This window comes from Meles meles, chromosome 5 (assembly GCF_922984935.1).
Source record: "Meles meles chromosome 5, mMelMel3.1 paternal haplotype, whole genome shotgun sequence".
In the NCBI taxonomy this organism is placed as follows: domain Eukaryota; kingdom Metazoa; phylum Chordata; class Mammalia; order Carnivora; family Mustelidae; genus Meles; species Meles meles.
In genome coordinates this window covers 137,546,655-137,816,526 of record NC_060070.1, presented here as the reverse complement: position 1 = coordinate 137,816,526, position 269,872 = coordinate 137,546,655, and the positions used below count along the sequence as shown (strand labels likewise).

At 40.9% G+C, this 269,872-nt stretch overlaps 3 protein-coding genes, 1 non-coding gene and 2 pseudogenes across 4 annotated transcripts; 3 read left to right on the top strand and 3 right to left on the bottom strand.

Moving 5' to 3' along the window:
• Positions 1–25,014: 25,014 nt before the first annotated feature.
• Positions 25,015–99,754, top strand: ELOVL2 (ELOVL fatty acid elongase 2). The gene is made up of 8 exons (XM_046004084.1): positions 25,015–25,076; positions 79,542–79,605; positions 83,996–84,183; positions 88,022–88,099; positions 91,736–91,907; positions 94,292–94,416; positions 94,876–95,010; positions 96,688–99,754. Exons 1-8 carry the CDS (start codon positions 25,074–25,076, stop codon positions 96,811–96,813), a joined length of 891 nt encoding a protein of 296 aa, XP_045860040.1. The 5' UTR covers positions 25,015–25,073; the 3' UTR covers positions 96,814–99,754.
• Positions 99,755–110,880: 11,126 nt separating this feature from the next.
• Positions 110,881–225,436, bottom strand: SYCP2L (synaptonemal complex protein 2 like). Its single transcript, XM_046006111.1, has 33 exons — positions 225,354–225,436; positions 222,789–222,938; positions 222,431–222,698; positions 219,060–219,197; positions 218,520–218,639; positions 214,328–214,432; positions 213,945–213,969; positions 202,737–202,822; positions 202,546–202,634; positions 200,338–200,372; positions 199,244–199,386; positions 197,377–197,429; positions 196,711–196,756; positions 195,037–195,129; positions 194,881–194,941; positions 189,605–189,750; positions 188,101–188,194; positions 187,535–187,632; positions 186,763–186,820; positions 186,578–186,656; positions 149,394–149,442; positions 146,107–146,257; positions 145,432–145,481; positions 142,882–143,011; positions 141,750–141,829; positions 141,521–141,590; positions 127,135–127,236; positions 125,216–125,322; positions 123,993–124,084; positions 121,035–121,134; positions 120,884–120,934; positions 113,400–113,465; positions 110,881–111,048 (listed from the first exon to the last, which is right to left on the bottom strand). The coding sequence occupies exons 1-33, from the start codon at positions 225,434–225,436 to the stop codon at positions 110,881–110,883; spliced, it is 3,186 nt and encodes a 1,061-aa protein (XP_045862067.1).
• LOC123941551 lies at positions 135,071–137,131 on the bottom strand (annotated as a pseudogene).
• Positions 148,844–148,950, top strand: LOC123942869. Its single transcript, XR_006818503.1, has one exon. It is a non-coding gene; the product is annotated as a U6 spliceosomal RNA (small nuclear RNA).
• A 1,722-nt stretch (positions 225,437–227,158) lies between the features above and the next one.
• Positions 227,159–234,820, top strand: GCM2 (glial cells missing transcription factor 2). The gene is made up of 5 exons (XM_046006110.1): positions 227,159–227,248; positions 231,824–232,076; positions 232,208–232,320; positions 232,771–232,896; positions 233,830–234,820. Exons 1-5 carry the CDS (start codon positions 227,159–227,161, stop codon positions 234,766–234,768), a joined length of 1,521 nt encoding a protein of 506 aa, XP_045862066.1. The 3' UTR covers positions 234,769–234,820.
• Positions 234,821–235,923: 1,103 nt separating this feature from the next.
• Positions 235,924–237,287, bottom strand: LOC123942028 (annotated as a pseudogene).
• Positions 237,288–269,872: the final 32,585 nt, after the last annotated feature.

Here is a 269,872-nt window from a genome sequence, read left to right as displayed (position 1 = left end):
GTTTTGTTCCACGATTGACGAAGCACCACGGGGAAGAAAAGGGGAGGCAGCTGCCTGGAAAACTGGTTGCATGTGAACCTAGCCTATTGCTGGTGGCGCATGTTGGATACTTGGGCTTTTGAGGAAATATTTCACCTCGGTGCCAAAAAGGCGAGCCAGAGGCACGGAGTCTCCCTCTTCCTCCGTAACAGATGTTGGTCTGTGTTTTCATGAGTAATATATTTCAGAAATGATCCGCGAGGGACTTAAATACATCTGCTTAGCCCTTAATTCACCTGAGTTGTAAATTCAATTCAGGGACTGACTTGAAACCAAGATGCCCGTGACCCAGAGCTGAGGATTCTGTCACACTGGATTGAACAAATCGCTGTGAAACAAGACAATTTAAATACTCTCAAGTACTCTATCTCTACCTGCAATCAAAACTCTTCAATTCCGCCAGATTGTATTCCTTCGTTAAAGATGTGCCCCAAGAAGAGAGGATAAATGTGTAGCTCACTTTTACAAGGTACCATAATAGCCTTCCCGTTCTCCAGTGCCTCCGTTGCTCCGCGCAGTACCTTTCTGTTCTGCAAATTCCTTTCATTTGTGCTCTGTCTCCAAAAACAAGCCAACAAAATCTGAGCAAGAATCTCTTGATTTCACAAATATATCTTGGCCGTAACCCAGCTGCCCCACTGTAAATTGTATTCCCTAAGCAGCAGTATTATGAATAAATACTGCGTATGAAAATACATTAAGAGATAATGACTGCAGAAGATTTAATACAAGGTTCCTATGAAGAGAATGAATCCAGTGCAGTTATGATATATTGATCAAAAAAGTCAATTCTGTTGCATAAATGAAACACATTTTATTAAAGCCCAGTTGAAGAGTTGAAAATAACACAACAGCAGGAATAATTTATTTTAAAGCTTTTTATCTTCCCTTCCATTCCCATGTATTGAATATGTAATAGAGGCCCGTGTTCTAAATGCTAGGGATACAGCAGTGAATGAGACAAAGGTGTTTATACTCAAGATGCTTGTATTGGAAGATTGGAAAAGCGTAACTAGGGAAATCTCTAACCGCTCATTCCTGTAATGAAAACAAGCGGGAGGGGCCCCTGGGTGGCTCAGAGGGTTGAGCCTCTGCCTTCAGCTCAGGTCATGATCTCAGGGTCCTGGGATTGAGCCCTACATCAGAGTGTCTGCTTGGCAGGCGGCCTGCTTCCCCCTCTTTCTCTGCCTGCCTACTTGTGATCTCTCTCTCTGTCAAATAAATAAATAAAACCTTAAAAAAAAAAAAAAGAAAGAAGAGAAAACAAGCAGGAGAGCATGATTAAAAAAGGGAGGGTGTTATTTTATACTGGGGGGATCAGAGAAGGCCTGTTTGAGTAAGTGACATTTAATCTGAGACCTAAAGGGTCCAGCCATGGAAATAGCTAGAGAAAGAGTGTACCAGGTCACAGGAGCAACTAGAGCAAAAGGCACGAGGAGCAACCAAACAGTCATTCCTCCAGGCCTTGGTAGTGTTTCTCAACATTTCAGAGCACCTAGGGAGATTTAAAAATTACAAATGGCCAGAGCAAATGACTCAGAATCTCTAGAGGTCAGTTCAAGCGCACACTTTTTTTTCTTAGAAGCTCCCAAGTGGTTCTAATATGCACCCATGGTTAACCACTTCTCTAAGTCGTTGAATGGTCTCTGGACCAGCAGCGTTAGGATCCCCTAGAAACTGCTGGAAATGCAAGTTCTCAGGACTTACCCAGACCTGCTGAATACAAAACTCTGGGGTAATCTAAGGGAAAGAAAGAAAGGAAAGAAGGAAGGAAGATGGAAGGAAGGAAGGAAAGGAAGGAAGGAAGAAAAGATATGTTGGATTAGGGTAGTAATCAATGGAATCGTGTCAAGTGGAAAGATTTGGGGTATGTTCTGGAAGGAGAATCCTATCAGGATTAGCTGATAGACTAGGTGTGAAAACAGGTGAGGAAAATAAATAAAAAATGACTCCCAGGTTTGTAGCCTGAGCTTTTAGAGGAATGGCTGTGCCCTGTCTTGAAGTGGGAAAGACGATGCAGTCATCTCCCTAGAATGCTTTATGAACTTCTCTCTTTACAAATGATCCTTAGATGTCCAGGTGAAGACTGTGGTGAAGTCCCTTAACCAAGAACCAAAGTCTTTTAATTCTCAGAAGTCCAAGGCCTTTTCCACTAAACCCTGCTGCCATATGTCTCATCATTTGCTATATGAGCACAAATCATGTTTCCAAGGATAAATTCTGAAGGATTTTCAAGGGTAAGGTCTTGAAATTACTCTCAAGCTATGATTATTTCTTGAGTGTACTTACTGTTCTCATCCCTGTATTAAATGCTCCACCGCCCTTCTTTCTGACCTCAAGCCTACTAATCCTTCAATGTCTGTCCAGTTTTCTCCTCAATAAGACCTACCAGCTTCCTATTCATTTGTCTGTACAGCTCCTCTAAGCCAGTGGCTCCCGGCCTTACCTGTACCTGGGAAGCTTTAAAAGCAGATTCTCAGGTTTCATGCCAGGCATGTGAAGGGTGGGCAGGAGGATACAGAGTTTCTAACTGTTTAATACCCTCTAGGTTTTTAGAAGCACTAGTGCAAACTATATTTAGAAATTAACTAGGTACCTATCTTATGATATTCCTTGGTTTATTTTATGTTATTTATATTTCATGCATACATATGTATCATTTAATATATATACACATACACACATATGTACACACATTATATATGTACACACACATACACACACACGTTCTGATTCTTAGAGGACAGGATTTCCTCCTCCCCTGCTCTTTCCTTCCATAAGGGAGGAAACTCAATTGGTAACGTCTAGCCTCTCCGTGCTCTTTTATTCCCTGTGTCCTTGGTCTGGGGAGGAGTAACTTATCTAATTAGTGTGTTTAGGAAAAATAAAGTGGGTTTGCTGAACTTGTCTCCTCCCACATTCCTCTTGGGTGTGAGCTGCCCTGAGCTGCCCTAAGCCTCCTGTCTGTGTAGGCTTTCAGCGTAGGGAGGGCCCCACTAGTTCAGCAATGCCTCAACTTAGGATTTAATTAGCAGGCCTGACTGGCTCTCACATTATTATATGTTCTCTGACCTAGTCTTTATTATTAATAAAGGTGACATTTGGCCTCCATGTGTCTTACTGTTTTTGTTTTTTTTTTTTTAATTTCTCAACTGGGCAAGGTTATTCATGGTTCCCTTTTAGCAATTCCAGATAATTAAGATAATTAGGGGAAGAAGCCTTGCATTCAGCATTTATGTAGTACCACATAGTAGGTGCTACTTGGATATTTAGTGGTCGAAATATTTGATCTCTAAAGCCTGGAAATAGCCCTGAATTTTAGTCATTTGATCTCTTAAGTATTATGGGAAGAATTATACTACATGTAGTTACTGGTTACAAAGGAACTAAGAGATGAGATTCCTGCCCTCAAGGAAAACCCAGTCCCAAGGTAAGTTTTTAGCAAATACTACTTTGTACCAGGCACTGTGTTTGCCAGTAGCAATACAAAATAGATCAGATATGCTCTCTTACATAAAAGAACTCAAACTGGCTCAGCCTTTTTCAACTGTGACCCTTCTGAGCTCCATAAAATCAGTTGAATAAGTCATGATCAGTACTTTAAAAAGTAGAATGGAAAAAAAGGTATCACTGTGTATTATAAGTACTAGGGGCAAGCGCTACTCATGAAATTTGTTTTAGTTATCTATGTATGTGTGTGTGTGTGTGAATTGAATTACAGTGCAAAATATATTCTCTATAGGTTTTAGTTTTACAAAGTTGAAGACCTACTGTCTAGCAGAGGAAGCCAGACATGCATATAAGTGAATATATTGAATAGTATTGTAGAGGTAACAGGCATTTTACAGATGAGATCAAGGCTCAGGGAATCTAAAAATTTGGGAGGAGGTAATGGGTAGAGCTGACATTCAAACCCAGATCAGTCCGATTTAAAAGAAAATTTTATTTCCATTGGACCACAAGACTGATGGTGATATCAGGCTAGTTCTTAGGAAAGGGGGGAGATATGGGAAGACACATGAGCAAAGTCTTGAAGCCATTATAATATACATTGTGAGTATACATAAGGGTGGGTCAGGGTCCTTAAGATTCCATGGACAATTCCTTTCAGTTCTAACGAACTTGGAGTGGAGGTATAATATGGTGGTGAAGAACTCCTATTCTGTAATTAGACTCTGGATATAAAGCCTGACTTGGCTGAATTAGTTCATCTCTCTAAAAGTTTAAACCATTACCACATTTGTAAACATTTATAAAATAGGCATACTAACAGTCCCTTCTTTGGAGGGTTGTTTTGAGAATTTAACAAGATGCTATAAAGAGTTTAGTTACCATAGTACTCTGCCCTTAGGAGGTCTTCAACAAAGTTAGGTATTAATTTTTAATAACCCAGTGTATTCTAATATAATGGAAGGAACTGGATTACAGAATTGGTTTCATTCAGTTCATTTTTACTTACTTTGGAAAACAGTCTGTTAGAGTTTCACCAGAGAAGTAGAACCACCATGTCTGGTATGGAATAAGGGAATTACTCTAAGAATTAAGGGCAGGTGAGTGAGTGGTGGACTGTCTATGCAGGCAGTTGCCTCTATGTCTAGTGTTGATCCTACAGTTGCTAACTGGCAGATGAGAAGGAAAGTTGGATATGAAAGAGAGTAAGGGACCAATGAGCACAACTGGTACCCAGGAAGACTAACTAGAACCCACATCTGCCTCTCCCTGTCACCATCCTCAACACCACAAGTGATGGTAGGAGAAGCTGGTGCCCCTCATTATGGATCCACATACACTCTCAGTCCAGGAGAGAAGAGGACATTGCTAGGAGCCGGAGTGCCTGGGTGTCCAGGGGCTGCCATGACAAAATACCACAAACTGGGGGGGGGCTCAAACCCTGGGAAATGTATTCTCTCACAATTCTGGAGGCCAGAAGTGTGAAGCCAAAGTGCTGGCAGGGCCACAGTCCCTCCAAAGGCTCTGGCCAGCCTGGGCTTTCCCCAGCTTGCAGCTGCATCACTGGAATCTCTGCCTGTCTTTCAGGGAGGCTTTCTTCCCATGTGTCTGTCTCTCCTGTGTCTTCAGGTGGCTTTATAAGGACACTAGTCATTGAATGTAGGGCGTCATCTAGAAGGGCTTCATCTGAATATACATTTGAATGTACGATATGATTATCATCTGAATATACAATATGGTTACATTTACAAAGACCTACATCTTTACAAAGATCTACATTCTGAGATTCCAGGTGGACTTGAATTTGAGGCGGGGGAGGGGATGACACCATTCAGCTCAGCAGCCCAGGAACTGGGGTTGGATGTTTCTCCATGACAACAGCTGGGGTAACAGCAGGTCAGACCCAGTGTGCCTGGCACCTCCTGCCAGCCATTAAAACATTTTTTAAAAATTGGCAGCTGCTTTATTTCTGCCTCCAAATAGCATCCAAAATGTCTCTGTTGGCCAACAGTGATCCAGAAACATACCGGAAAGGAAATTCTGGGGAATCCCAGCTTAGCTAAATTGACATAATACAAAGTCACAACTCAATAAGTCATTGAGGACTTTTTTTTTTTTTTTTTTTTTTTTGGAACAGGGAAATAATGGAAATGTTTTAAATACATTTATCTGGGACACCCGGGTGGCTCAGTCAGTTTAGTGTCTGCCTTTGTCTCAGGTCATGATCCCAGGGTCTTGGGATCGAGTCCCGGAATCAGGTTCCCTACTCAGCGGGGAGCCTGCTGCTCCCCCTACTTGTGCAAAATCTCTCTCTGAGAAATAAAGAAATAAAATCTTAAAAAAAAAAAAAACTGATCTGGGGGTGCCTGGGTGGTTTAGTCGGTTAAGTGTTTGACTCCTGGTTTCGAGTCAGGTCATGATCTCTTGTCAGCTCCACACTCAGTAAGGATTGGGTTTGAAGATACTCTCCGTCTGCCCCTCCCCCCACCTTGTTCTCTTGCCATCTCTCTCTCTCAAAAATAGCAAACAAACAAACAAAAACCTTGATCTGGCAGCAGAGTGGAGAAGAGATTAGGGGTGAAGGGGATTGAAGATGTTAAGAGATCATTCAGGAGTCCCTAAACAGTTTTTGATCATGCTTTTGGTAATGGTACATGAGAGAAACAGGGCCAACCCTCTGACAGAATACAACTTAAAAATCTGAATTGAGAAAAACTCTAAATGTTAAAAAAAAAAAAAAACCTGATAAGATAATGAAGAATGACCAGTCCAAGATTGGAGAAGAGACAGACTTGGAAATCCAGAATGGAGCACTAGCATTAAGGGCTCCTTTACCCAGAGGCCTCCAGAGGTCCTGAAGGGAATGCTGAGTGGCTGGGGCCACCACTCTGGGTGGGCAAAGCTGTAGTCCCCGGCTCAGGGCGCTCATGGGACTATCAGGCCCATGGAGCTGAGACACCAGAAAGTCACACCACAGGAGTAAGCGGGGAACCAAAAATAAGCAGGCAGCCAGCCTGGGTCAGCTTTGCCTGATCTGGCTGACCCAGAAAAGTTCAAATCCTGAAATGGGATTAGGGAAATCCCCAAAGCCTGGCAGAAACAAATGAAGAAACTCAACATTCTTGGACTCCAATTATTTTTACAAAAAACTTTTCAAACACAACTTCCAGCGCATACTCAAGCTATTTTCCCCCTTTTATGGCTTACCATTTTTTTTCTTTTTTAAGATTTTATTTATTTGACACAGAGAGACAGTAAGAGAGGGAACACAAGCAGGGGGAGAGGAAGAGGGAGAAGCAGGCTTCCCACCGAGCAGGGAGCGGGACGTGGAGTTCGATCTCAGGACACTGGGATCATGACCTGAGCCAAAGGCAGATGCTTAACCACTGAGCCACTCAGGCACCCCACCATTCTTAGTTTAAAAAAAAAACAAAAAACCCTCAGGTTGTTTTTCAGAGTACATAGTCTCTTATGGTTCGCCTCCCCTCCCCAATGTCCATAGCCCCCTCCCCCTCTCCCAATCCCACCTCCCCCCAGCAACCCCCAGTTTGTTTTGTGAGATTAAGAGTCATTTATGGTTTGTCTCCCTCCCAATCCCATCTTGTTTCATTTATTCTTCTCCTATCCCCCTAACCCCCCATGTTGCTTCTCCATGTCCTCATATCAGGGAGATCATATGATAGTTGTCTTTCTCCGATTGACTTATTTCACTAAGCATGATACGCTCTAGTTCCATCCACGTCGTCGGTAATAGGGAGGGCACGTTTTGCATGGAGCACTGGGTGTTGTGCAAAAACAATGAATACTGTTATGCTGAAAAAAATAAATAAAATGGGAAAAAAAAATTTAACTTTCCTTTAATACATGTGTATTTGCTTTCAAAGAGAGATGAGATAAAATATGTAAGTGTTAAACATTTTACGTCTAATGGCTGGAAAACATTTTAGTATCACTGGTTCATTTTCTAGGGCCTCTGTAACACAGTACCACAAACTGGGTAGCTTCAGATATCAGAACTGCATTTTCTCACAGTTCCGGAAGTCGGAAGTGCCAAATCAACCCATTGCCTGGGCCATGCCCCCTCGGAAGCCTCTAGAGGAGAATCCTTCCTTGCCTCTTCCAGCCCTGGGCACACATTAGCTTGAGGCAGCAGAGATCTAATCTCTGCCAACTCATCACATGGCTGTTTTCCCTCTGTGCCTCTGCCTTCTCTTGTAAGGACTTGTCATTAAATTAACCGATGTTTATCTTCAACAACCTTTTTTCCAAATAAAATCACTGTGAGGGACTAGAGGTGAGGATTTCAAATGATGTATTTGTGGGACACAATTCACCCCCATTAATGATCACCAAACAGTCCTCATTGCTACAAAAAATCTTTTGAAAACGGTTAATGCTTTGAGACTCCGCAGCTCCATGATCTAAGTTCACTGTATCTTATAATTAATTTCAAGTTTGTCATAATTGTAAAAGATGCCTCAAAGAAGATCCAAATGAAAGCAGAGCATCTTGGCCTGACTTTCTGGATTGTGATCATATTTGTCAGTCCCATCCACCTGGCATACAAAGATTTTCATAAATATTCAGTTAGCAAATTTCCATCTTTCCTATGGTCATTGTTCTTGAACCTTCATTGGAAGATGTTGCATTTTTATCATTTTTACAAATAAGTAAAAAACCCATGAGGACTCTTTGTCTGGAAACTTTTGGACAAGTGAAAAAATTCTGGTTTCAATTCTGTGGGTGACACAACTGTGTAGTTTTTGACGATTAAGTCATAGAATGGTGGACGTGTTTTCAAAATGTCGTCTCCATAGTGTGTATTTCTTTTAAAAGTAACTACTTTCTCCTTTATTAAGAGATCCTCTTTATCTTGAGGTAATAGATTAAACATGGTTATTTTTCCAAACCGACAGCTATGTACTATGTTAGAGAAAGCTAGTTTATCATTTCATTGCAGAAAAGACCGGCAAACTTGGAATAGTTGGCTTCTGGGATGGACATGGATCTACCACCCCTATTCACCCACCTCTCAGTGTCACACACCGTGGCTCCGGCTGTAGAGCTGGCGTGGCCACATCCAAGGACTGATCCACACAGGAACACAAAGATCTGGCCATCTGAGCACAAGTTAAGACAGCTCCAGAGCTCCCATGAGGTCAGCCGCAGAGTCACTGGCCTGCAGTGACTTCTCCCTCGGATGGCTCCTGCCACTTTCTTTTCCTGCCTTCTACTCTGGTTGAAACCAAGGGCACAGCCTTCATAATCATCCTACAGGCTGTGTCTCAAGGTTTCCTTCCCAGGAACCCAACCTGGACACCATCATTTAAAAGGAAAAAAAAAAATTGCATAATACTTCCTGAAGGAAAAAACAAGAAAACTCCTGGGTGGTACAAAAGATTTGCTGGCTATTTTGGTGATGACATATTATTTTAAAGTCTTGCTTTTTACAAAAATTAAGCCTGTAGAAAAACACTCCTAGCAAAGAAACAGCAGTGCGTAGAGATACACTGAGAGTGGAATCCTTGATACACCCTCAGGATACTGGCTGTTACTCTATTTGTATTAGTTACTATTAGTATTAGTTGTTACTCTATTATGTATATAGCATAAGGACAAGTGAGGCCCTTGGGGTCAATCCTTATAGTAAATATTACCTCTTTTTTGAAAATATTTATTTATTTGAGAGAGATAGAGAGAGAGAGAGAGAGTAAAGCAGGGAGGGGCAAAGGGAGAAAGAGAGAGGAACTCAAGCAGACTCCTTGCTCACTGTGGAGACTGATGTGGGGCTCAGCAGAACTGTGAGATCATGACCTGAGCTGTGGTCATGGTCCAAGAATTGGACACCCAATCAACTGTGCCACCCAGGCACCATGCTTACTCTCTTTTTAAGATAAAAATATGTACCTTCTTGTATTTTCTTGTTATGTTTTCAGCATATTTTTTCCCATCCTACTCATCTGAGCAAAAAGCCACAAGAACTGAACGTAGGGCATAGCAAAGGATGGGCAGAAGGGGCCCCACTAGGGAGATAGGATCCATGAGCTGTCTATGCTCCTGAGGATACAGAAAGAGGCACTGGTAACTTCCAGATTGTTAGCCCAAGTGACTGAATGGAAGTCAGCATCGGAACAGAAATCTTTGACTTGGGGAATATGGGAATATTTGCCATGCTGGCTTTGGAGCATGATGGTGGAACCTCTGGATAAAGATGTTCAGCCAGAAGATCTCCAGGGGTGTCTGGAGGTTGTTCATGAGAGTAGTTGGGCCTTGTTGGAAACGTGAAAGCTAAAGGAGGCATGAAAGTCTGAGAAGAGAAGAAAAGGGGGCAGGGAAGAAATCTTGAGAAAAAAAGAGAAAAGTTTGGGGGGGGGGGATTAGGCCCAGCAGTGGAGTTAAGGATATGGTGGAAAGACCTTAGGTCTTATAGGGCTTCCGAGCACGTTATCCCCAAATAGGCCCCAAATTTGGCATATTGATATTTTGAATTAAAGGCACATGAAAAAAAAGCATGTACAGGGGAGACACTCAGATCTTCCTTTTTCTTTATGAAAGCAGAAGAGAAAATTCCCATGCAAAAGGATGTCCTCCCTGTACCAGGGGGAAGGAAGCCATCCCTGTCACCAGAGAAGAGAGTTGAGGTCAAGAGAAATCTGAACAAACAAACGTGGTTCAACGAAGCCTGATCTTTTAGACACTTCTCCACTATCAACTGCCTGGCCCCAAACTCTGTGTCTTGTCACGTTTCTACAACTGACCGCTCTTTGTCCACACTGGAAGCTTGGACCTTAACTGCTTCTTGGGGTCTTCCTTTTTCTCACAAAAGCTCCCATGTACATGTAAAATTACTAAACAAAATTTGTATGCTTTCCTCCTGTTAAACTGTTTTATGTCAGTTTAGGCCTATCTGGAGACCCTAAGAGAGCAGAGGAGAAATTTCACCTCACCTACAAGCCTCAAGGTGACCTCAAGAAAGCTGCAGAGGTGTGACCATGGGCTAATGAAATCCAAGGCCAGGGGAGGGCGGAGAGGATGGGTTCAAGATATATCACTAGGAAGGACAAACTGTGTGGGTAAAAGGAGTGAGGAACCCAGGAGAGGAAAAGAATTCAAATTTTCCCTCTAGACATTACTTGGAAAAATATCTTCATTTCAGATACACTGTCCCCTACTCTCATCCTGACCTTCCGGAAATCCACATAAGTATGGTTTAATTTTTAGAAGTGGGTGAAGTTATAGTTAGGCACTGAACACACCCCAGCTTCTCTATGGCAACTAACACAGCTAACTATAGGAACAGATTTTTATCTATGCAGATAGCAGCAACTGTCACAAGCAAGAACGTGCCTACGCTGATGCTCACTTCCTTCCTTGGTCTAATCATGACCAGTAGAATATTTGGCTCTATAGATTACCAGATTAAAAGATTATATTGTGGGAGTCTGGGTGGCTCAGTGGGTTAAGCATCTGGCTTTGGCTCAGGTGATGATCGCAGGGTTCTGGGTTCGAGTCCCGCATCGGGCTCCCTGCTCTAATTCATCTCTCTATTCATTCCCACCTCCTCTCCCTTTCTCTACTTTCGACCTCTCTCAACCAGAGCAAAACATTAATTTTGCCCTTTCTGCTCTTAGGATTGTGCGTCTAAGTGTATTTTTGTTTATACGTATATCCCTCTCGGTGTGTATCTACAGTAGATTTAATAAAAATGTATCAAGGGGTCTAATGAAATGGATAATGAAGTTTCACTTTAAAAGGCATTTATCAAGTTTAGCTGAATAAATATGGGAAGGAAATAAATAAATATTTATGGGATATAAATAAATATGGGAAGGAAATCCAAAGACCAGGAGGATATCATTCCTATCATTTTTTTACAGTTTCGTGGAGAGGGAAGTGTGAAATGTATTGTGTAGAAATGCAGATCCTATGTTACAGAAGCAGAAGGAGAATTCCTTCTGAGAATCTCAGAGAAAAGTTCCCCCAAAGAGGTGGTTTTTCCCTGGTCTTTTAAGAATGATTGGCATTTCGGGGCACCTGGCTGGCTCAGTCAGTAGAGCAGGTGGCTCTTGATCATGAGTTGGAGCCCGAAGTTGGGTGTAGAGATTACATAAATAAACTTTTAAAAATCATTGGCACTTCTATAGGTGGAGAAAGGAAAGGGGAAAAGAAGAATGTGCATTTCAAATGAGCACAGGGGGTCTTCTTGGGGAACAATAAATAACCATAGAACCCATTGAAAGGTGTGATTGGAAAACCAGACAGTGCCTAGCATGGAGAACTCTCATGTCTGGCACCAGGTTCAATTCTAGAGTCTAAGGGAGATGACTCTTATTATATCCAGTGTTATTACCCAACAGGAATCATTTCATTTTGCGACACAGAGTTGATGGCGTCCTGCTGATAGCATCTAACCTACCCACCCCTAAACCCCATTCATTCTTAAGTCCAAGAGTAAAACTCCCTCCCATGACCCACAAGCCCTTGATCTGACCCTGCCTCCCGTCCCTCCCCTCTCTCCCTTGATCTCTTCACTGGAAACTTGTCTTTCACGCCTACAACCAGTCAGGCTCCCTCTGAACATGGAGTGCTTCACCTGTTGCTTGCCGTTCCTGGAATGCTGTTTCACCTCCTTCCCACCCCACTCTTGCGCTGGTTGGCACCTGCCCTTTGGCTTCTGTTCATCTCAGCTCAGTCACGGCTCTGTGACTTAACGTATGTCCGTTGGCTCTCCCCGCTGCATAGTCCCAGGGAACTGTATCCTTTGAAATCACGTTACAGTCCGTAATTAAGCACTCATCGATCCTTCATTTGTTGGAAAGTCAGCTCTGCAATACGATTGTAAACTCTCAGAGGACAGATTTAACATCCCTTTCGCTGAAAATGGAACTCCTGCCCTTAGCGCTGTGCCTGTCCCGTAGTCTGTTGAATGACTAATTGGGAATAATTTGTGTGGGACATTATGGAGGGATTGGAAGCTCTTAAGCCCTATGTGAGCATGGGAGGCAAGGGGTGTTGCCGGGGAGACAGTATGGTATTACAAATGTCAAATTTTCACCAGGTGTACTTTTACATTGTGAATGTGTAAATTATACTCATGTTGATGACTGCATTTACGTCCGTATTTCCTTTGCTCCACGATTTGCAGAAGACACCATTGATAGGTGGATGGTTTGTCAGAAGGGCAATTGTTTAAAGGAGAAACTTCTTTTAGTAGAGTGTAAATAATATATTCTCCAGAGCTTATATTTGAAAAGCACAAGTCAGAAAGATCACAGAGGCAGGAATCACCATACTGATCAGAGGCACACATAATTTCTTCAGCAGAGGGTGCTAAAATGTAGCTTTGGTGCAAGGAAGCTTGCTTAGCAAAAGTTTGTTTAGTTGAGTAATACACTTGCCTGTTCTAACTCTCAAGGACAGCAAATATATCTGAAAAACACTAGTCTTGTAGAATATGGGCATAAGAGGTCTTAAGAACCAGAGTCTAAAAGTTTTCTCAATATCAAAGACAAGGTTAATTTCCGCTGTGTTGTCTTGTCGCTTCATAACATTTTTAATGTTCTAGGGAAAAACAACTTATTATAGGGTGCCGTATTATATATGTTATATAACATACAACACAATATATATTATATGTGTGTGTCATACATTATGCAGGTTACCAGAAGATTGGACAGTGAGCCTTTTTGGAAAGCTTGGCAAAATTCTCTTCAGTCCCTCAAATTTGTAGAGGGTGTTTTATCACACTCATCAACCCAAAAACTTTTTGAAGGTTATCCTGCAGGTTATCTGAAGGCTCATTTGTTTAATCCTCAGAAGCCTTTAAGAAACCCTATGTATCAGTCAAACAAGGATGGGTAATGCTGCCATAATGATCTCAGGGTCAGAGACTTAGCACAGGTTTATTGCTAGTTCATGTTTGTGTCCATTGTGGTGTTGTCCTGGGGCTCCACACAGTGTTGTCATTATAAGGGGAATCTGGTTGACAGAGTAGCCGCGACCTTGAAAGTCACCAGCCACCACAGCAGAGGGAAAGAAAACCTTAGGTGGTCATGCATTGGCTCTCAAAGCTTGTCTGGAGGTGGCATCCATTATCATTGCTCCCATTTTCTTTTTTGAAAGATTTTATTTACTTATGTGACCAAGAGAGGGCACACACACACAACCAGGGAAGTGGCAAGCAGAGGGAGAGGGAGAAGCAGCTCCCACTGAGCAGGGAGCCCCCCCGGGTGCCGGATTCCAGGATCCTGGGATCATGATCTGAGCCGAAGGCAGATGCTTAACTTACTAAGCCACCCAGGTGCCCCATTTGCTCACATTTTCTTAACTAAAGCAAATCACATGCCGTGTCATCTAATGTAGAGTTTCAGAAGTAGGATACGTGCATAGGGGAGGAAAACCAGAAATATTGGATAGATAGCCTTAGTCACTACTACATGCTACAAATGTTGTAATAATAGAAGTCACTGGAAATAATTTAGCAACAATGACTTTGAAGTTCTTTGATCTTCCAAGTACGGGATGGTAGGCAGAGTTGTTAACTTTCCTCATTAATTGTAGGAACTGCTACTATGGATAATTAAACTACTTTGCTTTTGGCTTTTAAATTCATCGCCCCATATGCTTTGGAGGGCGGGAGTGGATAGTAGACTTACTTCTCTACTTAGGGTTTGCTTTGATTAGTATTAAAACCTATCTGTCTTTTCTGAGAACACAATCGCCACTGTAGCTGGGAGGAGATGGGAAGGGGGAGCAACCAGACTGGAGAAAAAGGGTCCAACAGTTAGAGACTAACCTTTTGCAGCTGATGGTGACAAAACAGAACGGAAAACTTGGCTGCTCAGCTATCCCTTCTCACTTAACCTTCTAAAGCCAGAGAAACAGGTTTCTCTAATAAAGATGTAAAATGAAGTAGCCCTTTCAAGAGCTGGAAAAAGGAGTTCTGTTTCATAATGTAACAGACCTAAAGGAATCTCTGCCAGATCTGCCAGGAAGCAGAGGGTTTGACTGCCTCCCGCAGTGACAGCCGTCACTGCTCACGAGGAACAATCCAGGGTTGTAATCAGAGAGGCACAAAGCTAATTATCCAGGGAACCCAGGCTCTCCTGCCAAGGTGGAGCTGGCAAGTTGCCTGACCTCAGCAAAAGCTGAAGGATGCTTTAGGTCAGAAGCAAGCTGATAAGATAAAGGGCAGCCCAGGCCACGAGGATCATGGCCACTCGTAATCCTAACACAATCCTGGGCCTTTTAAAATGGACCAGCAGGGGCACCTGGGTGGCTCAGCTGGTTAAGAGTCCGCCTTTTTTTTTTTTTAATTTTTATTTATTTTTTAATTTTTTTTCAGTGTTCCAGAATTCATTTTTTATGCACCAAACCCAGTTCTCCATGCAATACGTGCCCTCCTTAATACCCACCACCAGGCTCACCCAACCCCCCCACCCCTCCAAAACCCTCAGTTTGTTTTTCACAGTCCATAGTCTCTCATGGTTCCTCTCCCCCTCCCATTTCCCCCAGCTCCCTTCTCCTCTCCATCTCCCCATGTCGTCCGTGTTATTCCTTATGCCCCACAAATAAGTAAAACCATATGATAATTGACTCTCTCTGCTTGACTTATTTCACTTCTGCTAAGATCCTGGGGTCCTGGGGTCCTGGGATCCTGGGATGGAGCCCTGCAGTCAGGTGTCTCCATTTCCCTTTGCCCCACCCCTGCTCCTGTGTGCATGCTCAGCATGCTCGCTTTCTCTCCATGCGCACACTCTCGCGCAAATAAACAAAATCTTAAAAAAAGGGGGGGGGGAATGAGCAAAGAGTTGGTTAGCAGTTGACATGGATGATGGAAAAGGGGGTGGAAGCAGGTGAGGAGTTAGCTCCCACCCACCTAAGGTACAAGGTGCTGAGTTGCGGGGAAAGCTGCAAGGAATGTTTTATGCGTTTCCCCAAAATCAACAGGGGGAAACAAAGGCCCCAAGAAAAGGTCATTAGAATGCAGTGTTATACTTTAATATCCATCATCTTTACTCTCCAGCCACCTAAACTTTGCTGGCTAATATCCTACTACTCATTCAGGGGCGCTGAAGCTCCTATGTTCTCCAAAAGCTTTTTCAAATCTCCCGAATTAGAATTCTTTTTCCCTCTCTGTTCTGCATCACTTCTCACCGGTAGCTCCGGGGTAGCCCACACCTGACCCACATTATATCGCATCTGCTTGTGTCCATCTCCTTCCACCCCCTCCTCCGGATTCTGAGCATCTACAAGGCAGTGATCAAACACGGTTTACCCGCCATTCTGCCCAGCTCCTACCCAGTTCCGTGAACGCAGAAGGTACTCAAATACAGGCCTGCTGGTTTAGATAGACCACATGGACCTTTTACGATGGCATTCTGTTTCTGTCTTTAACCTAAGAAATATTTTGAACACCATGAAAGTGCCACGATCAGAACCAGAATTATGTTATTGGACCTCAGCTGTTTCTTATTAACTATGTGTTCCCAGGCAAATTATTTCATTGCTTGATCCCTCAGGGTTCTGTTTACAACACGGGAATGTGATGTTGGTACCTAACTTGTTGGCTTAATGTAAGGATTAAATGAGATAATATAAGCAAAGCCCTTGCCACGTGCCTGGTTCATAACAAGGCCTCAAAGGCAGCATTAGGATCATATGCAGGACCACAAGCATTTGTGGCCCCAAGCACAGAAGCCTTGTGAAAGTCACAAAGTACACTGTTGGGGGGAATGCAAGCTGGTGTAGCCACTCTGAGAAACAGGATGGAGGTTCCTCAAAAAGTCGGAAATAGAGCTACCCTATGACCCAGCAATTGCACTAATAGGTATTTACCCCAAAGATACAAATGTAGTGATCCGAAGGGGCACGTGCACCCCCGAATGATTATAGCAGCAATGTCCACAATAGCCAAACTATGGAAAGAACCTAGATGTCCATCAACAGAAGAATGGATAAAGAAGATGTGGTATGAATATACAGAGGAATACTATGCAGCCATCAAAAATGAAATCTTGCCATTTGCAACGACATGGAGGGAACTAGAGGGTATTATGCTAGGTGAAATAAGTCAATCAGAGAAAGACAATTATCATATGATCTCTCTGATATGAAGAATTTGAGAAACAAGGCAGAGGATCATAGGGGAAGGAAGGAAAAAAAATGAAACAAGAGGAACTCAGAGAGGGAGACAAACCATAAGAGACTCTTAAGCATAGGAAACAAACTGAGGGTTGCTGGAGGGGGAGGGGGGAGGGGAATGGGGTGGTTTGGGTGATGGACATTGGGGAGGGTATATGTTGTGGTGAGCACTAGGTGTTGTATAAGACTGATGATTCACAGACCTGAACACCTGAGACAAATATTACCCTGGGTGTGGAGTCTGCTTCAGAGTTTCTCTCTCTCCCCTCTGACTCTCCCCTTGGCGCACGCGCTCTCTTTCAAAAAAAAAAAAAAAAGGCTAGGATGGGATTAGGGGAAGTCAGTGAGGGTTCAGATAAAATTTAATTAGTTATTGGTTGATAATTATTGAAACTGAGTACTGGGTACTTGCTGCCATTCATTTGAAATTTTGGAGTTTTCCACAAATATTCAGCTACTCCTTCCCATGAGTCAGTTTTCCTCTGGGAAGCAGTGTCTGAAGACAAAATTCTCTGAGTCTGTGAGGTTGTGAAGGAAGGAGCACCAGGCAGTGGGAGGAGGATTCACTTGACTATGGATAAATATTGGTCAGTTTTTATTCCATTTGAAGTACAGTGCCTGCATCTTTCATATCCTTAACAAAGATGGCTTCATAGCAGGTGTTTTGTATGTCTTTCTGGAAGTCATTGTTCTCTTCATCACTGTGTCTACCAGTTACAGCTGGATGAAGACATTTCTGTCGTTCCATAGAACAAATGCAAGGAAGAGAGGCATGTGCGTTTCTATGCTTCTTCTTTGGGTTGATGAGTAGCTTTCTTCTGAAATCTTCCTGGCAAGGGAGCCAGAGGAAGTAAAAAAAAGCACTGAAAACTCCTAGGTAGTCACATTAATTAACACATTATCGCAACCAGTTTTTTTTTTTTTTTTCTAAGGCTGAATGGCAGGCTTCTGATTTCATCTCACAAGGGAGTCTCCTCTCACCGAAGCCTTCTGTGTGTATAACCAGCTAAATGCCAGAGAGCAGGGACTCTTTCTTTCTTTTTTAAAAGAATATTTTATTTATTTATTTGAGAGAGAGAAAGCGCATGAGAGAGGGAGAGAAAGAGCACAAGCCGGGGGAGGTGGAGAGGGAGAGAGAGAAGCAGACTTCTTGTAGAGCAGGAAGCCCGATGTGGGGCTCGATCCCAGAACCCTGAGATCATGACCTGGACCAAAGGCAGAGGCTTAATCCACTGAGCCACCCAGGTGCCCCTAGAATTCATTTTGATGATTATTCTAGTAACCAGAACAAGTGAAGATTATTCTAGTACAAACACACATACTAAAGCCAGATAAAAATAAGTTGTAAGTATCTTTATCTATGGACCCTTCTAGTAGGAAAAATAATTTTTTAGAAGTTAGCTATATTAAGGTAATTTGGTCCATGTCCTCAGCTTTCTAAAGTTCTGGCTTAATCCGGGAATGGATGTAGACTATTCCAATAAGACTACAAAAATGATAAATTTCCATTAGAAAATTCCTCTCCCAATTAAACTTTTGATAGATACTCAGGATCAGTGAGTCAAGATGACACTACTAGAGAAATAAAGAGTAGATGTCCCAGAAGACCACCCCACCACCGCAGCTTGGCTATAATAGGAATTTCTGCTTTATTTCAAAGCTAATAGTATGTTTCTTCAGCACTCCTCATTTGCAGAAAGTGGACAAGAATTAAAAGTTGTTGGGATGCCTGGGTGGCTCGGTGGGTTAAGCCGCTGCCTTCGGCTTAGGTCATGATCCCAGGGTCCTGGAGTCGAGTTCTGTATGGGGCTCCTTGCTCAGCAGGGAGCCTGCTCTCTCTCTCTGCCTCTGCCTGCCTCTCTGCCTGCTTGTGTGCTCTCTCTCTCTCTTCCTCTCTGACAAATAAATAAATAAATAAAATCTTTAAAAAAAAAACTTGTTATTACCTTCTGTCCATGAAGACTTTATTAGATGTCCTTCAGAGGTCTCTGAAAATATGTACTTCTCCCTTGGTCTCTAGTATTTCACATTTTACATTTTGACTTGAACTCTATCTTCTGGCAGAATAAAGGATCTTAACTTAGTCCCATTAAAACATGTGGGTTTGGGTGCCTGGGTGGCTCAGTGGGTTAAGCCTCTGCCTTCGGCTCAGGTCATGATCTCAGGGTCCTGGGACCAAGTCCCGCATGGGGCTCTCTGCTCCGCAGGGAGCCTGCTTCCTCCTTTCTCTCTCTCTCTCTCTGCCTGCCTCTCTGCCTACTTGTGATCTCTGTCAAATAAATAAATAAAAATCTTAAAAAAATTTTTTTAAACATGTGGGTTTTTTTTTCTATTTGTTTTTTTCATTTTCCTCAAGTAAGAGTGATTGACCTATTAACTCAGCCAGTTCCAAAGAATATCAGTTTGTTTTAAACTATTTGTTTAAGGAATTCAAAAGGTGGTCGGGCCTTTCTGTTTATTCCTATGCTCTGATAGGTATGAAAGCATATGATAGGTGTGATAGATATGAGAGAGCATGCTAACATCCCAAGATAGTCTGGTTCCCGAATACAGCTCAGTCCGGATGATAAAATTATGTATACTCAGTGGCAGAAGTCCATTTAACAAGATCCAAAGCCATGCAGGACTTGCTAGAGTTGGAGGTGAGGGCGAGGGTTAAGGGAGCAGGATGAGTCCTCTGCATGGTAAAAGAGGCCATCTTCCACTTAACAGGGTCCTTAATGACTACTCTGTATCAAAGTTAAGAGTATAGAGACTTCGGGGCACCTGCGTATCTCAGTGGATTAAGCCACTGCCTTCGGCTCAGGTCATGATCTCAGGGTCCTGGGATCGAGCCCTGCATCCGGCTCTCTGCTCAGCGGGAAGCCTGCTTCCGCCTCTCTCTCTGCCTGCTTCTGCCTACTTGTGATTTCTCTCTGTCAAATAAATAAATAAAATCTTTAAAAAAAAAGAATATAGAGAATTTGGTTCTCTAGAAATGATGGAAATTGATGCACCAGGAATTCTAGCTATGGGCATATTGTCTTTTAAAGCTGTAAAGCTTAATGCAAAAGGGTAGATGAGTACAAAATCAATTGGACCCATTGCCGTGCTTCATTCAGTTTCCCTATGGGGAGGATGACCAGCACAGGTACACATGAACTGAAGTATGTATCTTTTTAGGACCAAAATTAGAGAGAAATGCAAAGGGCTACACATTTGCTAGCCAGCCTTATCTCACACTCTAACATATGTAAGTTTCTTGGAGGTGAATTCCTAGTTCACTGAACTGCAGCTATTATGAGAACTCAACAGGCCCGGTGGGCACTAGTTCAGGTAGGGTTCCTTCACCACTTTTATAATGTTCGGGTCTCCCATCAGATATGGGAAATAATGCTACAACCTATGAAACCCTAACTCTTAATGGCAGCTGTCATTCTTAATACGTGACAGCTAGAACTACATCTCCCATTTTTAAAAAAGATTTTATTTATTTATTTTTTAAAGATTTAATTTATTTAATTGACAGAGATCATAAGTAGGCAGAGAGACATGTAGAAAGAAAGAGGGGAGAGGGGATCTGGCTCTCCGCTGAGTAGAGAGCCTGATGTGGGGCTTGATCCCAGGACCCTGAGGTCGTGACCTGGGTGGAAGGCAGAGGCTTAACCCACTGAGCCACCCAGGCACCCCAAAGATTTTATTAATTTGATAGAGAGAGCATGAGTAAGGGGAAGGGCAGAGGGACAAGCAGACTCCCCGCTAAGCAGGGAGCCCCAACATGGAGCTCCATCCCAAGACTCCGGGATCATAACCTGAGCCGAAGGTAGACACTTAACTGACTGAGCCACCCAGGTGCCCCTTCCATTTTTTTTTCTTTCTTTCTTTCTTTCTTTCTTTTTTTTTTTTTTTTTTGTAAATACTGTGGTGTTGGCATGGTGCAGGCCATGACAAAGTAAAGACCACATTTTTTTCAGGATACTGCTAATATCAGTGATATCATTTGCTAAGGAGTTGCAATTCCATTAGCCAATAATAATAATAATAATATATTTTTCAAAGGCCTTTGGATCCAATGAGATTCTCATTAGAATGTCACAGAAACCATAGGTGGCGTGCAGTAACAAAAAAAAGGGGGGGAGAGTAGGTCTGTATTAAATATTACTTGAATGCTTATTATGTGAACGAAGCTAAAAAGACAGTTGAAATGAACATTTTTTAGGCAAATTCTGATCTAAGCTCAAGTACTTGTAGAACTAAGGTAATTACAAACTACCCTTAACAGAACTAGTTACAGTGCTGATGAAGTACACTCAAGACTATTGTTAAGGGAAGCCTGGGTGGCTTGGGTGGTTAAGCACCAGATTTTTCATTTTGGCTCAGGTCATGATTTCAAGGTTGTGAGACCGAGCCCCACATCAGGCTCCACACTGGGTGTGGAGCCTGCTTAAGATTCTCTCTCTCGGGGCACCTGGGTGGCTCAGTGGGTTAAAGCCTCTGCCTTCGTCTCAGGTCATGATCCCGCATCGGGCCTGCATCAGGAGGGAGCCTGCTTCCCTCCCCCCTCTCTCTGCCTGCCTCTCTGCCTACTTGTGATCTCTGTCAAATAAATAAAAAAAATCTTAAAAAAAAAAAAGATTCTCTCTCTCCCTCTAGCCCTCCCCCCCAAAAAAGGTTATTGTCATATGTACTTTTCTATCCAACTAGTTTAATGATAGAACCAAATACGATTCCAAAAAGATTCTTCATAACTCATTCTCCTGAGTTCTGACCTCTTCCCTTGGAAAGGATCAATCACATTAAAGCCTTCTGTTAATTTTTTTTCTTTTCAGAGCTTGGATAAATAAAGAAATCTGTGGAAGTCACTCTAGTTAAGATAGAACTCGGCATACTTAGATAAGCAAGTTGGGCAACAACAGTTAAGGCGTCTTTGTTGACACTGGCAGCTAGCCTGGGTATTTCCAAATGCGATTTATTTTTTAACTTATCTTCACTTTAAATTTTGAACTGAGTTTTGACATCCATAAGGAACTGGCTCTTCATTTTAAAGTTCTAATTTGTCTTTCTCGTATGAACAGCACCATAGGTAGCCAAAGAACACATATGGGCAAATTTTTGGAAGTATTTTAGCGAGTAAACGAAGAATGTCACAATTTTGCAGTCCCTAATGAATCAGTGGATGTAGGCTCTGAGCATCACCTGATGCCTAAGCATCACAGAAAGAGTGACAATTGGATGGCAGGTGCCTCCTGATGGAAACACACAATCACCTCTGAAGTATTACTGCCCCAGGTTTCTAACCTGAGTCTGATCAAGCCTCTAGAGCTAGTTACAGTTATCAGTTTACAAAAGCACAGAGGTCAGAAGCACATGAGACACTGTTCCCTGGGGGTGTAGTCCACAAAATACAGACAGCAGGAAATGCTACAGTACAAGTTGCAAGAAAATCAAAAGAGATGGAGGGGAAAAGTGGAGATGAAAGAGACACAAGAGATGTAGCAACCCATGGCTATGTTAAAAAAAGACAAATTTTGGAAATTTGTATACTTGATGTCCATAGTTAATGATGTTAATAAGTTATGGCTAACATTTAAGAAATTAAATGTTAAATTAAATTAAATTAAATTAATTAATTAAATTAATTAATTAAATTAAATTAATTTAAATTAAAAGGTTTTATCACTTTGTGTGTTTTCTTATTTGTTTGTTTAAGTAGGCTCTATGCCCAGCTCTTGACCCTGGGATCAAGACCTGAGCTGAGATTGAAAGTAAGATGCTTAATGGACTGAGCCACTCCAGGGACACTTATGTGTATTTTTTAAAAGATTTCTTCTTTAGTGATACATACTGACATATTCGCTGACAAATTATTGCATCTGGGATTTGCTTCACACTAACAGAATGGAAAAAAAAAAAACCCAAAATAATAGAACAAGGGAAAAGTAGGTAGGGGTATAGATGAAACAAGATTAGTCATGGGTAGATCATCTCTAAAAAAGGTGATGGATGCGTTGAGTTCATTAATATGTATACCTTTTTAGATGTTTGGAATTTTCCATAATTAAAAAAATTCAAATTGCTGTGAAGTTCATACTTCATCTGCTCTTCCAAACCACAGAAAGCAAGTTTCTCTGCCAAGTTTATAACGATTCTTAAAGATAGGATTATTCAAAACAGCATGGTGTCATAGAAAGAATCCAACAGGTTTCAGATGGCATTCTGGCTTCCCCATTTTCCAACTGTCTGACCGTGTGACCCAGGGTATACCATTTCCCTTCTTTGGGCCTGAGGTTCCTCATCTGTACTGTTGTAAGCCACGCAGCATTTATGTTATGTTATGTTAGATACCCAATAGTTACCTGCAAATACCACATTTGAGCTAAAAGAATGATGAGCTTATAAATTGAGGCTGCCTTCTATAACTTCTGGGTGAATCTTAGGATCCCTTTGGTCTGCTTCCCAGATGTTGAAGAAGTTGGTCAGGTTGCATTGGTTGAAGTCTGTGTCAAGCAAGAAGCTCTTCAAGCATCTGAACCTCATTTAGGTTCTTCTTTTTCTATTCTTTCTTTCCCATTCATTAATATACAGATGAAATAAAATGTTAACTATTTCAGGATACAGGTCTTTCACCTCCTTCATTAAGTTTATTCCTAGGTATTTTATTCTTTTTAAAAAGATTTTTATTTATTTATTTGACAGAGAGAGATCACAAGTAGGCAGAGAGGGAGACAGAGAGAGAACGGGAAGCAGGCTCCCTGCTGAGCAGAGAGCCCAATATGGGCTCGATCCCAGGACCCTGAGATCATGACCTGAGCTGAAGGCAGAGGCTTTAACCCACTGAGCCACCCGGCGCCCCCGTAGGTATTTTATTCTTATTGGTGCAATTGTAAATAGGATTGTGTTGAATGAACAAAGTGAATGAATGAATGGAACTGGCATCAAATTGTCTATTTGGTTTCAGCCTGCCAGCATTAAGTAGAATATTATTTTCTGATTTCCAAGGCATTAGATCAAAAACAATATCAATAATTAACAGTTTTGCTGCAGGGATTTTTCTATGCTTTATTCATATTAATTTAATCCTAACAGCTATATATAATGCATCATTTTTATCCCCATTTTATAGACCAAGAAACTGAAGCACCGAGAATCAGGTAACTAAGCCAGTATCACATAGCCAGTACATGGCAGGGCTGACTCCTGAGCCCATTGATGGTAAGATTTTAAGACACTTGGTTAACAAGTTCCTACCCGTTCATGGTCTAAAGCTACCCACTCCTTATAAGCAAATATGTAACCGACTTTTAACACTCCAACGACAGGAAACTCTAAATACTAGGAGATTATGTGACTACAGTTAGCCCTGACACCGACGGCTAGTCACTCTGCTACTTCACAAAACTGCAAATACACCCGCAGTCCTTCAGGTGTGGAATGCTAAGTGTATGCGGCAGGGACCTCCGTGTACATGCGATGTGGTGTACTGACTCTCAACAAACACGTTTACCTTGCTTGCATTTCAGTGTACTACATCGGCCACATGAAAAAGCAAGCATTCCCAACGCTAAAGAGCGGGAAAGGTCATGCAGCACGCACAAGTCTATCTTTCCTAACATCTTCCACCTGGGTGACAAAAACTTCAAAGAATTAAAAGCCCAGCATCTAAGATCCCATACTTCTGGTTCATGCTTAAGTGTTCGACTAACCATTGGTGGTATTATCTAAAAACTCCCTGGAATGAGACCTCTGCAGGCACCGTCGTGTGAAACAAGCAGTTGCCTGCTCAGGCTGATCCGCTCCCGACTTGAAGCCAAAGAGAACCCGACTGCTCCCGGGATCTAAAACACCCACACCCCGCAAACCCGCAGGAGCACAAGCCATTCCTTTTGACGTGTGCTTGAAAACCGCGGAGCCCAATTAAGAGGAGGAGCATGGCCCTGGCCCTCTACAGCCGCGGGTCCTCGCACCTCCCGCAGCCGCCTCCGCCTCGGCGGGGGCGGGCAGCGGGCAGTGGCCGGCCGGGCTGTCCGCGCGGAGGCTCTGGGAACGTTGGGCCCCCCCGGCACGCGACGGGCATCGGCTGCGCCTGCAAATCGCCACCCGGCCGGCAGGGGGCGCCGCGGACGGAGCCGGGCGTCCGGGAGGGGGCGCGCTAGGCCGCCGGGGGCCCCGCTTCGCAGGTCCCCCCGCCCCCCTCGCCGCCTTCCTCGCGCCGCGGCGGGCGAGCCCCGGGCGAGTGGAGGGGGTGGGGAGCGGCGGGCGCCCGAAACGGCCCTGGAGCTCGGAGCGCCGCGCGGGAGCGGCGCGAGCCCGAGGGGGCGGGGAGGCGGGCAGCGTGCGCGCGCTGGGCGTGGGTGTGGGCGTGGGTAAGTAGAGCGGGCGCGGCGGGAGCGCGGGGCAGAGGGACTCTGGCTACCCTGGACAGCGCATCTTCGCCCGCCCGGGTCGCGGCGCCTCAGCGGATCATGGTGAGTGGGCGTCGCGCGCCGCCGCCGCCTTTCTCCTTTCTCTCCTCGACCAACGCACTGGGCGGGAAGGGGCCGGGCGGACGGCGGCAGCGCGGGAGCTGCGGGTTCGACTGCTGGAACCCGTGGCGCTCGGTGGGCCTGGGGAGGGGGCGGTGAACGTTTGGGCGGGGGGCGGGCGCGCGGGCCGGGGCCGCGGGCTCGGGATCTTTGTCTGGGGGCCGCGGTCCCGCCCCGGCACCTCGAGGCGCCCGCTCGCGTCCAGCCTCCTGTTGCAAGCGCGCAGCCGGCCGGGCGCCCGGGATTCCCGACGAAACCGACCCCCGTTCCCGCGGCGGCCATTCCCGCTCGCCTCCCGTACCGTGCTTTCCTCCCCGGCCCGACCCCTGGCGGGGGGACGGCGTTTCCCTCGCGTGGTCCCGACCCTGCCTCCGGAAATTCTGGGGGTTTTGTCTCTAACGGTTGAATCCGTGCCTCCTCCTCTCGTCCCCGCGCTGTGCCTGCAATCCCGGGGGTGTGTCTGCGTGCTTGCCCCGGCCTCCCTGGCTTTGCATCGTGGAATCGGGGAGGTTCCCATTTGTTTACGGAGACTGGGGGGTGGGCGGTCTGGTGTGTTCTTTGCGACGACGACTTTCCCAGTTTCCCGGGCCAGTACTCGACTCTGAATTCACTCCGCTTTTTGCTGCCCACGGGGCTCTGTCCTGGAGAGAGAGGGGGGGGGGTGTGTGTGTCCGTGGGTATCCCGTGAACTGCCTGAGAGTTTTGGCAGAAGAACCTGGTTCTGTGACTACAAAAAGAGAAAGTGATGTGGTTTCCATATGGTTCCTTCTCCACTATGGGGCTTGTTAAAGTATGCTAATCTCCTTTCTTTTTCCCACTCCAGCTGACACTGATCAGGCCCGGATTTTGCTCTCGCTCTCTCTCCACCCTCTCAGGCTCACACCATCTACCCGACTATAGGTGAAGTGAAGGCTTCGCCTTCTCTGGCCACCTTGTCTAAAATTTCAGCCTTTCCTACCCTACCCACCACAGTTCCTATCACCCTTCTTGCTTCATTTTTTTTTCCTTTATAGCATTATTTAACAGACTCCTTTGTTTATCTTGTTTACTGAACGTGTTCCCCACTAGAATGTAAATATCAGCGCAGAGATTTTTTCCATTTTGTTCACTGCTAATATTTCTAGTACCTATAACAGTGCCTGGCACATAATATGTGCTTGATAAAGAGAAAATTAACCCCCAAACCCAGCCTACTAATGCTGATGTACAAATGGGAAGCAGCAGGGCAACTATAGGGATTACCTGTCCAGCTGACAGTCCATAAGGATGAGAAGCTCAAGGGAAGTTTGAGAAGAGGGATGCTCCTGGAAATGAGGGACTCTGGCAACTCTCAATGACAAGAGTAGAGCTAGCCATCTCTTAATGCCTGGGTCTATCACTTCATTTCCTTGACATCTTTGCACTTGGATGGATAAAGCAGTTTTAGAGCTAACTGGCTCCTTGGGGGCCTGAACCTTTGTTACAGATTATTATGAATTGTAATGAGTAAGAAAAGTCCAAGGATATCACTGTAATTGGAATGGAAGAGTCATGGGAATTAATCTCAGCCAAAATAAAGGGCTTGCTCTTGTTTACCCTGTACTGTTGTGATACTGCCTTTTCAGAAAAGCATTTTTCAGAAACTTTGGGTTTTCCGAGGAGGTATTTTTGTGCCTATGTCCGCATAAATGTCCTGTCACTTTAAAAAATGATGCTGGCAGTGGAAGGTTTCTGGGGGTTAAATTCCAAAATAAGCTACTGGGTCGTACAGAGAGATACTGCTTTGAATCCATGTCCAACATGAATGTAGTTTCTCTCGATGTCTGCTAATTAGTCTTATTCCAAAGCTTATATTTTTTTCCTTCAAATTCCCTTTTGCTTTCCCCTTTCTATAGTGTAAATGTTTAGCAATCCTTTGTTTTAAGCCTGGGGACATGTGTTTTTATAATCTGAGCCGAACTGCCTAGTAAAATTTACATGGACAAGTTCCTGAAAATGATGTAATTTAGCTATCACTCTTCATGTTTAGCAGTTCTGTGATAACTGCTGTCATGGCCAGATAGGTAGTAAAGATGAAAGATAGGAAGGAATGATACATTTGTCTTTAAAATTAAATCCAACCACCATACATAAATGAAAGACACCTCATTCTTTTGGTTCCAATTTATATTTGTAGGAGGTTTTATGTTATTCCAGTCAAAGTATAAAGCCATTTTTTCCCTGTCTGTTCCTCAAGGAATATATTTTTGAAGGAATATAAATCCTCTTTCAAAGCTATCTAGTTAGGTAAGCTTAATTCTTGTTCTTTCAACAAAAAGTTGCAATTTCATCCAGCTCCGTTAAATACACTTTTTTAAAATTGGCGTATAATTGATCCCTTCAAAACATTTTAATCACAGCTTGGGAGGTTCAGGTGCTTTCATAGTCTGAAAGAGGGTTTTTAAAATTTAAGTAGCTCTGTATTGTAAATTTGTTATATTCAGAAAACAGGGTCCTACTATTGAGAGTTGTGCCCAGAATCCTCTCCCTTGGACAGTCTACCATCTAACCTGACCATTTTGGATATTTAGGAGTAGATGTTGATAAGGGACAAAAGGTTACACCAGTAAGCTCTTATTTAAGCTCAACATGGTAAAAATATGCCAACATGAGTAGCTCAGCAAAATTCTGAAGTTACAAATTTATACATTTGTATAGTAATCGAATTAGGACATCTCTGGTAATGTCTCTGACTCTTGACAGTGAACCGTTCTAATAAATTGTTAGTTTAAATATAGCCATTTAAAATCTAACAATCGAAGAGTTGCAGACTATAAATTGTTCTGGAATTGATGATGTGGCATTTTAGACCTTGAGATCTGGAGTGAGTCATGGATTTGAATCCCAAAACCAAGATTTAACTTTGTGACCTTGGGCAGGTTCACTTCTTTAGGACTTAGTTTTTTGTTTTTTTTTCTATAAAAGAAGACAATGATACCGTTTCATAAAGCTGTTGGAAGGAACAAAGAAGATAATGCACTGTGGCCAGTATAATTCTTCGAGCATTCAGTGAATATTATCTTTTATTATGACGTGTGTTCTTTCTCCCATATCTGGCTGTTTTCAGTTGAAAAAAATCTCAGAATAATGTCTGTGATTTACTCATGGATCTCATCCCCTTATGTGATCCTGAAATGTATCTAGTATTGCTCTTTATCAACACTGTCCAGTAGGAATATGCAAACTGTATATATAATTTAAAATTTTCTAATAGTGGCATTAAGAAGTAAAAAGACCAGTGAAATTAATTTTAATAATAGATTTTAGTTAACCCAATTCATGCAAATATTATTTCAACATGTAATCATTGTAAAAAAAAAAAGTACACATTTTCCCCCCATATGAAATCAACATCTTGTTATGTGTTTTATACTGACAGCACATTCGGTTCAGGTGAGCCACAATTTCAGGAGCTCAGTAGCCACCTGTGGGACAGAATAGCCCCAGATGACACACATCTTCCAAATTTACCTCCTGTGTGCTGGGCCCTTCCCTCTCGTGAGAACCTCACTGCCGCCTTAAACCTAGTGTTACCAAAAGTCAGCTACTCAGCTTTCAGACTGTCCTCTCTGTTCCCTTTGGCTGCTAGTAATTCCACCAGCTCTCGAGTCTACTGTGTCTGAAATCGGATTCTTACTTGACTTTTTCTTTTATATTGTTCATTGTATATCTTCTCACATTTTGAGACTCTCTGTATATCTTCTCTCTTCTCCAGCTCCCTTTCCACTATTGTCTTTCTTCCAGATTTCCTCCTTTGTGACCTCTTAGTTTTTAACCTTTGTACTTGAAGCTCATTGTTTTTTCAAGGCCAGAGTCCTCATTGTCCCGTAGTAGCTTAAAGCTAGGGGCGCTCTAGTCCTGACTTGTTTCCAAGGTCTCCCTCTTGCCTGCTCTCTGTGTTGCGCTTCCCTTCCTTCTGGCAACCCCATCACCTCCCCTTCCTGCTTCTGGAGAGAGGTCGCTCCCTACCTCCCTGTCTTTGGGCTCCGCATTCTTGCCATCCTCTCATAGCTCTTTCGTATGTTAATTTATAAATGCTTTCTATTTTATATCTTATTCTTGTGTTTCACACCTTTATCAAATATCCAAAGAAATAGAATTCCTTTAACTGAAAATCTGATATTGCAATGACCCACCCAAGGAAAGAAGCACAGATAAAGGAAGGGGGAAAATAAACCATGAGAAGAAAAAATGAAATTATTCTCTGAGCTTTAACTATCTTTCAAGAAGTATCAATGGACCTGATTAATAATAATAGCAACAACCACCACAACTGTGGTAACACCTTACTCAGTGCTTTATAGGAAACAGAACAGCTTTCCTCTAGCCTGGTGAACAGAGGCAGGAAACAACAGCAAGTTGTTGGACCAAGAGTCAAGAAACCTAGTTTCTTTCTATCTTTCTAGTCCTAGCTTTTTTTTTTTTTTTTTTTAACTGACTAGCTCTATTGCCTTAATCCCATCCCACTGAGACACTATTTACTCATCTGCAAAATGGGGTGTTCTCCTTTCACAGGGTTATTTTGGCAGAATCAGTGGAGCCTTTACACTGGCTCTTCTCTCTGGCTTCCTGGCTAGATCTTTCTGCCAGAAAGCTGTATGGCTGTCTTCTTAATACGTTTTTTTTTTCTTTCATAAGTGTTAAGAGAAAATGATGTTAGGATCAAAAAATTTTGGGAAGCAGTGGTCAAGACAGGTTTCTTCTTTTCTTTCCTTTTTCTTTTTCTTTCTTTTTTTAATGTTAGTTTCAGGAGTACAACAAACACAGTGATCCAATAAAATCTATACCTTATGCTATGCTCACTAGAAGTGTAGCTATCATCGGTCCCCAGACAGTGCTGTTACAGTACGATACAAAACCAACTGTATTCCGCAGGCTGTACCTTTCATCCCTGTGACTTCTTCATTCCTGAACTGGAGTCCCGCATCTCCTACTCCTCTTCACTCATTTTGTTTGTCCTCCAGTCCCTCCTCCCTCTGGCAGTCACCAGTTCTCTGTACTTATGAGTCTGTTTCTGCTTTTCTTATTCATCTGCTTTTTTTTTCTTTTTCAGGTTCCATGTATACATGAAATCCTATAGTGTTTGTCTTTCTCTGTCAGACTTATTTAGCATCGTACTCTAGGTCTTTCCATGTTGTCATAAATGACAGGATCTGTTGTTTTTTGTTTTTTTTTACTAATATTCTATTTGAGATATATATACAAATATATCACACATCTTATTTATCCATCTGTCTATCAATGGACACCTGGGTTACTTTCATATTTGGCTATGGGAAATAATGCAATAAGCATAGGGGTGCCTGTATCTTTTGGAATTCATGTTTTCATTTCTTTTGGGTAAATACACAGTAAGGGAGTTGCTGGGTCATATGGTGGCTCTATTTTTAATTTTTTGAGGCACCTCCTTACTGTTTTCTACAGTGGCTGCACCATTTTACGTTCCCACCAATGGTGCACGAGGGTTTCCTCTTCTCCACATCCTCGCCGACACCTGTTATTTTTCTTCTTTTGGACACTGGCCATTCTGGCAGGTGTAAGGTGGAATCTCAGTGTGGTTTTGATTTGTATTTCCCTGATGCCGAGCGATGTTGAGCAGATTTTCATGTGCCTGTTTGCCATCTGGATATCTTAGTTGGAAACCTTTCTATTCAGGTCCTCTACCCATTTTTTAATTGGATATTATTTGGGTTTTTTGGTGTTGAATTGTGTAAGTTACTTATATATTTCAGAAATTAACCCTTCATCAGAGATATCATGTGCAAATACGTTCTTCTACTCAGCAGATGGCCTTTTTGTTTTGTTGTTTCCTTCATTGTCCGGAAGCTTTTTATTTTGATGTAGTCCCTGTAGTGTATTTTTGCCTTTGTTTCCCTTGCCTGACGAGACAGATCTAGGAAACTATTCATAAGGCTAATCTCCAAGAAATTTCTGCTTGTGTTTTCTTCTAGGATTTTTATGGTTTGGGGCCTCACATTTAGGCCTTTAATCCATCTCGAGTTTCTTTTTGTGTATGGTGTGAGAAAGTTGGCCACCTTCCTTCTTTTGCATGTAGCTGTCCCATTTTCCCAGCCCCATTAACTGAAGAGACTGTCTTTTCTTCATTGTCTATTCTTGCCTCCTTTGTCATAGATTGAATAACCTACATAAGCATCAGTTCATTTCTGGGCTCTCTGTCCTGTTCTGTTGATCTATGTGTCTGTTTTTGTGCCAGTACCATGCTGTTTCGATTTCTGTAGCTTTGTGGTGTATTTTGAAATCAGATTGTGATGCCTCCAACTTTGTTCTTCTCTCTCAAGATTGCTCTGGCTATGCAGGGTCTTCTGTGGTTCCATACCAATGTTAGGATTGTTTATTTTGAGATGTGTGAAAAGTGCTGTTGTATGTTGATCATGATTGCACTGAAACTGTATATTGCTTTGGGTAGTATGGACATTTTAACAATGTTATTCCTCCAATCCGTGAGCATGATGTATCTTTTCATTTGTTTATGGTGTCTTTAATTTCTTTTATCCTTGTTGTATAGTTTTCAGAGTCTAGGTCTTTCACTTCCTTGGTAAAGTTTATTCCTAGGTATTTTATTCTTTTTGGTGTAGTTACAATTGGAATTGTTTTCTTAATTTCTCTTTCTGCTTTGTTATTAGTATATAGAAATGCCCCAGATTTCTGTATATTAATTTTATATCTTGCAACTGTACTGAATGCTTTTATTCTAACAGTGATTTGGTGAAGTTTTTAGGGTTATCTATAGTATCCTGTTACATCTGCAAATAGTGAGTTTTCTTTTTTCCCTCCCCATTTGGATACCGTTTCTTTCTTTCATTGTGCGCTTGCTATGGCTAGGACTTACAGTACTGTGTTAGATCAAAGTGGTGAGAGTGGACATCCTTATCTTGTTCCAGATCTTAGAGGAAAAGCTTTCAATTTTTCACCATGATGTTCGTTCTGGTTTGTCATGTCTGGCCTTTATTATGTTGAGGTATGTTCCCTCTAAGCATACTTTGTTGAGCATTTTTCATCACAAATGGATATTAAATTTTGTCAGATGCTTTTTTGCATCTACTGGTATGATCATATAATTATTATCCTTTGTTTTGTTAACGTGGTGTATCACATTGACCGATTTGTACATAATGACCATTCTTGCTCCCCAGAATAAATCCCACTTGATCATGGTGACTCTTTTAATGTGTTGTTGGAATTGGTTTGCTAATATTTTATTGAGGATTTTTGCGTCTGTGTTCATCAGGTACGTTGGCTTATACTTTCCTTTGTTTGTAGTTTGTGGTTTTGGTGTCAGGGTAATTTTGACCTCATAGAATGTATCTGGAAATTTCCTTCCTCTTCTGTTTTTTGAAATAGTTTGAGAATTGGTGTTAATTCTTGAAACGTGTCGTAGAATTCACCTGTGAATCCATCTGGTCCTGAGCTTTTGTTTGTTGGAAGTTTTTGATTACTGATTGAATTTTGTTGTTAGTTTCATCTGCTTAGATTTTCTATTTCTTTTTGACTGACTTTTGGAAGATGGTACATTTCTAAGAATTTATCCATTTCTTCTCAGTTGTCCAGTTTGTTGAAATATAATTTTTCTTAGTAATTCTTATATTCTTTTATATTTCTGTGGTGTTTGTTGTCACTTCTCTTTCATTTCTGATGTTACTTATTTGGATCCTCTCTTTTTTGTCTTAATGAGTTTGGCTAAAGCTTTATCAATTTTGTTATCTTTTTGAAGAACTCATTCTTGGTTTCTTTATTTTTTTTTTAATCTCTATTTCATATATTTCTGCTCCAATCTTTATTATTTCCTTCTTTCTGTTGATTTTTCTGCTTGGATGATCTACCCATTGTTGTAAGTGGGTGTTAAAGTTGCCTGCTGTTATTATATTACTGTCAATTTCTCCATTCATATTTTTCAATATTTACTTTATGTATTCAGGTGCTCCATTGTTGGGTGTGTAGATATTCGCAATTATTACATCCTCTTGTTATATTGATCCCTTTATCATTATGTAATGCCATTTTTTGTTACAGTCTTTGTTTTTATTTTTGTTTTTTTTAAAGATTTTATTGATTTGAGAGAGCACACACATGCACACTAACACACAGGGAGAGTGAGAGGGAGAAGTAGACTCCACACTGAGCAGGGAGCCCCAATGCGGGGCTCAATCCCAGGACCCTGAGATCATGACCTGCTGAGCTGAAGGCAGAGGCTTAACCAGCCAAGCCACCCAGGAGCCCCACAGTGTTTGTTTTAAAGTCTGTTTTGTCTGATACAAGTATTGCTAGTTTGGCTTTTATTTTAATTTTGTCTCCCTTTGCATGAAATATTTTTTTCTGTCCCTTCACTTTCAATCTGTATGTGTCTTTAGATCTGAAGTGGGTCTCTTGTAGGCGGCGTATGTGCTATGTGACTTTTATTTTTAATTCAGTCATCTTGTATCTTTTGATCATTTAGTATTTTATTTATTTAACATATAATGCATTATTTGTTTTGGGGGTACAGGTCTGTGATTCATCAGTCTTAGTGTGAAAGATTCACAGCTTTCACCATAGCACATACCCTTCGCAGTGTGATTGAGCATTTTGACAATATACATTTAAAGTAATTATTGATAGGTATGTATTCACTGCCATTTTGTTAATTGTTTTCTAGGTTTGGTGTCTTTTTTTTTTTTTTTTCTCTTTGTAATTCTCCTCTGTTCCTTTTTTTTTTCTTATTCCCTTTCCTTGTGGTTGATGACTTTCTTTTATGTTTGGCTTTCTTAATGTACTTGTTATTATAGGTTTTTTTGTTGTGGTTTCCATGAGGTTCATATATAGCATCTTAAATATATGACAGTCTATATTAAGTTGATGGTCATTTACACTCACACACATTCTTAAAAAAACTATTTTTACTCCCTCAGCACATTTTGTATATTTGTTACTATAATTTATGTCTTTTTATCCTGAGTTCCCTTTAACTAATCTTTATGATATAATTGGTTTTGCTACTTCTGTTCTGTAACATGCGTAGTAGCTCTGTGATTGTTCTGCTATCTTTACTGTATGTTTGCTTTTACTCATGAAATTTTGTCCTCTCATAATTTTTCTAATTTTTGAATATTTCATAATTTTCCTTCCAATTATGACTTTCTCTTTTTCACTTAATTAAGTCCCTTTAACTTAATTTCCTATAGGGCCAGTTTAGTGGTGATGAACTCCTTTAACTTTTGTTTGTCTGGGGAAACTCTCTCCTTCTATTCTAAATGGTAATCTTGCTGCTGGGTAGATATGTTGTTGTTGTTGTTTTTCCCTTTCAGGACTTTGAATATATTATGCCACTCCCTTCTGGCCTGCAAAGCTTCTGCTGAAGAATTAGCAGAAGGCCTTTTCCCTTCTTTTGTAATTAGTTGCTCCTCTCTTGCTGCATTTAAGATTCTCTGCTTATTTGTATCTTTAACATTTTAGTTATTACGTATCACGATGTGGACTTCCTTGTTTCATCTTTTTTGGAGCTCTCTGTGCTTCTTAACCTAGGAGTCTGTTTCCTTCTCTAGGTTAGGGAAGTGTTCAGCTATTATTTCTTCAAATATAACTTCTGCCCCTTTTTTCTCCCTCTAGGACCCATATAATACAATGTTCCTTCCCCTGTTGTTGTCCAAGAGATCCCTTAACCTGTCCTCCTTTTATTCTCCTTGCTTTTTGCTGTTCTGCTTGGGTGCTTTCCGTTATGCTCTCTTCCAGACTGCTGATCTGTTCATCTGCATCGTCTAATCTATTGTTGATTCTCGCTGGTGTATTTTTCCTTTCAGTTATTGCTTTGTACCTTCTTAACTAGACCTAGCTTAACAACTCTATTTAAAACTGAGACCTGCCCTGCCATATTCACATATGCCTGGTCCCCTTAAACCGCTATATTTTTCATAGCACTTGGATTTACTCATTTATGTAGCACCCGGTACCTTTTAATTATTATGTGATTTTTGTTTGTCCTTTCATGACATGTCCTTTCATGTCCCCTTTTGTTTGCAAGCTTCACGAGGACAGATTTTTGTTTGCCTTGCTCAGGAAAGTATCTCAAGCATCTAGGCTAATACCTAACCTATAGCAAATTCTAAACAGTTATTTGTTGATAAAAGAAGGCCAGTTTTGCTGGTTCCTAACGCAGTGTTCTTTTCTCATCAATCCCATTTACCAACCATAAAGGATTAATTTGGAAATGCACATCTGCTTTGCAAACATATCCACAGCACCGTTCTTTTAAAGACCAGTATCTCTTAAGGCATTTATAATTACTTATCACAATTGAGTTTGGCATAACGTAGCTGTTTCATCGATGCGCATATGCTTGTATAACCTTTCAGTAAATGATGATGTATATGTATTCTTACAAATTATTTTTATATTTCAGTCATATTTGTGGAAGGGTTCAGGTTATTTCATTTCTAAGTAGTGAATGCTTTTCATAATATAATTTGTAGATGGGACCAGATTATGTTCTTATTTTTACATAGTGAAATCTATAACTAACATTAAATTCTCACTGAGATTAAAAATGAATATCTTAATAGCAATATAAACAAAGCTATCATTTTTTAATTTACTGAGTGATTATTTTGATTCTTACATATGCATTGTCTTTTTTAGCTTTTTGTTATCACTTAAATACACTACAAGTGTAGTCATGTTATTTTATATTTATTAATCTGTTAATGTGTGTAAAAGTGCACTGGAAAACACTTATCTTTTTTAAAGCCTTACAAAAACTTGAGAGAGGCAAGTCCTATACCAGTATACCTACTGTACAGGTGAGAAAATAGAGTTTCAAAGAATACATGATTTATCTAAGGTCACATATTAGAGGTAGCAAAACCAGGTATAAATCTTCTGATCCAAAAACATGTGGGTTTATCCATGAATCAGTGTAAATGCACTCTTCTCATATAAATGTGATGAAAGCCATAGTACTCTTCTCCATTACCTAGATGAGAATGGACAATCAGAATGACTTCCCCATGTAGTTTCTTCCATGCAAATTATAAGAATAGATGGTTGAATAGATAGGTAAATATATATTTATATACATAATATCTATTTACATATTATATAGATTGTATGTATGTATTCACATATATAAACCGATACATAAAATCTAAAGATCCATTTCAAACATATGGAAAATGGAGCAAGCAAGGAAATAATATGTGGTTTTTATGTGTGTTGTTTTTATTTTTTTGAGAGGGAGAATCTAAAACAGGCCGCACACCCATCTAGTAAACAATCAAATAATAAATATGCACTATATGCAGTTAAGTAAAGCAGTCACTGTTTTTCAATTGAGTAACTGTAGTATTAAGACATTGATCAGAGGAGCACCTTCGTTAAGCATCTGATTATTGGTTTGGGCTCAGGTCATGACCTCAGGGATGTGAGACTGAGCCTTGCTTTGGGCTCTGTGCTTATGAGCAGTCTGAGATTCTCCCCCTTTTCTTCTGCCCTCCCCCACTCAAATACATGAATAAATGAATCTTTTAAAAAAATACACTGATGAGAGAGACCAGTGGTAGATTTGCACATAAACTTTTGTTTCATAATGACAGTTTGTCATTTGAATTTACTTGTATTTCTTAAATATTTAAGTTACTGATTTTTTCATATTGCTAAACAGAATTTGGTTAATAGAATCTTTGAGTTTAACAGACATGACTAGTTGGGGACTCTTGTTTTGGCAGGGTCAAAAGTTTATCAACTGTTACACTGAGGTTAGATTAGTTAGAGTTAATTAGTTAGAGTCAGATTAAAAATTAACTCAAGCCTTTAAGAAGAAAACAGAAGGTGTCCATAATGCAAAAATAAAATTAGGACATTTTTAAAAATAAAATTAGGACATTTTCAATTTTCCAGAAAAATTAGTTCTGATCACCTTATTTTCTTTGCCTCTGAGAGGTCTGTGCAGTGTTCTCTGACACGTTAGGAAGAAAGAGGGAGCTTACACTTTACATTTTCTGCTCTCATTGCAGAGGCTTTCCTTAAATTGTTACAGGGAAGATTCATCCTCTTGGGCCAGCAGCTTCCTTGGTTTTTGGAAATGCATACTGTGGGAGTGTGTTAATGCCGTGATGCCGATGCCGTTATGCTTAAGCAGGGTGATTTAGCTTATCAGAATGATACTCAGTTCTGATAACCTGATTGCCCTTAGATGCTATTTCACATCCCTTTCTCCATAGGTTAGAGAATTGTTACTCCTTGGTATTCTTCAGAGTAAGCATTACGCCCTTTCCCTTGGTCTTTTCTATACTCAGACTCCTGAAAAGAAATGGCATGTATCACAACTTTGAGATTTAACTGCCTGAAGTCTGTTTCAAACTCAGTAGTACGAAGCAACCATACCAGTTAAAAAAAAAAAAAAAAAAAGACCTACAGCATGGGTTACTTTTACTTCTTTATTGAGCCAAAAATGTGGTCAGGACCAGGAGGTGGTTGGTAATTGAAGAACCAGAATCCTCAGGATTGATAAGGCTGAGATCAGGTTGTGTCTGTGACACCGTAGTACTCAGAAGACCAGTCAATTCAATGAGAGGAGAGAAAAAAACCAGTTGTCTGAGAGGTGTAGCGTGAGTAGGAGGAGTAAGAACTCGGGAATTGGCCAGACATGTTTAAATGCACATTCCCAGACTAGATGAAGCCAGACTGTCCGAATCAGAACCTCTGTGTGAGGGGCTTTGGAGTTGACGTGCCAGGAATCAAGTCCACAGAATTCTGAAATCCAGCATTCTAGGGGTTAAGAGGAAAGAACTAACAAAAATATTTAGTATGTGCTTCTTGAAGGGGTTGGGATTGACCCTAGATCTTGACTAGGTTGGATTTTGATATATAGGGAAAAGGAGGAATGTAGGATCAAACAGAAGATTCGATTTAGGGGAAATTACTGGGTAAGGAGGGACCCAGAAAGCAGTAACACATATTTGAGAAACGCTATACTGCAAGCAACTTACGGACAAGGCCACATGTCCTTGCAGAGCCTAGCTTACAGTTAGGGGCTCCGTAAGTGTTTTTTTAACTGTGAAGGTTGTGCACCAACAGGAGTATGGAATGGATGGGTCGGGGCAGAGTTTTGAAGAGTCTTGAATCTGAGGCCAAGAAGTTCCTTCTGGATGTTGTAAACCAGGTTTTCGAAATGGAAAGTCAAATGATGAAAGTGTCATTTAGGAAGATTAACCTGGTTTCCATAATACCTAGGTAAGGAGGTTATAAAGGGGTTGAACTAATGAGTCAGCACTCCCTCATCGTCATGTTGTCGACATTTAAAAAGTGAGTTCTTGAACTACACACTCCTGGGTTCAATTCTCTGCTCCATTTATCTCCCCTCGAAGATGTGTAACTTCTTGCTTTACTTTTTTTTTTTTTTTTTAAGATTTGATTTATTTATCTGACAAAGAGAGAGATCACAAGTAGGCAGAGAGGCAGGCAGAGAGAGAGGGGGAAGCAGGCTCCCTGCTGAGCAGAGAGCCTGATGCAGGGCTCTATCCCAGGATCCTGGGATCATGACCTGAGCCGAAGGCAGAGGCTTTAACCCACTGAGCCACTCAGGTACCCCTTTATCTTTAAGATAGTAACACATGGTGAAGATTGGGTCACATAAGATAACCTGTATATAAGTTCCTTATAATAGACCATCTAGTCTATTATAACTGATAGTGAACACTCAAAACTGGTGGCTGTCACCCCGAGAAACTTAAATTCTATTCATCTTTATAAACCTAACAGTTTTTCTATGTCTGGAAGAGAGATTGTTTGTTTAACTTGATTAATGTACGTTTACTTACATTTTTAAAATCTCCATGTTCCCGTGACTGTGGTTTTTAGTTTAACATTCAGGACTTTTTCTGGAGAGACTGAAAAAGTAATAAGATTTCATTCTCTGCTATTTAGTTCCCTTTCTTCAGGTTGCACGAGTTCTGTTAATTAGCAAAAAATGAAAAGCCAAGCTATGTGCTAGTTTCAAAACCGGTTTTCCTGCTGAATAGTTCTCACCTTTAGATGCACGCGTGTTAGGAAACTGAATGTATTTTGAAAATTGTTTCAAGGATTTGAATCACAATTTTAGAAAATCCTTAGAGCTCCCCATAATCAGATTAAACCTTAGCTATTTGCCCAAATGCCTACATCAAATTGCCTCTGTCTTGAGCTTCTTAATAGTGCTTAATCTAATGCCTTAACCCTTAAAAATTCACCCTACAAAAAACACATCTTCCACTCTGACTTTCCCACTGGATCAGCATTATTTCATTATTAAAACCTTACATAGAGCAGATTACGGATTCATATATTGTATTTGAAATAATGAGGAAAGAGAGTGCATGTATGTACATAGTTTTTTTTCCTGCTTTCTTCCAGTCGGTTTGGAAGTAGTGAAAATTGATTACAAACATTTAAGTGTTTGGGTAAAAATGAAGTAAGTGCTTACTTTGCATGACCTAGGAAGAGACAATATTAGAAAAGACTAAGATTAGGTGGGAAAAATGGAAGACTCGTCAGATGTGTTGAGGGCAGTGAGAGACCAGCCTGGCTGGTCTGCAGCTGTTGCATGGAGGACTGGTCCCAGCAAAGCTGGAGGACTGCTTTGGACCAAACGGAATGAAGTCTTTGGGTTTCTGGTTCAAAGTCTGTGAGGCCCTCCAGCATAAACGTCGTTCCTACAAGACTTACTGTGTCTTGTATGGCTTGATTCCCTATCAGTTCATTTTCAAATAAAGTAGAATAATTGCAGCTTCATTTTGTGAGCCCCTTCGGAGGAGCTTGGGGCAGCATCTCCAGTGGTGATAATCGGAATGTTCTGTGCTTGTACAACACTTTCCAATTTGCAGAACATTTTCACAGCATCCTCTCAGTTGATGTCATTGAGTAAGTTGCTTTTGTATTGTCTTTACTTATTATTTGCCCCCCTCACCCCACGTACTGCAGCATAAGCTCTGTAAGGGCACAAACTTTATCTTGTTTGCCCCTGTACTTTCAGCGCTAGGCTTGTGCCTGCTCGTAACAGACACTCAAAGAATGCTTGTCGGATCACTGGACTCCTGTGCAAGAGTAGCTCTCCCTTGTCTGAGGAAACTGAGACTCCGACTGTTTTTTTTTTTTTTCCATTTTATTTATTTTTTCAGCGTAACAGTATTCATTCTTTTTGCACAACACCCAGTGCTCCATGCAAAACGTGCCCTCCCCATTACCCACCACCTGTTCCCCCAACCTCCCACCCCTGACCCTTCAAAACCCTCAGGTTGTTTTTCAGAGTCCATAGTCTCTTATGGTTCGCCTCCCCTTACAAATTTTTTTTTTTAAATAAACATATAATGTATTTTTATCCCCAGGGGTACAGGTCTGTGAATCGCCAGGTTTACACACTTCACAGCACTCACGATAGCACTTACCCTCCCCAATGTCCATAGCCCCCTCCCCCTCTCCCAATCCCACCTCCCCCCAGCAACCCCCAGTTTGTTTGTTTGTTTTTTTTTCCATTTTATTTATTTTTTCAGCGTAACAGTATTCATTCTTTTTGCACAACACCCAGTGCTCCATGCAAAACGTGCCCTCCCCATTACCCACCACCTGTTCCCCCAACCTCCCACCCCTGACCCTTCAAAACCCTCAGGTTGTTTTTCAGAGTCCATAGTCTCTTATGGTTCGCCTCCCCTCCCCAGTGTCCATAGCCCGCTCCCCCTCTCTCAATCCCACCTCCCTCCAGCAACCCCCAGTTTGTTTTGTGAGATTAAGAGTCATTTATGGTTTGTCTCCCTCCCAATCCCATCTTGTTTCATTTATTCTTCTCCTATCCCCCTACCCCCCCATGTTGCTTCTCCACGTCCTCATATCAGGGAGATCATATGATAGTTGTCTTTCTCCGATTGACTTATTTCACTAAGCATGATACGCTCTAGTTCCATCCACGTCATCGCAAATGGCATGATTTCATTTCTTTTGATGGCTGCATAGTATTCCATTGTGTATATATACCACATCTTCTTTATCCATTCATCTGTTGATGGACATCTAGGTTCTTTCCATAATTTGGCTATTGTAGACATCGCTGCTATAAACATTCGGGTACACGTGCCCCTTCGGATCACTATGTTTGTATCTTTAGGGTAAATACCCAGTAGTGCAATTGCTGGGTCATAGGGTAGTTCTATTTTCAACATTTTGAGGAACCTCCATGCTGTTTTCCAGAGTGGTTGCACCAGCTTGCATTCCCACCAACAGTGGAGGAGGGTTCCCCTTTCTCCACATCCTCGCCAGCATCTGTCATTTCCTGACTTGTTAATTTTAGCCATTCTGACTGGTGTGAGGTGATACCTCATTGTGGTTTTGATTTGTATTTCCCTGATGCCGAGTGACGTGGAGCACTTTTTCATGTGTCTGTTGGCCATCTGGATGTCTTCTTTGCAGAAATGTCTGTTCATGTCCTCTGCCCATTTCTTGATTGGATTGTTTGTTCTTTGGGTGTTGAGTTTGCTAAGTTCCTTATAGATTTTGGAGACTAGCCCTTTATCTGATATGTCGTTTGCAAATATCTTCTCCCATTCTGTCAGTTGTCTTTTGGTTTTGTTAACTGTTTCCTTTGCTGTGCAAAAGCTTTTGATCTTGAGGAAATCCCAATAGTTCATTTTTGCCCTTGCTTCCCTTGCCTTTGCCGTTGTTCCTAGGAAGATGTTGCTGCGGCTGAGGTCGAAGAGGTTGCTGCCTGCATTCTCCTCAAGGATTTTGATGGATTCCTTTCTCACATTGAGGTCCTTCATCCATTTGGAGTCTATTTTCGTGTGTGGTGTAAGGAAGTGGTCCAATTTCATTTTTCTGCATGTGGCTGTCCAATTTTCCCAGCACCATTTATTGAAGAGGCTGTCTTTTTTCCATTGGACATTCTTTCCTGCTTTGTCAAAGATTAGTTGACCATAGAGTTGAGGGTCGATTTCTGGGCTCTCTATTCTGTTCCACTGATCTATGTGTCTGTTTTTGTGCCAGTACCATGCTGTCTTGATGATGACAGCTTTGTAATAGAGCTTGAAGTCCGGAATTGTGATGCCACCAACTTTGGCTTCCTTTTTCAATATTCCACTGGCTATTCGAGGTCTTTTCTGGTTCCATATAAATTTTAGGATTATTTGTTCCATTTCTTTGAAAAAAATGGATGGTATTTTGATAGGGATTGCATTAAATGTGTAGATTGCTTTAGGTAGCATAGACATTTTCACAATATTTATTCTTCCAATCCAGGAGCATGGAACATTTTTCCATTTTTTTGTGTCTTCCTCAATTTCTTTCATGAGTACTTTATAATTTTCTGTGTATAGATTCTTAGTCTCTTTGGTTAAGTTTATTCCTAGGTATCTTATAGTTTTGGGTACAATTGTAAATGGGATTGACTCCTTATTTTCTCTTTCTTCAGTCTTGTTGTTGGTGTACAGAAATGCAACTGATTTCTGTGCATTGATTTTATATCCTGACACTTTACTGAATTCCTGTACAAGTTCTAGCAGTTTTGGAGTGGAGTCTTGGGTTTTCCACATATAGTATCATATCATCTGCGAAGAGTGATAGTTTGACTTCTTCTTTACCGATTTGGATGCCTTTAATTTCTTTTTGTTGTCTGATTGCTGAGGCTAGGACTTCTAGTACTATGTTGAATAGCAGTGGTGATAATGGACATCCCTGCCGTGTTCCTGACCTTAACGGAAAAGCTTTCAGTTTTTCTCCATTGAGAATGATATTTGCGGTGGGTTTTTCATAGATGGCTTTGATAATATTGCGGTATGTGCCCTCTATCCCCACACTTTGAAGAGTTTTGATCAGGAAGGGATGCTGTACTTTGTCAAATGCTTTTTCAGCATCTATTGAGAGTATCATATGGTTCTTGTTCTTTCTTTTATTAATGTGTTGTATTACATTGATTGATTTGCGGATGTTGAACCAACCCTGCAGCCCCGGAATAAATCCCACTTGATCGTGGTGAATAATCCTTTTAATGTACTGTTGAATCCTATTGGCTAGTATTTTGGCGAGAATTTTTGCATCTGTGTTCATCAAGGATATTGGTCTGTAGTTCTCTTTTTTGGTGGGATCCTTGTCTGGTTTTGGGATCAAGGTGATGCTGACCTCATAGAATGAGTTTGGAAGTTTTCCTTCCATTTCTATTTTTTGGAACAGTTTCAGGAGAATAGGAATGAGTTCTTCTTTAAATGTTTGGTAGAATTCCCCTGGGAAGCCGTCTGGCCCTGGGCTTTTGTTTGTTTGGAGATTTTTGATGACTGTTTCAATCTCCTTACTGGTTATGGGCCTGTTCAGGTTTTCTATTTCTTCCTGGTTCAGCTGTGGTAGTTTATATGTCTCTAGGAATGCATCCATTTCTTCCAGATTGTCCAATTTGTTGGCGTAGAGTTGCTCATAGTATGTTCTTATAATTGTCTGTATTTCTTTGGTGTTAGTTGTGATCTCTCCTCTTTCATTCATGATTTTATTGATTTGGGTCCTTTCTCTTTTCTTTTTGATGAGTCTGGCCAGGGGTTTATCAATCTTATTGATTCTTTCAAAGAACCACCTCCTAGTTTCATTGATTTTTTTCTATTGTTTTTTTGGTTTCTATTTCATTGATTTCTGCTCTGATCTTTATGATTTCTCTTCTCCTGCTGGGTTTAGGGTTTCTTTCTTGTTCTTTCTCCAGCTCCTTTACACGTAGGGTTAGGTTGTGTACTTGAGACCTTTCTTGTTTCTTGAGAAAGGCTTGTACCGCTATATATTTTCCTCTCAGGACTGCCTTTGCTGTGTCCCACAGATTTTGAACTGTTGTGTTTTCATTATCATTTGTTTCCATGAATTTTTTCAGTTCTTCTTTAATTTCCTGGTTGACCCATTCATTCTTTAGAAGGATGCTGTTTAGTCTCCATGTATTTGGGTTCTTTCCAGCTTTCCTCTTGTGATTGAGTTCTAGCTTCAGAGCATTGTGGTCTGAAAATATGCAGGGAATGATCCCAATCTTTTGATACCGGTTGAGACCTGATTTGTGACCCAGGATGTGATCTATTCTGGAGAAGGTTCCATGTGCACTAGAGAAGAATGTGTATTCTGTTGCTTTGGGATGAAATGTTCTGAATAGATCTGTGATGTCCATCTGCTCCAGTGTGTCATTTAAGCCCTTTATGTCCTTGTTGATCTTTTGCTTGGATGATCTGTCCATTTCAGTGAGGGGAGTGTTCAAGTCCCCTACTATTATTGTATTATTATTGATGTGTTTCTTTGATTTTGTTATTAATTGGTTGATATAGTTGGCTGCTCCCACGTTAGGGGCATAGATATTTAAAATTGTGAGATCTTCTTGTTGGACAGACCCTTTGAGTAGGATATAGTGTCCTTCCTCATCTCTTATTATAGTCTTTGGCTTAAAATCTAATTGATCTGATATAAGGATTGCCACCCCAGCTTTCTTCTGATGCCCATTAGCATGGTAAATTGTTTTCCACCCCCTCACTTTAAATCTGGAGGTGTCTTCGCGTCTAAAATGAGTTTCTTGTAGGCAACATACTGATGGGTTTTGTTTTTTTATCCATTCTGATACCTTGTGTCTTTTGATTGGGGCGTTTAGCCCATTAACATTCAGGGTAACTATTGAGAGATATGAATTTAGTGCCATTATTAGCCTGTAAGGTGACTGTTACTGTATATTGTCTCTGTACCTTTCTGATCTACTACTTTTAGGCTCTCTCTTTGCTTAGAGGACCCCTTTCAATATTTCCTGTAGAGCTGGTTTGGTGTTTGCAAATTCTTTCAGTTTTTGTTTGTCCTGGAAGCTTTTGATCTCTCCTTCTATTTTCAATGATAGCCTAGCTGGATAGAGTATTCTTGGCTGCATGTTTTTCTCGTTTAGTGCTCTGAATATATCATGCCAGCTCTTTCTGGCCTGCCAGGTCTCTATGGATAAGTCTGCCGCCAATCTAATATTTTTACCATTGTATGTTACAGACTTCTTTTCTCGGGCTGCTTTCAGGATTTTCTCTTTGTCACTAAGACTTGTAAATTTTACTATTAGGTGACGGGGTGTGGACCTATTCTTGTTGACTGCATCTCCTGGATTTTGATGTTTGTTCCCTTTGCAATATTAGGGAAATTCTCTCCAATGATTCTCTCCAATAGACCTTCTGCTCCCCTCTCTGTTTCTTCTTCTTCTGGAATCCCAATTATTCTAATGTTGTTTCGTCTTATGGTGTCACTTATCTCTCGAATTCTCCCCTCATGATCCAGTAGCTGTTTGTCCCTCTTTCTTTTGCTCGGCTTCCTTATTCTCTGCATTTGGTCTTCTATATCACTAATTCTTTCTTCTGCCTCATTGATCCTAGCAGTGAGAGCCTCCATTTTTGATTGCACCTCATTAATAGCTTTTTTGATTTCAACTTGGTTAGATTTTAGTTCTTTAATTTCTCCAGAAAGGGCTTTAATATCTCCAGAGAGGGTTTCTCTAATATCTTCCATGCCTTTTTCGAGCCCGGCTAGAATGTTCAGAATCGTCATTCTGAACTCTTGATCTGACATATTACCCATGTCTGTGTTGATTAGGTCCCTAGCCTTCGGTACTGTCTCTTGTTCTTTTGTTTGTGGTGATTTTTTCCGCCTTGTCATTTTGTCCAGATAAGAGGATACGAAGGAGCAAATAAACTACTAAAAGGGTGGCAAAGACCCCAGAAAAATGTGCTGTAACCAAATCAGAAGAGACCCCTAATTGTGGGGAGGAGAAAGGGGATAAAAACAGGTTCTGAAAAAAAAAAAAAAAGAAAAAAAAAAGAAAAAATTTAAAAAATAAAAAAATATTAAAAAATATAAAAAAGAAAGAAAAAATATATATATTTAGATGAACTAGTCAAAAAACGTTAAAGAAGAAAAGGGTAAAAGTTTTAAAAAATTTAGCAGAAGAAGAAAAAAGAAAAAAGAAAAAAAATTGAAAAAAGAAAAAAAAAATTGAAGTAGCCGCAAGAATAAAGAATCATGGGGAGAAAGCCATGAGTTCCGTGCTTCGCTTTCTCCTCCTCTGGAATTGCTCTGCTGTCTTAGGAATTGAACCTGCTTTCTCCTTGATAGATGAACTTCGTCCTGGCTGGATATTTTGTTGATCTTCTGGGGGAGGGGCCTGTTGTAGTGACTCTCAAGTGTCTTTGCCCGAGGTGGGATTGCACCGCCCTTACCGGCGGCCGGACTAAGTAATCGGCTCGGGTTCGCTTTTGGGAGCTTCTGTTCCCTGAACACTTTCCGTAGAGTTCTGGAGGACGGGAATGAAAATGGCGGCCTCCTAGTCTCCGGCCTGGAGGAGCCGAGAGCCTGGGGCCCCACTCCTCAGTGCGCCCCCAGAGGATAGCACCCAATCACTCCCGTATCCCCAGCCTCTAGCCGCGCTCCGAGCTCACCCAGCCCGCGACCAGCTCAAGGTAACCCCGAGCTGAGAGTTCAGTCCTCGGCTCTGTCTCTGCAGCCGGCTTCTCCGTTCTAATACCTGCGAGCTCTGCGACACTCCGACACCCCCGATCCTTCTGTGACCCTGCGGGGCCTGGGGCCACGCTGACCCCGCGTGGGCTTCACCCTGGTTTAGCCTCTGGAGCAATGTCCCTCAGTGGAACAGAGTTTTAAAAGTCCTGATTTTGTGCTCCGTTGCTCCACCGCTTGCCGGGAGCCGGCCCCTCCCCCCGCGGTCTATCTTCCCGTCGTTTTAGATTCACTTCTCCGCCAGTCCTACCTTTCAGAAAGTGGTTGATTTTCTGTTTCTAGAGTTGCTGTTCTTCTTCTCTTCGATCTCCCGTTGGATTTGTAGGTGTTTGCAATGTTTAGATAAGCTATCGAGCTGATCTCCTGCTACCTGATGTAGTCTCAGGCTGCTACTTCTCCACCATCTTGACTCCTCCAAGACTCCGACTGTTTTATCTGGAGTCCTACAACTAGTAAATGTGAATTGGGGATTCAAGCCCTTTTTACACCTGTTTCTTTTTAAAATTTTATTTATTTGACAGAGAGAGAGAGATCGCAAGTAGGAATAGCAGCAGGCAGAGAGAGGGAGGAAGCAGGCTCCCTGCTGAGCAGAGGACCCCCCCTCCCCAGGCGGGACTCGATCCCAGAACCCTGAGATCATGACCCGAGCTGAAGGCAGAGGCTTAATCCACTGAGCCACCCAGGCCCCCCTATACATGTGTCTTTTGCTTTCTGCCCTGTTGCTTATTTCATTATTCTAGTTGGCTTTCCCGATATTCATTGTATTTTCAGCATGACTTGCAAAAACACAGACCACAAAAAGTGACAGGTTTGACCATATCCAAATTAAAAATTGAGCCTGTAAAAGACACTACAGTCAGAGATTTTAAAAAACCAAGCAATAGGGGGTACCAGGATGGCTCATTTGGTTAAGTGTCTGACTCTTGATTTCAACTCAGGTCATGATCTCAGAGCCATGAGATCGAATTGCGCGTGGGGCTCCCTGCTGAGCACGGAGTCTGCTTGAGATTCTGTCTCCCTCTGCCCTTCCCCTCCCCCTACTCTTCCCCTCCCCCTACTCATGCTTGCGGTAAATAAATAAATAAAATCTTTTTTAAAAAATCAAGTAGCAGGGGGCGCCTGGGTGGCTCAGTGGATTAAGCCGCTGCCTTCGGCTCAGGTCATGATCTCAGGGTCCTGGGATCGAGCCCCGCATTGGGCTCTCTGCTCCGCAGGGAGCCTGCTTCCTCCTCTCTCTCTGCCTGCCTCTCTGCCTACTTGTGATCTCTCTCTCTGTCAAATAAATAAATAAAATCTTTAAAAAAAAAAATCAAGTAGCAGACTAGGAGAAGGTATTTGCAGTCTATATTAACAATATAGATTGTTATATATACAAATGACTTTTATAAATCAATAAACAGAAGACAAAAAATTCTTAGAAGCATACATTAGAGTTATTAAATGGCAGCTCACTGGAGAGGAAACCTACACAGCCAGGAAACTTTTAAGGACGCAGCCCACTGGGGGCGCCTGGGTGGCTCAGTGGTTTAAGCCGCTGCCTTCGGCTCAGGTCATGATCTCAGGGTCCTGGGATCGAGTCCCGCATCAGGCTCTCTGCTCGGCAGGGAGCCTGCTTCCCTCTCACTCTCTCTGCCTGCCTCTCTGCCTACTTATGATCTCTCTCTGTCAAATAAATAAATAAAATCTTAAAAAAAAAAAAAGACACAGCCCACTGCAGTAGTAATAAGGAAATGCCAATTAAAACCATGCCGCAAACCTGAACTTGGCAAAAATTTAAAAGATGGACAGTAGCAAGTCCTGAAAATTCATAAGAGCAATATGGTAGTTTTTACTAAAACCTGTATTCATCAAACAACATAGCAATTCCACAACTAGACCTATTTTCAGAGAAAGTCTCGGTTGTGAAAACAAGGAGATTTGTATAAAGCAGCATTGTTTGTAATAGAAAAACTGGAAACAACCTCTCATCCCATCGTAAGGAAATGGATAAAAAACAATACAGAATATTCCCATGATGGAATATTACACAGCAGCTACAATGAATGAACTAGATATTAAATGTGTCCTGTCGAAGTGATTGAGCTGCAGAAAGAGAGGTGTTATAACATATATAGCTTTAAAATGTGTTAAATGGTAGTTTTTGTTTGTGAATATCTGTACATAAGTGTATAGAAATACAGACAAGGACTGAAATCAAATTGATTACAAGTTATATCTGAGGAGGGAATGAGGGCCAGAAGATGAGGGAGATTTGCAAAGGGAATGATGACTTCATCAGTTACTTCCCAGTACCTAGTAGGTACATTTGATAAATATTTATTGAATTAATTTGAAAAGATGTGAAACAAATATGACACAATTTCAACCCATGTGATGTATTTATTTTGCTACTCTCTACATTTTTTGCTTTTACATTTTTTTCCCAAGTTAAAAGTCAGTTTGGACTTGGCACCTGCACCATATTCTCAGGTCAGAGACCTGTTGAGGACAGCACAGTGGGACAGAGGAGTCACAGGCAGGAGGGCCTTTGGTTTTCTTAAACCCTAGGCCTTTCCTCTTGGCCGACTGAATCAACCTCAGGCTTTACAAGGTCAGACTCTAGCATCCATGCAGTTTTAGAGAACGAAAGGCCTTCCTGTACAAGGGATCTGTGTCATGGTCAGGAATAAGGGTATTTTCCCATGTGCAAAAGAGAGCAAAGAGCCGAATCCTGACAACAAGAGCAACTAAGTTGAATTCTTACCGTGTCCCAGGTTCTAAGAACATATCCTCCTGTCATCACTCAACCCCTCAGCAGCCCCGTGAATTGGCAGAACCAATTAATTCTTTTCTTCATATTCCAATTAGTGAGTAGAAAAGAAAGGAAAAGAAAAAAACCCATGACCCTTATTAGTATTGGAGGTAAGTTACTCTTCTGAGGGAGATACTTTGGACTGAAGTGATCCAGTCACCAGTCAGCCCATTTGTCTACACCTGCTTCTAGCTGATGATAATATCTAAGAAAGAACCTAGATGTCCATCAACAGATGAATGGATAAAGATGATGTGATATATACGTATACATGTGTATGTGTATATATATATAAATATTATGCAGCCATCAGAAAAACCAAAAAATCTTGCCATTTGCAACGATGTAGATGGAACTAGAGGGTATTATGCTAAGCGAAATAAGTCACTCAGAGAAAGACAGTTATCATATGATCTCACTGATATGAGGAATTTGAGAGGAGGGCGGGTTGGGGTCATGGGGGGAAGGGAGGGAAAAATGAAACAAGGTGGAACTGGGGAGGGAGACAAACCATAAGAGACTCTTAATCTCAGGAAACAACAGAGGGTTGCTGGGGGGTGGGGGGGTAGGGATAGGGTGGCTGGGTGATGGACATTGGAGAGGGTATGTGCTGTGGTGAGATCTGTGAATGGTATAAAGCTGCGGATTCACAGACCTGTACCCTGCAGCAAATAATACATTATATGTTAATTTTAAAAGTGGCCAGACTGAAGAGTCAATAAATAGTTCAATCAGTAGCTTATCGGGGCAGCCATGACAGGACCTATTTTAATCTATTATGGAGTTAAAATACTACATTCAATCTAAAGCAGAACCAAATCCTCAAAAAGAGGGAAAAGACATTCATTAACTAAAGCAATTTATACATTGTTAATAAAGAAACTTTATGGTCCTCATTTGGTGGTTAGAAGAGGAAAGAAAGCCATGTGTCTGTAGATTCTCCCCACCCCTCCAAAGAAGTCCAAATTAGGTCCATAAGGGGAAATGGCGTGAGAAGGAAAGTTTTTTTTTCTAGGCACAGGCAAAAGGAAGTGGTTATATTGATAGAAACACGGCTTTCAGAGTGTGAGAGCTAATGGTTCTGCCGCATTCTGAAAAAGTTCACTTCTCTGAGTTGCTGACAAACGAGAATAAATCCGAAGGAGTATGCCGAAGAGTGTGAGGGTCTAGAGCTCATGTTCTATATATGGACATGTATCTAATACCTAATATATTCACTAATGCTTGTGGAAGGAGGAAGGAGGGAAAGATCAGAGGACACAGTAGGGAAGAGACGGAGGGAAGGAAAGGAGGATGGGAGAAGTTGGGCCCACTGAGGCTGTAACCTTAGGAAAGGTGAGGCATGGTGTGAAATGCCTATTGTCGATGTCTGAAGGGCTCTCAGGTGAAAGAGAAAACACCAGCTGTGTCTGATTTCAGAGGAAAGTAGGATTGATGGATAATAGAGAAAGAGTTTTAGCTCAAAATAAGGGTTTTCCAAAAAACATATAACATTTTAAAAACAGAGTGTGCTACTTTGCAGAGTGGTGAGAAGACTTTCTCTGGAGTATTTTGCAGTAAGGTGGGTGAATTTCTATCAGAATTATTGCAGAAAGTGATTATTTCTGGCTTTGGGTGCAAAGTTGAGTTAGATGTCTGTGATTGTCTGATATTGTGAGAGCCAGCAAGCTGCTCGTTGATTCATCTGAGGTTTAAAATATCATTCTGTATTTTTCCTTTCTGTGTTTCTATTCATCAGAAAAAGTCTGGACTATGTAGGGCTGATTCTATAGCTTTATAGTGCTCGGTGATGGGAAAGGAACTAATATTACTGTAGTATTTTAAAAGTTATTTTTCACAAAGCAAGGGTAAGTTTAAGAAATGGAGAAGTAATCACATAAAATTTTCAGATATTTTAAATTGTTCCTTTACCTAACGATGTTGGATCTCCATGTAAGGAAGGACAGTTATTTTTCAGAAGGATAGTTACCCTGCTGGATATAATATGAGTGCTCCCTATAGCTTTGTTAAAGTTCCTATGAAGAAACCAGGCTACAGTTTATAAACTGGCAGGAAATCCTGGTATTTCTTCAATATTTGTATGGGGGATACATACAAAGCTAGAGGCTCTTTTGTAGGAATTAAGAGTGTGGCCACCGGTCAAATTTCATAATTGTTAACTACGGATTGTGTTGGAATTACACATGGATAACAGGACAGAGGTATACTTATTGTACTGATTCTAAAATGAGGTAGGACACCTTGAAATATATCAGTGTTCCATGAATACTTGTCATGAAATCTCTGTTTCTAGGTAAATGCACTCAACAGCAGCTGATTCGGTCATCAGAAGAAGGGAGGGTGGTTTTTCCCCCCTGTATTATGTAAATGAGGTTCCAGATGACAGAACTTATTGGTGCCAGAGTCGAGATGAGAACCCCCTTTCTTAATTCATATTCCAGTGCTTTCTGTCTCATTATGACAATTACTGGCTTTGTAGTGAAGCAGTTATGTTTACTAAGTGGCTAAATGTGTGGGCAGTTCCCTGTAAGAGATCCTATGGAATTGGGAAAGCTCATGTTTATTAAATAGGATTTTTAATTAATATATATAACACTGATTTTTTTTATCCTGCATTCTGGACACTGCTAAGTGCATGCAAGCTCTCCTTACAGGTTTGGCAGGAATAGGTTTTATTCTAAAAGATTTAAGCTAAAGTAACCATTGCTGTCATGGCGTTAAATAGCTTTCTCTGTGAATACATTCAAGTGACTCTTGTGTTAGAGAATTCTAGAGACTGAAGGAATAGTAAGGTAGAATGAACAGTTAGGTGACAATGAGATTGCTCACTTCAGTCCTTCAGAGGGGAGAGCTGGAGGAAGTGGCAAGTCAGTGTTGTAAGGTTTTCCTTGAAGCTGGAAGGAAGCACTGTAAGATGGGTTTTGTTTTGTTTTTTTCCTTCTGGTTGTTCCTGGCTGTTCCTGGCTGCTGTCTTCCTAAGTCTCTTGGACTTGAGACTGCTGTATTACTGAGACAATGGCCTTGAAGAAAGTACTGATAAACAGCTTCCATTTCCCACAGTTCCCAGTTTGTCTGGTGAAACAAAGGAGGCTCTCTATTTAAGAATCAGGTCCTTGGTGGCTGTCCCAGATATCTGCATCATAACTCTTCATTCCTGTCCCAGATATCTGCATCATAACTCTTCATTCCCAAGTCCAGGATTAGTATAGGAGTTGGCTGTTCCTCCTGTTACAGCCAAGAAGGATCACCAAGGATTTCCTACCATGTGCCACCCCACTATGTGGGCAGCCCAGCACAGCATTACCTTATGCCTAGCTTGCCGCTGGCTGCTGGAGTCACTACATTTTCAGTCCTAGGGCTGTTTTAAAGCTATGCAAATGAGTCAGTTTGACTCTCTTCTTTTAAATAACAAAAACTTCATCACCTAACTTTTAACCTAAGTTAACATCGTTAACTTTTCTAATATGTCTAAAGGCAACATACTTGTTTTCACACAGTCAGGCTAGAAAACTTTCCTTAAGTCTTTACTTCTCCGGTGACTAGTTCTGGCTGTTATTTGAGAAAACACTGGAAGCGATAATCAGCCAAATCACCAGGGGAAGTGGAAGTCAGGCTCTCATAACTACTGTTCAGTTGCTACTTCCACTGTATCTTCCTGAAAACATGCCTGCATCCAGGGTCTTCTCGAAGGAAACTCAGGACTGTTTCTCACCCACTCCTGCTGCCCAGGGTCACTGTCCAGTAGTGTCACTGACTTTATCCTTTCCTTTTTAGTGTTGGGAGGGAAAACACTTGCTGTAGTAGTCAACATCTCTAAAAAGCTGTATTTAACAAGAAAGCAAGCTTTGAGTGCTGAAAAGCTACAACTAGGTGAAGGCTTCTTCTGCCAAGAAAATATTTTTAAACTCTAAGGTCATGAAGTTAACAGTATTTGGTGTGTGTTTATTTTATGGAAGTCAAAGGAATAAATTGACATGCTCACTTTTTAAAGAAAACCTGGTAATAGTCTCTTACATTATTTATATGACTTAAAATGGTTGTGCTTCTCTAACTCAATTCTAATTTTTATGATGCATCTATAATCATTTCCAATAGGCATTTAATCACTTTAAAATGTTTCTTCTACCCTAGTAAAAGTTACACTGAAGATAAACATTCAAGAGAAGACCTTGCTTGCTTCCAGGCAGTTGAACTAAAAAAATGTGTAATGAATGAACTGACTGAAGTAAGCCAGCTTACCGAGCAGAAATTATCCTATTAATTTGGAAAGTGGCATTGGGTCTTACCTGATTTCAGTCCACCTGTGCAGTTTACTTCCAAAACTATGCATCCATTCTACATACTTCAGACATACATGAAGCTAAAATACTTTATCGTTTATTTCCTTATGTGTTTTATATTTCCAGTAATGGCTTCTTCAAAATTTTTATATGGGGCCAGAATGGGATGGCCATCTGGTTGTATGGAGGATAGGGACTTGGGGGGGAAGCTTGAAGCTTCTAATTTGCTCTTTAAAGAAGATGAGAAAACATGACAAAATGCTTTCTATTCTCCATTGAATAAAAGTGATTTATCAGTAAGAAAAAGGGTAGTAATGTTTTATAAAAGTGCTCATTTAGCAGGGTTCAAACAATAGCTCAAGAAGAACCCCAAGAGAAAATTTTGTCATTCAGTGCTAATAGAAAAAAATGGGAGCCAGACACTTACATTTTCTTAATTTTATTTTGACACAATATCTTGGCAAAGGCAGTGGGCTGAGCCACATGTGATATATAATTTTGATCATTTTGTCTTCTGCCTCTTATCTATAAAATAAATAACACTTATCATCTCTTCATCCAACCCATCCACCTCCCCATAGAATTATCTGTCTTCATCCATTAGCTCAGTGTTTTGGGAGACCAAGTTGGGTTGATGATTAAATCTTGATGAATTACTTAAGATGAACTAAGGCAATATCCCAGAAGATGCTCAAAATAACGTGAGATTTACATATGTAAAATTAGTTTGTAAAACTTTCTGACCATCAATAAAGGTTAAGTGGCCATCAACAAAGGCCTTTTTTATCCCCCTCCCACACTGCTCAAGCTGCATTTTGCCTTTCAGTGATTTATTTTCTTCTTAGAGCCTGCCAACTATGCTCAACTTGATCTTCCATTATCTGGATTAAAATGCTAAGGGAAGGGTGTGCTTTTCCTCCACCTCTTAGAAAAGACTTCACTTAATGAAGTGTGGCTCCGACTGTCACTTTATGATAATACCCTGCCAAACAGCAAAGGGTGTGATAAAGGATTTCATTCAACAAGGAAAGAATCTAGATTGCTCAATAAGTCCCCTTATTGGATGGGTTTATATACTTTGAAAGTACATCCATATGACTCACATTCTGTCTCTTGCTCAGTATTAGCAATAAAAGAACACATCTTTTGACTTTATCATAAATCTACTGTAAACTATAGATATTTTGAGAATATATAGAAATAAATAGAATATACAGAAATAGATAGGTATGATTATTGCTTAAAAAATTAGAAATATAGGGGCACCTGGGTGGCTCAGTGGGTTGGGCCTCTCCCTTTGGCTCGGGTCATGTCTTGGAGTCCTGTGATTGAGCCCCACATCGGGCTCTCAGCACAGTGGGGAGCCTGCTTCCCCCTCTCTCTCTGCCTGCCTCTCTGCCTACTCGTGATCTCTCTCTGTCAAATAAATAGAAAAGAAAAAATTAGAAATATAACCTGGCTCATTTTTTCTCAAGAAATCATTAAAACTTTCCTTGTTTTCATTCAAAAGGAAACCACTTACACATGCAGAATAGCCAACCTGCTTCCCCTCTGGTCAGTACTTGATAACCAAGGCACATACAAACAGAATCTCCTTTCATTGCTGTTGTTAATTGTGAAAGAGCTTTATTCTTCCCCATGTCCCCAAATTCAGAAACTGGTACAGTTCCAAGGTGTCCTGAATACAACTATCTGGCTTTGGATTAAATTTCCAAGGAGTTTTGTATTCACTCACTACTTCCTGTGGAAGTAGAAGTTGTAATAATCATTATGAGGATCTTGAAGTGTAACCTTAGCACCGTTATTAGCTTTTTTTCTTTCCTTATGTATTCAGTATTGAATCTGCGAATGACTTTATTCTGTAGTTGTGAAATTGACACACTGTTTTCCTGTACAGCAGATTTCCTTTTATTCCCTCTACACTGGCAGTGATTTAATATCTTTTAATCGTCCCAGAATGTCATGAAAGAAGTATGGTCTCGGATTTTATTTCCATACTCTTGGAGAGAAGGCCATAATTTGCAAAGTAATGGGAAATGAACTAATATTATTGTATCACTATTAAGAAAATATATTTGTCCGTAGAATTTCAGTCTCCTTAAACTTGGTAAGTATCTACGGGACTGGTGAATTAATTCACAAATCATCTAAGCATTGTGAATATATTTTTAAGCTGTTTCAAATCTATTTTTGAGAGTTAACAAATCAGATATATTTATCTCCTGTCTTTGTTAACCAGGGAATGTTCTATGTGCCAGAGATACACATCTGAGCACTAGCTCACAGTAATTTGTATATATGCTTTTCATATCTCACCAGTCTTTTCACCAGCACTTGACAAATTTCCTGTAGTATCCTCTATCTTTGACATACACCCATACCCAGACAGTTTTTTCAGGCGTTCTGTATAATTCATGTCCATGAGTAATTCTGGCCCATTATTTCAGGACATCTGGGGGAATACCTCTCTTGTCTTGCTCAGATCCCCTTTTTTGGGGGGAAGGCCAGTGCCCCATACCCACCAGATATCTACCACTACATTGAGAGAATGCTGACAGCTGGCTGGCAGAGATCAGTGGTGCCTACGACGGGTATCCCACACTCTGCTGGGTGTCACCACTGATGCAAAGGAGTCCTGCAGGTACCAGATTCCATGCTGTATTCTGCGGAAAAGTTGAGAATGCAGGTCTCTTGTTTTCTGTTCTATGCGGGGAGAAATGGCGAAGCACTTCTTTCCTGCAACCCCAATATCTTATGTAGCTTTAAAAAATTTTTAAAAATAAAAACTTTCCAGATTTTATGCCAAAAAGGATGCAAAATTTAGTTGGATGCCAAGAAATGGAGATTAAAATGCCTAGTATACGTGTCTCAACTACCTTAGTGTGGCCTGCTAAGGTGGACTTTATATCCTCTGAGCTTTCTACTGTGTTTGTACTGTATTAAAATATTGATAATAACACTTGTTTACAAGTAAACACTTGTAATGAGAAAAATAATAAGGTTGTCACTAGACTAGGCTTGCTTTGGGGCTTTGCTTCTTATGTAATTTTAACCTACTAGGGAAAAAAATCCTATTTTACTGTTAACAAAATTGTAATTGGACCAGTACTCTGAGGAGAGACTGCTACAAACCCATTGAGGGGAGTCCTATGTGAGCTTATTTGTTTTGATTGAAGGAAAATCCTTTCAGTAGGGAGTAGGTCATTCTTCAGCCAGACCCCTTTTCCTACGGTGTGTTTGTGGACAAAGCAGAGCGGAATAACTTAAGAGTTGAAAGGTCCTCTTGGACCCTTCTCCAGGCATTTCTAAAGCCCTATAGAGAAATATTAGTGGTGACTCTGCTGCTGTTACTGATCTTTTGAAGATAGTTGAGTTTTGGTAGCTTAACGTGTTTTATACAAGATTCAAGATTTAACCAAACATGGCCAATTACTGTAGAGAGTCAGGCTGATGACTTTTTTTTTTCAGCTTTGAGATGTAATTGACGTATGACATTATTTAAGTTTAAGGTGTACAATGTGATGATTTGATGCTCTTCTCTATTGCAAAATGGTTACCACCATAGCATTAGCTAATGCCTTTATCCTGTCTCAGAATCTTTACTGTGATGAAAACATTTCAGATCTACTCTCAACAACTTCCAAGTATTTGATACATTATTATTAACTATATTCACAGCGCTGTGTAATAGAAGCCCAGAATTTGTTAGTTTGTACTCTTTGGCCAGTATCTGCCAGTATCTGTACCCCCCAGCTCCTGGTAACTACTACTCTGCTATTTCTATGATTTAGTTTTTTTAAGATTTTTTAAGATTCTGCATAAATTCCATGTCTTTCTCTGATTTACTTCCCTTAGCATAATGCCCTCGAGGTTCATCTGAGTTGTAAGGGCAGGATTTTTGTCTTTCTCATAACTGAATATTATTCCATTGGATATTTATACCACATGGTTTTTATCCAGTCATCTGCTGACACTTAGATTGTTTCCATGTATCGACTATTCTGAATAGTGCTGCAGTGAACATCGGGGCACAGATATTTCTGACATCTTGTTTTCATTTCATTGGATATATAACCCGAAGTGAGATTGCTGGATCCTGCTAGTTCGATTTTTAATTTTTTGAGGTACCTCTATACTGTTTTTCATAATGGCTGCCTCAATTTCCATTTCCAACAGCACACAAGGGTTTCCTTTCTCCACATCCTGGCTAACATTTGGTAGCTCTCTTTGAGGAGAGCCATTCTAACAGGTGTGTGGTTAGGTTTCAGTAGAGTTCTGCAGTTCTCTGATGACTAGTCCTGTTGAGCACATTTTCATGTGCATTTTAGTCAACTGTAGGTCTTCTGTGAAAAAATATTTCCTCCCTCCATTTTTTTAATCAGGTGGTTTTTGTGCTGAGTCCTTTGAGTTATTTACATACTTTTGGGTATTAACTCTTTACCAGAGCAAATTTACAATTTGCAAATGTTTTCCCCTTTCTGTACTTTGGCTTTTCGTTTTGTTACTGTTTCTTCTATTTTGCAGAAGGTTTTCAGTTTGATATAGTCCCACTTACTTATTTTTGCTCTTCTTGCTTGTGCTTTGGTGTCGTCCAAAAAATGTTACCAAGAGCAATGTCAAGGAGCTTTTTGCTTGTGTTTTCTTTTTTTTTTAATATTTTATTTATTTGACAGACAGAAATCACAACTAGGCAGAGAGGCAGGCAGAGAGAGAGGAGGAAGCAGGCTCCCCGCGGAGCAGAGAGCCCCATGTGGGGCTCGATCCCAGGACCCTGGGATCATGACCTGAGCCAAAGGCAGAGGCTTTAAATCCACTGAGCCACCCAGGTGCCCCTTGCTTGTGTTTTCTTTTAGGAGTTTTTATGGCTTCAGGTCTTAGGTTTAAATCTTTAGCCCATTTTGAGTTAATTTTTGTGAATATTAGGTCCAATTTCATTCCTCTTCATGTAGTTACTCGGTTTTTAGAACACTATTTATTGAAGAGACCATCCTCTCTTTTGAGTATTCTTGTTCCCTTGTCAAATGTTCATTGGCGAGATGTGAGGGTTTATTTTTAGGCTCTTGTTTCTGTTCCATTGGACTATGTGTCTGTTTCTATTCTGGTACCATACTGTTTTGATTACTATGGCTGTGTAGTAAAATTCCTAGTATGGTTCAAAATGCTTGATGCCTCCAGCTTTGGTCTTCTTTCTCAGGATTGATTTGGCTATTTGGGGTCTTTGTGGTTCCATAAAAATTTTAGGATTTTCTTCCTATTTCTATGAAAAATACCATAGAAATTTTGATAGGGATTGCATTGAATCTGTAGATGACTTTGCAGAGTATGGACATTTTAACAATATTAATTCTTCTGATCCATGACTGTGGGGTATCTATTTGCATCTTCAGTTTCTTTCATCAAAATCTTATAGTTTTCAGTGTACAGATATTTCACTTTTTTGATTAAAATTTTTCCTAAGTATTATTTTTTATGCCATTGTGAATGGGATTATTTTATTTCTTTTTCAGATGCTTTTTTGGTAGTGTGTAGAAATGCAGTTCTGTTGATTTTTGTAACCTGCAACTTCACTGAATTTATTGATTAGCTCTAAATATATATATATATATATATATTTTTTTTTTTACAGGATCTTTAGGATTTTCTATATATAAAATCATATCCTCTACAGACAAAGATTTCTTCCTTTCTGTTTGGATACCTTTTCTTTTTCTTGCCTGATTGCTTTGGCTAGGATCCTATACTATGTGCAGTAAGAGTGGTTAGATTGGGTGCCTTTGTCTTGTTTCTGATTTTAGAGGAAAATCTTTCAGCCTTTCACCATTGAATATAATGTTGGCAGTGGGATTGTCATAAATGGCCTTTATTGTGTTGAGATGTGTTTCTTCTATATCCAATTCGTTGAGCACTTTTATCGTAAATGGATGTTGTATTTTTGTCAGAGGCTTTCTCTGAATCTACTGAGATATGATTTTTATCTTTTATTCTGTTGATGTGATGTACCGCATTTACTGATTTGTCTGTATTGAACCATCCTTGCAACCTGGGAATACATCCCACTTGTAGTTTTTTATCTGGCTTTGGTATCAGTGTAATGCTGGTCTTGTAAAATAAATTTGGGAATGCCCTGTCTTCGTTTTTTGAAAAAGTTTGAGAAATTGGCATTAATTGTTCTCTAAATTTCTGGTGGAATTCATCAGTGATACTATCTGGTCCTAGGCTTTTCTGTGTCTGAGGGGTTTTGATCACTGATTCAGTGTCCTTACTCCTGTTAGTTTGTTCAGATATCTGTTTCTTCATGGCTTAGTCTTCATAGGTTGTATTTCTAGGAATTCATCCATTTTTTTTCTAGGTCAACCAGTTTGTTGGTTTATAATTTTTCATAATAGCCTGTCATGGTTGTGTGTCTGTGGTATCAGTTGTGATGTCTTCTCTTCCAGTTATGATTTTAAGTTCTCCCTTTTTTCCTGAGTTAGTCTAGCCAAAGGTTTGTCAATTTTGTCTATCTTTTGGGGAAAAAAAAGCAACTTTGGGATGATTACAGTAATCACTAGTCTTTTTGTATCAATACAAAATAATAAAATACGTATTTGAAACCTTAGGTTACCTATCATGTACTTGGTCAAGAATCTCACATACGGTTATATTTTTTTAATTGTTTTACATCATGATATCATCTATTTCATCTCATTTTTTATTTCATATGAATAGGAAGGGACAAATCTATTCAAAAGTATGATTAGGTTTTTTTAAGGAAATTCTACAACTTTTTTTGATACTCATCCCATTAACAATATTTCTTTCTAGTTGTAATATTTTTAGTTACACAGTTAATATATTGTTAATGATTTCTTATTAAAAACTAAGACATTAGACATATACAGAGTAAAGGGTGTCTCCCTTTCCCTTCACCCACTCCCTGCTCCATGTTATTCTCTTTCCCCCCAGAGATAATTGCTATTAACAATTTAATATGTGTCCTTCCAAAATTTTCCTTACATATATGTCTGTGTGTGTGTTTGTACATACACTTGTGTAGGCAAATAAATTGAGGTTTGTTAAACTGTTTATTTAAACCAAATCCAATAATGTGCAGTTTGCATTGTCCTTTACATTAGATGAGTTTAAGCCATAATTTTTTTTTTCTTACAGTTGTTCTGTAAGGCAGTCTTCAAGGCCTGTTTTTTTTGTTTTGTTTTTTTTTTCTTTTAGCCAGTTCAAACACTCCTGACAAAATAGCATAGACTGGGTAGCTAAACAAGTTCTGGAGCCTAAGTCAGGGTTCTGGTGCCTGCATGGTCAGCTTCTGGTGAAGGTGCTCTTCCTGGCTTGGAGACAGCTGCATTCTCATTGTGCCTTAACATTGCTGGGAAAGAAGGCAAACTGGTGCCTCTTCAGATAAGGGCACAAATCCCTCATAAGGGCTCCATCCTCAAGATCTCATCTAAATCTATTTCCCAAAACCCTCTTCCAAATATGATCACACTGGTCATATGAATTTTTTTTGGGGGGGGGGACATAAAATTCCCTAAACCCTCTTCTCCAAATATGATCCATATATGAATTGGGGGGAACATAAACATTTGATCCATAACACTCGGACTTGTGCAACTTTGTTTTATTAGTATTTTAAATAAAGGTGCCAAAACTTTAATAAGATATAATAAACCTAAAAAGAAAAAAATATATGTATTTAGGGATTTGGAAAACTGTTTTTTTGAAATTCCAATATAATTAATATAAAGTGTTATATTATTTTCAAGTGTACAATATGAGTCAACAATTCCATACATCACCCAGTGCTTATCATGATCAAGTGTACTCTTTCATTCCCATCACCTATTCCACCCACCCCCCACCTACTCCCCACTCTGGTTATCATTCAGTTTGTTCTCTATAATTAAGAGCCTGTTTTTTGGTTTCTCTTTTCTTCTTTGTTTCCTTTCTTAAATTCCACATTTAAGTGAAATGTGTTATTTGTCTTTCTCTGACTGCCTTATTTCACATAGCATTATACCATCTGGATCCATCCATGTTCTTGCAAATTGCAAGATTTCATTTCTTTTTATGGCTGAATAATATTCCAGTGTGTGTATGTGTGTGTGTGTGTGTATTACATCTTCTTTATCCATTCATCTATTTATGGACATTAGAGGTGCATATGTCTTTTTGAGTTAGTGTTTTATTTTCTTTGAGTAAATACCCAGTACCAGAATTACTAGATTATATGATAATTCTATTTTCAATATTTTGAGGAACCTCCGTACTGTTCTCCACAGTGGCTGCACCAGTTTGCATTCTCACCAGCAGTGCCCGATGGTTCCTTTTTCTCGACATCCTCACTAATGCTTATTGTTTCTAGGGCTTTTGATTTTAGCTATTCTTTTTTTTTTTTTTTTAAGATTTTTATTTACTTATTTGACAGAGATCACAAGCAGGCAGAGAGAGAAGGAAGGGAAGCAGGCTCTCTGCTGAGCAGAGCGCCTGATGTGGGGCTCGATCCCAGGACCCTGAGATCATGACCTGAGCTGAAGGCAGAGGCTTTAACCTACTGAGCCACCCAGGCGCCCCTGATTTTAGCCATTCTGACAGGTGATACCTCATTGTGGTTTTAATTTGTATTTTCCTAGTGATAACTGATTTTGAGCATTTTTACATGGGTTTGTTAGTAATCTATATGTCCTCTTTGGAAAGTGTTCATGTCTTCTGCCCATTTTTCAATCAGATTTCTGTGTGTGTGTGTGTGTGTGTGTGTGTGTGTGTGTGTGTAGAATTGTAAAGTTCTTCATGTATTTTGGATACTAACCTCTAGTTAAATATATCATTTGCAGATATCTTCTGCCATTCAATAGATTGCCTTTTTGTTTTATTTATTGTCCTTTACCATGCAAAAGCTTTTTGTATTTGTGTATTCCCAGTAGTTTATTTTTACCTTTGTTTTCCTTGCCTTAGGAGACCTATCTAGAAAAAGATTGCTATGGCTCATGTCAGAGAAATTACTGCCAGTGCTCTATGATTTCTATGGTTTCAGGTTTCATATTTAGGAGTTTTTTTTAAGATTTTATTTATTTATTTGACAGAGAGATCACAAGTAGGCAGAGAGGCAGGCAGAGAGAGAGGGGGAAGCAGGCTCCTCGCTGAGCAGAGACCCCGACACGGGGCTATTCCCAGGACCCTGAGATCATGACCCAAGCCAAAGGCAGAGGCTTAACCCACTGAGCTACCCAGGCACCCCCATATTTAGGTTTTTAATCCATTTTGAGTTTATTGCTGTCCATGTTATAAGAAACTGGTCTACTTTCATTCTGTTGCTGTAGCTGTCCAGTTTTCCCACCACAATTTGTTGAAGAGGTTTTTTTTTTTTCCCATTGCATATTCTTGCCTCTTTTGTCATAAATTAACTGGCCATATAATCGTAGGCTTATTTCTGGACTCTCTATTCTGTTCCATTGATCTATATGCCTCTCACTGTGTTAGGACCATGCTTCTTCAAGATTGCTTTGGCTCTTTGGAGTCTTCTGTGGTTCCATGAAAAATTTAGAATTATTTGTTCTAGTTCTGTGAAAAGTACTATTGGTATTTTGATAGAGATTCTTTATAACTATAGATTACATAGTATGGATATTTTAACAGTATTTGTTCTTCCAGTCCATGAGCATGGAATAGTTTATCATTTATTTGAATCATCTTCAGTTTCTCTTATCATTGTTCTCTAGTTTTCAGAGTACAAGTCTTTTATCTCCTTGATTAAGTTTATTTCTAGGTATTTTTATTATTTTTAGTGAAATTGTAAATGAGATTATTTTCTTAATTTCTCTCTCTGTTAATTTATGATTAGTGTGTAGAAATGCAACAGATTTCTTCCATATATTGATTTTGTATCTTGCAACTATACTGAATTCATTTATCAGTTCTAAGAGTTATTTGGTGGGGTCTTTAGGAATTTCTAGATCGAGTATATGAATCTGCAAATAGTGAATGTTTTACTTCTTTACTGATTTGGATAACTTTTATTTCTTTTCTTCTCTGATCGCTGTGGCTAGGATTTCCAGTACTATGTTGAATAAAAGTGGTGACAGTGGACACCCTTGCCTTGCTCTTGGTCTGGCAGAGAAGTTTTCAGTTTTTCACCATTGAGTATGATGCTAGATGAGGGTTTTTCACATATGGCCTTTGTTATGTTGAGATATGTTCCCTCTAAACCTATTTTGTTTATGGCATTTATCATTTTTGTTGATGCAACATATCCTATTTGATTTATGAATATTGAACCACCCTGGCAACCCAGGAACAAATCCCACTTGATTGTGGTAAATGGGTTTTTTTCTAATGTGTTATTGGAATCAGTTTGCTAATATTTTGTTGAAGATTTTTCCATCTGTGTTCACCAGAGATATTGGCCTGTAATTCTCTTTTTTTATTAGCATTTTTATCTGGTTTTAGCATAAGGGTAATGCTGGCCTCATAGAATGAATTTAGAGGCTTTCCTTCCTCTTCTGTTTTTGGAATAACTTGGAAAAAATAGGTACTAACTATTTAAATATCTGACAGAATTAACCTATGAAGTCATATTGTCCTGGACTCTTTGTTTGTAGGGATTTTTTTTTTAATGCCATCAATGAAATTGAACTAGCAATTTGTTCAAATTTTCTACTTCTTCCTGTTGAGTTTTGAGAGGTGATATGTTCTAGGGATTTATCTATTTCTTCTAGTTTGTCCAATTTGTTGGCATACACATTTTCAGAATATTCTCTAATAGTCCTTGTATTTCTGTGGTGTCAGTTATTATTTCTCCTTTTTCATTTCTGATTTTATTTGAGCCCTCCATCCCAACCCTTTTTCTTTTTCTTTTTCCTGGCTAAAAGGTTATCAATTTTGTTATTCTCTTCAGAGAGCCAGCTTCTGGTTTCATTAATGTGTTCTATTGCTTTTTGTTTGTTTCTATTTTATTTCTGCTCTAATCTTTATTATTTTCTTCCTTTTGCTGGTTTGGAGTTTTGTACTTTTTATAGCTTTTATAGGTGGAAAGCCAGGTTGCTTATTTGACATTCTTCTTGCCCCTTAAGGTGCGCCTGTATTGTTCTAAAGTTCCCTCTTAGAACAGCTTTTGCTTCATTCCAAAGATTTTGGACTATTGTGGTTTCCCTTGTAACTCTTTTTTTTTCTCTTGCTCCGTTTAAAATTCTCTTCTGGGGCACCTGGGTGGCTCAGTTGGTTAAGCATCTGCCTTTGGCTCAGGACGTGACCTCAGGGTCCTAGGATCAAGCCCTGCATCAGGCTATCTGCTCAGTGGGGAATCTGCTTCTCCCTTTCCCTCTGTTCCTCCCTCCTGCTCATGCTTGCCCTTTCTCTCTCTGTCTCTCAAATAAATCTTTAAAAAAAATTAAAATTCTCTATCACCCTCTTGCACTATTGTTGGAAATGCAAACTGGTGCAACCACTGTGGAAAACAATGTCAGTGCCTCAGTAAGTTAAAATGGAACCACTCTATGAGGGGCACATGGGTGGCTCAGTTGGTTAAGCATCCAACTCTTGATTTTGGCTCAGGTCGTGATCTCAGGGTTGTGAGTTCAAGCCCAGTGTCAGACTCTGCACTGAGGATGGAGCCTGCTTAGGATTCTCTCTCTCCCTCTTCCTCTGCCCACCCCTCCCCACCCCCCAACACATGTGTACTCTCTAGGGGGAAAAAAAAAAAAAAAGAATTAAAAGGACAACCCTGTGATCCAGCAATTGCACTACTGTGTATTTGCCCAAAGAATACAAAAACACTAATTTAAAGGTATACATACATCCCTAAGCGTATAGCAGTATTATTTACAATAGCAAATTATGGAACATCCCAAATGTCCATCCATAGGTGGATGAATAAAGAAGTTGTGATATGTATACATACAAGGGAATATGATTCAGGCATAAAAAGATGAATTCTTTCCCTCCACAACAACATGGATGGAGTTGGAATATAATAATGGTAAGGGAAATAAGTCAGAGAAAGAAAAATACCATATGATTTCACTCATATGTGAAATTTAAGAAACAAGCAAGCAAAAGGAAAAAAAAGGCAAACCAGAAAATGGACTCTTAGCTATAGAGAACAAACTAATGGTCACCAGAGAGGAGGTGGGTGGGAGATGGGTGAAATAGGTGATAGGTTTTAAGGAAGGCACTTGTGATAAGCACCCGGTGCTTAAAAAAATAAAAAAACTTTTAAAAACCTTAAAAAATATAGATCTTTTAAAGTGCTCTGTGGCCCCAACTATAAAGCTATATATCATTTTACCCTTGCAAAAAATTTAACTTCCCATTAAAAAATAATAAATATTCTCTATCACTACTTTTTGCCATTTTAATTACTCATGTGTCTTGGTGTGGACGTCCTTGGGTTGATTTTGTTGGGGAAGGGGAGGTTTCTGTGCCTCCTGGACCTGAATGTTTGTTTCCTTCCCCATATTTGCAAACTTTTCAGCTATTTCCTCAAATAGATTTTCTGCCCCTTTTTCTCTCTCTTGTCCTTCTGGGGTCCCTATAATGTGAATGTTGTTATGCTTGGTGGTGTTGCTGAGTTCCCTTCGTGTATTCTCGTTTGTTATTCTTTCTGTTCTCTTGTTCAGCTTGATTGCTTTCCATCACTCTCTCCTTCTGGTTGCTGATCCATTGCTTTGCTGCCTCTGCTCTGTTTATTCCATCTAGTGTATTTTTAATTTCATTTATTGAGTTCTTTATCTCCGGTTCTTTTTTATGTTTTTTACATTTTCTCTCTTTGTTGAGGGTCTCACTGAGATCCTCCGCTCTTTTCTCAAGCCCGGGGAGCATCTTTCTGACCAATGTTTTAGATGCTTTATTAGGCGTATTATTTAATCTCTGTTTGATTTATTAGCTCCTTTGATGTGATTTTGTCCTGTTCTTCCATATGGTTCATATTCCTCTGTCTCCTCATTTTGTCTAATTCCTTGTATCTGTTTCTACTGTTAAGAAAGTCAGCTATGTCTCCTGTGCTGGAACGTAGTGGTCTTCTGAAGAAGAGGTCCTGTAGGGCCCTGCAGGGCAGTGTCCCATGTATCAGAACCGCACCCGTCAGGGATGTCTCCTGTTGTGGCTGAGCCTCATTTACCTTCAGTGCAGTCATCTGCAGTGGTTGTCTTTGCCCGCCATGGGCAGAGTTTAGTCCCTGTGTTAATGGGCCGGTCTGGGGCCACACTGGGCTTGAGTCGAGTCAGACCAGGCACAGACCTATGAGGCAGCAGCACCAAACTGCAGGGGGCTCTCCCTGTGTTGTCCCCTGAGAAGCTTCTGTATGTGGCCAGGGCCTGCAGTCTGATGTCTGCCCCCAGCCCCTTGCTGGGGCTGCGGTAGGACAGGTGTGTGTGGTTACCTTCCCTTGACCCCAGTGCAGGAGTCACTTTGGAGTGCTCCTGGCCCCTGGTGGGACTGCCTCACATGCCAGGTTTGTGGTACCACTTTGGATGGGTTCTGGCCTAGGGCATTTTGAAGGGGGCAAGTCCACAGGAGCACGAGTGGGTGGGGGAGGGAAATGGCACCTGCCAGCTCATTTGTTCTTGGAGAAGTCTCCTAAATATCTCTGGCTGTCCAGCATATGCTCTGAGATGAGTATGGAAATCTCCCTCCCAGCAGGTTTTCAAACTGCTGCTTCTACAGTGTATATCTGCAGGCTGTTTGTTGTGCTGTCTTTTTAAGGTTAAAAACTCAGTTTCCTCTCACCCTCTCATTCTCCCAGAGCCAGCCTGCTTGCTGACTTAGAATTTCCAGGTGTTAAGCCCCACTGATTGTGAGAACTCATGAAGTTAAGTCTCTCTGGTTTTCAAAGCCAAATATTGGGGAGATTTGTCTACCCAATGTGGGTCTCCTTTGTCTGGGGTGCCTGGTATGGGATCTGCTCTTCCCCTTTCCCCAAACCTGCGATGTTTCTCCCTCCCAAGGACAGTCTCATAGGTCAGTTTTCTGACCTTCCTACCTTTTGCATGTGGCCTCTTCCCTACATTTAGCAAAAAGTTCCTGCCCTTCCTACCTTTTGCATGTGGCCTCTTCCCTACATTTAGCTGCGGAGAATCTGTTGTGCCAGTCTTTGGGTTATTTACATGGAGGTAGGTGTTTATCTACGTGTATCCATGGGGTGAGGTGAGCTTTGTGTCCTTGTACTCCACCATTTTTCCTGGAAGTCCAGAATTTGGGTAATCTTAACAGAGTGCAAAGTTGGGACTGAAATGAAGAGGATAAATTAAAAGAAACCAAAAGCTTAAAATCCCATTTAAGTTTAAAAAAAAAAAAAAGAGTTGTGTACGTATAGGATGGATAAGGTTTGAATTTGTGATGTTTGTTGACAAGTACTGACTGATGCAGAGTGCCAATACAATCTCACGATAACTTAATAGAAACAAAATCTTATCAAAAGAGGCCACTAGTCCTTCTGCGCTCTTCCCTGAGTAGGCACTTTCAGAATACCATATTCTGACACAGCAAATATAAGGAAAAATACAACTGAACCAGTGATTTCATTTCTGTTTGGAATACCGTGGATACTGAGTGAGTTTGCAGAGTTAATTACTAAATACCGATGAAGTAAGTGGTGATATAATTAGTGTATGGTAAGTTTCAATTTCATACAGTAGTATATATAATAGCATATATAGTAGATTTGCAGAAAATAAGAACTTGGTATTTTTATAATAAGAACACATAAATAGTTAATACCTTTGTTATATTCCACACAAGTTTCAAGAGACTAAATCCTTGGTCTAAATCCTTGCTAAATCAAAGTGTGGTCTGTGGACCAGCAGCATCAACCTCACCCGGGAGTTTAGTAGAAATGTAGACTTCTGGGGCGCCTGGGTGGCTCAGTGGGTTAAAGCCTCTGCCTTCGGCTCAGGTCATGATCCCAGGGTCCTGGGATCGAGCCCCATATTGGGCTCTCTGCTCAGCAGGGAGCCTGCTTACCCCCTCTCTCTCTCTGCCTGCCTCTCTGCCTGCTTGTCATCTCTGTCTATCAAATAAATAAATAAAATCTTTAAAAAAAAATGTAGACTTCTGGGCCCCGTTCCACACCAAGTTAATGAAAACTTGTATTTTAGCAAGATCCTCAGGTAATTTGTATGATAATTAAGGTTTAAGAGCATGAAAAATTCTGAACCTCAGGTGTGTTCAATGAGAGCTTTAAAAAACTATAAAGATGTCTCTAAATTTCTTTTATATTATCTTATAGCACGATGCCATTCCTTGGATAGAATAAGAAGAAAAATAAAGGACAGTGCAGTAGTTGTGACTTGTGATTATTTCATTGTCCTAGGCAGTTCCATCATTCTTACATTTTCACAGTTTGTTTTTTTTTTTCTTTTTTTTTTTTTTGCACAAATTTAAATGCTTGAGTAATAATGAGAATTTCTGGGATGAATAAATAACAAGATTTTTTAAAATATAGAAAATATAAAAGCACTAAAATTCCACAATATACCTTAAATTTATAAAAGAGTCCACTGGACTCATGTTAAATGCAAAATAGAATGAGTTTTATTCTACTTTTAAAATACACAATTTTTTTCTTTATTTTTTGGAAGAAAGAATCGTCTGAAAAAGAAACTCAAAATAAAAAATTGGGTCCAGTACACCCTGATGACATATCAGGTGTTAAGAGGGTTAAGGATCTGGGCGCCTGGGTGGCTCAGTGGGTTAAGCGGCTGCCTGCAGCTCAGGTCATGATCCCAGAGTCCTGGGATCGAGTCCCGCATCAGGTTCTCTGCTCAGCGGGGAGCCTGCTTCCCCCCCCCCCAACCCCCTGCCTACTGCTCTGCCTACTTGTGCACGCTGTCTCTCTGTCAAATAAATAAATAAAATCTTACCAAAAAAAAATTTAAAAAGAGGGTTAAGGATCTTTCACAATGCACTGAAAACCAGATCGCACATAAGAAAATCTAGGTAGGAATGCAAAGTAATATGAAATAGAAGTATCGAATGAATCCTGTAAAGGTTTAGAACAATGAGAGTCTCAGTAATGTATTCACTGAGTATTACGCAGTCACATTGTTCTTAGAATTGGGGATAAAGTAGGCTGTTGGAGACCTACCGGAGGAGCCTGACAGTAAACTAGCCAGTGACAGTTTGTATAGTATGTGCTATCCAGGACAGAGCAGGTGAGGAGAAAGGTTCTGCTGCAGAGATCTGGATACCACAGGGCAGAGGCTTCCGTCCCTGCTTTGTAATCTGAGAGCTGGATCCAGGAAGCCCTTGAGGGGTTGCTATTTGACCAGACTCAGAGTGCAAGGAAACCGAACACAGCCAAGCAAAACTGCAGCGACCTATTCTGTTCTAAAGAAACCTTTCATCTCCTTACTTGAGGGAAACTGTCCTGCAGCCTCAGGGATCCCCAGGATGCAGAGAAAATCCACCCCCCCTTTCTCGGTCTGCTCCTCGTTCTGAGATGTCCTGCAGCGCAGGAAACCTAAATGGGAACTCTACGAAGAACCCTTCCTCTGCCACCCCAGCTCTGAAACCTCTCATTCAGAAGGTGTAGAAGACACTGATTGTTACTGAACTTGGTTTGCATTTCACACAGCAGTGCCAGTCTTGAGCTCACACTCTCAATTTCCACATCTGTAAACTGGGAGAAACACCCAACTTGCAGGACTGTTGTGAAAATCCTAGATAATACATGTCCCATGCCCGGTACACGAGTGTTTGGTAAACAGATGCTGTGTTGTTGTTTTAGTTAATATAATGTATATTTGTTTCAGGGATACAGGTCTGTGAATCTTCAGTCTTAGACAATTCACAGTGCTCACCATAGCACATACCCTCCCCAATGTCCATGCCCCAGCCACCCTGTCCCTCCCCCAGACCCCCCAGCAGTTTGTTTTCTGAGTTTGTTTGTTTCCTGAGATTGAGTCTCTTACGGTTTGTCTCCCTCCCTGCTTATCATTCCTCATCACTATGGTTCATTTATAGTTCTCTTCAGATGCGATAACCAAATATGTTCAATTTCAGTGTTCAAATATGCTTCAGTACCTCACTTAGATGGTTTCAGTCTCATGAAAATTACTCTATAAGAGAAACAGTAACAATTCAGTTCCTCTAAATGAGTGAGAATTCTAGGGAGTTTTCACCCATTTCTTGTCCTTGGCCGCTCCCTCCAGAGTACTGTGCTGGGATAGATGGTGAGCGGGTTCACGTATCAGTGTAAAATAGGGATAAATACACATTCTGGGAAGTCAGCTGCATGAAAGTCAGGGAATTTCATTATGTCCACTTCTAGCCATTCTCTAAACTGTCTAGTTTCATTCACAAATGTAAACACATTCCTATTCAGACCCACAACAGACTGGCTGGGAGCCATCCCTCACGGGCGGCCAAATGAAGTGTCAACATTAGACACCCATTCCGAGCCCTGGGAGCAGCACAGAGGCCTCGCTGTGTAACAGTACTCTGGTTTGTGTCCCTTGTCTCTGGAAGGAGATGTCATGTCCGGGTCTCTCAGTTCTGTACAGCTCCGCCTTGCCCCTGAGGGTCCCAGGAAGGTGTCAGAGTTGTATCTGGTTCATCTGAGAAGGATCCATTCCTGAGAGCTGGTTGGATCCCATTTCCCGATCTGCCATTATGGAATGCTTCAGATTTCATTTTCTCTGAAATGCCTTTTTTTTTTAAGGCAAGGATTTAGATACTGTGTCTTACAAACTCAGCAGTCTGTCTTAAGACCTTAATAATCTTTGCTCATTTAAAAAGAAGTGAGGAAAGAGTGGTGGGAAATAATTATTCTGATCAAGTAAGTGTCTTTAAAATGTTCTACAAAACAGTGTCAACACGAGAACAAACCCCAAGATCTTGAATCACCACAGTAGACAATATAATGCCCATGACTGATAAATGCTAAAACCCACAAAATGCCTGAAACATAAATGAAGGGGCATGAAGGAGGAGTGCATGAAGGCAGGGGTGGGGAGGGAAGAGAGGAGGAAGAGGAAGGAAAGGGAGGAAGAAACTGAGCTCCAGCTGACACAGCTCGGACGAGGTGGGAGTCCCACTCAACATGTGCTGGCAAAAAAGTAGGTATGCTTTTCATGGCTCTCCTGTTTCCAGGTACTCTCAGAGAAAGGCAGCTAAGGCAGGAGTGCCTGGCCAGCCTGTCCCCCAGCATGGCCAGGTGCATGGCACAGAGCCGGGAGACCATCTCCGCTTTGTGTAGGGAGTCAGCCTTACACAAAGGCTGTGGGTTTGCCTCCCATGGGTCACCACTGCCTCCAGGTGGTGGTCTTCCTAGTGGCCATAGAACAAGAAGCAGGGACAGGACATCACCTGAGGGTTGTGCAGCCCTATGCCTCTGGTAGGGAGGAGCACGGTGTGAGGGGTGAGGATGGCGGGTATGGCGCATGTGGTGAGGTGGGTGGAGGCCACCTTGTTATGGGTTCTGGCTCAACCATTAGAAAGATCCGTTTCTGGTGCTCTTGATTCTTTCCTGTAAATCCTTTCCATATGGAATCATATCCCTTTGGCACAAAGAACATTCTCAGCATACATTGTAGTGCAGTTCTGCTGGCTACGGATTCTCTTACTTGGGCATCATACGACAATGTCCTTATTTCACCTTCATTTTTGAAGGATATACTATTCTACCTTGCAGTCCCTAAGCAACCACTGATTTGCTTTCTGTCACATATCTAAGTTTATGTTTCCTAGAATTTCATGTAAATGGAAGCACATGGTGTGTTCTCTCTCTCTCTCTGTCTAGCTTCTTCATAATTTTGAGAGCCATGTGTTGTGTGTGCATCAGTCGTTCTTTTACTCTGTTGAGAAGTCTTTCATTGTATAGACACACAATTTATTCATTCACCTATTGATGGATGTTTGGAAGGTTTCTGTTTTTTTAGCTATTAAAAATTAAGCTGCCATGAATATTTGACATACATGCTTTATTTTTTCTTGGGCAAATATACCTAGAAGTAGTATGCTGGATCATATGGTAGGTGAATGTTGATGTTTTTACCAAACTACTAAACTGTTTTTCAGCATGGTTGTACCATTTTACATTCTTAGCAGCTGTGGTAAGCAAGTAGGGATACACAAAATAAAGCTTACTTCCAACCTTTCCATCCTTCAGCCTTTGTTATACACAGCCATAAATTAAAGTCATGGAACATTCTACTGGATAGTTATCCAAAGAAAACAAAACACCTACTCAAAAAGATATATGCACCCCACTGCTTCTTGCAACACTATTAAAAATGGCCAAGATAGGGAAGCAACCCAAGTGTCCATCAATATAGGAATGTAAATATACGTATAGTGGAATACTATTCAGCCATAAAAAATGAGATCTTGCCATTTGTGACAACAAATGGACCCAGAGGGTATTATGCTACGTGAAAGAAGTCTGATGGACAAAGACAAACACCACATGGCTTCACTTAGATGTAGAATCTAAAAAAACAGTACAAAAGCAGGAACAGACCCACAGAGAACAAACTGATGGTTGCCAGAGGGAAGATGGGTGAGGGGATGGGCAAAATGGATGAAGGGGATTAGGAAATACAGGCTTCCAGTTATGGAATGAAGAAGTCATGGGCCTGAAAGAGTGCACACAGGGAATATAGTCAATGGTACTGTAATAGCGCTGTATGGGAGCAGATGGTAACTGCACTTGTGGGGAGCAGAGCACAGCCTCTAGAGTTGTCAGATCACTATGTTGTGTGCCTGAAGCCAGCGTAGCAGTGCGTGTCACCTGCACTTCAATAAAAATAAAGTCCCAGCACATGGACTTTACTGTGTGGGCAAGGGGAAATCCCTGAAGTTGTTAGAGAATTGTTTGGCAGAGAATTACTTGGCCTGGGGAACTTGAAACATAATCTGTGGAGGGGAAGCCAATATCATGGATGGGTGTCTTTGTTGGCTCATGGGGTTTCCTGTGTAGCGGGGCACGACCCCAGGACGGCTAGCATGGGGCCCTCTGAAGTATGGTGTTCAAGATGGCATTTCTCTTGCTGAGGTGTAGGGGCAGTACTGTTGCCCTTTTCTAATCTGTCCAAATAGCCATCTTTTAAAACGCACCTTGAATCCTTACTCCTGCAGGGTCCTGCGTCATTGTGGCAGTTCTGTGTATCTCCTCCTTCTCAGGTTTGCTGCTTGCCTTTCTCTGTATGTTACTTTCACATTTTGTCTGTAAGCTTTTGAATCCTTTTTGTCCTCCTTTGTCTGGCCAAGTGTTAGTACATAACGGTTGTTCAAAATGTTGGCTGAGTGAACGAAGTGTGCTGCACGTAGTTTGTAGTTTGTTGATTTTTCTTAGCTCCTGGGTTATCGTGTTCCTCCTAGGAAATCACCCAACATGCTTTTACCATAGCACCCGGTGCGGCTATGAATTCATTACCTGAGCTGCTCTCTCCCATGCTGTGCCAAGTGTTCATCCTTCGTTGGCTAACACTACCCAATTTCTACTTAACACTTAATGTTTTACTAACCTGGGATAAATTTTCATTTGTTCTCCTGATCTCCTCTCATTATCTCATTGTCTTTTTAGATTGTATCCTTACTAAGCTGCATTAAATAACCCAGAAATAAAGAGTTTATTTTTATTCAAGTTTCTGATTTTCCCAATATTGGCTTTATTTCCACCTGTCATGAGGGTCCGTAGAGACCCTGGTTGTAAACATTCCCCAAGTGAGTCCTGTCTCAATCTATTTGTACGTGCTGATTCTTCTTCCTGAAATGATCTTCCTTCTCCATCTACAAGGTGTCCTAGAGTCTTTCAGAACTTAGCAGCAATGGCATCTCTTCCTGGGAGGCTTCTCTTTTTAATATATTAAAACTATATTAAATTTGCTACCTCTATGTTCTTCATTTCAGGGGTACAACATAGTAATTCAGTATATACATAATAATTCAGTATATATATGACATGATCACCACAGTAAGTCTGATTAACATATATAGTTATACTTTTTTATTCATTTTACATAGAAGTTTGTACCCATCTTGCCCACCCTCATATCACTGCCTCTGGTAACCACCAAACTCTTCTTTGTACCTATGAATTTGGGGTTTTGGTTTTTGTACTTTTAGATTCCACATTTAAGTGAGGTCAGAAGGTATCTGTCTTTCTCTCATTTCATTTAGCATAATGCCCTCGAGGTCTATCCATGTTGTCACAAATGGCAAGATTTCCTTCCTTTTTATGGCCAAATATTTTTTTCCTCTCTGTTCTTACAGCACGTCCCTGACGTTTCTCTCATATTGAAGACATTAATATTGTAATTATTGATTTGCTTATAGTATCCTGTGTCAAGATGAGTACCGGGTCTTATTTGACTTTGTATTTCAGCTCCTGAGATTGTGCTAGCATATAGTAATGGTCAGGTAATTGGTTAATGAATCACACATTAATGACCGAAAGATTGGAGTGTTCCCTCTATTTTATTTATTAAAGTACAATTTAGATACAGTGTTATGTTAATGTACAATATATTGATTCAATTCGATAATTACTCAGTGCTAATCATGATCAATGTAGACAACATCTGTCACCATACAATATTATTACAATATTATTGACTGTTCTCTATGCTGTACTTTTCATCCCTGTGACTTATTTCTTTTATAACTGGGAGTTTGTACCTCTTAATCTTGTGTATTTTGCCCATCCCCTACCTGTTTCCCTGCTGGCAACCACCAGTTTTTTCTCTGTATTTGAGAGTCCATTTTTTTTTTAGTTTGTCTTTTAGGCTCCACATGTTAGTGAAATCATATGATATTTGTTTTTCTCTGTAACTGAGAGTTTGTACCTCTTAATCTTGTGTATTTTGCCCATCCCCTACCTGTTTCCCTGCTGGCAACCACCAATTTTTTCTCTGTATTTGAGAGTCCATTTTTTTTTAGTTTGTCTTTTAGACTCCACATGTTAGTGAAATCATATGGTATTTGTCTTTCTCTGTCAGACTGCTTTCACTTAGCATTATACCCTCTAGGTCCATCCATGTTGTCACAGATGGCAAAGTCTCTCTTTATGGTTACGTGATAATCCATTGTATATATACACCACATCTTCTTGATCCACTCTTGTGTTGATGAACAGCTGGGCAGCTTCCATAACTTGGCTATTGTAAATAATGGTGCAATAAACATAGGGGTGCATGTATCTTTTCAAATTACTGTTTTTGTTTTCTTTGGGTAAATGTCCGGTAATGGGATTACTGGATCATATGGTTGATTTCAGTTTTAACTTTGGGGGGAACCTCCATACTGTTTTTCACAGTTGTTGCACCAATTTAATTTCCTGCAGTGTGTGGGGGTTCCTTTTCTTCACATCCTTACCAACACTTGTTATTTCTTGTCTTTTTGATACCAGTTATCTGACAAGTGTGAGATGATATCCCCTTATGTTTTCAGTTGGTTACCCCTGACAGTTAGTGAGATCGAGCACCTTTTCATGTGTTTTTTGGACATCTGTATATCTTTGGAATAATGTCTGTTCACATCCTCTGCCCATTTTTAAATTGGAGTATTTGTTTTTGGGTGGGGAGTTAGGTCTTTATATATATTGGATACTAACTCCTCACTAGATGTATCATTTGAAAATATCTTCTCCCATTCTGTAGATTGTCTTTTTGTTTTGTTGATGGTTTCTTTTGCTCTGCAAAATCTTATTTTATATAGTCCCAGTTTATTTTTGCTTTGTTTCTCTTGCCTAAGGAGACAGATCCATAAATATATTGCTAAGGGCAGTGCCCAAGAGATTACTGCCTATGTTTTCTTCTAAGAGTTTTATGATTTCGGGTCTCACATTTAGGTCTTTAATCCCTTTGAGTTTAGTTTTGTGTATGGTGTAAGAATGTGGTCCACTTTTACCTTTTTGCATATAGCTGTCCATATTTCCCACAGCATTTATTGAAAAGACTGTCTTTTCCCATTGTACATTCTTGCCTCTTTTGTCATAGACTAATTGGCCATATAGGTTTGGGTTTATTTCTGGGCTCTATTCTGTTCCATTGATCTTTGTGTCTGTTTTCATACCAGTACCATACTGTTTTGATTAAAGTTGCTTTGTAGTATAGCTTGAAATTTGATACCTCTAGCTTTGTTCTTATATTTCTTCAGCTGTTTGAGGTCTTTTGTGGTTCCATACAAATTTTAGTATTTTTCTATTTCTGTGAAAAATACTATAGGTGTTTTGATAGTGATTGCATTGAATCTATACATTGCTCTGGGTAGTATAGACATTTTAACAATGTTAATTCTCCTTACCCATGAGCATGGTGTGTCTTTCCATTTGTGTCATCAGTGTCTTACCAACTTTCATCAGTTGTCTTTTAGTTTTCAGAGTATAGGTCCTTTCACCTCCTTGTTTAAATTTATTTCTAGATATTTTATTCTTTTTGGTGCAACTGTAAATGGGATTTTTTTTTTTTTTTAGATTTCTCTTTCTGCTACTTCATCATTAGTATATAGAAATGGAACAGTTTTCTGTTAATTTTGTATCTTGCAACTTTACTAATTTATCCATTTTAATGGATTTTGGTGGAGTCATTAGGATTTTCCACCTGCAAATAGTGACAGTTTTACTTCTTTACCAATCTGGATGCCTTTTGCTTCTTTTTCTTGCCTGATTCCTGCAGCTACAACTTCATAGTACCATGCTAAATAAATGTGGTGAGAGTACACATCGTTGTCTTGTTCCTGATCTTAGAGGAAAAGCTTTCAGCTTTTCACTGTCAAGGATGATGTTAGCTCCTTGTGGGTTTTTCAAATATAGCCTTTATTATGTTAAGGTATGGCCCTCTGAACCCACTTTGTTCAGAGTTTTCTTCATGAATTGGTGTTGTATTTTGTCTAATGCTTTTATGGTGCCTATTGAGATGATGACATGGTTTGTTTTTTTTTAAATTTTTCCTCTTGTTAATGTGATATACCAGTTGATTTGCAAATATTGAACCACCCTTGTATCTCTGGAATAAACCCCACTTGATTGTAGTGAATTATCCTTTTAATGTGTTGCTGGAATTGGTTGCTAATGTTTTGCTGAGGATTTTTGGGTCTATGTTCATCAGAGATACTGGCCTCTAGGGTTTTGCTGCTGTTGTTGTGTTGTTTTGTTTTTGTAGTGTCCTCTGGTTTTGTTATCGGGGTAATGGTGTGGAATGCCCTTTGTTACTCATTTTTTTCCACTCTGCTCTCTCTCCATATTTTCCCCTCTCTTTTATTTCTGGTCTTCCACTGTGACTAAAATTTCTGCAACCTCATAGAACTAATACAAGTTCTGTAACCTTAGTTAAGTGTTTTCTTAGACCTACAGATGGAAAATGGATTTTGGACAATAGCAAACAGACTGAAAGAGCTTAAACATGTGTGGGTGGATGTGGCAATGAAAGGAAGATTTCATTGGTGTTTGTTAGGAGGGTGGGTTCATCAGTGAGGTTAACATTCTTTGCTCAAGAATGAGAGGCCTCAGGACAGATCTGCTCTTTTCTAATGGCAACACAACTCTTACTCTGTCACACTGACATGTGAGGTAGGTGACCATTCTCAAATATAGAGGTCTCCCAAAATGTCCTTCATGGAAATCAAAACACTAGAAACTTCAAGCTTGATTGAGCCCACATACTTTTTATAGAACTACAATGAAATAATAAAGGTCCTATTACATGGCCAGCAGCTATAGGTGCTAACAGATGTCAGCCACTAATCCTCATCCACTCTCCCAAGCTTCCTAAAGTCCCCAAAGATCTAAGTTTCCTGGAAGTTTTCTCAGGATCAAAGTCAAATAAAAAATAGGTCTAAATGATAGGTGCCAATCACCAAAAGTACAGATCTTCTCAGATGCCAGTAAGTTAATTCTCCTTTTTGGCACTTAGACTTTCTTTGAGAATGCTTTGACTGCACTCCCGCCGTCGATTATACAGAATGTTCTAGATGAACATCCTGAGGGCTGTCACAGTCAACTCACCCATCTACTGGCCCTAGAATTCTCTTCAAACATCCCTTTGCTAGGAACACTGAGGAGTGCTTTGCCTTTTCTTCCCTTTGCTTGAGGTGGTGCTCTAGACCATTGAGCAGGGGTAGGGAACACCTTAGTAGGTATTTTGAGCAGTGTAATAGCACACCACCATGAACAGGAGCTAAACCAAGAGCCTGTGGCCAATTTAGCAACCACAAGATTCTTAATAGAAATTCTCCTGTCTCAACCTAAATCCAGTTAAAGTGACAGTAATAATTTGATGTACCCTAGTGACACTGTTTAATATGGTATTAAATAAATATCCATGTAATAGAAAAGGTTCTGAAAACAAAATATGAAGGTTATTTAAAAATAGCTGTACTGCTTAATTTCCTTACTTGAAAAATAAGTCCCCTTTAAAGCTTTAGATTCAACTTTGTAAAATACAACTCAGCTGAATTTTCATTTAACAATTACATTATATCCTGTAGATACAGACCCTCCATGTTGTTTGCACACAACCTCTGTTAATAGTAACAATAGAAGTTGCTTATGGGAAAGCTTATGCCTCTAAGCATTTTAGAGGGAAATGAAATTAAGGTCAATAACCCTTCAATGTTTAAATGTTTAAATGAAAAAGCCTGTTTTCCAGGACTCCTGTTGCGTAAGGAAAGGAAAAAGGAATTGTTTCCTTCCAAATCCACACAAGCTCATGAATGGTGAGGCTGCGTTTAACTCGTCTGTTTTCCTTAAGTTTTTGCATCCGAGAGTCCCTGAAGCTAGGACTGGGAGATTCTGGCAGCTGTTCTGTTGGTAGTGGTCTGTTTTGAGAGTTCCCCTGCCACCCCCCCCCCCCCCAAAAAACCCACTTTAATCTTTTTTTTTTTCCCCCTTTTCAGGAGCATCTAAAGGCCTTTGATGATGAAATCAATGCTTTTTTGGACAATATGTTTGGACCTCGAGGTGAGTAAGCTACTCAAGAACTTCACGTGGAGGAGGGTTTCGTCACTTCTGGTGTCTTTTAAACAGGATAGTGCTCAACATTTAGAGATTTAAGTTCCCTCACCTTTGATACCCTTCTCCCAGGACATCCAGAAAGCCTCAGTTCTCGGCAGTCTTCTTCGGGTGAAAGTCCTGGGAGCCGCAAGCAAGGGCAGACTGCGGCTGTCCTTGTGCCCTTCACGACTTCCACGCCTTTCTCCGCCACTTACTCACCGCTCACGTTCCGCACATGCGCAGTCAGCAGTAGTCTCTGCGCTTGCGTGTCTCCTCTGTGCGCTCACTCCGCCCAGGCTCCGCGGTGTGACTGCCGCGCCTGCGCACCTGCGCACCTGCACTCTGGCAGGTCCCGGTCACCTCCGCCTCACCGCGGAGCATGGTCTTCTCTAGCACCAAGGACGTCTTAGTCACACTACACAGCTTGCAGATGAATGAGCCTGGCTGGTTCACACTGTGGGAAATCTGTGGTTCTGTGGGTCTCTAAGTTATTTCCCGAGCCCTGCTGGGTAGGGGTGGAGGGAAATGGCGTTTTCCTGTCTCTCAAAAATCTAAACAGAACCATGTAGAGATTACTTAGGCCACTTCAGTCTCTGTGTAGGCTTTAGAAGCTTTCCTAAACGAATGACTCTTTGTATAGTTTATTATAATGATACTGTGCAATTGTTCAGAGCTTAAAAAAAAAGATTTTAAGTAATCCCTACGTCCAGGGTGGGGCGGGAGATCAAGAGTCACCTGCTCCACTAACCAAGGCAGCCCAGGCGCCTTTGTGCGGAGCTTTAAAAAAACTTCTCACACGACCCCCCTCCCCCCATTTTATCTTTGTGACAACCCTGTGGGGGTAGGCAGGGCAGGATATCTGTATCTCAGAAGCTTGACTGTGTTCTCTGCCTCGCAGTTCTCGTGGGTGGGAAGGGGAACGGTTCAGGCAGAGGGCACGGTGCTCTCACTTGGGCATGCGGGGTTTCTTGGAGACTGTGGCTTTCTATATTTGGAACTGCCACTAGAGAGTGGAACAGTCTCTCTGACCCAGGTTCACACTGAGCTTTGTGTTTACGAAGATCACGGTGATCGGGAGTTATGTGGATGGGGGTCCCGGAAGGATAGGGTTGCAGTCGTGTACTCAGCTCTGAGCATTTTTATGGGAGGTTCTTTTGTAGTGAGAGGATTGTAAGATGGACAGCTGACAACTGGATCAGGTGACCCCCACGATGACAGGGAGGCTAGCATCTGGGCCATCAAGAATCCATTTTCCCCTTCCTAAAAGTGGCACAAGCTTAAGGTCACTGGCAGGCCACCTTGTAGACTTCTGGGTGTCCCCTTGTCTTTTCCGTACTTACTTATTCCATATTACCATCAAGGGCTATTGTTGGGGGCAAATACCTGACCCAGATGCAGAGCTAACCCTCACGTCTGAAAGATAATCAGTCTTACAAGTATTTGTTCCTGTCTTTTGGTTGGGACAGTTACTATCTCCCTTGACAAATGTGACAAACATTTACAAGACCATGACAAAAGAAAACTTCAGGTGCTTTATTAGTGTTGTAATATGTGCTTGGCTCATTCTGCCAGTTGATCTATATTTAATAACTCGGAACTAAGTAGATGCGTAAGTGAGACAGAATAGAAGGCCTGGGTCCTGTCTCACAGAGCATATACCATGGGTGGAAGGTCAGACTACCCCATCTGAAACAAGTGGAAAACAAGGAAGTAAACCATGTATCCTGGTTTTCTAGGGCCTCAGTACAAAGCCCTGCAAGCTGCATGGCTTAAAACAACAGTGATTTGTTATTCTGTCTAATTTGTCTATTCTGTCACAGTTCTGGAGGTACAAGTGTGAAATCAAGGTGTTGGCGGGGCCGTGCTCCCTCCGAGGCTCTGGAGAACAGTCTGTTCCCTGCCTTTCTCCCAGCTTCTGGTCTTGTCAGTAATCTTTGGCATTGCTTGGCTTGGAGATGCATCTCCTCAGTCCCTGCCTTCATCTTCACACGGCTTCTCCCTGTGTCCCTGTGTCCTAATCTCCCCTTGTTATATAGGACACCTGTCACTGGGCTAGAGCCCCCTGATTTAGTATGACATCTTCTTAACTTGGTCATACCTGCAAAGACACTGTTTCCAAATAAGGTCACACTCACGCAGGTCTCAGGAGTTAGGACTAGAACCTATCTATTGGGGGATACAGTTCAATCCACAACACTGTAACAGGAGGTAGGGTAGGAGTTCAGGGCAAGTATTTAACCTTTTTACTCTCTGTGCCTCAATTTTTCTCAGACCTTAACGGGGGATAATATTATCTCCTATATGGTGAATATGTCTTTTACGTTGACTGTGGTGATGGCATCGTGAGTGTTTGCTTAAATCCAAACACATCAAATTGTAAACGTTAAATATGTGCAAGTATATCAACTACACCTCAATTAGACTGTTAGAAATGTCACCTGTATCCTTAGATTGTTTTGAGATTTAAATACATGAATGCATATAAAAAGGCTTAGTGCTCATGAATGTTAGTTGTAATAACAGTTACAGCCATGATATCTTAATTCTAAAATGAGAATTGCTATGCAGATGAGGAACTGTAGTGATGAAAGAGCGCTAGGAAACAGTTCCCTTCAAAAGGCAGGACCTTTACCTGGTCTTGAGAGGCTGCGTAGATTTAGATACGGACGCGGACATTAGGAAGTGGCAGGCCATGGCACAGACCTTTACCACCAGTGCTTTGCGGCAAGTGGCATGACAGGTAATCTCTCTTCGTCACATGGGCACTGAAATGAGCCCCTTTCCTACCTTATTATCTCTGCCACAACTGGAGGGGCTTAAAGAACAGGTGATAGCACAGTGATGACTTGAGAAGGCATTTACCTCAGTACTGTCTGTCGGGTGGGGTGGGGTAAGGGAAGCTGGGGTTTGCGGGGTATGTAGAATGGAGCAGAAAGAGGGGCAGAGATGGGGGAAAAGCAGAGACAGAAGAAAGGGCTTGATCTGCTAGAAAAATCCGCTCCTTCCACCTCCATTTGCAGAGATTAAAAACAGCACGCTATTTTTTTTTTTAATTTATTTATTTGTCAGGGAGAGAGACTGAGAGCACAAGCAGGAGTCTGGCAGGCAGAGGGAGAAACAGGCTCCCCACTGACCAAGGAGCCCAGTGTGGGACTCGATCCCAGGACCGTGGGATCGTGACCTGAGCTGACGGCTGCTGCTTTGCTGACTGAGACACCCAGATGTCCCACAGCATGCTATTTTTTATAATTGTGGGCCAGTTTATTTTCTTTATGTAAACAACAAAAAAGAGCAGAATAGAGAACTAAAATCACTTTGTGTCTATAGTTCTTTTCAAATGTTAGTAATTATATTATAGAACTATTCTGTGTATTTTATTTAGATTTTTATGTTTTCACTCTCCAGAGTAAGGAACACTTGGTGTGTCTTGGTCCTTACCTCCTGGCTGTTTATACTTCTAGTCCACGGTCAGGTTTAGGTCCTTGATTGTATTCTCTGCCCACTCGTCTGCATCATCAGCTCCGAGTCTTTGCCTTTGCCTTCTTGAGCTTCCCCTGCTTGCAGTGCAGTCCCACAGCTCTGACTCCGCTGAACTCTGAGCTCTGCCTGGCTTACCGCATAGAGGTCCTTGGCAAGCTCCGAGGAACGTAGGTATTATGCAGTGTTATATACTATTGATATCCCTTCTCTCCTGCCTACTCCAGACTTCCCCAGAGGAGACAGCAGCAGGTCTTGTGGGCTAGGCATCAGACAGGAATTCAGATCCCAACTCTGCTGCCCACTACTGTATGGTCTTGGCAAGTTACCGTGGTTTCTGAGCTGGTTTTTGCCCAAAAATGGCATAGTAGTACTTCCTATTTATTGAGTTAGAGTGAATAAACATTGTAACTCTTCCAAAGAAGATGCTAGAACTTACTACCTCCCACCTTAATTACTTGTCCCTATCACTCCGTGTTCTCTTTGCTATGAAACCTTCCTCAACTACTCTCGCCCCCATGGGGTGGTTCTTCTGAACCGTAACCTAAATCCAGCTTAGTGCCGCGTCGTGCTATTCCTTGTTGGATTGAGTGTGTACAAATAAATGTGACAGTAGATCTTTAAAGTTTTCATCAAAGAAAAACATGTTTGTAACTAAGGTGATGGATGTTAACTAGACTTCGTTGTGGTCATCGTTTTGAAGTATATTTGCAAATGTTGAATCCTGTTGTACTCCTAAAAGTCTTAAGTTGTGTATCAGGCATACTCTCGTAAAAAAAACAAAAGACCAACCCCCCCCCCAGTGTTTTCAATATATGTGGTAGAATTTTATAACTCAACAGAAGTGCCGCTCTTCAGAATTCTCACTCTTTCTTTTCAGATTCTCGAGTCCGAGGGTGGTTCATGTTGGACTCTTACCTTCCCACATTTTTTCTTACTGTCCTGTATCTGCTTTCCATATGGCTGGGTAACAAATACATGAAGACCAGACCTGCTCTTTCCCTCAAGGGTATCCTCACGTTGTACAATCTGGGAATCACACTTCTCTCCGTATACATGCTGGCAGAGGTAAGTGATGTTAGCGGAGCCGGCGGCCACTGAGGCAGCGCCCCGGCAAGCTGCCCACGCTCGCTCTCAGTACTGTTCTTTAAGGTCTCCAGAACTGTTTCAGCGGTTGCTTATATTCCTTCTGGAAGTTTTGGAAATCTTTGTTTCTAACTTGAATTTTTCTCTTCCCAACTTAGGCCCCTTTCTTGAGTCCTTAGTCTTCCATTGTAATTTAAAATCACAATTTAGATCTGAATGGGTCTTTAAAGCTCAGATGTTCAGATTTTCTCCTTTTACAGATTTATACTGAGACTTGTAAAAGGTACATGATTTGCTTGAGACCAGATCGCTATTGAATGGCTGACAAAGTAGTTTCTAAATCAGCTTACATATCAAATGCAGTTGGTTTGAAATACAAATACATAGTCCCTCCAAGACCAAGACCGCTGCCCGCATCTTCGGGTCCCTGTGTCAGCAACAGCGGCGGGGCTATTTCTCAGGACTGATGGCGGAGGCTGGCTGCTATTCCAGCCCGACTCCGGCTGCCCCCATTACGTCACACATCGCCCACTCCTTTGCAGCGTGCCAAACCCGAGTAATTCTACAAGAAAACAAGTAACAATTGTCCTGCCTGTAAACCAAAGGCTGTTTCAGATCCCTGCGAAGGAGAATCAAAAACCACCAAATAGACCCGCTCCAGCGAGCAGCCTCAGGGGGAGGGAACAGCCCAGGTTAAAGTCATTTGTGTTCAGGTATAAACGTCTGATTATGGCACGAGTGTAATTGCCTTCCTGGTCCTCGAATTCTAAAAGAACATAAATCCTTGCCTGACATCGAGAGCCTCCACAGAGTTTAAACTGTGCCTTGTTCGGGTTTGCGCCGTTCTGAGAATGGTTCGTAACTGTCACTTTCACGCCAGCACCCCGTGATTAGAGACCGGCGATGGAATCCAGGGTCCGGAAAGCCACTCTCCAGTCCTGTCACATCACTTCTCTGATTTACCTCACTCTGAAAGGGGAATTTAGTGAGTTTTTCAAGTAGGTAATTTTCCCTTCACTGGATGAGCTCGCAAGATTCGTTTCCCTGGGAAGAACCAAAGGGAAAGATAGTCTTTCCTGGATTGTTTTCAGAAGCAGCCCCTGTGGCAGAACAGCCTGCAAGTCTGATGACCCCAGAATCTCTAACACTTGCTGGACCCGTGGGCCACTCACTCCGTGTAATTGGAGAGAAGTTACTTAGGCTTTGACCCTTAGACAACTTACCCTTAAGATGGAGATCCTGTGCTTATCCTTGGAACTCAGGAGGGGGTTATAAGGATTTACCAGTTCTGCTCCGCCAGCTTTCGGCAAGCACCCATTCCCTACTGTGACTTGTACTGATAAGCCAAGGAGATAGGAAGATGGGTTCCACATGATTTCTGGACTTGAAAACCTCAAAGAATAGTACGCAGTAGGAGTTAGTAAGTATGAAAATGCTGTATAAATATTAAAGTGCATAGTAGTCACCATTAAAGAAACAGGACAATATGTTAGTGTTCAAGCAAATAAATGGTTTCTGCTCCTCTTTAGGCAGGGCCATCTGCCCTGAGTCCATTCCCCGCTATGAATTTTATCTGTTGCTTGTCCACTGTTGCTCTTTGCACACTTCTGTACCTCGTGATTCAAAATCGCTGCTGTTGATTGCTCCCTAGTCTCCTCTGATTGTAGCCTCTTCCTGGGCAAGCATAAGGTCTTGGACACTTTTGGGTTATATTTAATAGCCACTAGTTAGTTGAGTAATAGGTTGATTTAACCTTGCTAACTTGTTAGGCCCAGTTCAGACGTTTGCGTAGGCCAAGAATATACAGCTAAAATTATTACCTTTCTTTAAAGAAATATGTGTGGAGTTCCCACACTGTGTCACAGTCTATTCTAGATTCTACAGCACGGCCTTTCCCTTGTGCAGCAGTGAGTGCTGGGCTGCTGGCGGGGCAGGAAGACCTCTCTGAGCAAGTGGTACTGAGCAGACACTGAATGATGACAATCAAGCATATGAAGATTTGGGGAGAGAGTGTTTATGCAGAAGGAGAAGCAAACGTAAAGGCCTTGAGGCAGGAACAAACTCAGGGTGTTCAAAGACCATAAAGATGCAGTTAGAACACCCTGGACAGAGGAGGGAACGATCCACAATGTGGAGAGATGGCACATTCATAGAGGGTCTTGGAAACCGAGTTTGCCTTCTATTCTGAAAATAATATCAAGCCACTGGAGGATTTCTTTTTTTCTCTCTCTCCTTTTTTTTAATAGAGCCTCCAGCAGAGAGGGGCAGAGGGAGAGAGAGAATCTCAAGCAGATTTTCTGTTCGGTGTGGAGCCTGACAGCTGGCCTCCATCCCACCCCCCTGATGAGATCATGACCTGAGCTGAAATCAAGAGTTGGCCACTTAACCGACTGAGCCACCCAGGAGCCCCAACTGCTTAATTCTATTTAAATTTTAAATTGTCAGGTAGTTTTAGACAATCTAAATGCTTTTTTTTAGTAGTTCAGCTGTTTCTAATGTTCAGTTTTAACATCCCCTTCCTCCGTACTCTGTGTATGTATTTCAACAGAGCTGTACCTTGACACATCTCTGATGAGCAGCCACAAATCGCAGGCCTTTGGGTACCTTCTGTGACATGTTAACTGGACTTCCTGTGATCACTTCACAATATACACAATTACTGAATATTCAAAGGCCTTGTCAGACTCGTCATATGTATAGGTTTCTTTTCATATCCAGAGATATTTTTCATTCAGCAATTGCAGATGATTACCTGCTCCATATTACTGAATTTGGAAAGGTTAAACATTCTCTCATAAATTAAGAAAAAGTTCTCCCCTAAATAAAATTTGATGAAGGGGAAAGTAACTTATACACATGCTTTAATTCTAGAATTTTAAGTTTTTGCAAGAGCAGGAAAGAAAAAAACAATTTCTTTGACAGAATTTTCCACAAAGAATTTTAAAAGTTCATTTTCTCCTATATACTTACTGAGTGCCTTCTATGGACTAGGCATTGGGCAAGGAATAGTGGATTCAAAGATGGGCAAAAAAGGCACAGACCTTCAGAGAGCCTTTTGTTTTTTCAACATCATGAGGGATACAGATATTAATCGGTTATAATCACACAAATGACTGATTACCAAGGGCATAAATACAATAAAGAAAAATGACTTAAAAACCTTTGACCCTAGTTTTCACATCTGTAAAATGGTAATAAGTACGTACTTCATAAAATTATGGAGATGATCAACTAAGTCTAAGCCAATACAAAGTATTAAAATATATTAATATTAAATAATTATTTAAAAATACTGGGTGGCTCCATTGGTTGTGTGTCAGATTCTTGATTTTGGCTCAGGTCATAATTTCAGTCATGAGATCAAGTCCCATGTCAGGCTCTGTGCTCAGCAGAGAGCCTGCTTCAGATTCTCTCTCTCTGCCCCTTCCCCCACTCTCTCTCTCTTCCTCTCAAACAAGTAAATACGTCTTTGAAAAAATTTTTAGTGTTTCCTCAGATGTTTATATGTAATTCTACATTTCACCTGTAGAAATATGGGAGTAGATATTGTTACTCAAATGGTAGCCAAATTCTGTTCCTTTGGGTCACTGTAAAGGTTAGAAGTAAATTTTTACCAAATCAGAAATACAACCATTGGTATCTGTTCAACAGCAAGAAGGAAATCCTTTGATCACATGTGTTTGAGGACAGGATTGAGAAACTCAAGTGCTGGGGAGTTCCTACTCAGACCTTGCAGAGACACCAGTCAGGAACATGAATAGAAAATTCAGTTCTCTTCCAAATTTTAGCATTAAATTTTCCTCCTTTGTTTCTTTGGCAGCTTATTCTCTCCAGTTGGGAAGGAGGCTACAACTTACAGTGTCAAGATCTTGCCAGTGCCGGGGAAGCTGATGTCCGGGTGAGTCCTGAGAAGCTAACTGACCATTTGCAGGTATCTCTCCTTGATAAGGAGAGGAGGTTTTCTCCTTCCAGATACGAGGATGGGGCTGGGAGTACATAAGAAAAGGAGTCCTCCCAATAGAAACACTTGATAACAAAAATGTTTTCCAGATGTCCCAGTTAACAATGGGGGACTGACAGAATAAACCAGGGCATATCCAGAAATGGACCCTTTGCAAAACAGGAGGAGGAAGATCTCTATACTGTTAATTTCCGAGACATTCTCTAAACAACAAAACAAAAACAACTTGCAGACTGTGTTTATAGTATAGTACAAGAAGTGATACGAATGTGTGTGTGTGTATTTTTGAAAAGAAACAGAAGAAACCAAAACCTAACAGTGTTTTTCCAGGAGAAGGAACTAGGCAGAGGGGGATAGGAATGGAAGCTAGACTTCCCTGAATGTACCTTGTGTCATACTTGATTTGGGAACCATTACGTGTTTTACATAATATGAAACAAAATTAAGTTTGAAAAGAAAGCAAGGCAGCCTTCCTCCCAGAACTTGGAAACTAAAATAAATGAATATAGCCATATATGAAGCTGGTAACATAACCACCTACAGAATTATTTCAAGAGACTTAAAAACATAGTGTTTTGACTGAATTTCCTGAGGGGGATATATCTTTTTTTTTTTATTTTAATTTATTTATTTTTTCAGCGTAACAGTATTCATTGTTTTTGCACAACACCCAGTGCTCCATGCAAAACGTGCCCTCCCTATTACCTCCCACCCCTGACCCTTCAGAACCCTCAGGTTGTTTTTCAGAGTCCATAGTCTCTTATGGTTCGCCTCCCCTTCCAATTTTTTTTTTTTTATAAACATATAATGTATTTTTATCCCCAGGGGTACAGGTCTGTGAATCGCCAGGTTTACACACTTCACAGCACTCACCATAGCACATACCCTCCCCAATGTCCATAACCCCCTCCCCCTCTCCCAACCCCACCTCCCCCCAGCAAACCCTCAGTTTGTTTTGTGAGATTAAGAGTCATTTATGGTTTGTCTCCCTCCCAATCCCATCTTGTTTCATTTATTCTTCTCCTAGAGGGGGATATATCTTAACAGTACACTGTATTTTTTTGTTTGTTTGTTTCTATTAATGGAAAATATTGGTATTGCTTTTTGGAGATTGTTATAGGTACACTGTAGAGTAAGTACATAATGTTAATATCATTACAATTACTATTTGAAACATAGTTTAACTTTTTTATTAGTATCTCTTTTCTAACAGTAATCAGATTCAAATTGGAAATGTCAGAATTAATTTTATTCTGAAAACAAATGTGTTTTTTAGCTCTTATCTCCAGAAAAGGCCTAGTTAGTCTCTGACAGCCCAGTGCAATGAGCATGAATGCCCAGATTGTGCTTTCTAAATATAATTTTCCACCAGAAGGGATTAGGGTTCTTAGAGAATTGGCCAATTCCTGGTTTGGGGTGGGAAAAGTGTATAAGCAGAATCCAGGACATCTTGTGACAGAAAGTAAGCAAGCTGTCCAGGACTACTCAGGTCATTACAAAAAAGATCTAGGAGCCACTTTGAAGGGGACTCCCAGTGCTCAGGATGGGACAATTCAAAAAGATTACTGACTGGAATGGATTGAGATACATTTATTTAAGAACCATGAGTTTAAAATGATACTAAAAACACATTGTTGCTGTCTGAAGGTTGCTAGAACACCAGCTCGTTCTAGGGGAACAAAGTTAAAGGGAGAGAAACATTTATCTTTGCTTTTCATGTGTGAATTTCCAAATAGAGGAAGAGCTCTTCTCTATAGAAGAGGGAAAATACCTAACGAGAGAATTAGAAAATCGTCCTTTTGCAAGTCTTTTTTTTTTTTTTAAGATTTTATTTATTTGACAGAGAGATCACAAGTAGGCAGAGAGGCAAGCAGAGAGAGTGAGAGGGAAGCAGGCTCCCCGCTGAGCAGAGAGCCCGATGTGTTCAGCAGTCATCCATAAGTAATAAAACTGTTGGGTGAAAAGTGAATGGAGAAACTTCATAATGGGGCACCTGGGTTAAGCGTCTGCCTTTGGCTCAGTTCTTGATCTCCGGGTCCTGGGATAGAGCACCACGTCCAGTTCACGGGGGAGCCTGCCTGTCCCTCTGCCACTCTCCTGCCCGCATTTGCTTATAATAATGCTATGCCCCCGTAAAAATGTTTAGAAATAGAACTGATTGAACAAATTGGAATCATATTGAAAACTGAAGCTTAACTCTCCTTGAATTTATGGGTGTTTGATAATTTCTATAACAAAAAAACATGCTTATTAGATAGAAGTCTTTTGAAGTCTTTAAGATGTACATTTTTAAACTTTTTAAAAAAATCTTCAAAACTATAATACAAAAAAAGGTATATAGATTTCTTTGCACCCATTTTTTTTTGGCACCCACTTTATTTCTATCACTGGCCATTAAATTTTTGGGTTACCATACAATTCTCTAAGGGTTGTTGTTTTACATTTCTATTTGGCTTAATGTCTGTGAAGTTTAACTAGACCCTCAAACATTAGGGTGGAAGCCACCACACCTTATTATGTTCCCGGGAAGCAGATACTCTCGCTTCAAAGTTCCTGTTCTCCACACTCCCTCATATGTTTCAATGTTAGCGCTAAAACCCCAGCGCCTTTCAAGTATTCCCCCTGTACCTGAGACTTTGTAAGGGGCTCAGGAGGGAAGGGAAGGGGGAATCCGGACCCACCACTTCAGTGAGGAGGAAGAGCATTTTGATTTTAGGTTTTTATTTGAATTCCAGCTAGTTAACATACAAGGTAATATTAGTTTCAGGTGCACAGTGCAGTGGGTCAACCCTTCATACACCATCTTGATTTTAAATCTGAGAAGACATGAAAGATGTAGTTTTTGTGTACAGTCAGCTCCAGGCCCCTGTAACAGTTAAGAGATAAAAACATACATAGGTTAGAGGAAGAGGGGGGACAAAATGAAAACCTAGCGTTAAGGAACAGTAGTGATCTGTTGAGTGCCAAGCATGGAGCAGAGATGGGCAGGTTCTTGCCCTGTGGTGGGCCGGCTGTGCCTAATCCTCACCTCACTGTCCTCCTTACTGGGGGCAGAGGCAGAATGTAAGTGGGGAATGCAAATGAAGGAGCAGCTGATGAGGCCTGAGAAAAGTAAGCAGAGGGTTGGTTAGGTAGAGTTCCAGAGGAAAGGAGCATGGATGTGGGGAAGAGTTAGAGTTCCAGTTAGAGGAAGCAAAGAACCTGGACAGCGTAGGGTGGTGTGCTCAGAGAGTAGGGGTATGCCCCGAGAATGGGGGAGTGTGGTGGGAGAAGGATGCTGGAAATAGCAGCCAGGGCAAACCAGAGAAAGAACCTGTGCTCCGCAGGCGCCCAGGACTCCCTTGACCAGATCTGCGTGTTGGAGGCCTAACTCGTTTTCACTAGACTAGGGTGGATTGCTGGGATTAAGGAGAAGCTGGAGGTAGGGAGGCCAGGAAGTTGCTTGTGTGATGGAGAGAGAAATGCACACTAGTGAAACCCAGTGTCCCCCAGGTTGCCGAGAGGTAGGTAGGGCAGCAAGATGGACATTTTCGTTGCTCACCTTTTCTCTGTCCTGTTTCCACATCCTTACAGGTAGCCAAGGTGTTATGGTGGTACTACTTCTCCAAATCAGTAGAGTTCCTGGACACAATTTTCTTTGTCTTGCGGAAAAAAACCAGCCAGATTACTTTTCTTCACGTCTACCATCATGCCTCCATGTTTAACATCTGGTGGTGTGTTTTGAACTGGATACCTTGTGGGCAAAGTAAGTGCTTTCACTGACTTTTCAGGTTTCTGTAGTTGGTCTTCTAAGACTTCTGTAAGTGTCTTGAATATTGCACATGGATCAGGAGAGAGAAAAGGGAGGCCACGGCGGTGGGGGGCTACGCTGTTACACAGAGAAGCACCTGTTTGCCAGTGGCTGTTTAGCTATCTGGTCTTTGATTCTGGCAAAATCTGAGTATTACCTTAAATTTTAAAAACATCTTTTTTCCATGCACCAAAGGTCTGAGGGCCAGGAGCATGTACCCCAGCTGGAGCAATTGTACTCCAACCCTGGGGGCTCAAGGACACCTGCAGAAATAAATCTGGCACCTTCCACAGTCCCCACCTGGCGGTGCTACAGATTGGGGTCACTTCAACTCCTAGGGCTCTCTTCCCACTCTGAAGAATTAAGGTCACATCTCTCTGTAGCTTTCAGTATTTTTTTTTTAACTGAGAACTACAATACACATTATATCCCAGCCTCTTTACATGTATATACTTAGTTTCTGAAATTCTTGTTTCATACAATTTCCCCTAGTTCTGGGGGATGTACTTTTGGGTTCTGTTGTTGTGGTGAATTCTGTTGCACTTTATAATAAAGCTTATGACTCTCACCACAGCAATTTCACAGTTCCCTAATGGGTCCATTGTGACCTGCAAAAGAGACAGCAGTACTTTCTGATTGTCTTATATCCCCAAATCTAAAACTGATCTATGAAAACTCAGAACAGGCAAAAACTTAAGTCAAAATGATTTTGGGGTCTTAAAGATGTATTCCAAACATTCTTGACATTTTAAAAAAGTATCAGTGACTACGAAGACGTACATGGAAAGCAGAGTGTAAAGGAAATTGCTGGGGGGTCGGAATCAGAAAGAGGTGAGTTTTTTATACCTCCCCTAGACCGAGTCTAGTGTCTTCAGTTTTGTTATTAAGACCACGATAGACTTGTGCTGTAATCAATATCAAAGAATTATCAAGAATAAGTATTTTTTGTGTTTATCAGCTATCTCATTACAGTCACTAAGCATTTGAATGACAGTCTCACATAATCTGTTTAAAGACATCAGATTCCTGTTAAGATGCTATGTGTGACAATTTCTCATGAACCTAAAATATTATAAAATTATAAGCAGCAAGTAGTCCATTTCCATGCATTCGTGGTAATGAAAACTCAGGTGAGTAAAGAAATCCCACTGACAAGCTAGCTGGTTCTTTGAAACTCTGCCTCATGTAAATCCGAGCCCCGAACAAAGTTATTCCAGCCAGCGTTTGTGAAGGGCTTACTGGATGTGAGTGTTTTCATTTCTTATTCATTGATTTGCACTTATCTACCCAGACCTCTGATCTAGAATTGGAAAACCAGGCTGGAGAATTTAAATTGGTTAACCGGTATAGGTGCAGAACTTTTCAGTTTATACAGTGTTATTCAGTCAATCACGTCCTGCCCCTTTTCCAGATGACAAAATTTATAAGGTAAAACAGAGCCATCCAAGGGAACCCGGCTTCTAGGGGTCCTCTAGCTCTACAGCCCCTCCAAGTGCAGGACTCCGCTCCATTTGGATCCCGAGGTGGCATGTAAGTAGTAGTCACTTGGCCCGGCACGTTGTAAGCACTGTGCCTGTATGTATGGATTTAATCCTCACGACCCTGAGGATCCCGCTCTCCAGCAAAGAACCCGTCTCTGACATCTGACCTCTTGCAGCTAAATTCTTTTGCTTCCTAGTTGAGCCAACAAAGAACTTAGTTTTTTCCTTTGGTTTCCTGAAACACCACTCACCCCCCGTTGATGGCAGGGACGGCACAGCATAGATCCTAAAACTGGATTTAGATATTCCTTGTCCTGGAAGCCCATGAGATGGCCCAGCCCCTGGGAAATCTCACTCACTGATCCATCTTCTGTCCCAGCCTTCTCTCCTGCAGGACCTTCCCCCTCGCTTTCCCCCAGCATCACCTGCTTCCTAGGTCCCTTTCAGGTTGAATCATAAATATAAAGAGCAACATACCCTCCTGGATGCTTCAGGGCTTCGTTCAGCCGCGTACCCGCAGCCTCTTCCCACAACCAGAATGGGTCATCGCAGGTTTAGCGACGGTGGAGGCATCTCTCTTTCAAAGGAACCCTCCACCAGGTTTAAGCAAACGTTTCGTTTTCTCCCCGATCTGTGGCAGTAATAATGGTCTAAGAGACAGTAAAACCTTTGCAGATCAGGAATTACCTGTTTGGTTGACGCTCTGGCTGAAAAACCATCCCAGTTTTGTCCTATCTCGGCGACTTTTGCCGAATCCTGCTGGACTAATAGCACAGAAACGAAGGTGAACTTATCAGTGTGACATTCCGGTAGGTGATGCTAGCGGAGTTGTTACTCATCTTCCCTGTACTGCTGCAGGCTTCTTCGGACCCACGCTGAACAGCTTCATCCACATCCTCATGTACTCCTACTACGGCCTTTCCGTGTTCCCGTCCATGCACAGGTATCTCTGGTGGAAGAAGTACCTCACACAGGCTCAGCTGGTATGTCACGCCTCCTTTCTGCTCTTGTCCGTGGGAAGCATCTGCGTGGTCTCAGGGACGGAGGAAAGGAATCTGTCATCCGCGACAGAGCTCTTCCGGGCGAGGAGGCTGCCCATTTTTCTCTGAAATTAACCTTCTAAGCATTAAACCTGGTGTTTTCAAATGTCCTCTGTGGATACCATTAGCTCAGTCCTTGCTTTTAACCGATTCCTTTTTATCTAAAGAATTCAACTGCTGCTCTTCCATGAGAAAACTAGGCGGCAATTGTATCCGCCCACTAGTGTCGTTCAGGTGAAAGGTCTGGATAGGGTGGGGGGTTGCTTCAGCATCTTATTCTTGTGACTCTTAGTACTAGAAGTCAAGTTCTCAACCTATAACATTGCAAAATGGATTTTCTATGGCTTGCCCGGTTGCCTCACCTGCCGCCTCTCCCCCCTCCCCGACCCCCGCCCCCACCAGGTGCAGTTCGTGCTCACCATCACGCACACCATGAGTGCAGTGGTGAGGCCCTGTGGCTTCCCTTTGGGCTGTCTCATCTTCCAGTCTTCCTACATGCTGACGTTAGTCATCCTCTTCTTAAATTTTTATGTGCAGGTAAGTGACCTATAAGTCTTCAGCCGCAAAACATTGTACACTGGGCTTTTGCCTTGCATAAAAGTGTGGAACAGAGGCACCCAAAGGAAACAGAGAAACCTGCATTCCTAATTCCATGCCCCGTATCCTCCCCTTGAAGGATAACCCCTATTCCAGCCTAGTGGGCATTTTATTAGAATTCAGTCAGGTCACACGTTTGGTTGATGTATTTGCACCCTGCTACCAAAGTCTTCTAAGTGAACACAGGAAATCTGTTTGAATGGAGAAAAACAGAAGCTAAATGAGTTTAGTATTAAAAAATTGTTTCTATATCAGCACTGTGATATAAACTCACTATTTGGAAAATATTCTTTTGAAGCTAGGTATCATTGGAAAGGTCACATTGGCTTTTTCTTCATGGTCATTTTCTTCTTAATCAACAATTTAAATGAAACAGAGCTTCAAAACACAATTTCAAAGCAACTCCGTTAAGACAGAAAAACTGATGAAAGCCGTAGCAGGGCACAGGCCTCAGGTGGCCATGGATTTTAAATTACTCTCCTGTGTGTGTTTGGGGGAGGGGGGTGGGCAGGGAAAGTAAGAGCCATGTAAAAGAAATGAGAACATACATTTATACTCAAAACAGCACTTTTGAAATTATAATCAAGGATATTTCTTCAGACAACAAGTGCTTTCCTTTTTAGTTTGCGTTTGCTGAACGTTAACCCACAGAGGGTTTGAACAGAGCCCAGTGGTGGGAGCCTGAGCCTCTTACAGGTTTTTAAGCCCCTGTGTTTCTGAAATAGTCTTTTATAAGAGATACAAGTGTCCTTTGAGAATCTCTAAAGAAATAACCACTGACGGAACCAAACAAAGCCACCCAAACAAAAACAGACACAGACCGTTCCAGGAAAGCTCAGGGAGTCCACGTGGTGCTTGGTGTCGAGGAGGAGCCTGTGGGGTGGGTGATGGGCACCCAGGACGTCATCCCTACTTGTCGTTCAAATGAAGTCTTACTCCTTTAGAGTTTATAATTTCAGTCTTGACCCTGTTAATACCATTGCTTAAAAAAAAAAAAGCAAAAATAAGATGAAATTCGGTATTTTGTCAGAATTAGGAAGGATATGCCAAAACTCAAATCAAGCCAGAATCCAAGATACTAGTACTTTTAAAATAACAGCACTTTTTCAGCCTGAATTGGAAAGTATCTCAGTTTTAGGAACTACAAGGAAGCAACTAATGCAGAATAATTTGGGCGCTCATCCCATAACATATGAATCCTAACCAACATAGATAAGGTGAAAGAAATAAACTTTCATGGAAATTCAGACTTGTCTTGGTTTTTACCCTTTTATTTTTAACCATTAGCTTAAAAATTGTCCTATTACAAAAATTCTTACTTGTCCATGATATTATCTTAAATTTATTTTTTCAGCGTAACAGTATTGTTTTTGCACCACACCCAGTGCTCCATGCAGTACGTGCCCTCCCTATTACCCACCACCTGGTTTCTCCAGCCTCCTATCCCCGCCCCTTCAAAACCCTCAGGTTGTTTTTCACAGTCCATAGTCTCATTGTCCATGATATTATCACACAATAATATCATATGCTGTTTTAGATTATACGCCATGTCAGAGACAAAGTCTTATTCAAGAATCCTTTTTCCTTTTCCTTCTTTGAAATCTACACATCCAACAGACATACCGGAAAAAGCCAGTGAAGAAAAATACGGAAGAGCCACCTGCTGGGAAAGAAGTGAAGAATGGTTTTTCCAAAGCCTACTTCACGGCCACTAATGGGGTCATCAACAAGAAAGCACAGTAAACGTCAAGTGACAGACAAAGCATATATAATAGCCTAACAGATTCGCTTGTTTTAAAGCAAAGACTGAATTGAAAGTTATATATGTTTTAGCATAAACTAATTTCTTTTGAGTTTATAAATCATTTGTACCTGGAATGTATTAATATATTGCTATTAGGTTAATCTGTTAACTGAATGCTTCCGTCAGCACACCGCGTCACCTCAGACCTGGTGCAGCTTCTCTGTCCTCCTCCCCACAAACTGAACCCCTCACCAGAAACTCTCTAACGCCTTACACACACGCAAAGCCAGGAAACATGGAGCCTTGTTTTCTGAAGCCAGTCTTCAAATAAAACATTTAGATTAAAATGTTGAAAACAAAATGTCAATTACCTTCTAACTACAGGGTCTTCATCTATATTAAGCAATAATCGCTTAGTCCTTATTAAGCAATAAAGTCATCAGTCCATTTGTCCCAACCCCAGAAAATATTACAATGGATTATACACAGAAAACAGGAAAATCTAGCAACACTTTGAAGGTAGTGTAGGAATTTGACAGACTCTAAGTCTCAACTTAGTGATATGTTAATGAAATTTGTATTTTATTTTGACAATTCCTTTTTCTAAGGAGGAAAAAACCTTCTGCCAAATCCTCCTAGCTCAGGGGCTTCGGATAGGAGTTGTTCCTCTGTTTTATTTTGGTTTCCCCCACTATTCATATATTCCTGTCTACCTCCTATGTTAAATTCCCCCAGGTTATGTTGTGAACAGACACCCTGCTCAGCTCTGAAAGCAGGATCTAAATCTGGCTGCCGGTTTCCTTTCTTATCAAGGAATCTTCCCTTTTCCCTAGAAGGAGAAGGCACTGGGATATTTATAAATCAGAGCCGTTGGGGCAAAGCAGATGTTGAGTTGGCCCGCTACTTCTTGTGAGCCTGCTTGTGGATAATACCCCAAACACTGCTGTCACTCTTTGTAGGTTAACTTTTTGAAAATGGGAAGAGGAGGATGATGCAAAGATTCCAGCGCTGAGCCGGGGGCTGGTAATGAACCTCAAGGAAAAGTGCCAGTTCGGCAAACTCCGCACATCCCTCCCCGGCCCAGGTAGCACGCTTTCTCCTGAGAACAAGCACAAAAGCAGAGGAGAGCAGCAGTAATATTTTTTATTCTAAGTGTTAAACCTTCACTGTTCACTTGCACCAAGCACGGAAACAGTAGTTTTTGAAGATGCGAGAAAGATTTATACCCGTAAGACTCGCCACGTTAGACGTTTTCTTTTTCCTTCTCTTTAAAAGAACTTGTAGTTCATAATGTCAAGGTCAGATGCGCAAGTGCCAGAAAGGCGCGCTTACCGCTGCCTGGGCCCGTCCGGTCTGTCCGGGAGTGCCGTTCTGTCCTCCTTGCCCCTTCGGTTTCCAGTGTTAAAATTCTTTTCCCTGTTTAAAAGCAGAGTGCAGCTCTGGGATGACACTGAACACAGCCCCCGATGGTGTTTTCTCCCTTCCAGCTCCTGTCTGCCACCCTCTCAGGACCTGGCCTGCGTTGGGAAAGGTGACGGGCCGTAGCTGGTGGGCGGGGTAGGTACGCTGGGCATCATCTGTACGTGCAACGTGCAGGCCCTTGGTCCGTTTTTATCCAGCACGCATTTCTGATGCCCACTTACTCTGTGCTTACTTTTCTAAAAAGTTGTTGAAAACTGATTTTTTAGGGTGCTTCATCCCCGCTTCCTTCCATCGCGTCCTAACAGTATTGCTCTGAGTTTCGTTCTCTCCCAGAAACTCGTTTCAAAAGAAGGGCTAACCTCTGGTTCCTCCTCTGCCACAAAACACGGGTTGGACTAAGCCCCTCAGAGGAACTGGACTCCAGTTCAGTTTTAGGTCTCAAGTGAGGGCTAAAAATCTGTTCTCAAAGTACATCTCGGGGGAAAGTGGGACCCAGGGAGAAGCCGGACCTCACCGGGCGTGTGTTGTTTGCAGCTGGTTCTCCACTGTCCCGGAGGCGCTTACGTCTCCCCGCTCTGTGTTTACCTGCCGCTTTGCGGCTTCCCTGGACTTGATACTGGCCGAGAAAGGAGAGAAGCCATCCTTCAGCAGAATGACCAAGCCCACCAGCCCTAAGTAGAAGGCAGGGGGAAACCTCTCAAAGGGAAAAACTGGGGTAGTTTGCACTTCCCAGCTCCATGTACAGGCTTCAGGACCCTGCTTCCCATTAGGTCTTTAATTCTAATCAAACACTTCTAGCCTTAAACCATTCAAGGGCTGATACAAATACACAGAGCTATGAAATCTTAGCCACAAAAACTGGATCAGGTGACTATTGTAACCAGTCATTAAGTGCTGAAACTTCAAAAAGCAAAATGTCTACACTTAATGTGACTTTCTTAAAGCAGTTTAAAAAACAACAGCCTATATATACTGTTAGAAAAATGAAAACTTTGTTCCCAAATTTCCTTTTACTCTTAATAAGAATGAAAATATACAATACTATAAGCACATGTTAAAAATTCTGATTTTTTTAAACAATGTTAAATGGAAATGAAGTGACATTTTCAACCCATCACCAAGATATATTGAGAGAACGTCCTCCCTAACCCCAATAGAGAAGTATGCCTTTTTATTTGTAAAACAAAAATGATACTCACTGTGATGGGCAGAACAGCACATTGTAGGTAAGAGACCATTCTGATTCTTCCTTATCATTTTATGATGTTTCTGGGGACTTCCTTATTTAGAAAATGAGGATGTCACTGTTTGGTTTTCCTTTGAAAATACTTGAGAACATAATATCATGATTGGGGTGGACAGGGAGGCAGGAGAAGCCATTTTCCTTTGTAGATAGATAAGCATTCTGTATGATTGTTGTATAATAAATTGATTTTTACACTAAAGCAAAGCATGTTGAGATTGTTCTTATTTGGTTCAAAGACATTAAAACGTGTGCCTGCATGGTACTCAAAATGACCTATTACTCAGGAATTTTTTTTAATAAAGGGATATTTTAGCAATTAATTTTAAATGTTTAATTCTTCATTTCGATAAGCAATGCATGGCCTTTTATGTAACATTATGACCTTTACATAGTATTCATCCACCAAGTTAACCGATTTCAGAAAATGGTTATTACAAGAAAAATTTTAGACCAGTTAGATGAGCAGAGGATATAATGGTCATAAGGAACAGATTTGCTCTACGGAATAACCAGAGGAGGAGCCCTGGCCTGGCTGAGCAGACGGCGTGAGGCAGAAAGCACATCAGATGCTCAGAGTCGCAGCCTCCCTGCCAGGCAGGCGGAGTGGAGTCCCGCTGCTGCAGCTCAGGACTGGAAGCTGAGCTGAGACTCGACCACGACAAAGCCCCCACAGAGACGGAGGTCAAGGTCGTCCAGCAGGATCACGGATTGGGCCGTTTCTGAACGGTGACATTAGAATAAGCCAAGTCCAAAAGATATGCTCAAAGTCCACTTGGGAAATTGTTTACATTCCCGGATAGTAACAGGGATGGGGCAGGAGGGGGAAAGGGAAGGGGAGGTGGCCCAGAAGGGAGAATTTCAATTTCGCTATCTGAATGGGGCCCAGAGCTTTCAGGCATGGGGATGAGTGGACATTCTGAAGAGTCTCCTCCTAACCCACTGGGATTTCATTTTAAACAGGGGAATCAATTCATGCTTCTCAAATCTACCCTCCCTGGTGCTGTGTATGATGCTAGAGATACAGAAGTGACCCAGTAACATCTCTGCCCTTAGAATTCCAAGTCTGGTAAAATAGACGGAGAAATGTTTAGTTATAAAATAATGGAAGTATTAAAAATAGCTTACTGGGGTGCCTGGTTGGCTCAGTCCTTAAGCCATCCGCTTTCGGCTCAGATCATGATCCCAGGGTCCTGTGATTGAGCTGCATTGGGCTTCCTGCTTAGCAGGGAGCTGGCTTCTTCCTCTCCCACTCCCCCTGCTTGTGCTCCCTCTGTCCCTGTCAAATAAAATCTTTAATAATATATAATAAAAATAAAAATATTTTACCGAGAAAACTTAGAAAACTAAAGGAAGCAATACCTGAGCTTAGTTTTGATGGATGAGAACTTCTCCGTATAGATGAGGGAACTTTGTTCAAGAAAATTCCAGAGGTTAAACACTTAGATTCCAATGGCGCCCCCATTCCCTCAGCAAGTATTTGAGTGTTTCCTATGTGTCAGGCATTGCCCAGGGCTTGGAATAGAATGTAAAGAGAACAGAGAAGTTCTCTGCTGTTAAGGAGCTCATGTCTGCTAGTAGACAAGTCTTAGAGGGAAAACAGGCAGTTACCACAGTCTGTAAAACTGTTTGTTTATGCTGTTATGTCTGTTTATGCTGTTAAACATGTCCGGGCTCACAGAGTCCTATCACATACGTGGGGACACTGACTACAAAGGCTGAGATCCCTAGTCCTGACTGAGTTCATGGCACCGGAATTGAGAAAAGTGGCAAAAACCATTGAAAACAGCTAAGTGTGAATTATTCTTTTGAAACATACGTTAAGTTCTTGTGGGACCAAAAGGACTGTCGCCCTGTGGATTAGGGCCCAGGATTCAGCAGCGGAACCACGAAGGGGACACATGTCCAAGAAGGGGTTCGTCCCAGAGTTTTGACCCTATACAGCTATGGCAGTGATTAAGCAGGCTCTGTCTGGTGGTAGGGCTCAAAGCCCACGGGTGGCTGGGTGGGGGGGCAGTCAGGAAGGGATGATGGAGAGAAAATGGGGAGATTAAGAGTGAGCTGGAGGGGCGCCTGGGTGGCTCAGTGGGTTAAGCCATTGCCTTCGGCTGCCTTCAGCTCAGTTCATGATCCCAGGGTCCTGGGATGGAGCCCCGCATCAGGCTCCCTGCTCAGTGGGGGGCCTGTTTTTCTCTCTCCCCCTCTGCCTGCCGCTGCCCCTGCTTGTGATCTCTCTGTCAAATAAATAAATAAAACCTTTAAAAAAATTGAGCTGGAACCCCCAGTGTAAGTTGGAGCCCACAAAAGAATCTACAGATTCATCGCAATCTCTATCAAAATACCAACAGCATTTTTCACAGAACTAGAACAAATACTAAAATCGTATGGAACCAAAGATGACCCTGCGTGACAAGAGCGATACTGAGAAGGAAGAGCAGAGCTGCAAGTATCACAATTCCAGACTACAAGACACACTACGAAGCTGTAGTAATCCAAACAGTGTGGACCCGGCACACAGACACAGACACATAGATCAGAATAGACCAGAACAGAGACCCCAGAATAAGCCCCCATTTGTAGGATTCATTAATCTATGACAAGGGAGGCAAGACTATACAATGGCAAAGAGACTGTCTTTTCAATAAATGGTGCTGGGAAAACAGGACAGCCACATGCCAAAGAATGAAACTGGACCACTTCCTAACACCATAGACAAAAATGAACTCCAAATGGGTTAAAGACCTAAATGAGAGACTCCAAACCATAAAAATCCTAGAAGAGAACACAGGCAGTAATCTCTCTGACATCAAAGGTAGGAACATTTTTCTAGATAGGTCTCCTATGGCAAGGGAAGCAAAAGCAAAAATAAACTACCGGGACTACAAAAAGTTTTTGCACAGCAAAAAGAACCACCAACAAAGCAAAAAGACAACGAATTGAGCAGGAGAAGATATTTGCAAGTGATGTATCTCATAAAGGGTTAATATTTAAAATGTACAAACATACAAGGAACTCATACGACTCAACATCAAAAAAACTCCACAGCAATCCATTGGGGAAGGTATGTGCTATGGGGAGAAAAAGAAATTGGGGGAAAAAAAAGAGGACTTGAACAGAAACTTTTCCAAAGAAGAAGTACAGATGGTGGACAGACACATGAGAAGATGCTCAACAGTACTCATCATCAGGGAAATGTAAAACAAAATCACACCGAGACATCACCTCACACCTATTAGACTGGCTAAAATCAAGAAGATGAGAAGCAGGTGTCGGTGCGGATGTGGAGGAAAGGGAACGCTCGTGCACTGTTGTGGGAATGCAAACTCGTACGGCCACTGTGGAAGATAGTATGGAGACTCCTCAAAAACTTAAAAATGGAGATACCATATGACCCAATATTTCCCCTGTTGGGGGTTATTTACCCGGTGGAAATGAAAACACTAACTTGAAAAGATACATGCACCCCTGTGTTTATTGCAACATTATTTACAATAGCCAAGATGCTGGAGCAAGGGAGGTGTCCTTCGATAGACGAATGGATAAGGAAGACGTGCTATAGAAATAGAGCCAACGGAATAACACGCGGCCACCAGAAAGGGTCAGGTCCAGTCATCTGAGACATGGATGGACCATGAGAGCATTATGCTAAATGAAATTAGATTGAGAAAGACAAATGCCATATGATTCTACTCACAAATGGAATCTGAAAAAATGAATAAATGAACAAAAAACAGAATCAGAACTGTAACTATAAACAGATGGTTGCCAGAGGGGAAGGAGGTGGGGGGGGTTGTACAAATTGGGTAAAGGGGAGAGGGAGATTCAGGCTTCCAATTATGGAATGAGTACGTCGTGGAAATAAACAGCAGAGCGTAAGGAATACAGTCAATGATACTGTAATAGTGATGTGTGGGGACACACGGTAGCTACAGTTGTGAACACAGCATAATATAATGAGTTGTCAAACCACAAATATGCACACTTGAAATGAATGTAACATTGTATGTCAACAACACACACATACACACACACACACACACACACAGTACAGAGGCCAGGAGATAAGAAGAAGATAAGAAGGCGGGGTGTGGATCATAGTAAATACTGGGAAGATTCGATGTGGAGGACAGAAGGCTACAGTGCAGAGGAATGTTGGAAACCACAAATGAGGTCAAGGCCACAGCCTGGTTCCAGAGTTCCCTGAGGTGGGCACAGGGCTGCTCTCAGTAGAGAGGAGGTGAACTCAAGTCCAAGCTGCTTTCCGTGTTTGTGTCATTGTCCCCTTCAGACACCTAGCTCCCTGAGGCCCTTGACAGTAACAACATTGAACCCTCAGCACCACGCACAGAGTTTGGCTGTGCATACAGTTAGCGCTCAATAAAGATTCGCAGACTAAGACAATGTTGAATAAAGACTTTCTGGGAATTATTTCTAAAGAGATATCCCCCAGTATCTCAAGTTCATGGTTTTTGCAACCTACATCAACTCATCCTCAAGCTTAGCCCTTAAAATCCTCTACCTGCCGTGAGCTAGCACACCTGTTCCTTTGCATTCTGTCCCGGGGAGACCTCACTGCTGTTAAAACCTCCTGGTAGATTGCATTTGGTCTTCATACAACTGGTGGATTAATCTTCCTAAACCACCGTGTTCCTTTATCATCGTCTGCTGAGTCTTCAGTGACTCATTCCCACCAAAGAATAAAGTCCTTCTAATCAAGGCAGTAAAGGCATTTTGGGCCTTAATTTCCAATAATGCCCCATAGTATTACAGCTTCAAACAAATTCTGCATCCCTCTGGCTCAGTTCCACCAGTCTTGTTAGACCGTCTCTGCCAACCCTAGAAAAGCTCTCCCCATCCTCCCAGAGCTCAGATGGTGCTTTTCCTCCAGGAAACTATCCCCAGTTACCCCCACGACAAGGACCTCTCCCTCCTCACAGCGCTGCTGGTGCCTCAGCTTACACCTCATTTATGGCGATTGTCACACACAGCCTGGAGATTTTTCAGTTACGTGGTGCCTTAAGACTAAGTTCTTACTAAGAGCACACCTTACCCATCCTAACCTCTACCACATGAGATCACCTAAGGCTTTGGAGAGGACAGCTCTCCAATATATGTTTACCCGTTACTGGAAATCATATATACTCTTTAGATGTCCTTCGTTGACGGCAGTCAATGTAACAGGACTGAAATCCATAAAACTCCAGGTCACCGGGAATTGTGAGCCCTAAACCGGATATACCCAAACGAAATGAGGTTAATTAGACCCTTTGGGCTTAAAGAAAAAATGCTCTTACATTCTGTAAAGCTTATAACAATATACCAAACTATAGGTCGTTAAAAAAAATCCTAAATAAGGGTGCCAGGGTGGCTCAGTGGGTTAAGCCTCCACCTTCAGCTCAGGTCATGGTCCCAGGGTCCTGGGATTGAGCCCCGCATCAGGCTCTCTGCTTGGCGGAGAGCCTGCTTCCCCCTCTCTCTCTGCCTGCCTGTGATCTCTCTCTCTGTTAAATAAATAAATAAAATCTTTTTTAAAAATCCTAAATAAAAAAGATGACACACTGGAGTTGTAAATACTTGTTTTGGCAGATTAAATACATAATACATACGATATATTACACCACTAAGTTATACAACAAATAAACCGTTTTGGTTCCTGGTCATTAACTGTACTTACCCAATTCATGAATAGTTACTTTGTAAATGGCCTCAAATTAGATTTTATTTTTCCAAAATAAACTCACTCAACTGTATATGCCAACTCCATGCACTCAGACTTTATTAGAGCTTTTAGTAATTACCCTGTGAGTCTTTCTCCTCTGCTCAAGCTGGCGGTTTTGTGAAAGTGCTGAAGAAACTAGAATATTTGCAGATCAAGTGAAATAATAACTATTTCAAAATAAAACACCATTTTCATCTGAGCTCTTTTCATCACAAATTAAATCCTCCCTCTGAGAGATATACCAAATGGCATGTATACAAATGTTAAGATTTTCTTTCCCCCATAAAACCTGAGGACCTTTCTCAAACAAAAATCAGTTTTACTTTGAAATCATTAAAAAAGAAAAAAAAAAGCAACACTCTGAGTTGGTAAACATCCTGAACTTGCTACTTTCTGGCCAAATTTTGATACAGAAGGTTAACTTTTGTGAACAAAGGGATAGTAACACAACTGGAAACTACCAACAAATTGTGTTCTAGTCCAACTCAGGGATTCCATTTGGAGTGAAGAAAACGGAGTAAGGCAGACTGAAGCACCATCGTGTGGCCCAAGCCAGCTTTATCATCCCCAGGTGGCTCGGGCTGCTGGAAAGAAAATAAAAAGAACTATAGTTAGCTCCCCATGAACAACCCATCCCTTGGTCCCTCAGAACTCAGTGGGTGGACACGAAGTCAGCGTGTTTCATTAGCTACGTCCCTAACTCAGATCTTTGTGAGGCTACATCTTCCGTGGCCAAGAGCACCTGAGGTCAGGGCACTGGGTGAACGCTGGCCAAAGTCAAAACCACCCCCCAAAATGGCCACCTGGGTGGCTGAGTGGGTGAAGTGGCTGGTTCTTGATTTGGGCTCAGGTCATGATCTCAGGGTCCTGGGATCAAGCCCCGCGTTGGGCTCCATGCACAACGGGAGTCTGCTTGGGATTCTCTTTCTCCCTCTGCTCCTCCCCCTGCACACCTGTGTGCTCTCAAATAAAGGAACACCTTTAAAAAAAAAAAAAAGTTTTGACGTGCTGTTTGAAAATGTGCTGCTGTCTCAATAGGCAAACACAGCAGGTTATTTTTTCCTCCGATATTGGAAAGAACACATTTATTTCTTGAGTGGAGTACTGGGGGCATGCTGTATGGAAACTTCATTGTCTTTAACAACCCGACTGGGACGGAGCCCAATTTGATCCCATAAAACAAGAGGTAGATAAGAGATATCAATGAGGGAATAGATTTTCCCATCCTAATGCAAACACCGGGCATGCTCATCGCAGAGAATGGCAGGCAGAGTCACCCGTGCGATTTATTTATTTTTTCCTCCGTTCAGCACATGTAATTTGATTCAGGCTCAACAGACATTACCAGATACCTACTCAACCTCTGCTCTCCCTTTCTTACGTACCAATCCCCACACGAGAAGACAGCAACAGTTAAATTCTCCCCATATTCCCTTTCCCCTATGGAGGGCCACGTGACCCAGTCCAGGTCAGTAAAATGGAGACAAGTGTCTGTGGGTTTGGGCTTCCATGAAAATTGTTTTCTTAATTCAGAAAAAAAAGGAAGGCAAAGGTAGATTCTGCTGGTACTCATCTTTTACCTTTCACCCATCCTCCCCTTTCCTACCTGGAGCGCAGATGAGAGTCCTAGGAGTAGAGAGGAAGCCATCCATTTGAAGGATGGCCAAACAGGAAGCTCAAAGAACCTGGTCTCTGATGGCCACTCAATGCCATTACATCACCAGCCCTGGAAAATCTCCTTCCCTCTGGCTGCTGCTTACCAGGAAAAAACCAAACTCCAATTTGGCTTAGCTGTGGGAGCCTGATTCCTGTTACATGTGACCAGCTGTAACATTTAATTCACATTTATGTACATTTAATTCACATGTGATCCATGTGAATTCTCCATTAGGGCTGGGAATTAGGCTAATATTCTTAACCCAGATTAGTCTTTTTTTCTATATCCTCTTTTAGTACTATTTTGATTTGAAGTCTTGCTATTTCTCTTTTCCCAAAATAGTAATTTTTTTTCCTGGGGTAGCTGGGTGGTTCAGTCAGTGAAGCATCTGCCTTCAGCTCAGGTCATGACCTAGGAGTCCTGGGATCTGTCCCCACACAGGGCTCCCTGCTCAGTGGGGAGTCTGTGTGTAGGTGTCTTTCTCTCTCTCCTCTCTCCCTCCCTGCTCACACACATACTCTCTCTAATAAACGTTTTAAAATTTATAGTAATTTTTTCCTGACAAGTAATTCAGGATTTATGTAAAACGATATTCACTACAGAGTTAGTCGTAATAATAATTTAAATTATTATTTAATTGATTTAATAATTTATATATAAATTAATAATTTATATAATTTATGAATATATTATCAATGGGGAACCCAATGCATGAGTTAGAGTATGTCCATGAACTAGAATAATTTACAGTTAATAAAAAAAAAGTAGATCCATATTATGGACCTTGAAAGGATTCCTGCTTTTATTGCTCAGAGAACCAAAAAATGCCTATTTTAGTATAACATTTGTGTTACTTAAAAATATACATATGTATCCTTACACAGACATGTGTATACATTCTTCGAGAAGCATTGGCAATGTGTCTGGAAGAATGTGTACCGAACTGTAAAGAGGTAGTTACCTCTGGATCACAGAGGAGGAGGAGGGTTAGGGAAAGGGGGAAAATAATTTTATATAAATGTTATGTGGTTTGAGTTTATTCCACAAAAGGAATTCATATCATGGATTAAATTCTACAAGTACAGAAGTAGCCTAAGATAAGAAGATTCACCTAAAATGTCACCACACAGAAATAACCACCGTTGACATTTTGCTAAATATCTTCTAGAATCTAGACCTCTGTGTGTACATGCACCTATATATACACACACAAACTCTCTTCTGTCACACCACCCTCATTATCTCAGTGGTCAACCCCTCCTCCCTCCCCTCTGCTGGCTTTATCTCCCTTACTTTGACACACTGGAACAGCCCAAGGACTCTGTCCTGACACCTTCTGTCCATACTCAGTGCCCAAGTCAACTCAGCCAGGCCTACGCTCAGCCCCCCACGGTGAGTCTTAGTCTCAAATACCCAGTTACCCCTTTGCCAACTCCATTCAGATGCTGAAATCACACATCGACTAATGTTCCAAATTACACTTTTAATATCTACCCACCACCTCCCCTGCACCCTGCCAGCTGAACTATTAGCTCACTAAGTGACGCCAATCTCCACAAGGTGGCTCAAACCCCAAGCTTGGAAGTCGTCCTTCACCCTTCCCGCTACACAACTCATCAGTAACCCTTCCGGTTCCCTCTCTGCTACTCACGTCATCCAGTCCCCCAACCTAACACACGCACAGAGGGCTTTGAAGGGGGTCCTTTACTATGACAACGTTCGTTGTCACTGGAAGATCCTTCCACAGCCCACAGGGCGACCACCACCACACACAGCACACAGCACCCCCAACCTCACCTTCCATCCCTCTGCCCTCATTCCTACTATCTGGCCCTCACTGAACTCCGAGAACTTATCAAACTGTTTACGGCCTCAAACACTCGTCCAGGCCATTCCCTCTGAAACACCCTTCCCCGCTCTCCCATCCTTCAAGTTTTAGCTCAAATGTCACTTCGAGAGCTTAGACCGGATTCTCTGTTCACACCATCAGTCTCTGTCACCCCCACGTTTCCCCTTCTTACCACGTACCACTGTCATGAATTCATCTGCTTACTCTTCCCTGACTATCCTAAAGCCTACTCTCCCTGCGGTCCAGGCCCTCCTGGATCCCGTTCCAGCCCCAGCATCGAAGCTAGTACCTGGCACCTCATAGAGTCAGCATTTTTTTTTTTTTAAGATTTTATGTACTTACTTGACAGAGATCACAATTAGGCAGACAGGCAGGCAGAGAGAGAGGAAGGGAAGCAGGCTCCCCGCTGAGCAGAGAGCCCGATGCGGGGCTGGATCCCAGGACCCTGGGATCATGACCTGAGCCGAAGGCAGAGGCTTAACCCACTGAGCCACCCAGGCGCCCTGACTCAGCAGTCTTTTAAGTGAATGAACACACACATCTAAAACATACCCTGTTCCATTCCAACCCTAAAGTTTTTAGAGCTTCCATTAGGAGCGAAGCGAAATGAAGATGCCACAGTATGAATGCACCACTGTGTGGCCCGAGCCAGCTTTCTTGTTGGAATTAGAACAAATGGAATCATGTGGTTTACGATGCTTCACAACAAACTTTTACTTTTCACTCGCTGTTAAAGGTCTTCCCAAGTTAATCTAATCATTCTTTTAAATGGCGATGTGGTGTATCATGTAAATCTGTCCATCGACTTAACTGAGCTCTAGCTGGGCATTCAGGCGATTTCCAACATCTCCTTATTAGGTTTGTGATACACAACCCCATACATATCCTTGCACAGTCCGGTTTAATCTTTAAGATCTTTTCATAGTCGTGGAATTGTTGGCTCAAATATCACCAAGCACAACTTAGGACCCTAGAGTTCTTAAAAGTCACCCACTTCAATTACTCTCAAATTAAATGAAACAAAATACATGGGTGGTTTTTTTTTTTAATAACACTGTAAGATACATGGAATTGTATTCTTATGAAAATGTATTTGGATCTATGGTCTACTTAGGGAATTTACTTTAGCCCTCTAATTTGAAGATTTCAAGTTGGTAGCTGTATAAAAAGCCTCATTATTAAATACTGTGGGAATGAACAAAATATTCAAAGAACCCAGCTGAGCAAGAGGGTGCTCTCTCTACAGTGACTGTATCCAAGAACAGAATAGTTGGTGGTTCTACACATTCCGTATTTATTTACTCTCGGGGACTCACAACACTGCTGGAAAGCTTGTGGAGTGGTAACCCCAGGAGCTGCTGAACCATCCAAGGAAGGACTGCAGCTCACAGTAATCATTCTACAAACTTTTCCCCTTAAAAGTCTTTGAATCAGGGGAGCCTGGGTGGCTCAGTCGGTTAAGCATCCGCCTTCAGTTCAGATCATGACCTTGGGGTACTGGGATGGAGCCCCACTTTGGGCTCCCTGCTAAGCGGGGTGTCTGCTTCTCCTTCTCCGCCCCACTCATGCTTTGTCTCTGTCTCTCAAATAAACACATGAAATCTTTAAAAAAAAAAATCTCTGAATCAATCCCATCCCGTCTCAAATCCCTCTTTGCCTTAAGACCTGCTAAAAGGGCACCATTATCACACACATTCTCACCTAAGGATGCCTTTACCTATCTCCTCTGTGCTAGTCTGCCTCCCAGTATCCTCAGACTCTTATTCTTCTTTTTAAGATTTTATTTATTTGATGGAGAGACATGGCAAGAGAGGGAACACAAGCAGAGGGAGTGTGAGAGCGAGAAGCAGGCTTCCCATGGAGCAGGGAGCCCGACTCAGGGCTCGATCCCAGGACCCAGGGATCATGACCCAAGCCAAAGGCAGATGCTTAACAATCAAGCCACCCAGATGCCCCACCTCAGCCTCTTCTTGAAAGAAAAGGTCTCCATGCCTCATCCTTTTAACTAAAATGTGGATGACTTCTGAAGGTACCACTTTCCCCAATACGCTCTGCCAGGTAAGAGCTTTTCTCTTCTCTGTTATCCCGTTAGTTTTCCTGACCAGGTGGAGAGGCAGTAATCTCCTTGCTCTGAACTAGCAAACACAGGACCCGCTCCCTCTCCTGCAGACACTTTTCAACCATGTTCATGCCCGTCATCTGAATGATCGTCCATCATCCTGGCCCCTCTGGTCACCTGGCCCAGGTTCCCATCAGCCGCAGTAGTAACAACGTCCATTGCGAGGGACCCACCTTCCTGCTCTGGCTTCTCGGTTCTTTCACTTTCTCGTGGCCGAAAGCATTTCTTCAATCCCGCCACAGCTACGTGCTCTCAGATTTTTGTCATCACAGACTCCCCACCTCTGAGTTCTTGATTCTCAACATCCATTCTATAATCCTAAGTATTGGGTCTTTCTAACCACCTGCTCTCCCTTATCTCACTGTCCTAACTTTTGCTTCCACTGAAAAGGCCAATTCATTGACACCATTTATGGATGGAATGTGTCACCCACCCCCATTCAACTGCTGAAACTCACTCCCCACCCCAGCACCCATGTGATGTAGGAAGTAGAGCTTTGGGGAGGTGATCGGGATGACTTAATGTCATGAGATGGAGCCCTCACAAGTGGGATTCGTGCTCTTAGAAAAGTCAGGAAAGAGCTTTGCTTTCTCTGCTCTCCACCCTGTGAGAACTGACATCTTTACATTACTGAGATTCCCTGCAGATTGTTCCTGAAACTATTAATAATGTTTTCCTAGTTTCTCCATTAACATAAGAGTGGCTTTTGGACTGAGATTTATCATACTACAGAATATCTAGTTATGACAATTTTATGTGGGTTTATGCAAATCTAAACACAGATGTAGAATTTTTTCAATGCCTTTTGAAAAATATGGAGAGAATGATTTTTTTTCCCCTAGATCGATTAGCAATTAGTGTATTAATGGATTCCCTAATATCAAACCATCTTTGCACTGCTGGAATAAATTTCATTTGATTGTGACATATTAATCATTTAATAAGCTGTGAAATGATGTTTGCCAATATTTTAGTTTGAATTTTGGCTTAGTTATTTCGAGTGAGATTGTTCTGTGGTTCTCTGTGCAATTCTCATTGGACTTTGGCATTGAAATACAAGATGCGTAAGAAGAATCTGGGAATTTTCATTCCTCTGTGTGTTGAAACAGTAATAACGTTACCCTTTAGTCCCATTTAGTCACTAGCACTGAAATTGTCCTTTGATAAAGGACCAGTAGAACTCTCTGTGACACAATCTGAACCACTCATGTCTGCATGGTAGTTCATCAACTCTCTACTTCTATGAATATCTCCCATCTATGGAGTTCACTTTATTAAATTATTTCCTAGAAAATTGTTCATTATTCCAATTTCTCATCAAAACCCTAGACATGCAGAGACCTTTGAAAGCTAACACATTACCACGTAAACTCTAGTTCCTACTTGACCCACATATTCCTCCCACCCCAAGTCTTCACCTTGTCTCCCTCATCGGGAGCATCATCCACCCAACTTCTAGAAGACAGAAAGCCAGGAGTCATCATTACTTCTTCTTCCCTCACCCATTGCTTCCATCTGTCAGTGATTTATTAATTCTGGCCCCCAAATGTACCTGGAGGGACCCCATTTCTCACTGTTTCCAAAGCCCTCCATCCAGTTCAGCTGCCCTCTTCTGTTTCTCACTTCTCCAGCCAATTCTCAATATGGCAGTGGATAGTTTTCTAAAAATATGAATCGGGGGGCGCCTGGGTGGCTCAGTGGGTTAAGCCGCTGCCTTCAGCTCAGGTCATGATCTCAGGGTCCTGGGATCGAGTCCCGCATCAGGCTCTCTGCTCAGCAGTGAGTCTGCTTCCTTCTCTCTCTCTCTCTCTGCCTGCCTGTCTACTTGTGATCTCTCTGTCAAATAAATAAATAAAATCTTTAAAAAAAATATGAATCGGATTACACTATCCTGACCCCCAATGCCTTTGTTCAGAACCCACCCATATTTTCCTTCACCTCTAATATAAAATTCAAACTCCTTCATGTGCTCAGTGAGGCCTTTCCCTCCCTGAGAGTCAGTCATGGTCCCAGCTACATTTCAAGTAACTGTCCCCTCAAATATCACTCTGAGTAAGAACTTTCAGGTGTTCAAACATGCCATCCTCTCCCCTCCCCGATCTTGTTGCTTTAAACCCTAAGTCAGGTTCCTTCCTATGCTTGAAACTCTACCTTAAAGGTCGCTTCCTCAGAGAGACCTTGGATGACCATCCTACCTGAAACCGCTATTTCACACCATCGCTCTCCACAAACCACCTCTCGTCAGTATCCCTCAAAGCACTAGTCAACTTGTAATTATTTTACTTCTTCACTCGTCTTTTTCTGTCTTCCTTCAATGAATTTATTTTTATGATGGAGGCAGGAACAGGTCTCTGTGTTAACCATTACATCTCCATGTGTGGTATGGTGCCCTATGCAGAGCAAACCCTCAATTCTAAATATTTACTGAATGAAAAGACCAGATCCAAACGGATAATTTCTAGACTGGGAGATACTGTGAAAGAGAAAACTTCATCGAACATGGACAAAGTATTAGAGTATCTTTCAGTGCCTACTTCTGCCACTCCAATTCCATCAGAGTAAGCCTTTGCACCTACCCGGGGAATACAGTAGTAGGGACACTGGGCTTTGGCTTTCCTCATGAAGACTGGTCTGGATTCAGCCTGGAAGAAATTGGTCCATCTTATTATGTTTACACTAGACCACTTAAAAATCAGAATATACATGTATGCACATATATACACCAGAGAGTTATTTCATAGATCATTGTGTTACTAGACATTACCTGAGGAGGGTCAATGGTCAGTTCAGAATATCAACCTAAGCAATTCATATTTTCACTTGATTCTATTTCACACATTGTATCTGTCAATGCCACTAGCCCACACAACATAGGTAGAAGTATTTTAGGACAACCACTCAAAGTATTGAATCACTTCCTGATGCCTTGGTTGGTTAGATAGATTAAATAAATTTAAATTAAATTAAATTTTATAATGTATTGAATCCCTATCTCCTTGTAACTCTGCACTAGAGGCTGAAATAATCCTGTCTGAGGAATGTCCTTCTCATACTTCTCTAGCAAAGTATGTAAAACCATCATTGATGTGCAAACATGCCAAAAGGACACTGGTACCAACCAGGTCCAGATACTGGATCTCAACCAAGCTCATTAACCCTAAGTCCCATAGACACTTCCAGCCTGGTGCCCACTAAGCACCCAGCATGAGCTACAAGCATCGTCATCATCTCTCCCCCGCAAGCCACAGTGTAGTTTCCTTAGGTGTCTGGAAGACGGTAGAGCAAAGGCAAAACCCAGGAAGATATATATTTTGGAGGAATTTTTGTTCTTTGAGGGATTCTAAATTCACACAAGGGACCTATTATCAGGTGATGAAAGCAAATAGTAATTAATATCCTACAATGTAATCTGTATGAACTAAAGAGACAGTTATCTAAAATCTGGGGTTTAGTCAAAGTAATTCTCCAGGTTGCAGAAGACTAGGGGGTATAATCTTCCTTAATTCTTAATATAGCATGGATTTATATCAGCAGTTCTCAAAGTGTAAACCTTTAGGACCCCTGAGTGACCCCTTTTCTTGGAGACCCCTAAGCTTCCAAAGGTTCTGAGAGTCCAAAACTATTTTGGTAATCATGGTAATATGGAGACTTCATTTGCTAAATGTTCTGGGGTGTGTGTGAGTGTGTGTACCCACACCTGTATCCATTCACCTATCGATGGACACAGGCTGCTTCCTTATCTTGGCTACTGTAGAACATACTGTAATAAACACAGGGATGTGTGTGACCTTTTGAATTTGTGTTTTCATTACATACCCAGTAGCAGAATTTCAGGATCATGTGCTTTTTCTGTTTTCACTTGTTTTGAGGAACCTGCATACTGTTTTCCACAAGGGCTGCACCAATTTACTTTCCTACCAACAGTACACGAGGGCTGTTTTTTGCCCCCCACCCCACAATCCTCACCAACACTTATTTCTTGCTTTGTGGTCCTACCCATTTTGACAGGCATAGGGTGATATCTCATTGGATTCAGAATTGCATTTCTCTAAACATGAGTGATGTTGAGCCACTTTCCATGTGTCTGTTGGCCATCTGGATGTTTTCTCTGGGAAAATGTCTATTCAGGTCCTCTGCCTATATTTTAACTGGAGTATTTGGTTTTTTGGTGTGGCATTGCATAAGTTTGTCATATATTCTGGTGGATATAACCCCTTAGCAGGTCATTTGCAAATATCTTCTCCCAGTCAGTAGGCTGTTTTACATTATGCTGATGGTTTCTCTTGCTGTACAAAATCTTTTTATTTTGGTGCAGTCCCAACAGTCTATTTTTGCTTTTTTTCCCTTGCCCGGGGAGACACAATGTGATGTTCAAGAGATTACTACCTCTGTTTTTTCAAGCGTTTTATGGTTTCAGGTCTCACATTTATTTAGGTCTTTAATCCATTTCAAGTGTATTTGTATGTATGGTGTAGGACTGTGGTCCAGTTTTTTCCAGCACCATTTATTGAAGGGGTAGTCTTTTCCCTATCGTATATTCTTCTTTGTCATACGAAAGAATTGACCATACAGGCATGGATTTCTGGGCTCTCTACTCTGTTTCATTGATCTAGGTCTATTTTTGTGCCACTACCATACCATTTTGAACACTACAGCTTTGTAGTATAGTTTGAAACTGGGATCCTGATGCCTCCACCTTTGTTGTTCTCTCTCAAGGTTGCTTTTGCTATTCAGGGTCTTTTGTGTTTCCATATACACCTTAGGATTATTTGTTCTAGTTCTGTGAAAAATGTTGCGGGTATTCTGAAAAGGATTCTATTGAATCTGTAAATTGTTTTGAGTAGTATGGACATTTTAACAATGCTAATTCTTCCAATCCATGAGCATGTCTATCTTTCCATTTTTTAAAAATTTTTATTAGATTTTATTTGACAGAGAGAGAAATCACAAGTAGGCAAAGAGGCAGGCAGGGTTGGGGGGAAGCAGGCTCCCTGCTGAGCAGATAGACCGATACAGGGTTTGATCCCAGGACCCTGAGATCATGACCTGAGCTGAAGGCAGAGGCTTAACCCGCTGAGCCATGCAGGTGCCCCTTTCCATTTGTTTTTGTCTCCAGTATTTTTCAACAATGCTTTATAGTTTTCAGAGTACAGGTCTTTCACTTCTTTGGTTAAATTTATTCCTAGATTTTATTTCCTTGTGATATAATTATAAGTGAGACTTTCCTTAATTTCTTTCTGCTACTTGATTATTAGTGTATATGAAGGTAACAGATTTCTGTATCTTAATTTTATATTCTACAACTTTGCTGAATTCATTAATAGGTTCTAACAGTTTTTTGGTGGAATTGGGATTTTCTGGATATAGTATCATGTCATCTGCAAATAGGGACAATTCTACTTTTTCCTCACCAATTTGGGTACCTTTCACTACTTCTGATTGCTGTGCAAGACTCCCATTGTTATGCTGAATAAAAGTAGTGGGTGTGGACATCCTTTTCTTGTTCCTGATCTTAGAGAAAATGTTTTTAAAACCATTAGGATGTTAGCTGTGCCTGAGTTATTTATGGCCTTTATTATGTCAAGTATGTTCCCTCGAAATCCACTTCGAGTTTTTAACCAATAATGAAATTGAAATTTGTCAGATGTTTTTTCTGCCTCTACTGAGATGATCCTATGATTTTTTTAAACTTCATTTTATAAATGTAGCATATTGCTGATTAATTTGTGAAAATGGAACCATCGTCGAGTTCCTAGAAAAAATTCCACTTGATCTTTTTATTTATTTGACAGAGAGAAATCACAACTAGGCAGAGAGGCAGGCAGAGAGAGAAGAGGAAGCAGGCTCCCTGCGGAGCAGAGAGCCCAATGTGGGGCTCGATCCCAGGACCCTGAGATCATGACCTGAGCTGAAGGCAGAGGCTCTAACCCACTGAGCCACCCAGGCACCCCAATTCCACTTGATCTTGATGAATGATCCTTTTAATATTCTGTTGAACGCTGTTTACTAATATTTTTATTGAGAATTTTTTTAAAGATTTATACATTTGACAGACAGATCACAAGTAGGCAGAGAGGCAGGCAGAGAGAGGGGGATGCAGGGTCCCCACTGAGCAGAGAGACCGATGTGGGGCTCGATCCCAGGACCCTGAGATCATGACCTGAGCCAAAGGCAGAGGCTTAACCCACTGAGCCACCCAGGTGCCCTTGGTAACATCTTCTTTATTCATCTATTGATGAATACTTAGTTTGCTTCCATAAAGTGGCTATTGTAAATAATTGCAATAAACGTTGGGATGCATGTACCCCTTTGAGACAGAGTTTTTAATTCTTTGGACAGACGCCCAGTAATGCAATTACCAGATCATAGGGTAGATCTATTTTTAAGTTTTTGGGAACTCCTATATTGTCTTCCATGGTGGCTACGCCAGTTTGCATTCCCACCAGTAGTGCAAAAGTGTTCCCATTTCTCCACATTCTCACCAGTATTTATTGTTTCTTTTGGTTTTGGTTTTGGTCATTCTGACAGGAGTGAGGTGATATCTCATTGTAATTTTGATTTGCAATTCCCTAATGCTGAGTGATGTTGAGCAACTTTTCTTGTATCTTTTGACCATCTACCTGTCTTTTTTTTTTTTTAAGATTTTATTTGACAGAGAGACCACAAGCAGGCAGAGAGAGAGGAGGAAGTAGGCTCCCCACTGAGCAGACAGCCCGATGTGGGGCTTGATCCCAGGACCCTAAGATTATGACCCGAGCCGAAGGCAGAGGCTTTAACCCACTGAGTCACCCAGGCACCCGACATGTTTTCTTTAGAAGAGTGCCTGTTATGTGCCTTCTGCCCATTTTTTTTTAAAGATTTTATTTGACAGACAGAGATCACAAGCAGGCAGAGAGGCAGGCAGAGAGAGAGGGGGGGAAGCAGGTTCCCCGCTGAGCAGAGCAGATGTGGGGCTCGATCCCAGGAACTTGGGATCATGACCCGAGCCGAAGGTAGAGGCTTTAACCCACTGAGCCACCCAAGTGCCCGCCTTCTGCCCATTTTTTAACTGGATTATTCATTTTGGGTGTTGAGCTATATAAGTTCTTTATATATTTTGGATGCTAACTCTTTATGAGAAATGTCATTTGCAAAAACCTCTGCCATTCATTAAGTTGTCTTTTAGTTTTGCTGGTTGTTTCCTTTACTGTGCAGAAGCTTTTTATCTCGATGAAGTCCCAATAGTTTATTTTTGTTTCATTTTGTTTCCCTTGTTTCAGGAGACATATCTAGAAAGATGTTGTTATGACTGATGTCAGAGAAATTACCGCCTGGGCTCTTCTCTAGGATTTTTTTGGTTTCATGTCTTACATTTAGGTCCTTAATCTGTTTTCAGTTTATTTTTGTGTATGGTGTAAGAAAATGGTCCAGTTTCATTCCCTTGCATTTAGCTCTCCCATTTTTCCAACACCATTTGTTGAAGACACTGTTTTTTCTCCTGCATATTCCTGCTCCTTTGTCAAAGATTAACTGACCACATAATTGTGCATTACCTTGATTCCAAAACCAGATAGAGACACAACAACAAGAAAAGAACTACAGACCAATCTCCCTCATGAACATAGATACAAAAATCCTCAACGAAATATTAGCAAACATAATCTAAGAATACATTTAAAAAGAGCATTCATCATGATCGAGTGAGATTTATTCCTGGGATGCACCAGGGGTTCAATATTTGCAGATCAATCAACATGATACATCACATCAATAAGAGAAAGGACAAAAACCAGAGGATCATTTCAGTATATCCAAAAAAAGTGTCTGACAAAGTACAACATTCATTCATGTAAAAATAAAGTAGATTTAGAGGGAACATACCTCAACATAATAAAGGACTTATGTGAAAAACCCACGGCTAACATCATACGCAATGGGGAAGAACTGAAACTGTTTCTCCCTACAGTCAGGAGTAAGACGAGGCTATCCACTCTCACCACTGTTATTTAACATAGTACTGGAATCTCGCCACAGCAATCAGGCAGAGAGAGGAATAAAAGGCATCCAAATTGGTAAGGAGGAAGGGAACTTTTGCTATTTGCAGGTGATAGGATACTGTATATAGAAAACCCTAAAGACTCCACCAAAAAACTACCAGCACTGAAAAATGAATTTAGTAAAGTTGCAGGATACAAAATTAATGTACAGAAATCTGTTGCATTTCTATACACTAATAACGAAGCAGCAGAAAAAGAAAACAATCCATTCACAATTACACCAAGATAATACTTACGAATAAATTTAACCAAAGAGGGGAAAGAGCTGTACTCTGAAAACTACAAAACATGGATGAAAGAAATTGATGATACAAAGAAATAGACATTCTGTGTTCATGGGTTGGAAGAACAAATATTGTTAAAAAGTCTTTACTACCCAAAGCGATCTACACATTTAAAGCAATTCCTATCAAAATAGCAAAAGCATTTTTCACAGAACTGGAGTAAACAATCCCAAAATTTGTATGGAATTGCAAAGGACCCTAAATAGCCTAAGCAATCTTGAAAAAGAAAAACTGGAGGCATCACAATTCTAGAATTCAAGTTATATTACAAAGATGTGGTGATCAAAGCAGTATGAGTTTTTAAATTACCAGTTCAGGCTTGTTACTAGGATTCAATGTCATCACCAGTAATTGGTCCGTTTGGTATTTCTACTTCTTTCTGATTCACTCTTGGAAGATTTTAATTTTCTAGGAATTTGTCCATTTCTTCTAGGTTGTCCAATTTGTTGGCATGTTTCTGTTATTTTTAAATAAATATATATTTTTAAATCTCCATCTCAACTTTTAATATGGAAAATATTCACAGATAGAGCCCATGAAACAAAAGCTCTTTTGGCAAACTTAATACATTTTCAAAGTTTGAAGAGGTCCTAATTCCAAGAAGTCGGAGAGCCTTTCACAACCAACGAGGAGCATTCAGGGAAGAGGTTATGAAAGGATCTCTCTTAATCATCTGCTGAAAGAGTTCTGAAAATCTATTGATCCACTCTCATCATTATTAACTGTGTTAACTGGAGTAAAAAGAATGAAGAACTCGTATTTTAAACTTTCTGCTGTTTGAAATGTACAGTGTCATCAGAATAATCGTCTTCCTAAAACTATCTGACTTAGATCTCTGTGACAGAAGCGGATTCTGAACTGGTGGATAAAACTTTAGGCCATTACGTATAAGGATTCTTTTTGATTGCTCAAGCAGAAACAAAACACTAGAATTTCTCCCCGGGCAGAAGCGGAGGAGTGGAGGGTCCATTCTACTCTGCATTTCCCCGCTCCCTACGCTCCAGAGAATCAGACTTTATTCTACATGAATGGAAGCAACAGCCTCAGAATGTACACGGAGTAATCACACTGAAAGGAAGGTGTAGCATGATAAACTCATTGGCTGTTTTATATACACACACACATATATATATATTCTTAAATATAGAATATATTTTATAAGACCACAATTCAGTATATACCTAAATATTTTTCTCAGAATATACTTTTTGTGAAACAAGATGGGATCGGGAGGGAGACAAACCATAAGAGACTCTTAATCTCACAAAACAACCTGAGGGTTGCTTGGCGGGGGGTTATGGAGAGGGTGTTTGGGTGATGGACATTGGGGAGGGTATGTGCTATGGTGAGTGCTGAGAAGTGTGTAAACCTGGCGATTCACAGATCTGTACTCCTGGGGCTAATAATACATTATATGTCAATTAAAAAAAGAATACTTTCCTTTAATTTGTTGAAATATTGCTTAAAAATAAGAGTTTGAATCAAAAACACTGATGTTTGTATGATTCCGTTTATGCTTTTCAAAATTTGTACTTCTACATTGATACACTAAGCCACACTCTTTGCTCAAGGAGTGCCACAGAACTAATTGGTTTGAAAAGATGCCGCTTCATAGCTACTCACAGGCACTTTTACATCATCACTGTTTACTTCAATCACTCATACTATAGCTAAAGAACTACCCTTACCCTTCAACTAAGATGTTTCCAGAAAGAATACGTGGAACAAATACCTCAGTACTTGGAGACTGCAGAATGATTTCAAGTCATCAGACTGTTTTTCCCAAAATTCCTAAAATTGAACAAAAGTTTTAAGTGGTTATCAGTTACTCTACCCTGGAACGGATCCTCTTAAGTCTCACAGAATATTCCAAAAGAAGGGGGGCACTCACCAGAACATCCTTCTCAAGGTGTTTCAGAGTCTGAATATCCTTCTCAAGATTGTTCAGCTCTTGAAGAACAAAACCGTGAAACTGCTCTAGTTTATTCAGTCTGATGAATGCAAAAAGCAACAGATTTCATTGGAACTGCTTGACTGTAACAAGAGATAATCCTCTTTTTACAAGGATACTCCTTATTCTTCTCTAGACTTTTTTTTTTTACTTAAATTCAAGTTGGTTAACATATACTGTAATATACAGGGGTAGAGTTTAGTGATTCATCAGTCGCATATAACACCCACTGCTCATTCCATCACGTGCCCTCCTTCGTGCCCATCAACCCAGTTACCCATCCCCCTATCCACCTCTCCTCCAGAAACCCTCAGTTTGTTTCCTATAGTTAAGAGTCACTCATGGTTTTCCTCCTCCTGTTTTTATCTTATTTTTCCTTTCCTTCCCCTATGTTCATCTGTTTTTTCCCTTAAATTCAACATGAGTAAAATTGTATGGTATTTGTCTTCTCCAACTGACTTATTTCACTTAGCATAATACCCTCTAGTTCCATCCATGTCACTGCAAATGGCAAGATTTCGTCTTTTTGATGGCTGAGTAATAGTCCAGTGTGTGTGTGAGAGAGAGAGAGAGAGAGATAGAGAGAGAGAGAGAGAGAGAGAGACATCTTCTTGATCCATTCATCAGTTGATGGACATCTGGACTCTTTCTACAGTTTGGCTATTGTAGACCTTGCTATAAACATTGCGATGCATGTGTCCCTTCAAATCGCTGTTTGTATCCTTTGGATAAATACCCAGCAGGGTAATTGCTGGGTCATAGGATTGTTCTAATTTTAACCTTCTGAGGACCCAGTTTGCATTTCCACCAACAGTGGAAAAGGGTTCCCCTTTCTCCACATCCTTGCTAACTTTTGTTTTTAAGAACACACATCTCGGACGCCTGGGTGGCTCAGTGAGTTAAGCCGCTGCCTTCGGCTCAGGTCGTGATCTCAGGGTCCTGGGATCGAGGCTCTCTGCTCAGCGGGGAGCCTGCTTCCCTCTCTCTGCCTACTTGTCATCTCTGTCAAATAAATAAATAAAATCTTAAAAAAAAAAAAAAAGAACACACATCTCTTCTTCCCTCCCCTCACTGGATGACCATCCTCTTCTCCAGAAACTATGAAAACTTGGATTTATCCCTTCAAAAGAAGTCCAGAAGAAGCTGGTATTTCAATATCATTCTTAGAGCAAAGGAGAGATGACTCCAGGGAAAAGGACATAGAGGCCAGACCTGGACCAGAAGCCTTTATGCCACCAATCATAACTCCCCATCACTTCCAAACTTCCACTTGCCCCCCTCCTCTCTTGCCGTAAGCTAGTCCTGAAAGCTGAAATTGGCTAATAAACTCTGTCCTCTACATGTTAGTTCTAAAGTTTCCAACCTCTGGTATTGTGCATCTAAGCACCACATAAACCGCTTGTTTGTTGGTTTATGGTTGTCTACTCCAGTAGGCTGAAAGTTCTATGAAGGCAAGAAGCTCTCAACGCTTGTCGTCACTGCTCTCCTGCACTTAGCCCAGGCCCTGGCACCTCGTGCTGCTCAGCGTGCATTTGCTGAATGAAAAATAGATGAATATGTAACCCCTACAACATAATGGAAGTTCTCCAAGTCCAAAGTCCTTCATGGGCTTATTTTGAGAATCAAATGACATTGCATGTACAAAAGTTTGAAAAAAAATTATAAATTCCTATTCACATTATATTTTCTGCCCTAAGAAACTTCCTCCTTCAGTTAAGCTAACCAACCTTCCATCGTTTTCTTTCTCTCCTTCATCTACAGGCCATTCTCTCCAACAAGAGACAATCTATACCCACCTTCCCTATACCATTCAAACCATTCAAATCTCACTGCAGAAATGCTTCCATTATAATGGATCTAGATTAAACACCACAGAACCCCCTCTCCACTCACCTTTCCTATCCTTCCCATCTCATGGTCATCAGAGTGTTTGCGCCTATGGGTGCGTGTGTGTGTGTCCAGGTGCATAGAACTTTTTACCGTGGCAATATAACATAAAATTTATCCTTTTAAACATCTTTGAGTGGACAATTCAGTGGTATTCAGTACATTGACAATGTCCTGCAACCATCACCACCATCCATCTCTAGAACTTATCCATGGTCCAAACAGAAACTCCGCACTGCTTAAAGAATAACTTATTTCTCACTCTCTGGTAATCTCTATTCCACTTCCCTTCTCTAGGAATTTGCCTCTTCTAAGTACCTCATATAAGTGAAATCATTCAACGTCGCTCCTTTTGTGTCTGGCTTATTTCATTTTGCATCATGTCCTTGAGGTTCATCCAGGATGCGGTTAAGTGTTCAAATTTCATTCTTTTTTTTTTTTTTTAAAGATTTTATTTATTTGGCAGAGAGAGATCACAAGTAGGCAGAGTGGCAGGCAGAGAGAGAGAGAGAGAGAGAGAGAGAGAGAGAGAGAGAGAGAGAAGCAGGCTCCCTGCTGAGCAGAGAGCCCGATGCGGGACTCGATCCCAGGACCCTGAGACCATGACCTGAGCCGAAGGCAGCGGCTTAAACCACTGAGCCACCCAGGCGCCCTCGAATTTCATTCTTTAAGGCTGAGTAATAGCCCACTGCACATGGAGGACACATAGCACTTATCCAGCATTTTCCCATGTTTACCCATCCTTGCTCTGTCTTCACAATTGGATTATAATTTTTTTTTTTAACAAATAGTGTTTTAGGATCATACCATGGCAGACCAAGAAGAAGCTGATGGAAGGCCTTCCCCCATCATCTTATGAAGGAAGGACTAGAAACTGGACAGCTTAGGTGATGTAGCAAACCTCAGAGCTGCTCAAGCTTCAGGTCCTCATGACCCCAGCACGATGGACATGATACAAATACTTATGAGCGATCACAATTTTATGACCTTGTTTGGAAACCCAACACTTACCTGCATTGATGTATCTGGTTTAAAAGTTGGATTAAGCAATCTGGGGCTTGCGTGGCATCTCCTGAATAAAGCGGACTCCCTTCGTACCTAAGCTAAAGCAGAACAGCAATAACAAAATGATCACATTCGAATTAAGCATAACTACATAAATGGAGTTCAGGCTTTGTGTGAACAAGATGCTACCAGCAGGGGCGCCTGGGTGGCTCTGCCAGTTAAGCATGTGCCTTCCGCTCAGGTCATGATCCCAGGGTCCTGGGACAGAGACCTGCATCAGCCCCCCCCCCCCCGCTCAGTGCGGAGCTGGCTTCTCCCTCTCTTCCCTACTTGTGCTCCCTCTCAAGATCTCTGTCACCATCTGTTTCTCTCTCTCAAATAAAATCTTAAAAAAAAAGATGCTACCAGCACCTTATATTCATAGCAAACACTACTGCTAAACAACGGTGATGAGACACCTTGCTACACACTTTCTGTGTATCACCTTAGGAAGGTACCAACAAAGAATAATAGGCTAAAGTAGGAAAATTTAATTCATGCTATCAAAGCACATATGGAATATTATTAACAAATTTCCACTATAGCTTACATTGGTATTACAGAGAATATGACAAGACTTTGGAGATTTTCCAAATTAGTTAAATGAATATATGTCAGGGTAAAATACTTTTCTCAACTATGCTAATAAATAACTCTTTGGGGATTTATAAACAATAGGACACGAAAGGAGGGAACGGAAATGCTTCCAAAGTTCAACTTGCAGACAAGACTTTGGGACAGCCTACCTATGCACCACTCCGCCCAACATCTACCCAAAGCCCACCTCCAACTTTGTCCTGGACACCTCTCTCAACCACTTGGTCCCCCTCTCCTCCTTGCCTATCACTGTGACTGAATCATTGCTTCCTGGTACTTCCTGTTGTCTGAGAATGCGCTCAGTGAAACCAAACCATGGGTCTGATTTCCATATAAGTGCATCCGGTCCCACTGTGGCAAATGGACATGGAACTGCTGTCTTATAATCCAAACCACAGGAACCGCTGTCTTATAATCCAAACCACAGTCCACAAAGGCACGACAGTCAGGGCCCTTAGCTAAGGCAAGTATACCTCCCCTCAGCCTCAGGAGCACCTCACATATGCAGGATAACAACAGTACAGATGAATAACAAGAACTTGTTCCTTTAAGCCCCGAACAAGCCAGCTCTTCATTTTTTAGTGGACCATCACCTCTGATTTCCTTTTCAGTTCTCTAGTGAAGTTTTCGAGGGCCAGGATGACAGCAGAACTCTTCAAATTCTCGGGCACAACTTCTAGGGATGCAGTAGGAGTGCCTTCTGAACAATAAAATAAAATAAAGTTGTGGTGCAAAAACAATGAGTACTGTTATGCTGAAAATAAATAAATTTTAAAAAAAGACAGTTACAGTCATGAAGAGACTCATATTGCCAAATCAATGATAAATCATATGGAATGTAGAGTTAAGAAATTAATGTCTACCTATGAGGTCAATTGATTCTCAAAAACAATATCCATTGGGGAGGGTATGTGCTATGGTGAGTGCTGTGAAATGTGTAAGCCTGATGATTCACAGACCTGTCCCCCTGGGGAAAATAATACATTATATGTTAATAAAAATAATTTAAAATATAGTAAAAGCAAACAAACAAAAAAAGCAGTATCGAGGTCGTTCAATACAGAAAGCATAGTATTCTCTACAAATAATGCTGAAACAACTGGACATCCTGGCCACGTTCAGTTTGGTGTGTTGGGTTCTTTATTGTCTCTGTTCATGAAAATTACCATCATCAAAATAAAATTTTTAATTTAATATTCATTTTAAATTTAATTTTTAATTTATTTAAATTTTTAATTTATTTAAATTTTTAATTTAATTTAAATTTTTAATTTAATTTAATTTTTAATTTAAAATAAATAAATAAATAAATAAAATAAAGTAAAATAAAATAAAAACAAAACAGAACATTAAGTGAAACTGACACAAGGCTGAGAATCGACATGCTTAGCCCATCAGCTGCCCGGAGGCTGGAGAGTCCGTCAGAAGCACGGATGTAAGTGGGGCCTGACTCTGGCTGACAAGGCCAGCTTGGAACCCAGAGCCATGGTGGGCACTTCCAGCAGCTTCCTATCAAACCTCAGTTTCTGGCAGGTGCTCATTTCCTCCAAACTTTCCCAGCACTTTAAATGGGGGCAGATGATATTAGGTCTAAGAAGCAGGCTAAGGAGGGGTCATGAGAGGCTGTGAGGAGGACACGACAGGTAGGACATTTCTAAGGGGGCAACGCTGCTGTAACAGCTTCTGGGTGCCCTGAGGTTGTTGACTCGTAGGTACTGACTCATGTAAGCCTCGCACAAACCACTTAAAGTAGGCACTGTTGTTGTGCATATGGAACAGAGGGATCAAATATAACTTGGGCAAACTCATGCGCCACTGGTGCGTCAGGATTGGAACTCAGCCCACTGGTTCTTTTTTTTTTTTTTTTAAAGATTTATTTATTTGACAGATAGAGATTACAAGTAGGCAGAGAGGCAGGCAGAGAGAGAGAGAGGAGGAAGCAGGCTCCCAGCCAAGCAGAGAGCCCGATGCGGGGCTCGATCCCAGGACCCTGGGATCATGACCTGAGCTGAAGGCAGAGGCTTTAACCCGCTGAGCCACCCAGGCGCCCCAGCCCACTGGTTCTTAATCACCAACCTCTAGTACCTCTGAGCTTCCAAATTCACCCTCTTGGAGCCTTTTGTTTTGAAACAGAGTGGCATCAACTCCACACATGTAGATATCTTGGGTCGTTCTCCTTCACTGGCATAGAGTGGATATTTCTAATAAAAACTTCGTTAATAACTATCAGCTAAAGCAGAGACCCAGACATTTAAGAACCAGAGGCCCTGAAAACTGCCATAACGAAGAGTGAAGAGGCAGAAATCAAAACAGAAAGGACATGGCGCTTACTTGCCTTTATGATTTGTGCAACAATTTACTTGGCTTTGAAAGGATAAAATGCTTAGTTGTTAGGGTTCCGCAGCAACCTCGATCTTCAAACTGAAGCCCCCTGTAGTGCATGCTGGGACATTCAGGGCTTACGGATTTGTCACCCTCTTGCTTGAGTGGTTGGCTGGGCGCATAATGTTACCTGCTAAGTCGGTCTCTTCCGTCACCAGGGAGAGGGGATCTGGAGCATCACCTTCTTCGAATTTTGACTGTTTTGACTTAGCAAAACTGCCATCTGCTAGGTCTAAAAGCAAGCGCAGCACATTAACAACCACACACACATTCCTTTTGTCCCAATTTTATCTTGTCTTCTCTTCACCAGTTACTACCTAACTTTGCTGAGCAGCAAGCAAAACTTGTCCCCCATTACTAATTACTTATCAGCTGACACGCTAAGAACAGCACAAGCATCAAAGCACGAAGTCTCCTGATGCCTGAAAGAGGCCCCACAGGAACAGGCATCTCTTTGATGAGCTTGGGAACATCTAGGAATGATCTGCTTAGCAGAGTACGGACTGACTCAAACAAAGCAGGAGTGGATGTAGCATCAGAAACACTGCCGGGGCTCAGGCTAAACAGCACGGCAGAATGGTATCTGAGCAGATGAGCCTTCAGAAACTCATCGGATCACCCTGCAAAAAGTGTGTCCCCTGCTGGAGACACGGGAGCTTTAGCACTGTACTGAGGGCGGACTCATGGATGAGGTCATCTTAGCTCCTCACTAAGCTACAGTGACTTGGAGACCTTCTGCTTAGCAGATTTAAATATATATTCTCTTTGGATTTGGCATTTACTCAACATTTTCTACTGATATTCACTTTTACCCCAAACATGTCCTTGTTCCTGCTGAGCCCTCCCAATCTTATCAGTGGTACCACCATCAATAGAGCTCTAGAATTAGGCCCAACTCCTGCTTCTCCTTACCATCTACTTCTCTTCCCATCACCAAGGTCAAGGCCCTGCATACAGAATGAATCCATCCTTCTTTCTGCGTTCCCACAACATGACCCTATCCAAGGCCATCCTCCCGGGAGGATCTCATCAGTCCTGTGACTTCAACTTCGTCACCGTCCCAATTTCTCTCTTCCCTGAGCTCCATTAAGCAGCAAATTTGCATTTCCAACTGCTTAGTCAACAACTCCATCTCAAAACCTACTCTCTTCTATCCCAACCACTCTTTCTTCCCCACCAGACACTTAGCCCCTACGTACACACTTAGCTGTGACGTCACCTGGCTTTGCCCCTTCTCCTCACATATCCTGCCAGTCATTACTGATTTTTCCCCTCCAGAGGGGAAAATTCATTATTCAGCAGATATGTGAATGCTACTATGTACAAATATTTGAATGAGCCGTGCCATATGGTGGAATGGTGGAGAAGCAAAGAGCTAAGTTTCTCTTTCTGGACTCTGCTTCTCTATGTATCTTCCTGGGGTGCCTCCGACACCTCAAGCATGTTTTCATCTCAAGGCCTTTGCTCTGGTTGACTTGAATCCTTTCCCCCATAGCTCGGCATTAAGTTTTTCTCTGGCCAACCAACATAAAATTTCAGTACCACCACCCCAACTTTTTAATCTCTTCCCATGCTTCATTTCTTTCCCCTAGCCTATATCACAATATAACATGCTACATGTTTTACTTCTCTTGTATATTATTTGCCCCCAACACACTGGAAGATAAACTCCAGCAAAGCCTGCATTTTCTCTGTTTTGTCCTTCAGAATATCTAACCCTTAGAAAAGCGCCTGGCCCACAGCAGACTCTCAGTAGATGTTCACTGAATGAATAAATGAATGTTACAAAATATCCAAGTTCCTATGAAAAAAAATATGAGATACAAGATGAAACCAGAGAGGGAGACAAACCATAAGAGACTCTTACTCTCAGGAAACAAACTGAGGGTTCCTAGGGCTGGTAGGGATGGGGTGCCTGGGTGATGGGCTTTGGGGAGGGTAGGTGCTACGGTGAGCGCTGTGAATTGTGTAAGACTGATGATTCACAGACCTGTGCCCCTGAAGCCAGTAATACATTATGTTAATAGAAAAAAAATATGCGACATCTTAGGGGTTCCTAAAATGGCAACATAGGAAGACCCTGAACTCGCCTCCTTCACCAATAACGTGCACATTTATAGAGCAACTGAAGAATGGAGGGTTGACTAAGCAGCTTCTGCACAACAAAAGATAGACCGCATAGAGAACAGCAAGAGAGAGGAGGGCATGGTAATGAAGGAGCCTCCATCCCCCTCCACAGTGAGCTGCAGTGGGGCGGGATAGTTCTAAGGGGTGGGGTGCAGATTTGTCTGGCCTGGGGCATAAAAAAAACCCTGTGATTTAAAAGGGCAACTAGAATTAAAAAAGATCTAGCCCTAGGATCCTGTCCAACAGTGGGGGACTGCTGGAACTCACTCTGGATCAGAGGGGCTGGTGAGTGCAGTGGTTTATGTTCACCCTCTGCCTTGATAGCGCAGACGGAAGCCGGGTTGGGCTGCCATAGCTGACCCACCTCCACGCCAGCCCCAGCCATCCCATCAATATGGCGCCAGGGCAGCACACACCAGGACATCCCTGGTCAGTTCCAGCTGATGGCTCCAGCCATCTCATCAAGACATAAAACATCCAAGAACTCGTCAGGCCTGAACCACTTGACCTCCAGACAACTTGCCAGGACACCCCCCTCCACCCCTTTCCCCTGCACAGAGTGCCCTGAAACCTCTGGGCCCATGCCTGCTTTGGCTCTAGAGTACGCCCTGCATGGATCATCCCAGGACACCCCAGCTTTCACTGACTTCTGTTTCAACCATCCTACCAGGGTGCGCTCTACTTAGGAAGCCCAGGGATGTAGAGAAAAAGGAACCCTCTTGCACAGTTGGTGGGAATGCAAACTGGCATAGCCGTTGTGGACCACAGTATGGAGGTTCCTCAAAGTTAAAAACAGAACTATCCAACGATCCAGTCATAGCATTACTGGGTATTTACACACACAAAAAATACAAAAGTACAATTCAAAGGGATACATGTACCCCCATCTGTATAGTGGCATTATTTACTGTAGTCAAATTACAGAAGCAACCTAAGAGGCCATTGACAAATGCACGGATAAGGAGGAGGAGGTATAGATGCAATGGAATGTTACTCAGCCATAAAAAAGAATGAAATCTTGGGGCGCCTGGGTGGCTCAGTGGGTTAAGGCCTCTGCCTTTGGCTCGGGTCGTGAGCTCGGGGTCCGGGGATCGAGTCCCGCTTTGGGCTCTCTGCTCAGCAGGGAGCCTGCTTCCCCCTCTCTCTCTGCCTGCCTCTCTGCCTACTTGTGATCTCCATCTGTCAAATAAATAAATAAAATCTTAAAAAGATTTAAAAAAAAGGAATGAAATCTTGTCATTTGCAAGAACATGGATAGAGCTAGAGAATGTTAAGCAAAATAAGTCAGAGAAAAATACCATATGATTTCACTCAAAGGTAGAATCTAAGAAACAAATGAACAAAGGGGAAAACCAGAGAGACAAACCAAGAAAAACACTCTTAACTATAGAGAACACATTCATGCGCACTAGAAGGGAGACAGGTGAAGTAGATCAAGGGCATTAAGCATATACTTACCTTGTTGAGCACAGAGAAATGTATAGAACTATTGAATCACTGTATCGTACACCTGAACCTAATACAGCACTACATGTTAACTATACTGGATTAAAATAAAAATAAAAGTAGCAACGGGGGGCACCTGGGTGGCTCAGAGGGTTAAGCCTCTGCCTTCGGCTCAGGTCATGATCCTAGGGTCCTGGGATCGAGCCCCGCATTGGGCTCTCTGCTCAGCAGGGAGCCTGCTTCCCTCTCTCTCTGCCTGCCTCTCTGCCTACTTGTGATCTCTGTCAAATAAATAAAATCTTAAAAAAAAAAGAAAGAAAAGAAAAGTAGCAATGGAAAAAAAAAATCCCACATAGAAGGGAATCTCCATAACGTTTACCTCTGTTTATATTGGGCACATACCATCCAATTATTACAGGTGTAATTATTTTATATTATCTATCAGCAGATTTCTCATCAGAAATTTTGCAGGCTGAAAAAAATGGAATGATATATATGAAGTGCTGAAAGAAAAAAAATTGCCAACCATGAATATTTGATGTAGAAAAGTTGTCCCACAGAAATGGAGAAATAAAGACTTCCCCAGGCAAATAAAAGCTAAGGGAGTTTATTGTCACAAGATCTGAGCATTATAAGAAATGCTCAAAGTGGGGCGCCTCGGTGGCTCAGTGGGTTAAAGCCTCTGCCTTCAGCTCAGGTCATGATCTCACGGTTCTGGGATCCAGCCCCACATCAGGCTTTCTGCTCGGCAGGGAGCCTGCTTCCTCCTCTCTGCCTACTTGTGATCTCCGTCTGTCAAATAAATAAAATCTTTAAAAAAAAAAAAGAAATGCTCAAAGTACTTCATCAAGTCGAAATGAAAGGGTGATAATTAGTAACATAAGAACAGAGGAAAATATGTCACATTTCTGAGTACATAGTTAATAAGAATATTATAACATGGTGGCATGTTAATCACTTAAATCTAGTATGAACAATGAAAATATTGAAAATAATTATACCTGTAATAATTTGGTAATGTATGCCCAGTATAAACAGAGGCAAACTAACAAAACATAAAATTTGGGGCAAGCAAAGGGTGAAGTTTTATACGCAATAAAACTTGTTATCAGCTTGAAACAGACTATTAGGTATCTAAGACATTATATGTAAACCTCATGGTAATCACAAAGCAAAACCTACGCAAAAGTAAATACACAAAAGATAAAGGGAATAAAAAATACTACTATGAAAAATCACCAATTCACAAAAGAGAGGAAGAGATTAACAAAGGAACTACAGAACAGTCAGAACACAGTAAGATGACATTAGTAATTCCTCACCTATTAGTGGACTGACCAAATTTTAAAAAGGGCAGAGACCTGAATAGATGTTTTTCCAAAGAAGACATACAGATGGCCAACAATCACATGAAAAGGTGCTCAACATCCCTTACCAGGGAAAAGAAAAAAACAACATGAGAGATTATCTCACACATATTAGGCTGTCTAAGAAGATAAACAAATGTTGGGAGGATGCGGAGAAAAAGGAACCCTCATGTACTGTTGGTGAGAATGAAAATTGGTATAGCCACTGTGGAGAACGGTATGGAAGCTCCTTAAAAAACTAAAAATAGAAATACCATAGAGGGGTGCCTGAGTCATGATCTCAGGCTCCTGATCTCAGGCTCCCCACTCGGGACCATTGTCTGCTTCTCCCCCTCCCTCCGTCCCTTCCCCTGCTCATGCTCTGTCTCTCAAGTAAACAAAATCTTTTTTCTCTTAAAAAGAAATACCATATGATCCAATAATTCCACTATTGGGGGATATGTACCAAAGGAAAATAGACACACTAACTCAAAAAGATCTACGTACCCCTATGTTTATTGCAGCATTATTAACAATGACCAAGACATGGAAGCAACCTCAGTGTCCATCAATAGACGAAAGGATAAGGAAGGTGTGATTTGCGCGCGCACACACACACACACGCACACACACACAACCTGGAATATTATGTAACTGTAAAAAGGATGAGATCATGCCATTTGAGACATGGATAGACCTACAGGGTATTTTTTAAAATTTTTGAAATACTCATTTTTAATTAACATAATGTATTATGTCTCTCACAGATACAGGTCTGTGATTCATCAGTTTTATACAATTTATAGCACTCACCATAGCACACACTCTCCCCAATGTCCATCACCCAGCCACCCCATCCCTTCCACCACCACCCTCAACTCCAGCAACCCTCAGTTTGTTTCCTGAGATTAAGAGTCTCTTATGGTTTGTCTCCCTCTCTGGTGTCATCGTGTTTCATTTTTCCCTCCCTTCCTCTATGATCATCTGTCTTGTTTCTCAAATTCCTCATATCAGTGAGATCACATGATAATTGTCTTTCTCTGACTTGTTTTGCTTAGCATTATACTCTCTGGTTCCATCCATGTTATAAATGGCAAGATTTCAGGGTTTTGATGGTTGCATAGTATTCCACTGTGTGTGTATGTGTGTGTGTGTGTGTGTGTGTGTGTACACACACATCTTTATCCATTCATCTGTTGATGGACATCTAGGCTCTTTCCATTGTTTGGCTATTGTGGACATTGCTGCTATAAACATTCAGGTGCACATGCCCCTTCGGATCACTACATTTGTATCTTTTTTTTTTTTTTTTTTTAAGATTTTATTTATTTGACAGAGAGAGTGATCACAAGGAGGCAAAGAGGCAGGCAGCGAAGGGGAAGCAGACTCCCTGCTGAGCAGAGAGCCTGATGTGGGGCTCGATCCCTGAGACCACGACCTGAGCCAAAGGCTCAGAGTGTGCAGAGGGCTCATCAAATACACTGATGGTATTTTGAAGGGCTACCCAGGCGCCCTACATTTATATCTTTAGGGTAAATACCTACTGGTGCAATTGCTGGGTCATGGGGTAGCTATTTTGAACTGTTTGAGGAACCTCTGTGCTGTTTTCCAGAGTGGCTGCACCAGCTTGCATTCCCACCAACAGTGTAGGAGGGTTCCACTTTCTCCACATCCTCGGCAACATCTATCATTTCCTGACTTGTTAATCATTCTGACTGGTGTGAGGTGGTATCTCACTGTGGTTTTGAGTTGTATTTCACTGATCCAGAGTGATGTGGAATACTTTTTCATGTGTCTGTTGGCCATCTGGATGTCTTCTTTGCAGCAATATCTGTTCATGTCCTCTGCCCATTTTTGATTGGATTATTTTTTCTTTGGATATTGAGTTTGATAGGCTCTTAATAGGTTTTGGATACTAGCCCTTTATCTGATATGTCATTTGCAAATATCTCCTCCCATTCTGTCAGTTGTCTTTTGGTTTTGTTGACTGTTTCCTTTGCTGTGCAAAAGCTTTTGATCTTGATGAAGTCCCAATAGTTCATTTTTGCCCTTGCTTCCCTTGCCTTTGCCGATGTTCCTAGGAAGAACTTGCTGCAGCTGAGGTCGAAGAGGTTGCTGCCTGTGTTCTCAAGGATTTTGATGGATTCCTATCTCACATGAGGTCCTTCATCCATTTTGAGTCTATTTCTGTGTGTGGTGTAAGGAAATAGTCCAGTTTCATTCTTCTGCATGTGGCTGTCCAATTTTCCCAACACCATTTGTTGAAGAGACTGTCTTTTTTCCATTGGACATTCTTCCCTGCTTTGTTGAAGATTAGCTGACCATAGAGTTGAGGGTCCATTTCTGGCTTTCTATTCTGTTCCATTGATCTATGTGTCTGTTTTTGTGCTAACACCATACTACCTTGATGAGCTTTGTAATAGAGCTGGAAGTCTGGAATTGTGATGCTGTCATCTTTGGTTTTCTTCTTCAACCTTCCTCTGGCTATTTGGGGTCTTTTCTGGTTCCATATAAATTTTAGTATTATTTGCTCCATTTCTTTGAAAAGAGTTGATGGTATTTTGATAGGAATTGCATTAAATGTATAGATTGCTCTAGGTACCATAGACATTTTCACAGTATTTATTCTTCCAGTCTATGAGCATGGAACATTTTTTCCATTTTTTTTGTGTGTGTCTTCAATTTCTTTCATGAGTACTTCATAGTTTTCTGAGTATAGATTCTTTGCCTCTTTGGTTAGGTTTATTCCTACACATCTTATGGTCTTGGGTACAATTGTAATGCGATCAACTCCTTAATTTCTCTTTCTTCTGTCTTACTGTTGGTGTATAGAAATGCAACTGATTTCTGTGCATTGACTTTATATCCTGACACTTTACTGAATTCCTATATGAGTTCTAGCAGTTTGGGAGTGGAGTCTTTTGGGTTTTCCATATAAAGTATCAAACCATTTGCAAAGAGTGAGAAGACCTACAGGGTATTATGCTAAGCAAAAGAAGTCAGACGGAAAAAGACAAATGCCATATGATTCCACTTACAAGTGGAATCTTTAAAAAATGAACAAAAAGTAGACTCAATTATAAATACTGGGAAAAAAACTGATGGAGGTTTTGTTTTTTTTTTATTTGCATTTATTCTGTGTAGAATTTACCCCCAGGCCATAAGTTTGTTCAGTTTCTTCTGGGATACCTTTTTCTTACATGCAACTTTTTCTTTTGGTTTAGGAACAATCTGCTCTTTTTCCAGAAGGATCATCCCAATAAGGCAGGGAGAGCTCATGTATGGGTTAAGCCAACCATGAGCCCTGTAAGTTCTATGCTGCATCCTGGGGGCTTTGTTCCCCTGGATATGCTCAATGACCAGAGAATCTACATCTAAACCCTTAAGCCCAGCATTACTCTCTGCATTTTTAAGCATGTGCAGTAAAAATTCAGCACTTTTCTTGGGCCACTGGCCCTGTATCCTGCCTCGCTGTTTGGCCTGGGCACACCTACCAGTTCCACCATTGTAGTGACGGAATGGCACACACTGCTTCCATTTTATTTATTTTTTCAGCGTAACAGTATTCATTCTTTTTGCACAACACCCAGTGTTCCATGCAAAACGTGCCCTCCCCATTACCCACCACCTGTTCCCCCAACCTCCCACCCCTGATCCTTCAAAACCCTCAGGTTGTTTTTCAGAGTCCATAGTCTCTTATGGTTCGCCTCCCCTCCCCAATGTCCATAGCCCGCTCCCCCTCTCCCAATCCCACCTCCCCCCAGCAACCCCCAGTTTGTTTTGTGAGATTAAGAGTCATTTATGGTTTGTCTCCCTCCCAATCCCATCTTGTTTCATTTATTCTTCTCCTATCCCCCTACCCCCCCATGTTGCTTCTCCATGTCCTCATATCAGGGAGATCATATGATAGTTGTCTTTCTCCGATTGACTTATTTCACTAAGCATGATACGCTCTAGTTCCATCCACGTCGTCGCAAATGGCAAGATTTCATTTCTTTTGATGGCTGCATAGTATTCCATTGTGTATATATACCACCTCTTCTTTATCCATTCATCTGTTGATGGACATCTAGGTTCTTTCCATAGTCTGGCTATTGTAGACATTGCTGCTATAAACATTAGGGTACACGTGCCCCTTCGGATCACTATGTTTGTATCTTTAGGGTAAATACCCAGTAGTGCAGTTGCTGGGTCATAGGGTAGTTCTATTTTCAACATTTTGAGGAACCTCCATGCTGTTTTCCAGAGTGGTTGCACCAGCTTGCATTCCCACCAACAGTGGAGGAGGGTTCCCCTTTCTCCACATCCTCTCCAGCATCTGTCATTTCCTGACTTGTTAATTTTAGCCATTCTGACTGGTGTGAGGTGATATCTCATTGTGGTTTTGATTTGTATTTCCCTGATGCCGAGTGACGTGGAGCACTTTTTCATGTGTCTGTTGGCCATCTGGATGTCTTCTTTGCAGAAATGTCTGTTCATGTCCTCTGCCCATTTCTTGATTGGATTGTTTGTTCTTTGGGTGTTGAGTTTGCTAAGTTCCTTATAGATTTTGGAGACTAGCCCTTTATCTGATATGTCGTTTGCAAATATCTTCTCCCATTCTGTCAGCTGTCTTTTGGTTTTGTTAACTGTTTCCTTTGCTGTGCAAAAGCTTTTGATCTTGAGGAAATCCCAATAGTTCATTTTTGCCCTTGCTTCCCTTGCCTTTGCCGTTGTTCCTAGGAAGATGTTGCTGCGGCTGAGGTCGAAGAGGTTGCTGCCTGCATTCTCCTCAAGGATTTGGATGGATTCCTTTCTCACATTGAGGTCCTTCATCCATTTGGAGTCTATTTTCGTGTGTGGTGTAAGGAAGTGGTCCAATTTCATTTTTCTGCATGTGGCTGTCCAATTTTCCCAGCACCATTTATTGAAGAGGCTGTCTTTTTTCCATTGGACATTCTTTCCTGCTTTGTCGAAGATGAGTTGGCCATAGAGTTGAGGGTCGATTTCTGGGCTCTCTATTCTGTTCCACTGATCTATGTGTCTGTTTTTGTGCACACACTGCTTCTACAAAGTGATGTCTTTCAGATACTCGGTGGCTTTTTGAGTATGCACGCCCTTGATGGCCTGGGCAGTTTCACATGTATTCTTAAAGTGAATGCAAAGATTTGAGCCTCTTGATTTGCACAATTTTGTATGTTTTTCTGGGTCAAGCGAATAGTGAACCATTTTCAGAGGTTACCTCAATGGAATGAGTAAGTCACAGGAATAAAAAGGAGAGCATAACGAATACAGCCAATGATATCATAAGAGCTAAGCATGGTGACAGATGGTAGCTATACTTGTAGTGAACATAGCGTAATATATAAACTTGTCAAATCACTAAGTTGTATGCCTAAAACTATAACTACTGTGGGTCAAGTATACTCAATTTTTTGAATTAAAATAAATGAAAATTTATCGAATTATTCAATCCACAGGAATAAAGTAGCTGAATGGATTAAGCAGACAAACAAAAAAGACCTAATCTATATGCTACCCACAGGAGATTTAGTTCACTTTTAAGGATGCACATAGGCTCAAAGAGAAGGAAAAAGAAGTATTTTATGCAAATAGAAACTATAGTAGACCTCAATACCATACCTTCAACAATGGATAAATCATACAGACAAAAAAACCCAAAAAATCAATAAGGAAACACTAGACTTGATTTTACTTTACACCAAATAGACCTGACAGACACCTACAGATCATTCTGTCGGGCAACAGAATACCAATTCTTTTCAAACACACATGGAACACACGGTGTGTTTTCGAGGATGCACATGTTGGGTCACAAAACGAGTCTCAGGAAATTTAAGAAGATTGAAATCATGCCAGGAATCTTTTCTGAACACAATGATATGAAACTAGAAACACTAGGAAGAAACTGGAAAAATTCACAAATATGTGGAAATTAAACAGCACACTCCTGACATCTGGGTCAAAGAAATCAAAAGGAAAATAAAGGAGCGCCTGGATGGCTCAGTGGGTTAAGCCTCTGTCTTCGGCTCAGGTCATGATCCCAGGGTCCTGGAATCAAGCCCCACATCGCAGGGAGCCTGCTTCCTCTTCTCTCTCTCTGCCTGCCTCTCTGCCTACTTGTGTTCTCAGTCTGTCAAATAAATAAATAAATAATCTTAAAAAAAAAAAAAAGGAAAATAAAAAAATATCTTGACATAATTGAAAATGGTAAAGGTCAACAAAAACTTTGGAGTTCAGTAAAAGTAGTATTGAGAGAAATTTATAGCCATAGTGCCTACATTAAAGGTAAAAAAATCCAAATAAACCACCTCACCTTACCTCTTATGACTGGAAAAAGACCAAACTAAGCCTTAACAAAAGGAAAACAAAAAAACCAAAAACAAACAAAAAAATGAATTAAATGAAATAGAGACAAGAAAAATAGAAAAAAAAATCAGTGAAAGAGCTGTTTTGGTTTTGTTTTGTTTTGCTTTTTTAAGATAAAGCTGACAACCTTTTAGCTAAATTAAGGGGGAAAAGACTCAAAATCAGAAATAAGAGACATTACAATAGGTACCACAAAAAATACAAAGGATTATAGGAGACTACTGCAAAAGATTATGCACCAAAAAATTGCCAATCTAGAAGAAATGGGTCAATTCTTAGAAACATACAATCTACTAAAACTGAATCATAAATAGAAAATCTGACTAGAACAGTAATGAGTAAGGAAACAGAATCAATGGATTCTATGAAACATTCAGAGAAGAATTTATACCAATCCTTCTCAAACTTCCGTAACTTGAATAAAAATCAACACTCTCAAACTTTATTCAAAGAGCAGCCATAAAGACCTCCAGTGAGAACATCCTACAGAGAAAAAGTGCAAAACACGCACTGGAAGAAGACGGTTACAAGACGCATAACCAGCCCCGAACATACGCAGAGTCCCTAGGAACTCATATAAAGAGACAATCCTCCCAGGGCACTTGGGCAGCTCAATCAGTTAAGCGCTTGCCTTTGGCTCGGGTCATGATTCCAGAGTTCTGGGATCAAGTCCCATATCAGACTCCTTGCTCAGCAGAGAGCCTGCTTCTCCCTCTCCCTCTTTTCCCCCTGCTTGTTCTCTCTCAAATAAATAATTAAAAAAAAAAAAAAAGACAATCCTCCAGACAAATGGGTAAGACATCGTTTTAAAGATTTACTTATTTATTTGACAGAGAGACACACAGAGAGAGAAGTAGGCAGAGCAGCAGGCAGAGGGAGAGGGAGAAGCAGACTCCCTGCTGAGCAGGGAGCCCAAGGCCAGGCTCAATCCCAGGACTCTGGGATCATGACCTGAGCTGAAGGCAGACGCTTAACCAACTAAGGCCCCCAGGCCCCCCTGGGCAAGACATTTTAGACACACATAAAAGAGAAAATTCAAGTGGCTAACATATAAAAATGATGCTTAACCTTAATTAGGGCTATTTAATCAAATTAAAACTTCAGTGTACACACACACACATACATACACACACACACACAGAAGTTTTAAAATCCCAAGTATTGGCGAATGTGAAATAAGGAACTCATACACAGCTGGCAGGAAAGTAAATTGATACAACCAGTTTGGAAAAACAGTTCCACACATCTAAAACTGTAAAGACATATAAAGTCTGTGGCTGAGCAATTCTATTCCTAAAAATACACCTAGAGAACATTTTGGAGTATGTATCAGGAGAAATGTACATAATTCGGCATAGTGGCATTATCTATAACAACCCAAGCTTCAAGTAATCCAAATATCCCACAGCACTAGAACAGACATAGTCCATTCATATCACTGAATATTATGCTATGATTAAAATAAATATACTTCACCTAGATCCATCAGCGTAAATAGATTTTACATATGATTTTGAGCAGAAGCAGGCCACACAGTTTACACAGTATGATGTCATTTGTTTGCACAGCACATGAGATAAAACTAAACTGCCTATTATTTTTTTTTAAGATTTTATTTATTTATTTGTCAGAGAGAGACAGAGAGCGCAGGCAGACAGAGTGGCAGAGGGAGAAGCAGGCTCCCTACAGAGCAAGGAGCCCAATGTGGGACTTGATCCCAGGACGCTGGGATCATGACCTCAGCTGAAGGCAGCCGCTTAACCAACTGAGCCACCCAGGCGTCCCTAAACTGCCTATTATTAAGGGATGCATACAAAGAAAACAATTATAAAGAAAAGCAGGGGCTCCTGGGTGGCTCAGTGAGTTAAGCCTCTGTCTTCAGCTCAAGTCATGATCTCAGGGTCCTGGGATCAAGCCCCACATTGCACTGGGCTCTCTGCTCAGCAGGGAACCTGCTTCCCCATCTCTCTCTCTGCCTGCCTCTCTGCCTACTTGTGATCTCTGTCTGTCAAATAAATAAATAAGTCTTAAAAAGAAGAAAAGAAAAGCAACAGAAAGCTTTTCATGCAAATCTGGATCATCATTAGCTCTCCAAGGCATGGAGGAAAGTAACCGGGTCATGACCCAGGAATCCAGTTCTCAGACTGGGCTGTAGTTACATAGGTGTTTACTTTATAATTGTTCTTTAAACTGCGCACATACTGGACCTGCTCTCCGGAAGGTATAATATTTCTCCCAATGTGAAAGTGAAAAAATAAAAGCAAAGCAGTGCAATCAAACACCAAGTAAGGCTAATGGGCCCCTGTGAAAGGGGAAGCAGGGATGAATTTCGGGTTGCAGCTACCCGGATTCTGAAATAGCAATCTTTCATTTCTTAACCTGGATGTTGGCTCACAGATGTTTGTGCTGATACACTAAATGTTGATACACATGACATGCAGCTATTTCAATCTTTCCGAGGTTCCATTTAAAATGTAAAGAGAAAACAAACAGTTCAGGGACACCCTACAGAGTGGCCAGGTGTTCTACTCAATCACAGACCTGTGAACTGGCTTGAAAACCTCCTAAATAAACAAAATCTTAAAAAGGCAGGGGCGGGGGGGGGGGGGGGGGGCACTTGGGTGGCTCAGTGGGTTAAGCCTCTGCCTTCAGCTCAGGTCATGGTCTCAGGGCCCTGAAATCGAGCCCCACGGCAGGCTCTCTGCTCAGCGGGGAGCCTGCTTCTTCATCTCTCTGCCTGCCTCTCTGCCTACTTGTGATCTCTATCAAATAAATAAATAAAATCTTTAAGAACAAAGAAACCTCCTTATCACGGTAACCATGAGAAAATGAACTGGGACATTTCCATTCTTGACCACACCTTTGTTTAGAACATGGCTTTATAAACTGCAAGTGACCTACTTAGTCAGGAATGGAAAGAACCCCTGGACCAGATCCATAGGAAGGTGCCTCCACTGAGCCCTCCTTGGAGGCCAAAAAGGAGGCAGCTGTCCCAGGCCATGTTTCTTGGAACAAGGCACTCTTGTTTCTGAGTGAACCTAGGGTCCCTCCCCTGCCCTTGACCTTCATGCACTTCTAGAGAGGATAAGCAGATCCTCACTGCTCTCTCCAACACCTGGTGTCACTCTGTAAAGTCATTTTTTTTATTTGCTGTGATTGGAATAACACCCAGCCCACCAAAAGCAAATTAATTTTGCTTTATTCTGCAAAGACTGAGTATTCTCTCACCTCCGTCTTCCAAGCTTTGCAGTTTATGTTTGAAGCTAGGAGTTTTCATCAAGGATTCTTGGTCTACAGTCTCCAAAGGAAAAAAAAAAAAAAAAGCTATAAGTGTATGTTAACATGAGATGCAAATGGTGCCCATTATCCTCTAAGGAGGAATAAGCACATGATGCAAATATATTAACAACTCTGGAAAATCAGATGAATAACCAGCAATAAATAGTACCTTAGACACGTTTTCCTTCAATATATTTTCTTCAACTTCTGAATGCTCCAAGGATGACAGATCGCTCGGGGGGTGGGGACTTTGATGTTCTGAGTGTTAGAACAATTTCCAGGGCATCAACATACTAAGAAGCAACCTTAGGTAATAACATTTCACTATCACTCTATGCATTAAATCTTACAAACCCCCCAAAAAGATACTTTTTTTTTTAAAAAAAGGCAAAAAAAAAAAAACCCCACAAAAAATGAAAAAACCCTTTTTATCTTTTAGGGCATGTAAGGTTATTGGTTTTGCAAGCCTGCAGATAAAATGAGCCTCAACTAATTAGCACATTTCATAGTTGCCCATCTGGCCCCCAATACACGGGACAAGGCTCCTACTATCTCTAGCTTGTGACCCTTCTCTTTCTTTTCTCATCGTTCTTCTAACTTATTTCCTCTTACTCTCTAATGCTACATTTTTCTCCTTTTCTCCTTTTTCTCCCAGTGGCAGCCAAGCTAAGAAGTCATCACCTGCTTACTGACTGGTATCATTGGTTGGCAATGAGCTAAGCTGCAAAATGATATGGGCAAACCAAAATCCTAACCTCACAAAAGATGTAAATAGTTCTAATAAAATACAACAAAGGTTAAGATGCACCTAACAGGACAAGGGTTGGAAAACCCTGGCCCCTCCAGTCAAATCCAGTCCACCACTTGGTTTTATAAACAAAGTTTTATGGAAACACTGCCATGCCTGATGACGGTCTGTGGCTGATTTGGAGCTACAACAGTAGAGTTGCTAAAAAGAAAAAAAAAAAATACTTGCTGTCTGGTGCCTTACAGAAAAAGTATACCAATCACTGCTATAAGTCATCATTTGAGTTTTCTTTAAAAATGGAAGAGCACAAGGTAATCTCAAATGTTAAAACACAATGTCCTCTATCTTTTGCTAATGAGGACAGTAAAGGAAAGATCACATATTCACACTTTCTTCAACACATGTTAAAGAAAATTTGTTTAATTCAAATTCCTTTTTCTAAAATATATATATATATATGTGTGTGTGTATATATATATACACACACATATTATATATACACATATTATATATATATATATATATTTTTTTTTTCTATGTAAATCAACAGAAAATCAAGTACCTGTTTTCTGGGCAGAAGCTTCAGGGGTTAAAAAGTCAGAATTACCCTGAAATTTTGTTACAGAAATTTTTGGAAGTGTGGAATTATTCTGCCTGGAGGTTTCCTTCCATGATGGTGTTAGAAGTTTAGCCTAAAATACAGTATTTTTTGAGTGTTAACATTCATAACCATTTTAAGTAGTTTTCAAAAAATTTCAATACATTTCTAATGTCCTTTAAAGTAGTTTGAGTACAGGATTTGCACCTTTTGAAAACAAACACTAGGACCATAAGATCCTAAAGTTGAAAACACACTAAGTCATCTATCAATTCATTATTCTAACTCAAAAATAACTCTAAAGTTCTCAAAGTAGGACCCCACCCCAGAACAGAGCTTCAGCAACACCCGGGAACTTGACAGAAATGCAAATTCCAGAATCCCATCTATTACTTATATTTAGCCAGAAACTATGGGGACAGAACCTAGCAATCTGCATTTAAACACACCATACTGGTCATTCTGATGATCACTACAGTTTGAGAACCACTGCTCTAAATCAGGAATCCACAGACTACAGTTCACTGGCCTTCTTGTAAATAAAGTTTTATTGGAACGCAACATGCATTCACTTAGGTATTGTCCATGGCTGCTTTCATGCTACAACAAAAGAGCGGAATAGTCACCACAGAAAATATTTATGATCTTACATGTCTAAAATGTTTACACTATTTATTATCTGACCCTTTACAAAACAAGTTTGCCGAATCCTGTCCTAAATTATTCTCTTACATGCCAACACAGAGGAGTGAATTTTGAATGCTAATATTTACACAAAGTCAGCAATGACCTCGCTGAAAAATCAACAGACTTCCTGTCAGTTGCATAGCTTAAATTTATAGGTCCTCAAAGCTTTGATGTTTCTTTGGTGCTTACTTCAAACAAAAGCTGTATTTACTTTAAATCTGTCTTTTGACCTATTTTTTTTTTAAGATTTTTTTCATTTATTTGACAGAAAGAGAGAAATCACAAGTAGGCAGAGAGGCGGCAGAGAGAGGGGGAGGCAGGTTCCCCGCTGAGCAGGGAACCCGATGTGGGGCTCGATCCCAGGACCCTGAGATTGATGAAGTTCTAGAACCTAGGTGAAGTTCGGTGGGGTGAGGTCTGGAGCCGATGGCCAAGAAAGAATTCTTGAGACATCTTTGGTGCAAAATGGTGGTTTATTAAAGCACGGGGACAGGACCCGTGGGCAGGAAGAGCTGCTGCGGGTTGTGAGGGATGGCAGGCTATGTACCCTGTGGTTGGGGAGAGGTGAGGGAAAGGGAGGTTTCAACGGAGTTTTCATATGCTAAAGAGGGCCTACAAGGTGCCCTGGAGGGGAGGTCTTCCCGGCTTGATCAATGTGGTCTTTTAGCAAGTCATTAACATCAAGATAGTTGGGAGATTCCTGTCTTCAAGATTGTGATCTCAGCAAGTTAAGTATTTGTTTCTCCTTTATGGCAGCCAGAGGTGCCTGAGGAATGTCACACATATTACCGAGGGGAGCAGGTGGAGAGGGGGTGCAAGGTGCCAGCTTTTGCTTTGTCCTCAGTCAGCCTCCTGCTCCCTCATCAAGATCATGACCTGAGACAAGGCAGAGGCCTTAACCCACTGAGCCACCCAGGTGCCCCTTGACCTATTTCTAACTGATAAATCATACCAGTTTAAAGTATTCAACATGTATTTAGGTCCTTACTCTGGCTCACTTGGTTTAAACTAGGAACTATACACTTCGTCAGTACAGATTCACAGAGGGTAACTGTTAGAAGGGGGCAGGTGGGGAGAGAGAACGGTGATCCGAGTACAACCACGTGGTCTTTCTGCATGGCGGAGGGGGGTAGGGTGCTGTTGATGCCCTCAGAATCCCAGCAACCACCCCCTTAGAGAACTCATATACTTGGCACTGTATCTGTAGTCTTCATGTATCTCATTTGACGAGGAACAAAAACCAGCTGTTGGGGGATGGATTCAGCTATTAATAGGAACATTCGGCTTTGAATTTGTCTGGACAACACCAGCGTTCATATTTTTAGTTACGTTGCTTTAAAACAAAGAGAACCAAAATGAGCTGAGAAACTTTGAGGATTTATTCAATATTTATATAAACCTGAAGTCATTTCAACCACTTACAAAATAAAGATTTAAATGTTTAAATCATTAAAAAGCTTTAGAAATAATATGTCAGCAAACTGAAAACTAAGGGAAGAAGTTCACTTTAAAATGTAAATTCAAAGAGCAAACATTTACAGGACTATAGCCCAGATTTCAGCGTCATCTATAGTAAACATCTTGCAAAAATCTGAGAACAATGAAGAAAGATCCGAAGTCTTTACCCAACATTTATACTCAACGTTAACAAGTCCTTGCAGTTTCTTTTGACAGTGATTTATGTACCAACAAACTGGTTTGTTATCCTCATAATCCTGAAAGGCTTTTTTTTTTTTTGAGAAACAAATGAAATTTAACCCTAAACAGATTAACCTGTTTCATGCTAGTGCTAATGGCCACATGGCAACCAGGCTAAAATTTACTTACTTGGTCTTTCTCATGGTCGCTGCCACTGCTAGGAGGGGCAAATGGCAGAACTAAAAGAAAAAGAAGTGTACAAAGGATAAGTTTAGTTATGAGGAGAAAAAAAAAAAAAATCATTTCTCCCTCTCCCAAGTATACAGGTCCATGCTGGAAGCAATTCCCAAATCCTGAAGCTTGCTCAGATATCTAGGTCTTAAGATCCCTTTTTAATCATCTATCTTGTTCCTGAGCCCCTACCCCAGTGTGAATTCTCTGCTCCAGACCCTGACTCTGATGCTTTCCTCATGTCAATTTATCCTTGCATTTTTACCCAACTTAGAATGCTTCCCCTTCTGCACACGGCTTTGAATACTGTTCTTCCCCAAGGATTGGCTCAAATCCTACCTGCCTCTTCCTGGAAGATTTTCCTAGTGATTTCCAGCTTGTGTTAGATTCTTATCTGAACAACTACTCTACTTATCTATAGCTCATATTTTTAAATGATTGGATCATTCCATGTTCTTTTGCACTGTTTCATGTTTGCACCTTCTGTCTTTCTAATGGAATGGTAGCAGGGAAGGGGGAGTCACATAATTGTTTTTTCTTTGGTATCCTCCTTCCATCACATAACTGAAAAATACCTGATTAACGTGAAAAAAAAAAAAAAAAAAAGACTTGAAAGACACATGCCAAACTTACCTCTTATGCTGTTTCTGATTCTTGTCTTTTTTCTACCGGAATATGGTTTTAGGGATTTCTTTTTTTGGTTGCTGGCCCAAGATCGTTCACTGGTGCTACTACTTGAATCTTGATTACTCTCCGAGAAGATGTGTCTCCTGTAATTAAGCTTCTACAGACACAGATGATAAATGAGTGCTATTAAAAAGGTGTTAGTTCCTACCCTATGACCCAGCAATTGCACTACTGGGTATTTACCCTAAAGATACAAACATCGTGATCCGAAGGGGCACGTGCACCCGAATGTTTATAGCAGCAATGTCTACAATAGCCAAACTATGGAAAGAACCTAGATGTCCATCAACAAATGGATAAAGAAGATGTGGTATATATACACAATGGAATACTATGCAGCCATTAAAAGAAATGAAATCTTGCCATTTGCGACGACGTGGATGGAACTAGAGGGTATCATGCTTAGTGAAATAAGTCAATCGGAGAAAGACAATATCATATGATCTCCCTGATATGAGGACGTGGAGATGCAACATGGGGGGTTAGGGGGATAGGAGAAGAATAAATGAAACAAGATGGGATTGGGAGGGAGACAAACCATAAGTGACTCAATCTCACAAAACAAACTGGGGGTTGCTGGGGGGAGGTGGGGTTGGGAGAGGGAGAGGGGGGTTATGGACCCTGGGGAGGGTATATGCTATGGTGAGTGCTGTGAAATGTGTAAACCTGGCGATTCACAGACCTGTACCCCTGGGGATAAAAATACATTATATGTTTATAAAAAAATAAAAATATGTATTAAAAAAAAATCCAGTAAGCTCCACTCAGCTCCCTCTAGGTCACTAATTCTCCTAAATGTATCATCATCCTGAATTCTAAAACTATGGATTAGTTTTGCTTATTTCTGTACTTTATGTAAGTGGAATAATAAGTAAATGTGTGCTTTTCTACATCGGGGAAAAAAAAGGTGTTAGTTCCCTTTATGTACAATTAAATACATCAATACAAAGTTAGGTAAAAGAGAAGCAACTCCTTCTAGAAGATTGGGTTCTCATACAATAAAAAGGCATGGTGGTAAGGAGAGGAAAAGATTTCATTAGACAATTCTCAATCACGCTGTTGTAATGGAGGACAGAAGAAAAAAAGAAAAGAATCCTCTGTCATCAATTAGTTGCAACTGAAAAGATCATAGGCCATTCTTCAAACGCTGATGGACCTGAATATGATACCTTCAAAATACTAACCCAAATGAAAAAAGAATTTACAAAAATAATTTTTGCAATGACAACATTGATTACATTTTAAAGAAACTAAAATAAAACAAGGGGATCATTTCTATTTAAACCTGAAGTGTTTTGAAATTAAGACTAGACTATCAAGGTAAATTTAATCTCTTCAATGACTTAACGGACTTTATGTGTTTTTAAGTCTTTTCCTGGCTTTGGGTTGGTTTTTATAAGTGCTGTGACAAATAGTGTTTAGGCTCCGTTTTAATGTGGAATTTGTTTTGATTTTAACACACAAAATACTCTAGTTGGCCTCTATCTGTTGTGCCCTTCCAGGGGGCCCAGTCTTAAATTAGGAATGCCTCAATAGAAACCCTACCGTTCAGCTGGTAGGAGCTCATTCTCACTCTAAGGCAGGGAGGGGTCTTATGAATCCAAACATAGTAGCTCAAAGTCTTCTCAAATATGAAATGCATCAGCTGGAAGAGACATCCTGTGCCTGGAACAGCAAACTGCAGAGCCATCTCCAAGGCCATCACCAAATCAGGATGAAAACTACCACCCCTCTTGTTTATGATAGCATGACCCACAACTTTCAAGGCCAGTGAGGGTGAGTGATCTATTTTTGAAATGAATTTGTTGTTGGAGACCCAAATACTCCTACTGTAAAATTTTTAGCAGTTCAACATTTTCTAGAGAAAGTCATTTTTAAGAAGAAACTTGTGAGTCCTATTTGCATTTTATACTTATGGGGGTAACATCTGGGGAGGAAGCCCCCACATTTGTTCCACAGTTCGGCCCAGAGTCTTATAAAGAGCAAATGTTACTTCATTTCATTCATACAATTAACAAACCATGTGGCAAGGTTTTGCTAGTTGCTGTGGTTTATGTAAAAAGGTGTTGAAAGTTACTTACAAAACAAAAATCTAGAGCAGTGGCTCTTAAATTTGGCTACCTGTTAGAATCATCAGAGGGGGCTTTAAAAGAATCCCAGGGCCGGGGTGCCTGGGTGGCTCAGTGGGTTAAAGCCTCTGCCTTCAGCTCAGGTCATGATCTCAGGGTCCTCTGGCTCTCTGATCAGCAGGGAGTCTGCTTCCCCCTTTCTCTCTCTGCCTGCCTCTCTGCCTGTCAAATAAATAAAATAAAATAAAATCTTTAAAAAAAAAAGAATCCCAGGGCCTGAGCATCACCCTAAATCAACTAAGTTGGAATCTTTGGGGGGAAGGGATCCAGCCTTCAATAGTCTCATCCACTTCTTTGGTGGGATTCCAACTCAAGACTGAGCAGCTGAGAGTGAGAACCATCTCTAAAAGCAAGCCAGAAGGATCCTTAACTCATGTAAAGCACATGAGCTCAATTTAAAAAAAAAAGCATTTAATACTCATAGAATTTTTAAAATGCATGCACTACGGACTTAGAGCAGTGTGCTTCCTAAACGGAGAGATACTCGGAATAGGTGTAAGCTGGTGCATACGGGAATGAACAAAATCACGTCACCGACTCATTAATTTCTTTTCGTGCTCTCTTTGGCATCACACCTACTAAAACTTAAGTAATACAGAGAAGACGAGCATGGCCTCTGTGCAAGGATGACATGCCAATTTGTGAAACATTCCATGTTTTTTAAGAAAAGAACTTCTTTTCTTAAAAGAACACTTCTGGTTCTCTTCAGGATAAATCCCAGATAATGGGTGATCTTTTTTTTTTTTTAATATATTTTTTTATTTATTTGACAGAGAGAAATCACAACTAGGCAGAGAGGCAGGCAGAGAGAGAGGAGGAAGCAGGCTCCCCGCAGAGCAGAGAGCCTGATGTGGGGCTCGATCCCAGGACTCTGGGACCATGACCTGAGCTGAAGGCAGAGGCTTTAACCCACTGAGCCACCCAGGCGCCCCGTGGGTGATCTTTTTAATAAAGAATTTTCCATTTACAAGTGAAATAATTTCATAATAACTTTTACATGTAATTACAGATAAAGACCAGAATGGTGACCAGTTTTCAAGATGGCATGCAAAGAACTGAAATTTACAAAGCACTGCCTTAAAACAAGAAAGGTTATTCCATTACCTGCGCCCTTGTTTCCTGTTTTCTCCCACCCTCAGAAGCAGAATCGGCCCTAAAACAAAATAGGTCAAATGAACAGAACTGCACCAGCACTACCGTCTCCCTCCCTCGTCGCCCAGGCCTCACTTTTCTTTCTTTCTTTTTTTGCCCCTCTCCATTCTGTGCCCTTTGTCTCCGATCAGGAGCGCAGTGGCACTCTGATCTGTCTACAGTGCAGACAGACTTCTCTTGGGATATACATTACCATAGATTCTCTGCCAGAGAACAACTGGTTATTAAAAAAAAAAACAAAAAAAACCAAACTTGTGGAGCCCTTCTCTGTCAGGCATACAAAGAACAGGAAGGCCATGTTAAAGCTGTATGGAAGCAAGAAGGTGTTACAGAGTGGTATTTTCTGCCTGGCTTTTCCTCAGAATCAAAAGAGGAATTTAACAAGAACACTTTTCCCAATAACTAGTGAATATTGAGCAATTTTTCATATACCTGTTGACCATTTGTAGGTCTTCAAATAAATGTTTAATTTCTTCACCCACTTTTTAAATTGGGCTGATTTTTGGCTATTGAATTGTGGGAGTTCCTCAGGTATTTTGGACATTAACTCCGTACTGGATATATGGTACGATATTATTTAAAAAAAAAAAAAGGTAACAAGTGTTGGTGAAAATGTGGAGAAACTGGAACACTTACACATTATTTATAGGAGTATAAAATGGTATAGCCACTCTGAAAAACAAATTCCTCAAAAAAAAAAAAATTAAAAACAGAACTATCATGTGATCCAGCATCCCACTTCTGGGTATATATCCAAAAGAAGCATTGTTTACAATAGTTAAGTTATGGAAACCATCTAAATGACAATCAGTGGCTAAATGGATAAAATGTGGTGTATATATATTACACACACAAATACTCTTCATCCTTAAAAAGGAAATCCTGATGTATGCAATAACATGGATAAACTTGGAAGATATTTTAATTCATGAAATAAGTCAGTCACAAATGGACAAATATAGCAGGATTCTGTTTATAGGAGATATCTAAAATAGTCAAACAAGAGAAATGGAATGGAAACTTGAGTGAAAGGGGCTGGAGAAATACAGAGCTGTTGTTCAACAGGTATAAAGCTTTGCAAGATGCAATAAGTTTCAGAGAAGCAAGATCCACTGTTTAGTATTGTGCCTACAGTTAACGATATCATGTTCTGCCCTTAAAAATGTCTAAGATAGTAGAACTCAGGTTAAGTGTTGTCATAATGAAAAAAACAAATGAAAAAGCTAATGCACCCATATTTTGGGACAACCCTTGAACTACCTTGTCTCTATAAATTAGTTTGCATTTTCTAGTATTTTATAGGAATGGAATCACGCAACATGTACAATTTTTTGTCTGGCTTCTTTCATTTGGAGATTCATTCTTGTTATCTATATCCGTTTATTCCTTTTTATTTTTGAGTGGTATTCCATCACATGGATATAACAAAACTCTGCACTCATCTACTAATGGACACTTGGGTTATTTCTAGTTTGAGATAATTACAAATAAAGCTGCTATAAATATTCATTTGTGTGGACATACGCAGTCACTTCTCTTGGGTAGACAGCTAGGATTGGAACAGCTAGGCCCTAAGATATGTGCATATTTACCTTAAAAAACCGCCAGTAGGATATAACATTCCTCCACAGCTTCACCAACACTGGTATAGTTTGTTTTTCTCATTTTAGCCTCTCTGCTACATGTATGGTAGTATTTCATCATTTTCATTTCTATTTCCATAATAGCTAATGATGTTGAACCTACCAACTCTAGATCTTTCTTGAAGTAGTGGTTCAAACCTTTTGTCTACATTTTAATTGGGTTGTGTCTTTGTTATTGAATTTTGAGAGTACTTAATATATTTGGGGTACAAGTACTTTATCAAATATATGCTTTATAAATATTTTCTTTGAGGCACCGGGGTGGCTCAGTTGGTTAAGCATTCGATGCTTGGTTTTAGCTCAAGTCCTGATCTTGTGGCCATGGGGTCAAGCCCGGAGTCGGGCTCTGTGCTCAGTGTGGAGTCTGCTTCAGATTCTCTTTCTCTCTCTCTCTTCCACTCACTCACTCCCTTGCTAATAAATAAAATCTTTAAAAACAAAAAAACAAATATTTTATTCAAGTGTGTGACTGGCCCCTTAATTCTCGTAAGAGTGGTTTTTTTTTTTTTTTAACTAGAGTTTTTAATTTTGATTAAGTTCAATTTATCAGTTTTCTTATGGGCTGTACTTCAGAGTTATATCTAAAAAACTTCTGCCTAATGGAAGGTCACCAAGATTTTTTTCTTTTTCTTTCTTTCAAATAGGCTTTTACATTTGAATCCATTTTTAGGTTTGTTTTTTTTTTAAGTGGTGGAATGTAAAGACTTCAGATAATTGATTTGGTTGCATATATGGAGAGTCCATGGTTCCACGACCATTTTTTGGAAAAAATGCTTTCTCCACTGAACTGTCTTTGCATTTTTGTCACATGTCAACTGTCTCTATATGCATAGGAAGACTGCTTGCTCTGTTGTACTTATTCATCTACCTGTAGGGCAGCAACATACTCTCTTGATTACTGTAGCTTTATACACTAAGTCTTGAAACATATAGTGTATTAGCCATTTTGTAATTCTTTTTGGTACAGGTCCTTTAAGTTCCCATCTAAGATCTAAAAATACCTTGCCAATTTGTAAAAACAAAACAACATCTCTGCTGGAATTTGATTTGGGTTTGTATTAAGCTTGTAGATGAATCTAAGAACTGGCATCTTCCCAATACTGACTGAGTCTGCCATCTCATGAACACAGTATCTCTCTCCATTTATTTAGATCTTGCTTAATAGATCTCAGCAATACCCTGTACTTTTCAGTGTAAAAGTCTTACAAATCTTTTGCCAAATTAATCCTTACATATGTCATATTTCATATTTTTTAAATGGTGTTGCTTTTCAAAAATTTTTGATTGTTGCTAGCATATAGAAAGAAACTTGATTTTTGCATCTCAATCTTGAATCCTTCAATTTTGTTAAATTTACTTTTTGGTCCTTTAATAATTATTTGCAACCAAGTTGCAGGATACAAAATGAACACACGAAAGTCAGTTGTGTTTCTATACACCAACAAAGGACAATCTGCAAAGGAAATTAAGAGAACAATTTCATTTACAATAGCATCAAAAATAATACATTACTTAGGCATATACTCAAAGAGGTGAAAAATGGGAAGATAGCCCACACTCATGGATTGACAATATTAAGATGTCAATACTACACAAAGCAATCTACAAATTCAATAAAATCTCTATAAAAATCCCAATTTTTTTCAGAAGGATGAGAACACATCCTAATAGTCATAGGATAGCCCAAGGGACATAGAAATGCCAAACAATCTTGAAAAACAAGAACACAGCTGAAGATCCCACACTTCCTGATTTTAAAACTTATAAAATCATAGTCAAAATAGTGTGCTGTTGCCATAAAGACAGACACACAGACCAACAATAGAGGAGAGTAGAGAGAGATAAACCTTCTCACATGTGATCAAATGATATACAAAAATGCCAAAACCATTCAACGGGGGAAAGAAAAATTTCTTCAACAAATAGTATTGAGAAATCTGGAAATTCAAATGTAAAAGAATGGAGTTAGTCTTTAACTTACACCAATACAAAAATAAACTCAAAATATATTAAAATCCAAAATATAAGTATTGAAACAATACAATTCCTAGGAGGAAAGAGAAAAACTTTCATGACATTAAACGTGGCTGGCAGAGATTTCTCGAATAGGACACCAACAACATAACAAAAGAAAAAAAATAGATAAATTGCACTTTATCAAATTAAAAACTTCTGTGCACCAAGATATAACCAACAAAGTAAAAAATAACCCACGGAATGGAATAAACTATTTACAAATCACATATTTGATAGTTGATATCTGAATTATACAAAAAGCTCCTACAACTCAATAATAAGAAAAGAAATTAAATAGATATTTCTCCAAGGAAGATATGCAAATGGCTAACAAGCACAAGAAAAGAATCTCAGCATCATTAATTACCCGGGAAATGCAATTCAAAACCCCAATCAGCTACCACCTTACATGCATCAGCATGGCTACTCTCAAAAGTCTTGGAAAGGATGTGGAGAAATTCTCACCCTTGTGCACTATTGGTAGAAATGTAAAATGCAGTTGCTATGGAGAACAGCAGGGCAGTTTCCCAAGAACTTAAAACCGGACTACCATATGATACAGTATGATACACCAATTTCACTTCTGGATATATGCAGAAGAATTGAAAGTAGGAATTCAAACAGATATTCAAACATGTTCATAGCAGCATTATTCATAATAGCTCCAAGGTGGAAGCAATCCAAGTATCCAACAAAGGGCAAATGGATAAACAAAATGTGATATATACATACAATGGAGTATTATTCAATCTTAGAAAGGAGATTCTAATAAAAGTTACAGCATGAGTGAATCTTGAAGACATTACACTAAGTGAAATAAGCCAGACACAAAAGGACGAACATTGTAGGATTCCATTTATATGGTATACATGTAGTAGTCAAATTCAGAGACAGAAAATAAATTGGTAGTTGCCAGGGGTTGGGGAAGGGGGACATAGGGAGCTATAGTGTAACGGGTACAGAGTTACATTACAAAAAGAAAAAAGATCAATATTCCTGATGAACATAGACGCAAAAATGCTCAAAGAAACATCAGCAAACTAAATTCAACACATGAAAAGGATCATTTACCACAATCAAGTGGTATTTATTTCAGAGATGTAAAGATGGTTTAATATCCATAAATCAGCCACGTTAACCAAATGAAGGATAAAAGTAATATGACCATTTCGAAAGATGCAGAAAAAGGATTTGACAGAAATTCTACAGCCATTCGTTAATAAAAAAAAAAACCTCTCAATAAAGTTTGAAGGGAACATACTTCAGCATTATAAAGGCTATATAAACCCACAGATAACATACAACTCAATGGTGAAAGGCTGAGAGCTTAGAGTCTGAAGATCAGAATCAAGACAAAAAAGGATGTCGACTATCACCACTTTTATTCAACGTAGCACAGGAAGACCTAGCTGAAGCAATTAGACAAGAAATGAATACAAATTCATAAGGAAGTAAAACTGTCACTATCTGCAGATAACATGTTACTATAGACTGTAAAGACTATTAGAATAAGACTCTTGTATGACCCAGCAATTGCACTACTGGGTATTTACCCTAAAGATACAAACGCAGTGATCCGAAGGGGCACGTGTACCCAAATGTTTATAGTAGCAATGTCTACAATAGCCAAACTATGGAAAGAACCTAGATGTCCACCAACAGATGAATGGATAAATAAGATGTGGTATATATACACAATGGAATACTATGCAGCCATCAAAAGAAATGAAATCTTGCCATTTGCGATGACGTGGATGAAACTAGAGGGTATCATGCTTAGTGAAATAAGTCAATCGGAGAAAGACAACTATCATATGATCTCCCTGATATGAGGACGTGGAGAAGCAACATGGGGGGTTAGGGATAGGAGAAGAATAAATGAAACAAGATGGGATTGGGAGGGAGACAAACCATAAATGACTCTTAATCTCACAAAACAAACTGGGGGTTTGCTGGAGGGAGGTGGGGTTAGGAGAGGGGGAGTGGGTTATGGACATTGGGGAGGGTATGTGCTATCATGAGTGCTGTGAGTGTGTAAACCTGGCGATTCACAGACCTGTACCCCCGGGGATAAAAATACATTATATGTTTATAAAAAAAAAAAATTGGAAGGGGAGGCGAACCATAAGAGACTATGGACTCTGAAAAACAACCTGAGGGTTTTGAGGGGTCAGGGGTGGAAGTTTGGGGAAACAGGTGGTAATAGGGAGGGCACATTTTGCATGGAGCACTGGGTATTGTGCAAAAACAATGAATACTGTTATGCTGAAAAAATAAATAAATTAAATATAGTTCCCCAAAAAAAAAAAAGAATAAGACTCTTGTAACTAATACATGAATTCAGTAAAGCTGCAGATACAAAACATATAGAAATCTATTGCATTTTTATACATTAATAATGAACTAGTGGGGAAATTAATAAAACAACCTATACACAATTGCACCAAAATAAATTTAACCAAAGAAGGGAAAGACTTGTACTCTGAAAATTATATAACACTAGTGAAAGAGAATAAAGATGACACAAATAAATGGAAAGTCATACTGTGTTCATGCGTTGGAATAATATTGTTAAAATGTCCATACTATCCAAAGCAATCAACAGATTCAATACAACCTCCATCAAAATACCATAGTATTTTAAACTAGATTAATCTTAAAATTTGTGTGGAAATACAAAAGACCCCAAATAGCCAAACCAATCTTGAGAGGTGAGAAAAATGGAAATATCACATTCCCACATTTCAAACTATACTACAAAGTTGTAATAATAAAAATTGTATGGTACTGGTACACAAATGGACACATAACTCAATAGAACAGAGTCCAGAAATAAACCCAGGCTTATCTGGTCAACTAGTCTACAGTAAAGGAGAGAAGAACATACTATGGGGAAAAAATCAGTCTCTCCAATAAATGGCGTTGAGAAAACTGGACAGCTACACACGAAAGAATGACATTGGACCAATTTGTTACATCATACAAAAAAACAAACTCGAATGGAATAAAGACCTACATAGAAGACCCAAGACCATAAAAACCCTAGAAGGAAACATAGGCAATAAACTCTTGGATACTGACTTAAAAGTATTTTTCTTGATCTGTCTCAGATCAAGGGAAGACAAAAAACAAAAAGTTGGGACAAGACCAAAATAAAAAGCTTTTGCACAGCAAAGAAAACCATCAACAAAAGGAAAAGACAACCTACTTACTGAGAGGCGTATGTGATTTATCTGGAAGGGAGTTAATAAAATATAGAAAGAACTCCTGTAAGTCAACACCAAACAGAAATAATTATAAAATAGGTGGAGGACCTGAATAGACATTTTCCCAAAGGCAACACCTAGACGACCATCACTAACCATCAAGGTAATGTAAACCAGAACTACAATGAGATCATCTCACAGTGTCCGAGTGCCTAGGATCAAACAAGTAACAGGTGTTGGTGAGGATATGGAGAAAAGGTGGGAATGTAAAACTGTTGCAGCCACTATGGAAATCAGTATGGAGTTTCCTCAAAAAAGTAAAATAGAAATACAATACAATCCAGCAATTTCACTTCTGGGTATTTCCCTGAATAACACAGAAACACTAATTTGAGAGATATATGTTCATCATCTTACAATAGCCAAGATAGGGAAGCAACCTAAATGCCCACTGACAGACAAAAGGATACAGATGATGTGGTATATATATATAGATTCCATCATTTTATAGCTGGGTAATATTCCATTGCATATATATATTCCATTACATACATATGCATATATATATATTCCATTGGAATTTATATATTCCATGGAATATATATATTCCATGCAATGAAATATTACCCAGCTATAAAATGATGGAATCTGGGCATTTGTGCCAACACAGATGGATTCAGAGGGTATTCTGCTAAGTGAAATAAAGCAGAGAAATACTGTATGATTTCACTTACACATGAAATCTAAAAAAAAACCAAAACAGACTCTTGAATACAACAAACTGGTGGTAGTCTGGAGGTGCTGGGGAAGGGGGCAAAATAGGTAAAGGAGATTAAAAGGTACAACCTCCCAGTTATAAAATCAATCATGGAGATGAAAAGTACAGGACAGGAAATAGAGTCAATAATATTGTAATGATTTCATATGGTGACAGATGGTAAGAACACATGGTGACCATTTTGTAATGTGTATAATTGAATCATGATTTTGTAAATCTGAAACTAATGTTGTATGTCAACAATAGTTAACAATAGTATGTCAACTATTGTTTTTACAAAACAATTGGTAGAGTTCGTTTTGCAAGATGAAAGGGTTCTGTGGACTAACTAGTGGGGATGATTGCACAATAATGTAAATGTACAGAATGCTACTGAAATATACAGTTACAAATGGTTGAGATAAGTTTTATGTTGTGTATTTTAAAATTCTGAAAAATCTAAGTGTATGTTAAAAATTATTAGTTCACTGTTGGTGGATACTTGGGCTGCTCTCACAGTTTGGTTATTGTAAATAATGCTGCCATAAACACAGGGGTGCATATATCCCTTTGAATTAGTGTTTTTATATTTTTTTATTAAATACCCAATGGTGAGATTGCTGGATAATAGAGTAGTGCTATTTTTAATATTTTCAGTCACCTCCATACTGTTTTCCACAATGACTGCACCAATTTGCATTCCCACAAACAATGCAAGGGGGTTCCTTTTTTTTATTTTCAGCGTAACAGTATTCATTGTTTTTGCACCACACCCAGTGCTCCATGCAATACTTGCCCTCCCTATTACCCACCACCTGGTTCCCCAACCTCCCACCCCCCCACCCCTTCAAAACCCTCTGGTTGTTTTTCAGAGTCCATAGTCTCTCATGGTTCGCCTCCCCTTCCAATTTCCCTCAACTCCCTTCTCCTCTCCATCTCCCCATGTCCTCCATGTTCTTAGTTATGCTCCACAAATAAGTGAAACCATATGATATTTGACTCTTTGCTTGACTTATTTCACTCAGCATAATCTCCTCCAGTCCCATCCATGTTGCTACAAAATTTGGGTATTCATCCTTTCTGATGGAGGCATAATACTCCATCGTGTATATGGACCACATCTTCCTTATCCATTCGTCCGTTGAAGGGCATCTTGGTTCTTTCCAGTTTGGTGACCGTGGCCATTGCTGCTATAAACACTGGGGTACAGATGGCTCTTCTTTTCACTACATCTGTATCTTTGGGGTAAATACCCAGCAGTGCAATTGCAGGGTCATAGGGAAGCTCTATTCTTAATTTGAGGAATCTCCACACTGTTCTCCAAAGTAGCTGCACCAACTTGCATTCCCACCAACAGTGTAAGAGGGTTCCCCTTTCTCCACATCCTCTCCAACACACGTTGTTTTCTGTCTTGCTAATTTTGGCCATTCTCACTGGTGTAAGGTGATATATCAATGTGGTTTTAATTTGAATCTCCCTGATGGCTAGTGATGAACATTTTTTCATGTGTCTGATAGCCATTTGTATGTCTTCATTGGAGAAGTGTCTGTTCATATCTTCTGCCCATTTTTTGATATGATTATCTGTTTTGTGTGTGTTGAGTTTGAGGAGTTCTTTGTAGATCCTGGATATCAACCTTTTGTCTGTACTGTCATTTGCAAATATCTTCTCCCATTCCGTGGGTTGCCTTTTTGTTTTGTTGACTGTTTCCTTTGCTGTGCAGAAGCTTTTGATCTTGATGAAGTCCCAAAAGTTCATATTCGCTTTTGTTTCCTTGCCTTTGGAGACATATCTTGAAAGAAGTTGCTGTGGCTGATATCAAAGAGGTTACTGCCTATATTTTCCTCTAGGATTCTGATGGATTCCTGTCTCACGTTGAGGTCTTTCATCCACTTCGAGTTTATCTTTGTGTACGGTGTAAGAGAATGGTCAAGTTTCATTCTTCTACATATCGCTGTCCAGTTTTAAGGGGGTTCCTTTTGCTCCACACCCTTGCCAGCAATTGTTGGGTCTTACGTTTTTTGTTTTAGCCATTCTGAAAGATGTGAGGTTATATCTCACTGTAGTTTTGATCTGCATTTCCCTGATGAGGAGCGATGTTGAGCATCTTTTCATGTGTCTATTGGCAATATGGATGTCTTCTTTGGAGAACTGTCTGTTTATGCCTTCTGCCCATTTTCCATTGGATTATTTGCTTCCTGGGTGTTGAGTTTTTATCAGTTCTTCATATATTTTGGATACTAACTGGTTCAGATACGTCATTTGCAAATATCCCATTCCATAGGTTTTTTAGTTTCATTGCTTTCCTTCACTGTGCAGAAGCTTTTTATTTTGCTACTGTCCCAATAGTTTATTTTTGCTTTTATTTCCCTTGTCTCCGGAGATATCTAGAAAAAAATGTTGCTATTGTCTGTGCTCTCTTCTAGGATTTTTATGGTTTCAGGTCTCACATTCAGGTCTCAAATCCACTTTGAATTTGGTTTTTGTGTATGGTGAAAGTGATCCAGTTTTTCTTTTTCATGTGGCTGCCCCTCCAGTTTCTCAACATTTGTTGAATTTTTCCCATTGTATATTCATTTCTCCTTCAAAGATTAATTGACCATGTAACTATGGGTTTACTTCTGGGTGTTGTTCTATTCCACTAAGCCGTGTCTATCTTTATGCCAGTACCATACTATTTTCAGTTTATATTACAAAGCAGAAATCAAATCTGGAATTGTGTTACCTCTATTTTTGTTTTTTAAGATTGTTTTGGGGGTGCCTGGGTGGCTCAGTGGGTTAAAGCCTCTGCCTTCCACTTGGGTCATCATCCCAGGGGCCTGGGATCAAGCGTGGGTCATCATCCCAGGGGCCTGGGATCAAGCGTGGGTCATCATCCCAGGGGCCTGGGATCAAGCGTGGGTCATCATCCCAGGGGCCTGGGATCAAGCGTGCGTCATCATCCCAGGGGCCTGGGATCAAGCGTGCGTCATCATCCCAGGGGCCTGGGATCAAGCGTGCGTCATCATCCCAGGGGCCTGGGATCAAGCGTGCGTCATCATCCCAGGGGCCTGGGATCAAGCGTGCGTCATCATCCCAGGGGCCTGGGATCAAGCGTGCGTCATCATCCCAGGGGCCTGGGATCAAGCGTGCGTCATCATCCCAGGGGCCTGGGATCAAGCGTGCGTCATCATCCCAGGGGCCTGGGATCAAGCCCCGTGTCGGGCTCTCTGCTTAGCAGGGAGCCTGCTTCTCCCTCTCTCTCTGCCTGCCTCTCTGCCTACTTGTGATCTATTTGTCAAATAAGTAAAATCTTAAAAAAAAAAAAAAAAGATTGCTTTGGCTTTTCATGGTCTTTGTGATTCCATACAAATTTTAGGATTGTTCTAGTTCTGTGAAAAATGCTGTTGATATTTTGATAGGAATTGCATTAAAGCTATAGATTACTTTGGGCAATACAGACATTTTAACAATATTTTGTATTCTAACCCATAAGCATGGAATGTCCTTCCATTTCTTTGCATCATCTTGAATTTCTTTTGCCAATGATTTATAGATTCAGAGTATTTATAGATTCAGAGTATAGATTTTTCACACCTTTCGTTAAGTTTATTCCTAAGTATTTTGTTTTGTTTTTTTAAAGATTTGAGAGAAAGAGCATGAACAGTGGGAAGGGAGAATAGGAGTCCCCACTGAGTGGGAAGCCTAATGCAGGACCTGAGCCAAAGGCAGACACTTAATGGACTGAGCCATCCAGGTGCTCCAATATTGTACTGTTTTTGGTACAACTGTCAATAGGTTTTCTTAATTTCACTTTATGCAGCTTCATCATTATTGTAAAGAAATGCAACAGACTTCTGCACATTGATTTTGTATCCTGTGACTTTACTGAATTCATTTACCAGGTCTAGTATTTTGTGTGTGTGGAATCCATAGGGCTTTCTCTCTATAGCATCATTTATTTTTTAATAATATTTTTTTGATAAAAGTAGTCTTTAATCCTTGTCTCCAATTTTCTCCATCCCCCTACCCATCTCTTCTCTGGTAACCATCAGTTTGGGGAGTTGGGGAGTTGGCTGGGAAGATGGCAGAGTACGAAGACCCTAAAATCACTTTGTCCCATGGATACAAGTAGATAACACCCATGTCAGCATGAATAAGCCCCCCTTCCAAAATAAACCACTTGAAGAATGACAGCACAAACCACACTAAGACAGGGTAAAGGTCACATGAAAGAAGGGAGGAAAGGCAAAGAGAAGGTCTGGTAATGAAACAATGGCCAGCCACAGGGGAGATTGGGCCAGTGTTACAGAGAAGGGCAGAAACTAGACTTTCACACTGGGCAGCCCATGAACAGATAGGACAAACCTCTAATATTTTCTATATATTTTTAAGTTTTTAAAACCAGCAGGACTTAAAGCTTGGAATTTTAAAAATTGACAGGCTTGGATTTGGGAAGTAGAGTCCCCATTCTCAAAGAGACAGCAGGAGAAACAGCCTGTGCATATACAGCATAGAACTAGGAGTTTGAATAATGCTGGGGACTGATAGGAGGGTGTTTTGCTCATCTCAGAGAGTGGCCTAGAAGGACAGGAATCACAAGGGGACCCCCTTAAGGAACAAGGGAGCTGGCATATGTCATTTTCCCCCTCCCATACCCCAATATAAGCAATGGTCACCTAATGACACTCCTTACCTGACTTGCATGTACCAAACTCCCTGTACTCCCACCTTATGCACTGCAGTGGATCAGCCTTTCCCAGTCACACTTGCTTCAGTCCTGGCACTACAGACCCTCTTCCATAGAAGACCAACCAAACACTGCCAACACCACATCTCCTGACTCTCACATCTTGTAGGAACTCAGTTCCAGCACAGGGAGATCTCATTTTGCAAGCAGACCACCATACACCTTGCTGCCCACAATATGCAGAAAGCTTCTACAGACAACTGGACTGAAGGGAAAAGACGCCAAGACTCAAAATCAGAGCATACACAAAACACACCGGAGACACTCCCTGAAGTGCTGGTCCCTAGGGAACAGGGGACACTGTACCACAGGACATTACAGAACCTCTTCTTCATAAGACTGTCATCATTAAAAACAAGAGAAGTAGCTGACTTTCCTAACACATAGAAACAGACACAGAAAGCCAGACAAAATTATGACACAGAGAAACTTCCAAATGAAAGAACAGGACAAAACAACAGCAAGAGACCAAAGCAAAGCAGATACAAGTAGTATCCCTGGTAGAGAACTTAAAGTAATGATCATAAAGATATCACCAGACTTGAGAAAAAAATGTGGAGAACAGCAGTAAAACCCCTAACACAGAGATTAGAAAAAAAAAAAAAGATGAAGAACTCAATACATCAAAGTTTAAAAATACAGTTGATAGAATAAGTCTAGATGAGGCAAAGGAATGAATTAATGACCTAGAAAAGTAATGGAAAGTAATTAAGCTAAATGAAAGAAGAATTATGCAAAACAATAGACTTAGGGAACTCAATGACTCCATCAAAATAATAACATTCATATTATAGGAGTTCCAGAAGAAGAGAGAAAAGGAGGCAGAAAATTAAAGAGATCATACCTGAAAACTTCCTTAATCTGGGGAAGGAAAAAGATATCCAGGCCCAAGAGGCACAGAGATCCCCCTAAAAATTCAACCCAAGGAGGTCCACACCAAAACACAAAGTAATTAAAATGCCAAAAAGTAATAAAGACAATTTAAAGAAGTAAGAGAAGACCGTTACATACAAGAGAAACCCGCAAGGCCATGGGCAAATTTTTCAGCAGACACTTTGCAGGCCAGAAAGGAGTGGCATGATATATTCAACATGCCAAAAGAAAAAACCTGAAACCAAGAATAATCTATCCAGCAAGGCTATAATTCAGAATAGGAAAGAGAGATTTACCCAGACAAATAAAAACTAAAAGATGTCATGACCTCTAAACCAGCCCTATAATAAATATTAAAGGGGACTCTTTGAGTGGGAAGGAATACCATAAGTAAAAAACAAAAAACAAAAGAAGTGGAAATAAAATTTCCATGAAGATCCAAAGGGATTCATAGAAGGATGTAAAACACGACACCATATACCTAAAATATGGGAGGCAGGTGTTTAATCACTAAAGAGGTTTACACTCAAGTGACCATCAAGTAAATATAGACTACTATATGCAGAAGATGTTCTATACAAACCAAATGGTAACCACAAATCAAAGGCTACTAATACATATGCAAAAAATGAAGAGGAAGGAACCCAAGCATATCACTAAAGAAAGCCAACAAAGAGAGCAAGAGATTTTCAGAGAAAAATATATAGAAACAACAAGAAAATGGCAATAAATACGTATTTATCAATTACTGTACATGTTAATGAACTAAATGCTACTCCTAAGAGAGGATGACAGAGTGGATTTAAAAAAAAAAAAAAAAGGCCCATTATGTGCTGCCTATAAGAGACTCATTTTCGACCTAAAGATACCTGCAGATGTGAAGAAATGGAGGAATATCATGCAAATGAATGCCCAAAAAAGTCAGGGTAACAATACTTATACCAGACAAAATAGACTTTAAAACAAAGGCTATAACATGAGACAAAGGAGTACACTATTTAATAAAGGAGACAATCCAATAAGATATAACAATTGTACATACTTATGTACCCAACATGGGTATACCCAAATACATAAAATAATTAACATAAAATAATTGCTAGTAATACAGCAGTAAGGGACTTTAAGTCCCCACTTATATTAATGGACAGATCATGCAAACAGAAAAGCAACAAGGAGACAGTGGCTTTGAACGACACACTGGACCAAATGGATTTAACATAGTCAGAACTTTCCATTCTAAAGTGGCAGAATTCATACCTTTGAGTGCTCATGGAATCTTTTCCAGAACAGATCATGTATTAAGTCACAAAACAAGTCTCAAAAAAAAAAAAAAAAATAGAAGTTCTACCATGCTTTTCTGATTACAGTGCTATGAAACTAGAAATCAATGCCAATTAAAATCTGGAAAAAATACAAATATGTGGAGGTTAAATAATATACTATTAAACAATGAATGGGTCAACCAAGAAATCAAAGTAAAAAATTACATGAAAACAAGTGAAAATGGACACACAGCTCTCCAAAATCTATGGAATGCAGCAAAAGTGGTTCTAAGAGGAAAGTTTTTGGCAATACAGGCCTACATCAAGAACTGAGAAAAATCTCAAGTAAATGACACACTTAGAGGTAGAAAAAGAACAAAAACCCAAACCCAACAAAAGGAAATAATAAAGACTATGGCAGAAATAAGTGATAGAGAATCTAAAACAACACAAGTAACAGATTTATGAAACCAGAAGCTGGTTCTTTGAAAAGATCAATAAAATTGATAAACCTCTAGCAAGACTTAGAAAAAGGATGTGAATAAAATTACTATTGAAAGAGGAGAAACAACAACCAACACCTCAGAAATAGTACTGTATAAGGGAATAGCATGAAAGACTACATGCCAACAAATTGGAAAACCTAGGAGAAATGGATGAATTCCTAACAACATAATCTACCAAAACTAAAGCAGGAAGCAACAGAAAATTAGAACAGACCAATCACTAGCAATGAAATTGAGTCAGGAGTCAAAAACTCTCCCTTCTCCCAAAAAATTCCAGGACCAAACAGCTTCCCAGGCAAAGTCTACCAAACATTAAAGAGTTAATTTATATTCTTAAATTATTCCAACAAAGGGATGAGGAAGGAAAATTTCCAAATTCTTTCTATGATGTCAATATCACCTTTATACCAAAACCCTATGAGGACACCCCCCCCCAAAAACTATAGGCAAGTATCTCTCATTAATATCGATACAAAAATCCTCAACAAAGTATTAGCAAACCAAATCCAACAACACATTTTAAAAAATCAAACACCACAAGTAGAATTTATTCCTGGGATGTAAGGATGACTCAATATTTGTAGAACAATGTGATATGACATTAATATTTTTAATAAAAATAAACATATTGAAAGAATCAGGGAGCATTTTCAGGAGAGAATTTTCACCTGCCCAGCAAATGTGACCGAAAACTTGTAACAAACACTTCATGGGTGTGATCCCATTATGTTTTGTCAACAACCCTAGGAGAGGGATTCTGCTATTATCACACATTACAGATGAAGACACAGAAGCCTAGAGGGATTAGCACCATGTCCAAGGTTACACATAAAGCAAAGATTTGAACCCAAGTAGTTTTACCTGGGGACCCAAATTCTTAACCAGATGCTGTAGTTGATATTTGCACATATATGCTCAGAATGGGCTAGGAAGTTGCATTTTGGTTTGTGAAGAAATAAAAAAGGTGTTAGCTTCTTCTACACTCCTATTTTTACAGAAGATTCTATTGTTTTTAAGAATACCTTGGGAAAGCAGTAAAAATTACCTTCATTAAATCAACCCTTGAGTATGTCTCTTTATATTTTGTGGGATTAAATGGGATAGACACGGAGCACTTTTGAGACACACATAAGTACAGAGGTTGTCTCAAGGAAAAGGACTTGTGTGATCATTTGAGTCATGAGATGGACTAGCAATTTTTTTCCCTGTGAAACACTTTAGGTGAAAGAATAACTGACAGTTGATAGCAGAGATTTTCTTAAAAACAAATGAAGTTGGACCACTTCCTTACACCACACACGAAAATAGACTCCAAATGGATGAAGGACCTCAATGTGAGAAAGGAATCCATCAAAATCCTTGAGGAGAATGCAGGCAGCAACCTCTTCGACCTCAGCCGTAGCAACATCTTCCTAGGAACAACGGCAAAGGCAAGGGAAGCAAGGGCAAAAATGAACTATTGGGATTTCATCAAGATCAAAAGCTTTTGCACAGCAAAGGAAACAGTTAACAAAACCAAAAGACAACTGACAGAATGGGAGAAGATATTTGCAAACGACATATCAGATAAAGGGCTAGTCTCCAAAATCTATAAGGAACTTAGCAAACTCAACACCCAAAGAACAAACAATCCAATCAAGAAATGGGCAGAGGACATGAACAGACATTTCTGCAAAGAAGACATCCAGATGGCCAACAGACACATGAAAAAGTGCTCCACGTCACTCGGCATCAGGGAAATACAAATCAAAACCACAATGAGATATCACCTCACACCAGTCAGAATGGCTCAAATGAACAAGTCAGGAAATGACAGATGCTGGAGAGGATGTGGAGAAAGGGGAACCCTCCTCCACTGTTGGTGGGAATGCAAGCTGGTGCAACCACTCTGGAAAACAGCATGGAGGTTCCTCAAAATGTTGAAAATAGAACTACCCTATGACCCAGCAATTGCACTACTGGGTATTTACCCTAAAGATACAAACATAGTGATCCGAAGGGGCACGTGTACCCTAATGTTTATAGCAGCAATGTCTACAATAGCCAGACTATGGAAAGAACCTAGATGTCCATCAACAGATGAATGGATAAAGAAGAGGTGGTATATATACACAATGGAATACTATGCAGCCATCAAAAGAAATGAAATCTTGCCATTTGCGACGACGTGGATGGAGCTAGAGCATATCATGCTTAGTGAAATAAGTCAATCGGAGAAAAACAACTATCATATGATCTCCCTGATATGAGGACATGGAGAAGCAACATGGGGGGTTAGGGGGATAGGAGAAGAATAAATGAAACAAGATGGGATTGGGAGGGAGACAAACCATAAATGACTCTTAATCTCAGAAAACAAACTGGGGGTTGCTGGGGGGAGGTGGGATTGGGAGAGGGGGAGCGGGCTATGGACATTGGGGAGGCGAGGCGAACCATAAGAGACTATGGACTCTGAAAAACAACCTGAGGGTTTTGAAGGGTCAGTGGTGGGAGGTTGGGGCAACCTGAGGGTTTTGAAGGGTCAGGGGTGGGAGGTTGGGGGAACCGGTGGTGGGTAATGGGGAGGGCACGTTTTGCATGGAGCACTGGGTGTTGTGCAAAAAGAATGAATACTGTTACGCTGAAAAAATAAATAAAATGGGAAAAAAAAAAAAAACAAATGAAGTGAGCCTAATATAACTGACAATCTATTTTGCCAAGGATAAAAGTCAAGCTTTTCAGTGAAAAATCTGTATTTGAAAAATTCAGATCTGTCAACACAATACTTCCCAATACTTAAGGCATTTCTGATAAAATTTATGGTGATATTAATGTGTTTTTTATCTTGGATAATAAAATGCATCAACATTTTTAAAAAGATTTTATTTGACAGAGATCACAAGTAGGCAGAGAGGCAGAGAAAGAGGGGGAAGCAGGCTCCCTGCTGAGCAGAGAGGAGGGCTCGATCCCAGAACCCTGGGATCATGACCTGAGACAAAAGTAGAGGCTTAACCCATTGAGCCACCCAGGCGCCCCACTGCATCAACATTTTTAAAAGCCGTGTAACTCAACTAAAATTTTGTAATCAACTAATGAATGATGTCCCCAAATCATGCATTTGTAAAAGATGGACTCAAATTGCAAGACAGAACAATGGATTTTAATGAAACTAATAAGTTCATTGAGATAAAATGCAGGGAAAGATGGTAATGATAGGAAATAGAGTCCCCACCATTAAAGATCTGCTATAACAAAAACCCCTCCAAGATACAGTATAGAAGCACCAGTTTGCGCCTGGGCTATACAGGAATAACAGAACAGGTGCTGGAGCAGCAAGGACCTTTAGGGAACTTCTGTAAGAACAAAAGAGCTGGTTGGTACCATTCCTCTCCCTCTTCCTCAGCCTAGATACCTGGATACCTGTAGGCATCTAACTTGCCAATATCATGGACTCCACCCCCACATTCTCCTGTGGATCCATCCACCCCAGCCAACCCACATTCCCTTCAGCAGGAGTCCCTCAAAAACTGTGTGATGCATCTCATAGTACAAGCAGCCCCAAGAGTGACCAACACCACTCCAAAGTGACTCTTGCTCTGGGGAAAAGAGGAAGATAATAATACACACCAGTTTTACTGCAGTCCCAGCAGTGGGCTGGGTGCAGACACTTAGTCCACCTGCAGGCTCTGCCCACCCACAAAAGCCTCTCAGGGGACAACACAGGGAGGGTGCTCTCCAGTTCAGTGTAACTGCAAGCCCAGCAGATGGCTGGAGGGAGGTATCCAGTGTGAGCCAGCTGTAAGCCCAACACTGGTCCCTTAGCAGCAGAGGAACCAAACACTACACAAAAAAGACAATGTGAGCCACTGTAGCTGAATGAAGGTAAGCATGGCTCAGCAACAGTAGAAGGGCACACACAACACATCCCTGAAGGGTCTGGTTCTAGTAAACAGGAGATACTGCACAATAAGAGCTCCTCTTCAAAGACCACTACTTTCAAGAGCAGGAGACATAGCTAACTCTAACACACAGAAACAGAAAGGTAGTTGAAATGAGTATGTCACAAATGAAAGAACAGGACAAAAATCACAGCAAAAGAACTAAATAAAAGAGATAAGCAATATGCTTCAAAGTAGCGGTCATAAGGACATGGGACTTGAGAAAAGATTGGAGGATCGCAATGAAACCTCCAACAAAGAGAAAAATATAAAAGGAACCAATCAGAGATGAACTTGGCTGAAATTAAAATTCACTAGATGGAAGAGTAGACAGACAGCAGAAGAACAGATCAGTGAACTGTAAGACAGTAATGGGAAGCAACCAAGCTGAATGACAAAAAGAAAAATAAAAAATGAAAATTTGTTAAGGGAACTCAAACATCATTAAGCTAAATAACAGTTGCATTATAGGGATCTCAAAAGGAGAAGAGTGAAAGGGGCAGAAAATTTCTTTGAACAAATCATAGCTGAAAATTTGCCTAATTTGGGGAAGAAAAGAGACCTCTAGATCCCTGAGAGGCACAGAGAAACACCAACAAAAATCAACCCAAGAAGGCCCACACCAAGCCATACTAATTAAAATGACAAAAAGTAGTAATAGAATTTTAGAAGCAGCAAGAGAAAAAACAGTTACATAAAAAGGAATCACCATAAAGCTATCAGCTGATTTTTCAGCAGAAACTTTGCAGACCAGAGGAAGGTGGCACATGTTCGAAGTGCTGGAAGGAGAAAAACTGCAGCCAAGAATACTCTATTCAGCTAGACTATCATTCAGAATAGGAGAGATAAATAGTTTCCCGAACAAAAGTTAAGGATCTCATCACCTCTAACCAAGCCTTACCGGAAACAAGGAAGGGAATTTTTCTGAGTGGAAAGAAAAGGCCATAATCAGAAGTAAATTAGGAAAAGGAAAATTTTCACAAGTAAATGAAAAATAATAAAAGCCAGTTCTCACTTATAAAACCAGTACAGAGGTTAAGCACAAAAGCAGTAATATTTTTTTTTAAAGATTTATTTATTTATTTATTTGACAGAGAGAGAGATCACAAGTAGGCAGAGAGGCAGGCAGAGAGAGGGGAAGGAAGCAGGCTCCCTGCTGAGCAGAGAGCCCGATGCGGGGCTAGATCCCAGGACCCTGAGATCATGACCTGAGCCGAAGGCAGCGGCTTAACCACTGAGCCACCCAGGCGCCCCAAAAGCAGTAATATTAATTATACTTGTAAAAATTGGTCAAGGGGCACCTGGATGGCTTAGCTGATTAAACATCTACCTTCAGCTCAAGTCATGATCCCCCAGGGTCTTGGCATCAAGCTCTGTGGGGAGTCTGCTTCTCCCTCTGCCTGCTGCTCTCCCCTGCTTGTTCTCTGTCAAATAAATAAAACCTTTTTTTTAAATGTTTTATTTATTTTAGAGAAAGAGAGAGAGAGGAGGGACAGAGAGAAGAAAACATCAAGCAGAATCCCCAGTGAGCACAGAGCCCTTGCAGGGCTTGATCCCAGGATCCTGAGATCAAAACTGGAGCCAAAAACAAGAGTCAAATGCTTAACTCAGGCACCAAGGCATCCCTAAATAAAATCTTAAAAGAAGTTAAAAAAAAAAAATCAAAGAATTCACAAAACAAAATGTTAAGTATGACATCATATACATAAAACAGGGAGGGCATGGGGCACCTGGGTGGCTCAGTTGGTTCAACGTCCAACTCTTGGCTTTAATTCAGGTTGTGATTTCATGGGTTGTCCTATGATGGGCTTTATGCTTAGTGGGGAGTCTACTTCAAGATTCTCACCCTCTGCCTCTCCTCCCCCTTTCAAATAAAAATTTTTTTAAATGGGGAGGGAATAAAAATTTAGTACTTTTAGGATGGGTTAGCACTGGGTTCACAAACAATGAATCATGGAACATTACATTAAAAACCAATGATGTACTATATGGTGACTAACCTAACACAATTAAACTTAAGTGGCTATTAATTTAATATAGACTACTGTTAACATAAGATGTTCTATATAAACCTAATGGTAACTACAAATCAAAAACCCGTCATAGGAATACTAAAAATAGGGCACCAGGGTGGCTCAGTTGTTAAGCACCTGCCTTCAGCTCAGGTCATGATCCTGGGATTGAGCCCCACATCGGGGCCCCCCACTCAGTGGGAAGCCTGCTTCTTCCTCCCCCACTCCCTCTGCTTGTATTCCTTCTCTCTGTCAGTAAAATAAAATAAAATCTTTCAAAAATATTAAAAATAAAGAGAAAGGAATCTAAGCATATCATTCAAAGCCATCAAACCACAAGGGAAGAGAAGGAAGAACTATAAAGCATCCCTAAGATAAGTAACAAAATGGCAATAAATACATAATTATCAATGATCACTTCAAATATAAATGAACTAAATGCTCCAATGAGAAGACACAAGGTAACTGAATGGATAAAACAAGATCATTCATATTTTGCATATAAAAGACTCACTCCAGACACTTGCAAAACAAAGTGAAGGGATGGAAAAACATTATGCAAATGGAAGTAAAAACAAAGCTGAGGTAGCAATACTCATTTCAGATAAAAATAGACTATAAAACAGGCTATCACAGGAAACAAAAAAGGACATTACTTGATAAAGGGAACAGTCCAGCAAGAAGATCTAACAATTGTAAATATTTATCCACCCAACACAGGAACATCTAAACATGTAAAGCAACTATATCAGACATAAAGAAGATAGCTATCATAATTCAGTAACACACCACTAACATTAAAGGATAGATTATCTAGACAGAAAACAAGGAAATAACTTTGAATGACACATGGGAGCAGATCAATCTAACAGATATATTCAGAACATTCTATCCTAAAACCGTGGACTACACCTTTTCAAGTGCCCATAGAACATTCTCCATAATAGATCACATGTTAAGCCACAAGTCTCAACAAATTCAAAAAGGTTGAAATCATAGTATGTATCTTTTCCCACTGCAATGATAGGAAATTAGAACTCAATATGTAGAAAAAAATCTGGAAAGAATGCTACTACATGGAGGTTCAATAATAAGTCAGTAAATAACAAATGCATTAACTGAGAAACCAAAGGAAATCAAGAAGTACATGGAGACAAATGAAAACACAGTAGTCCTAAATCTTTGGGACACAGGAAAAGCTGCCCAAGAGTGAAGACTATGGCAATACAGGCCTACCTCAAAAAGCAAGAAAAAAACCTTAAGCAATCTAACCTCACACCTAAAGGAGCTAGTAAAGCAACAACAAGGCCCAAACCAATAGAAGGAAAGAAATAAGATTAAATGAAATAAAGACAAAAAAAACTCTAAGAGCACAAGTTAATGAAACCAGGAGCTGATTCTTCGAAAAGAACAAAATTGATCAACCTTTGGCCCAGACTCAAAAACCAAACAATACTCAGAAAATCAGAAATGAAGAAATACCACCACAGAAATGCAAAGGACTGGGGCACATGGGTGGCTCACTTGGTGAAGCATCTGCCTTTGGCTCAGGTCATGATCTCTGGGATCGAGCCCTTTGGTGGGTTCCCTGCTCAGCAGGGAGTTTGCTTCTCTCTCTTCCCTTCTCCCCACTTACGCTCCTTCTCTCACTCATGCTCTCTAATAAAAAATCTTTAAAATAATAAACAAGATCACTCAGCAAGTGAGTCACATAGCCAGATTTTGAACATAAATCTTCAAATAAAAGCCTGTTTTTAAAAAAAATACAAAGAATTAGAATATTATGTAAAGTCATGCCAACAAATTGGACAATGGAAAATTTCCTAAAAATATGTAACCTAAAACTGAATCAGGAAGAAATTAAAAATTTGAACAGACTAATTACTAGAATTAAATTAAATCAGTAATAAAAAAACACTCCCAATAAACAAAAATCTGGGACCAGATGGCTTCACAGATGAATTCTACCAACATTTAAAGTTCAGATAATACTGATTTTTCTCAAACTACTCCCAAATATAAAAGTGGAATGAAAGATTCTAAATTCATTTGACAAGGCAAGCATTACCCTGGTACCAAAACCAGATAGACAATACAAAAAAGGAATAATGCCCTATACTTTACATTTAAGATTTTTAAAAAGATTTTTCTTAAGATTTAAGATTATTTTTAAATGAGCTACAATACATAGAATTACCTGAAACTTTTTAGATAAGTCAGATGATACTGCAGAACCTAAACTAGTATTATCTTGTCTAGGAAGGATGTAAACACTGTTCAATGATGAACTAGCAACAGTCATAGCTCCTGGGTGACCACATAACCTAAAACTTGTAAACTTTCCACAGAAAGTTCTTTGTGTTGAAGCCTGAGATAGTAAATGTCTACACCTAAGGGCACTGATTGTAGTCTTGTAACTACTTTGTCTGGATTTTCCAAAGAAAGTGTCCTCTGCTTTTAAAATCCCATGTTAGCTAGGCACTTTGTTGAGCCATGGGGGAGCCTTCTTTCCACCAAGTGTAACTGGTGGGATAAATATTTTTGTTTTCAATTCGATAAATTTTTTGGTTAAAAAGAAAAAAAATCAGCTTGCATTCTGAACGGTCAACTTTGAATTTGATATTCTAAATATTTCCCAGTATACATTCAGAAGGTACATCCTATCACCTGATTCACTGTTCAACAGTGGCATCATCTGAAAACTGGAAGTCACTAAACACCTATCAGCAAAAATGTGGCTGACCCTAGTCATCACAGGAAAGTTTCAGAAGAGGGTACACAGTAATGAGCACAGACTCTGTGTTAGTAACAATAGTGACAATAGCAGCTATATTTACTGCTTACTCCATAAATACCAGACACTGTTCTTAGCCCTTCACAGGTCTTAATTCTTTTAATTGTTCACAACCCCATGAAGCAGGTATTGTTACCATCACGGTTTTGCAGATGAGGCAGTTGAAGCAAGGAGGGGGAAAGTAACTTGCTCTAAAGTTACCCAGCTAGAAGTGGTAGAACTAGGTGAAATCTGAATGTGTTTAACTTGTCTGGCTTCTAAAGACATGATCTTACTGTGTTTATTTCCCTTATCAAATATAAGCTACCATTCACTGAATAATTACTAAAATCCAGACACTATGCTAAGTATATGAAGCCTCTCATTTAATCATTGACTTTACAGGCAAGAGAACTGAACTCACAAGTGTTAAGTAACCTGTCCAACTTAGTAAGTGGTAAAGTCAGGATCTGAATACAAATCCAACTCCAAAGCATAAATTTTAGTACCATATTGCATTCTATATCTAACTACTAAAATGTAATTAGTCACCCTTCAAAATTAAAAAAAAAAAGGAAAAAGGAAAATGATTCATTAAGGTTGGTAAGTTCAACAACTCTTATATCACTTTGAAGAAAACCAAAAGAAGGCATCTAAGTAGACAGGAAAGTCAAGTGGCAAAGCAATTAAATTTGAATGAAATAAGGACCTATCAGTATTTGGAATTCTAAAAGGCTAAGCCATCATACTATTGAATAAGAGCCTGAAAGAAAGCTGATAGGAAACATGGCAGAATGAGAATACAAATAAGCAAGTAGAAGAAAAAGCAGAGATGTTACTGTAAATATCTTATACAGTACAATTTTAATTGGCATAAATAGAATGGCAAAAACAAAGCCAATAAAGTAATAATCCATTGCTTTAACCAGACCATGCTTAGAAAACAGTGTTCAGTAATAAGGACTACACTTTGAAAGGGGTAATTATCAAATCAAGTACAGTGATGATAATGCCTAAGACATCTAGATACTGTGTCATTTGAATTTCTAGCTCTAATCCAGATCTTTCCCTTAAGCTCTCAACCATGGTTAACACAGCCTAGCACCTACACTCAACACTAACACATCTTCCTGAAACCTAAACTTTCCTGTGTTTCCAATTATTCAGTCAGCCAAGCTAAGAACCTTAGCTGTTTCCATGGTCTCCACCTTCTCCCTTACTCCACAGTATCTACTCTAGCTTCCAGTGAATCCATCCTTCCTCCAGAAGCTCCTCAATAAAATTACCATTATCTCTTGCTGGGATAACTTCTACGGTCATTATTCAGCTTTCCTGCCTTTTGCTCTATCTTGAAACCTCTCTAATTTACTGCCTATATTAGGAATTTTAAGCTACAGTTTTTCAAAACTAAGTCATGACCCATTGGTAAAATAAGTTTAGTGAGCAACTTTTAATATAATAGATTAGATCTTACATTAGTTTTTAAAGAAATTAGTGTACATAGTAATATATTACTGTGAAACTTGTTTCAGATACACATTTATGGCTATGTCTGAGAATGTGTACTGAGTTATTTAAATGCATTTCTGAGGGTCAATTTGAGAAGCATTAGTTCTCGCAGATGCGTAATCTCAATAAATTACACAACTACCCTATGCTTAATGTTCTCCAAAGCTTTCATTATCTTTCAGATAAATTATAAATTCCTTAGTGTTCTGTACAAGGGTTTCAGGACCTGACCTCTGCTTACCTCCCAGGATTCAATTCTTAACATTCCCTGGTCTGAATTCTGTGGCTCAGAAAACCGACTTCCTCCCAGGTCCCTGACAGGGCTCTACACAGTCACACCTTGACTGGGCATACCTTTCTCCCTTCCTGGATGTCCTCATCTCTCCCCCTTTATTGTACCTGAGTAACATCATCTATTGAAGAATCATCTCGGTCATCTTCTCCACATGTTTGTTGACTCTCTAAATTTGCTGTTGCTCTGAGCACATCGACATAATATTCACTTTCCTACAAGTGTGACTGTGTCTGCTTAACTATAGATCTGCAAGGTCCTTAAGAAAACTGTTGTGTCTTGGATATCCACATTCCTAGCACAGATCCCATAAACAGGTGACCCTAAACATTTCCAGAAAAAAATAGTTCTGCACATCAATGGGACTAATAAATCCTAGCATTACAGGTCAGTGGACTAAACACCTATAAAAAGAATTTTCTGGTAGGAGAATTAAGTAATCATTAGAAATGCGTAATGTTAAAAGAAACATCTTACATTCCATTATGAGTGAGCTTCTGCTACCTCCTGTCCCTTGATCATACTACTCTTTCCCTTTCCTCACAATTCATTTTTCTGTTCGTAGTATGGGAATTTGATTTGGATTTATCTGCCTACCTGAAAAAACTACAAAACCAGGTAGAACATATAATGTTTTTTCAGATGTCGTACATCAAGCAACGCAAGATAGTGACCACTAAGAAAGAGTAAACAAGTGAAGGGAGCCCTACAATTGCTTCACCACACTGCTTGGAGAGAATCCCTGGGCTGCCATGCAGGGACAAGAGACAGGCAAAGCTCAACAATGTCCCTAAGTAGGAGAGAGACATGTGGTAAGAGTCTACAGAAACGAGAACCAGAGAGGACAGAGCTATAGAGGGTGTGTGTTCAAGATCTGCAAAGGAGTCTTAAGTCTTGAGTGGAGTATTGGGATACTTAAGTTCATGTGTCAGCTTGACTGGAGTTAAGAGATGCCCAGATTAAATATTTCTAGGTATGTCCATGAGGATGATTCTGGAGGAGACTGGCATTTGAATCAGTGGATTCAGATTGTTCTCTCTGACATGGGTGGGCATTATCCAATTCACTGAGGACCTGAATAGAAAGGTGGAAGAGAAAACATTACCCCTTTTGCTTCCTCCCTTATGCATAAGCTGAGATACTGGTCTTCTCATGACTTTGGCCTGGAATCGACACCATTTACATGGTTCTCAGGCCTCCTTTGGACTTGTAATTGCAATCACATCATTGAATTTCCTGGGTCTCCAGCTTGTAGATGGCAGATGTGGGACTTCTCAACTTTCACAATCATGTGAGTCAATTCCTCATAATAATTCTGCTTCTTATATATTTATCATACTGGTTCCATTTTCCTGGAGAAATCTAATACAAACACCAATCATGCATATAACGCTACTTAAAGCTGGAAAAAGAACCATTTCAAGGAGAGAGAAAGATAATCTCCAGAACTCAAAGGACTGGGAGTAGTTTGTGCTTTTATTAATCATGGAGAAAACTAATTCATGGAGCATTCATAGGTATAGTATTCACAAGAATATTATATCAGGGATGGGGAAAATTATCCCTAAATTAAAGGCTACTTTACTCTCACCTAACAAAACTTAAAAGCAAACCTCAGAAGGATCACTTGGCCCTAAAATAACTAAACCACATCCCAGAATAAAGTACAAGGAATTTACTAGAATACACAAATATCCAATTACCAACCAGGTAGAAACCCATGAATTCTATCATCAAAAATTACTAGGCATGCAAAAAAGCAGGAAAACAATGCATTATGAGAAGGAAAATCAATCAACTGAAATCAGCTTTAAAAATGTCACAAGAGATATACTAGCAGACAAGTAGTATATTAAAACAGTTCTAATGATTACATTAGAAATGAAGTGAAGTGAAGAAGTTTGAAGATAGCTTGAAGGTATTAAGTAGAGGCATTAAAGATAAAACCCTCAAAAAGAACTTCTAGTGGTGAAAAACAATGTCTGAGATGACAAGTACACTGATAGGATTAAGAACAGTTGAATACTATAGAAAAGATTAGTAAACTTGAAGATATGGCAATGAAAACTAAAATAAGAAAAAATCCATCAGTAAGTTGTGTGAAATAGCCATATATATATATATATAGAATGGAGGACTTGGAGGACACGAAAAAAGGCTAAATCTTTAAAGAAATACTGACTGAAAAATTTAAATTTAAAAATTATTTTAGGGGCGCCTGGGTGGCTCAGTGGGTTAAGCTGCTGCCTTCGGCTCAGGTCATGATCTCAGGGTCCTGGGATTGAGCCCCGCATCGGGCTCTCTGCTTGGCAGGGAGCCTGCTTCCCTCTCTCTCTCTCTCTCTCTCTCTCTCTCTCTGCCTGCCTCTCTATCTACTTGTGATCTCTCCCTATCAAATAAATAATAAAATCTTTAAAAAAAATTTAAAAATTATTTTATGTATGTGTTAGAGTACATGCACACACAAGCCAGGGGAGTGGAAGAGGGAGAGGGAAAAGTAGGCTCCCTGCTGAACAGGGAGCCCAATGTGAGGGCCTGATCCCAAGACCCTAGGATTATGACCTCAGTCAAAGGCAGACACTTAAACAACAGACACCCAGGGAATTCTGAAATTTTCTACATTTAATAAAAATCTATAATATCCAAGAAGCTTAACCCCTAAGCTCAAGAAACATGGAGGAAAAAAACCCTACAGCAAATCACGTCCCAATCAAATTACTTAAAATCATTAATAAAGACAAAGTCTGAAAAACACTCAGGAAAAAAAAAAAGGTCACCTTGCATATAAGGGAACAAATATAAAAAGTATAACAGACTTCCCACCGGAAACAATCAAGCGAGAAGACAAAGCAAGATCTTTAAATTACTGAAATAAAAAACTGTTAGCCTAGAAATTCTATACCCAGTATCAAACATGTAATAGTTGTAAGAATCACCAAGAGATCTATCTTCACAAGAATATTAAAGTCTTTCCAGCAAAGGAAAATGATACCAGATGAAAATTTCTCTCTGTACAAAGGAATGAAGGGCTGAAATGGTAAATATGTGGTAAAATGTAAGTTCTAACTTTACAGTGTTTTAAAATTATAGTTATTTTAAACAGCAATAATTCAAGGTTTATAACGTGTAAAAGTAAATTGTATGATAAAAGGAGCAAAAACCTTGAGTTGTGCCTAAGGGTTTATGTGTAAAGTGACACGTTATCTGAAGGTTAAGTGTGATGAGTTTATATATCATAAACCACTAAAAAAAGTTATACCAAATAAACAAAGGAGATAAAAATGGAGTCATAAAACATATTCCATTTATCCAAAACACATCCGAGAAAAAGGAAAAGTGAAACAAAAATATGGGTACAAATAGAAAACAAATAGCAAGATAATATGATAGATATAAATGCAACCAAAACATAAAATATAAATGGTCTAAATATCCCAATAAAGAACAGAGACTATGATATTGAGATAAATAGCAAAGCAAAACCAAATGCTGCCTATAATAAACATCTTAAATATATAAACTCAAAAAGGTTGGAAGTAAGGTAACAGGAAAAGATATGCCATACTTAAACTAAGACAAAGAAAGCAGTAGTGGCCATGTTAACATACAACGGTTTTCAGAACAAAGAATATTGCCTGAGGTAATTCTGACATATTTGGTCAATTAATATTTGACAAGAGAGCCAGGAACACTTGAAGGGGAAGTAGTCTCTTCAATAAGTGATGCAGGAAATTGGATAACCACAGGCAAAAGACTTAAATGGGATTCCTTTTATAACACTCAATTCAAATGGATTAAAGACTTAAACATAAGACTTGAAACCATAATCTCCTGGGTGGGGGAAATGTCAGAGTAAAAGTTTCTTGACATTGGTCTTGCCAACAATTTTTTTATATGTAACACCAAAAACAAAAGCAAAATTTAAAAACTGGTACTACATCACACTAAAGACCTTCTGCACAGCAAAAGAAACAATTAAAAATGCAACCCACTGAAAGGGTGGAAATATTTGCAACTCATGCTCTGGTAAGGGATTAATATCCGAAATATAGAAAGAACTCCTATAACTCCATAGCAAAAAACCAAGGAACCCGATTTAAATATATGCAGGGGATCTGAAGAGAAAATTTTCCTAAAGATAATCACATGGCTAATATATACGTGCAAAGGTGTTCAGCATCACTAATCAGGGAGATAAAAATGAAAACCACAATGAGATATTACTTCATACCTATTAGAATTCCTATCAAAAAGAAGAGGGGCACCTGGGTAGCTCAGTGGGTTAAAGACTCCGCCTTCCGCTCAGGTCATGATCCCAGGGTCCTAGGATCAAGCCCTGGATCGGGCTCTTTGCTCAGCAGGGAGCCTGCTTCCCCCTCTCTCTCTGCCTGCTTCTCTGCCTACTTGTGATCTCGGTCTGTAAAAGAAATTTTAAAATCTTAAAAAAAAAAAAAAAAAAAAGACAAAAGAGTACAAGTCTTGGTAAGGATGTAGAAACAACCCTGGGGCACTATTAATGGAAATGTAAGTTGTAAGGTGACTATGGAAGGTTAAACAGCTAGTATGGAGGTTCCTCAAAGATTTTTACATAAACTACCATATGAATCAGCAATTCCACTTCTGGGTATATATCCAAAAGGAGCCAAATCACTGTTGAAGAGATATCTGCATCCTCGTGTTTATTACAGCGTTGTTTACAATAGCCAAGATATGAAAACAGCTTGTCTATTGATAGATGAATGGATAAAGTAGATGTGGTTCACTATTTGGTCCTAAAAATGCAAATCCCATAATGTGCAATGACATAGATGGACTTTGAAGACATTATGCTAAGTGAAACAAATCAGAAAGAAACACTTTGATTTTACTTATGGAATTAAAGCTCCACTTAAACTGCAACACTATGAAGTGCCCATTGATAGACGAATGGATAAGGAAAGTGTGGTACATATATACACTGGAGTATTACTCAACCACAGAAGAAATCCTGCCATTTGCAACAATACGGATGGACCTAGAGGGTACAATGCTAAATGAAGTAAGTCAGAGAAACACAAATACCCTATGATTTCACTCCTATGTTGAATTTAAGAAAGAAGGAAACAAAACCCAGACACCAAAATATAAAGAACTGGTGGTTGGCAAAAGGGAGATAGGTGGAGAGATGGGTGAAACAGAGGAAGAGGGTTGAGAGAACGGTTATCTTGATGAGCTCTAAGTATAGCATTGTTGAATCATTATATTTTATTCCTGAACCTAATAGGACACTGTATATTAATTATACTTGAATTAAAATCTCATAGAAAAGAGCATCAGTTTTGTGATTACTAACGGTGGGAGTTGGGAGGGTAGGGGTCAACAGTGGAAGAAAGTGGTCAAAAGTTTCAAACTTCCAGTTGTAAGATAAATACAGGGGATGTAATGTACATATGGTATATTTTAAAGTTGCTAAGAGTAGATCTTAACAGTTCCCACTGCAAGGAAAAAAATTGCAATTTTATGAGGGCCTTTGTGTTAACTAAACTTACTATGGCAACCATTTTGTACTATATGCATGTCAAGTCATTACGCTGTATACCTAAAATTTCTATAGGTTTGTATGGCAATTATAACAACAACAACAAAGAAGAGCTTTATTACATATATAAAGTTTTAACAGTTTGGATAGAAGATCAAACCAGCTATACTGGCTTAGAGAGCTGAGAAAGCTCCAGGAGAAAAGTTGGAATCTACTAGAAGTCGGTTCATGAGATTTAAGGAAAAAAAATTCCATAATATAAAGTATAAGGTAGAGCAGCAAGTGCTGATGTAGAAGCTGCAGTTATCTCGAAGATCTAGCTAAAAGAGTTCCTGACCGTGGCTACACTAAACAGATTTTCCATGCAGACACACAGCCCTCAATTGGAAGATGCCGTCTAGGACTTTCATAGCTAGAGAAGAAAACTCAATGCCTGGCTTCCAAAGACAAGCGGAGTCTCTTGTTAGGGAGAATGGAGGTGCTGGCTTTAACTTAAAGGCAATGCTCATTTACCACTCCAAAATCCCAGAGCCCTTCAGAATGATGCTAGATCTGCTCAGCTCATGTTCTATAAATGGAGCGACAAAGCCTGGATGAGAGCACGTCTGTTCACAATGTGGCTTACTCAACATTTTAAGCCCACTGTTAAGAGCTGCTGCTCAGAAGACAAGATTCCTTTCAAAATATTACTGCCCACTGACTGTGTGCCTGGTCACCCAAGAGCTCGGGTGGACATGGGCAACAAGATGAATGCTGTTTCAGGCCTGCTAACAACATCCCTTCTGAAGCCCATGAATCAAGGACTCATTTCTACTTAAGTCTCACTTAGGAATGTATTTCATAAGGCTATGGCTGCCACAGATATTGATTCCTCAGACATATCTGGGAAAAGTCCATTGAAAACCTTCTAAAAAGGATCCACCATTCTAGATGCCAGTAAGAACATTCATGATTCATCGGAAGAGGTTAATAGATCAACATTAACAGGAGTTTGGAAGAAGCGGATTCCACTCCTCATGGATGACTTTGAAGGGTTCAAGATTTTAGCGGAGAATTAACTGTAGATGTGGTGGATAGAGCAAGAGAATTAGAAGTGGAGCTTGAAGATGGGACTGAGCTGCTGGAATCTCATGATAAAATTTGGGCAGAGGAGGTGTTGCTTCTTATGGATGAAAAAAAAAAGTGGTTTGAGATGGAATTTATTCATGGTGAAGATGTTATGAGGATTCTTGAGAGGTCAACAAAGGATTTAGAACATTACATAAACTTAGCTAATAATGTAACAGGACTTAAGAGGATTGACTCCAACTTTGAGAGAAGTTTTACCATGAGTAAATTAAAGAGCATCTCATGCTACAGAGAATTTGTTCATGAAAGGAAGTGTCAATGTGGTGAACTTCATTGTTGCTTTATCTGAAGAAATTGCCAGTCACCCCACCTTCAGCAACCACCACTCTGACCAGGCAGCAGGAATCCACCCGGAGGCAAGAATTGCTACCAGCAAAAAGGTTAGGATTCACTGAAAGCTCAAATAGCATTTTTTTTTAAGATTTTATTTATTAATTTGACAGAGAGATCACAAGTAGATGAAGAGGCAGGCAGAGAGAGAGAGAGAGAGAGAGAGAGAGGGAAGCAGGCTCCCTGCTGAGCAGAGAGCCCGATGCGGGACTTGATCCCAGGACCCTGAGATCATGACCTGAGCCGAAGGCAGCGGCTTAACCCACTGAGCCACCCAGGCGCCCTCACATAGCATTTTTAAGCAATAATGTATTTTGAAAGTATATACAAATGTGTGTCTAGATAGAATACTACTACATACTTAATAGACTACGGGATAATATAATCCTTTCCCCTGTATGCATTGGGAAGCCAAATCATTTGACTTGCTTTGTTGAAATATTTGTATTGTGCTGATCTGGAACTGAATTTCAGTATCTCCAAGGCATGCCTGTACACAGTCCAGAAATACAGCTACCACATATACAGTCAATTGATATCTTCAAAGTTTCCAAGAAAACTCAATGGGGGACAAATAATTGTTTTAGTAAATGATCTGGAATATTTGGACAGCCATATGCAAGAAAAGGGGAGGGGGGGGAGAGGAGGGGGGAACAACCCTTCACATGATATAAAAATTAATATAAAATGGTAGCTGAAAGAAGATCTAAAACTATAAAACTCCTAGAAGAAAATGTAGGGGAGAAAGAAAATGGGAGATGGCAGAGAAGTAGGAGACCCTGTTTCAACCAGTCCCTTAAAGTGAGCTAAATATCTACCAGAACACGCTGAACACCCATGATACCAGCCTGAGTCGGATTATACACGTCTGGATCTCTACGGGGGGGAGAAGACACCACTGGAAAGGTAAAGCAGAGCGGGAACGCTTGGACTGATACTGGAGGATAAGCAAGAAGCAACCCACTGGAAAGTAATACCCAATACGAAAGTGCCCTGTGATTGGGGACCAGCATTAACCTGGAGTCTGGATAAAAGCACTCAAAAAGAGCAAAAGATCTTAAGGGGCAACTGGTGGAATCGGGCGGTCACAAGCACGTGCCTAAGCCCACAGACGGAGGATGGCCCCTGCTGGTGAACACCTGTGCCAGAGAACATGCTGTGGAGCCTCCAGACCGTGGTCCCGGAGCTCCCGGCTTTCCACTGCTTGCACCACCGCTCAGCTGGGCGCACTCCCCCTTCTGCCCGCACCTGAGAAAGCCTGGTGTGGGTGCCAGCTGCCAGTCTCTAGGACCGCACCCTTCCATGCCTGGCCAAGGGTCTGAACACTCCCAGCCCATGCCTGAGCAAACCCAGCGTGAGCTCTGGTCGAGATCCCCTAGCAGCGGCCTTCCTCAAACTGTGCAAACACAGGGTCTGAGTGCACCCTGCATGGACCTGGACCCCAGACAGCCGTGCTGGCAAAGGCAGCCACTGGCGCTGAAAGCAGGCTCCTCAGACCAATATCGCTCGTGGTTTTAGTAGCATGGGTGCGGAGATAGGCAGTAGTGGCTGGGGGTGCACACTGCCTGTGAGAGGTTGTGCTGTTTAGCTGAGTCTGCAGAGGGGGATTCTGTGTGTTCTGGACCACCCAGAGGGGAGAAGACTGAGGCTTCTGAGACAGAGGTCTGGGTGCAGAGAGTTTGCTTTCCACTAAACCTCAGAAAAGCCCCAAAAGCTGCCAAAGAACAAAAACCTTCAGAGAACAAAAGCCTGAAAAACCAGTTTCCACAGAACCTAGCCCCTTGATAGGGGGCAGGATGACTCAACCCAAGCAAAACTGACAGGAGACCCCAAAGTTCATTTTCGCTTTTGTTTCCTTTGCTTTTGGAGACATATCCTGAAAGGAGTTGCTGTGGCTGATATCGAAGAGGTTACTGCCTATGTTCTCCTCTAGGATTCTGATGGATTCCTGTCTCACGTTGAGGTCTTTTATCCATTTCGAGTTTATCTTTGTGTACGGTGTAAGAGAATGATCGAGTTTCATTCTTCTACATATAGCTGTCCAATTTCTTCAAGATCAAAACCTTCTGCACAGCAAAGGAAACAGTCAACAAAACAAAGAGGCAACCCACGGAATGGGAGAAGATATTCGCAAATGACAGTACAGACAAAAGGCCAATATCCAGGATCTATAAAGAACTTCTCAAACTCAACACACACAGAACAGATAATCATGTCAAAAAATGGGCAGAAGACATGGGCACTTCTCCAATGAGGACATACAAATGGCTATCAGACACATGAAAAAATGTTCATCACTAGTCATCAGGGAAATTCAGATTAAAACCACACTGAGATACCACCTTACATCAGTTAGAATGGCCAAAATTAGCAAGACAGGAAACAACGTGTGTTGGGGAGGATGTGGAGAAAGGGGAACCCTCTTACACTGTTGGTGGGAATGCAAGTTGGTGCAGCCACTTTGGAGAACAGTGTGGAGATTCCTCAAGAAATTAAGAATAGAGCTTCCCTATGACCCTGCAATTGCAGGGTACTTACCCAGTAAATACTGGGTATTTACCCCAAAGATACAGATGTAGTGAAAAGAAGGCCATCTGTACCCCAATGTTCAGAGCAGCAATGTCCACTGTCGCTAAACTGTGGAAAAGAACCAAGATGCCCTTCAACAGACAAATGGATAAGGAAGATGTGGTCCATATACACTAAGCAGTATTATGCCTCCATCAAAAAGGATGAATAACTAACTTTTGTATCAGCATGGACGGGACTGGAAGAGATTATGCTGAGTGAAATAAGTCAAGCAGAGAGAGTCAAGTATCATACGGTTTCACTTACTTGTGGACATAAGGAATAATATGCAGGACATTAGGAGAAGGAAAGGATAAGTGAATTGGGGGAAATCAGAGGGGGAGATGAACCACAAGAGACTGTGGACTCAAACGGAGGGGGTTAGGTGAGCCTGGTGACCGGTATTAAGGAGGGCATGTATTGCATGGAGCACTGGGTGTGGTGCATCAACAATGAATTTTGGAACACTGAAAAAAATTTAGAAGAAAGAAAATGTAGGGAAACTGATAATGAGTTTGCCTAAGATTTCTAAGGCACATCACAAAAAAAGCATAAAGTATAGAAGAAAAAAAATGTATTGGGAAAAAAAAATCAATTGAGCTTAATGAGAACTAAGAACTTTTGCTCTTTAAAGGCATGTTATAGTCAAGCCAGCACTTTCTAGCGATATGTCCTTGAGTAAGTTCTTTTGTCCTCATGTCCTCCTTTAGCAAATGGAGGTGAAAATATATTCCTTAGGGATATGGTGAAGACTGAATATATCGAATTCAATGCATCTAGTAAAGGTTATTAGGTGTCTAACTAGCTGTATTAGCTATGTACATTAGGCCTTCAATAGCTACGAAAGATTTTTTAAAAAGACACTTATAAAAATATAAAAAGATAAACCCTAGACAGGGAGAAAAGCTTAAACACACCTGATAAAAGGACATATCTAGAATATATGAAAACACTTAAAGCAAATCATTTTTAATAGTGAAAAATTTGAAGATTACCCAAGAGATAAAGATGGAAAATAAACACATGAAAAGATATTCAATACCATTAGTCATTACAGAAATGCAAATTAAAACCACAATGAAATATCATTACATTTCTGCTGGAATGGCTAAGATTATAAAGAGTAACATTATCAAGTATTAGCAAGAGTATGAGCAACTAGAACTCTCAAAAGACTGTTGGTGGGATTGTTAAATGGTTTCACTACTTTAGGAAACATTTTGGCAGTGTTTCTTAGAAGGTAAATGTACACCAACAATGATCCAGTCATTCTACTCCTATGTATTCACTCAAGAGAAAATACACGTCCATACAAAGGGTTATATATGATCCCAAATGCTTTCCTTTCAACAAAAAACTGGGACCTCAAATGGCCACCAGCTGGTGAATGGATCAACAGTGGTATATCCATAAAGGAACTATTACTTGGCAATATAGAAGAATGAACTAGTGATATACATAATATGGATAAATCTCAAAATAATTGTGCTGAACGAAAGAAGCTGGTAGGAAAAAATACACTTTGATTTCATTTAAAGCAGATTTTTTAAATTGCAAACTCATCCATCATGGCAAAAATCAGTGATTGCAAGGGAGCAAGTAAGGGGGACAAAAAGGGCAGGAGAGAAGGGTTTCAAAGGGGCAAGAACATCTTAGAGATGATGGATAGGTACATTATCTTGATTGTAGTGACTGTCCTTGGTATAGACATAGGTTAAAACTCAAATGACATACTTTAAATATGCACAGTTTATTTTATTCCAATTGTGTCTATATAAAGCTATTAAAGAATTACTTACCCTGTGACCCATTCTTCATAAGCCTACATGGAAAATTAGCAAATCAATGTGATATGTGTTTCCTAGCTGGGAATAATACATCAAGTATATCACTGGGGGTTTACTGGTAGGGATCTGTAGGTCAGGAGAACATCCCAACACTACTCAAAGAATTCTACAGAACACTGCACACGATGCTCTGTCCTTGGGCAGGATGTGGCCAGATGCAGGAAAGATGGAAAGACAGCTGACTTATCCATTAACTGGTCACATTAATAGCAATCAACATGGTTTAATAACTTTGAAAGTCACATACCTGGATTTGTCATTTAATTTAGGATTCTGAATTTTTACTGATGGTTCTCGTAAATCTGAGGACTCTTTTGAAGTGACTTCTAATCATGAAAATTCAAAACAAAAATAGTTAAGCTTCAAGTAAATATGTAAGTATACTACTCAAGTCTTAGGATAGGTGTTTTTTTTTTTTTTTTTAAAGCTGACCTTGTTGTAGGTCATCTGGTTTCCTCTTTTCAGGTGGACTATCTGCTGCATTTCTTTGCTGTAGAAAAAAAAAAAATTATGATGACTTTGAAATCCCTCTTTTAAAGTTCTTTTAGAGTCACTTTACATATCCAAAGAAAAGCATTTCTAAATACGAAGATACTGGGTTTTTACTCATTAGCCTGGACGCCTAATGACTGTTGGCTATTCCAAAAAATTGATGTATCTGCCCTCAGGAGTTTTGTCAGCACCAAAAACACTATGTTACATTTCTCTGTAATGTCCATGTAATCAAATATAAGAAAATGAGGACTGGTCTGAATACCTATATGTGCCAAACAGTAGGTTAGGATTAAATCCAAGATGTAGAGTATGTAAGGGCTACAGTTTAAATGAGCTATTACCTCCATTTTATAGATGAGAAGCCTCAGACTCAGGGTATTAATTTTCCCAAGTTCCTATACCTAGTAAGTGAAAACCAGGTCTAACTGCAAACATTAAACTCCTTTCCCTATATCTTGGTCTCCAGATTCAAAGTGAAGGAAGGAGGCAGAGCCATCCAAGTCCCACATTCCAAAGAGAGCCAAGTTGTGTCAAAGAGAACACATAAACCTGTGAGGCAAAAATGATCTAAAGGAGAGGATAGTCCCCCCCAAAAGGGAGAAATGGTTGGTTGGGGGGAAAAAAATGACAAACCAGGAGAAGTGGCTTCTACCTGTCTGCATCCTGGCAGACACAGTTCAGAACCTTGTACCCAGCATCCCATACTCACGACAGGCTCAGACTGGTCATTTAAGGGGAGAGTTATGGGGCATTGGTCATCTCTGGCACTCATTAACTCGGCCAGCTTGGTGGATTCTTCTTTCTGGTCTATACACAGAGAACAGAGCATTTAAAGTTGTAACAGTAACCATACACTATGGTGAACGCATTCTCTAATTGCTCTCCGTGGGACCCCACACCGTAGGTACATCGCCATCTATTGGTAAGAGCCGGTAGTTACAGTCTCCATTAAACTTGCGAATCCAAACTTTATGGGGACTTTGAGAAATGGCTTTGAGATAAACTCCTAATAGATACAGGATCTGTGCAGGTCAGCTTTGTGGGTAGCCACAGCCATGACTCACTTTTTATCCTTTGTCATTTCCATTTGACCCACAAGACAATGTATTGGGTAGGGAAAAGGATTCAAGGTGGCTAGCAGCTTTGCTCTCTGTAGGTACAATGGTATACTAATTACTCTCCCACACCGCAGGCTTGCAGTGAGCTCTTCCAAGTAAGGTTTTATCATTATTTTTAAAAGGAATTCAGAGTAAGAAATTTTATTTCCCAATATACCTGTGTCTCTTTCAAGGGTGCTAGGAATGTCAAGGTCTTCTTTCTCAAATTTACCAGAAAGTTCTGAGGAGCTTCTCATCTGGTCAGGTAACATCTGAAATGCAAGCCAAAATCCACATGACCTTTAAAAGAGGAGTAAACTCTGAAAATTTTTGTTAAGGAAAACTTAAGGCTCAAATACAATAAATATAAGTTAGAAAAGAAGTTAATCTTATTGCCAACTGTAAATGATAAATCCAAATTTAGAAAGCCCCTCTCTATATGGTTAGGTAATTTTAAACATATAAAACCCTTCATCAAAGGCAATGGGGGGTGTGGTGGGGAGGGTCTGCTTCCTCATCTGGGAGGAGAAACTACTGTTTTGTCTGTGAATGATAGACTTGATAATTCTTTGTCCCTTTCTCTACAGGGTTTGTTCTTGAATTCATTTTCCCATAAAGCCAAGTTGGAGGTGGAGGCCCTCCCTCTTGGGGTCTCAGCCAGTCTAGCATCCGTGTTAGGCCAATTCATATGTAACATGATATAGGAAGTTTTTTTTTAATTAAGTGATTAATTCTACTCTTTCTCATCCCATCCATGAAATGATCTTTTCATGTAGTGAGGATTCAGAAACTGCTGCAGAGCACTTAATGGACTATAACATGTTTGCATGTACAACTCAGTGCCAAAAGGAAATGGGCCCTAGGCTTCTTCCCTCAGTTCTCTGATCTCTTAATTCAACCTCCTAATTGCCACTACCATAGTATCTTACGTCTTTTTTTATCACAAATATCTTTGCTCTGCCTGCCATCTGTGATAAAGGCATTGCACTTGTAAGGGTTGAAATTTTTATTTTATTTTTAGATTTTATTTATCATAGAAAGAGCCCACACAAGCAGGGTAAATGATGTACAGCAGAGGGAGAAGCAGACTCCCTGCTGAGGGACTCGACTGGACCCTGTGAACACAACCTGAGCCAAAGGGAGAAGCTTAACCACCTGAGCCACCCAGGTGTTCCCAAGGCATTGTGCTCTTGCATGTAAATAGGATACATTATAATGAGTGATATGGAGGCCATAGCATTCTTGAAGCGTAGCTGACCATTTCACCTGAAGACCAGGAGACAGAACTTGAGAAAAACTCCTTAAGAGATGCAATTTCTAGTGATTCCCTTCAATTCTCAAGGATTGGAGGAAGAGAAGGAAATGCTAAGAAGCCCACAGCAAGTATCCTCAAAACTTCAGGAAGAATGGGGCGAGGTAGGGACGTTATCCTAGAAAATTGTCAATGGTTCACAATAAATGGTTTAAAGAATTTTGAGACAGAAAGGGGCTTTGTGTCTGACCTAAAGCAATGATCTATGGGAAGAACTGGGATTAGAACCCAGATTCTCAACTCTCATTACATGATATTCCAAAGATCAAGCTATCTGCTTGGGTTTTGATGTGAACATTTGCTCAACAAGGAAGTTAGAGACAGGAAAATCATACTAAAACATTTTCAAATAATCAGCTAAGTCTGCTACCTGTTTGTCTTCTCCTAAAGCTTCAGTGGAAGCTTGTGATATGTCGAATTGTGAGTCAAAGTGGATTTCTATTTTCATCACTTCTTTGTTGTCAATATTAATAGGTTTCTTCAGGCAAATAATGAGGATCTTCCTATTTTCAGTTTCTAACAACAACAACAAAAAGAACAAAGTATGCATATGCATATCAACATACCAAAAAAATATTAGATTCTAGAACTATAACTCCACTGGGATATTTGTCAATCGTTCAGGTTTTCTGCAGTAAGATGAAAAATTGCATTAAATGAAGTTACTTTGAAATTATTTTTGTTAGATGCACCTTTGTGTGTTTATACATACAAATATACACAATAGGACTGTGTGGTTGATCTTCAAAGATAGGAAGTAACTTACCTTAACAGCAGAACCTTGGAATCAAAACCTTGGAAATGGTTTTGACATCTATAGAATTCAATCTGATTTGTAAGGAGCATTTTTTTTTAATACAAAGCTTTTACCTATAGCAGATATTTTACTCCCCAATATATTAAACAAGACATTCATTCTCATTCTCTCTGATGTCCTTCACTTCTGAAAATTCAAAATAAACATCACTATTCCCCATACACAAAAATGAAATCATCCTCCTCCATTTCAACAGACTCTACTTAAGGAGGAGGCTCCCGTGTGCCCAGAAGGACCTGTGTCTCCGACGACAACGCTCTTCTTGAGGGCCTCCTACCAGGACACCTGCTCTCTACCAACAAATAGTAATTGGTTTCAGGAAACAGTTTCGGCCAGAATTCATGAGGAGTTCAACAATGAGCCACAGTAACTACAAACTGAGTCCCAAGCTGCACGAGAGGAAAGCATAAGGCGCCTGAAAGAACAGGCAAAATGAAGGGTCACAGATTGAGGAGAATGAAGAGAAGAAGAAAGAATGAGACACATGGGTCTGGACCTGTGGCCCCTACACACCGGAAACATGGCTACTGCAAACTGATGGGCTAGAAGCACAAAACATATTGCCAGTTTGTGACAACTTCACGCACAAAAAAGAACAGGCAAAAGATCTCACTTGTTATAGCGATTGTGTGTTAAAATGCTAACATTTAGGATATACTGGGTGAAATTTTTTTGAAATACAGTATGTTGAAATCAATCTACTTTTGGCCTTTTTAATAGGCTACTATAAGATTTTAAATATGTCTGACTCAATGGCACCACACACCCTGTCCCTGGGTTCTCCCCAGGACCTGCTCACTCCAATAGGCCTGTGGCTGGAGCGCATCCAAGGACATATCAGAAGTCCAGCAGTGCTAGCAGCTGCAACAGGAGCCACCAACATCCCAAAGTGACTCCTACTCTAGGTAGAGGGAAAGATAACCACATATACCAGTCTCACAGTGGGCCAGAGCCATGGGGGCAGGAGAGACAGGCATCTAGTCTGACTTCAAAGCCCCTCCAACCAATGAATCTTTCTGGATACAACACAGGGAAAGAGCCTTGCAATTTGGTACTATGTCATTTCCCAGACCCCTGGTCTGACTCAATTTAAGCCCAAGGCAGCCCCAGATGGACCCACTAAAAACCCAGGGACTAAACCCTGCCACAACAGGCAAAGAGCCACTGCAGACAACTGGACTGAACGCACATGTGGCTTAGCCACAATAGGACACGTGCAATAAATGAAGGGGATATTCATGAAGTGTCAGACTCTAGTGAACAGATTCTAGTCAACAGGGGACATTGCACTGCAGGGCAGTACAGGATCTCTTCTTCATAATGTCCCTACTTCCAAAAGCAGGAGGCATAGCAGACTTTCAAAACACATAGAGACACAGACAAAATGAGAGAGAAATAGGTCTCATATGAAAGAACAAGATTATAGCAAGAGCTAAATGAAATAGATAATATTCCTGATAGAATATTTAAAGTAATGGCCAGAAAGATACTCCCTGGTTTTGAGAAGAGTGGGAGACCTCAATGAGACCATCAACAAAGAGACAAAACAAAGAATCAGAGATGAAGACGACCTGGAGAACAGAATAATGGAAAGCAATCAAGTGGAGTAGGAGAAAAATAAAGTGAAAATAGACTAAGGAAACACAGCAATACTACCAAGTGTGACATTCACATTATAAGAATCCCAGAAGGAGAAGAGAAAAGAGGACAGAAAACTTATATGAAGAAATAATAGCTGAAATTTTCCCTCATTGGGGAAGGAAACATACCCAGATCCAAGAGGCATAGAGTCACAAAAAAAAAAAAAAAAAAAATCAACCCAGTGAGGTCCACAACAAGATATACAGTTAAAATGGCAAAAAGTAGTATAAAGAGAATTTTAAAAGCAGCAAGAGAAGAGAGTTACAAACAAAGGCAACCCCATAAGACGATCAGCTGATTTTTCAGCAGAAACTGTATATATCATTAACTCCCTCTGGCTCCCTTAAAGTGCTAAGAGAAAAATCCTGGGTCACCTGGGTGGCTCAGTCATTAAGCATTAAGTGACTGCCTTCAGCTCAGGGTATGATCCAAGGGTCCTGGGATAGAACCCTGCATCGGACTCCCTGCTCACCAGAAAGCCTGCCTCTCCCTCGCTCACTTCCCCTGCTTGTGTTCCCTCTCTCACTGTGCTTCTGTCAAATAAATAAAATCTTTAAAAAAAATGGAAGAAAGAAAGACATTGATCAAAAAAAGAAGAAAAATCTTGCAACCAGAAACACTCTATCCAGCAAGCCTATCATTTAGAAGAGGAGAGGTAAAGAATTTCCCAGAAACGAAAGTTAAAGGAATTCATGACAACTAAACCAGCCTTACAAGAAATGTTAAGGACATTGAGTGGAAACGAAAGACCATAAGAGTAAGAGAAGCAAGAAATATAAAAGCAGTAAAACTTGGTACATCAGTCAAGGGATCCATAAAATAAGAGGATGTTAATATGACACCATCTACCTAAAACATGGGGGGTGGTGTGTAGAGGAGTAAAGAATGGATTCAAACTTAAGCGACCATTGCCCAAGTATAGATTATTATATGTATAAGAGGTTATAAACCCAAAGGTAACCACAAATCGAAAACCAATAACAGATTTATAAGGAATAAAGAGAAAGGAATCCAAGTATATGACTCCAAAAAGCCAGCAAACAGTAAAGAGCAAGAATGGAACAAAGAACTAAATAGCCACAAAACAAGTAACAAAATAGCAACAAGTACATACTTATCAGTAAATTTTTGAATGTAAATGGACTAAACACGACAATCAAAAGACAGTGACAGAACAGATAAAAAAGGAAGACACATCTATAGGCTGCCTACAAGAGTCTCATTTCAGACCTAAAGACACATGCAGATTAAAAGTGAGGGGATGGAAAATTATTTGTCGTGCAAATGGATGTGAAAAGAAAGCTGAGGTAACAATATTTCTATCAGACAAAATAGACCTGAAAACAAAGACTTGTGCTCTTGTCTGCACTCTGCCTTGACCTCCTTGTGTGGCCCCTGGAGGTGCACTGGATACTTCCCTCCAGGATCTGAGGAATGAGGTTATGAATGCACATTGTTGAGAAAATATGGTGGTGGAATGAAAATGAGGACTGTAGGCTTATCTCATCCCACAAACATGACTAGATAACTATCAAATCATCCTGAATACCCCAAAAGTTGTTCTGAGGATGGACAGAACAAACGCCACAACTAAAGGGAGAGAAGAGGCCACACTGAAGAAAGTAGGAAGTATGGATCTCTGGTGCTGTGGAGGGGAGGGAGCTGGTCTCAATGAAAGGCAAGGGAGTACACAGGAGAACACACAAGGAGAACATTTCTCCAAAGACATTGGCTTAGAAAATAAGGGCTGAATTTTGTGAGGTCTGGCAACCAGCAGGGCTTTAAAAGTCTGGAGTTTAAAAGGTCACTGGTCTTGGTGGGGATAGAGCCAAGAGGGCATGGCTTCTGGAGAGGAGGCAGGAAAACCACCTGGGAGCAGGCTCAATCATTTAGGCATCATCCAACTCTGTTTCAGCTCAGATCATGGTCTCACAGTGGCAAGAGAGCCCCATGTCATGCCCCATGCATTGCATGGAGTCAGCCTGAGATGCTTTCCCTGTTCCGGTTATAAGTACCTGCTCTCCTTCTCCCAACTTTTTAATTGCGGCATAAGACATTCTCCATGTTAACCACTCTAAAATATATAGTTCAGTAGCATTAAGTATATTCACATTGTTGTACCACAGATCTCTGGAATTGTGTCTTGCAGATCTAAAACTCTATCCGTTACCTGATGTAGTCTCAGCCTGCTACTTCTCCGCCATCTTGACTCGATCCAAACTCACGCCTAATTCTAAAACTCTATCCGTTAAACAGTAGCTCCTCATTTCCTTCTCCCCACAGCCCCTATTCTACTTCCTGTCTCTATCACTTTGAGAGATGCCCATAAGTGGAATGATAGGATATGTGTTTTGATTAGCCTATTCACATAGCATAATGTCCTGAAGGTTCATCCTTACTGCAGCATGTGCCAGATTTTCCTTTCCTTTTAAAGCTGGATCATATTCCATCCTTATTCCATTCCTTATTCACCATTAGATGGACATTTGGGTCACTTCCACCTCTTGGCGATTGAATAATATTGCAACAAACATCAGTATGTCCATCTGTTTTCACGCCTGCTATCTAGAAGTGAAATTGCTGTCTCACATGGTGATTCAAGAAATGGGCAGAGGACATGAACAGGCATTTCTGCAAAGAAGACATCCAGATGGCCAACAGACACATGAAAAAGTGCTCCACGTCACTTGGCATCAGGGAAATACAAATCAAAACCACAATGAGCTATCACCTCACACCAGTCAGAATGGCTAAAATTAACTAGTCAGGAAATGAGAGATGCTGGCGAGGATGCAGAGAAAGGGGAACCCTCCTCCACTGTTGGTGGGAATGCAAGCTGGTGCAACCACTCTGGAAAACAGCATGGAGGTTCCTCAAAATGTTGAAAATAGAACTACCCTATGACCCAGCAATTGCACTACTGAGTATTTACCCTAAAGATACAAACGTGGTGATTCTGTTTTGAAGTTTCTGAGTAACTATAGCTATTTTTACAATTAAAAAAACAAAATCAGGAAAACAATTGAATCCTAAAGTCACAAAGTGAAGGAGTCCTCAACCTTGTACCCTTGCATCCTGGCCCTGAGCAGTGTTCCTTCCATCACGCTATGCCATCTCCCTCCTACCTCAAAGAACAAAGTCTGCTCTAGAATCAGAATTAAATGTGGGGTGGTTTAGAATTATCTTACCTATTATGCTGAAATTAACCACAGCTTCCTTCAAAAGTCTTACTGAGTCCCACAGAGCACTCTGGAAAAAAATAAGTTACGTTCATGAACACATAATGTATTTGCATATAAACAATCTCCAAGCACTTGGTTTAAGTAGGAATTAAACATAGTTACCTTACTATTGTCTATATAAAAAGTGACACTCTGACTTCCGAGGTTGAAGTCAATCCAAAATTTCTCTAGTTTTTCATCTTCTGGTTTTCTCATCTGTAAGACGTAATTTCATCATGAATTGTGTACATATCCTGTTAAAGGGTCAGAGGGAAATTAGTCCACTAAAAACAACTTCTGCTTTTCTTGGAAAAACACTACTTTAATACTGTAGGAGGTCTTTATTGCCTTACTTCTGCAAAGCAGGAGTAAGGTCTTAGCTTCATATAACTAAGGTATTTCTGGAAAAAAAAAAAAAAACCACTATCCTTAGTTTAACATTTAAAAGATGTTTAAATGTGTCAGAGGACTCTATTCACATATTTCCCCCCTGAGAGAATGAGAAAGTAATCCTATATTGAAGCAGAAACAATCCATACTGCATAGAAATGGAAACTTTAAGGAAAGGAGGTATTATCAAATATAAGTGATTATTTGCCACCTACCTTACTATATCCATTAGAGTAGAGCTAAGATGTGAAGATTTCAAATTACCTTCATTTTAATTGATTGTAAAATAAATAGGTGCTTATAGGAAAAAAGCTTCAAACCATATTGTTTATAGAAACAGTTAATGTCTCCTCTGCCCTTCAACTTGATATCTTTCCAGAGAAAGATTAACAATGTCTTTGTTTCCTCCCAGATGTTTTCTTTTAGACATGTCAGAAATATATGAAGAGTTTTTATCTTAAGAATGGAAAAAAAATAGACCACTTGCTTTTCTGAAAATGACACTTCTGGGCAACTTTCCATCATATGTGCTTTCTTCTTTGAATGAAGGCTTTATGTATGTTATGGGAAGCCAGTTTGAGGGCCATGTTGAAGTTGATGAGAATTTAGAAGTCAAAAAAAAAAAAAAAATCCACCACGAAGCAGATACTGGAAACTTCAGAGAACCAGAGGAAAAAAAATAGAGATGCAGAAATCAATCAGGCTACTAAAATCAGTCCTAGGGATAAGAAACTTGTGGTATAGCCAGGACTTAAAAGTTCAGCTCACAGAGACCGAGAAACAGCCTCTAATCCAAAGCAAAGGAACGGTTGATTAGGACATTTTGATGACAAGGTACAGGAAACCTAAGCTGAGTCAAGGTTCATAGGTCTTTGAAAAATTTATCCCCTGTGAAGATGCTGTAGGTGGACCTTGTTCATTTAGAAACTGAAGGTAGTGGTAAAAAGAAACTGCTCACCCTTTGATAGTAAAGTACAAGGTAGAAGTATCTTGTGAAAAGAGAGCCCCCAATTTCTGTGGGTAAGGTGGGGAGCATCAAATGGATGGAAAGAATCAAAGAAATTGCTCTTTTCCTTAAAATACAGGCATTAATAACAGTATTCACTAATAGGGTAAAATAATGCCAGATTCCTGTAATAGATCTCGTGAACACAGTTATCAACCCTAAAATTCCTGTATCTGGCATTAACAATAGAAACCTTAAACTTATTAGTAATGCATCCCAGTTAGAGCAGGAGAGAAGACAGATGAAAAAAGGCTTCAGAATGGAGACCTCTAAAAGAAGTAAGCTTCCTTTTCTAACAAGCCCTTCTTTTAGGGAGAGCAGTTTGACCTAAGTATGTTTACCTAAGTTAGGGTCTATGAGACTCATAGATACCACTTTTACAGCCCCAGAGACGAACATACCTCATGCCCATCAGCAAAAGCAGCAATGCACGGAAATGAATAGACCCTGAAAAACATTTCACAATGTAAAAAATGTATGAGCGGATACCCAACACAACTTACACATGTTTTATAATAAGCATTTTTATCTAGGGTATGTAATTAAATCTCTTTGCACAAAGTATGGAAGAGAGTCTCAAACCTACAAATGGATACTACTCTGGGGAGATTTCTAGTCTCCATCTGGCTAGTGTACAAGTCCGGTTTACTGGTCTACCAGCCAGGCTTACTAATACTCTATCTCTGCCTAGTTGCTGGGCCAGATTCCAATGAAAGGGGTGAACTTAGCAAATTCTCATCAAGAACACTTTGTAATAAACCTATCTCTACAGAGTTCAAATCTTCAAAAAATAAATCATTTCATAAAATCTCCTAGGGAACATGTTAAACATATTCCAAAGCATAAGTAAATATTCTAAAAAAAGAAAAAAACTGATAGAGGTAATTTTTAAACACATACAAACGAATCACTATGGAGAATGGATCTAATCTCCTGATGTTTCTATTCAATGGATAATCTAGTAGTGATAAGTTATGTATCTTCTATTCTCTCCTAAAATAGAACGGATCCTAGATTTCTAATATTAGATATTTTCAAAATAAAATGACACCCAGAGACATACTTACCTTCTCTCATCACCAAGTCGGTTATTTAGGTAATTGAGAAACCGTCTACTATCCTTCAAAGAAATAATGCAAATTTTAAGAAAAAAAAAAAAAGTTTTTACTATTTTTTACCAGCATGTAGAAGCTAGGGTTTGCTTCTGAATTCCCAGGATCCAGTAACATCACAGGGTTCCCCCAAGATTCATTATTACAGGTTAATTAAAATACTCTGTATTAGAAAGGGTAAACTTCAGACCCAAATTCTAGAAGGAACCCCCAGCCAGGAGATTTTCAGCTGAGGAATGCTTTAAGTTTCCAAAGGTTATGTGCACAGTTCCATTTCACTGGGTTGAGGGGAAAAGAAATACATTTAACTAGTGACCTAGATTACAGTTCATATGCTAACCCATTGGGGATCCATCTTGCTAATATCTACCCAGAACGAGTCAACCACAAACCCATAAGTTTATACATTTCGGGTTTATTCTGGGAGCATTATCCATTGCCAATTTTCATCATGAAGAGTTCTCTACCCCATTCCTTCTTGGTTTCTCTCTTCTCACACAGGTTCTGAGAATAAGGATTGTTAGAGAGAGTTCTCCTACCCAGAAGCCAGTAAGAAGGTAAATTTGTTGCCTCCAAAATACTAAAGCTGAACAGACACCAACCCAGGCTTTTGTCCCTTTTCGTAGGGAGGAATGGATACTGTAGTCCCTCCTTACAATCCACATCTTTATGCAGCACTAAATAGACAGCAGCAATGTAAGCCTTGACCTAAAAGTTGTTCCATTAAGACAATGGCTCTATGGGGGAAAGGATTTGAGAAATGTTACTTTTGACTTATTTTCGTGGAATTTCCTTGACCACGGGGAATGATGAAGAGGAAAAAGGGAACTAACCTCTGAGTCTACAACATCCCAGGCACGCTGGTTTCTCTCATTCAGTTCTCACAGATTTAAGGTGGGTTTTATTCCCATCTCACAGATAATGACACTGAGGCTTCGTAAATCAACTACCTTACTAAAGTGCATACATCATGTAGGCCACGGAGGTAGACTCAAACCTGAGGCTTATAGTCTTTCCATTTCCATCAAAATCAATACTGGTTAAACTACCTATCTGGCAGTAGGCTCAAAGTTAATATTTTAAGTATATTTAAAACTTCAGATTTAATAAAATTCTAATTGCATAGTGGTTTTGGCCAGAAAAGCTTGGTTCAACACGAGCATGGTTACTAAGAATTTTACCTTTTCCTAAAGGACCTAACCTTCATTGTAAGAACTTAGAGAGAGAAAAGGAAAACCATTTTAGCTGTTTTAGGATGAAGGCGAATATGCGGCAAACTATAACCTATTTTTGTGCTATTTGGGGGTACAATCACCCTGAATCCAGACTGCATGGAAAACACTGGAAATTACTCTTCTAAAATAGAGAGGCCTGATGGTTCAAAATACAACTACCCATAATACTCCTCTGCAACTAGAGCATCCCATGCCAATTTCAAGCTCCCCTCATTGCCCCAGCTGCTCTGTACAAGGCTGAAATGCACATTTTCTCTAGCTCTCCCTACCATCTGAGATTCGCTGAAAATTGCTCCCTTCCATGATATTTTCTTGGGCTGGGTCCATCATATTCACATCACCTATCTCCAGTTCAAATTACCTTTAAAAAAAAAATCTGTATGCCCATATTTGATACATAGATACTCTGCTCAGTCCTCAGATCATTTCACATAAATGAGAAACAGGAAGCTTAAGAATGGCTCCTTATTCACTTAATCAGTTCTTAATTTAAGAAAATCTCCTCCCCTGAGCCCAGTGTTGAAGAGAACACTGAGGATGTTTAATAAGTATTGGGTAAGTATATTTTTGGTGACCAGGAATCTCACCGTCTCAAATTCTCGATCCTTAATTTCTTTGAAAGCTTCAGCAAGGACATCGTCTTCAAACCACTCATGAACAAGCTCACCCCTTGATTTTTTCAAGGTCAGTCTACACAATGCTTCAGAAAGTGCAACCTGCTGGTCATAATCTAGAGATTAAAAACATGGTAGGTTATTCTGAGATGGGCATAAAGCAAAGAAAAAAAGGACTTCCATAGATTAGCACTTATTCTAAGAAATTCCATCTTTGAAGACTGGCATTGTATGTTACAGTTATAGGCAGTAATATGTATCCTAAAGCACCATTACTTAAATTCAGTATTTAACATTAGCAGAAAATCTAAATAGGCCAGCATATAACAGAACATTTCCACATTTTACGTCTTCTATTAAGACATTCAAAAGCAGCCCCAACAGGCTTAAGAATATTACTACAAAAACAGAATCAGAACAAATTGTGGTACTTCACGACTGGTAAAACATATAACATGTTTAAATTAAGTAATTTTAAGGGTAAAAAGCTGCAGCCAGGTATGTACAACAGGAGGACATTTATAGAATGCTTTTAAAATTTGCAAAGTAATGAAGTAATGAATCACTAAATTCTACTCCTGAAACAATTATACTAGATGTTAACTAAAATTTAAGTAAAAATTAGAAAAAAAATAATGTATGTTGTTTATGAATACATAGAAGTAGAAGAACGTATTTTTGATTGAAAAAACAAATCTAAGGCAAGGATTACCTCTACCAATGGGTAGGAGAATGGGATCAGGGACATGTACACCAGAGGCTTTACATGTAACTGGTTTATTTTACTAAACAACCCCCCCAAAAAAAACCAAAAACACAAAACAAAAAGACCAAGTAAATGTGGCAAAATGTTAGAATCTAACTAAGCTTGTTGGTGAAGAAATGAGTATTCATGAATTATTCTTTATGACTTTCAGCATGCTAAAACTTTTCATAAGTTAAAAGTGAAGTGTTCTTCCTATCTTCAACTTGACCATAATTTTCACCCATAGTTCTAAGATGGCCACAAAACCCCCAAATGTCCAATGTGCAATACTCTAATATTTAAAATTCTAAACAATTCTTACCACCCACAGTCAAGATTGTCCTTGCGAGGTCTTTCCTGAAAGATTTAGATAAATAACATTCTACTGAAGCGTACATAAAACTTTACTCTATTGGCATTAAAATTTAAAACCAAGGTGTAGGGGTGCCTGAGTGGCTCAGTCGTTGGGCATCTGCCTTCTGCTCAGGTCATGATCCCAGAGTCCTGGGATAGAGCTGCCCCTGCCCCCAGCCCCAACCTGTCAGTCTCTCTGCTCGGTAGGAAGCCTGCTTGTCCCTCTCCCATTCACTCTGCTTCTGTGTCTCTCTCTCGCTGTCAAATATCTCAAAGAAACAGTTGGATTTTCACTGACAAACATTTGAAAAGATAAAAATATAACCAAGATGTATACTTTTTAAAATACAGAGAGAGCACATGCATGAACAAAGGGGAGCGGCAGAAGGAGAAGCAGTCTCCCGTCTGAGCTGGGAGGGCAGCACGGGACTTGATCCAGGCCCTTGGGATCATGACCTGAGCCAAAGGCAGATGCTTGACTGAGCCCCCAGACCCACCCACCAAGATGTGTATTTTTGAAGTTATTTCAAACTCAGCATCAGAGTTTCTTAAATGTCAAGAATACATCTTGACATTTATTTCTTAAATGTCAAGAAAAGTTAATGACTTAAAGCATTTTTTAAAAGACGCTAGAGTTCTTATACATTCAGAGGAAGTATGGCTCCTTCTGTAAAGGGAATTCAATTGGAGGATGTCTGAAGATCATCGAATGCTAAGATTCTGGAATTTTATAGTCATCCCACCAGCTTGCATGAATATATTTTTTGAATAAATCTTTTTAAAAACATAGTTGACACCTGAAAGAAATGCTACAGTAGGTGCCGTGAGTCCTTCCAGTGAGCTCTTGAACAGCTTTTAAAAACTGATAATTTTATTATAATGTAATAACTTAACCATATTACATCCAACAACAGATTCCCACATTATATAACAATTTCGGTTAAATGCTAACAAGTATGATACTGGTCTTTTAATGTCTCAAATAACTCCCATTTTAAAAAACAGATTGGCCAAGAAATCTTGTAGTTCAATTTCTCATAAACAGATTGCTTTGTTACTATTAAAAAGAAACCTTGCCTTAAAAATAGTACCACTACTCTGTGCTTGCAGACTTTATATCTAACCTTAAGTCCAGAACATTCCAGACTTTTTAGGACACACAATAAGGCAGAACCGTTAGGATTAGTTTGAAAATTTACAAGGAAACATCAGATCAGTTGTTCTCCAATTCTAAATATAACATTAAGAGTAATGATTAATTTAATCTAGTTAGATATTTTTTAGGAAATATTCAATAGAAAAACTGCATCCTGCAAACACTACTTAAATGAACAAACATGACAGTGGGCTCCATGCTCCCCATCACTTCATTCAGGCCTATAACATGACAGACTTGGTTGCCCTTCCTCTCTTCCGTCATGGCTGCAGGTCACATGAATGACGGCGTACCACAATACGTCAATGATGCTGGTTAGTGGCTAGCACGGTAACACATTTAGGTTCAAATTTTAGAACAGGGTGCTGGGTTTGCTGTTCATGGCCACACATTACAACCTTACTCCTAAATTTCAATGTCCTAAGAAGTACATAATTATAACTAGGCCATCAAAAAAAACAGAACCAAAAAAATCCAGATTTTTTTCCCATTTTTGAAAAGCAATACAAATTCCAATGGCATAGCTAAAAGTTGGTAGCTTTTGAGCATTTGCTACTAAGTAACACGGTTATCACTTTGAATGAGTTGCTTCATTCACCCTGTGTAATAACTATAGAAGTTTACAGTTGGCTCCATTTTACAGGTGAGCAAAGAGAGGTGGCAAAACCAGATCTGAAGCCCAGCGGTCTGGTGCAGAGTCTATACTCTTAAGAATCTCCTATGAGTCACTAATTTAACTCACATTCACAGAGGAAAAAAAAATAACCTATAGCCCAAGAAAGCATCTCAGCTCACAAACTTAACAAACATACTATTGAAGAAGAACTTAGCAAAGTCTAACTTTTTCCCCTTAGTCCTCCGTCACTGCTTAGCTCAGAGCCTGTACACAGCAGGTGCACAAAGCATTTACTGAAGAAAGCAATGAAGGCAGCAGGTCTAAGTAGAACAGAGACAGAGGCAGTACGACCCAGAGAGCTTTTACCCTTACATCATCCCATAATCAAGTACAAGGTCACTTACATAAGACGACTCGGGCCTTCCAGCAAAGGGAGTCGTCTTCGCTCTTCCTGAGGCATGGCATGCAAAATGGAGTTCAAAGTTTTCAAAGCCTGGAGACGGGAAAGTATTTACAGGGAACAAACATGGAGGCTGACTGAACCCTCTCGAAGGCCTTTAGAGCAACTTTAGCAGATTTGTTATTTGCAACTCACCTCCTGTCGAATCAGATGACTTACAGTCTTTTCTGTCACCAGAAATCCTAAGGTAAATATAAAGGAATCCAAAATCTGCATTTTCCCTGAAAGCATAATTTTAGAAAAATCAAACAGATGCGAAGAAGAATAAGGAAATGACTCCCACAAAACAGGAAGAGGCAAAGACTGGAAACACCATGAGAGCAGGGAACATTTTAGAAGTTGAAACAGTCTGGGCAATAAGACAGGGACAAAATACATTTGCGGTGTTTAGACCTTCATTGAGGAAAAGAGCAGCATACACAAAGTGTGGCTGTGTGTGATTACCTTGTCTCAAGCAAAGCTACATTTTTTTTTTAATCCAGACTGAGGGACAGATATACAAAGGATAGCTACTGCAGTTTTGTTGTTCCTTACATTGTATATTTTTCCAAAAAAAATTTTTAAAGGTCTTATGCTAACAAAAGCAGGGTTTGAACAAAGTATTGACCTTTATTAAACAGCATAATTGTAAAACTTCAGTTATTTTTAAGTCAGTACACAGTAAAAAGAAATGGGTATGTGATTATCCTATTAATTATATACATATCAATATTAATTATTAGTTAATAGTATTTATGCTAATACTATTAATACTGATTAATTATCAATATTAATCACTATATATTATATATTAATTATCCTGCTTATTAAAGTATGATTTCATTTATGCACATTAAGATAAAATTACAGTACACTTATGAAAAGTGAAAACATTTGTGGTAAGATTATAACATTACTTTCATAGGTTCAAAGGTGCAATTTTGATATACAGTTTTGTCATGTCATATACTCACCCCCCGTAGAACTCATGAGACTGTATGAACCCCAAACCAGAAAAATAGGAGTAAAAAAAGATTCCTCTTCTATCAAAAAAACCCAGATTGATACTGCTGAATGATCTCTGGAAATCAGAAGTTTGGCTAGGAGCTGTGCCAATGACTGGCCTGCCAGTTTAAAACTTGAAGATTTCAACACAGCCCAGATGGACAGACAGCAGAGGATCCTAAAAACCATTTGTGTACCTGTTAATTAGCAACTATCAGGTGTCCTGTCTTTTCATTTATATAGTAAAGAAAACAAATAGAGCCTTACAAAAGGGAAAGAGGAACACTGCCATTAGGTAGCAGAAAATGGACTTTTTAAAAAGTGCTTACTTCTGGAAATGAAGATTTAAGAAGCACGTGACTGATCACAAAAAAACTTCAGAGAACATGAATTCCAAGAAAGAGTCCCCACCGTCAAAGAGCCAGCGTAATAACCTGGCCTGAGACGCAGCATAAGCAGTTTCAAAAGTACCTGGGGCATACACTGAAGAGATTGATTGACTAATCTCAGAGTATGTGGTAGAGGGGCAAGAATCATTAGGAGACTTCTCCAAGAACAAAAATACTGGTGGGCACCATTTTTCTTCCTGTCCTTCAGCGTACGTAGCTGGACATTTATGAGAGCCAGCAGTGACACTCTCCCCCAGTCTTGCTAGAACCACATGCCCACCCCCAGTGCTCCCTTACAGACCTGCCCCATCCAACCCATCCGCCTTAGCAGCCATCTTACAAAGTGGCTCCTACCCCACCACACAATGCAAGGTGCCTGAGTGGAGAACCAGCACCACTCCAAAGAGACCACAGCCCCGGAGAGAAGGAGGAAATAATCCCACACAACAGTTTGCCCACAGTTCTAGCAGCCAAGCCTTTTCACTGATCACAGAGGGAGAAATCCCTGCCATTAGGTACACTTGCAACAAAGAGGCTGATTCCTCATACCTAGTCCGACTGCCCACCCCATCCACCAATGAAAGCCTCTGAGCCATACAGGGAGAAAGGCTGGTCATCTGATACACTCACACAAAGAGGCTAATCCCAGACAACCAGATTGACTGACCCTGTCCACCTATGAGCCCGCAGAGGCCTTACACAGGCCCCTCAATGCTGCATGGATCAAACCCTGCCCAGTGTACTCACAGGAGGCAAAGTAGATCTGTGGAGCTCACTAGGCTGAAAACACAGCTAGACACAACAGTAAGGTATACACAGCCCACACAGGAGATACCCCAGCTTGTGTGGTTCTGATGACCAGAAGGCATGGCACCACAGGGAACCACTGAACTTCTATACAAAGCAACTACTTTCAAGCCTAGGAGACACAGCTATTCCTCCTTCACATATAGAAGACAAAATGAGGAAACAATATGTCCTAAATGAAAGAACAGCACAAAAATCACAGCACAAGAACTAAAAGAAATGAAGAAATATGATAGAGAATTCAAAGTAATAGTCATAGAAATATTCACTGCACTTGAAAAGAGTGGATGAGAGGGGCGCCTGGGTGGCTCAGTGGGTTAAGGCCTCTGCCTTCGGCTCAGGTCATGATCTCAGGGTCCTGGGATCGAGTCCCGCATCGGGCTCTCTGCTCAGCAGGGAGCCTGCTTCCCCCTCTCTCTCTCTCTCTCTCTCTGCCTGCCTCTCTGCCTACTTGTGATCTCTGTCTGTCAAATAAATAAATAAAATCTTTAAAAAAAAAAAGTGGATGAGAGTGAGATCAACAAAGATAGAAAATATGAAGAAAATCAGTCAGATGAACTCAAGAACCAAAACAAAGCAACAACAAAAAACAAACAACTAGAGGGAATCAATAGTATATTAGAGGAGACAAAAGAACAGTTTGTTCATCTGGAAGACAGGGTAATGGGAAAAAAACCCAAGCTGAACAGCAAAAAGTAGAAATTGAGAATAGGTTAAAGGAATTCAGCAACATATCAACCATAGTAACATTCACATTGTAAGGATCCCAGAAGAAATGTGTGGAAAACTTATTTGAAAAAATAACTGAAAAATTCCCTAAACTGGAGAAGGGAACAAACAACCAGATCCAGGAAGCACAGAGAAATCCTCCAAGATGAACCCATGGAGGTCCACACCAAGACACAAATACTCAAAATGACAAAAAGGAGTCAGGATATTAAAAGCAGCAAAGGAAAACCGTTACATATAAGGGAGACCTCACAAGGCTATCAGCTTATTTTTCAGCAGAAACATTGTGGGCCAGAAGGTAATGGAATGATATATTCAAAGTGCTAATAGGAAAAAACCTATAACCAAGAATATTCTATCCAGCAAGGTTATCATTCAGAATAGAAGAGATAAAAATTTTCTCAAACAAAAGCTAAGACTGTTCATCACCCTTAAACCAGCTGTACAAGAAAGGTGCATATGTCATCTTGTGTGTACATAGTAGCCTTTAAGTTGATAGTCACTTAAGTTTGAACACGTTCTAAAAGCACCAAATTTTTACTCCACCTTCCATGTTTTATGTATATGTTTTGCATCGTCTTATTTTTGTCTGTCCTTGACTGTTTTTTCTGTAGATATAGATTATACTACAGTGTGTTAACAAATTGGTTTTATAATTGAATCTACTATAATTACAGTTGCTTTTACCTGTGAATTTTGTCCTCTTATAACTTTCTAGTAATGACCTTTTCTTTTCACTCAAATAACATACTGTAGTAGTACAATCTGCTATATCTACAGAAAAAACACAGTCAAGGACAGACAAAAATAAGATGATGCAAAACATATACATAAAACATGGAAGGTGGAGTAAAAATTTGGTGCTTTTAGAATGTGTTCAAACTTAAGTGATTATCAACTTAATAAAGACTGCTATGTCACAAGATGACAATATGCACCTAATGGTAATCATAAATTTAAAAACCTCTGATACATATACACAGAGGAAAAAGGAATCCAAGTGTAAGCCTAAAAAAAAAGCCTTCAAACCACAGGGGAAGGGCACCTGGGTGGCTCAGTTGGTTGAGCAACTGCCTTCAGCTCGTGATCCTGGAGTCCTGGAATTGGGCCCTGCGTCAGGCTCCCTGCTCGGCAGGGAGTCTGCCTCTCCCTCATCCTCTCCCAAATAGGCAAATAAAATATTAATTAAAAAAAAAAAAAACCCAGGGGAAGAAACCAGAAGATACATAACTAAAAACAACTGGAAAACAATTAAAATCCTGATACATACCTGTTGGTTACTTTAAATGTAAATGGACTCTTTCCATCATAGGGAAGATAAGGTAAGAAAACCCTATGGTGACCTCCTCCCACAGATATAAGTTGTTAACACTCAACAGAGTATATAATCCAGAAAACAACCTCAACACAGGCATAACAAACTCCACAAAGGTATGGAAGAGGCCATATTGGAGAGGATAAGAAGGGTGGCGAGGAAGAAGAGAGCAAAACTGACGGCAGTCATTTGTGGCCGGTAGGAGGGAGATGCCCCAGAAATGAAGGGAGAGAAACATACTCTACACGAAGGATTCCCACACAAAAAAGGTGAATTCCCACAACAGCAGGGTACACACAACACATAAGGGATACCTAAAGCACCAAGTTCTAGTGAAGAGGGGACACTGCACCGCAGGAAAATATAGGGCCTTTCCTTCAAAAGGCTATTGTTTTTTTACAAGCAGGAGACAGAGCAGACTTTCCAAACACACAAACAGACACAAAATTAGACAAAATGAGACCGGAATGTTCCAAAGAATAGGAAAAGACTGAAAAGAGACATAAAGTGAATATAAGTAATATGGCTGATAAATTCAGAGTAATGATCATAAAGATATACAATGGAATTAAGAGTAGAGGATATCAGAGAAAGCATTAACAAAGATTAAACACACATACATACACACACACACCCCCAAAAAAATCACAAAAACAAAAACATGAACCAGAGGAGTGTACCTGGGTGGCCCAGTTGGTTAAGTGTCTGCCTTTGGCTCAGGTCATGATCTCAGGTCCTGGGATCAAGCCCTGCATCAGGCTCCCTACAGGGAGCCTTCTCCCTCTCCTGTTCCCCCTGCTTGTGAGCACTGTAATAAAATCTTAAAGTAAAAATAAAACCAGAGGAGCTCCTGGATGGCACAGTTGGTTAAATGTCTGACTCTGTTTGGGCTCAGTTGTGATCTCAGGGTTATAAGTTCAAGTCCCGTGTTGGTCTTTGTGCTCAGCGTGGACTATGATTGTGACAGTCTTTCCTTCCCCCTTTACCCTCCCCCCACTGTGCACATGCATGCTTTAAAATAAATCTTAAAAGATAGAAGAACCAGAGATGAACACAATGAGGTTAAAAATATAGTAGATGAAATAAATCAGCTAACGAAAGGAAAGGAGTGAATTAACATGAAAGATGGTAATAAAAGTAATCAAACTGAGCAGGTGAGAAAAAATTAGGCAAAATGAGAAATGACTTAGGGAGCACAGTAACCCCATCACAATCACATTAAGGGATCTCAGAAGGAGATGAACAAAAAGGGGGAAGAAAAATCTATTTGAAGAAGAGCTGAAAATTTCCCTAATCTGGGCAAGGAAACATGTCCATATCCAGGAGGCATAGAGCGCTCCCAACTAAAAAAAAAAAAAAAGAGAGAAAAAAAATCAACCCTAGGAAGTTCACCCAAGACACAGCAGTTAAAAATGGCAAAATGTAGTGATAAAGAGAATTTTAAAAGCAGCAAACTAGTTATATATGTTTGAGGAAAACACACACACACACACACACACACACACAAGCCAATCTTTCAGCAGAAAACTTCTAGACCTGAACAGAATGGTATGATGTATTCAAAGTGCTGAAAGGAAGAAAATCTGTAACCTGGAGCTAGTTCTTTGAAGATCAAAGAAATTGATAAACCTCTAGCTAGACTCACAAACAGCAACACAACAGCAACAAAAATCCTTCCACACCTAAATAAAGTCACAAGTGAAATAATCCACACCACAGAAATACGAGATTTTAAAAAGTATATTCCAACAAACTGAACAACCTAGAAGAAATGGGTAATTCCTAGAAACAGAACCTTCTAAAATTATATCAGGAAGAAGTGGAAAATTTGAACAGACTGATTACCAGCAATGAAACTGGATCAGTGATCAAAAAATTCCCAACAAACAAAAGTCCAGGACCAGATGGCTTCACAGGAGAAGCTACCAAACATTTAAGAGTTAAAACAGGGTACCTGGGTTTCTGGATTTCAGCCCAGGTCATGAACTCAGGGTTGTGAGACGGAGCCTGGCGGTGGTCTCTGTATTGGACATGAAACCTGCTTAAGATTCTCTCCCCCCACCCCTGCTGCCATCTTTCCTTTTCTTCTCCTGTGCTTCCCCACCCCCAACATTTAAAAAGTGAGGGTGTGGGGAGAAGAGTTAATACCTAGTCTTCTCAAACTATTCTTTAAAAAAAAAAAGTACAAGAGGAAGGAAAATTCCAAGTTCATTCTATGAGGCCAACATTTCCCTGATCCTAAACCCAGATAAAGATACCACATACACCCACAAGAGTGAGCAAGCCAATTATCTCTAACACAAGAAGTTTAAAAAAAAAAATTAGCAAAGAAGAGAGAAACCAAGGATACATTTAAAAAAAAAAAAAAATCACTCACCCTGATCAAGTGAAATTTATTCCTGGGTTATAAGGGTGTTTCAAGTCACAAATTAATGAAATATAAAAGAACATTTTAATAGACATTGTCCTCTGTCAAATGTTTGTTCTATATCTGTTCATGATTAAAACCCTCAAGAAAGTAAGTTTGGAGGGAACATAACGAAGACCTTTTATGAAAAACCCACAGCTAACATCATTACTCAGTGGGGGAAACAGAGCTTTTCCCCCTAAGGTCAGAACAAGGCAAGGATGCCCACTCTCAACTTTTATTAACATAATACTGGAAGTCCTAGCCCCAGCACTTAGACATAAAATAAAAAGACATCCAAATTGGTAAGAATGAAGTAAAACACATTATTTGCAGATGACCATACTCTATATAGAAAACGTAAAGACTCCACCAAAAAACTAGAACTGATAATGGAATTAAGTTGCAGGATATAAAAATCAATGTACAGAAGTCTACTGCATTTCTATACACTAATAACGAAGCAACAAAGAAGAAACCTTAAGAAGACAATCCCATGGACAAGTGCACCAAACAAAATACTTAGGAATAAACTTAACTAAAGAGGTTAAGAACTATACTCAAAACTAAAAAACATTGAGGAAAGAAATTGAAGAGGGCACAAATAGGAAGATAATCCATGCTCATAGATTGGAAGAATATTAAGACGTCCATAGTACCCAAAGCAGTCTACAGATTTAATGCCATCCCTATCAAAATACCAACAGCATTTTTCTCAGCTACAATTCTAAGATTTGTATTGAACCACATGAGATCCCAAATAGCCAAAGCAATCTTGAAAAAGCTGTATGTAGGGCGCCTGGGTGGCTCAGTGGGTTGAGCCGCTGCCTTCGGCTCAGGTCATGATCTCAGGGTCCTGGGATCGAGTCCCACATCGGGCTCTCTGCTTGGCAGGGAGCCTGCTTCCTCCTCTCTCTCTGCCTGCTTGTGATCTCTCTCTGTCAAATAAATAAATAAAATCTTTAAAAAAAAAAAAAAAAAGAAAAAGAAAAAGCTGTATGTAGCACAATGCCAGTTTCCACATTATAATATAGTAAACAAAAAATTATGGTACTGGCACAAAAACAGAGACAAAGATCAATAGAACAGAAGAGAAAGTCTAGAAACAAACCCATGATTATATGGTTACCTAATCTTTGACAAAGCAGGAAAGACTATTCGATGGGAAAAAAGAGTCTAGTCTTTTCAATACCTGGTGTTGGGAAAACTGGGCAGCTATAACTAGAGAATGAAACTGGAGGACTTTCACCATACACAAAAATTAAAAAAAGGATTCAAGACCTGAATTTGAGATCTAAAAGCCAAAAAACCCTAGACAAGAGCAGAGGTGTTAAGGTCTCTGACATCAGCCATACATTTGTCTAGATAAGTCTCCTGAGGCAAGGGAAACATATGTGCTGCCGAAGCGAGCATGTGAGGCAAGGGAAACAAAAGCAAAAATAAACTGCTGGGACTTCATAAAAATAAAAAGCTTCCCTACAGTGAAGGAAACAGTCAATGAAACTTGAAGACAACCTACTGAATGGAAGATATTTGCAGATGACATATCCAGTAAAGGGGTAGCATTCAAAATATGTAAAGAACTTATAGAACCCAACACCGAAGAAATAACCTAATTGAAAAATGGGCAGAAGACATGTACAGCCATTTCTAAGACAACATGCAGATGGCCAACTGACACATGAAAAGATGCTCACGTCACTCATCATGAAAAGATGCTCCACGTCACTCATCTGGAAAGTACAAATCAAAACTGTAATGAGATATCACCTCATACCTGTCAGAATGGCTAAAATCAACAAAAACAAGCATTGGCGAGGAAATGGAGAAAAAGGAACTCTCTCATACTGTTGGTGGGAACATGAGCTGGTGCAGCCACTGTGGAAGACGGTACGGAGGTTCCTCAGAAACTTCTATGAGCCAGTATTCACACTAGTGTGCACTGAGCCAAAGAATACAAAAACTCTAATTCGAAGGATGTACCCCTATGCTTACAGTAGATTTACAAAAGCCACTTTATATGGAAGCAGCCAAAGTGTCCACTGATAGATGAATGGATAAAAATGTGGCATGTGTATGTATGTATGTATGTATGTATACACACACACGTACACACACATATGCACGCATACACACACGCATACACACACACGCATACACACACACGCATACACACACAGAACAGATTGTTAAGCCATAAGAATGAAGTTGTGCCACTTGCAACAATATCTAGATAATAAAATGCTAAGCAAAATAGTCCAGCCATAGAAAGACAAATACCATACGATCTCACCCCTATGTGGAATTTAACAAAGAAAAAAAAAAAAAAAACCCACAAGCCAAAAAATGACTCTGAACTACAGAGGACAAGCAGATGGTTATCAGAGGGGAGGTGGGCAAGCAGATGAGTGAAATAGGTGAAGGGGATTAAGAATATACTTATGGTGAGCACTAATGTATAAAATTGTTAGATCACTATGTTGTACACCTGAAACTAATATAACACTATGTTAACTATATTGAAATTAAATTCTTTTAAGGGAAGAAGCTGAAAAATTTTTAAAAAAAACTAACATTCACAAATTTTCAGGGTACCAGAAAAAAAAAAATCAATATATAGAAATCTGTTGTGTTTCTATATACTAATAATGAACTAGTAGAAAGACTAAGAAAATAATCCCATTTATAATTGCATTACAATATTTAGGAATAAGTTTAATCAAGGAGGTGATAGACCCATACTTTAAGAACACTAAGACATTAATTAAAAAAAAAACACTGAAAATACAAATAAATGGATATACCATGCTCATGAATTGGAAGAATATTGTTTAAATGTCCATACTACCCAAAGTAATCTACAGGTTCAATGCAATTCCTAGCAAAATACCTATGGCATTTTTCACGGAACTGGAACAAATAATCTTAAGATTTGTATGGAACCAAAAAAGATACCAAATAAAGCAATCTTGGGAAAGTCAATAGAGGTATCATGCTTCCAGATTTCAAACCATATTACAAAACTACAGTAATCAAAGCAGTATGGTATTACTAGCACAAAAATATATACCTAGTGCAACAGAACAGAGAGCCCAGAGAACTTCTACTCATCTAGTCAGTCTACAACAAAGGAGGCACGTTTATACAGGGTAGATGTCAGTGAGGATGTGGAGAAAAGCGAACACTTGTGCACGGTTGGTGGGAAGGCAAACCGGTACAACCCCTCTGGAGAACAGTATGGAGGTTCCTCAAAAAATTACATACTGTTATGATGTAGTCATTTCACTACTAGGTATTCACTCAAAGAAAATGAAAACACTAATTTGAAAAAGATATATGCACCGCTATGTTTATAACAGCATTATTTGTAACAGCCAAGCAATGGGAGAAACCCAAGGGTCCATCAGTGGATAAATGGAAAAAGATGGTAGATACTACGGACTGGAACTCAAACATAGAAAGAGGAGATCTTGCCATTTACAAGGATGGACCCGAGGGTATTAACGCTAAGTGAAACAAATCAGAAATAACCACATGATTTCACTTCTACGTGGAATCCAGAAAATAAGTGAACAACAAAAAAACCAGATTCTTAAATGCAAAGGACAAAGGTGATTGCCCGAGGGAGGTGGGTGGGGGGTGGGCAAAATAGATAAAAGAGGAGCCAGAGTTACAAACTTCCAGTCACAAGTCAGAGATGAGAAGTAAAGCCATAGGAGTGCTAACAACACTAACTCCATCTCTAGCCTTCGGACTCTGTCTTGTTTGTAAACGTGCAGTGACCTGCCTCGGGGCTCCATGCTCCATGGAGGAGAAGGGGTGTCCTGACTGGAATGCGCAGTCGCATTCTGACTGTCCGTTAAGTAAGGCCCAGAAGGCCCCACCGCAGAGAACTAGTACAGATCTCCGGTGCACAGCTGGTAAGGCTTGAGATAACTACCCTTGACCCGACCACCATGCCCTTCACTCTAAACAGGCTGGGGATTAAGGTCCGGACTTGGCAGCAAACAGCTGCCTAGCTCAGGGATCACTGGTCTGCCCCATCTCACCCCAGCTCCCCCATCAGTAAGTTATCTTAAATAAAGCTGTGTCAACAGTACAGAATGCTTTTTTGTCTTAGAATGCCTTCTCAGACTGGAGGGTATAAACAATACTGCAGTAATGTTAAAAGAGGACAGAGCAGCCACACTCATTGTAGAGAGCATTAAGTCATGTAGCTAATTGTCAGATCGCTATGTTGTACCCCTGAAACTCTAAGTCAACTGTACTTACATTAGAACTTTTTTTTTTTAAACACTGACACAGAGAGAGACAGAGAGAGAGAGAGAGAATGAGCCAGTGCGTGCACACAAGTGCAGGAGCAGGGGGAGAGGCAGAGAGGGAGGAAGCAGCAAGCTCCCCCACTGAGCTGGGAGCCCGATCCAGAACTGATCCCAGGACCCTGGGATCACCACCTGAGGCAAAGACAAACATTTAACCAATGGAGCCAACCAGGCGTTCCGCAATAAAAACCTTAAATACAGAATAAAATGGACCTCAGGCAAACCAAGACATACTTTATAACAGTATCTGTTACTATAGGATAACCGGGGTGGGGGGTGTCAATAAAGCCAAGTACTGAAACAGGTTTCACTTTTATATGTTATTTAGATGAATACTTATACCAGAATATGCTAATGAATGATCAATTTAGTTATAGAAAATATACTTACCTTTACTACTACTCCTGGAAATAATCTAGAAAGAAAAAGCAAAGCTTGTATTATTTTATAAACCATTATCAACTATAATATTAATTCTTTAGGTCTGATATTTCTCTAACAGGCAGGAGCTGACTTTCATTAGAAAAAAAAATTGAGAAATCCTATCTGATCTTCAATCTCTATTAAGATCAGCTTATCTTCCTTAAATAGGTGAATAATGTATGCATGAAAAGAAATCACTTTTTTTCTATAGCATTGGTTATATATGGTTTCTATTTCCTATATTTTAATAAAATATGAGAGTGTTGGCAAAACCCACATCTTAGAAAACAAGTTTTATAAATAACTTGATTCCTGCCAATTACCGATGGTATCGGTCCTTGCTTCCTTACCAAGGCTGCGTCAAAGAAGTCTTCTGTAACATCAGTCAGGGATGGGTCGGATGCTGACTCTGCCATGGTCAGAAATGCGGTTGTTTTTTCAAACCAGGAAACCATGTACACAAGAGAAGAAACAATGATGGAACTTTCTGTGGCCGTGTAACTACTGTCTATTCAATAAAGTTTCATAAATCTTTGGCCAGAGCAAAATAGTTTTAGAGACTGGTTTCTAGAACATTTCAGTTAGACCTCTAAGGCCTCCATCTAGAACTCTCCAGAATCAAGTCCTACTGCTAGAGGGTTGTGCTAGTAAGTTCTCAGATACCAGCAAGTGTTGGCCAGGATTGATGCCAAAAAGTCCTATACAGGGGCTAGTGATTAAAGATTAAGAGATAAAAGGGCCTCCCCAACATAGCAGCAATTCTTGCCATCTGGGAGGCTGGAGAAAAACTCTTCAAAGAATATGAAGAATTTGGAAAGTGCTCCAGAAGTAAGTTAGTACAGTATATATGCTTCAGGCTGATCTTCTGACAAAAGCTTCCAGCTAATTGGAGATTTGTTTTCCTGTAGGAACGTATATGCACGTTCCTATTACGTAGCTAGGATTGGTAGGATGTAAAGTAAACTCCTATAAACCCTCCTAGAATCTTTATTCAAAAAAAGGGAGGGCCACCTTTAGACCATTTTGGCTTATAAAAACAGTCCTGCGTGCAGTTTGACATTTTCCATTGAACATGTAGTAAGAGGAGTTTGTAATGAAAAATGCTTAGAGGAGTGAGTCGTGGAAACTTGGTCCACTTTGGAGCCAAGAACCTAAAGCAGCCCAGCTGGGGACCATGCACAAACCAATCCATTCGTACCCTTGACTGTACATTAGGAAAACCCAGAGAGCTCTGCAACCCCTGATGCCCTGGACCCATCGCAGACCCAGTACATTGCTCTCTCCGGTGGTGGGACTCAGAAGGCTTTTTAAAGCTCTCCAGGGGCTTCTAATGCACAGCGAGGGTGGAGATCACTACGGGAGTTCCAAGTGATGTTTCTTTGATCTCAAACCAGGCAAAGATTTGTACTAGATTGAACTATCCACCTTCTGAAGCAAACTTTTCTCCAACAGCTTAAGGGGAAAAAAATTCTTCTATACAACGGAACTCACTGCCAAGGTGGTATTTCCCCCTTCCTATAGTCCTACTCTGAATTTTACGCTTTTAAATATATTTGTCAAGATTCCATTTACCACCCTAAATCCTATTCCCCTCTCAGCACACCAGAATATGTTGCGCATGGATTCAGAGAAGTGAGGGTAATGCCACATTATTTGATCAAGACTTGGGATTAGAAAATCACTCCCTGGACCTACTTCCGTGCCATGATCATACATGTCCCCACAGCTGTGTGATTACCAGAAACCAGACAAAATAGTTATTTACAGATGTTTGTAGGTACTACTTATACATATGGTAGAAGACAAGTTGCTTAATTCTCCAGGATCTTAGGGTATGGGACTCAATAGTTTCCTTTCCATAGGAAATTCTTACTCTGGGGAGAATAATTTCCCACTACCTTTTGAGTTGACCTGCAAAACTCATCAACTTTAGAAGTATAGAATCTAGGGGCGCCTGGGTGGCTCAGTGGGTTAAGCCTCTGCCTTTGGCTCAGGTCATGTTCTCAGGGTCCTAGGATAGAGCCCAGAATCAGGCTCTCTGCTGAGCAGGGAGCCTGCTTCCCCTCCTCTCTCGGCCTACTTGTGATCTCTGTCAAATAAGTAAACAAATATAGGAAATATTGGGGGGAAAAAAGTATAGAGTCTAGTATCCCTTCCACTTTGATAGTATCAATCTATTTTTCTTGGCCAAAACTTACATGAAACAGAACATGCTTTAGAATGTCCCTAAGTTCTGGTTCTCAAATTTCTATCACTAAGCAGAATTCCAACAGAATATGGAAATTTCCATTTGATTTCAAAACTCCAGGGGAATTTTGATCTGACCCTTTAAATCTTGGAGGGGTATTTTTTTTTAAGGCTTTATTTATTTGACAGACAGACCACAAGTAGGGAGAAAGGTGGGGAAAGCAGGCTCCCTGCTGAGCACAGAGCCCCATGTGGGGCTCCATCCCAGGACCCTGGGATGATGACCTGAGCCTGAGGCAGAGGTTTAACCCACTGAGCCACCCAGGGGCCACTTGGAGGGGTATTTTTAAAATCTAAACAGAAAGTTCAGGTTGGGGCAGATCCCAATTCATCTTCCCCTGCCCCCAGAACAAAACAAAAAACCAATCAGCTTACGGTTCCAAGTCACCAGGGGGCATCCTGTTCCCTTTCCTTTGAAAGGGTTTTACCTCCTCTTCCCCATCTCCTGTCATAGGTGTAACTATATGAGGGAGTTAGGAGGCACTATGTGCAAAATGAAATATATAGTTTACCTAAGCAAAATCCTTAGATTCACCCCCTGCCCTGCAAACGGTTTTTAAATCCCTGAGAGGAGTTAGGAAAAGCCCGGTGTTTATTTGCTCTACCCTCCCCCCGCCCCGGGGGGGGGGGTGCCACATAGTTAGAGGCATTTTAAAGTTAAAAAAACAAAAAACAAAAAACAAAAAAAAAAAGAAAAGAAAAAGAAAAAAAGAAAGAAAAGGGAGGTGGGACACAGGGAGATCTCCCTGAGCCAACCCGGTTTTTAAATGGATAATATCTTTTAAATTAGGTATGGTAATATAGAGTATGTAATCACATGTCAAGATATAGAACATTCCCACTCCACAAACTTTCCCAGGGCCTCTCTCTAGTCATTCACCACCAGTGTTAGCCATTGTTTTGTCTTCCAGAACCACAGTTTAGTTTAGCCTTGAATCTTCTATGAAAAAATCATATTCTATATACTCATCTATGACCACTTTAACTTTATTGTTATGTTAGTCACCATAAAATACATTTTTGATGCAGTGTTCCAAGATTTGTTGTATGTGTCTAACACCCAGTGCTCCATGCAATACACGCCCTCCTTAATACCCACCACCAGCCTCCCTCATCCCCCCCAAACCTTGTTTGTTTCTGAGTCCACAGTCTCTCATGGTTCGTCTCCCTCCTCCGATCTCCCCTAATTCCCTTTTCCTTTCTTTCTAATGTCCTCCGTGTTATATTACGTTCCACAAGTACGTGAAACCATAAGATAATGGACTTTCTCTGCTTCCTGGCAGGGGCCATGCTAATCTCATATCGTTCCAGTTTTAGTATATGTGCTGCTGAAGCGAGCGTGCCGACCCCGTCTTACTAAACGTCAGGTACTAGAGTGCAGAGAGTGGGGGGGGGGGTGGATTTGGAACCAGCCAGATCACTCTCCTGCCCCCCTCTATCTTCCCGCATCTCCTCACCAACAAATCAACATCTAAAAGGGCTGCAAAGTATGCTCATGAAAAGAGGGATATAACAAGAGATTGGACGAACTCTGCTTTGCTTCCAGCTGCCATTGTCAAAGCATTCGTAACAGTATCCTCCGGTGAATCCCTAAAACACAGGATAAACGTTCACAACTGCCTGATTTAGAATAAGCAAAAGATGTTTTTGCTCTTTGTTTTCTCAGATTCAACGGAGTTTCACAGTTGGAAAAATAGGCTGTGGCAAGGCGAAGTCTTTGATCATTTACCCAGATTCATTCTTGTTATTCATGTCTATTAACAGTTTTGGAGCCTTTGAGTGGGGAAGCATATAATAGTTACTTCCTATTCAGACTATATTCAAGTGAAATTTACTAAAATAATTAAAACTTGCGACTACAACATTGGCTGATCAAGGGGAGAAGAGGGAAGGTCGGGCTCATCCCTGCAGACTCCCAGAGCACTCAGCACATACCAGCAACCTATCCTGAACTTCATGTTTGCTGATAAAGGCGGTAGGCATCTGTACCAATTTTTCAAGTTTGATGGCAAAGGAACAAACTACCAAACTAGATAACTGGTTTCATTCCAGTTCTTTAAATGACTCAAAGCCATACAAAATTAAAACTAGACCCTTATGGGGGCGCCTGGGTGGCTCAGTGGGTCAAAGCCTCTGCCTTTGCCTCAGGTCATGATCTCAGGGTCCTGGGATTGAGCCCCACATCAGGCTCTCTGCTCAGTGGGGAGCCTGCTTCCCTTCCTCTCTGGCTGCCTCTCTGCCTGTGATCTCTGTCAAATAATAAATAAAATCTTCAAAAAAAAAAAAGATCCTTATCTTTGGGATCAGTCCCTGCTGAATCAGCAAAGGCTCCTCTTCTTTGAGGCCATCAATGAAGAATCGTTGAAGACATTTCAGCAACAGCGAAACATGCCGAAATTCATTTTTCTCCAGTTGCTGGGTATTAAACCACACAAAGTTAAAAACCTTACAATGAAAATTTTTAAGGGAGTGGATCCTAGAAGTTCTCATCACAAGGAAATTTATTTTCTTTTAGGTTTTAAGTAATCTCTATTCCCGACATGGGGCTCGAACTCATGACCCCTTGCTTTTCTGCCTCAGCCAGCCAGGTGCCCTTTATCACAAGGAAATTTTCTATTTTGTATCTATGAGATAATGGATGTTAAATAAACTTGTTGTGGTCATTATTTCCAAATACATGTCGATCAAAGCACTGTATCATACCCCTTGAAGTTACAGCGCTATGGGTCACTTATACCCCCAATAAAACTTGGAGAATGGGGAAGCGTTCAGAATAATCACACACTGGTATTCTCCCTCCCACCCCACCCCCCACACATAATCAACTTTACTTGCCTTATTTATGGATCTGTCAAGATAGAAGAACACAAGATGATTGTATTTTTGAGGAACACGGCTTTCTCTCTGTTGAAAATACTCTTGTATTTTCTGAAATCCTTTATCATGGAAAGCATCAATAATAAGTGATTGAAGCTGGAAAGTTGAATAGTTTGCAAATTATTTCCCCAAGAATATTTGTTTCATAGTCCTATTTCTATCAATAATTCAGTGTGGAATTAATAGGGATAAATGTAGTTCTATCTTGAACAGTAAATCATTTAGCGGATGACTGCAAGCTGTCTTAAGCCAACAAGCTCAAAACCTGGTTTGTGGACCACCAGCAGCATGGCCATCACATGGGGACTGATTAGGAATCAGAAACACCGGAAGAGGCGGGGGAGGGCTTCCCAAATTGCATGCTAAGTTGGAGAGCCACTGACTTAGAACTACACTTAAAGTCCAGATATCTGTGGGAGAAGAGACTTTATCCTTATTAAGGTTAGATATTCTAAGACACTAAAAATGCAAATTATGAGTGACACAAATGACAGAATTTGAAGAAAATGCATTTCAAAATCACAGGGTGTTGACTAAGTATGCAAATTGTCATGAGTGAATTTTTTCCACCTGAGCATCGGCCAAGACCTACTTCTAAATACATGCATTTGAACAGACCCTTCCTTAAGTATCTGTACTCTAAAGATAGGATTTTTTTCCATTTTACAAAATTTCAGTTCATTCTTACAGGTTAATTACCAATATACAATTTTTTTAAGATTTTATTTGACAGAGAGAGAGAGAGAGAGAGAGAGATCCCAAGTAGGAAGAGAGGCAGGCAGAGAGAGAAAGAGGGGGAGAAGCAGGTTCCCTGCTGAGCAGAGAGCCCAATGCAATGTGGGGCTGAATCCCAGGACCCCGAGTTCATGACCTGAGCCAAAGGCTGAGGCTTAACCCACTGAGCCACCCAGGCGCCCCTACAATATTATTTTCGTAAGGAGGTATTTTAGATACAGCTCCGTATTGCGCATATTCTTAGTACTGATTTAAAAGGAAAGATACCATTTGAAATTAAACACGTGAACAGAATATTTTTAAGTGGAACTTTGTTCCCAGAGTATTCCACAGATGTTCTCATGTAATCCTTACCAACCTGAATGGACAGATTCTTTATTTGGGGAGATGGAAAGGCTGGGAAAGGTTACGAACTTTCATGAGCTCGCCCAGCTGAGATTTACACTCAGACTCTCAGAAGCTCAAGCCTCTGCCTGCTTGAAACTCCACTTAGCTTCCCTGCACTCAGAGTAATTCCAAACCCTTTGCCTTGGTCTTCAGGGCTCTGCAGGATTTGATCTGTCAACTTCTTCTGCCTGACTTCCCTACTAATAAGTCAAAAACAAAAACAACAAAGGGAAATTACATTAAAAAAATTTTTTAAGTCAAATTCTGCCTTGCCTCAGGGCCTTTGCACTGACTGTTCTATGCCTAGACTGCTTCTTCCTGCCACTTTCTACCTGGCTGGCTCCTTATCACCCTCTGACCTCAGCTTCATTATCACCTTTTTAAGTCAGTCTTCCAGGACTAACTCAAGTAAGGCAAGTGTCTCTCTCTGCTCTCCACTCTCCGTGATGATCCCCTCTTTCCTTCCTACACCTTCCCTTTGGTCAGTGACCTATTTCTTTGGCTCTCCACCAAGCTGTAAGCTCCCTATGGGCAGGAATTGTATGTTTTGTTCAATACTATTTACCTAGAATACTACCTGGCCCAAGATAGTTCAGACTAAGATATTGGTAGAGTAGTCGAAGGTATGGAACTGTGAATATAAGAGACTAGGGAAGCAGAAGGAGCAAATATTTCTCTGCCTCTGGCTGGAGCAACTGAGAACTTTTGTGCTGATGGCCAGCAAACACAGAACTAGGAAGAGGGCACACACACACCTGCTCTCTCCCTCCCCACCCAGCAAAGAATAAATATGATCTTTACATAGAAAGCGTCGGGGGCAAGTCCACTCCCAGTGTCTTCCTTAACAGACTGCAAAGGACCTTCCTCTACCTGTGTACAAAAAGATTGTTTTAAAAAATGCCTTCAAGAAATGAATCTCAAGTTTTAAAAATTAAAGTAATGAAGCATCATAGGGTCATCCCGAACAAAAACTTTGTTGACTCGTGCCACTAATTATAGGTCTAAGTAACATACTACTTAGAAATAATTTAACTTTCTTCAGTACTAGGACAACTACAGACTATCACAAGTAGCAAAGCAAACATCGTCGTCATCACCGTCACACAAAATAGACACTCTGTAGTGACAGCTATAAAAATGAAGGCTTTGGATTAAATGAACCATTTTTAGAATGAGAGCTTATAAAATGAAGTTTCGGAAAGTGTGTTGCAAGCCCAGTCGTGAGATGGAACTCTAGGTTGCTTTCTGACTTCAGTGAATTTTAACACTCCTCCAGGACTTCTACCGCAACTTCCAGGATCAAATATTAACAACTGCCACAGGAGAATTCACAAGACATTTAGCAATGGCTCGTTACACCTTTTCCTCAAGAGTAACCCCTGGGTCTGCACCTTGGTTTTCACACACATTATACTACATTAAGTAACAGCATCTCATCTGCTCACTTCACCCCAAAAATTATTTAAAAGTACAATACACAAAAAAATAAACTTCAAATATCTCCTAAAGATATGTTTTTTGTTTTTTATCTATCTTGGGCTCACAGTCCTACTTCTATATGGACTTGAAAAGATTCTTGAACGTCAGCACATGTTATAATATTATTTACAAATATGAAAAGTTGGGTGAATTCAAAGACCCAAATGCAGACTTACTATTTTTTTCACCAGCAGTGATTCTGGTTAAACGAATGTTGAGAAGTGGGACCACTGGTGGGGCCGCGGGCCTTTTAGGGACCTTTATCTACAGCGCGGGTAGCCCAAGTCTCCGCTTGTCCCCTACACTTGGGACCGCGGGTCTGAGCCCACATGGGTTAATGTCACTGCACCGTCTACGCAGCAGCAGGGGCTGGGGAAACGCCCGCCGCAAATTGAGAAGAACGATTTCATAGCCTTCTAAACATTAGTTCTCCTCTTTCCCCTTCTATGGACAAGGGACCAGAGGTTTCTATCCTGGCTGGTTGCCATGCTGAACAATTCCGATAAACTCTAAGCAAACCTAAGGAGGTGGAGGGGCTCAGGAGCCCGCACCCCGCACGCCCCGCGCCCCAGCTCTTCCGCCGGCGTCAGGGCACGGCAGCAGGTGCCGGGTCCCGGGGGGACACGCCAGCCTCTGCACCCAGAAGCCGACGGACCGCCCATCCGTGCGCCCCCCTTGAACCGCAGAGAGGGCTCGGACTAAAGCCCGGCCCTCCCAGCCTCGCTCACCGCCCGCATCCCGAGGCTCCCGGCCCTCCCAGCCTCGCTCACCGCCCGCATCCCGAGGCTCCCGGCCGTCCCAGCCTCGCTCACCGCCTGCATCCCGAGGCTCCCCGCCCAGAGCGCGCCTCCCTCGTGCGCCGCGTTCAGTCTCCAGTCTCGGGCGGTTCTGCGGTCCGAAACCCGGGCGAGCTGAGCTCCACTGCGGCGGAGGCCCGGGTAGCCTCGCGGCTTTTGAGCTCCAGTCCTCGCCCGGACGTAGCCAATTACCCCGCACCTGAAATGTACTCCGCCCCTGTCTGAGACGCAGTATACCCTCGCGAGTGATTAGCAGTCCTGGTCGGGCCACCTGGGCGCGCGCACGCACACCTGGAAGCGGTTCCTCCGAGGCTGTGAATACCGTCGCGGAAACACTGTTTCTTTGCAGAGCTCTAAACTGACAGATACTCCCTCTGTGGGAGCCGCAGTTTCCTCTCCGCCTTCAACTGCTGGCTGAGCTGTCTTCGGTCTCCGGATACTGATAGAGACAAAAATGGGAGCTTCTCCAATTGGAAGCAGATTTGGACCTGAAATTGTGAGAATATTCCTGACTTCACAAAAGAAGGGTTCTCCTCCCCAATAACATGGTCTTCTCAGTCAAAACCAAAACCAAACAAAACGGGGCGGGGGGGAGGGGAAGCAAACAAATAATTTCATCCACTCTCCTTGTTTTCTACCTACTTCCTTTAACCCAGCTGGAGTGTGTGCTAATGACCAAGTTTTCGCTGTTAAGTACCTGTTAATGTGGACACGGTGGCAAAATAAATTGGACTGCGTTTTTGTTTTTTTTTAAAGCAAACAAATCTGGGGCACCTGGGTGGCTCAGTGGGTTGAGCCTCTGCCTGCGGCTCAGGTCATGATCTCAGGGTCCCAGGATCAAGCCCCATATCGGGCTCTCTGCTCAGCAAGGAGCCTGCTTCCCCCCTTTTTCTCTCTGCCTGCCTCTCTGCCTACTTGTGATCTCTCTTGTCAAATAAATAAAATCTTTAAAAAAAAAACCACTAAGATCTAAACTTTCCTTGTGTAAAAATCAATTTGTGTTATGATTACAAACTATGGGTATTTCATGTCAAGACATTTACAGAACGTACCTGTTTCATCAAATTAAGACCTAATAGAACGGGAATCTCTGCTAGTCAGCCCAGGTCAGCACACACACCTGCCTTCCGTTCAAAATGGTACTTATTTCAAAGATCATGATGTCTGTTTCCTGATCAATACCATGTAAATATACTTACATTAATTTCCTGATTTTCATCCAAGCCTTGCAAATGCAAAGCCTTCTGCCTTTGCTTTTTAATTAATGAGCTTTTACTGTATCAAATAGTAACGAAGGAAGAGCCAGCTATGAATACAAAGTTGTTCTGAATCAAAGAAAATACTAGCACAGGAAAAAAAAAAAAAAAGGAAGGATAGTAACAAACAATAATCAAAATACAGTTTAAGTGCATTTGACTTTACAGAATAAAATATATAATGAGAATACAATGAAAATACAATAAAATTAGTTTGCTTAATAATAGGCAAAAACTTTATAATCAATTATTTACAGAATTTTGGGAGGGGGGAAACATATCCTTCCAAACTATAGGGTTGCTAATGCATTCAAATTTTCTGAAGAAATGTAAGACAACACAATAGAAAACACAACTATTTTTAATTTTTATTTTAAAATTTTCACTTCAATTAGCTTTTTAATTTTTTTTAGGGAGGCTCCACACCCAAACTGTGGCTTGAACTCATGACCCTGAGATCTAGACCTGAGCTGAGATTGAATCAGATGCTCAACCAACGAAGCCACCCAGGTGCCCCGACCCCATTAGCTTATTTTACTATCACGTTTTACTGAGACATAATTTTAGAGCAATTTGGAATTAAGATTTTAATTCTTCTGAAACTAATATGGCAGCGACTCAATGAAATTTCTTTAAAGACTAGAATCCATTTAGAAAAAAAGGTATGTAATTAATTGATTTGGGTTTAACGTTAAAAATTGTTATGTGTGTATACTTTTTAAAGATTTTATTTATTTATTTGACAGACAGAGATCACAAGTAGACAGAGAGAGAGGGGGGAAAGCAGGCTCCCCGCTGAGCAGAGAGCCCCATATGGGGCTCAACCCCCCCCCCCCCACCCTGGGATCATGACCTGAGCCCAAGGCAGAGGCTTTAACCCACTGAGCCATCCAGGCACCCCTGTATTTAGATTTTTGAAGGTAAAGACTCTCCAGGAACATTCCAAGATTATAGAGACAAGAAAGATCCTTATTATTTTCACAATAAGTCCCAAAATTAACGTCTCTGCAGTCTCAGAGGTGATTTTAAATTATTTTTTATGTTAAAACATTTTAGAGTATATATTATCTTAACCTATCACAATTAACGAAATATGTATTTGTCAAAGAAAGGTGTGAATAGTTTTAACATTTGGAAGACAAGCAGAATAAAAAAAAATGAAGGACACGAGTGGCCAGACCTTCCGCACACAGTTAATATGATGAAAATCTGCTAACAAAACTCCTGTGGGGAGAGAGGACACGCCCTTCGTTTCCTCCCCGATCCTCGTGGCGACTACGGGAGAGTGATTTTTTTTTAAATTATTTTATTTATTTGACAGAGAGAAATCACAAGTAGGCAGAGAGGCAGGCAGAGAGAGAGAGAGGAGGAAGCAGGCTCCCGCGGAGCGGAGAACCCGATGCGGGGCTCGATCCCAGGACCCTGAGATCATGACCTGAGCCGAAGGCAGAGGCTTTAACCCACTGAGCCACCCAGGCGCCCCGCGGGAGAGTGATTTTAATCGGAAACCCTGACCTACACTATCTTTCAAAAAAGGGAACTTGGGGGAGGAGAGGCTGGGGGGATGACCAAGTCCTTCTTTTCGCGTGGACTTTCACCTCTGGTTGGAAGGAACATCCAGCTTGAAACTAGAGAAAGAAGAAAATTCGTGAAACTGCCCAAATATGGCATTTTCCGTCATTGGAGTTCTCCGCTGTCCAAGGCTGGTAGCTCTGAAAAGCATCTCAGTATTGGGCCAACTTTCCTAACAAACCTGACTGTTCCTTGGCCGGGAGGTGAGAGGACCGCGAGCGTGGACAATTCGTTAGCGCAGATTGTGGGTTTCCCATCCAAGTACTAACCAGGCCCGACCCTGCGCGGGTTGTGGGTTTAAGGAGCACCCGCTTTTTCTGCCTTCCAAAGAAGACACTGATCTGGCAGGAGGTGCTGGCGGGCGCGCCCACCCCGCCGGTCCCGCGCAGCAGCGGTCCGTGCGCCCGGAGGGTGCTGGGCTACTCCCAGGTCTAGCGCGCGCCGGGCTTCGGAGTTTGGAGGGATACAGGTCCTAGCATCCCCCTCTAACAGTGACTGGCCTTCAGGAGCCGCTCTTTTCTGGATACGGCTGGGAACAGAAGCGTGCCGCCTGCAGAGCAAAGGCACGAGAACAAAGTCCGGGAAAACACTTCCCCGGCCGCTCAGAGTGGCTACAGAGAGATTTAAGTCATGTCAAATGATTTGTTTTATTGGACGCCTCCAGGTACCGCAAAAACCCTAACGAGTCGGTCCCGGGGGATCCATGGCATCCTGCGCCCCGTCACGTGGCTGGCTCCTCCAGGCTCCAGAAAACTCCCGCAGAGGGAATGGGGGTATTTCCACAACACAGCAATAAAGACGATCTTTAAAACGTTGTTTCCAGTGGATGGCTGCTGAGAACTCACTGAGTCCCCATCCCCTGTTTAAGCAGATAAGGAAACTGACGCCCAGAGAGAACTGAGACGAGGGGTGGGGGGGGAAGAGAGAGAGAGAGCGCGCGCTGAATGTCCTGCTTATGAGCGCTGGGCCCGAAGAGCCCCCCACCCGCCACCCCACCTCCCCGTCCCGATACCCGTAGTTCATCTCACCTCTCCTTCTCCAGGTTCACTTTCAGGGACTATTGTCTCACTGGGCCACTTCCCTTGTGCCGCCCTTCCGGAAAACAAGTGCACCCAGACCCGAGAGCGCACGGGGACGTTTGGCATTCCTTCGGACGCCAGTCCACCAGCCCCCAGGAGAAAAGCACAGACTCCCGGACGCTCACCACAGTTATGACAAAGCCAGTGGGCGCGGGCGCAGTTACCCAGACTTGGGCGCGCGACGGCCAGGGTCTTACAAACAGTGCCTAGGAATTGCATCGGCTCTCAGGGGACTTAGCTGGAAAGCCTCTGTCGCAAAAACCTTCCATCGAAACGCAATCCGAAACCCCAGAGGCGAGGAGAGGTTAGGGGGGAAAATTTTTTTTTTTTTTTTTTTCTATTTAAATGCGACATTTCAACTCCCCACCCTCATCCTCGCCCCCGGACATCTTGGTCAGTTTCCCGAGGGCTCAGGTCAACCTCCCCCTCCGTTCCTAGGTCTCTGTCCGGGCGGGGGTGACCCTCCTCGCCGGTGCGGGGAGGGTGGGAGCTGGCGAGGAGCGGGGAAAGGCGGAGCCTGGAGGGGTGCGTCATTATAAACGTGCGGGCAGCTGGCAGGAGCCCACGTCCCTGTTTCCAGCACAGCCTCCTCGGCTACTTTTGGATTTCTAAATAAATTCTCTCTCTCTGTCTCTCTGTGTGTCTCTGTCTCTCCATCTCTATCCAATAAGACGGAAAACATCACCTCGCCCATCCAGGTTTTTTTCTTCTTTCAGGATCCTTGGCGGGGAGCTCAGGCAAGGTGCGTGCAGATGCTGGCGGAAGTGGGGCAGAACGCGGACTGCGTGTGCCCCTACGGGATGAAGCTCAGTTGGGACATCAACGATCCGCAGATGCCTCAGGTGCGTGAAACCCGGTGCGCGCGCGCACGTGGCTCTGTCCACCCAAAAAAGTGCTGGTGGCATTCAAGTTCTTGCAGAAACTGAGGAGAGATCCCCTCTCCAACCGCCACCTCCCTGAGAGTCCTCAGTTGTTAGACGGACGCCACAAGCCGCAGAGTTGGGATTAGTGATGTGTCTTCTCCTTGCCCTTGTCTGAAACACACCAATTGTCCGGAGAACTGTCAATTAGGCTTCAAGTTCTCAGTCATCTGGTGAGAACAGGACACCTGCCCCTTGCTTTCCTTTATCCAAGCTAGAAACCATTCTTTGAAATCTATGAGGAGGGTACAGCGAATGTAGATATTATTGCTTCTTACGCAGCAAAACTGTCAGACGGCTATAAATCACCGTGGCCCGAATCTTGAATAGCGGGACTGAGGTGACTTATGCAGATGCTGGTGGCTGCCCTGGATGGCATGCTAACCAGACCACAGGTGACAAGAGAGCCTCTGGGATCTGGAGTTTGGCCCTAACTTCTGATCTTACTTCTCTAATGACAAGGAGATCACCTCCTTTTAGGGTGATTTTATTTTTGTCTTGTTTTAATGGAACAAAGTAGGGTAGAGCCGAGTCCAGGGAATGAGCTGGACAGTTATGCTCGGTCATATTGGTTTAGGGCAGAAACTGAGGAGTACTTTGAAGTCCTGGGTGTATGAAGATGAGAGGAGTGGCTTCCCACACATTTGCAAAGGTGAGCTTCCAGCAATGTCTGGAACTGGGAAAGAGACTACCACATGCCTTATATGTTAATCAGAAAATAGCAATTCATTAGCAAGGTCATGTAGCCTTTCAAAGAGATCAGCACGGTTTTTTTTATGTACATATGTTTAGTAATCTGTTCTATTTGTTTTAAAGTCTGCTACTTCCATCGTCCATTTGTGGGAAGGTAGACCATAGCACAGCAAGGACACCTCATTCGCACTGACTTCCCTCCAGAAAATCATCATAATAGTATAATCTTGCATTTTAGGAAAGAGCCACTTCCAAATAATAGAAAGATGGCTCCTCTTTTGTGCATTTTCCTAGATTTCCCAAGCAAATGTGAATTACTTTTCCTTTGGGACACTGGTTCTTAAGCAGGGAATGTGTGTAATATCTCAAAAGGGCAGGTGCACTGGGAAATAGAAGTGGAAAAACAGGATCCTAGCCTCGCTCCGGCTGACTGAAGGAGAAAGAGCTAAACTGGTTGTATGACCTTGAGATAGTTCCCGAATATGCCTTCGTTTCAGGCCAAGATGACCTGTCATCTAGTGGTGGAACTAGATAGCAATCTCAAGCTGTCAGCCAGATTTTCTGTCATGTGCAGGATGTGCGTTTTTGTCTGCATGTGCCGACACCTGAGAACAAAAACAACCCAATCCTTGAGTCCTCCATTTTTTTGCTCTGACTTAAAAATATGGTCTCAGTGCCTTCATTTTCAGTGTCGCTGCCTTGGGAACTGGTATGAGACATGGAGGATAGTGATTCTCTCCCCTTACAGGGGGACACTAATGAAATATTCTCTTCTGGGAAATTGTCTATTTTACTAAGGTCCTTGGATTGAAATGCTCACTTTATAAACAGCATTTAGTTTATACTTCGGGTTAATAGTGTATCATTAAATATTTCATTTGTGACTTTCCTTAAGTCAATGTATTAATTTATGGCAATTACAGTATTTTTGAGAAAAGGTAAATGATGCCTCTCGGTAATAACAATGATTTCAACCATATCCCTGTGGCTTGGGAAACAAAATTACCCATTTACCCTATTTTTGTTAGAATGTATAATACTAATGAGGTATCCAAGTCTGAATTGTCCAGCTGAGAATAATTTTTTAAAACTTTTTAAGTTACTTTTCAGTGTACTAGAATTCATTGTTTATGCACCACACCCAGTGCTCCATGCAATACGTGCCCTCCATAATACTCACCACCAGGCCTGGCCCAACTTCCCACCCTCCGCCCCTTCAAAACCCTCAGATTGTTTTTCAGAGTCCATAGTCTCTCATGGTTCATCTCCCCTTCCAATTTCCCTGAACTCCCTTCTCCTCCCCATCTCCCCATGTCCTCTGTGTTATTTCTTATTTTCCACAAATAATTGAAACCATGTGATAATTGACTCTCTCTGCTTGACTCATTTCACTCAGCATGATCTCCTCCGCTCCCGTCCATGTTGCTACAAAAGTGGGTATTCATCCTTTCTGATGGAGGCATAATACTCCATCGTGTATATGTACCACATCTCCCTTATCCATTCGTCCATTGAAGGGCATCTTGGTTCTTTCCACAGTTTAGCGACCATGGCCATTGCTGCTATAAACATTGGGGTACAGATGGCCTTTCTTTTCACTACATCTGTATCTTTGGGGTAAATACCCAGTAGTATTGCAATTGCAGGGTCATAAGGAAGCTCTATTTTTAATTTCTTGAGGACTCTCCACACTGTTCTCCAAATTGGCTATGCCAACTTACATTCCCACCAACAGTGTAAGAGGGTTCCCTTTCTCCACATCCTCTCCAACACACGTTGTTTCCTGTCTTGTAATTTTGGCCATTCTCACTGGTGTAAGGTGATATATCAATGTGGTTTTGTTTTTTTTTTTAAAGATTTTATTTATTTATTTGACAGAGAGAGAGAGATCACAAGTAGGTAGAGAGGCAGGCAGAGAGAGAGAGGAGGAAGCAGGCTCCCTGCGGAGCAGGGAGCCCGATGCGGGGCTCGATCCCAGGACCCTGAGATCATGACCTGAGCCAAAGGCAGCGGCTTAATCCACTGAGCCACCCAGGCGCCCCTATCAATGTGGTTTTAATTTGAATCTCCCTGATGGCTAGTGATGATGAACATTTTTTCATGTGTCTGATAGCCATTTGTATGTCTTCATTGGAGAAGTGTCTGTTCATGTCTTCTGCCCATTTTTTGACATGATTATCTGTTTTGTGTGTGTTGAGTTTGAGAAGTTCTTTATAGATCCTGGATATTGGCCTTTTGTCTGTACTGTCATTTGCAAATATCTCAACTGAGAATAATTTTGCTTTGCCAATGTTAGATTGAATGCCCTTGGGGTGGAGGGAGAGAGCGAGCTGCAAACAGCTTATTAAGTAGTGATAATACTCTTTTGAGCCTTTATCATATCAGGAAAGCCAGTGGCACCTGGCTGCCACAGATCTGTCTGAATCCCAGTTATGCCACTCTAGAAAGTTCTTTCTTTAATTTACTCTTCCTCATCTATGAAATAAGAGTATGGATGCCCATCATGGAAGGTTGTCATGAGGATCACAGATACTCCATAATGTGGCTTTGCGGGTCATACTGTCTCGGTGCCAAAAGCCCAATTCTGTCATAGATGGAAAACAGCCATAGCCAATATGCAGACAGATGTGCATGCCCATGTCCCAACACAACTGTGTTCATGGGTCTTGAAATTTGAATTTTAGATTAATTTACATGTGTCATGGAATCGAATTCTTTGGATTTTCCCCCAACCATTAAAAAAACATAAAAGTCATTCTTAGCTTGTGGATTGTACTAAGACAAGCTGGATTGGGCCCTGTATTCCTAGGGCTGACCCCTGACCTAGAGAGTACTGGCTAAGTATTAAGTGTTTCATAAAGGGCAATTTTATATTAAACTTCTATAGAAGAGAGACATTGCAGTATAGATAACGCATATCATGGGCAAGACCACCAATGATGGATGTTGAAGCAGTGCTCTGTGTTGTAGATAAAACTTGCTATTTCAGCCATGCGGCTCTTTGTTGAGAAGTGCAAAACTCCACATTGCTCTCGGATGAGGTCCAGGGCTCAGCCGGTTCCACCTGGTGCTTGGGTTGATCTTGATGGCTAAGTCCTTCATCACCATGCTCCTATAACCTGGGAGAGATAAGTTGGGAGGAGCAAGGGAAGCTGTGTTTCTCTCTCTCGTGTTGCTCTGGGTATCACTGCTGATGCAACCGACAGGTTTGGAGTAGGGGCAAGAGCTTTAGAAGGAAAAGCACTGGACCGAAGTGGAGATATTTACAGACCGAATCGCATTTCAGGGATAGGGCGTTATAATCACTTTTTAGCCTGGCGCTTTGATGCTTCATTTGAAAACGTTTTCACTTCCAATTTAACATTGAAACGTACCCAGAAGTGGTCTACCATGGTGGTAAGGAGAACAGGCCCGGGAGTCAAACTGGTAGGACTCAAACCCTAGAACCAGGTCTTACTAGCTCTGTACCTTGGACAAGTCAGTTAACCCCTCTGACCTCTGTGTTCTGTCGGATTAACTACCATTATAGGAGTACCTATTGTCTGTGTGAGTTATGGAGGCCAGCGGAGCTAGTACACAGACAGCATTTAGAAGATAAGAATGTCATAAACATCCATGACTAGCCAGTGGTCACAAACGCAGGCACAGACAGAAGACGTGTGACACTTTGCGATGGCACAGTTTGTGGGTTTTAGGACACTTCTGGAATGAAAAATAACCAGTTTTTATTCTAATGTGCTTGGGAAAAAATGAAAAGCACAAGGTGTCTGGCTTGGGCTTCATCCACTCGCCCCGTCCTTCCAGGAGCCGGCGCACTTCGACCGCTTCTGCGAGTGGCCCGACGGCTATGTGCGCTTCATCTACCGCAGCGACGACAAGAAGGCCCAGCGCCACCTGAGCGGCTGGGCCATGCGCAACACCAACAACCACAACGGCCACATCCTCAAGAAGTCGTGCCTGGGTGTGGTGGTGTGCGCTCGGGCCTGCGCCCTGCCCGACGGCTCCCGCCTGCAGCTGCGGCCTGCCATCTGCGACAAGGCACGCCTGAAGCAGCAGAGTGAGGCCCGGACCCCGTGGGGTGGCCTTGTGGCCCCGAGTTCCCTGTTCCCAAGGAATGTCCCCTTTCTTCCTTCACAAGCACATGGGGTCCGAGTTGTTATTAATATTTCTCTCCCGCTGGCTTGGCAGAGAAGGCGTGTCCCAACTGTCATTCGGCCTTGGAGTTGATTCCCTGTCGAGGGCACAGCGGATACCCGGTAACCAACTTCTGGCGGCTTGATGGCAACGCGATATTTTTCCAAGTAGGTGGGGGGACGTCACAGTCTGTGGTGGGTATTTTCATCATACCACAGGGACGGGACCACCTGCCATGTGCCTTAAGAAGCCTGGACTAAACCAAATAGAGTTTTGTGGTCTGACATTGGGACTGGAGCTCCCAGAGCCTTACCCAGACCAGAGGAATGAGCTTTGCCTCTGTGTGTTCTGTAAGGGCGGCAGATAGTAAGCCAAGTTATAGTTAATATGGGGAAAAGATTGTTAGATGATCTTTTAAGATTTCTATTATCCGTGCTGTTTTATGAGTTCAATAATTTTTTTCTCTGTCATTTTGGAAAAACAAAAAACAACCCGAGATCTTGGGAGAGACAATCAGTTTTGTTTTTGTTTTTGTTTTCTTGACGATCAGTTTTTGACAAACATTGCCAACTTCCTTCAGCAGAATAAGTATTTGATTTATTTCCTTATTAACGCAGGCCAAGGGAGTGCATGATCACCCAAGACCAGAGAGCAAATCAGAGACGGAAGCTAGAAGAAGTGCCATCAAGAGACAAATGGCCTCTTTTTACCAACCCCAGAGAAAGAGAATTCGAGAACCAGAGGTAATGGGGAGCTAACATGACACTGTGGTCTTTGTTCATTTTCATCACAAAATACATTGCTAATTATGTAAAATATGAATGTCATAAATTAATTAGTCTTTATTTTAAATGAAAATTATATCTCCCACAAAATGTCACTGAATCCATATTTTGGATAGGGTTCCTAATTTCTTCTTCTTAAAAAAAGCAAACTATCTCTAGTCAATGAGATGGTGAGGATGTGTGCCAACAGCCTGATACAAGGACAGGTACTGGGTTTTAATAAAGAGAGAAACTTGTGCGTACCAACAGTGCATTAACAGTGCCTTCTTGAGACCATCCTTCGCGTTATTTACACAGAACAAATAAAACCTCTTGGGGCAACTTGCTCTGGTTTCAGCCAAAGCACGCCAAGCTGGCTGTGCTAGTCCAGGGATGAGAGAAACGTGTTCGAGTGCTTTCTATGTGCCAGGCATGTGAGGGCTAAGAGCTTCACATATGAAATGATCACAAAAGCCACAAGAGAAGGTGGTTGTTACTGAAAGTTTTACAATTAGGAATCTCAGGTTCAGAGAGGTTAAGTAACTTGCTCCATTACTGAGGGACAGAGTCAGGGTTTGAACCCAGGTCTGGATCAGGCTCCTGTGACTTGGTTATTATGAACATAGGATGAGAAACACAGAGCCATCTGGCATTCAGACCCACCCTGCCCGGCGGCCATGAACTCTCCTCGGTCAGCAGTATGGAATTCATCAATCCTGAGCAAGCTCAAGTTCAGCCTTTGGGTCCTGTGCCCAAATCACGTACCTGAGCAGATGCGGTGCTCACAACACACAACTGGCCCGTTGGAAATTTGATTTTATTTTGTTGGTTGGCTACTGTTACAGAGGAGGGCACCCATGTAATTTACATTTTAATTTACAAATAAAAATTTATATATATGTACATTTTCAGGCTGGAGAGAATCAAGACAACAGTGGACATTTCAACAACATGCCTCCCTTGGAAAATCCAGAAGAGTTTGATGTAATTGCTGACACTGGCTTCCCTATTCCAGGGCAGCCTTGCCTTTCCTTCCCCAGCTCCGAGGCTTACAAAGCTACCTGTGACCTAGCCACCTTCCAAGGAGACGTAATGCCACCCTTTCAGAAATATCCAAACCCGAGAATTTTTTTGCCTAGGCCACCTTGCAGCTATGAATTGGCAGGTCCTAGTTACACAAATTCAAGCCCACATCCCGCCCATTATCCAAATTCCAGCAGCATCTCTAATGACACAGACTGGGTTCGTCTGAATGCACTGCAATATAACGTCAATTCCTACAGCAGCTTTGAGAGAAGCTTTGATTTCACCAGTAAACAGCACGGCTGGAAAGCAGCTCTTGGAGCACCTGGCCTTGGGGAGAGACCTGACCATGGACAGCTCCAGGCCGTGGCCACTCACCCGTATTATAACTCAGAGCTTCCCTGCAGGTACCTGTCAGCTCCCTCGGCAGGTGCTCCAGCCCTACAGACCGTGATCACCACCACCACCAAAGTGTCCTACCAGGCCTACCAGCCCCCTGCTCTGAGATACTGCAACAGCATACAGGAAGGGAAGAGCCTTTCAGGGTGTAACTATGCTTCTGAAAACATCTCTCTGCCCATCTATCCGGAAAGCTTGGACTTCCCAGCTTCAGTAGCCAGGGCAGCCTCGCCAGCAGGGTCACTTCCTTTGAAAATTCCAGGTGATTGCAGAGCCATCAGACCCATGCTGGCCTTTCCTCAAGAGTCCGCTCCCTCCAGGACAGATGGAGCAGAGACTTGGGATGTGTGTCCACCAAGGTTGGGGTCTGCAATCAGTTATTCAGATGGGGCTGGTCCGTTCTTTAGCTATGACAATGAGGATTTTTGAACAATTGTCTTGGACACAATGTAATAGTGGTGTCCATGCGTGTAGGGAAATGTGGACTAGAAGCCATCTCTTGTTTGAGCTGGGAAGTTGATCTAGCAGACGTATAATTAGAATAATGCTGATCGGTGGAGAAAATTGTGGGTTGGAATGTTTAGATCGTATAGGGAAATTTTGGCACAGCATTTTAAAACCTACTGCCCTACAGGGGTACCTGGGTGCCCGAGTCAATTAAACCTCCAACGTGATTTTGGCTCAGGTCCGGATCTCGGGGTTGTGAGATCAAGCCCCATGTCAGCCTCCAGGCTCGGTGCACAGTCTGCTTGAGATTCTCTCTCTCTTTCTCTCCCTCTCAAATAAATAAATAAATAAACAAATAAATAAATAAAATCTTCAAGGAAAAAAAAAACCCTACTGCACTAAACATAGGATCAGGTCTGAAATGTGACTCACCCAAATGAACAAATAAGCAAGTTGGGTAGCATCATGATTAATAAGCTAAATTCACTGGGGTAGAAGCCACGAGTGCTGGTTATCATTCTAAGCCCTTTCTCATTTGACCATAGGGAATTTTACAAATCCTGATCTGGCCCTAAGAGGTTGTCAAAATAGTTTCAGGAAGAAATCTTTACAATCTTATCTCCTGAGTGATTTCTTAAAAAATTTTTTTAGCATTTACAATCCATTACAAGAGCTTCAGGAAATAAATTTGATCATTTTATCTCCAAGCATATAACTACAGCTTTTTAAAAAATCTACAATAGAATGATAACATGCAATTGTTTTTAAGAGAATTTTGTTTTCCAGTATCAGCTAAATGCCTTTTCTTAACATTGATGAATGTTTTCATAACAGAAACAGCCTAATGATGATATGTATTTAATGGATTATTATTGTGCTAAAATGTGTTTCTGATTTTCAGTATTAGAAGTGAGATTTTTTTTTTGATTATGTCCAGTGCTTTATTTAACATAAATAGTCTCATAAGAGGAGACATAAACATGTCCCCAGGCCAGTAAAGAGTACGTGTGTGTGTGTGTGTGTGTGTGTGTGTGTGTGTTTATGAGGAAGAGATATGTGAGGTCCCTGATGGGTTCTCTGAGGGGGTGGCCGGTCAGGCAGGGCCTGGGCCAATCAGTAAGGCAGATGAGGTCCCCTCCTGGGGTCCTCACTGCTCCTGGGCGCCCCAGGAGATGTAGTCTGGCTGCGTGGCTGCGTGGTACTCGTCGATGAGCTGCTGCACCACCTCCCTGGACGCGTCCAGCTCGTCGAAATTCTCCTTGAAGATGTCCTCCTTGCAGAACTGCTCCAGGAAGGCCTCCCGTTTCCGCAGCTTGTCATACTGGCAACAGGTCCGCTCGAAGAGCGAGGAGATGCTGGTGTGGTTGGCCATCATGAGCCTATTGACCCGGTGGGCCAAAGGCAGGTAGGGAGACTTCCTTGACAGGGCCACCTGGATGCTGGCAGGGCCCCAGGGGATGAAGTTGGCCAGCTTCCGTTCCCGGATCCTCTGCAGACTCTGTGGACCTGGATGGGGTCCACCTCCCCCTGGATGATGTTGAGGATGGCGATGTAGCAGTGGTTGGTCTGGCGATCCCGGCCCGTGGACACCATCACGTTCTTGGGCTGCAGCAGCCGCCTCATGACATCCAGGACCGTGGTCTTCCTCACGCTGGCCACTGACTGGTCCATGGTGAGCATGTTGTAGCCCGTCATGAGGAAGTGGAGTCGCGCAGTGGGAATGAGGGAGGCGATGAGGCCGATGAGGTCGTTGTTCATGTAGCTGGGGTAGCGCAGGGTGGTGGTGTTGGCTGACATGATGGTGAACACCAGCTTGTTGATCTGGGAGAAGGACGGGTTCTGGATGTGCAGGCGGTCTGTGGTGATCCGGATCAGGGCTGTGTTGTCCAGCACTACCACACAGTCTGCATTCTGGGTCAGCCTCTTGAGCATGAGCAGTGAGTTGTAGGGCTGGACCACCACATCACTCATCTCGTCCTGGTTGGGAAACACTGAGTATGTCTGCACCAGCTTCTTGGGGTACCTGTCATTCAGCCGTTCTAAGAGGTAGGAGCCCAGGCCAGAGCCTGTCCCCCCAGCGATGGAGTGACACAGCACGAAGCCCTCTAGACTGTCACTGCCATCTGCCTCCCGATCTATGATGTCGAAAATGTCCTCGTGGCTCTTCTCTCCCTGCGAGAATCCACTAGCCCAGTTGTTGCCAGCTCCTCCTCCATGCTCCGACAGGTAGATGTTCTCTGGGTTGTAGAACTTCGCATAGGGGGAGTTGAGGATGGAGTGGATCACCCGGGGCTCCAGGTCTGGCAGCACTGCCCTGGGGATGTAGTGCTCATCGCCTGCCTGGTAGAAAAAGACGTCCTTGCGGTCAGTGCCCTCGGTGGAGAACTCCTCCACGATGCCGTCCGGGCTGATACCATGCTCGGCACACAGCTGTTTCCAGGACTTGAACCCAATCTGATTGCTGCACAGCCCAACTGTAGGGTGATGATTTCCCTCCGCATCGCTCCTCAGACACCGGTGCTGCAGACACTCCCGCCAGCAAAGCCGCGGCTCGGTCACAAGTGAGATCTTTTATTCAAATACATGTTTACTGTTCCTTTGTTACTCCTTATAAATGTCATTGATAATATTTGATCGAATGTAATAAAGATGTTTTAAGGTATTGCTGATGCTTCCATTATCTCAAAAAAGAAATAGGTGCACCTGGGTGGCTCAGTGGGTTAATCCTCTGGCTTTGGCTTGGTTCATGATCCCAGGGTCCTGGGATATAGCCCCACATTGGCTGTCTGCTCAGCAGGGAGCCTGCACCCCCCGCCCCTGCCTGCCTCTCTGCCCACTTGTGATCTCTGTCAAATAAATACATAAAACCTTTTTAAAAAATAAGTCAAGATGGCAGAGAAGTAGCAGGCTGAGACTACAGCAGGTAGCAGGAGATCAGCTCAATAGCTTATCTAAACATTGCAAATACCTACAAATCCAACGGGAGATCGAAGAGAAGAAGAACAGCAATTCTAGAAACAGAAAATCAACCACTTTCTGAAAGGTAGGACTGGCGGAGAAGTGAATCTAAAACGACGGGAAGATAGACCGCGGGGGGAGGGACCGGCTCCCGGCAAGCGGCGGAGCAACGGAGCACAAAATCAGGACTTTTAAAACTCTGTTCCACTGAGGGACATTGCTCCAGAGGCTAAACCAGGGTGAAGCCCATGCGGGGTCAGCGTGGCCCCAGGTCCGCAGGGTCACAGAAGGATCGGGGGTGTCAGAGTGTCGCAAAGCTCGCAGGTGTTAGAATGGAGAAGCCGGCTACAGAGACAGAGCCGAGGACTGAACTCTCAGCTCGGGGTTACCTTGAACTGGTCGCGGGTTGGGTGAGCTCGGAGCGCGGCTAGAGGCTGGGATACGGGAGTGATTGGGTGCTGTCCTCTGGGGGCGCACTGAGGAGTGGGGCCCCAGGCTCTCGGCTCCTCCAGGCCGGAGACTAGGAGGCCGCCATTTTCATTCCCGTCCTCCGGAACTCTACGGAAAGCGTTCAGGGAACAGAAGCTCCCAAAAGCGAACCCGAGCCGATTACTTAGTCCGGCCGCCGGTAAGGGCGGTGCAATCCCGCCTCGGGCAAAGACACTTGAGAGTCACTACAACAGGCCCCTCCCCCAGAAGATCAACAAAATATCCAGCCAGGACGAAGTTCATCTATCAAGGAGAAAGCAGGTTCAATTCCTAAGACAGCAGAGCAATTCCAGAGGAGGAGAAAGCAAAGCACGGAACTCATGGCTTTCTCCCCATGATTCTTTAGTCTTGCAGTTTATTCAACTTTTTTTTTTCAATTTTTTTTCTTTTTTCTTCTGCTAAATTTTTAAAATTTTTACCCTTTTCTTCTTTAACGCTTTTTGACTAGTTTATCTAAAATATATATTTTTTCTTTCTTTTTTATATTTTTTCTTTATTTGTTTTATTTTTTAAATTTTTTTTTTCTGAACCTCTTTTTATCCCCTTTCTCCCCCCCATAATTTGGGGTCTCTTCTGATTTGGTTACAGCGTATTTTTCTGGGGTCTTTGCCACCCTTTTAGTATTTTATTTGATCCTTCATATACTCTTATCTGGACAAAATGACAAGGCGGAAAAAATCACCACAGACAAAAGAACAAGAGGCAGTACCGAAGGCTAGGGACCTAATCAACACAGACATTGGTAATATGTCAGATCAAGAGTTCAGAATGACGATTCTGAATGTTCTAGCTGGGCTTGAAAAAGGCATGGAAGATATTAGAGAAACCCTCTCTGGAGATATTAAAGCCCTTTCTGCAGAAATTAAAGAACTAAAATCTAACCAAGTTGAAATAAAAAAAAGCTATTAATGAGGTGCAATCAAAAATGGAGGCTCTCACTGCTAGGATAAATGAGGCAGAAGAAAGAATTAGTGATATAGAAGACCAAATGACAGAGAATAAAGAAGCCGAGCAAAAGAGGGACAAACAGCTACTGGACCACGAGGGGAGAATTCGAGAGATAAGTGACACCATAAGATGAAACAACATTAGAATAATTGGGATTCCAGAAGAAGAAGAAACAGAGAGGGGAGCAGAGGGTCTATTGGAGAGAATTGCCCTAATATGGCAAAGGGAACAAGCATCAAAATCCAGGAGGTGCAGAGAACCCCCCTCAAAGTCAACAAGAATAGGTCCACACCCCGTCACCTAATAGTAAAATTTACAAGTCTTAGTGACAAAGAGAAAATCCTGAAAGCAGCCCAGGAAAAGTCTGTAACATACAATGGTAAAAATATTAGATTGGCAGCAGACTTATCCACAGAGACCTGGCAGGCCAGGAAGAGCTGGCATGATATATTCAGAGCACTCAACGAGAAAAATATGCAGCCAAGAATACTCTATCCAGCTAGGCTATCATTGAAAATAGAAGGAGAGATCAAAAGCTTCCAGGACAAACAAAAACTGAAGAATTTGCAAACACCAAACCAGCTCTACAGGAAATATTGAAAGGGGTCCTCTAAGCAACAAGAGAGTCTAAACGTAGTAGATCAGAAAGGTACAGAGACAATATACAGTAACAGTCACCTTACAGGCTAATAATGGCACTAAATTCATATCTCTCAATAGTTACCCTGAATGTTAATGGGCTAAATGCCCCAATCAAAAGACACAGGGTATCAGAATGGATAAAAAAACAAAACCCATCAATACGTTGCCTACAAGAAACTCATTTGAGATGCGAAGACACCTCCAGATTTAAAGTGAGGGGGTGGAAAACAATGTACCATGCTAATGGGCATCAGAAGAAAGCTGGGGTGGCAATCCTTCTATCAGATCAATTAGATTTTAAGCCAAAGACTATACTAAGAGATGAGGAAGGACACTATATCCTACTCAAAGGGTCTGTCCAACAAGAAGATCTAACAATTTTAAATATCTATGCCCCTAACGTGGGAGCAGCCAACTATATAAACCAATTAATAACAAAATCAAAGAAACACATCAATAATAATACAATAATAGTAGGGGACTTGAACACTCCCCTCACTGAAATGGACAGATCATCCAAGCAAAAGATCAACAAGGAAATAAAGGCCTTAAATGACACACTGGACCAGAAGGACATCACAGATCTATTCAGAACATTTCATCCCAAAGCAACAGAATACACATTCTTCTCTAGTGCACATGGAACATTCTCCAGAATAGATCATATCCTTGGTCACAAATCAGGTCTCAACTGGTATCAAAAGATTGGGATCATTCCCTGCATATTTTCAGACCACAATGCTCTGAAGCTAGAACTCAATCACAAGAGGAAAGCTAGAAAGAACCCAAATACATGGAGACTAAACAGCATCCTTCTAAAGAATGAATGGGTCAACCAGGAAATTAAAGAAGAATTGAAAAAATTCATGGAAACAAATGATAATGAAAACACAACGGTTCAAAATCTGTGGGACACAGCAAAGGCAGTCCTGAGAGGAAAATATATAGCGGTACAAGCCTTTCTCAAGAAAGGTCTCAAGTACACAACCTAACCCTACACCTAAAGGAGCTGGAGGAAGAACAAGAAAGAAACCCTAAACCCAGCAGGAGAAGAGAAATCATAAAGATCAGAGTAGAAATCAATGAAATAGAAACCAAAAAAAAAACAATAGAACAAATCAATGAAACTAGGAGCTGGTTCTTTGAAAGAATCAATAAGATTGATAAATCCCTGGCCAGACTCATCAAAAAGAAAAGAGAAAGGACCCAAATCAATGAAATCATGAATGAAAGAGGAGAGATCACAACTAACACCAAAGAAATACAGACAATTATAAGAACATACTATGAGCAACTCTATGCCAACAAATTTGACAATCTGGAAGAAATGGATGCATTTCTAGAGAGATATAAACTACCACAACTGAACCAGGAAGAAATAGAAAACCTGAACAGGCCCATAACCAGTAAGGAGATTGAAACAGTCATCAAAAATCTCCAAACAAACAAAAGCCCCGGGCCAGACAGCTTCCCAGGGGAATTCTACCAAACATTTAAAGAAGAACTAATTCTTATTCTCCTGAAACTGTTCCAAGAAATAGAAATGAAAGGAAAACTTCCAAACTCATTTTATGAGGCCAGCATCACCTTGATCCCAAAACCAGACAAGGATCCCACCAAAAAAGAGAACTATAGACCAATATCCTTGATGAATACAGATGCAAAAATTCTCACCAAAATACTAGCCAATAGGATTCAACAGTACATTAAAAGGATTATTCACCACGATCAAGTGGGATTTATTCCAGGGCTGCAGGGTTGGTTCAACATCCGCAAATCAATCAATGTGATAGAACACATTAATAAACGAAAGAACAAGAACCATATGATACTCTCAATAGATCCTGAAAAAGCATTTGACAAAGTACAGCATCCCTTCCTGATCAGAACTCTTCAAAGTGTAGGGATAGAGGGCACATACCTCAATATTATCAAAGCCATCTATGAAAAACCCACCGCAAATATCATTCTCAATGGAGAAAAACTGAAAGCTTTTCCGTTAAGGTCAGGAACACGGCAGGGATGTCCATTATCACCACTGCTATTCAACATAGTACTAGAAGTCCTAGCCTCAGCAATCAGACAACAAAAAGAACTTAAAGGCATCCAAATTGGCAAAGAAGAAGTCAAACTATCACTCTTCGCAGATGATATGATACTATTTGTGGAAAACCCAAAAGACTCCACTCCAAATCTGCTAGAACTTGTACAGGAATTCAGTAAAGTGTCAGGATATAAAATCAATGCACAGAAATCAGTTGCATTTCTGTACACCAACAACAAGACAGAAGAAAGAGAAATTAAGGAGTCAATCCCATTTACAATTGCACCCAAAACTATAAGATACCTAGGAATAAACCTAACCAAAGAGGCTAAAAATCTATATGCAGAAAACTATAAAGTACTCATGAAAGAAATTGAGGAAGACACAAAGAAATGGAAAAATGTTCCATGCTCCTGGATTGGAAGAATAAATATTGTGAAAATGTCTATGCTACCTAAAGCAATCTACACATTTAATGCAATACCTATCAAAATCCCATCCATTTTTTTCAAAGAAATGGAACAAATGATCCTAAAATTTATATGGAACCAGAAAAGACCTCGAATAGCCAAAGGGATATTGAAAAAGAAATCCAAAGTTGGTGGCATCACAATTCCGGACTTCAAGCTCTATTACAAAGCTGTCATCATCAAGACAGCATGGTACTGGCACAAAAACAGACACATAGATCAATGGAACAGAATAGGGAGCCCAGAAATAGACCCTCAACTCTATGGTCAACTAATCTTCGACAAAGCAGGAACGAATGTCCAATGGAGAAAAGACAGCCTCTTCAATAAATGGTGCTGGGAAAATTGGACAGCCACATGCAGAAAACTGAAATTGGACCACATCCTTACACCACACATGAAAATAGACTCAAAATGGATGAAGGACCTCAATGTGAGAAAGGAATCCATCAAAATCCTTGAGGAGAATGCAGGCGGCAACCTCTTCGACCTCAGCCGCAGCAACATCTTCCTAGGAACATTGGGAAAGGCAAGGGAAGCAAGGGCAGAAATGAACTATTGGGATTTCATCAAGATCAAAAGCTTTTTCACAGCAAAGGAAACAGTTAACAAAACCAAAAGACAACTGACAGAATGGGAGAAGATATTTGCAAACAACATATCAGATAAAGGGCTAGTGTCCAAAATCTATAAGGAACTTAGCAAACTCAACACCCAAAGAACAAACAATCCAATCAAGAAATGGGCAGAGGACATGAACAGACATTTCTGCAAAGAAGACATCCAGATGGCCAACAGACACATGAAAAAATGCTCCACATCACTCGGCATCAGGGAAATACAAATCAAAACCACAATGAGATATCACCTCACACCAGTCAGAATGGCTAAAATGAACAAGTCAGGAAATGACAAATGCTGGCGAGGATGCGGAGAAAGGAGAACCCTCCTACACTGTTGGTGGGAATGCAAGCTGGTGCAACCACTCTGGAAAACAGCATGGAGGTTCCTCAAAATGTTGAAAATAGAACTACCCTATGACCCAGCAATTGCACTACTGGGTATTTACCCTAAAGATACAAACATAGTGATCTGAAGGGGCATGTGTACCCGAATGTTTATAGCAGCAATGTCTACAATAGCCAGACTATGGAAAGAACCTAGATGTCCATCAACAGATGAATGGATAAAGAAGAGGTGGTATATATACACAATGGAATACTATGCAGCCATCAAAAGAAATGAAATCTTGCCATTTGCGACGACGTGGATGGAACTAGAGGGTATCATGCTTAGTGAAATAAGTCAATCGGAGAAAGACAACTATCATATGATCTCCCTGATATGAGGACGTGGAGATGCAACATGGGGGGTTAGGGGGATAGGAGAAGAAGAAATGAAACAAGATGGGATTGGGAGGGAGACAAACCATAAATGACTCTTAATCTCAGAAAACAAACTGGGGGTTGCTGGAGGGAGGTGGGGTTGGGAGGGGGGAGGGGATTATGGACATTGGGGAGGGTATGTGCTATGGTGAGTGCTGTGAAGTGTGTAAACCTGGTGATTCACAGACCTGTACCCCTAGGGATAAAAATACATTATATGTATATTAAAAAAAAGAAAAGAAAGGATGAATACCCAACTTTTGTTGCAACCTGGACGGGACTGGAAGTGATTATGCTGAGTGAAATAAGTCAAGCAGAGAGAGTCACGTATCATATGGTTTCACTTATTTGTGGAGCATAACAAATGACATGGAGGACATTGGGAGATGGAGAGGAGAAGGAAGTTGAGGGAAAGTGGAAGGGGAGGCGAACCATAAGAGACTATGGGCTCTGAAAAACAAACTGAGGGTTTTGAAGGGGTTGGGGTGGGAGACTGGGGGAATCAGGTGGTGGGTAATAGGGAGGGCATGTATTGCATGGAGCACTGGGTGTTGTGCAAAAACAATGAATACTGTTATGCTGAAAAAAAATAAAGAAATGCAAACTAAAAAAATATCTTTTTAAAAAATAGGAAAATTTTTGTTCATATTATGATCTGGGAAACTGTCGCTTTAATATACAAAAACATATTGGTTCACTTAACAATATTATAGTTTATTTCATTTTATATTTTGTATCTTTTGACCCCCTTCACCCATTCACCCATTCTGCTCACTCCCCTCCCTCACCTCTGGCAACCACCGATCTGTTCTCTGTATCTATGAACTCCTGGGTTTTTTTGTTATTTTAGATTCCACATGTAAGTGAGATCATACGGTATTTGTCTTTCCCTTTCTGACTTATTTAGCATAATGCCCCCAACATCCACCCACGGTGTCACAAATAGCAAGACTTTATTCCTTCTTATGGTTGATAATATTCCATTGTATCTATATGCTTTGTTTTCGTTATCCATTCACCCATAAAGACACAAATACTTGGGTCATTTCTGGGACTTGGCTATTGTACATGATGCTACAATGAGCATGGCGGTGCATATAGCTTTTCAAAGTAGTGTTTTCACTTTCTCAGGATGGATACCCAGCTCGGGAATTGCTGGATCACATGGTGGTTCTATTTTTAATTTTTTGAGGAACCTCCATGCTGTCTTCCACAGTAATTGTACCAGTTTACATTCCTCCCAATGGTGCACAAGGGTTCCCTTTTCTCCACATCCTTGCCAGCACTTGTTATTTCTTGTCTTCTTAGTAATAGCCATTCTAAAGGTGTGAGCTGACATCTCACTGTGGTTTTGATTTATATTTCCCTGATGATGGGTGATGCTGAGCATCTTTTCATGTACCTGTTGGTCATTTATGTGTCTTCTTTAGAAATGTCCATTCAGACCCTCCGCCCATGTTTTAATTGGATTTTTTTTTGCTAATGACTTGTATGAGTTTTTTATGTGTTTTGGATATTAACCACTTATTAGATATATGATTTGTAAATGTTCTCTCCCATTCAGTAAATTCCCTTTTCCTTGTGTTGATGATTGCCCCTGCTGTGCCAAAACCTTTTAGTTTGATGTCATTTCACTTATTTTTGTTTTTGGTGTCAAATCCAAAAAAATCATCACCAAGACCAATGTCAAGGAGTTTGTTGCCTGTTTTTTTCCTAGGAATCTCGTAGTTTCAGGTCTTATATTTAAGTTCTGAATCTCCTTGAGTTAATTTTTGTGAATGGTATAAGACAGTGGTCTGGTTTCATTCTTTTGCATCTGGCTGTGCCAGTATGATTTATTGAAGAGACTGTCCTTTCCCCATTGTACATTCTTGGCTCATTTGTTATTAGTTAATTGTCCGTATATGTATGGGTTTATTTTTGGGTTCTCTGTTCTGTTCCATCGGTTTATGTGTTTGTTTTTAATGTCACTACCATCACTACCATACTGTTTGTTTCTTACAGCTTTGAAATATAATTTGAAATCAGAAAGCACAATGCCTTCAGCTTTGTTCTTCTTTTTTCTTTTTTTTTTTTTTTTAGATTTTATTTATTTATTTGAGAGAGAGAGAGACAGTGAGAGAAGAAACACAAGCAGGAAGGAGTGGGGGAGGGAGAAGCAGGCTTCCAGATGAGCAGGGAGTCCCCTGTGAGGCTCCATCCAGGACTCTGGGATCATGACCCGAGCCAAAGGCAGACGCTTAGCTTAACCACTGAGCCACCAAAGCGCCCCTGTTCCTCTTTTTCAAGATTGCTTTGGCTTTTGCAGTCTCTTGTGGTTCCACACAAATTTTAGAGGTTTTTTTTTTTTTTTTTTTTTTTTTTTTTTTTCTGTGGAAAACGCCATTGGAATCTTGGTAGGAATTTTGGACTGAATCTGTAGATTGCTTTGAGTAATATGTATATTTTAACAATATGAATTCTTCTGATTCATGAGCTCGGTATATCCACTTATTTGTGACTTCTCCAATTTGTTTCATTAATGTCTTACAGTTTTCACTGTGCAGGTCAAGCCTTTCACTTTCTCAGTTAAATTTATTTCTAGGTATTTCAGTGACTTATTTTAGAATTATTTGCTATACTAATAAGAAAAAGCCTATTCGAAAAATTCAGAGTCCATGCACACACACACTCACATTTTTGCACAGCTCCTGGTACTTACCAAAATCATTCGGTATTCAAATTAATACAAAGTACATACATTTCTTTTGAGAATGGAACGGAATGAAATGGAATTTTCATAAAATACTCAACTTGCATAACTAAATGACATCAAGTCAGATGCCATTTTAAATTATTGAGTGTTACATATTTTTTACCAGTTCATTAAAGCCCTAATGCCCGGATGTAATAAATACATTGAGTCCTGGTCTCCAGATTACATAAATATGAATACACTCCCAAGATTCTTTAGTCAACTCTTTCTCTGAGGAAAGGCTGCCCAGCACATTCACGGACTACTTTTTTCTTTCGACTTCTGTTTCCTGAACTCACAGCTTGTAGTAATGTCCAAAATTTATATGACACCTGCAGGGGCCAGAAACTGTTCTAAGCTTTGGACATACACTAATGTTTTTAACACTCCCAGCTGTTCTCTGAACTAGCTGAGAGACGTGCAGTGACTTCCACAGAGCTGGGATCGGATGTCAGGTCCCCTCCAGAATCTAGGCTCTGAACCACCATAGGACGTTAGCTTTGACTGGAGTCATTTATCACTGAAATTCCATTTATACTTAGCACACGTGTACTTGGCACCAAGCAGGGAGTCCTAAGTGTATATGTCCCTATGTGGGACCTGCCGCATCCACATAGGACAGGCAGAAAAGATCAGAGCAGGAAGGGGAGTGAATACACTCGGGGTGGAGGCCCTGAGGCAGACGTTTCCTAAAGTGTGGTACAAAGGGTGCCCTGGTTACGAGGCGATTCTAAATAGTCTGTAGATATTTTATGTGAATCGTTGAGGATTTATGTTATTGTCTAATAGGGAAAGATATAAGTAACACATCAAACCGGTGATTTCAAAATATATTTGCCTACACAAAGCAAGAGTGTATGGGGATGTTTGTTTGTTGGAAGGCAAGGCAACTTACAAAGAGATATTATGCAACCAATAGTGCACAGGTTACAAGGAAATTCCAAAGAGTGATTAAAATGGGTCAAAATGGGTGAGCACTGCTGACTAGTGAGACACATTTTCCTGGAGCCAGGGGACAGCGGGCGGCTCAGGTAGAAAGAGTCAATGGTGATGACAAGGAGCTTGTAGAAAGTGGGAGCCAATGAGGGAAACAAACACATCCAGGACTTTTGGCATCTGCAAGTTTAACCACAGCGCTGAAGAGTCTAGACAGTGGGCAGTACGCAGGAGCCAGGGTGTGCGAGTTGATCCCAGGACAGGCGGGTGAAGAGACATACCTCAAGGGTCGGCCAGGGGCCCCGCAGCCATGCCATCCTCCAAGGAGCCAGGATACAGAACAGGGTGGCTGTATAGCACAGATCGGTTCTTGTGAACCGGGCCAGCTGAGGAAGACCCAGGACATGTAGACTCTGGATCATATTTACTGCTTAGAAAAGCAATTGGTTAGGGAGCAACAAGGTCTGTGGAAAATGCATGGAAGTAGAAAACCTATAAAGGCCTAGCGGCCATATTAACCGCCATATTGTGATTAATATGAAATACTAATTATGAATGCTAGTTATTAATAGCTCTCTGCTTACAAGTCTATTATTAGCTTTCAAATATGGGGAGTATAAGTTAGAGCAGCCCAAGTTTCTGACATAATTTGCTCTGCTCAGCTGATGAACTGGGAGGGGCCCAAGCCTATAGCGAGACCCATGACAACACCAGCTGTTGAGCACAGGGGGAGAAAAAGCAAAAGAGGTGAGGCCAGGCTGGTAGCTGACACCTTTGATTCAGGCAGAGGACCACAGTTAGACCTAACCAGTGCCAAGGGACACTCAACAGAAACACGAATTATTCACTTGCTAATCATTCATCCTTCTAGTGCACAGTCTGGAATTGGACTTACCTGGAGGAATCTTAGAGTATTGAATCCAATCTCTGACCGTTTCAATGGAACATTTGTCAGAAAAGTTAATGGGCTTTTTTCATGATTAAACATCTTATAAAACACTGTTCACTTACCTGTGAGACGCTGCATTAAAAGCAGCATGACAAACAGAACTCACAACTGACAAAACGATTTGAAAGACAGTTTCTCACCACACCCATCCTTCTTTGGTCTACAACTTCCCTCTGTGATAGGCAACCGTGCCTGTACGTTAGAATCTCCTGGGCGGCTGCAACAGTCCTGGCAGGCAGGATGCGCCTCAGGTCAATTAAAGCAGAATCTACAGGGATGAGACCCAACCAGCATATTTTAAAGTTTCCCAGATAATTCTAAAGTGCAACCAGTGTCTATGATTTGCCAGAATAGTACTGGAAACCTCGTTAGTGTAGGTAGTTCTAGGAAGCTGAAAGCAATATGTTGTGTGGAGACTTGAAAAAAAGACACTATTCTCAGTGTAATTAATCTTTATTATCTTTGACTTTTCCCTGGATGCCATTGTGGGGTTCATTTAATGAAGAAGGGAAGAAGGGAAGATGCTGGCAGGAGGGAAGTCATCCACTTGTTGCTATTTAAAATACAAAATAAAAATTGAATTTTATTTTTTAAAAGATTTTATTTATTTATTTGACACAGAGAGAGGGCTAGGAGAGAGAGAGAGAGCACAAGCAGGGGGAGTGGCAAGCAGGTGGGCAGAGGGAGAGGGAGAAGCAGACTCCCTGCTGAGCAAGGAGCCCAAAAATATGGGGCTTGATCCCAGGACCCCGGGATCATGACCCAAGCCGAAGGCAGGCGCTAAACCGACTGAGCCACCCAGGCGCCCCTAAACATTGAATTTTAAAAAGAATAAAATAAGATATAATACTCTGCCTACAAGTCAAAGCATGAGCTTATTCATTCATTCATTCCTTCATTCAACAAATATTTATCAAGTTCCACTATGTATCAGTGATGTGCTACTATTAGATAAATGTGGGGAGTTACACAGAAGCCTCTGTCCTCTGGGAGCTCATAGGCTGGTGTGCTACATAAACATTAAAGAGACAAGCACACAATGTAAAGGAGAAACTAGTCTCTATGCTGATGTGGAGAATAAGGAAATAGAAGTGAACTCACTGGGATAAGTGGTTAGGGGAGAGCTCCCTGAAGTACTGAGTTAAGAACCAAAGAGTTAAGAAAATCTGCCCATGTCAATAGCTTGGGAAGAGACTGCAGATGATAAACAGCAAGTGCAAAGGCCCTGGGGCAGCAAAGCACACGTCCCAGAAGGTTTAGTGCAAATGGACAAGAGGAAACACAATATAAAATGGGTTGGAAGGGAGAGCAGGGTCCAGGTTCTTGAAGTCCAAAACAAGAAATTGACATTTTATTCCAAAAGCAATGGCAAAACATGCAAGAATCATAAGCAGAAAAGCGACATGATCTAACTCGGGTTTTGAGAGGATGATATTGAAACTATGTAGATAAGGGGGGTTCAAGAGGCAGGGTGACAACCTGTCACAACCTGATGATGGTTTGGATTGGGCGGTCAGAAGTGGACAGGTTCAAAATGCAAGTTGGAGGTAGAATCACTAGAAGTTACTTACAGTTTGGATGTGAGATAGGAAGGAAAAGGAAAAAATCAGGAACAACTCTCATTTTCTAGGTTTGGCCAACCAAGTGGCCAGTGCTGTTCTCTGAATAGTAGCAGCTGAGGAAAGAACAGTTACAATCAGTCAGTGCTCATGAGTCATCTGAGTTCTCAGATAACTATAACCCTACAGCTCTGTGGGGAGATCTGAGCTACAGAGAAAACCCAGGAAATTGCAAGTCTGAAGCTGCTTTTTAATAGCTCACCTTGTAAGATAGTCTGAAGTTGTGCTGCCCAATAGCAGCCACTGGCTTTATGTGGCAATAAAAATTGATTAAATAGAATTAAAAATTCAGTTCCCAAGTCATACTGACCACATTTCCTCTGTAGCCATGTGTAGCTAGCAGCTGCTGCATGGGTAATTGCATACATAGAATATTTCCATCCTCACACAAATTTCTATCAGACAGTGTTGGTATAGAAGGAGAAGGAAGGGAATCGGTATGCACCATAAGGAATTCCCAATTGGTAGTATGGGTAGAAGGATCTGACAGAGGAATGAGAATTAGTGGTCAGATAGGGAGAAAACCCGGATAGAGAAGGGGGTCACAGAAGTCAAAGATGAAGACAGAAAAGTCTTTGGATCTGACAACATGGAAATTATTGGTGACCATGGCAAAAGCTGTTTCTGGGGTGGGGCGGGGCTCTAGGAGGTGCGTTGAAATGGGCTGTGAGCCAATGAGTTGCAAGGAGCCGGACGCAACATGTCTACTCTGTGGATCATGTAAAGTTGATTTCACAGTGTAAATGAAAGCCAGTGTGTTTTATTAAAAGCTTTATTGAATGGTGCCTGGGTGGCTCAGTCAGTTAAGCATCTGACTCTTGGTTTCAGTTCAGGTCATGATCTCAGCGTTGTGGGATCAAGCCCCATGTCAGGCTTCCCATTCAGCACGAAGCCTGTTTGTCCCTCTCCCTCTGCTTTTCTCCTGATTGCTCTCTCTCTGTCTCTCTCAAATAAATTTTAAAAAATCTTTAAAAAATGAAAATTGAAATAGAATAAAAATATTTACATAAAATGATTTCATTGTTGAGCTTCTACAAGGAAAAAATATTTATTTTAACTGTGTAGTCTACTTAATGGGAGAGAATATATTTTTATTATCTTTTAAGGTATAAATGTCATAAATAAACTTCATAGTAAACACTTCAAAAACTGAAAAATCACCCTTTAACGTTTCTATTTACAAACCACACAGAACAGACAACCAGAGTTCTTATCCCTAACTTCTTCTGCTGATCGTCACCCTATCTCTTCATATTTCCATACCACTTGGCTAAAGCAAAAAAATATCCTCCCTATTCTACATCAGTAGTGGATTTTCCATTAATCAGCCCATTAGAGCTGGATCTCCTGATCCTCTCCCAGACAGCTGAGCCACCCATACGACTTTGTGTTTTACGGTTTGTCTGACAAGTCTTTTGAAACATGAGGCATTCGGGGGCTGTGGAGTGGAGAGAAGAGGTTGAAGAAGCCCCTTTCTGACTGTAGCCACCTGTGACCCTCCAGACTGATGTATCAGAAGGGCACTACTAAGTAAAAATGCCACCTGGCTGCCTGTGGAGACCTCTGCATGTGGAAAATAAAACATTCTCTCTCCTCATGCCTCTTCAGGGTGAGGTTTTAAAAACTGCAATTGAAAAAGCCTTGTGGGGGCGCCTGGGTGGCTCAGTGGGTTAAGCCGCTGCCTTCGGCTCAGGTCATGATCTCAGGGTCCTGGGATCGAGTCCCGCATCGGGCTCTCTGCTCAGTGGTGAGCCTGCTTCCCCCTCTCTCTCTCTGCCTGCCTCTCTGTCTACTTGTGATCTCTGTCAAATAAATAAATAAAATCTTTAAAACAAAACAAAACAAAAAAAAAAGAAAAAGCCTTGTGTCCCCAGGTGGGCCATTTACTAGACTGTATTACTGATCCAGGTTTCCATAAGTCACCTGAATTCCTTCTCTTAACCACCCTAAGCACTATGCTTTTAAAGGTCTTCTCTGGCGATTGCCAAGATGGAGCACCCAGAATTACGACACCAGAAAGGGATGTACAGAAGTCATCAGTAGAGGTCTCTGTCGTCAGGCTCGAGTGCTAGCCCTTCAGGCTTCTGAACAGAGATCCATCCATTTCTGCTTTGGGTGTCACTACCCTTGTTGCAAGAATATGGCACTCATCATGGAACTCTCACAAAGCCTTTAAAATAAAGGTGTGACCTTAAGTTTTGATTTTGTGATTAAAAAAAAAATCAAGTTCATCTTAGAGGACATATCTGCCAAAACGATTGAAAAAATTTTTGACCTATTCAACAGAATATAATCATTCACCAGATGTATGCTAAGTGCTCAGTATAGGAATTATATGAAGAAGCATAAAATGTGGTCTCTGCCTTCAAGAAATTTCTAGGAAGCAAGAGAAATAAGACACGTCAAATAGCATGTTACATAGTGGCCAAGGCTACATTATCACAGGCATTTATAATATTATAGAAACTTAAACAATAATGTCCCTAAGAATTTTCCCTTGCTTACTTTAGACTGGACATTCACTGGGCACCCACCCCAAGTTGAAGGTGAGACACCTGAGAACTTGCATTGCAAAAAGCAAGGAGAAAGGAGACCACTAAAGGCTGCCCATGGTCAGTCTGGAGGTAGAGGGGAGCCTCTCAGCCATGCTGTTGGACATGGTGAAGGGGATCTTAGTCTGCTGCCCAGGTACCAGGGTCTTACACAGCTTCAGGAAACAGCTCCCTTCCACTTCCAGGTGGACAAGATGAGCCTGGAGCATTTCATGGTGGTAGAAACCAGTCAAGAACAGCAAAACTCCACAACCATGGGATCATGTCAAAAGAACACAAAAGTCAGCTGAAAGGGGGTCCCAATGGCCAAAGCTGGAATGATTATTTTTAAAAAAATAGTCTTGTATTATAATGCAAAATATTTTTACAAATCCATGAATCCATCCTGATATAAAGATATGATTGAATAAATAAATAAACTAACAAGTGGGGGAGAAGAGACACATGTCCAGAATAATTCCAAATAATTTATATAGATACTCCACACTCAAGAAGAGGGAGCGTAACTCCCCATTCCTTAACTGTGCGCCACGCATTGTGATTTCCTTCCAAAGAATACTACACAAAAAGGGAAAAAGAGTGACTTAACAGTGGAAAAGTCTGATAAACTCTCTCAGCCAGGTGAACAAGGCCAACATCAACAGCAAGAAGTCATGTCAATACTATGTGTCCTTGATATGATGTGATGAAGATGTCACTTCACTTCTGTGCTTTTTCCTCCCCCGAAAAACAGAATCGAATCTCAGTCTAACCATGAGAAAAACAACAGATGAGGGGCATTGTACAAAATTCCTGACCAGTCCCCCTCAAAACTGTCAAGGTCATCAAAACAAGGGCAGTTTGAGAAGTTCACCATCTGGATGCCATTCTGGATGGCATCCTAGAAAAAAAAACACACACACACACACACACACAATAGGAAAAAATTAAGGAAGTCTGAATAAAGTGTGAACTTTAGTTAACAATAATGTATCAATTAATTATAACAAATGTACCACACTAATGTAAGATGTTAATAATACAGGAAATTGAGCGCCTGGGTGGCTCAGTCAGTTAAGCGTCTGCCTTCAGTTCAGGTCATGATCCCAGAGTTCTGGGATCAAGCCCCATGACAAGCTATCTACTCAGTGGGGAGTCTGCTTCTCTTTCTCCCTCTACCCTTTCCCCCTCCTCGTCATGCTCTCTCTTTCAGATAGATAAATAAAATCTTTAAAATAAAAATAGGGGAAACTGGGTGTTGGCATATGTGAACTCCACGCTACTTTCTCAGTAATTCTGTAACTCTAAGGCTGTTCTAAAAATTAAGTTCTAGGGGCACCTGGGTGACTCAGTGGGTTAAGCCTCTGCCTTTGGCTCAGGTCATGATCTCAGGGTCCTGGGATCAAGCCCCACATCCGGCTCTCTGCTCAGCAGGGAATCTGCTTCTTCCTCTCTCTCTCTCTGCCTGCTTCTCTGCCTACTTGTGCTCTGTCAAATAAATGAATAAAATCTTTAAAAATAAATAAATAAAAACTAAATTCTACATAAAGTACAAAATAAACACTCCTCCTTCCTGGATCCCATCTTTGACAGCAGAATCTCATGTACAAAGGAATGATAGAGCAGAGCCTTTCACGAGAAGGGCAAAATGTCCTTTGTTATGTGTCTAAGACCTTATTATTTCCCACTTCAGTGTCTATCTGAAGGCATTTTCCCATCTAGGATTTTGATCAGACTGGTGCACTGGAATAAATTTAGCAAGACAAAATTTAATGTGGCACAGGTCTCACCCTGCTGGTTGGGGGTCCACCAAACAGACAAATGCAGGTTGGAACTGGGGAGTCATCAGCAGCCCCCGTCGAAGGAACTCTGGAGTTCAGTCGGCACAGTGAGGCAACAGCGTGAAAGGCTACTCCGTGACAGCAGCTTGGGAAGCAGACAAGAGTGTGGCTGGACAAGATGCCGCCACGGTTACAATGAGCCACTATTGTCCCGACCATCCTCCCTGGGTGGACACTCCTCTATCTTGTCCCCTCTCAGCCCCGTTGCATGTTGGGCATGCCCCAGATAGGCCCATTTTGGGGGGCGAGGCTCCAAACAACCAAAATGTCATTTTAAGGCTGACAGCCTTTGCTACCGAAAAAGCCAGAGCAATCTTAGAGGACATGAATAGAATCACGCACTCAAGTTAATAGCTAATGACATTTCTTAAGTGATTCTTCCATGCCAGGCACTATGCTCAACACTTTTCACATATGACCCAATTTTATCCTCTGTCAAAAGATGTGACCCCTGGGCTCCCTGCTCATCATGGAATGTGCTCAAGATACTCGCTTCCTCTCCCTGACTCTCCTGTTTGTGCTCTCTCCTTCTGTCTTTCTCTCTCTCAAATAAACAAATCTTAAAAAAAAAAAGACACAATCACCACTCAATGACCTGAAACAAAAAGCTGAAATTATTGCTGAACAAGGGAGAGCTGTGCTTATCAACCGCACAGTCTCAGAGCGAGGCTGAGAGCTGCACTGGTATAGGGCTTGGGCAAATGTCAAGTTCAGGGACTGTGCGTGTTCAGAAGCAGAGGTCTCGGGGATGGGTTGTTATTTAGCTCTGGAGACAGAAATTCACTATTACAGTTGCTGGCTGGCTGACCTTCAGAAATACAGTCATTGCTGAGGGGCCGCGGCTGATGGACTGTTTTTGAGAACTGTGATCTGTCACTGATTTGTTTACTGGTTATTGTAGCAATTTGTCGTGGGTCAATTAGGATTACCTGTTGCTAAAGCCACAGAATGACTGATACTCTCCTTAGAGTTATCTTTAAGATGGGGGCTTAAATCCAGCTCTCTCTGATGCCAAAGCTCTGTTCTTTTTTTTTTTTTTTTAAGATTCCATTTATTTGACAGACAGAGATCACAAGAAGGCAGAGAGGCAGGCAGAGAGAGAGAGGAGAAAGCAGGCTCCCTGCTGAGCAGAGAGCCCAATGCGGGGCTCAATCCCAGGACCCTGAGATCTGAAGGCAGACGCTTTAACCCACTGAGCCGCCCAGGCACCCTGCCAAGGCTCTGTTCTTAAGCAGTAAGTTATACACGCAAACAGACACCAGAGCTAGTATAAGGTAGACTAGTAGCGCTCTGCCTGGCACTCATCACACCTGGAGTATGTTAGGTGGGGTAATCGTAACCTGGACATTTTCAGAAAATAATGAGGAGGGATGAGAAATAAAAATATTTGTTGTTTGGTGTATTAGGACACTTCAGAGAAACAGAACCAATGGATAAATTTCTAGAAATATATAAGCAAGAGAGGAGAATGTGAGAAAGAGAGAGAGAACGAGAGGGAGAGATTTTAGGAAATTGGCCAACAGGATTGCAGGGCCTGGTAGATCAGAAATCCATCAAGCAGTCCCACAGGCTGAAAATTCTGGCAAAAGCTCATGCTGTGATCATCTTGAGTCCAAATCCCACAGAGTAGCAGGCTGGAAACTCAGGCAGGGTTTCTATGCTACAATTTTGAGGCAGAATTGCATCTTTGGGCAAACTTTGTCTTTCCTCTTAAGGCCTTCACCGAACTGGTTGAGGCTCATTCATCTGGTAGAGGGCTAACATGCTTTACTGATTTAAGTCTACTGATTTAAAGTTCATCACATCTCTAAATATCTTCACAGATACATCTAGAATAACTTTCGACCAAACAACGGGGGACCACAGTCATGCCAAGTTACTCATAAAATTAACCATCACACTTGATAAAGATGGATTCGAGGGACCAGGGATATTTAGCTAGAAGAAAAGACTTAGGAATAAAGTCTAAAAATATTTAGATGTAATCTCATGCCAGATGGGATTAGGTACTAGAGTTTAGGGGCATGGTCTTCCACAAAGCTGCAAATAGTGAGCATAAGATAGGACGCTGCCCACACTTGCACAGCTGTTGGGGGGGGTGGGGCTGGTGTTGTGGGAAGACTGGAGGGCTGCGGCTCCTTTCCCTCAAAGTACCTGGAATCTCTCCTTTTTGCTTATTGACAAATGTCCTAAATTACTTGGAAGACTTGTATGGCAGCCTATGAAATAGGAGCTTTACAATCTGAAATAAGTAAGACTGGGACAGAAAACAGGATGTCTTCTAGAAGTTTCCTCAGAAGTAACCCATTGAAGGTGAAGAGGAAAAGACTGGAGAAAAATGCATCTGATTAAGCAAAAGTATGTTGTTATCATAGAGCCTTTTCCATGGGCCTTGGATCCTGTGAATCAAGCTAAGTCCTCTGAAAATGGGATTCAGCACATCCCTAGAGGGAAGATGGGAGGTGAGACTCCAACATTTCAAATATGGATTTCCATCACACATCCCCGGTTTTGTATTCCCTCATGACTCATTCAGGACAAGAGCTCAGCTCCAACTTACAAACTGTCTACCTATAAAACACAGCTTAGAATACTTATGCTTTGAAGTTTGGATGTATAAAGTTAATTAGCATAATGTAAGATTAGATAAGAGTAGGCATGGTAAAAACTAAAACATATTTTATATGGAGAAGAAAAGAGGACGAACACTATGTAAAGGTAGTATAAAAGGCTTTGTCTATTCATCAAATTGATAAGTTTACCATAGTAATCTGTAATTCTCACCCTGCTACTAGCTATCTGGTAGCCAATGACATTCTCTACGCTCTGCACTGCTGGTGGAAAATACTGGAGACACATCTGTGATTGTAGCTATGGCCAGAAGATCCCGGAGTTTCAGTTCTCTGGTGAGAAAGCTGCCTTGAGTCTGTGAAATGAGCCATTTGCTGAGTATGAAGGGAGTAGTAAGTGGTGACAGAATAAGAAATGCTATCAGTGACCTGGATCAGTTGTGCAAATGCCAGGAAAATAATTTCAAGGTGATTTCTCTGGTAATAGATTACAAATCAGAAATGGCTGCTGGCTGATAACATCAAGCACTTCACCTTGAACTTCTAGAGTATTCGGACTGTAGATATGGAAGCTCTCAAAAGACATAGATATGTCTATTTTAATCCAGCAGAGCATGGAAAAATCTAATTCAAACTCCTACAACTACCTCTTCTTCTTTAAACTGTTCTCCATGGGAAATTCTAAAGTAAGGAGTCAATTCTAAAATGTAAAAATAGAGTTAGGTGTTGAAATCTCCATTCTTTTATTGGACATTTGCAATGGTAGGCGACCCTGCCACACTGTAGGATTCAATAGACAGCAGGGATATTTGTGAAGTAGGAATACTTTCTAAAAGTTGCATTCACAGCTTTTCGGGTCCCTAAATCGTTCTGGCATCGTAACCAGTTAGAGTCTACTCTCCACTCCCACTCCACCAGCTGTGGAGTGCCAAGATATGCAGAAGCTCCTGGGAAGTGGTCTGTGTAAGCCAGAGCTCTCCAGAGAAACAAGAAGTAGGTTCCCTATGTGTATATGTGTGTATATATATGAATGCAGGTACTCTACACACGCGCGTGTGCGCACACGCACACACACACACATACACACACTTACTTTAAGGAACTGCCTTGTGTGATGTGGGGGACAGCAAGTCTGAAATCTGTAGAGTAGGCCAGCAGGCTGGAAACTCAACAAGATTTGATTCTACCTCAGTAGTCTTGAGGTAGAACTCCTTCTTGTCAGAGAAACTTGTTTTTGCTCTTAAGGCATTCAACTGATTAGATGAAACCCACTCAACTTTTGGAGGGTAATCTCCTTCAGGGTTAACTGATTGTGAATGTTCATCACATCTACAAACTACCTTCACAGCACATCCCTGTTAGTGTTTGACCAAAGACCTGGGCATCAGAGCTAGCCCAGGGAACACATATTTGAACCATCACAGGGTCATTGGCTGAGGGCCCTCCAGTGACCACCGTTGTTGTACCAACCTCCTGGAACGCCCTTCCCTGAGATGCTCACATGGCTGGTTGGCCCTTGGCCAACATCCACCCTTGTACCAACTTCCTGGAACGCCTTTCCCTGAGACATTCACATCGCTGGTTCTTCTGGTCATTTTGGTCTCAGTTCAAATGTCATCTTCACAGGGGCTTTCGTGACCATCTATTCTTATCCAGTTCCCTTTCCACCTCTCTTCTTTCTATCCCCATGCACCATTTCATTTTCTTCATGGACATTTTATTTTCTTGTGAAGTTTTTTTTTTTTTCCCTTACTGTTTCTCTGTCCTACCAGAATGTATGGTCTATCACAGCAGGTCCATGACTATCTCATTTGTCATTTGCTCATGACCAGGACAGTCCTGGCATAAAGCAGGTACTCAGTCAATATCTGCACAGTTAACCAATAGAGCCAGCGAGGCACGTAACTCATTCTATGGTTAAATAGCTAATTTATAAGAAACTTAACGAAAATGTTGTTACTTACACTAACCTGAAATCACCTCTATATGAAAAGCCATCCATTTGTATTGGATTTATCTTTCAGACCACCCAAAATAACTCTGTTTCTCATTCTGTATCTTTAAGCATTTGAATACAGTCTTTTTGGCTCCTACTAATTGTTCCCTATCCAGGCTAAATGCTTTCAGCTCCTCCTATAGTATGGTTTCCAGAGTCTCCCCGAATTTGCTCGTATCCAAATGAAAGATTGCTTTCTTAAGGCAAGCCTGCCAGAGTGGGATACGTTATTCTGGGCATGTTGTGAGCAGCACAAGTGGCGAGACTGCCTCTTCCAAGACCTGAATGTTATAACTCTATTAATTTGACCTAAAGGATCATTACCACGTCTAGGAGTCGTATCACACTCCTATACACAGAAACACGCCCCTTGACGGTGACTAGAAATTTACTGAACACTTGTCTATGCTGAGCACAGTACATTGTGGGATTTTAAAATATATGTACCTGTCTCAAGAAGTTGGTAATCCAAGAAGGAAAAAACTGTGGCACATAATCAGAATTTTCCGAGCTGGAAGAAAATTTCAAGGACATCCAGTCTCATCCTCTCTGTTGATGGAAAATGTGGTGGGGCCCCAGCGTAGCCAGTGATGAAATGATAATGGGCAAGACGGAAGAGAATGTGACTGAGTGATCGATCATGTGGTACGGACTAGAAGAGCAGTAAAACAAATTCGGAGGACTAAGAAAATCAGTGGCACTTTGAGTTGCTGGTAAGAACCTCATAGAAGAAGGAAGCCTGGGCCTTGGGGTATGGAGAGAATTTGTCAGATGGAACAGAGAAAGCCTTTGGGAAAAGTGAGCCCCTAAGAGGCCACCAAATGGGACAGAGCATGGCATGTTCTTGAGACAAAAATCATAAGAATAGATGGTATTTATATAAAATCCCAATATGTTATATAATGTGTAATTAATTAAATTATAAAAATAGACTTTGTAATGTAAAATTAAAGTTTTAGAGAAAGCCTACAGACTACAGAGAGCCCAGATCTTTGCAGACATCAGATAATATAAACTAAGTTCATATGGGTAATTCTAATATAAGTATCAAGAAGATGCTGTGAATAGTAATAACTAACTACACATCAAATCTATGTATATCACTGTTATTTATATGATATTTTTCTTCTAAAGCCCCGAGAGTACTAGAGCCTAGCAATAGTTCAGTGAACACGATAGAAAAATAACTATGCTTAGAGAAGAAGAAACTGATTCACAGAAAATAATTTGGGTTCTCTAAGTTTCTTCTGACTTTATTCTCTACATTTGTCATAGCACAATCTGAAAAAAGAAATAGAGATGGGGCGCCTGGGTGGCTCAGTGGGTTAAAGCCTGTGCCTTTGGCTCAGATCATGATCTCAGGGTTCTGGGATCAAGCCCCACATCGGGCTCTCTGCTCAGCGGGGAGTCTGCTTCCCCATCTCTCTGCCTGCCTCTCTACTTGTGATCTCTGTCTGTCAAATAAATAAATAAAATCATAAAAAAAAAGAAATAGATGGGCGCCTGGGTGGCTTAGTGGGTTAAGCCGCTGCCTTCAGCTCAGGTCATGATCTCAGGGTCCTGGGATCGAGTCCCGCATCGGGCTCTCTGCTCGGCAGGGAGCCTGCTTCCCTCTCTCTCTCTCTGCCTGCCTCTCTGTCTCCTTGTGATCTCTGTCTGTCAAATAAATAAATAAATAAAATCTGAAAAAAAAAAGAAATAGAGAAAGAGAGAGGAGAGGAGGAAGGGAAGAAGGGAGGGAGGGAGGGAGGATTGCAGAAGGAAGGAAGGAAGGAAGGATTGAAATGTTGTATTTCTAGAGGTGGTGGTTGCATAACATTGTGAATGTGAGGTATTACAATAATATGGAAATAGAGACACCTAAAAATCTTTCTCTTACTGGTTTATAAAAACAACACCTACATTTACTCATTGGATTCAGATGATTCAGTAGTACACTGGTCTCGAATTTGGCATGGAGCAGTATAGTGCTACGGAACTACCTCTGAACCCAGAATTAAAAAAAAAAAAAACTGTATATAATTATGGTGTTTGAAATTGGCTATGTGCCTTAGATTGAGTCATGTGATCACCTTGAATGTACTTTCTGCATTAGTATGATGGAGATAGAATTGTAAGGATCAGCTATGGAAATGCTATGCATATTCATTCAACAAATATGTTTGGAGCGCCTACTGGGCTAGACATTGCCTTGACCCTGGAGATAGAGCAGAGGACAACTAGCTCAAATTCTTGCCCTCACTGAGGTTACATTCCCATCATGGAGACTGATGATGCAGGAGATCTTAATATGAAAAGATAGAGTATGGCCTAGAGTGATAACTGCTAAGCAAGGAAACAGAGAAGAAAGGAGATTGAAAAGCATGTGTTGGTAGGATATATGCACATTTAGATGGAGAGGCCACTAAGAATGAGCCCTTTGGGTTAAAATCTGAAGAAAATGCAAAAGCCGGCCATGTAGATAAAGGGGGTAGGAGCATTCAAGTAGAGGGAATAGCCAGTGTTCCGTGTGTTTGGAACAGAATGTTTGCTGTACCTGGATGAATAAGGGGAGGGTAGTACAGATAAAGTACGGCCTTGTAGGTCTTCATAAGAACTGTGACATAGGATTGACAGAAGAAAACACTGGAGGGTTTTGAGTAGAGGGTCTTCATCTAATCCATGTTTTAGCAGAATTGCTCTGGCTGTTGTGTTGGGAATAGACTGAAGATGGGTAAGTGTAGATGCGAGGCAACTGGTTGGAGGGTGATTGCAATGATATGGGGGAGAGATGATGGTGGTTTGGACCAGGGACATGGGCAGCGGGCGTGGTGAGACATGGTCAGGTTCAGGGCTAATCACAAAGGTAAAGCCTATGGATTTTGCCATGAAGCGGGGGAGACAGAAGATTCAAGGATGACACACCAAGTATTTAATCTGACAACTGAAATCGTGAGGTTGTCATTAGCTGAGATGGGAAAGGCTGATGGGGGAGCACTTTGGACAAATGCCAAAGGAGAGAGTATCAGGAGCTCAGTTTTGAACATGTTAAGTTCCAGCTTTCAGATTTCTAAGTGAAGCATTGAAGAGGCAGTTGGGTATATGAGCCGAGAGTTAGGGCTGGAGGCACGGGCTAGAGAGACAAATTTGGGAATCACTGGCATATACTAATACTTGGCATTCACAGATTGTAAAATACTACTCCAATATACGGCATTGGTACCTAGCCATTACTCATGAATATAACTTAACTCAACAGCAATGCCCCACTACTCCTTTGGATCACCAAAGATACTTTTTAAAAGATTTTTTTTTTTAAGAGAACACTTTTTTTTCCTTTCTGGAAAATAGGGCATATGCAAGTGTTAAGTTTTTCTTGCTCTACTTCTCAACTACTTTATTGCTGATCTTAATTAAATATTAAGAGGTTTGGAGATTCGTAATTAGCTTTAGGCTTGCAAAGTATTATCAATTGGAAGTTCTGAGACAGCCCCATCATGCCATCCTCTCCAAGAATGCTTATCTTCCTAGGGACTGAAAAGCTCAAATGTGAAAAGCACAGTCTTAAAGAAGCATGAAGCTGCTTGATGAGCCATTGTCTTGATAATAATCACCTACCGAAGGATATGCCGCCAGTCTTTGATAAGAAATATGCTGGTAGTTAAAAATGTACACACTTTCGAACATTCTAGCCCATAAAAAGAATGGAAAGAAACCTCTACAAAGATTTAACCATTGGAAAGAGGATGATTTGAGCATGAAACAAAAATGCAAAACACAAGGATGAGAGTATGTGGGGGAATTCCAAGAATAATGATTCTATAAAATCATGGAAATCTTGATTTCAGTTGAGAATCAGAATACATATTTTGCCATTTTGCTATTAGATATCTACAAATCAAATCATAAAAATACAAATGGACATTTGGGGATCAGAAAATACAATATTGTTCTGCAATTTTTGAAGTGGCAATACTTAAATGCAAATTCTTGAATTTCTTGCTCTGGACACAGTGGAGTGGCTTGTGTTGGACTCACTCTCAGGTAACAGTTCTAAACTCCAGGCAAATATGAAGTTTAATTATTTGAGGACCCTGGAAAGTCACCAACTTTAGGCAGATATCGGAGGGCATTGGACCCATGAGAGGAAGGAACCACGCTGCCTGTAGTTCATGTTAATACAGCTCCTCTCCTGAGAGCACATTCTAGTCTCCAAGACCAGGAGCAGCTAGAACTAGAGGGTAACACTGCAGTGTTTTTGGTTTGTCGGGGGATGGAGTGTGGGGTTGGCAAAGCAGCTGGAAACCGAGGGCGGAGTCTCGGAAAATCAGAAGCCACAGAGAGTATGCCCCAAATCTGTACAAACTCACATTAAATTCTCACCTGAACCCTGAACTGTGCTTGTCTAGACAAGACACCAAGCGGACCCACAAAAAGCAGTAGCTGGAAACTTGTAAAGGCTGAGCAGCAAATTCTCTGCCATCCACTGCACGGGAGACCAAATTTAGAGCTTGCACCTGACCAAGTTGGAAGGGTCTGGTAAACACTAAGCTTTCCACCAAAACCCTACAAGGGCCACAAGGAGTAAAGGTTATATCCTAGTTCTAGTTCTAAAGCATTTCCCCTAAAACTAATGGCAAAACTAAAACAAACCTGTCTTTGGCTTCAAACATAAATTAAATCCTCATTTGCAAAGTGAACACGGACACGAAGCAATGGTTGATAGAATTCAAATTACTCCAAAGTTAAAAATCTGGAACTGTGTTTGTCAAGGTGGGAAAGGGGGGAGCTGTTGAACTGTTTGCGTTCTTCGTTTCTAATAAAAACAACAGCAACATGCTTTCAAAACTGCCGTTTCTCATAAGTAATTGTGGGCCATCTTTGCTTTACTGTATAATCATGGTTGGCTAGCAGAAACAGTTTAGTCTTAGTTCAGCAGCAAATATTTCCAGTTTCAAAATCTAAGCATATTTCAGCTGGGTCTAAGACGATTCACTAAGAAGCCAGACAACATAAAGAATTCCATAGAATTGTTTTGTTTTTGTTTTTGTTTTAGAATTGGTATTTTGACATAACCAAATCCCTACTGAAATAGGCAATGTGACCGGGAAAACATTTCACTCTGAAACTACTTTTAATTTATTTCTCAAAGTACTTTTTTCTTTATATGTTACATATATAAAATACATGTATTTTATGTGTATGTATTATATATTATGTATATGTATTTTATGTACATATATATTTAAAAATACATGTATTTTGTATGTATATATAAAATATGTGTATAATACATAAAATACATGTAGAGAGAGAGGGAGAGAGAATACATATCATATATACTATATTATGTGTATTATATTATGCCTTATATTACTTTATTATATATATACCAGTATGATACAATATTAATATACTAATATTTAACATATATAAGAAGCCTAACAGTCCATGGGCTATCTGGTTCCCACCATCCTGAGGCACCACTTCCAAATCTTTGAAGTTTATCTTCTGGCATTACCATATTTCTAAAGCATGGGTTTAGGGGCGCCTGGATGGCTCAGTGAGTTAAGCCTCTGCCTTCAGCCCAGGTCAAGATCTCAGGGTCTTGGGGGGGTAGGGGGATAGGAGAAGAATAAATGAAACAAGATGGGATTGGGAGGGAGACAAACCATAAATGACTCTTAATCTCACAAAACAAACTGGGGGTTGCTGGGGGGAGGTGGGATTGGGAGAGGGGGAGCGGGCTATGGACATTGGGGAGGGGAGGCGAACCATAAGAGACTATGGACTCTGAAAAACAACCTGAGGGTTTTGAAGGGTCAGGGGTGGGAGGTTGGGGGAACAGGTGGTGGGTAATGGGGAGGGCACGTTTTGCATGGAGCACTGGGTGTTGTGCAAAAACAATGAATACTGTTACGCTGAAAAAATAAATAAAATGGGAAAAAAAAAAAAAAGATCTCAGGGTCCTGGGATCGAGCCCCACATCAGGCTCTCTGCTCAGCAGGGAGCCTGCTTCCCCCTCTCTCTCTGCCTGCCTCTCTCCAGGGTCCTATACCTCCTTTTTTGATTTCTCTCTCCTTGGTAGATTACATTTGGAGCATCCTGAGAAAGGATGCATGGCAGGGTTCGCAGGAGAAAGACTGCACATCTCAAACTGGAGTGTCCAATTCAAGGCAGAAATCAGTTTTTCCTGAGATTTTGAAGGCATTGTTGTTTTTTGTTTGCTTGGATACTTTCTTGCCTTCCAGCATCATCTACCACGGTGATTCCTAATCATATGTCGTGACCTGTTCTTATCCTTTTAGAAGCTTTTAAAATCTTCCATTTATCACTAGTGGGTTTTTGTTTTTGTTTTTTTTTTTTAATTTCAGTGATGTGTCTTCATGTAACCTCCCCCCCATTCTTTTACTGGCATTTGGTGGTCTCTTTCAATCCGAAACATGTGTCCTTCAATCCTGTATTAATTTGCATGATTTCTTTGATTTCTTTTTTAATCTCGTTTCCTCTTTTCCTTCTTCTGCACATTAATTAGATGAAGGACTTGATCCTTTTATTTTCTAATTTTTTCTCTCCACTTTATTTTTAACTCTATGTTGTTTTGTTCTGATCTGAGGAGTTTTTCTTTCTTTTTTTTTTCAAATTTATTTATTTGACAGACAGAGATGACGAGCAGGCAGAGAGTCAGGCAGAGAGAGGGGGAAGCAGGCTCCCTGCCGAGCATGGAGCCTGATGTGGGGCTCGATCCCAGGACCCTGGGATCATGACCTGAGCTGAAGGCAGAGGCTTTAACCTCTAAGCCACCCAGGCGCCCCTGAGGAGTTTTTCTTAAATGGATCTTCAACTATTCTGTCAGTTTAATTTCTGCTTATACTAATTTTATATTCCAAGAGTTCTTTTCTGTTTTGTGCATATGACTTTTTATAGAATCATCTTTGTTACATAGATACATTTTTCATTTGTGTCTTGGAGAGTATTAGTTATTGTTTTGCTTATTTTCTTTTTTAACATTCCCTGTATTGTTTTTGTCTCCTGAGTCACAGTACTTTAATTTTCCTGATCCACACAAGATTTAAGCTCTGTGAGGTTATTCACAAGTAAACAAAAAATAAGCATAAGTTGTTAAAATAACAAGTGGAGGGTTGCCTGGGTGGCTCAGTCAGTTAAGCATCTGCCTTCAGCTCAGGTCAAGATCCAAGGGTCTTGGGATCGAGCCCCGCCTCTGGCTTCCTGCTCAGTGGGGAGTGTGCTTCTCCCTCTGCTGCTCCCCCTGCTTGTAATCTCTTGCGCTCACTGTCAAAAAAATAAAATCTTTTAAAAAAATAAATCAGTATATAAAATATCAAGTGGATTAGGCTAAGTCTAACTTTTGATTGAGAACTAAAAAAACCTTTCTATTAAAAACCTCTAAGTCTTGGATGAATGGATAAGGAAGATGTGGTCCATATACACGATGGAGTATTATGCCTCCATCAGAAAGGACGAATACCCAACTTTTGTAGCAACATGGACGGGACTGGAAGAAATTATGCTGAGCGAAATAAGTCAAGCAGAGAGAGTGAAGTATCATATGGTCTCACTTATTTGTGGAGCATAACAAAGAACACGGAGGACATGGGGAGATGGAGAGGAGAGGGAGTTGAGGGAAACTGGAAGGGGAGATGAACCATGAGAGACTATGGACTCTGAAAAACAACCAGAGGGTTTTGAAGGGGCGGGGGGGGGGGGGGGGGGGGGGATGGGAGGTTGAGGAACCAGGTGGTGGGTAATAGGGAGGGCACTGCATGGAGCACTGGGTGTGATGCCAAAACAATGAACACTGTTATGCTGTAAATAAACAAATAAACGAATAAAAAAAAAAACCCTCTAAGTCTTAGAATGTAAATAAACACATATCAAAATAAATACCTCTAAAATTCCTGCAGGAAGCTGATTAAAAACTACCTGTCAAAGACTTGTGTGCTATTTTTAAACTGTGAAGCCTAAATTGACCTCCTGTGCCTAAAAAAAGCTGCATTGATTTCTTGAGGGTTCTTTTTTTTTTTTTTTTTTTGACATGATCTGCTCCAAATGTGACCCAAATCAAGAAGTATGCATCTTAAGAAATCAAAAAAGCTGGGAATGAAATTTGGAATTTCAATAGTCGCTTGTCTTGATGATGGCCCACTAGTAAAGATTTTATTTCAGAGGTTTTAAACTTTATTTGTAGCAAGACCTTGATGATCTATCATCTTACAGTAAAATCTTCCAAGTCAGTGAATAAAACATACAAACAAAGTTGCTGGACCTAGAAACATATTGATAAAGATCTGGTCCACGAATCAGCTTGACAAGGCAAACATATTTGAAGTGATATAATTTATGACTTCCTCCGAAACAGGACAGGCTCTAGACTTATTTGCGACAGAAATGAAGTGAACTGAAGAGTTTGTTTAAACATAACACTGTGCAGTGACTGTTTCTTGACAGACCCGCCTGATCTCGGTTCCGGTCACCCACAGGGATGTTTTGTGCCTGAAGCTCCAATCAAGTGTTTGTGTTTAACATCTTTTGATCTAGATATGGACCCTCCCTTCAAACCTCTGGGACCTCCCTGAGGAAGGTGCAACGGGTCCCAGCACGGGGACCGACTTAACCCAGATGCTGTTGTTAACACCGAGAGACACTGATATCCTTCCTTGGTAAAAAGCTACAAGTGGTCAATGTTGGCAAAAACCAACACACCTGAAAGAAAACAACCCAAACCAAAACAACAACAACAAAACCAAAAAACACAACTCACTCACACATATTCTTGCTTTTGTGGAAAATACTTATACAGAGCGTTTTTCTTCGTTTAGAGTGGAAACTTTCAGGAACTGGTTTCTTCACTGATACCAACTTTTATTCTATAATAAAATTTTTGCTTTAAAAATAAAGTGGAAAGGGATACCTGTGTGGCTAAGTGACTGCCTTTGGCTCAGGTCATGATCCTGGAATCCCAGGATTGAGCCCCACATCAGGCTTCCTGCTCAGCAGAGAGTCTGCTTCTCCCTCTGTCCCTCCCTCCTCTCATGCTCTCTCTCTCTCTGTCTCTCTCTCTCTCTCTCTCGCTCACTCGCTTGAATAAATAAATCTTAAAAAAAAAAAGATTTATTTAAATTTAGAGAGAGCAAGAACACAAGCAGGAGGAGGGGCAGAGGGAGGGAGAGAGAGAGAATCTCAAGTAGATTCCCCACTAAGTGCAGAGCAGAAGGCAAGGCTTGATCTCATGACCCGGAGATCATGACCTGAGCTGAAATCAAGAGTCAGACAGAGCCACCCAGGTGCCCCCTGCAGGGGAATTTTCATGTCCTCTTCCAGCTTTCATTTTTTTTTTTCTAGATTTTTATTTATTTATTTGACAGACAGAGATCACAGGTAAGCAGAGAGGCAGGCAGAGAGAGAGGAAGGGAAGCAGGCTGGCTGCGGGGTTGCAGGGCTAGATCCCAGAACCCTGGGATCATGACCTGAGCCGAAAGCAGAGGCTTTAGCCCACTGGGCACACAGGCACCCCTTTCATTTTTAATATGGACAGGTCTGCCCTCAGTCTAACTGCTCTGCTTTTGTAGGTCATTTCTCTTTTCTCCCTGGCTGCTTTTAAGTTTGCTTTGTCTTTGGCATTCTGCAGTTTTGCTATTTTGTGTCTCAATGTGATTGTCTTTTAACTTGCCCTGCTTGGCATTCATTGTCTCTTCTTTATCTGTGGATTTTTATCTTTAATCCATCCTGGAAAGTACTCAGCCATGATTTTACAAAAATTGCCTCTCCTTCAATTTCTTTATTCTCTATCTACTTAAATATATATTAGACTTTCTTGTTCTTTCCATCATATCTCTTAGTCTGTCATTAACATCTCTTATCTCATGTCTTTGTGCTACATTCTGAGTGACTTTTGCAGATTTCATGCCAGTTTCCCAATTCTTTCTTTAATTCTGATACACTGTTGAACTTATTTGCTTCTTCAAAAAATGTACATTAATGATTATTATGTTCACTTTCAACAGTTTTTTCTAATATTCATCAATCTTCGTTCATTTTTGTGATTCTGTATCCTTTCCTGTATACTTTCCATAGATAATTATTTTATATCCAAGCTGATATTGCCAATTTCTGAAACCCCCAAAAGTCTAAACATATTATTGCTTTTTCTGCTAATTCTCATTTGAGGGGGTTCGTTTTTCATGTGGTTATGAGCTGATATTTTGTGAAAAACCTGGGTGCCTAAATTGAAGACGCTTTCTCCAGAGATGATTTGTGTTCTTCTGGGATTTGGATGGCGACACTGCCCTGAGACCATTCTGGTCCCTTCCCAGTTTCTCTGGTTAATATTCTAGTTTCTGGTTCAGCTTTAGCCCCATGGTCACTGGTCCAGGGCTTTGTCTTCTTGTTGCTATGCTGAAGGTAGATTTGCCTTTGGGCCAGTTTTGCCTTTCACATATGTTTATTGTTCCTATTTGTGCATCAGGTACCTCTTAAAAGGAGTTGGGAGAGTTTGGAGATCTGTTTTTCCTAATGCAACAAGGAGTTTAAAAACCTTACCTTAAGCATGATGGAGTTGTTTCAAATCTAAAGGGCTCTTCAAAGGATCTAATCTACCATCATATCCTCTTCTTGCTTTCCTTTCTGCTTTTTTTTTTTTTAACCTACCTGTTTTCATTCTGAAACATCCCCCCCACCCCCCAGGAACGTCCTGCTACTTCTCTGAATTTTCTTTTTCAGTCCTTCTCTCTCCCACATCTCCATTTTTCTTTTCCACCCTTTAAAGTATTTTAAAGTATTTAAAGAGTTTTCCAGAATCCCAGTTCTCCTTTCTTCTTAGTTTATCTCATCCACACCCTTGGACTTTAGCTATAGTTCCAGTGTTTCCAGCCCTTCCAACCCTAAATTATAAATCTGTTTCAAATTACCTTCTCTTAACCTCCATTTGGATTTTCCTCAAATTCAAAATTTTCACAACTTCCCTTATGATCTCTC

Coding starts and splice junctions, on each gene's coding strand:
- GCM2 (XM_046006110.1), top strand. CDS start 227,159: ATGCTGGCGGAAGTGGGGCAGAACGCGGACTGCGTGTGCCCCTACGGG. Junction 232,321..232,770: donor GCAACGCGATATTTTTCCAA/GTAGGTGGGGGG, acceptor TTATTAACGCAG/GCCAAGGGAGTGCATGATCA. Junction 232,897..233,829: donor AGAGAATTCGAGAACCAGAG/GTAATGGGGAGC, acceptor GTACATTTTCAG/GCTGGAGAGAATCAAGACAA.
- SYCP2L (XM_046006111.1), bottom strand. CDS start 225,436: ATGACGGAAAATGCCATATTTGGGCAGTTTCACGAATTTTCTTCTTTC. Junction 197,430..199,243: donor AGGATCGAGAATTTGAGACG/GTGAGATTCCTG, acceptor ATTTCTTTGAAG/GATAGTAGACGGTTTCTCAA. Junction 186,657..186,762: donor ACCAGATGACCTACAACAAG/GTCAGCTTTAAA, acceptor TTTCATGATTAG/AAGTCACTTCAAAAGAGTCC.
- ELOVL2 (XM_046004084.1), top strand. Junction 84,184..88,021: donor CCGTATACATGCTGGCAGAG/GTAAGTGATGTT, acceptor TTTCTTTGGCAG/CTTATTCTCTCCAGTTGGGA. Junction 94,417..94,875: donor ACCTCACACAGGCTCAGCTG/GTATGTCACGCC, acceptor CGCCCCCACCAG/GTGCAGTTCGTGCTCACCAT.